The 288,358-nt window shown below is 40.8% G+C and overlaps 2 protein-coding genes and 1 pseudogene across 2 annotated transcripts; 2 read left to right on the top strand and 1 right to left on the bottom strand.

The window, feature by feature from the left end:
* The first annotated feature begins 41,814 nt into the window (after window positions 1–41,814).
* Scaf11 (SR-related CTD associated factor 11) lies at window positions 41,815–87,645 on the top strand. Its single transcript, XM_059246881.1, is given in 16 exon segments — window positions 41,815–42,034; window positions 55,707–55,788; window positions 57,957–58,114; window positions 67,105–67,182; window positions 69,231–69,331; window positions 70,257–70,321; window positions 76,939–76,997; window positions 77,127–77,233; window positions 78,160–78,261; window positions 79,988–80,094; window positions 81,277–83,934; window positions 85,007–85,237; window positions 85,240–85,346; window positions 86,422–86,640; window positions 86,973–87,092; window positions 87,306–87,645. Coding segments are annotated over 15 exon segments (4,320 nt in total). The 5' UTR covers window positions 41,815–42,034; window positions 55,707–55,727; the 3' UTR covers window positions 87,453–87,645.
* Window positions 87,646–98,203: 10,558 nt separating this feature from the next.
* Window positions 98,204–234,845, bottom strand: Arid2 (AT-rich interaction domain 2). The gene is made up of 21 exons (XM_059247458.1): window positions 234,610–234,845; window positions 234,387–234,480; window positions 233,162–233,259; window positions 172,609–172,742; window positions 165,892–166,110; window positions 163,390–163,457; window positions 153,985–154,051; window positions 153,640–153,890; window positions 153,213–153,309; window positions 152,923–153,132; window positions 151,843–152,010; window positions 147,052–147,133; window positions 145,211–145,345; window positions 144,448–144,644; window positions 141,229–144,077; window positions 132,415–132,563; window positions 113,538–113,676; window positions 113,368–113,453; window positions 111,852–111,975; window positions 111,670–111,761; window positions 98,204–99,887 (listed from the first exon to the last, which is right to left on the bottom strand). The coding sequence occupies exons 1-21, from the start codon at window positions 234,699–234,701 to the stop codon at window positions 99,746–99,748; spliced, it is 5,493 nt and encodes a 1,830-aa protein (XP_059103441.1). The 5' UTR covers window positions 234,702–234,845; the 3' UTR covers window positions 98,204–99,745.
* Window positions 234,846–286,042: 51,197 nt separating this feature from the next.
* Window positions 286,043–287,062, top strand: LOC131896905 (small ribosomal subunit protein uS5-like; annotated as a pseudogene).
* The last annotated feature ends 1,296 nt before the right edge of the window (window positions 287,063–288,358 follow it).

Here is a 288,358-nt window from a genome sequence, read left to right on the forward strand (position 1 = left end):
ATTTGGTATTTGAGATCAGATTGGCCGACCTAGTGAGTTCAAGGGTAGCTTGAAAATCCAAAAAGCAAAACCCTTAAAATGTTTTAGAATTCTGTAATTTACTCAAATGCTACAGAAATGCAGCAGGATGGAAAAATTCCAAACTTTACAAAATCTAAATAGACCCTCTAGACGGAAAATAAAATATTATATATAAACAGAGGTTGTGGTAAAACATGAACAATGAACCAACTGCATTCATATTGACCTCTCCACCAAAATGTAGGCAAAGAGACAGCAGATGAAGGATACAAGGCCAAGACAAAAGGAAAGGGGTCAAGAAACGTGAACAAGTTTCTGCAAGCTGGAACTTGGCTCCACACTTGACATCGTGCATCGTAGAAAGTGAAAATCCAAGCCTTTGATTGACAGTTAATGTTGAAGAGAGAAGCTGTGGGTATTGTGTGACTATGAAACGTCCCCAGAGGCTTGTGCGTTGAAGGTTGGCCTCTGGCTACTAGAGCTTTTGGGAGTGGTGGGAAGCGGGCCTGGTTGGGGGCGGGCCTGGGGGTAAAGCAAATCCCAGAAACACGTTTCTAACACGCGGTAGCCAAGGGGCGTCCCCTATCCTCCAGAGAGAAGAGACAGTGAAAGAAAACTCAGGTGGTACCAAAACCAGGAGAATCCAAGGACATTTTACACCTCGAACATTAAACATCTCTTCTCTGTAGCCCCCTTCCCTCAGCTTCCTTCCGAGCATGCTGGCAATCAATGTCAAGTATGTGAAAAAGAAAGAAAAATATTCCTGCCAAGTTTCCTGTAGCACAGGCAGGTTTTAAATACACTGTTCAGCTAAGGATAACCTTGAACTCCTAATCATCCAGCCTCCATCTCCCAAGAGCATGTATTACTCCCCACTCCATCCCCACCCTTGTTCAAAGAGAAACTCTCAACAGTAAAAATACAGACGACTTATGCAATCTGTCTGAATTCAGGAACTGCAGAAGTAAAAAAAAAAAAAAAAAAAAAAAGTCTTTGGAACTGTGGGAGGAGAGCTAGGTTCAGAGAGCCCTGAATCAGTGTTCAGGGGAAGTCAGAAAAGCTGGGCCACTGATTGCTAAGCGGCATCAGGGACCACACAAGACAAAGAATGCATCCCCACACTAAAAACACCCTTAAACAAGAGTCCTGTGACCTGTGATTAGCATCTTGAGCCTCTGGACTTGGAGCAATTGTCCCGTTGCTTGAGCAGTTCCAGCTGCCCGTAGTCAAAGCAGAGGTGGCCAGAGTCCACATTCCCAGGCAGCAGCTGGAGCTGTAATAAGCTCTGCTCCCTCGGTGGCCTCCAGACTCCATCTTGAAAAACTTTTTCAATGTTGCTATCGTCATCATCATTTCCTTCTTATTTCTATACTTACAAGGATAAAAGAATGCGCACTTACGCAATTGATCTATAGTAACCTTCACAGCGAGACAAAAAGTTATTCCCGTTTGCTGGGACCAAGGAGGTTCTAGGGACCCTGAGCTTTTTAGGAACACCTTCCCAAGCCAGGACGGGTTGGTTACCCTGACCCAAAGCCAGAAGACAAAGTGACTTAGATGTGTCAGTAGTAAAGGATGGTGTGTGTATTCCACTCTTCACTGGGAGGCTCAGCTAAAGGAGTCCTCTGTTCATAGATTTTGCTGAAGGATGCACTGGAGAAAACAGGGACTTGAACCCAAAAGGGTGTGGTGGAAAGCAAGGCACAATTATGAACAAATGTTAAGCATATAGCTAACGAAAACAGTCACTGACTGTGTACAGTAGTAATCCGAGAGAGATAAAAATGGTGAAAATGAGTAAAAACCGGAGCAGAGTAATGAGAATCTTTTTATCTCTCCAGGAGCTGAGTAAACACGCAATTATATCAGACACTAAGACAGTATGCTAAAATTTTAGAAGTGATAAACAAAGCACTAGACACAGAATGTAAAACTTCCTCATCCATGCGGGATGGTGGGGTGGGGGCAGGGCAAATACCAAAATTCATTTCAATAGTTTGAATAGATGAAATAGAGAAAAGCAAAATATCACACATGGGAGGTGAAATTGAGGTGGAGGAAATCAATCCATACTTTCCATAGTCGAAATAAACACAAATAGACTACAGTTTCAATAAAAATATGGATTATAGCACTCAGTTATAAAAATATGTAGCTATTTGTGGGTGAGAGGGTAGACTGGAAGCCGCTTGGAGTGTGTGACCAGTTAAAAAGAAGGACAGAGCCGAGGCAGAGGCTCTGTCCTCCAGGTTAGTGCTGGTTGGGCATGGCAGTCACATGAGAAGCAGAGACAAGGAATGCCAGGGTAGGCTGACAGCAGAGGAGCTGAAAGAGGGGCCTCTGGGTTCAGAGAGAAATCCTGCCTCAGTATGTCAGGAAGACAGAAATTGAGAAAAATACCCAACATCAACCTTGGGCCTACATGCACGTGTGCGCACACACACTCACATATGTGCACGCACGCTCGTGCACACACACCCATGTGCCCATGCACATGCATATGGAAAAGAGAGAATAATGCAAAACTCAGTTAAAATAGATTACAGACTTTAAAATCTGAAGTGTCGAAACTACTGAGGAAAGTCTAGGGAAAACACTTCAAGATTTAGACCCAAGCAACAAAGGACTAACCAGCTGGGAGATGCCCACAGAGTAACCATGAGATTGTATGACATTAAAACACGGGGCAGAAAGAACAACGTGCAGAGCGGGCAGGCAGCTACCGAGGGAGAGAAAACCTTTGCCTTCTGTACTTCAGACAGGGGTTCATAGCCAGAACATAGGGCCAGCAAGACTGCTCGGCAGGTAAAGGGGCTTGTTGGCAAGTCTGAGGACCCGGCCACCTGAGATCAACATCTTAGTAGGCGAGAACCAATTCCTGCAAGCTGTTCTCCAACCTCATCATTTTCTCTCTTCTCTCATTTATTTGAACTTGCCTTTGGGGGCCGGAGAGATGCCTCAGTGGTTAAGAGCACATACTGTTCTTGCAGAGGACCTGAGTTCAAGTCTCAGAGCCCACATGGCAGCTCACAACCACCTGTAACTCCGGCTCCAGGGGCTCCGATGCCTCTGGCCTCCGTAGGCAGCTGCACTCATGTGCATGAACCTCCACACTGTTTCATGTGTGATTAAGTAGCGTTAGCCAATGTTTAAAAGTAATGAGGTATTTTATATCTGTTGGTGCCAAGTCTTCAAAGTTTCATGTGTATCTTATGTCTGGAGCACTCAGTGACTAGCCAAATTTCAGAGGGTCAATAGTCACATGTAGCTGATGTCTCCCGCTCATGAAGAGGGGTCCTGGAGAAATTCTGACATCTGTATCATAGGAGAGACATGTACAAGGGATTTGCTGAAACATTTTTCTAATACAGAGAAAGTGTCTGATAAGCAAACAAGGCTTATGGGTATGGAATACTACTACCCAACCATCAAAACGAAAGAACCATAGCCACATGTACAGATACGGATAAGTATGTTCAGTGTGAGCTGCAAATTGTCGTGTGTGTGTGTGTGTGTGTGTGTGTGTGTGTGTGTGTGTGTGTGTGTATTTAAAACTTATGGCTGGGAGAAGTCGGCAGCGACAAGTGGGATTGCAATGCCAATAACTTCAAGAAGATCTTTACGCTAGGGAAGAGAATCAAAGGTCAGGGAAAGGTGTTGGAGGCAGGAGTACTTCACGGCTAGTGTGGGCCACTCAGCGAGACCTTATCAACAATCAATAAAGCATGAAAGGAAACTCCTTGTTGAGCTACAGAACAGCTGTGCTGTAGAACAATCCTGTGCTTCTAGCCCGGCTCTCAGTCATTAGCGGAGCCTCCCTATCCCCTGCACCTTTACACAGGCAACAGTATTCCCTTCAAGGCCATCTCCTGTGGCAGATGAGAGAAGAAAAGGCCAGAGGGACCTCCCAGGGTTCGGGAGCTTGCTTCCAGCCAGTGGGCCAGACAAGAACAATAGACAAACATTCTTCTGCACTGAAGAGGGGCCTAGACAGACAGACTGACAGAGGTCAGACGGAATGACAGATGTACAAAGTTGTGCTTTTCTTTTTCTTCTTTCCTGTTTAATATTTATGGATTTGCTTACCTGTGTGGGGTGACGCCGCGGCGCACATCCGGAAGTCAGCTTGCAGGAGTGAGTTCTCTCCTACTCTGTGGGTTCTGGGGATTTAAATCAGCCTCCCTGGCTCGGCAGCAAGTGCCTTGACCCACGGAGCCACTTTGCCCATGTAGAAATTGTACTTTTCATATTAGAAATTTGAAATTGAGTTTCAAGCTCAGAGCCAGTTATTTAGAAAAATTCAAATCCAGATACTGTTTAAAAAAAAAAAAACCTACAAACAATTCCACCCGAAGATAATTGCTGATTGGCCAATGCTAAGGAAATCCACCCTTCCTCAAAGACTCAAGCCACTGCTTATTAACTTGAGAAAAGGAGGGGACCAAGGGAGCTGACACACATGTGCCATTTTGTAGACACATGAGCTAGGACAACCATTCCGGCCCCAAATGCAAATCCCATGGAAAACAAAGTGGGCCATTTGTGCTGTGAGGCCCCTGACACTCCGCCTCACCAGCTCACCCTGCTGTTTGCCTTCAGGGCTCAGAAGAGTACCATCCCTGCCATCGCCCTGCTCACAAGAGTGAAAGTCAGTTTTCCAGTTGCTCAATTATTCATGAGCTCAGCTGCTGTTTGGATATTTTATGGAATATTTTCTAAATAAATATTTTACGAGCAGCCAGAGGCTATTGGTATTTGACGCCTTTCAGAAAATTACAGAATAAAATTTAAACCGCAATGCACAAAGACAAGAAGAGCGCGCGTCCTTGTTGATGGAACAGGCATTGTGCACCCTGGGTAATTTAGACATGTTTAAACAGGCTGCTCATCAAGCCATGGGTTTTGAATTTAGATAAATGCCCTTTAATAGAGAGATAAAATTTTCCACTGTGATATTCAGCCAGAATTAGATTGTGATGATCTTGTGCTGTCAGAGGCAGACGAAGGTCCTGAGTTTTTATCTCCATCTGTGTTTTTGTTGGTTTGCATTTTAAAGAGAGTTATTTATTCTTATTTAATGTGTATAGGTGTTTTGCCCACATGTATGTGAGTGCAGCACATGCGTACAGTGCCTGGGGAGGCCAGAAGAGGGTGCCAGAGCCCCCAGAACCGGAGTTATGTATGGTTGTGAGCGCTGTGGGTACCAGGAACTGAACTGTGGTCCTCTGCTACAACAGCCAGTGCTCTTAACCCCGGAGCCATCTCCCCAGCCCATTGCATTGTTTTGAAATCATCAGTGTAGTGGGGATTTTTTTTTTGCAACAATAAACTGGATATTCCTCTCCAAATTCCCACTACTTTAGCCCAAACTGAAAGTTTCCATTATTTTCCGGATATGATTGCAGTTTCCTCTCCAAAAAGATGGAGATTCCGTAGTTAAGCACCTTTGAAAACAATGACCAAAAAGAGGGAGAGTGTGTCAAAGCCTAGAGTCCCCTTGCTCCGTGCCCAGGACAGTACTGATGCCGTGGCACAGACAGAGGTGCCAGGGAAGAGTTAAAAGACAGCGAGGGCAGCTGGAACTCGTGCGAAGTCTACATTTCCGATTCCTGAGTCTCCTTCGTCACCCAGGATTCAAGGTCCCTGTGATGACCACTGAGTTTCTACGATGACCCAAGTTAGTCTTCCCTGCCTCGAAAGCCCAAGTTCACAGGACTGGGGCTGTGCTGTGTGTACATTACAATACCCCACTTCTGATCATTTATTACAATGACCTTTAGCCTAGTGCCTGGTGTATGATCAGACACCGGTCTCCATGCTCTGGCTTGTTTCCTTTCTGTGGACCACAGGAAGCCCGACTCCTAAAGTATACAGTAAATACACCATAAATGTGGAATAAAATCACTTCATTTCTGAGATGAGGCCTCACTTCACTGCCCAAGCTGATCTCAAATTACTGCGCTCAAGCAGTCCTCTCAACAATCTGACACTGTCATTAGCATTTCGGCCAAGGGCTCATATTTCCCAAACTGCCAGAATGATAGGAAATTAGATGGAGTGGTTCAAGACAAAGTCATGCACATAATCTCCAGGGAAGGAGATGGCCACATCTAGGTCATAAACCTCTTCTCTGAGGTTGAGTGGAGATCTGCATCACAAACCAAGCCTGGAGTATGCACCACACAGTTGCTGGGCACCTGAAAGGAAAGGGAGGCAGAAGAGCTGAACTGGTAACAGAACTCTCATTGAATTCTCTTAATTAACTCACTCCAGGGAAGCAAATGTAATCTGCTCTCCCCATTTCCAGAGCCTCCCCGTGTGTCAGAAGTCTATCTATTTTTATTTCATGAACTGCTTTACCAGTGGCCACAGTATGAAGCCTCTGTACTCAGTAAACTTGCATTAATGCATCAATTTATTTAGAAGCCAAGAAGAGGGAGACTCATCCTAGAGAGAGTGTAATGGGCACAGCTTGAACTTTTCCTCATCAACACCATTGAACACCTGTTAGCAATTGTAAGGAAGATCGAGACTCTCGAGTACATTGTACTGCATTCCATGCCCAGCTGCCATGATTTACTTTATGCTCAGCCCCCTGTGGCTGCATGTTCTCAACAAGTTAGTCTAGGAAAAGCAGACCTTCCCCCACAGGTCTCCTAAAGACCTTCAGGGTGGGCCAAAATTAAAAAGGATAGGTGCAATAAATTAGGGAATGTACTGAGAAAAAAAATTGGTTAGGCAGGAATAAAAATAGTATTTTGTGGCCCAGCAAGATGGCTCAGCAGGTAAACGTGCTTGATGCCAAGCCCAAAGATCTGAGTTCAATCCTCAAGCCCTACATAGTGAAAGGAGAGGGTCCACGCTCACAAGTTGTCCTCAGGCCTCCACGTTCATACTGTGGCACACAGGTGCCCAAATCACCCCCAGTCAATGAATAAATGTAATAAAAATATTGTGCTTGAGAAGAGACACATTGAGCAAACTGAAAATAAGTGGGGAGAAAAAAACACTTGCAGCATTTATCACATGAAAAAGTTGATACATAAAGAGCTTCTAACAATAGGAAATTAATGTTTTGTTAGCTATCTAGAGAAAAAAAAATGGTCTAAAGCCAGAAGAGAAGGCAAATAAAAACGTCATCAGTATACCACATCTCACCCTTAGAAAGGCGACTGTGCAAACATCTGGCAAAGGAAAGCAAAAGAGGAAGGAAGAAATGGCAGATTTTAGTAAAATTATAGGTGAATTTTTCCTTTACTCTGCACCAGCACTCCCAGAGATGAACCCTGCAGGAAATGCTGGAAAAACAGCAACATACACAAAGGACTCCTCATGCGGCCGTTTGAGGCAATGAACCCAGCCCGGTGTTCAGCTGTGAAGTGTGGAACAAGCCACAGCCCAGGGAGTGTGCAACATCATCCGTCACAATTGCCTGAATCCTTGTTAACACAGGTGGTGGCAGGTCTCCCTGCAGCCCAGGATGGCCTCCTGCCTGCCTCAGTCTCCTGACCGCCAGGCTTGCAGGTGCACACCCAGCTTGCCCCTTATTTTATAGATTTTAATTTGGAGGAACACAAACTATAATGAAAAAAAAAATCCCTCAAAATGGTATGAAGCCAATAAACTGAAATGGCAGAGCTACACAGAGCAAGGGCGCTCCAAATGATCTTCAAGCACGTTTGACTGTGGAGTCCCCACAGGGGAGATCTCACAAAAACAGATAGATAGATAGATAGATAGATAGATAGATAGATAGATAGATAGATAGATAGATAGATAGATAGATAGATAGATATAGATAGATAGATAAAGATAGATAGACAGACAGACAGACAGAGAAAAATCCCAGCACCCTCAAGCTCTTTCAATGACCCCGTTGTTGGCAGCTCTGTGGCTGAGGCTCTGAGAGAATCCTGTGATATGAAGCAGATGAGAAACTACTAGATAACGCTAATGATTTTCATCCCATCATTTTCGCGTCATTGGCAAATGAGACCCTTGGCACGGAGAAAAGAGGGAACAGAAAAAAAGAAGAGTTTATGAACAAATACTGTAATCTTGAATTTGAAATATTGGGATGAATTCATCACTTATTTTGTCTTTTTCAGTTTGTGTTCGGAACATGATCTGATGTAGCCCATGCTGGCCTCAAACTTGCCATGTAGCCAAGCATGGCCGTGCGCTTCTGATCCTTCTGCCTCTGCCTTCCAAGTGCCGGAATGATTTGTGTTGTGTGCACCACCTTGCCAAGCTTGTTGTAGCTTCTAAAAGAACAGCTTAAACTAAAACACTTCTTAACTCTGTCTCCTAGCAAAGCCCCCCAGATTCCCTAAATCCTATTTCCAGGAAAGCATCTGGAAAAAAAAAAAAACAAACCCAAACCTCTAAGATGTTTTATATTAAACAGCCGCTGAGGGCCAGGAAGATGGTTCAACAGGTGATCTCTCTGAGTTTGAGGCCAGCCTGATCTAAATAGTGAGTTCTAGGACAGCTGGGGGTACATTGTGAGGCATGTCTCAAAAGAAGTAGAAGGAGAAAGGAAGGAAGGGCGGAAGTAAGAGAGGAAGGAAAGAAGGAAGGAAGGAAAGACAAAAAAATGAGCTGAATGGAAACCCTCTATATAGAAGCTACACACACACACACACACATACACACAGTTTAAATGCAATCTCCCTATAACGAGGGGACAATGCCTCTCCTTGATGCAAATAGACTATCAAGTAAAACCCAAGGCCAGGTGTGGGGTGTCTCCTTTTGAGTTGTTGATCAGAGGGGTCCCACAGGGCCCCAAATTACAAGCTACTGTCACTTTGTACTTCGATGGTCTACTCCCCCCCACACTGCACTAGCTCAATGAGGTTCCTGAACGTGGAGAGCAGCTTGATCCGTCTCCATCTGGAGCTTCGCATGTGATCAGCGGCCCTCTCCAGGTCTCCCTCAGCCAGTTTTCACCCAATTGTTTTGTGGTTGCTGGTGCTTAAGTCCAATCTAAATGATTTAAAATTGCACGAGAAATCTGCAGATGATTTGACCATGTTCAGATCTAACTGCCACCCCATCAGGGGGGTGATTTCATAATTCTATCAAAAACGCAGCTGGCTTTGTCAGAAGTGATTTGTTTATAGACACATTGCTTATTTCAGATTACAATTCCCTCAGCCTTTCCGTATTTACATTCTCTGTCTCTCAGTGTTTCGGACACTGTGATGGCACTGAGGTTAGAGGATGGCACTGAGGTTAGATGAATGAGTTGTGGCTGTTATCACATCTTTGTTCGATGGCACCTGCTCCATGTGTGAGAACAGCTGAAAGACTGAAGGCGCCCTCAGTGTCCACCTGGATGGTACATTCAGAGGGCGTGAGCTAAAGGCGTTTTAACAGCCACTGGCATTTGGATGGACGGTTTTCTCTGGAAACTGCATGGAATTGACTTCAGGGTTAAGCCTTGTCTCCACCTGGAGAAGCTTAACACAGGCTATCGATTTGGCTCCCATGAATAACCCACCAGGCTTGTTGTTCACATTGCTGTGGTTCCTGTCACCTGACCTCACTGCTGGGACTGTGGGGTCACCTGACCTCACTGCTGGGACTGTGGGTGTCCCCTGTCACCTGACCCCACTGCTGTGACTGTGGGTGTCCCCTGTGACCTGACTTCACTGCTGGGACTGTGGGGTCACCTGACCTCACTGCTAAGACTATGGGTGTCACCTGACCTCACTGCTGGTACTGTGGGTGTCCCCTGTCACCTGACCTCAATGCTGTGACTGTGGTGTCCCATCCTCAATGCTGTGACTGTAGTGTCCCCTGTCCTCACTGCTGTGACTGTGGGTGTCCCCTGACCTCACTGCTGGGACTGTGGTGTCACCTGTCATGAAGACTTGCCGATGCTGTCGCTGTTCTATCTTCACAATGGTCACAACCAAACAGGGCACATGGTATCTAAATAGTCTCTGGGTTTTGTCCTGGTGTTGAGAGGCCCAATCCTGTGGGACAATAGGATTCCAATCTCTCTTTTACTTAGCTCCTCCCTTCCTCCCTTCTGTCCGCTTCACCAGCCTCCTGCCTTCAGGGACAGGGCTTGAGATGGGCTCACAGTGCCACAGGCTGTCTGTTATTGGATCAGACACTCCTAGTTGGCTCTTTCTCTGCAGGAGCAGCTGTGTGGTTTCTCAGAGACAGCCCCAAGCAGGCACACAGACCCCTGCCCTCAGCCCCATGCACCAGTGGAGGACATGAATAGGAGCCATCCTCTCTTCTAGACACTCTTGGAGAACACAGTCATTTTTTCAGATTTCAGGCCAGCTCCCTCGCCCCATCCCCACATAAAATGGTTCATTTTTGGTGAATAAGAAGCATACACATCGGGGCTGGAGAGATGACTCAGGGGTTAAGAGCACTGGCTGCTTTTCCAGAGGTTCTGGGTTAAATTCCCAGCACCCACATGGCAGCTTACAACTGTCTATACATGTAGTCTCAAGGGATCCAATACCCTCTTCTGATGTGCCGATATACACACAGACAAACCTCCATATACATGAAATGCATAAATAAATGAACCTTAAGAAGCACACACATTGACTCACCACCATGTAGTGCAGATGAATTTCTAAGAGGTCTTATTAAATAAAAAACATGGAGCCAACTGTAGGAGTGAAAGTCTTAGAGATCAGGGAAATAGGAATAGCCACCAGCTAACCTTACCTCGCCATGCCACAGCTACCAAAGTGAGCTACTTCCTGTCTACTTGCACCTTTATTGCTTCCTGTTCTGCCTTCTCATTGGCTCTTAGCCCCGCTACCTCACTTCCTTGACACTGCCTGTCTGTACAGACCTCCAGGTCTTTATGGTTGGTACTGGGATTAAAGGCATGTGTCCCCACGCTTGGCTCTGTTCCCTAGTATGACCTTGAACACAGAGACCCTGCCTGCCAAGTGATTGGATTAAAGGCATGTGCTACCACTGCCTGACTTTTGTGTTAGTGGCTTGCCATTTCCTCTGACCTCCAGGCAAACTTTATTAACATACAAATAAAATATCACCACATTTCAGAACAAATAAAATATCACCACAATGTAGCTTGTTCTCTAAGCTTCTCTCTCTTGGCTTGGCCAAGACTTGTCACATGGCACCCAGACTCCCCTGATTCTAGAGATGTCAATCAGACTGTACACAAAGCCTCTCTCTGCCTGGTGAGAAGTGAAGGGAAATCACCAGAGAGTGAGAAGAGGGCACAGCATCTCAGGGACTCTGCACCAAGCACCAGTCTCCTCCACCAACTCGGAGACTGGAAAGACTGTCTCAGTGTTTGTTAGAACATCCTGCTGGAGGTCGGACACCTCACTTCAGACTGGACTGCTGTCACAGAATGTCACAAGCTTATAAAGAACAGGAATTCGCCGGGCGGTGGTGGCACACGCCTTTAATCCCAGCACTCGGGAGGCAGAGGCAGGTGGATCACTGTGAGTTCGAGGCCAACCTGGACTACCAAGTGAGATCCAGGAAAGGTGCAAAGCTACACAGAGACACCCTGTCTCGTAAAAAAAAAAAAAAAAAAAAAAAAAGAACAGGAATTCAATTGGTTCATGGTTCTAGAGGCTGGGATATCCAAGATTCGTGAACCAGCATCTGGCTGGAGTCTTCTTCTAACTACACACACACACACACACACACACACACACACACACACACACACACACACACGAAGGGCAAAGAGAGGATGAAGGAAGAGAAACAAATGCATTCTGTGATAGGCCTCTACTCTCACACAGATAAACCACTCTCAGGATTACAATCTTAATTCACTCACGAGGGAGATGCCTCTCGGCCTGATCAGCCCTTCAGGGCCTACATTTTAATACTGTACCTGGGCAATTCAATGTCAACATGAGGTGGGGGGAGAGGCATTGAGACCACAGCAATTGGGCACTTGAGCACACCCTGCGTTGATCTCAGTATTTAGGCCTCAGTCAAACTGAGGAAGGCCTGCTCAGCATCCCATTGCATCTGCATGCCCACCCCTGCATCACTCCCTCAGGATTTCCGGGCACAGCTTCCCTAGCTCCGTATCGGTTGTTCTTGATGTAGCTGAGCGTGTTCAGCTAACCCTGAGCGCCTATATTTGATAAGGTCCATTTACCCCCTTTATCACAGCAGTGTCTCCTCACTTTTTCACGGTTTAGTATCTCTCCCTCTCTGTCCCCCCCCCCCAACACTCTCCCTTCCCCACCACTCCCCACCCCCCACTCCCCACCCCCGGTCTTCTCCCTTCCTCTCTCCCTCCTCCTTTCTTCCCTCTCACCTTGGATGAATTATTAGAAGTGGATTTTTAAAATCTTTTTTTCTCAACATAGTTTGAAAACCATGCACCTTATTTTACTTCATAATGCCTTCTATTATTATTTTAATATTTATATTTATTTATTTTTATTTTATTTATTATTTATTTTGGTTTTTCAAGACAGGGTTTCTCTGTGTAGCTCTGGCTGTCCTGGAACTCACTTTGTAGACCAAGCTGACCTCGAACTCACAGAGATCCTCCTGCCTCTGCCTCCCAAGTGCTGGGATTAAAGGCATGTGCCACCGCCACCCAGCTCTTTTTTTTTTTTTTTTTTTTTTTTTTTTTTTTTTTTTTTTAAGGATCTCATTATGTAGCCCTGGCTGCTCTAGAACTCACTCTGTAGACCAGGCTGGCCTCGGAATCACAGAGATCCACCTGCCTCTGCCTCCTGAGTGCTGGGATTAATGCATGCACTACCACACTACCACACCTGCTCAGTCATGGGTTTGTTGTTGTTTTGGTTTAGTTCAAGTCTAAAAATGTCTAGCATCAGCTATCCACCCAAAGAACTGCAACAAGATTTTACTCTCTCTGTACTCAAAATTCTCCCATCCCATGTGGTTATCTAAATTTTCATGGGTTTTCACTAAAGAATGTTACATGGCTTTTATAACCCATGTCAGCTTCCAGTCTATCTGATCAGTTTGTAATATTGTTCTCATAAGTAGATTCTGAGTATTCAGACGTCTTCTTTTGGACTCCACATGCTCTCCCTTTGCTTTGATGATTTTCTAGGCCCCATGGCTAAGCCTTAGCTGTCGTCCCCCCCGCACCCCCCCCCCACTCCCCATGCTCTCCACGCCCTGCTTAGAAGGACCATTTTTCACTGCCCTTCTTTCTAGGCTTGCTCTAGCTGAGCATGGTCTTGACCACTTCCTTGGAGGTCCGACACGTCTCCCTTAACTCTTATTGTAATTTTACTCCGCGGTGCTTCTCGTTATTTATTTAATGGTTTTGAGTGTGATTCATGGAAGTAGGAAGTTTATTTGTTCCCTCGTATCCATGAAGTAGTTTTCTCACTGAACTCACTCTCTTGATCCCCCAGTGGAGGAAGTCACGTGGTCCTTTATACTCCAAGGCTGCTTGTCCTACTCTATGGCCAATCAAATGAATTTCCATGCTGCCTATTACCCCTCTATGGTCCCTATTCCTTGGCAGGCTAAGGATTCTCCAGACCGCAGAAGATGGTATTTTGGGGTTTGCCAACCTCATGCTCTGGCACCCTCTAGTGGCCATTGCCAGGAGTGCACTGTCAGCATTGAGCTCTTCACCCCGACCTTGCTTCCGGCTGGTCTCCTTGAAAAGCAAGGTTAAGAGCACTGACTGCTCTTCCAGAGGTCCTGAGTTCAATTCCCAGCAACCATATGGTGGCTCACAACCATCTGTAATGAGATCTGGAGTCCTCTTCTGGCATGCAGGCATACATAGAGGCAGAAGACTGTATATATAATAAATAAATTAAAAAAAAAAAAAAAAAAAAAAAAAAAGAAAAGCATGGCTTTCTCCTGGTAACAACCACAGGAGCCAAAGTGGGAACCAAGAACTGAATGCACCCTGCTGGTGACCTCTCCCCCGACACAGTTCAGAGGCAACTATGTAGACATAAAGGAAGATCCTGGGACTCCCTGGGGGACTGAATGAGAGGAGGTAACATATGTTGCCAGTAGTGCCTTCCCTAGAGGATCTAGCCTGGCATTCAGACCCAAGCAGGGCTGCGGGGGTGGGGTGGGGTGGGGTGGGGGGGTGGGGTGGGGGTGGGGCTTCCTTCCGCACAGGTAATTGCAGACTCAGACTTATGCGGCAGGGGATGAGTTTGTGCCTCACCTGAAACGCTGACTGTTAAGAATGGGTAGCGGCCAGGTGGCGGTGGTGCACGCCTTTAGTCCCAGCACTTGGGAGGCAGAGGCAGGTGGATCTCTGTGAGTTTGAGGCCAGCCTGGTCTACAGAGCGAGATCCAGGACAGGCACCAAAACTACACGGAGAAACTCTGTCTCGAAAAACAAAACAACAACAACAAAAAAGAATGGGTAGCGGGGGAAGATATCACCTCCAACACCATCTGTCGCCCTCCCTTTAGCACATCTCTTGTAGACATTTTTACGTAGCTTGGAGACACTGCTAGTTTCCTTTGCTATGACAAAGTACCCCAGACATCAACCTACAAAGAACAAAGCTGATTAGCTGACCCATTGCTTTTGAGCCTGGGGGGACACAACACACCATGGTGAGCAAAGACTCTGGACCCAGTGAGTGGCTTACAGTGGTTCTCGACATTCTTGATGCTGTGACCCTTTAATACGGCTCCTCGTGTTATGATGACCCCGTCACACAATTGTTTTCGTTGCTACTTCAAAACTGTAATTTTGCTACTGTTATGAATCATAATGCAAATATCTATGTTTTCTGATGGTCTTAAGTGACCCCTGTGAGAGGGTCACTCAACTCCCCAAAGGGGTCATGACCTACAGGTTGAGAACCACTGGCTTAGAGAGACAGAGACAGAGAGAGAAACAGAGACAACGAGATAGAAACAGAGAGACAGAGAGATAGAGATGGAGACGGAAAGATAGACACAGAGATTGATTGAGATACCATGAGCCCCATGGAGAATGTCCATAAATGGCCTCAGACTTCACCCTAGGCCCCACAACTTCACCACTTCCCGGTAGTGCCACACTGGGGACCAAGCTATTAATGCATAGGCCTTTGGGGACCGTCTAGTTCCAATCTACATGAGCACACTCCCCCATGGTCACCTCTAACATTGTTTCCTCATCTGAAGCATGCTTCCTGAAGAATTAAGAGCTGCTCAGAGACACTCCAGTCTTTCTGGTTTAGATACATTCACTTCTGGAACTTAGGGGTAGAGCTTATGGATCTTGAAACCAAGGTTTTGCTTATGATGGGTAGTCCTTCCCTTTGACAGTGGACAGTTAGAATGCTTTCAGGGTTTTTGTTAGTTTTTTAGACATTGCTAGAAAACCTATTGGTCACCCGTAACCACACACAGGTCAGCCACCTTATCTAAAAGTCCAGAGGCAACTATGTAGACATAAGATTTAAGTCCCGGTAACTCCAGGGGTGGGGGGTGGGGAATGAGTAAGAGGCGGCGACATATGTTGATAGTATCAAGGACTCCCCCCACCTCAAGGATCTAGCCTAGTTGTGTTCAGGCACATGCAGTGTTGCTAGGGACGCTTCCTTCTGCCCAGATAATTGCAGACTTGGTTATATTGGACAGGGTAGGTCACCCTTTATCTGAAACTCTGATGAATGATGACAGCCGTTGGCAGAGGATGTCATGGTGGGGCTGAAGACAAATCTTGATGGTTGGCATTTAATTCCTTGGCTTTATTAGACTGAATCTATAACCAGCAGTCCCCAGCAGGAGATGATGGTGTTGTATGGCCTATAGGTCACATCTGGTTTGCCAACAATTCTTGCATAGCCCACAAACTTGGGGTAATTTTTAACAATTTTAAGGGGTTTTGCCGTGGAATAATCCTTCTGTCCACTGTGAGTATGTATTACTCTCATTGGTTAATAAAAAGCTGACAGGCCAGCAGCTAGGCAGGAAGTATAAGCAGGACAGTCAGAGACAGAGGACTCTGGGAGGAGGAAGGGTAGAGTCAGGAGAGATGCCAGCCAGCTGCTGAAGAAGCAGGACCTATAGAAAAATGAAGTAACAAGCCATGAGCCACATGGTAAAACATATATTAAAATATGGGCTAATTTAAGTTTAAGAGTTAGCTAGTAACAAGCCTGAGCTATCAACTGAGCATTTATAAGTAATATTAAGCCTCTGTGTCGGTTATTTGGGAGCAGGTGGTTGGGACAGGAAAACTCCACCTACAGGGTTTTTAAGTAAGTAAAAGGAATAAAACTTCATAACATGAAACTTGCCTAAAATCATTTTTTCCTCTAAGTTTGGTTAGAATGCAGTTTCACTCATTTCTTTGTTTATTATGTCTACAGCTACCTAGTGCCACAGGTACAGAGACCACAGGGCCGCAAAGCCAAAATATTTACTGCCTGGCCCTATTAAGGAAAGCTTCGTTGACCTCTCTTCTCCAAGACTCCTCCTGCCTTGTAATGATCACAGAGTGCACTGGTGCCTCACTGGAATGTGTTCACACTGAGGGGGTCTTACGTGAAGACTTTTGCATTTAATCCAGCAAGCAGTGGAGAAACTTCAAATTTGGTTTCCAACCAAGGCAGTCTATTCTGGAGCCTCAACAGAGAGAGCATCAGTGGAGAATTAAAGAGAGAACAGTGGAGGGAGGGGGAGCAGAGCCGAGAAGCAGCGACTGCAGTCACTGAACTTAGAGTGAAGAGCCTTAGGAAGAGGCAGACCTGGTACACAGTGGTCCATGGCAGAGACAGCAACAGATCGAACAAGCAGTGGCGTGAAGGCCGAGGGCACAAACATGCTAAGAATTCATACCTAAGGGACACCTGAGAACTTCAGAGAGTAAGGTGGTTTTGCCCCCTGATTTAATTCCTAACCAGGTGACCTGATGTTCTTGGCTTCCCAGTAACATCTTCATAACTACAGCTCAGCATCGACAGGTGTAGACTTCAGTGAAGGGTTGTCTCTGGGAGGCACATGCTTTAATGTGTGTTATTGTGTGAAATCGTAGGCAGAAATGGTTCAGGAAGTCCGTCCTGATCCCACCCAAGTAATTTCAATAATTCTCAGAGGTTTCCCTTAATTTCCTATTGGATTGACATTAACTGGTCTAAGCAGAGTAGAGGAAAAAACAGTAGAATTCCAAAGAAAGCAAGGCTATATGATTATTCTTATAAACATTATGTCGGAAGACAAGCAATTATATCAGTTTTACAAAGTTCTGTGAGCAAATGTGTTTACTGCCGGAGAGGAGGGTCTGTGAAGTGATTATTTTTAAGAGGGAATGCATTGCAAAGTGAAAACCTCTTCATCCTAGCACTTGAACCTGACATAAAGTACTAGTCCACTATTCAGAATTCATGCTCAGCTCACATGGAAGGCTGAGAAAGGAGGTTCATGAATTCCAGGCTAGACTAGGCTACATAATTGAGACTCTGTCTCACATAAAATAAATAATGTATTAGCAACTGTAAAGTCCAAATAAAGTTTTGAATTTGAGACTTCAGAATGTCAAAGAAAAGGTAGTTGATTTTTATCTTCATTTTTCCATTTTTAGGGTGAAGAAATTTCTCTAAAAGAATGGTTAACAGCAGCATAAATCTTTGTAATAGCATAGATGAGACTTTTAAAGTAAAATTCATTTTTCTAAGGCAGTTGCATAGCACCAATTTTGGGATAAATCTCTACTTTTTGAATATGTACAATTTTCTGTAATTACCCTCATATTTCTTATGCTACTTAATCCATCAACTTTCCACTGTAGAAGTGCCTTACTTATTATAGTGTTTTTATGTGACGTTTGTTACAGTTAGTAGTCTATAAGATAAAAAAAAATTCCTGAGATATTTTAGCCACAAACAGCCAGCAATGCCCATAGATTATCCAATACTATTCTAGGAGCAATGACTGGGTTTAGGTTCATAGTTTCAGAATCCAAAACACATCAGGTGCAAAGAATTTCAAATGACTTCTTGAACTGTCATTTTTAAAAACTTTTTTGTTTTGTTTTGTTTTTGTTTTTCGAGGCAGGGCAGCTGGATGTACAAAAGTACAAAACTTATAAATGCCTTCTATACCATCGAACCTCCATGCCTTCAAAACCAGAACCACCTGGGTGACTCGTACACATTACCAAGTCCGGCTGCCAACATGGGGTACAACCTTGGCCGCCTCTGGAACACAGCTTCTCTGTGCTCTCCGGAAACACTTCCCAGAAGATTTCACCTCAGTGATGCTGGTCTCTTCTTAATCATTGCTAATTTCTTAGCTCCAGCTGACAAGCATCCATTGTCCCAGCACGTTTTTCAAAGTTGTATTGCTGTTCTAACAGACAGTTCTGTTCTGGATGTAGCAATATGTCTTGGGATTTAGCTTTACTCTGGCCCCAGAGTTCACGAGGTTAAGAATATACTGCCACCTGAAGTCCCTGCCCATCTCTTGTCTATCTCTACCAGTTCAGCTGAGCCTTCTTGAAAAAGATCATCCCAGCTGGGCCTGTTGATTGTTGATGGTCCCCCATAGAAGGAAGGGCAAAGAAGGTCATGGGACCTTCACCTGCCTCTCCAGCCACTCCTCCCAACGAGTTGTGTACAACTGCATGCCCTAATTGCGCTTGGCATTTGGGGAGAGACTAGAGTGTACTGGCTGGGAAGTCTGAAGGGAGAGAGCTGTCTTAGGGTTTCTATTGCTGTGGTCAAACACCATGAAAAAAGCAAATTGGGGAGGAAAGGGTTTATTTGGCTTACACTTCCAGATCACAGTCCTTTGAGGAAGTCAGGACAGGACTCAAACAGGGCAGGAACCTGAAGGCAGGAGCTGATGCAGAGGTCACGGAGTGGTGCTGCTTACTGACTTGCTTCCCCTGGCTTGCTCAGCCTGCTTTCTTACAGAACCCAGGACCAGCAGCCCAGGGGTGGCACCACCTACTATGGTCTGGGCTCGCCTCCATTGATCACTAATTGAGAAAATGCCCTACAGCTAGATCTCAAAGAGTCATTTCCTCAACTGAGGCTCCTTCCTCTCCAATGACTCTAGTTTGTGTCAAGTTGACACTCAAAACCAGACAGTACAACTGACCCTTGGTGAGCTTGACACACAAATACACCACTACTAAGCCACAACCCTTCCTTTCTTATTCATCTCCAAGACATCACACTAAAAAACATAAATAAAAGTCCCACAGTCTTTACAAATTTAAACACATTAAAATTTCAGTCTCTTTAAAATATCCAATCTCTTTTAAAAGTTCAAGTCTTCCAAAATTAAGTCAAATACCTTCTTCAAGAGGGAAGAACCAGGGCACCATGACAATCTGAACCAAGCAAAACCAAATTCCAACAGTATAAATGACTTAATGCCCAATTATCTGGGATTTACTCACGATTTTCTGGACTGCTCCAAAGGGCTTGGGTCTCTTCTCCAGCTCTGCCCTCTGCAGCACACACAGCTTGTCTTCTAGGCTCCAGCTAGCTTCACTCTGTTGCTACTACTGTTCTTGGTGGTCATCCCATAGAACCCGCATCTCCAAAATGCTGGGGTCTTGTTGTGACTGGGCTGCACTTTCGCCAATAGCCTCTCCTAGGCTCTCTTCAGGGTGCCAAGCTCAACTTCTCTTCATGACTCCTTCAGTCCTGTGCTTCAACTGCCACTGAGGCTGCACCTTCACCAATGGCCTCTCCTGGCCTCTCACAGCGCCGAGCCTCAGCTGCTCTCCATGACCCCCTCCATGCCTTCAGAACCAGTACCACCTGGATGACTCGTACACATTACCAAGTCCGGCTGCCAACATGGGGTACAACCTTGGCCGCCTCTGGAACACAGCTTCTCTGTGCTCTCCGGAAACACTTCCCAGAAGATTTCACCTCAGTGATGCTGGTCTCTTCTTAATCACTCCTCATTTCTCAGCTCCAGCCGACCAGCATCCATTGTCCCAGTAACATAAAGGTTTCACTCTAGTAGTTCTGGTATCTTATTAATCACAGCTGATTCTTCAGCCCCAGCTAACCAGAACCACGGGATCTTATTTCAAAATAACAAATGGCCCTGATAGAGTCTTTAAACTTCCCTTTGAAACTTCACAAGCCAGGCTTCAGTCTTCTGTATTTCCCTCAACATTCTTATCTTCCAAGTTCCCATAGAACATCCTACTGAGCTCTAAATACTCAATGACTTTTCTAGCCCAAGTTCCAAAGTCCTTCCACAATCCTCCCCCAAACACAGTCATGTCTGTCACAGCAATACTCTACTATGCTGGTACCAATTTATGTCTTCATTAAAGATTCTACTCCTGTGAAGGACACCATGACCACTGCAACCCTTATAAAGGAAAACATGGAACTGAGGTGGTGGCTTACAGTTCAGAGGTTTAGTCCATTATCATCACAGTGAGGAGCGTGGTGGCATGCAGGCAGACATGGTGCTGGAAAAAGAGCTGCTACGTGTTGATCTGCAGGCAACAGGAAGTAGGCTGTCTCACCAGGTGTGGCTTGAGCATATATGAGACCTCAAAGCTGCCTCCACAGTGACACGCTTCCTCCAACAAGACCACACTTCCTCCAACAAGGCTACACCTCCTGATAGTGCCACTCCTTTTGGGGAGCATTTTATTGCAAACCACAGGAGGGCCTTTGTCTCTGCAGCTCTGAGGGAAGCCATTATCCATGCTGGTTGAAGACGTTCCAGTGAGGCTGTTTGGGGGTCACCCCACATTCCTGTTGGTAACCCCTCATCCACACTCTGTAAGTAAGCCCAAGAGACTCATTAATTCTCCAGGGGGAGCTTTGTTGGAATCGAATATTGGTTGTCACTGAGACCTTAAAAGAAGGTGGTAGTCATTGCCTAGTTCCCCCGAACCTGAGAGAAAATTCCCCAATATCAGCACACCCTCCACCTCAGATAAACCAGCAGGAATTTGAGGCTCTGAAATGCGTTTCCCCTGGACCAGCCGTCCTCTAAGGCCTGCTCATGCGTCCTTCCCTCCTCTGTCCTTCTCAGAGTATGTCTGGATTTTCACTGTCCTTTCTTCCTCAGGCTTACGTCTATAGGGTTAAAAAGTAGCCTGCGGCTGAAGTTTCCTCCAGTCCTGCCCAGCACCACGGACCCCGCAACCGCTTATAAAATAATCACTCAGAAGCTTATATTAGTTAAACTGCTCGGCCATTAGCTCAGGCCTGCCCCTGACTAGCTCTTACACTTAAACTCAGCCCATTTCTGTTAATCTATATGTCGCCACGTATTCCGTGGCTTTACCTGTTGCCTTTACATGCTGCTCCCTGGATGGCAGGCTGGCGTCTCCCGACTCAGCCTTCCTGTTCCCAGAATTCTCTTCTCTGCTTGTCCCGCCTATACTTCCTGCCTGGCTACTGGCCAATCAGCATTTTATTTATACAGAGCGATATCCACAGCAGTGGCCGTGGGGTGGGTGTTGGGCAGTGGGAGAAAGAGGCCCAGACCTTAAGAGAGCTAGGATGGTCTCCACGCCGTGCATCACCCCCTTTAGCTGCACAGCAGAGCCAAGGCGTCTCCGTGTGAGGAATTCCAACAGGGAAGGTTCTAGTGAAAGGTGACTGTAGACCAGGAAGGTGGAAAAACATGGACTACTTTAGGCTTCCTTCGAGGGCACTGTAGAAACCCAACTCAGTGGCAGAGGTGTGTGGTGGGAGTCGGTTGTTTCTGCCGTGGAAGTCCAAGCCTCTGCGCTCACTGGTTATCTGAGTGGGTCATTACACAGACAGCTTCAGGAAGTGTGAAGTGGGAGAGGGACAAAGAACGGTGAGGAGAGGCCATGAGGAAGGCAAGGAACGCAGCAAAGAGAACGGATGTGAAAGCCACAGAGGGAAAGTCCTGGCAGTGATGGAATGTGACACGTCCTGAGGGACGAACGTCCAGAGAGGAAGCTAAAGGGAGCGAGCAGTTCGTCAACGGGCCATGCAAATGCCTCCGGGCCTCGACGGCCACAGCTGTTTCCTGTTTGTGTCTGGTTAGTTATTAATAACTAAGTCTCTGAACCGAGAGCGCTGGGCACGTTCCTCTCACCCAGCGGCCAGCGGCTCACCTGAACTACCAGAGCCCAGGTCCACAGGGGCAGCTAAAGGATCTGTCGTCCCCTTTACCCACATCACCGTGAACCTGCCTAGGTGATAAGTAACTTTCATCTTTAGAAATAACCTTATTTAGCAGAGTTTTAGGACATTAGCGAATCAGTACAGCTCCACACCCTAACCCTAACCTAAACCCCATTTTTGGGTCTTGTGTGGATGTAGTTTGTTGACACATATTTAGAAGCGCGGTTGCTGGATCACATGGTTAGATTATGCTCAGCTTTCTAAAGAGAATGTTAAACTTGGGACTTACAGGTGAAGTGGACTATTAGAGGCTGCCACCATGAGAGTCAGTGAAGAGGAGAGAGGCAGAGAAAGTTAAAAAAGAATGTTCTACTCTAAAGAGAGAAGCCGAGGAAGAGCTTCGAAACTCACAGGGGAAATGAAAGGGCCCCTGAGAAGGGCAGGTGAAGGCCAGACACTCAGGGAAGGAAGAGAATGCATCTTCAACCCTGCCACTCACTGGCACGGGAGAGGCAGCAGCTACTTTCAAAAAGTAAGCCCTTGGGACAAGCCCCCAAGCCTCCAGCCAACGGTAGGGTTTGGTGAGGCGTGATTCTTCTCACGGGCAGGTCAGCAGTGAAGCTAAATCCTTATGACTCTGTGGGTCAGGCTTCATCCTGAGAGAGAATCTATTGTTACAATGTTAGCTGTCCTGGGGGCCTGAAATCATGTAACCACTACAAGTCAGCAAGTCTCGGTTTAGCTTACCACCCTCCAGTGTGAGGGAAGGCTGGTTTGGGAGGGCACCAGGGAGAGCCAAACACTGACAAGCCACAGATGGGAACAGCAGAAGGCTCCATCCAGCAAGAACACAGAGAGATACGGCCCTCTTTCAGCTGGGACATACCTGACCAACTGATAATTCCTCTTGGGGGGTTGATAGCCCTGAGCCAAGGCCAGTGGGTAAATCAACCTTAGTGTTGTTCACTGATGGAGCCTAAGCTAAGGCTCCAGGGGTGTGGCTGTGGGTTCATCACCCCTTTATGATAAAATCCCTAAGACACTTGAAAAAGAAGGACATACCTCATCACAATAAAGGCTATGTTCAAATTTTCTATAGGCAATGTTATTCTAAATAATGAACTCCTGAGAGAATTGTCTCCAAAATCTAGAACAAGGCAAGGGTGCCCAATCTCTCTACTCTTATTCAATATTTTACCCAAAGTCTTAGCTAGAACATTAAAACAAGAGAAAGAAATAAAAAGGATGGAGCTAGAAAGGTAAGTCACATTATCCCCATTTACAGGGTATGTGATCCTGTGCTTGAAAGACTAAAGGCTAAACCAGAGTACCTTTGGGCCTGATAAACATTTTTGGCATTATAGTAGGATATAACATCAAAATTCATAAATATTTAGTAGCATTTTTGTATATCAGTGATGAATTTGTCAGAAGAAACCAGGGTTGGGAAATCATATTCATAATACCATTAGTTAATTAATTAAAATACCTAGGATTCACTGTCACTAAGAAGGTGAAATAATTCAACAATGAAATATTCAAGGCACTAAAGAAAGAAATTGAAGAAAGCAGTAGAATTTGGAAAGATCTCCCATGCTCCTGGGTTGGAAGAATTAATATTGTGGTGATAGCTCCAGTACTGAAATCAATCTACAGATTCAACCCGACTCCCATCAAAATTCCAATGACATTTTTCCCCACAGAGATAGAGAAGAATAGATTTCTAAAATTCATGTTGCACAGAGATTCATAAGTGCAAACAGATCCCCGAGAATCAAGGCAATTCTTAGCAAAAACGGTAATGATAGAAGCCTTACAAGACCTGTTCTCAAACTGTATTGCAGAGCCATAGTGACAGCACAAAAATCACAAAATCACTGGAAAATAGAAAACCTAGAAATAACCCACACAGCTACAGCCCCAATTGTGTGTGTGTGTGTGTGTGTGTGTGTGTGTGTGTGTTGGTTGGTCGGTCTGTCTGTCTGTGTCCATGCTCAATGTTGACCCGGGTGTCTTTCTCAGTCCCTCTCCACCTTATTGGTTTTGACACAGAGTCTCTCACTGAACTTGGAACTCACGGATTCCGATAGGCTGACTGCCAGCAAGCCCCAGGGACCCTTCCCTCTCTGCCTCCCCTGTGCTGGACTTTTTATACAAATGTTGGGGTTCCAAATTAAGGTTGAGGATGGCCCAGATCTCATAGAGATCTGCCTGCCTCTTCCTTGAGCGCTGAGATTAAAGGTGCGCAGCACAAAACTGGCCTTACAGCCACCAGTTTTTGACAAAGGCATCAGAAACATTTATTAAAGTGAAGACAGCCTCTTCAACAAAATGGTAGGGAAACTGGACTCCCCTATGTACAAGAATAGAGCTAGATCTGTACCTGGCCTCCCAGACAAAATAATTACAATGCAAGGCCTCCATGTCTACATCATTTTCCTTAGCACAAGTGTCTTCAAGGTTCATTCAAGCCACATCAGGTGTCACTACTTCATTCCTCTGCCATCTGGGCAATATTGCTTCATCTAGACATGTCGCAATGTGTTCAGTCATTGTGATAGCTGTTCTTGGGTGTCAATTTGACTAAAGCTGGAATTAACTAAAACCCAAACAGCTGGGCACACCTGTGACTGATTTTTTTTCTTAACTGAATCATTGTAAGTAGGAAGACCCACTTGTATTCTGGATCTTTTTTTTTTCCCCCCAGACAGGGTTTCTCTGTGTAGCTTTGCACCTTTCCTGGAACTCACTCTGTAGCTCAGACTGGCCTCAAACTCACAGAGATCCGCCTGGCTCTGCCTCCTGGATCTTTAAGGTGGGAAGATCCACCTTTAATCTGGGCCATACCTCTACTGGCAGCCTGTTATAAAGGACATGGAAGAAGAAAGCTCATTCTCTTTGCCCGCTTACACTTGCTCTCACTATGAAGTCCATTCCCCAGGGTCTGCTTCTTCTGGATTCCAGAGTATACAAAGACTAGCTGAGACATCCAGCCTCATGGACTGAACAACTACTGGATTCTTAGACCTTCAGTTGGTTGGTAGACAGCCATTGTTGGATTAGCTGGACCACAGCTTGTAAGCCATTCTAATAAATCCCCTTTCTATATATAAAGAGAGATTCACTCTATAAGTTCTGATCCTCTAGAGCAGTGGTTCTCAATCTTCCTAATGCTGCTACCCTTTAATACAGTTCCTCATGTTGTGGTGACCCCCCTAACCATAAAATTATTTTTGTTGCTACTTCATAACTGTAATTTTTGCTATTGTTGTGAATTGTAATATAAGTATCTGATATGCAAGATATCTGATATGTGACCTCTATGGGGTTCTCAACCCCGCTGGTTGAGAACCACTGCTCTAGAGACTCAGAATGGATGTATTAGTTAACTAATACATCCTCCATTCACTAAGTGATGGAGTTTGAAGGCCTATTATTGTTGTACTGTTTTTTGAAAAGTCAGTTCCATTGAATTGACTCTGAATCTCTGTCAAAACTCAATTTGCCACATTTGTGTTGGGCTCTCTCATCTTCCTGTCCTCCCCCCATGCATCAATGTGTCTATTCTTTCACCTGTAGCACATTGGCTGGGTCCCTGAAGCTTCAGAATTGGTCTCAAGAAAGGAAAATCCTCCCGTTTTGTTTGCTGTCCCAGTTTTGGGCAGGGTTTTTTTGTTTTTTGATTTTTGTCTTGGTTCCATATCTTGAACATTATCTTTTCCAGACACACCAGAAGAGAGCAGCTGCCCAACACGGTCAATTCTAAACTAAGAAAAATTAATTAAATGTGTTTGACAAAGAGAACTAAGGATGCACTAGCTGATGACACATGAAACTCGACAGAAGGATTTGTTAAAGACTTAAGAAAGGGCAGAACATTTAAGAGGCTTTCTACTCTAAACAATGGTGGAAAACGTGGCATTGTTGGCACTGTCCCTGTGGACCATGGATCCTAGTTCCTATATATAATTGCCATTCCAAAAATTGAATCAGCTACATGATTGATTTATAAAACTATTACCCCAGCCTCTTATAATCCCCTCTCATGGCAGAGTTCTGCCCTAAAATTAATACACAAAGACTTCCAAATGCACACATGCTTTACAAATAGAATAACTGAAGATGTGGGATTTCAACCTAACGATAATGTCTGCGACGAGAATTATCACATGTCAGTCTGTTGCATTCCATATTAGTGTCACCAGTGACATGCAGAATGACATTTTACTTAGTTGTAAAGAAAAATGAAACCGTGCAATTTTCAGGAAAATTGATGGATCTGGAAAGTGAATAAACTTTAAAATACACTTATTTCTAAGGAGAAGGGGTGCTGAAGTGACTGGGGATATACTATTTTGTCCTGATCTCACCCTGACTCCATTTGTGTCTGCCTGGGTGCTTTTCAGTCCCCTAACCCCCCTGGACAGTCATATCCACCTTGGCAACACATTCAGGACTTTTCATGACCCTGACCAGATGCATAACCAAAATATCTGCTGAATGTACAGACAAAGCACATGTCACCAGGCTCGCCTTACCTACACCTGACATTGCAGTTTCGTGGTTCTTGACTTTATAAACACTATACCCCTGAACTTCGATGCCAAGCTTTTTGCTGAGGCCATAGCCTGCTCTTGGTCACTGGACACACACAACAAACAACCCAGAAAAAAGAAAAGTGTTGTGTGCTTAAAAACAGCTAAGAAATAAAAAGATGTCTATGTACTTAACAGATGTTCTAGCTCTCTGAGTAGAGACGTCCCCCAAAATGTCCCCCACTGAAGATCAGTAACCTCTCTGGAGCCCCTGATGAAATGTAATCTGCACCCTCCCATCATGGATATGTAAGATATGGGGGTAGGGGAAGGTTAAACCTGCAGAATTCTGACTTTAGTCCCAGCACTCAGGAGGCAGGGGAAATAAGATTTGCACACAGTCTTCTGCTCCCGTCTCCTGCAGCGTAAGAGCAGACCAGGAAAACCTCCTCCTCATCTATAGGGATGATGAGTCATTCCTCATGTCTCACATGTCAGGGGAAGGATTCCTCACCCTGTGGAGAATCTCAGTCTGCACCCACATCCTAAATGTCTAAACAACAGAGAAGCAAAAAGCAATTACTCTGCCCTCCATGTCCCCTAAACTGACACACACTGTAAACAGGGAACCTTGTACCTAAGCTGGCCACCCAACTGGTATGGGACCTGCAGACTAGTTCAGTTGGCCATGCCTTCTTTTTTTTAATTTTATAATTTAATTTAATTTTACATATCAGCCACAGATTCCCCTGTCTTCTCTCCTCCCTACTCCAGTGATCAGATGGCCAAACACCCCAACTGTCGTGGTAGAACTCTCATCCAATGACTGATGGAAGCGGATGCAGAGATCCACGGCCAGGCCCCAGGTGGAGCTCCGGGAGTCCAATCGGTAAGAAAGAGGAGGGACTGTATGAGTGAGAATTGTTGGCCATGCCTTCTATCCTGGCTTCCAATTCTCTTAGCAAAAGCTAATTCCAGGGCTGAGAGGCAAATACCTGATTCTGTGAGAAATTCTCGGGACAGCTGTAAATAACACAAGGTCGAGACTTTGCCACCAGGACAATTAGCATGGCAGGTTAAACTATGGGCACTCATTTAAAACGAAGTTCTGGTGTCATACTGTGCATCCGCCCTGCCTGTGTCAAGAAAACGCTGCCTGAGGAGGAGGAAACTTGGACTGTGAAAGCCACACCTTCCAGACACCAGCGCTCCAGCCCTGCTCCCCTTACAAACGTGGAAGCCAGTGGACCTGGCAGAAGGCTAAGGAACTCCACAAGGGACATTTGGAGATGGGGTCACGATGTCGCTTTCTCCCTTCACACTCACAGCAGTATCAGCCCCCACGGGTCCCCAGGACTGGACTCTGACACAAAATTTTACTAACTCTGCTGCATCTAAAAATAATAGATTTGCAGCCGGGCGGTGGTGGCGCACGCCTTTAATCCCAGCACTTGGGAGGCAGAGCCAGGCGGATCTCTGTGAGTTCGAGGCCAGCTTGGGCTACCAAGTGAGTTCTAGGAAAGGCGCAAAGCTACACAGAGAAACCCTGTCTCGAAAAACCAAAAAAAAAAAAAAAAAAAAAAAAAAAAAAGATTTGATTTAAAAAAATGTCTCATTACTTTAATGAGCTTTGCCTGACTATGCACCCAAATAACACTTGGTCCTTATAAATGACAAAGCCCCTTGGGGCCTCTCACGCATCTCCTCCTAGGTCTATGTATGATTCAGCCCTTAATGATTCTGCTTGGTTAATTAATGGTTAAACTTCGTCAAACAACCAGTAGTGTAGTGGGCTACTGAACTATCTGTGGGGCGTCTCATGAGAGTATTCCTAAGGGTGGCTTGAAGTTCTGAAACTACCTTGAGTAAAACTGGTCCCTAGACCAGCCCTGAATTCCTGTACAACATGACCCTGAGCTGAAGGTTAACTGTCTGACCATTTAACCGCTACTCTCTGCTTCAGTTGACGATGCCTGCTTGTTGTAGATGTCCAGTGCTGCTTTTCTGTATAAGACACAATTGAATTTTTTACCCTTGAACCAGCTGGAGGTCAAGGCTGCTTCCCGCTAATTGACTTATTTGGGCCTCTTGGAAATTTATGTCTTCAGGTACCTCTGTTAAACGACCCAGAACCTGCCACTTCATAAAATGCAAAGATTTGAAAATAACTACAGTAACTACAGTAACGGAGGTAATACCATCTTATCCCACTCTTACTCTGGGTCCATTTTGGGTCTACCCAGGTGATTTCAGCTCTTTACCCTGTAAACACTCACTTGTTTGGGATTAACACTCTAGTCTGCAAGACCTCCGGCTTCAGTGGCAGACAAGGCAGCTGTGGATTTAATGCTTCTGAATATAAATAAAATGAAGAACAGAAAAACTAGAAGTTGGGTCTTTTGGGGAAAAAAATTAGGTAGGCTTTCAAAAAGATTGCTGAAATAAATAAAAGTATTAGTGAAAGAGAAGACATTGAAGTTAGTTCCACAACAATAAAAAGAAGAGACAACATATTATAAACAATTGTATGCTACTACATTGGCTACCCTTTAAGAAGTAGGTAAACTTCTAAAAACATTTAGCCCACCTGGCCCAAATCATAAGGAAACAACAGAACATGTGAGCCAACATGTAACTAATGTGGACAGTAAATGAGTAATCACAAACCTCTCATGAAAGACAAAAGCAGGATTGAGTTAATTGCATGCTCAACAAAATATCAACAGTCTGAGGAAGATTGTAACAGAGTCCCACATCTTTACAATATCCAAGATACACTCTATAGTGATATAAGGGGCTGGAGAGATGGCTCAGCTCTTTCCTAAGACTCAGGTTTGGTTCCCAGCACCCATACTGGTCAGCTCACAATGGCCTGTAAGAGTTTCTTGTAGTGCTCTTAACCTATGTCAATATAATACTTAGGACCAGTATGGCTAAAATAACAGTAGGAAAGGAGAATGGACTGTACTACTGCAAAGCTTCTGTACTCTATGTAAAGGTATACAATATTAACTGAAATAGACTTAAGAATGTGAAGTTCCTGTTGTCATCCCCAAAGCAACCACTAAAGGAAATACCAACGATAACTTTAAAGAAAAATAATAAATTCAATTCTAAAAAAGTTCAAGTAATCAAAGAGAAGGTCAAGAGAAATAAAAATGGAACCAAATATACGGGATAAACAGTGAACAAGTAATAAAACAATACATCAAGGATTATATTAAATGTAAATGGAGTAAAAAAAATCTAGTTAAAATGCAAAGCTGAGCCTAAGAATACAGTTCTGTTCAATCCCCAGCACTGCTGGAGAAAAAATAAGCAAAGATAGTTAAGATAAAATGTTTAGAACCGATTTTTTAAGACCAAGATCTAACTACCAGTGACATCTAAAAGAGATACTTGAAATATGAACAGGGAGTTGAAAGTAAAAAAAAAAATCATGAAAATTATAACCATAAGTTGGATGGGCTGGCTATACGCTGTGTATTCAATTTCCTCTTTGATAAAACACTGCATCCTGGTGGGAAGCTGGTTAAAAACACAGTAGTCTAAGGAGGTGAAATACTCGTCTTGTAGAGGAGCTCATTAAACCCAGGAAATAAACACCTCCGTGGCTTTGTGATGCCAGTAAGGACCCAGCTCTTCCCTGCCTCCCTGCTGTGCTACACAAAGGCAGTGCTATTCCAAAGGATGGCGTAGTAGCTGTGGTTCTTCCAGGGTTTTGTCCTTGCCCTCATCATTCAAACAGAAAGAGAGTAAGCTTTTTAGAACAAGGAAAGGTCCCAGATCACTTCGTAGAATTATTTTGATTTGAAAACAAGGTTTATTCATTCAACGGTGATCTATTTTAACTCTAGCCCTCCAAAATCATTTGGATGATGCTCAAGGGGGAGAGTGGAAGGGATGCTTAGTTTGCTCCTGTAACTGAGTGGCGGTGAATGGGACGCCCAAACAACAGAAATTAATTTACTCACAGTGCTGACTGAATTAGTAGTAGAAATCCAAGTGTGGCCGGGCGGTGGTGGCGCACGCCTTTAATCCCAGCACTCGGGAGGCAGAGCCAGGCGGATCTCTGTGAGTTCGAGGCCAGCCTGGTCTTCAAAGCGAGTTCCAGGAAAGGCGCAAAGCTACACAAGAGAAACCCTGTCTCGAAAAACCAAAAAAAAAAAAAAAAAAAAAAAAAAAAAAAAAAAAGAAATCCAAGTGTGTGTGTGTGTGTGTGTGTGTGTGTGTGTGTGTGTGTGTGTGTATTAGGGTTATCTGGAGGAACATAACTGATAGAATATATATGTATATATATTATATAGCTGTCCTCCCAGTCACCACGAGCACCTTTCCTTCTGTAATTCTTTGCCCAAAGAACCTGCTGTCACCTGTGCCCTTCAGTCCGTCAGCATGTGGCCCTTCTGCTCTCCACAACTACCTTCTTGAGTTGTCTCTCCCCAGGGACAGGCCAGACTCCGGCTCCCTAACCTGTGGTTGTCCCCTGTTCTAAGGCTCCCAGACGAGCTCGGTTTTAAAGAATATGTTCTCTTGAAGATGGAACCTGCCTGACTCCTTCCTTCTCGCTTACACCAAGTGACAAAATGAGGTTCTTCCCCAACGCTGACCTGTTCACCAAAGAAATCACAATCCTGTCAAAACCTGCAACTCGACTTAAGGCTGTGGAGTTGTAGATTTTTCTAGGGGATAGGAATGGCCGGTCTCTCTTCTCCAGCTTCCTGATTTACCTTTTAGACGGAGCCTCTGCTGCCTCAGTCCTCAGTGCAAGCCATGTGTCTGGAGCTGTGCCCAGGTTGGCTTCTTCCTGGTGTCTCACCCTGCTCTTGGCTCTGCATTTTTAGGTAGCTTATCACTACCTTGTGAATTTCCAAAGCATTTCCATTCTAACTCTTGGGAGTATAGTTTTGTTTGGTTTTGATTTTGGTCTTAATCTTTCTCCTTCAGTGAATCTTATGCAGGCAACTTCTAGTCTGCCGTTTTACCTGGAAGTCCTTTAATATGTTTTTATGACAATGGCCACCATGATCAAAGTAAAAAGATGTTGTTGAAAATAAATAGGGCGTATACACAGGTATTACCAGAACTCAGCAACTCTAACATAAAAGGGATCACACAGGAAAATTAGAAAAGTATGACAATAACTCAGTGTAAGGATATGGGAAGGCTGAGGATGTTCCAAAGTTATATGAAAAGAACTCCACCCCAGGAATTGTCTCGAAGATGCTAATTAAAACAATGGTAAGGGGGCAGGAGAGATGGCTCAGTTTTTAAGAACATGTATCTTGTATGGGACCTGAATTTGGTTCCCAGCACTCACATCTCACTGTTCACAGCTATCTGTAACTCCACCTCCAGGGGAGGCAATGACCTCTTCCAGTCCCTGTGGACACCAGCACTCATGTGCATATACTCACAGAGAACTCAACCATATACATAATTTTAAGAAAACCTTTAAAATAGATCAGATGACATGAGATGCCAATCAAATCAACAAAAATGTAACATTTTTGTGTTAGTCTTGGCAACAGTGTAGGGAAATGGGCATCATTCCACATTTAGGTTGGAGTGTGCACTGCAGTAGTCATCCTAGAGGTAATCCAGTTGATACATTTAATCACAAAAACCAGAAGACCCAAACAAATAGCAAGAGTTAACTCCTGAGCCATCCAACTGAATGTCTAGGCACCACAGTATCATGCCTGCCTAAGTGGTGTCATTTCTTCCTCTTCTGAGTGGAAGTCATTCTCCATAACAGTGTCTCCTCCTGAGGACAGCTTGCATGGATGCAGCAGTGAGTTCAGCAGGAGAAGAGTAGAAACTCGAAGATAACATCATTTAATTAAGAGTGAGGCCAGATTTGAATTCTCATCGTGTCCCCTGTGTCTCCTGTCCACCATTTGTCCTTTACACAAATCTGTGCCTGCCTGAAGGATATCTTGTGACTCTGTCCCTAACAAAGGGCTTTTCTTTGTCTTTATGGAATAGTAAAGAAAGCGCTATGTGGGGAAGAAATGGGGTACTTTATAGAAAAATTTAATAGAGTTTTACAAGGTCTTACTTAAGTCACTGGCTCCAACTGATACAAATAACAAACATCATAGTTTATTGAGCAATATCCATAAATGTTGTGTTCAACAGTTATTATAGATATTCATTTTAGAAAATTGCTTTTAACCTCTGTATTTGCTGCCTTCAGCAAATGATATACAAGCATTGTTCTGGGACATGGGCATGGAACTTAAGATTATAGATATGCATTATCTTAGATTATAAAAGTTGATGACAAGGGAAATCCAGGACAAGGAAGGTTGATTATTACTTTGTTTTCTTATAGACAAATTAAACAAACAGGCTGAGTACACAGTAGGATAGCAGTCTTAAGTCTTAAGTGACCTCAATGTATATTACTAACTCTGGATGTGAGGTCTAGCAAAGGTTCTAGTCAATTAGAATATAAGAGATATTTTCATAATATTGCATAGCCTCACAGAGAAATCCCAAATAACTTAATGATGCACCTTAAGGTTTGGGAAAACAAGAACAACATGTGGTTGTTTGAGTAAGAATAGGCCCTATAGGCTCTTATATTTGAATTTAGTCATTAGGGAGTGGCACTACTTGAGAAGTATTAGGAGGTGTGGCCTTAATGGAGGAAGTGTGTCCCTGGGGTTGGGCTTTAAAAGCCTAAGCCGGGCCTAGTGTCTTTCTCTTCTTGATGTCTATGTTGCAATGAGAACAGAGACTCAGGTCAAAGGGAAGAGTAAGGATTAAAACAGCAAACAATGAAGGACAGGTATTTATAAGAGGGCTTGTTGTTGGGTCTGAGATAACCAAGTTAGACATATAATACGAGGGACAAGACTCTGGGCCAGTGACAGTGGGCTGGCTGTCCTCTCCCTAGCCCTTGATGAACATACGTAAGGCTCTATGGTCTTTTCATGTATTTTTGCTTCCAATGCAGCTAATTGCAACAGACTAAATTGTCAATAAGGATGACTCCTACTAAGAAGCCTCCATCTGTTTCAGGAAAGAGACCCTAGACCATCCCATAGACGAGGAGTTAACTTAGAGTAAGTACAGCTTCTTCTTTGTTGCTGTAAGAACAGAAATTAGTGTAATTAGCAGCAGCTGAGATAGCTCCAAGTTCAAGGCTAGCAACACCAGCCAATAGGTAACAGCAGTTAGAAGGTCAGCAGCTAACCAAGTCCAAGTCAGAGATCTAGGGGGCCTCAACCAACCCCAACTGGGTGAGCAACACATGAACAAGGCATGATCATCTCCTTGCTTGGGCCAGGAGAACACACAGAAGGTGTGGTCCCTCTATTGGCTTTCCCTGTGAGAGTCAAGAGAATTAACCAGTCTCAAAGCAATTACTCCAGCTTTGTCCAGCTTCTGCCACAGTCCTATAAAAACCCTAGATGATGAAGATCAATAGCTTCCTGTGATGGCTAATCTTGGTTGTCATTGTGACTATGTCTAGAATCAACTGAAACCCAACTAGCTGGGCACGTATGTGAGGGATTTTTCTTGATTGGCTCATTTAAGGTGGAAAGAGCCACCATAAATCTGATTGTATCTTCTGGTGGCTTACTTAAAAGTACATGGAAGAAGGAACCTTTTGCTGTTTGCCTGCTTACTTTCACTCTTACTGGCAAGTCCATCTACCTTGTTGCTGAGACACTACTTTGCTGTTGTTAGAACCTAATTCTTCAGGATTCCAGCAAAGACTGAAGAACACCTGAGACATCCAGCCTTGTGGATTGAACAACCGCTGCATTCTTGTTCTTTCTGTCAGAAAACAGTCATTGTTGGAATAGCCGGACCACAGCCTGTAAGCCATGGTAATAAATCCCCTTTTGGTGTATATCCAAAAGACTCCATCCTACCACAGAAATATTTGCACAACCATGTTCACTGATGCTCTGTTCACACTAGCTAGGAAATGGAATGAGCTTAGATGTCCATCAAGTGATGAGTGGACAAGGAGAATATGGTACATGCACATAATGAGATTTTCTTCAGCTGTAAAGAAAAAATTAGGAAATTTGCAGAAAAATGGAGGGAGCTATAAAAATATTTAATGAAGTAACCAAGGCCAAAAAGTCAAAGACTGCATGTTCTCTTGTGTATCACAACTTTGGGCCTTTGATTTAAGTTGGAATGTTTATAGAAACCTGGAAATAACAAAAAGGCAATGGAAGAGAGGTCTTAAAGAGGAGTGGAACAGTAGAACATGTACCATCAAAATAGAGGGAGGGAATACTGGGGTTGGCAAACTCTAAACAGAGATAGGGTAGGGAAGGGGAGGAGATGGGATACAAGGAGAGTGTTAACCCAAACTAAGAGTGTACAAATAAGTCATATGGAAACACATTACTTTATAAAACTAATGTAAAAACAATTTTAAAATTCCTTTGAACAAAGGTACTGTGCATGGGTGGATAATGTCAGTCTCAGAACCTATGGGTTATTAATTGAAAATCCTAGTGCTGGATGTGGTACACCTCTCACGTGTTGTTGGTTAGGAAATCCCAGAGACACCCCCCCCCCCAAATCTATGCAGGTTATAGTCATTGGCTTTATTTGTCTGCTGTAACTGGATGGTAAGACCCTGTAGCTGAAGACAGTGCACACCTTGGTGGCAGAATACAGAGAAACCATGCTGGAACAAAGCAAGAATGCTGACTAGCTTTCACCTTACTGGAGGCTGCTATTCAGGTAACCAGGGGAGAAAAGTCGGCTATGATCTTTCCCAGCTTTCGACCTTGCAGTCCACAAGCACCAGCTTGCTAGGCAAAAGGCAGTTACTGGTTAACAGTGGCAGGACTATTATGGGTGTAACCCAAGGGTTTTATTTATTTTTTATTTTTTATTTTTTTTGGTTTTTCGAGACAGGGTTTCTCTGTGTAGCTTTGCGCCTTTCCTGGATCTCGCTCTGTAGACCAGGCTGGCCTCGAACTCACAAAGATCTGCCTGCCTCTGCCTCTGCCTCCCAAGTGCTGGGATTAAAGGCGTGTGCCACCACCGCCCGGCTCAACCCAAGGGTTTTAGATGGGATCAGAGGCCCACTCAGTTGGGTGGAGTTTGAACCTCGTTCTGTGGACCTGATCAAAGGCCTATTAATTGACTGGGGAGGTCATAGGAACTAGGAATGAACTTATCACTTTTATTTTGCTACCTGGACACGTCATCAAACTGCCTCCTAAATATTTATGTTTATACCTACAGTCTAGTGCAGTTTTCAGAGTTGACCCAAGAATCTTCTCTTTGTAGCAAATTACAGTTAACACAGACTCTTGGGTGTCGGAACATGGTCCATAAATGAAACTGTGTGAGGAGAATTTTGAGTGCTTGTGAGAAAACTCCAAGAAAAAAAGACAAGAGTCTTGTGACCTCTGTTCCTTCTAAACACGGGTTTGTTCTTGGAATGTGACTTTGAGCCCCTCTCAGGGGTAGTAAACAGGAGTGGGTTTATTTCAGATTACCCATTACCTTACTATTGTTATCCAGATAATCCAGGCAAGGCCTGTCCTTGTGACTGTATACAGCTTGAAGTCATGGGAACTTTGCTCATGTGGCCTTGGTTAAACATATAAATTGTCTGATGCTCTCAATAAAGTTGGCTACTGTATGAGACTTTAGTCTGCCTCGTTTATAGGCTCCATTCTCCTAGGTCCTACCGCCTCTACAGCGGTGACACATGGGTGGTCATGGTCCTGAGAATAAGTGACTGTCCAGTGCTCAGCATTAAACAGGATACTCATATCACCCCCTCCATGGCTTAGTGAACATTGTGGATGCAGGGGCAGAAAGCATGTAAGAGCCAGCTGTGAAATGCTCACTTATGTGCACATTATGGCTGTGACATGCACAAATTCTCAGCAGCTATGGTTGCTTGCCTAGTTCCTGCATTAGATGGAGCCCCAGGCAGCTAATGGCAGTGGCGGGTTGCTGGAGAAGAGGAAGTCATTGTCTTTGGTGATGGAACCACTAGTGAGATACCCATGCTGCAGTGGATAGCATTAAACCCATGCCCATGCAATTGGCTCTGGTTAAACAGTGGGTCACAAAGTAAAAAAACAAAACAAAACAAAACAAAACAAAAAGCAGAACAAAAAGGCCTGAAAGTGGGATAGGGGCTTGGCAGCAGAAGGTGAAGAGATGGTGGGTGTGGGAGAGATGAGTGTGACCAGGATGTATTATATACATGTATGAAACTGTTGAATAAATTAAAAAATAACACACACACACACACACACACACACACACACACACACACACAGGCAAACGAACAGCCCTGTTGTTCCTGTGAGACTGTGGACCAGGAGTTGTGTCTGCAGGTCCAGATGTTATGACCAGGAGTGACATAAGTCACTTATATTTTCTTTTCTTTTCTTTTCTTTTTTTTTTTTTTTGGTTTTTTGAGACAGGGTTTTCTCCATGTAGTTTTGGTGCCTGTCCTGGATCTCGCTCTGTAGACCAGGCTGGCCTCGAACTCACAGTTAAGTCACTTATATTTTCATAAGCTATGGAAATAAGGACTTTGAGCCATGACTTGATGTTGTTTCTGTTGCGTTCTTTCCCAAGTAGATTTGCAGTAAAATGAACTCTGCATCACCGCTGAGCGGTGTCAATCAGCGCAGTCGTCTCTCCAGTAACACAGGTGGATTCTCTTCTAAAATGGGACCCTCTCAGACTCCTTTCCTTGGAGTTCAGTTTCTATTGTTAAAATTTCTTGGTCCTCAGATTACACTCACAAGCTGCCTTGTCTCCAAGCAATGGAAGCTGGCGATGAGTGTCTGCACTGGGGGCGTGGCGGACGGCATGTAGAAATTCTGATGGCAGAAGATTTTGTTCAGGACATTCTGCACTGGAAGAGGTTTGTCTGAAGGCTATGTTGAGAATGAAGTGACTAGAGCATATGAAGCCCTTGAGATCTTATCATTAACTGGACACAGGGACAGAGGAGACACTTTAATATGAAGGTAGACTTCTCCGTAGAGGGTCAGGTGACTTGTCTACAAGGCCCTGAGATGTAAGCACAGGGTGAGCTAATCTTTGGCATCTAGACCCACACTTGAAAGGCTGTGAAATTCCATGAGCAGAAGCTTACGTTAGGCAACCTTGGATGACACTGTGGCCTGCAGAGAACAGAGTTTTGGGAAGGACCCCGCACTTCCAGGGACACATGGGACGGCAGTGTTTAACATGAATTCCAGTGATCAACTGGTTATCTAGGTGAGTGACTATGCAAACCTTGCACGTGGACTGGGTGACCAAGGCAGTTTGGTTGAGGTGTTGTCAAGTCTCTCTGGCACAGCTGGCGAATATAGCTCCTGAAGTGTGGAAAATATGATTACAGTTTGTTCAGTTAAGAAAGAAATCAACTACCAGTGCTAGAAGACATTGCCTCTGAGGCCAGAAGTTCCTGACTGCAGCCAAGATTTCATTCTGATGGCAAATGCATTGTCTGTAGTTCAGTAGTTGGTCAATACCAGTGGGGCTTTGGCTGTTGCATTCTCAGGGCAATCGAGGCACTTGGCATAGCAAACTGGCCTTGCTTGCCTTTGAAGATGTCTTTGCCCCACTGACAATCATTACCTTCACATCATGGACTAATGCACACAGAACCCAGTCATTGTTGGCCTCTGTCCCAGTGTAGGACATCAAAGAACGTGCAGTTTTCTGGCAGGCGAAGCATTTTGGATGAAAGGAAACACAGGCAAAGTGACATGGGTTTGCTCTTTACTACTAGCATGCCTGGCCATAATAGTCACTCGGTTGTGTTCAAGGAGCTGACGCCAGGAGCGACCACCATGGATTTTGGGTGCTAGGGCTGCAGGATTGGAGTGTAACTTCTATGGCAATTTACCACATGATCTAAAGTTCACAGCTAGGGTATCACACAGTGTATACACCAGTGGCCAGGGTTGGAGCTAGGAGGGCTTGCTTTATTGACCCACAAGGCAGAGTGCTCACGGGAAACACCACCGACTCCATCTGTATTTAGCTATGTTGATCAGTGTAAGAGACTGTATTTGTGGTTCATCTTTCTTGAGTGGAAGATTGGTTTTAATAAAGTTGTATTATTTTGTGACAATTCCTATAAAATAACTTTTCCTTGTATCATCTATGTTTCATTCCTTATATGGACATTGCCTATTTGACCACATTTTGTTCATGAATCTTAACTGCATACCTTTTAAGTTTATAAATCTTACTGATATAAACATGCTATAGAGATTAAATTTAAAACTTCCTCCGTGATATAAAAACTGAAGAGGAAAAACATGAGGTAATTTGTTCAAAACTGTAAAGGAGTTAAGTGACAGGTATTAGAATTGTCTCTTTTCTCACTTATGCTATGATTTCATCTCTTAAAGTGAATTTTATTTTGTATTCTATTTTAATAATTTATTTTAAATTTGTTTTATGTGTATTGGTGTGAAGGTGTCAGATCCCCTGGGAGAGGAGTTACAGACAGTTATGAGCTGCCATGTAGGTGCTGGGAATTGAACTCGGGTCCTCTGGAAGAGCAGTCTGTTTATAAAAGACAAATTACAGCAATTATTTATGGTAAAACTGTCAAGATCTATCCATTACCACCCTTCATTTTCAGAGATGCCCGTATGGGTTTCTGTTATGCTGTGGAAAGTCAGTTGCCTGGAAAGTGCAATACAACAATTGTACATTTTGATGAAGGTATTTTTATGTGCACATTTGTAGTTTTTTAGCACATTTCTTTTTTAGGGGCTGCAGATATGGCTCAGGCCAATTATTAGCATTGCTCTTCCAGAGGACCTGGGTTTGAGTCCCAGCACCCACACAGTGGCTCATAACCATCAGCAGCTCCAGCCACAGGGTATCTGACACCCTCTCTTGGCCTCCATGGGCACTGCAAGAATGTGGTACATAGATATACACGCAGGCACAACACCCAGACACAACCTAATTGTGTTTGTGTGTGTATACCTACCTGTGTGAGAGTGGAGGTATGTGTCCCAGTGCACGTGTGGAGATCACAGGACAGCGTTGGGTGCCGATTCTTGCCTTCTACAGTCTAAGGCAGGGTCTGTTGTCATTGGGAACAGGCTGGTTGACATGCCAGTGTCTGAGGGCTCTCCTGTTGGCACTGGAATTGCCGACCCCTGCCATGGTGCCCGGCTTTCCATGGGTTCTGGGGATTCAAACTCAGGTTCTCATTCTTGTGTGGTAAGTGCTCTACTTAAGGAGCCATCTCCCCAGCCTTCATTTGTTTCTTACGGTTACAATTAAATCTAAAATATTAACAAGTATGCCAAACTATATCTACTTTATTCGTCCATTTTACAGTTGATCCGTTATTTAAAACTCTGACCCTCTTCATTATAAATTTAAAGAAACAAAGCAAACAATACATATTTATCATGTAAACACAGTAAAGAGAATACTATACATAGAAAGGGACATGGTCTCTCTTCTGGGGAGCAAGAGGCTGCCTCTTACAGTGCACCCTCTTTTAAGTGTATTTCGTGGATGGGGAGAAGGTGGGCAAAGGATACAGTTAGGAAGGAGGAATTGTTTTTTTTTTTTTGGTGCTGTTATACAACATGATGATGGTTATAGGATGAATTTTAAATGTTCTTAGGACATCCGCACAACAATGAAGTTGAAGCAGGAGAGCAGGGGTTTGAGGGTAGAATGGGTTGCATAGTGAGATTCTGCCGTAAAAAACTCATAAATATAAAATACACACAAGAGAATAGTGCATTGTACATCTTCACCAGGAGCTACTCTACCGCCTAGATTCTCTAGGGTGAATTCCGGGAACTGCCTGCCCACAGGAAAGGTAAACTGTTGGATGGTTAACACTGCCTTTGATTTGATTTCATCACAACCTTTTCAACAGACTTTCTTTCAGATTCTTCTCATCACCAGCCTTGTCTTCATTACAGGGGAAAAGTCCTCCAGAAAGGTTTTGTTTTTATCAGAATAAAGTATTCTACCACCCCTAGACCATTGCTCCCTCAAATACCGCCATACAGCAACAGCATCAAATCTCCTGTGAAGACAACGCATTGCAAAGCTGCAGACTTCGGGAGAGACCAGGTTGCCATCCATGCATTCCTGAAGCAGTTATTTACCCAGTCCCTTGTAGGTGCTCGGCTCTGTCAGGAGCCTGGTGAGACACCATTCCTATCTTCAGTGTGACGTGACGGGCACTGAGCAGCCATGCAGCACGGGATGACGGTGCCAGGGAAGCGACAAGATCAGAGAGAGCAGGGGACGTGGCAGCCAGCAATCTGGGAGAACGCGGGCTCCAAGAGGGGGAGGAAACCAAGAGCCCGGGCCCCCCGGGGTGGCCTGGAGAGAGAGCAGCGCGCGTGGACAGCAGGAGTACACCGGGGACAGGCAAGAGCGTGGGGCAGGGGGGTGAAAGAGCCAGCGACGGACGAAAAACCAGCCCGTAAAAAAACACCTGCGAGGTCAAACAAAAGATCCGAGGAAGCTCCAGGCAGGGCAGGACGTCGCCCAGGGACTGAAAGCCACCACCCTAGAGCGGAGGCGCTTAAAGCCAGCCATGCACGCCCAGCCTCGGTGACGCCAGGTAGGGACGTGGGAGGATGATGGCCCAGGCTGGCGGGCCGCCGCCGCCGCCGCGCACGTGCTCAGCAGGTGCGCCCAGCAGCGGGCCGGACGCCGCCTCCGCGCCAACAACGCGCGCGCGCGAACAACTCTTCCCGGGCTCTAACGACCGCAGCCAGGACCGCAGTGGCTCAAAAAACATCTTTATTGTCCCCACGACGGACCCAGCCAGGAATGCCCGCCAGAGAGAGAGAGAGAGAAAACACAGCCGAGAAGGCGGCTCCCGGGCGGCGCATGCGCCTAGCGCTCCGCGCGGCCGGAGGGGCGGGGCGAGAAGAACATTTCCCAGAAGCCTCGGCCACTCGCGGAGGCCCGGAGCTCCCGCTCTCAGGCCGCGCGGCGCGCCCCGCCCACCACGTCGGCCCGCCGCCTTCCCAGGGACCGGCGCCCCCTGGAGGTCCGGGCGGGCACTGCGGCGCCCGCGCGCAGCCAGCGTGCGGCAGGTCCGGCCGCCCGCGTCGTCACCACAGCGCGCCGACCTGTGGCGGCGCGGCTGAGCCCGGCGGAGGGCGGGAGGGACGGAGGGCGGGAGGGAGGGAGGGAGACTGGCGGGGCGGGGGGGAGGCCGCCCGACACGGCGGGGGAGGGGAGCGGCGGTGGCGCAAGCCGCGCGGAGCAGCGCTGCCCGGGTCCACTGCTTCGTGGCTGCGTGCTCCCGACCGACCGAGCGGGCCGGCCGAGCCCGCGGCCCCCGCGCGCTTCCCGAGCGGCCGGAGGAGGAGTCCATGGTGCGGAACTTGGCGGCGGACTGACGGGGGGGGAGACCTGGCCTCCTGCGCTGGCGCGGCCGCCGGAGCGACGCCTGGACCTCGGCCTGAGGTAAACACGGGCCGGCCCGGGGCAGAAGCTCGGCGGGGGCGCGGGGCGCGGGGCGCGGGCGCGGGCGGCGGGGCCGGGCAAAGTTTGGGGCTCGCGCGCGGCGCGGCTCGGCTCGGGCGGCGTCTTGCGCTGCGAGCAAAGTTGGAGCCGCGGGCCCGGGCAGCGCCGGCGGCCGCGCGGGGTTGGAGGTCCCGGGTCTGCAGCGGGGCCTAGGCGCGGGGCCGGCGCGGGCTGCGGGGCCGCGGGGCCGCGGCAGGAAGGGGCTCCGGGCCAGGGCCGCAGCCGCTCCCCCACCCCCAGTGGAAACGTGTCGGCCGGGCTTCCGGGCGCTCCCAGGCTGGCCGCTTTCCCCCGGAGTTCGCGTCGATCGCTGAGCCTCCCAGCCCGCTAGTGAAACCAAACTTCACTACGCCGTGACCTCTCCAGCGCCTGAATGAGGAAGAGCTGGGCGCCCAGGCTCGGCCTTGCCCTCAGCGGCCGCCTCCCCCACCCCCGCCTCATTTTATTTTTATTATTTTTATTTTTTTAAACCTGCTGCCTGGGGCTGCGGACCGCCTTCACCGGCCGAGAGATCGAAACTGATCACCCACCCCGCTTTAGACTTAGGGATTTTGTTGCCATTTCAGAGGTGGCTTTGGAGGTAACATGTTCGCCTTGCCGTCCGCACGTATCTTGAAAAATGGATTTAAAAGACACCTGGTTGTGGTTGATGAAAACATTGCCAGATTGAAATGGCAAATTAAAATGCCCAGTGTATCAACATGTGTAATACCGTGTTACATTAGTATATAGTTAGCCGTGTTCATGTGTGATATAGTAAACAACGCATAATGTAAGTTTTACACATTAGTTGTACTGTGTAAGAATGCCATCTTATAATGCCTGATCACAGCATTTTTTTCATTGATTTTGGATTACATTTTGACAACTGTCCTTATATTAACAGTGTACTAAGATGTAGGCAAAACGGATGACGTTTTTAGTGTGCCTTGACTAATAGAAGCTAATATTAAATTTCCCCCACTTTGGGCAGTTTTCTCTGGATTTTGGGAAAAGCATATTAATACATGTATTTTCTCATTTTCAAGGAAAAGATAACACATGCATGACTATATGCCACAGCAGCAGAACATTGAAGGCAGTAGATTCTTGGCCTTTGTATTTTACCAGTAATTTTAGTCAAGTTTTAATGTGTAATCCTGTCTCTCCAGACCATGCCTTTTCTTTCCTGCTTTGGCACTTGGCTTAACCATTTTACTGTTTTGCTGTTATTTAAAAACCTGAAGGAAAAAGTTGGTAGGCCTTTTGTTATTGTTTCACCTAACTAGGAGAAACAAAATTTTGAAAATATCTTTGGATTTGTTGTATACTAGATTGTTAAAGATAATTTGAACTAATTTGCCTTTTGTTTATGAAGTCAAGTTTTCAAAGATTAGCAGGGTTTTTTTTTGTCTGTTTTTTTTTTTTTGTTTGTTTGTTTTTTGTTTTTTTCTTTTTGGTTTTTTGAGACAGGGTTTCTCTGTGTAGTTTTGGTGCTTGTCCTGGATCTCGCTCTGTAGAACAGGCTGGCCTTGAACTCCCAGAGATCCACCTGGTTCTGCCTCCCGAGTGCTGGGATTAAAGGTGTGCACCACCGCCGCCAGGAGGATCTCGGGGAGTTCGAGGCCAGCTTGGGCTATCCAGTGAGTTCCAGGAAACCAAAACAAAAAAAAAGCAGTTCTTAAATGTCGCTCCACTTTAGCTATAGTTTTTGTGTTTGTCGGTGCTTGTAAATAAGTAAGCAATCATTCAGTTTCACTATAGTGGACTTTGTCTTTCAAATTGAAGTACATTTTAAGTTTTCAGTTGGGTAAAACTTGAGTGTTATCCTTCTGTAAATATGCTCATGCTGAAAAGACGTCCTTCAATATGACAAAGGAGAAAAATACAAAAGAAGAAAATGTAAAATTATTGTTACTTAAAAACGTGTTATAGAGAAAATTTTAAGAAGAATGTTCTTCCTGGAATTCCTTCCTGTGGTTATTGGGCCTCCTATAGGGGTACTCAGTTTCCCCCCTCATCCTTAGAGCAGTAATCAGTTCACAGGCAGTTTTCATGCACCTTGTTCTATTAACCAGGGAAATGAGGTAAAGTACACCTAACACGCTGCTGCTGATTCAGCATAATACCTTTAGTAATGAAGTACAATGGTGACCACCCATCAGCCTGGTGTACTGCACTTTTTAGGTGTTTAGAGCAAGAGAGCTGTGAAAGCACAATTCTAGAGGGTAATGTGTGTTAAAATTACAAAATCATGTATACTGTACACCCCAGCATCTGCTCCTGTCTGTCAGTAATGTAAGTTGCATCTTGCCTTACCTTGCCTACTGAAAATCAGATAAAGGTTTATATATAGCCCATGCTGGCCTTGAACTCCTGATCTTCCTGCCTCTGCCTCCCAGGTGCTGAAATTACAGGGTTTTTTTTTGTTTTTTTTTTTTCGAGACAGGGTTTCTCTGTGTAGCTTTATGCCTTTCCTGGGACTCACTTGGTAGCTCAGGCTGGCCTCGAACTCACAGAGATCCGCCTGGCTCTGCCTCCCAAGTGCTGGGACTAAAGGCGTGCGCCACCACCGCCTGGCTGAAATTACAGTTTTACTAGCTTTAAAACCTAGATCATTTTAAAAAAGCAATTACTTTATTATCTGTTTATGTATATCCATGGAAGCCAGAAGAAGTTGTGGGATCTCCTGGAGCTAAAGTCAGTTGTGAACCACTAGATGTGGGTATTGGGAACAGAATTCTGGTCCCCTGGAAGAACAGCAAGTAGTCTTAACTACTGAGCCATCTTTCTAGTCCCCAAACCCAAATTCTTAATATTCTCTTTCTCGGCTTGAACTTTATTTGGAATCTGAGCAGTGGTGAATGTAGTAAGCCCTAGAGCTGAGAGTTAAAATAGCCAGTATGGCCGGGCGGTGGTGGCGCACGCCTTTAGTCCCAGCACTCGGGAGGCAGAGCCAGGCGGATCTCTGTGAGTTCGAGGCCAGCCTGGGCTACCAAGTGAGTCCCAGGAAAGGCACAAAGCTACACAGAGAAACCCTGTCTCGAAAAACAAACAAAACAAAACAAAACAAACAAACAAAAAATAGCCAGTATGAAGTTGTTCTCTGGTGTCAGGATGTGTGTTGTGTTGTGCCCCTCCCCCAACACTATAGTAATAAATAAAAAATAAATCCAGTATCATTTGAATTTTATTTTATTCCTAAGCATTACCTTTGGATTGTGTCTTTTTTTTTTCTTTTTCTTTTTTTTTTTTAAGTTTTAAAATTTCAGTGTAAGAATTTAAAAGCACCATTCTCTTGGAAAATAATTTCCTAAAATGACAACAGCACCACTTACCTTTGTTAGCCCACAGTCTTTAGTACTCAGCAGCCAGAATGAGCCTTTTGTGTTAGATTGTGTTAGTTAGCTTCTCAAATGGCTTTCCTTCTTAGCTCTCACTGTGGCCTTTCCATAACTCTGAAGTTCCTCGAGTCTCTTGTCTGACTTCATGTGGTTACCTTTTCTCCAGCCACATCTCCAGTGCTGCTGAGGTGTTCTGACTCCTCCAAATGAAACAGCATACCCTTCTCCGTGTTTCCCATTCTATCTTATGTCATTCCCCCGGGGCATATTATCTCTTTCTCACATGCTGTTAATTTACTAACAAGACTTGTGTTTTTTCAGTCTAATGCAACTTCCACGAGAACAGAGTTTGTCTTAATCTTTTTCGTATTGCATATGTGTGCACACAAAATAAAGTTAAGTAAATTATTTAAAATGTAAACTCTCAGAAGAGTTGTAAGTCTAGTTTAAGCATTTTTCCCCCTCTGAACCACCTGAGAGTCAGTTGCAGATGCATTTTATTAATCATTCAAATGAATACAAGAACAAGGACTTTCTGTTATGTTGTTGTTGTTGTTGTTATTATTATTATTATTATTATTATTATTATTATTATTATTTGGAGACAGTCTTGCTATGTAGCTCTGGCTATACTGGAACTCACTGTATAAACCAGGCTGGCCTCCAACTTACAGAGATCCTTCTGCCTCTGCCTCCTGAGTGCTGGGATTAAAAGGCATCCAGTTGTTTATATAGTTATAATGTAAACATACAAGTCAAATAATTAATCTTGATATATTGCTGCCGTCCAACCTCAGACTGCATTCAATTTTGCCAGTTTCCTTATTTATTTTGTAACAAAAGAATTGTTCAGCATTCTGGTTTGCATTTCATTCTAATGTCTATTTAGAGTTTCTTTTTCCTTTGATTTTTCCAGACAGAGTTTCTGTGTGTAGTTCCTGCTATCCTGGAACTCACTCTCTCTGTAGCCCAGGCTGGCTTCCAACTCACAGAGATCCACCTGCCTGTACCTCCCAAGTGCTGGGATTAAAAGTGTGCACCACCACTGTCTGGCTCTCTTTAGACTCTTAACCTAGAAAGATCTTCAACTCTTTTTAGTAACTAATAGATATTTTGTAGGAAAGGATTCTGAGTCTAAAGGCTGTTTGTTATCAGACTTGGTACTTACTGCAGTTGTCCAGATTTGGTCAGTAAGTTTCTTCAGTGCAGTTCCTGTTGGCCTTTCTTTTCAGTTGCTGTATGTTTAAGGGGTTGGTGGGTGTGAGTGAGCTCAGAAGGGAAGTTGGGATCATGCATACCAGGAACTGGCTCCACAAGTGTTTTTTTTTTTTTCTTCCCACAGTGAGGTTGGACTTTATTGTCGTTTATTTAGAAGGTGCTTTGTTGTATATGTTCTGAACTTTCAGCTGTGAGCAAACAAAACGTAAGGACTGACAATATAGGAAAGGATGTTTGTCTATGCAGCTTTGTTCTTTTTTTGTATTCTGTTTCTCTTAACTCCATGTCAGGAAAGAGTACAGTAACTTAATCTACATTGTCCTTGTATTCCAGTGTATTGTAGGAGAAAATAATTAAAAGAAAAAAGTAATCAAGACAAAATGATGTTTTGAAAATTCCCAGAGCAATGACATTTACAAGTCATATATGGTATTTTATTGTAAATACAGTTGTGGCACTGTTACGTATGGCTGATAGTCTGTAAGAAGATGTTTCTGTGAAGCTTGTGTTCTAGTGGAGTATAAATGTAATAACTTCAAGAAAAATTTTAAGCTATCATTCACTTGAACCCTTATTGTGAAAGAACTTTTCATATAGGGCGACTTCAGTGCAATGCATGATATTTCTGTAGGAACAGTTACTTAGATATTAACATAAGTGATATGAATGGGATACATGAAACAGTAATTGTCTTTATTGCTTCAAAACTAATAACAGGCAGGAGCTTCAGATAGCTTGCTTTTTCAGAGGACCTGGGTTCACTCCCCAGCACCCACATGGTGGCTCACAACCAGCTCTAACTCCAGTTTCAGGGGTGCTGCCTTTTGGTCTTTGTGGGTACCAGGAATATGAGTGATACACAGACTTACATGGGACAGAATGCCCGTACACATTAAAAAAAAAATCTTAAAACTGCCACAGAAGTAATAAAATTAAAGTATTGGAAAGCCAATATAATTAAGCTTTAAAAGTAAGTTTTAAAATGCATTTCATATTAACATACTACTCCAGCTTTCTTAATTATTGTTTGTGTGGCATGTTTTTCCCTATTCTTTGGAAAAAGACGCTTATGCTTTCTATGTCTTTGCACATAAAGTGAGTTTCTTAGGGAGGTAGGTTTCAATTCTGTTTCTGTCTCTTGCTCCCCCCCCCCCCCCCCGTGTGTGTGTGTGTGTGTGTGTGTGTGTGTGTGTGTGTGTGTGTGTGTGTGAGAGAGAGAGAGAGAGAGAGAGAGAGAGAGAGAGAGAGAGAGAGAGAGTGTGTGATGGGCGTATATATGCTGCAGTTGCATATAGAGGTTAGAAGACAATCTCAGATTTGGTTCTCGCCTTTTTCCTTGTTTAGACAGATGGGAGAGTGGGGAGATGAGAAAGAAACACAGTGCTGACATCTTCAGGGGATGTGGCTAGGAAAGAAGACACAGGGAAACTGTTGAGCTAAAGGATATCTTGAGAGGGAGTAGTTCCTCTTTAGGATGATAGAATGTTTTTAAAGTTAATTAGTATATTCCCTTTTATTTTATATATGTATTATTGGGCTTGGAAATTTTTTTGTTTTTTAAGGTTGCATACAAAATGTGAAGTTTTATTGTGGCGTGTTGTCTTTCCACTCGTTCCTCTTCCTCACTGCCTCCCCATTTATCTTTCCTTCCGCTGGTTTCCTTTCTTCTCGTTCTCGTTTTCTCATTTCATCTATTCCAGTACCTTATTTTCTGCTTCCTTGAGATCTCTTCTTTCCATCTCTTGATTCCCTTTCTCATTTGATGACACCACATGCACACACACACACACTCAAATTTATGTTCCCTATATGGGAGAAAACATGCTATTTGTCTAAGACTAATTTACATACTAATTTTTTTTTTGGAAAAAAAAAGAAAATGTCATTCAGGAAACAAAGGACAACAAACACTAGCCAAGGTTTAGAAAAAGCAAAACTCTTATTTATTGATGCTATGAATGTAAACATGTACAGCCACTATGGACATATGGAGAATCATTAACCACCCACCCCAAAAAAAATTCTTGAAAAGATCAGAGCTACCACTACTCCATACCTCATTAATTCCACCCTCAAGTATACACCCAAAGAACTCCTAGTCAACATGCAAAGAGGCACTTCCTGATCCATGTATGGTTTGGTATGGTTTGGTATGGGGTTCCTGGGGCCTTGCCAAAATGCCGATATACCTCTCGGCCCTTCCGAGGACCAGACAGGAGCACAGTGCCACGGCCCTTGGGAGACTCCAGGGCCAGCTGGTCGAAGGTGAGGATCTTACCCCCAGCCTTGAGGATGTGAGTTCAGGCCCGGCTGCTCACCCGCAGTGCACACACCTTCAGTTTAGGCACTTCGAGAATCGGCACGTCATCTGTGACTGTCCCCACAACCACAGCTGTCTTGTTCTCTTGGCCAGGAAGCTTCATCTTTCGGATCATCCGAGACAGGGACAGAGGTGGCCAGTTAGTGCGACTCATAAATAGCCTTTTCAGCACAACCTGATTGAAGGTCGAGCTCGTTCGTCTGGCCAGAAACCTGTACAGCTTGACCAGCAGCCGCAGGTAGATGTCTTGGCTCTTGGGCTCCTTGCGCCGAACCTTTTGGTCCTTGCTGTGGCGAATGTCAACACCCATGATGGCGCCTCCTGCTCGGCCAGGTCCAGAAAGACAGAACTGCCGACATTTTCTTGATTGCCAAGGATGGCAAACACTTTTTCTCAAGCATTTGTTGGTCACTTGGGTTTTTTTTGTTGTTTTTTTTTTTTGTTTTTTGTTTTTGTTTTTTTTTTAGAACTGTCTATTTAAGTCAGTAGTCCCTTAGATAATTGGATGATTTGGTTGTTTTGGTGTTTAAACTTTGTAATTCTTCATGTATCCTGGGTATAACCCACCATGTATGGAATGGATCCCCTCCCCCCATTCTGGAGGTGTTCTTTTTATTTCAGGGATTGTTTCCTTTGCTGTGCAGACACTTCCTATTTTCGTGTGATCGTGTTTATCACATTTTGAGATTTTATCAGGTGCTTTGGAGGTCCTTTCAGAACAGTCCTTGTCTTGAACAAGCCTATGTCCTGAAGGGTTTTGCCTATGTTTTCTTCTAGCACAGTGATTCTCAACCTGTGGGTTGTGACCCCCTTGGCAATGTCAAATTATCACATATCAGATATCCTGCATATCAGATACTTACATTACAGTTCATAACAGTAGCAAAATTACATTTGTGAAGTAGCTACAAAAATAACGTTATAGTTAGGGGTCACCACAGCATGAGGAACTGTATTAAAGGGTTGCAGCATTAGGAAGGTTGAGAACCACTTCTCTAGCACTTTGAAATCTCACGTTAAGATCTGCTTTGATTCTTAGATCCATTCGAGATGATTTGTGCAGGATAAAAGATGGATCTAATTTCTTTTATATTTGGAAGTCTAGTTTTTTTCAGTTTCACTTGTTGAAAAGGGTATCTTTTCTACACAGCAGGGCCCCAATCTCAAATAAAAATAAAAAAAGAAAGAATGATACTTTGGTAGGGGGTGGATTTTTTGAGCTTTAAGGGGCTGTTGTTTAGGGCTTGCTTTGATACACCTTTAAGGAACTTGAATTAATATGTGGGTTATCACTTTGACATAGATTTGTAGAGTGTTGTCTGAATTATCCCATCATTTAGAATATTTTGTTTTAGGAATGAATTCATTCAGCTTTCACTTTTCTCTCCTGTTCCCTTTGCTATTAACATTTTATTGTTATACTTTATGTTAAATAAGCCATGTCAGTTTTTACTGAAGGCTATCAAAGTCATAACAGCAGAAAGACTGACCAGTTAGAGATTTCATTTGAGAACCCACTTCACAGTTTGTAAGATTGATAGTAAGATTATATTTGGTAGAGAATCTCAATTTTTTTTTTTTTTTTTTTTTGGTTTTTCGAGACAGGGTTTCTCTGTGTAGCTTTGCGCCTTTCCTGGAACTCACTTGGTAGCCCAGGCTGGCCTCGAACTCACGGAGATCCACCTGGCTCTGCCTCCTGAGTGCTGGGATTAAAGGCGTGCGCCACCACCGCCTGGCTGAATCTCAGTATTTCTTGATCTCTAAAAACTTTATGATCTATGTTGGTCTTTTCAAAAAATCAAATATTAGTTTTTTTGTTTGTTTGTTTTTCTAAGACAGGATTACCCAGGTTGGTTTTGAACTTGCTATGTAATTGAGGATGACCTGGAACTTAGATCTTCCTGCCTTCACCTCCCAAGTGCTAAGATTACAGGCATGTACTACTGTGCATGGTTTATGTGGTTCTGGGAATGGAACCCAGGGCTTCATGCATGCTAGGCAAGCACGATACTGACAGAGCTGTATCCCTAGTCCAGTATATGTTCTTTAACTATTTATTCATTCTGTTAATTTATAAATCACTGAGCCAGGACTAGGGGGAGAGACTTACTGCATGCCAGACCACATTATACCTGCAGCACGCCTCCCAAATCAGAACATAAGACAACCCCATTACCATCCTTCCCTTCTCCTCCAGTCTTCATTGGCCTTGAACTGGTGTCCTCCCAGTTCAGCCCCCAGTGCTGGGATTATAGACATGTTCACCATACTTGGCTTTTCTAAATTAAAACTTTTTTCTACATCAAAGATACTTCAAACTGTTTTCTTTCCCACTTTCCTCCCTCTTGCTTTCTCCCCATGCAAGTACTCTTACCCCCTAGCTATATATTAGCCCAGTAGCTGGTATCTTACCACTAGTGGTTTAGTTTTTCCTGTTGTGTTTTGAGGAATGAAAATAATTGTGGCTGGGTGGTGGTAGCACACACCTTTAATCCCAGCACTTGGGAGGCAGAGCCAGGCGGATCTCTGTGAGTTCAAGGCCAGCCTGGGCTACAAAGTTCCAGGAAAGGCGCAAAGCTACACAGAGAAACCCTGTCTCGAAAAAAAAGAAAAGAAAAGAAAAGAATTGTGGTATGCTGGAATTTGGTGGAACAGAAATGTTTTGATTCCGTTACTGTATTTTCAGATTATTTTTGTACTAAAAGGGTTTGAAAGTCAACAACAAAACTAAGGGAATGGGACAAGAGACAGCTATTATCATCGTTTTATTAATATAAGGTACTTATGCAAAATACTGGTTTAATACAGCTACTTAAATGCTATAGAAGCTGTTATTCTGAATTGTTAGATGTTGATTAGTTTGTTTTCTGCTACTATAATGAAAAACCTGAATTGGGTACTTAACTATCACAAGAAATGTATTTAGCCCACAGCTCTGGATGTTCAGAGATGTGGGACCAGCATGTGCTCTGTTCTGCTAGTTGCTTCTGTCATGTCGAATGGAGCTGCCTTCCTGACAGGGTACTAAGGGAGGTCAGTGAGATAGTTATCATTTGTTAGAAAGTAGGAGCTAAAAGTAATCGGAAAATTGTATATAGAAATCCAGACCACAAACATTTAAGTGTAACTTTCTTTTAGAAGAATATACTGAGTAGAAAAATTTAGTATCTGATACTAATGTATTAAGTGGATTTTTTTTTTAAGTTTATGTAGTATGTGATATGAATATCTGGGTTAGACTAATTGTATTTTATAGGAGTATAATTGTCAAATGCTTATTTAAGAAATGTGAAATACTGATTTAAGGATACATTTATTTAATGAACATAATAAAATACATTTATTTTTTGATAACTAGGAAGAGGAGTTTAAGGAATTTACATAGTAAGCACTACTAGAATAAAGAGGTGGAAGTGTTATTTACAATGTATAATAACTTTTTCTAGAGTTTATTCATTGTAGCAATGTATATCAGTATGTAACAGATTGCTACAAATAAGGTGATCACGTGTCAAGAAACCTTTCAAAAAAATTACAGTATTTCTTTAAAAAGAGAGACTAGTTCTGGAGTTAAAACTCACAAAGATTTAAAAGTTTCGTTTAAAAAGAAATAAAGTACTATCAATTCACATACAACATTTTTAACATTTTCTTTTTCCCCCTTATTGTAGATGAAGAGTCTATTCTCATTCCTTATAATAATCAGTCTATTTGATCATTTGTTTTGATTTATTTTAATCTTGAACTCTTGGACTTTTGTAATAGTTTGAATATGTGTGTCCCCTTCAATTTTCATGTTGAATCTTCAATTCCTAGAGTAGTAGTAGTGTTAACAGGTGGAACTTTGAGGGGTGGTTAGGCCATGTGTGCTCTGCCCTCTGGGACGGAATTAGTCACTTCCTCAAGGGCTGGAGAGGTGACCAGCCTGGCCATTTTGCCCATCTGTCTATTATGCCATATGAGGCCAGTACAGCAAGGCACCATCTTGGAAGCAGGAACTGGTCCTTTACTAAATACAAATCTGACAGTCCAGCACTGTGAGAAATCAGTGTCAGTTATTTATGGAGAACACAGTGGTAAGTATTGTGCAGCACAGACAGACTTATTTTCTGTGCCCTGTGCAGTTATCTGTTCTCCCCCCCCCCCTCTCTGTTTTGTAAGGTTGGTAAATTGGGAGGAATTACCATTTAGTTGACCATTGTTCTGTTTTAGTTAGAAGAGAAGGATTTAACAACAACAAAAATCGTCAAATCTTCGCTTTCTATCCTGCCACCCACAGTACCTTTCTCTCTTGGTTCTTTGGCTTGCGAGGTGTAAGGGTATACTGCTCTTGGTGAGTGCTCCTACAGTTTTGTGGTAATGTTTGGTTATAAAATAAGTCTGAAATATCTCAATGGTCTTTTGGTTTTTTTTCTCTAATAGACATACGTTTCATTACTAAATGTAAATTCTTTTCTATACATACAGTGTTTCTCTTCAGGCGACATAACACGCATTATGGAATTAGTGATTTAAAAACTTAAGGGCTTTAGGTTTGATTTTTGTCATTTAAGTTAGTAATTACAAGAAAAATGAAATTACAGCATTTTCAGAAAAAACGATGGAACTGGAAATTGTGTGAGAAAAGCCAGATTCAGGCAGGTATCACATGTTTTCACTCATGGGGATTTAGAAAAGGTGAGGGGAGATATAAAACCAGAAGGAACTATTAGGGAAGAGGGAAGGATTAGTGGGAAGAAAAGGGGCAGAATGGAGAGGGATGAATATGATCATGATCATGGTATGAAATAGGCATATATTGGCCGGGCAGTGGTGGCGCACGCCTTTAATCCCAGCACTCGGGAGGCAGAGCCAGGCGGATCTCTGTGAGTTCGAGGCCAGCCTGGGCTACCAAGTGAGTTCCAGGAAAGGCGCAAAGCTACACAGAGAAACCCTGTCTCGAAAAAAAAAAAAAAAAAAAAAAAAAAGAAATAGGCATATATAGGAAAATTCCACAATGGCACTTATTGTTTCATGCAATTAATATATGCTGAGAAAAATAAAGAGGGAACCTCAATGCATGTATTACTAAGAGAAACAGTTTCAAAAGGATATAAGCTATGATTCTAACCAGATACTGTTCTCACAAAGGCAGAACTGTGGACAGTTAGAAAGATAGTAGTAGTCAGGGATTTGGACCAGGAAGGAGTAACTAGGCAGAACACAGATGAATTGTAGGGCAGTGAGCCTCTTTAGACACCACAGCTGTGAATGGTTAGTAGATGTCTTACGTTTGTCAAAAACCTATAGGGCGTACAACACTAAGAGTGTAATACTCGAGTAGAAACTGTATTTTGGGTGATAATACTGTATCACATAAGGTTCATTGATTTTTAACAAATAACGTACTCTGGTGTGGGGTGTGGATAGGAGGGGAAGTTGTATGTGATTATAGATTTTCTGTGTAGATTTTCTGTGAACCTATTTTATCTCTCCATATTCTGTTGTTGCTTGAATAGCATAAGTTCCACATAAAACCTCAGTTTACCAGATAGTCCTATTTTAAGTTGATAACTTTTTCCTTAGGTTTGGGTTACACTTATGTCTGTGTAATGAGATTTATCATTTAACCCTTGCTAATTAATAGTTATATAAAACTTAGGTTAATTACTTGCTTTTCTAGTTTTTGTGACAAAGTACCTCACAAGAAACAATTGAAGAAAGGGTTTATTTTGTCTTAGAATTCAAGGAGCTAAAAACCAACTTGGTGGGGGAAAGTTAAATGGCAAGAGCAGGATGCTGGCTGGGCACATTGACCAGATTGTCCAGTCTGAGCAGGAAGCAGAGATCAGTGCATTCTGCTGGTTAGCCAGCTTTCTCCTTTTTATGTATCTGGGGCATGCTTCATTCACATTTATTTAGGGTGATCTTCCCATTTTAACCTAGTCATGTCTAGAGATTTGTTTCCAAGGTGATTCTAGGTCCTGTCAATTAAGCAACTCTTTGTTTCTTTTTTTCTTTTTCTTTTTTTTTGGGTTTTTCGAGACAGGGTTTCTCTGTGTAGCTTTGCGCCTTTCCTGGGACTCACTTGGTAGCCCAGGCTGGCCTCGAACTCACAGAAATCCGCCTGCCTCTGCCTCCCGAGTGCTGGGATAAAAGGCGTGCGCCACCACCGCCCGGCCAACTCTTTGTTTCTTGATCTAAGTGCTATGAAAAGATACTGGGTTTTTGAGTAGGTGATGGCTTAATTGAGTAAAGGCACTTGTAGCACAACCTATTAATCTGAATTCAATCCCGAGAACCCACTTAAAATGTAGAAGGAGAGGGAGCTGGAGAGATGGCTCAGAGGTTAAGAACACTGACTGCTCTTCCAGAGGTCCTGAGTTCAATTCCCAGCAACCACATGGTGGCTCACAACCATCTATAACGAGATCTGGTGCCCTCTTCTGGCCTGTAGGCATACAATAAATAAATCTTAAAAAAAAAAAAAAAAAGATGTGTGCCACCACCATCCGGCTATTAAAAAAAAAAAAAAAAAAGGTAGAAGGAGAAAACAACTCTGCACAGTTGTCCTCTGAACTGTGACATGACACACCCCATTCCTCCAATAATAATAGATAAATAATTTTAATTTTAATAAGAGCACTGGGTTGTCCACAGACTGATTTGGTTTGTTCTTTTTATGTGTAAAGTGATTTCTTTCAGTTCAGAAACTTTTAAGATTGATATGGTTGGGAAATGGCAACAAACATTCTCATGATTTATCCTGTAGGAAACTCCTTCACAAGGAGAGATGAAGAAGAAATCTGTGTATAATCAGAATGTGGGTGATCAGGAGTGTGAAGATATGGAAGGTAACTTTGTTTTTTATAAAGCCTGTGTTGAAAGTCAACAGTGTCACTAGACTTTAAAATTAAGATTTCTGAAGTTTTACTGTCTGTCATTTTTATAGTCTTAAGAATTGCACACTTTTCCTTCTCATGTTTTTATTGATTGAACATTTTTAGTTGAACTGCTGGTTGTTTTCTTCTTCTTCTTCCTCCTCCTCCTCCTCCTCCTCCTCCTCCTCCTCCTCCTCCTCCTCCTCTTCTCTCTACTGGTTTAGGAGTTTCTGGGTTAGGGTGTTTGTGTGTGAGTGTGTGTGTGTGTGTGTGTGTGTGTGTATGTGTGTGTGTGTGTTCCTGTGCATGTACATGTGTACATGTATGTGTGTGTGGAGGGCAGAGGACAATCTTGGGTGTTTGGAGTATTGTTCCTCAGGTACCATTTACTCTATTTTCTTTTGGAGACAGGGTCTCTCATTGGCCTGGGACTTTTCAAGTTGGTTGGCCAGCAACCCCCTCAATTGGCCTGACTCTGCCTCCTTAGCACTGGAATTATAAGCATGTGTTACTGGCCAGCTTTTAAAATGTGTTTTCTGGGAATTGGCAAGCATGTTACTCACTGAGCTATCTGACCAGTCTTTATTTTTAAAGTTTTAGTAGTTAGCATTAATATTTTCTTATCCTCTAAAGTTAATCTTTTTGTTTGTTTGTTTACTTTAAGTGTATGGGTATTTTGCCTGTGTTGTATGTCTGTTATTATGTGTGTGCCTAATATAGTTTTTATTTGATAAGCTTGATCTGAAATCCTAAATACCTAGTTCAGATATTCTTTATAGAATTTGTATTTCCTTTATCCTAGACTTGTACTGGAACCATGTGAGCTCCATTTGATTGTCTTGGCTTAATACTGATCTATCTTTCAGATTAGTTTGTTCCTCTGTCTGGGAAGGCTCCAGGTTATATTGAATTGTACAATTTCTGTTGCTTGCTTATGACCCAGTATACATGCTTTTGTGTAAGTTGATTACTGTTAGGAGTTTAAATTGGTACAGGTCTCACAGAGACAGATTTGGACATCTATTCCTGTATTATAAATGTACGTGTTGACCCAGTAATTCCATTTTTAAGAATTGATCTATAGATACACTTTTGAAATGTGAGATGATTGCGTTATGATATAAGCTCATTAGTAGAGTACTTGCCTAATGTGTGGAGCTCTGGGTTCCATAATCAGCATTGTTTGTCATAGCCAGTGGTTGAAAACAAATGAAATGTCCATTAATAAATTATTTTGAAAAAGCACATTAGTATGTATAGTATTCTGGTGTTTATGTAAAGAGAGAAAAGAAATATGGAAGACTGTATATTAGGGTTTACCCTGGCTTGTTGGCTCTCCCCTGTGATCCTAGTGCTTGGGAGCCTGAGAGAGGAATATCCTGAGTTTGGAGCCAGCCTACCTATTTAGAAACACTTTTTAAATTTTTTTTTTTTTGAGGCAGGGTTTCTCTTTGTAGTCCTGGCTGTCCTGGAATGTGCTCTGTAGAGCCAGGCTGGCTATGAACTCAGAAATCTGCATGCCTCTGTCTCTGGAGTACTGGGATTAAAGGCATGTACTACCACTGCCTGACTGAGAAACCATGCTTTTAACTGAGGGAGGGTGAGGATGGAATTGTTTTCTGTGCATTAAAAAAAAAAATTGGAGTAACAAAAGAAACTTAAGAGCTATTGTTGGATTTGGTGGAGGTGGTTGAGTGTATGGGTAGGTTTGTCACTATAGGCACTTTTACTTACAACATTTGAACCAGGTAAATAATACTTTAACATTAAATTATGGTTAATTTATGTCCCTATTCCCCCACTGAAATATGAAAGTGGATTGAGAATGTAGCTAAGTGGTAGGGCATGTGCTTAGCATATACAAGGTCTGGGTTAAATTTCTTAGAATCTTCCTATTCCTTCCATAAACACGCGCGCGCGCGCGCACACACACACACACACACACACACACATACACAGAGACTACACAAAAGTAAACGTTGGTGTTATTGAACTTAAAGAGTATGTTTGTCATTTATCTAAGATCTAATTGCAAAGTAGGAGGTGTGGCTCTTCGAGGATATAGATAGGGAGCCATTATTGCTTACGAGCCTAAGTCTTTGGTTTGTGGGTTTTTGAAAACATGACTGTTTTTTTTATAGGTGAAGAAAACAGAAATAATGCTGGTACCTCTGGCCTGTTGTACAATGAAGCAGACAGATGTCCAATATGTCTTAGTTGCCTCTTAGGAAAGGAAGTTGGTCTTCCAGAAAGTTGTAATCATGTCTTCTGTATGACCTGTATTCTTAAATGGGCAGAGGTAAGTCTGAGAATAAGCATAGGGAATAAATTACTGCATTTAATTTCCTATACAGTTTTAGTTCGCTTAAAGAGTTGCTACTGCCTTTCATAAATTATTTTGTATTAAGATATTTTCCCCACTACTTTAGGCAAATTTCCCTGTTTGTTCAAATTCTGTCTGCATATTTCCTTGTAATTGTTTTTTTACTCAGCCTTTTCATTCTTTTATAATTAAAGGATTTTAATTTATACTTTGAAGAAAATCTTACAGAAAGAGCAGGCCAAACATCTTTCTGACTCTTTTAGGGTATTAATCTGCTGGCTACTAATAACATCCCTGTCTGCTTTTTGTTTTTGCTTTTCAGAGAATTTTTAGAGGTTTGAGTTCTTTATGTTAACCAATGGAATAACTGGAATAGATGTTATGGTGTCTTTTAACTTTAAAGCTTATGGATCTTGCTTATTATGTTCTGTAATTTGGCCCAGATCTCACAGCTTGGAAGGATGTTGTCAATTCAGAAGTATATTTTATAGTTGTTATTTTTAATTTATTATAAATTAATTTCAGAGTCTTGAGTTACAGATTTTACTTTAGATTCTTTTTAAAAATAATTAAGAAACAAGATATTTTGGACTTTGAATATATTAAATCAGTTTGGGCCAAATAAATTGAAGTATATGTTAATCTTAAGCCTTGTTATAAACTGTAAAATAAAAAATTCAGTTTTTATATCATGCTTTCTGATTTATATTTTATGAGTGTATAAAAATTAGTAAATTAGTAAAAATTAGGTGTATCTCAAAATTGTTTTTTCTTGTACTTGGATGTTCCTTAATCTCATTGAAAAACTGACTTCATGTATGAGAATGCTGTCTTTCTGCTTACTTCTGTAAGAGGTTCGTTACACTAGTTGAATTAATGAATATATGAAAAAACTTAATTTAGATTAAAAACCTAACTAGTCTTTGACAAGAAGAGACTACGGATAGGTGAAAATATATTTTTGAGAAAAATAATATGAGTTTTGGGTGAATATTGTTGTTAAATGTCCATATGTAACTGCAGTACTGGTTACTGAAATAATGCCTTTTCTCTACCACTCAACTACAGATGTAAATTTTATTGGATTTAGTGCATCTGTGATGTATATGAATCTGACTGGGTGGGAGTTGAGAAACCCTGTTACTGCATAAGTTGAGCAGATGGTTTCAGTCTTTTTCCTGATTGTGTTCAGTGGCTACATAATTACGAACTTCAAAAATACTGTGTGTTTTTCTTTAAGACAATTAGAATGTGTACATGATTCTCCTTCCTTCCTTTCCCACCTCAAGTGCATCTTTCAACATAAGCTTTATCATGGTGTACATGTTACAGGTTTCTCTGGGGTACGTATTGAGAAGTTGTAATGGCTAGGTTGTAGACTGCACGTATTTAATGGCACTAAACAGTGGTAAACTTGACTATATTTTAATTCATATATTTTAAAATTGGAAGTACTTGGCAATATATGTAAAAGTCAATGCCTTTTTTTTTTTACATATAACATATTCCTTGCTTCTTGTTACTTTGTAAAAAATTTAGTGTGTGTGTATGTATGTGTGTGTATGTGTGTGTATGTGCCTACAAAGGCCAGAAGAGGATATCTGAGCCCTTGGAGTTAAGAGTTAAAGCTAATTGTGAACTTGCCAGCATGGGTGCTGGAAGAATCTTCTACAAGAAAGCAATACATGTTCCTAATTACTTAGCCATCTCTCCAGCCCTAATATTCTTTTGAAAATAAACAGTGAAATATTGAAGTGAAATTGCTTTTTCAAAAGCAAGTTATGTGTACTATTGTACTGCTGACTTAAGTTGTGATTACAGGGTAGTGTGGAGTTGTGGTACTGTTTAATAAAGTAAGTAACCTTGGAAGGAGAGAAGAGAGAACATTCTGAACTATTTCGTTGTCCCTAGTGGAGATAACAGCCATCAGTAAGCCATTAAATTGACCAGTAACAATAGGACAATCATTAAAATATTGTTCATTATAAATCACGAATAATGCATGTTTACAGACTTACTTAGGCTTCTAAATTTTCATTCAGTCTTTTATTGTGATGACAGTTGGATGGTTTTAAAGCATGTGAATGCTTTGGCAAACAATAAGGTTTTAATTTTGTCTTTTTTTTCATTGTCATCATTAAAGGCCTTTCCTCTCATTTTTTAACCTCCTGTTTAAAGAGCTATGTAGTTTGTCTCAGATTGGGCACTAGAAGTAAACGCTATGCTAGAGACCCTTTGCAGGTTACGTTTTACACTCTTTCCTTTAATTCACTGTTTTAAGTACAAAGTCGGGGCTCTAGACTGCAGCAGTGATTAGCAGACATCTCAAGAGTAGCCTAAAGTTAAAATAATTTTTAAGAATCTAAATTTTTACTGATGTCCATTTCTAAGAGAGGTATAGATATCAAAGTAAAATTGTGCTACTTGGAAATCTGTATGATGAGAAAAAGCATAGAATGCATTCTGGATCATTTTTCTAGATTTTTGTGTTTCTCAGAGATTCAGCTATGCTGCAGTTTGTTGTCGAGGTTCACTGAAGTATGATTAAGAAAGAGTATCAAGCACAGCATTGAAGAAATTCTTACCATACGAAACTGGTATTTAGAAAAGTTTGAATGTATGTTAGTCTAGTATTTTTTATTTTGTACACACTCCTGAAATTTATCATATCCTTAAAGTACCTATTCCTCAAATAAAAATTAGTTTGTATTTCTCTGTGTTCTAAAGTCTTGTTTCTGTAATTAAACAAAGAAACTAACAAAATTGAAGTGGTAAAGTAATTGACTGTCTGCGATCTCTGCATATATCATAGAATTTACTTTACTTAGGAAAAAAGCTCCAGCTTAATTCCGCTGTACCAGTGTTGAAGGCCCCAGAACCTAGTGGCCTGCTGTAGGTACACTAGAGCAGATCGAACCTCTTAGAACTATGTTCAGTTAAGAGACTTGTTAGAGGCAAGCCTCTTAGCTTCAAAGTGTAACCAGGATGCATAGAGTTCTGAAAAGCCAGTATGGTACTGTACACGTGTAATCCCAGTACTTGTGAAGCTGAGGCAGGAGGATTGTCACAAGTTAAGAGGGCAGGCAGCTTGGAATACATAGCAAGTACCAGGCCAGTTAGGGCTGTACAGCAAGACTCTGTCTTAAATAAGAGGAAGGGGGAGTAGAAGAAAGAGAAATGGAATATGTAACAAAAATGTAACTGGCAGAAATGCCCTGTTGACAGTTTTAGTAAACCATCATTATTGGAGCTAAGAATCTCGAAATTTAGAAAAGGCCTTTGTACTGATGTGTATGCTAGAGCCAGTGTGCTAAAGTTTACCCTTCACCTAAAAGATTTCTTTTTCTCACACACACTGCATTTCTCATCAGCGATTATGAGCATTGGCCATTGTTTCAGAGGACCTGGTTCAATTTCCAGCACCCACATGGTGGCTTACAATAGTCTCTAACTCCAGTTACAGGGGATTTTACCCCATTTTCTGACTTCTGTGGGTTTTTACATGCACATGGTACACACACTCTTCAGGTGCATGTGCATACACACACACACACACACACACACACACACACACACACACACACGATGTTGTATGATATTTTGTTTGTGTTCTGACAAATAAAGCTTGCCTGGAGATCAGAGAAGCAGAGCAGCAGCCACTAGACTTCTTACTTCTACGAAATCTCAGACCTAATCGGGCATCCTGTCTCTACAAATCCTCAGACTGAATGGGGAGGCTCCTGTTTACATTTCTCCAGGCAAGCTTTGTTTGTCAGAACACAAACAAAATATCATACAACATCACATGAATATCTTTTTAATAGAGCTTTGAGCACACAGAAGTTTAATTTCAATTATCTGAGCTTGCACATTTAAAATACAAAGGGGAGGGCTAGAAAAGTCTGAAGCATCATGGGAGTAGTGACAGCTGTCATAATTACCATCCTCTACAGACAAGATATGTCCTCGCTACATGTACTGAATAAGAAGGTTGGTTTTTACTTTGGGTGTGGGTATGTAGAGAGTTAAGGCTTGAGAACTTAGAGGCTGTCCATATTTACAAGTTTAATACTTCGTACTATATTTATTTTTGGTCCTGAGTACTGATCTGAGAACTCAATGTTGAGCATGCTAAGCACATGTTCTACACTGAACTAGATGTGCTGTATTACAAGGACATGTATCTATAATGTGTGTGACTAGTATAGTCATGATAACTGCTGAGGTTCTTCTCTTTTTATGTATTTTTTTAAGGATTTTAAAAAATGTAATTAGTTTCCCTACATAGGTAAATTGTTGAACTTACTTAACTCAGTCCTCTATTCCTGTGGAATGCTGACAGCTTTCGTCTAAGAATGAAAGGTTAATGAAGTCAAACTGGACAGTTAGCAAAGGCAGTCTTGAGAGAATAGAAATGAAGATACTCTCAAGGTGACACAGAGCTCTTAAAGGGCAGTGTTGAGTACAGACAGGTGCAAGTGTGTGTTCAGATGGATTACACAGCAAAGGTCAAGATCTGAGAGCAGTTGATACTTGTTACTTAAACAATATAAGAATATGTGTGAGAATCTTCATCTAGTAGTCTTTCATCAGTCAAGTAAATTAATATGTAGATATATATTTCTATATAGGCTAGTTGTAAATGTCAGAATATTTAAAATGATCTATACAGGCAATTTACTGAATTTTCTGTTTGTATACTAGGAAAAGAACCTTAATCATTAGATGTCAGACAACATTAGAGAAAGTATAATACTACCCTAGTGTTAACAGTGTATCTTGGTGAATGTACAAACATTCCTTTTCAGTGGGTATACTGAATGCATTCCTAGTGTTAATTTTATCACTGACAGCCATTAATTTTATGAATGTGTTTCTGAAAGCTGGTGTAAAAAACCAGATGTGTGCACGCCTTTAATCCCAGCACTCAGAAGGCAGAGAGGTAGGTGGATCTCTGAGTTCAAGGCCAGCCTGGTCTACAGAGCAAGTTCCAGGACAGCCAGGGCTCCACAGAGGAAACGCTGTCTCAAAAAACAAACAAACAAACAAACCCAAAACAAACAGCCAAATGCACATTGGCAGAAGCTGTTTTGAATGAATGTTTAGATACGATAGGGACCATGTAGCATGACTATAGGTGAGCACTTTGGCGAGCCATGGCTAGCTATGTTGGAACTATCACTAAGGAAGGGGTGATGGTCAACAGTTCTAAAATAAAGCACTAACCTCTAATGGTATGCATCCCTAAATCATCTTTGATTTTGAACTGTAATTTTGTACATAACATGCTTTATTTCTTAGTGGCAGACATAGGTGTTGTAGATACCCGTGAACAGGAAAACCTACCTGTAAGCATAGGTGTTGAGACTTAGTCTTTCAACACTTCCTTAACGCTTGCTTCTCTCTCTCTAGGAGGGCTATCTATAGGCAGCCTATGTGATTGAGGATAGAGCAGCATCAGGAAGCAAGAAATATTAGAAACCAACAACCCTGAATTCCCAAATAAGGAAGGCTTCCTGTTCTTACATTTAAATATGGGTTTGTCTGAGCTGGGAATTTACAACGCTTCAGAATACTAGGGTATGTTATACTGAAATCATTAGGAAAGATAATTTTTTTTCTATCAAAATTGCCTCCTTATATAACAGTACAGAGCATTTGCTGTAAGATATGTGCTCTGTTTTTAATATATATTACACTGTAAAACAGTGAGCAAGTTCTGTTAACTTTGTAGTTGTATCATAAAGTTGATTGGTGTTCTTAGATACTTTGACTATGGGACTAATTAGATACTTTAAAAATTACTTAAAGTCACACATTAAATAGGTAAATAATGGTATTTTTGTTGTATGATGAATCAAAATGAACATAAAAATTTTGCATATAAAAAGTTTAATAGTCTTTTAAGTTAAACATTTAAAATACTAATTTTTATCCATATTAGCTTTAAATAGGGGCTTTTAAAACTTTGAAGCTTAAAAATTCAGTTAGTATTTTTAGCCAAACAAACTACTTTGAAAACTATACTTTGATGACCAAAGTGTCTTGGGATTTTCTCACTATCTACTAAATGTAGGGATGAGAATCCCTTGGGAATGCCTTAAAGTAGCCAACCTAAGCCATTTAAAAACAAAACAAACCCTGATGTAAATTTTTTTTCTATTAAAGCTGTGCAGTTATCACATAATGTGTGATTTGATACTTGTACATATAATGAACTTTGTGTAAAGGGTACATTAAGAAAAATAGTCATTAATTTTTTAAACATTTTGATTTTTCCATTGACTTCTGTAATTATTTTATTCACGTATACTATGGAAATGGAGAATAAATACTAGATTTCTGTTTCCTTCCTCAAATGGTCTTCTACAATATATATTTTTTAAAATGACATGGGCATCATTGTTTCCCAGCAAAAGTATTTTTATCTACTTTTCTGGGCTTATTTCTTTACTTAAACTTTTCCTACCTGGAGAAGATAATGCAATTTTAAGATTCTAGTGTTAATTAAATCAGCTTTAGGAAAGTTAAGTGTGTCCAGATTGTAACACATAGTTGTTGTTTCTCATTACTGCTGCTTTCCTCTGTTTTCCTTTGGTGTGTGTTTTTTTTATAGCAGTGGAGATCCTTATTCAAATGAGTCCAGTCAGACTCAAAGCAGCTAGTCATAGTGGGAAAAAAGAATGGAGATCCTGCCCAGAACCTCCACATTTGGAACAGGTCAAAGCAGAGTGGGAAAGAATGGTGGCTAGCTGATGTGGAGAGGAAATTTAACAAGGAAAACAATGAGACGGTACAATTTCAGCCACTGACTGATTTGATACCTACATTTCTTTGGGTCATAAATTTATTGCAGGTAGACCAACAAAATAAATCATTTAAGGACTCATTTCTCATTTTTATATGTATCATATTGCAGATTTTCCTTTTGTTAGTTATCCTAGATTTTTGTTAATGTAGTTAAACTGGATCTTATGTAGGAACTAGTGTATAACACACATTTCCCTAAGAATTGCAAACAATTACCATAGAAAGCTTAAAGTTCCTTTATTCCCATTTTCACAAGTTAGGTAGTTGAAGCACAAACAATCTATGTAACAGGGCCCGAGTTTGAACAACAGAGAAAATAGGAAAGAAAGTAAATACAAAGCTTCTATGCAGTTTAATTTTCAACAAACACTGAAAAGAAGCATGTTTTATTTTAATGAAATAAATATTTTCATTTATTAACTGTTTAATCTTTCAAAATTATCTTTAAATTGTAAATAAAAATACTTGGAAACTTTGGAAAAATCAAAAGCACTGGATAGATTGTACTTTATATAGTTTCAATATAAATGTTAAGAATGTAACCTCTAAAAATTTCATAGGTAATGCTGACTGACAAGCAGTTCTGTTCTTAGGACATCAGTTCATTGAATTGAAACTGTATTTAAAATGCATTGTTAGTAAGATGCAGAGTACTTTGTTGCTACTTTTAAAATATGTTTTTGGTAGCAAATTAATAACATCCTAAATTCTGAGAATTCGAAGTGCCTTAAGGTCTCTTGTCAGAACTGTTTGTTGTAGTAAGGCCACATTTTCTCTTTCCGGGTGGCGAAACATGGTCGTGTCAGAGCCTGCTTACTAGCAATAGAAAAGTCACATTTTATGAGAGTAACTCAGTTTATATTTTAGCCACTTTTAATCACTCCATGAATTTTGTGGAAATGTGTTATTATATGATCAGGGGCCACACGTTCTTTGTTCTACTTGTACTCATGTACGTTTAGATAGAAACAAAAATCACATTTTTCTGTAAGGAATGTATAAAGTGAATTGCCTCAATTCCACAGCTCTCTTTGATCTTTTAGATGATTGAATTAAATTGCTAGGATTCTTTTTCACTTGTGGAACTATAGGTATTAGTAATGTCATCATTAGATTGTAGTTTTTCCTCCTGTCCTAGTACAAAACAGTCCATCTTTAATTACTTTCATAATATAAATACATTCTTCTATATACATTTAATAATAGAGAATTATAGTTGATACATACAAATTTTTGAAAGCACAGGAATATATATCAAAATTAGGTTGATTTCTAATTCTAAAATAATTGAAAGACAAATTTCCTTACAAAATAAAGAATACATAATTAAATTAGAAGACTTAGAAACCTAATTTGAAAATTAGGTAAAGAGTATGGATAGATTTTTTTTTTTAAAGAAACGTTTGAATATGCTCTTAAAAATAGTATGCTCAGCTTTATATGTCTTAAAAAAAAAAAAACCAAAAGTTTGTGACACACCATACTGTTAAGAAAAATTACTGTGTACCAATGTATGATCATTAATTTAGAAGAAAAAATTGCAATTTCTCATATGAATTGTAACATTAAAAAGATTTGTGAATATTGGGTAACTGTAAAAGTACATAAGAACTTACTTTTGGAGGGATTATTTAGGTCCAAGGAGACCGGGGGAAGCTTCATTCTTCCATATTTTAGTCATGTTCTGATTGCTAATATAACTATTTAGTCAAAATAATTTGGCAGAAATGTTAAATTATAGGCTATTACTATAAATGGCTTCCTTAAGGCACTCTTTATAGCTGACTTAGAATTACACACGCTTAGCGTTATAGCCAGCTCTACAAGGCAGAGCAGTAGATTTGAAGTACAGCCTTGATTTTACCAGTAGTTTTCGCTGGAACAGCACGTCCTAATGGTGTTTTAGTGGGTGTTTTACTTCTCATGTCCACTTTACTCCAGTTAGTATCGTTCAGTAAACATTTGAATGAGGGAAGCAAACTTTAGGTGCTTCTTGTGGTTTTGTGGTATGGTACAGTTGGAGTATTTCCTCTACATTTTGCAATTGGAAAAGTATATTTCTGTGATAGTGGAAAATTATAACTATTTAGTGTAATTTAATTGTGATTTCTTCTAAAGACCCATTTGTAAATATATAATATCTTATCACTTCTCAGGTACTGGCTTCTTGTCCAATCGACCGGAAACCTTTTCAGGCCGTGTTTGAACTCGGTGCATTTGAAGATTGTGCTAAGGTAAGCTTAGATTTCATTTTGAGTTTAGAAAATTAATGTCTTTCTAAAAGTTGTTTATCTTTAAGTTTAATGTGTATTTCTTTTTAGCATGGCAAGCTCACAGCTTTCAATGCTGGTTACTGAAATACTGGACCTTTTTTCCTTTGCCTTCTAGAGTGGGCATACCACAGTGGTCACCTTATGTTGTGCAGATGTGGTAGATTAGATGCTTTAAAAGATGTCTTGTATTTAATTATAGAATACTTATATTTCCAAAATATCATCAGCATGATTGTTACCTGTATTTTGAAACAGTTTTTAATTGGACAGCAGTTTGAATATGTTATTTCATTAAAAAATTTTAATTCGAGTATTGAATTCAAAGATAAGCTTCCATAAAACGTAAGCTCCAAATATCTAAAAACCATTCTTAGGAAAAACATAATTTGGAGACAAGCTAAATAAAATTAAACACAATTTAACATCTTTGTTCTTAAATGCCATTGATGTTATTAGTATGAGTCATTATGTTTAAATTTTATTTTATTTTTTTAGTTTTTTAAATTAAAATATAATTAGGTCTTTTTACCCTTTCCTCCCTTCAACTCCTCCCACGTACTCCTCCTCCTCCTCCTTGATAGCTCTCAAATTTTATGGCCTCTTTTTCTTTAATTGTTGTTACATATATATGTTTGTGTATGTCTATGTCTATAGATCCCTAAATATATAAAAACAATCTACTCAGTCTGTAAAGTGTTACTTGTATGTATATGATTTCAGGGCTGATCACTTGGTATTGGATAACCAACTAGGGCCTGTTTCCTGGGGAAGGCCATTTCTTCTGCTCTCAGCATCCCTTAGGTTGCTGTAGTTCTGTGTCTAGGGTTGAAGCCCTCTGAGATCTCCCACCTCCGTCTTAGTATACCTGTTGGTGCCATCCTTGTTGATGGGACTTAATGGGTATAGCCTCTCGGACATCTCTAGGACTCTCAGTCTCACAGCATCCTGTTCCTCTGGCTCTTCTTACAAATGAGTAATATTTTTATTGTTGATTTTTGGCTTGTAAAAAGAAGAAAATAAATAGAAACATTCCTGAGTTCATGAGGAAAAGAGGAAGATAGGACAGGACAGTGTTGAGTAAGTAAGATGCATGAGAAACATAATAAATACATGAAAATAAATGATAAATAGCTTAAGAAAAAACCACAGTGTATGTGATACCTCTAAGGGAAAAACTGCTCTCCATGACAGCTTGGTTACTGGAGGGGAGGGCATAGAAAAACCACTATTTTAGCATCAGTTTTCAGTGTGGGTATTTTTAACTTGTTTTGATATATTTTTATTCGTGAGTCTTGATATAAAGTACAAACAGTATTATAATGCAAGCAAAACAAGTTAAAGGAAGGATCTGTGCCTGGGGAGATAGCTCACCCAGTCAAGTGCTTCATTGGAAAATAATTGGAGTGGTAGTGTGTGCTGTGATTCTTGCCCTGGGTCTCGCTGGCCAGCCATATAGCTTACTTAGCAACTAGTTCCAGGCCTACTAGAGACCTGGCTTTGGAAACAGAAATGTGAGTGATGCCTGAGGAAAAATGCCTGAAGCTTTCCTTTAGCCTCCACAAGTTTACTCATACTTGGAAATACACACATACACAAAACAGAAGGCTCTACTTGTTACACTTGCTTATCTGTTTACCAAATATGCAAATTATCATATGTCTTAGAGAAAAGTGTTAATATAATAAATATATTAAATATATATTATTTAATAATTTTATATATATAATAAATAAAAGTCAAAATAGAGTCTCTGGAAGACAAACTATTTTCCACCATTTTTATGAAATTACGTTGCTAAAGAGATGTGTATGTTGCCCGGACTGGTCTTGAATTCATGCTTTGTCTTAAGTCTCCCAAGCGCTGGGATTAATGGTGTGCACCATTGTCTGTCTGTGACTATACTTTTCAGTGAGACAGTTTTGTTTCTTGAATTTTGTAATGATAAGGGAGAATTGAAAATCCATTTACAGTGTGGTATACTTCTCTTAATAGTTGTGCTTTTCTTATAGATTCAAGTAAAAAGACAATTGAGAGAAATAAAAGACAAGGAAAATGAAAGGTCTTTTAAGAAACAACTCTTTTATCATGAAAGTTCCAAAAGCGATAAAAGGTTAGTGATTAACTTTACAAGTCGTATTCAGTACGATCATAAGTAATTGAGTAAAAAATAACTTGGGCACTTCATATAGATGTATAGTAAATTGTGATGAGGTTCACCTTCATTTCTATTATTCATCCCCACACCTGCTAAGTAAAGCAATATTTTTGCCTATATAAAGCCCAGTTAAAGTTGTTAGAGGAGAGAATCTTAAATGAATGGTAAGTGGCACTCACGCATGCTTTCCTAAAAAATTTTATTTATTATTTATTTATTGCTAGATGTTTCTAATTGCTCCTTTAAAAAACTAATAACCTCTCATGCCTCTATTCTGCATGGCTCAGTAGCCAGTCATGATAAGTTGATAGGATTATTGGTTTTTTTTTTTGTTTGTTTGTTTTTTTTTTTCGAGACAGGGTTTCTCTGTGTAGCTTTGTGCCTTTCCTGGAACTCACTTGGTAGCCCAGGCTGGCCTCGAACTCACAGAGATCCGCCTGGCTCTGCCTCCTGAGTGCTGGGATTAAAGGCGTGCGCCACCACTGCCCAGCTATATTATTGTTTTAATAGTAACATAATACAACTCATTGTACATTAAAATTTAGTTTAGCCTATTGCTATTTGATCCGAGTTTATGAGAATATTTAACCATTTATTGGCTTCCAGGATCATTATAAAATTTATGAATAATAGATTTGGGGTAGTGAATTAAAAATAAATGAATAAGCTAGTTGGTGGTGGCACACACCTTTAATCCCAGCACTGGGTTGGCAGAGGCAGGCGGATCTCTGAGTTCGAGGCCAGCCTGGTCTAAGAATGAGTTCCAGGACAGCCAAGGCTACATAGAAAAGCACTGTCTTGAAAATCCATTTAAAAAAAAAAATAAGAACAAAATTTTAGTTTTTTAAAAATCTTTTTAAACTTTCATTCATATCTACAGAAAAAGAAACACCATTGGAGAAGATGTATTGTGTGAAAGATTTCTTGATTTGAAGGTGTTGAATAGTAAGTAACTCTGTTTAAGTGTTCTTTTTGTTTGTGTTGTAACTTAGTGTTTATGCCAGATTTCTTTCTCTCTTTTTTACCCCCTCAAGACAGGGTTTCTCTGTGTAACAGCTCTGGCTGTCAGGAACTCGTTCTGTGGACCAGGCTGGCCTCAAACTCGCAGAGATCCTCCTGCTTCTGCCTCCCTAGTGCTGGGATTAAAGGCGTGTGCTACCCCCGCCTGGTTTCCTGATTACTTAGTGTTTAGTAGCCTGTATTGCAGTCTTATTCCACATTTTCAGGGGTTGGTAAATGTTTATGGATCTTAGACATTTGGGGTTTTCGAGTATTTGCATAGATTGGCTTATCATTATCTTAGGGATATTCTACCTATATTTTGTCCCTTGAGGTGAACATTAAGTTTGATTTGTGTTCATCATTTATAGTAAATTCAGCTTACAGAAAAAGCCTCTCAGGCAGTTCCCTTTTCCTTTTTTTTGGGTGTATGTATATGGTGTGTCGTGTGCACATGTATGCGCATGTATGCCTGTGCCCGTACGTGTATGTGTCCTTGCATTTGGAAGCTAGAGGTTGATGCTGGGTATCCTCTTTAATCAGTCTCAATCTTAGTTTTTGAGACTAAGTCTCTGAATAGACCTGTAGCTGGATCATCAATTCAGTTAGACTGGGTGGCCATTAATCCCTTGGGATCCTCCTGTCTCTACTCCTCAGTGCTGGGAGTACGGGTATCTACTCCCATAGTCACTTGACTTGTTATGTGGCTTCCAGGGATCCAAACTCAGGTCTCCATGCTTGCACAGCAAACATTTTACTACCTGAACCGTCTCCCCAGCCCCATTCAGGCATTTCTTTAGGACATTCTTGTTAAGTTTGGAATCAATTAGTCAGTCTTTGAATGCCTGCTTAGCACTGAGCTTTAATCTCAGAGTCTTGTATTATTTTAGTTAATATTGTACAAACAGATGTTTTTCTAGACTCTTTACCTGAAGTGCTTGGGAAAATTCTATAGTCTGGGTAGAACTTTACCACTAAATCCCACAGAAGGATGTTTTCATAAAATGTCTTTAGGATTGGTGTTTACTGAAGTGTGTTTGGGAGGTACCAAATTCAAGATAAGCCAGGCTTCCAGTTTAGCATAACAGATTGAACACCTGTTTAAGCCACATGGAGAACGAGAGAGAGGAAGCACAGAAGAGATGACCTTGAAACCAGAAGTGTGAAAGTTTTTCTAAGGGATGTCAAAGTGTCTTAGCAGGAACTGTAACCTTTCACAGGGAGAGTGAAGTTAACGATTGAGACAGTTCACAGGCCGGGAGGCTTCTGTTACATCTAAAGACATAGATGGGGGCTACTAACAAGAAACAGTTGTTTAACATTTTTCTTCTTAAATGTTTTTTAAGATGGTCTCACTGGGTAGCGCTAGCTGTTCTGAGCTCACTTTTATAGAACTGTCTGGTCTGGGGCTCACAGAGACTTAGTTGCCTCTGCTTCCCAGGTGTTGGTGTCAGTGGTACGTGCCACCATGCCTTGGTTAAATAACAGTTTTTAAAGGTACAGTTCAACCTGTAGATTCTTACGGAACAGAGTGGAGGAAAAGGATTATCCATTCAGACTGGAGGATTTCTGTGGAGTGGAGGTTAAGTTCTGTGACATTCTAGCCAAAAGAGGACAGGAAACAGTGGTAAAGAGCAAAATTAAATCAAATGGTGAGGTATCGGGTCTTCTCCCTATGATCACTTTCAGAAGTGTTGACACACTTGTTATATTACCTAAAATAGGAGATAGGAAGCTTCCACTGACATAATTTGACCCTTATGACTTAGAGTTGATGATATTTGGGAGTCTACTAATGAAATCTCTTCTTCATTGTATGGAACACACTTGCCCCTAGGCCCCTGTGCCCTAACCACTATTTTTCATCTTATTTTAATGTCTCAAAAACAGTTGAGGATTACAAGATATTTAAGGGAAATAACTATACAAAGAACAGACATAGTCAGACAGACTCAATGTTGGGAGATGGTACAACTTTAGAGATTAATATTCTGAGAGATGAAGCCATCAGTGTTATAAGAAAAAAGAATTTTGTTTTTGCTTTTCTGATTTCCAGAGGTAGAGACCAAAGCCAGGGTCTTGTACCTGCAAGGTAAGCAAACTACCATTGACTTAAATCCCCAACCTTAAGAAAAAAGTTTTTAAAAAATCTTTTGTATTTTAGAAATTAAAAATGTTATAGAAATTTAAAATTTCAGTTGAAGACACTACTTAAAAAAAATAGAACCAACTGTCAAAGAGGTGACATTTATGTAGGTGGTTAAACACTAGGAAAAGCTCTAGAGAGAAACTCTGGAGAAGTGAAAGGCAGATGATTACGGTTTAAAAAGATTTTATTTATTTATTTTATGTATATGAATGCTTTACCTGCCTGTATACCTTTATTCCAGGAGAGGGAATCAAATCTCCTTGTAGATGGTTGTCAGACACCATGTGGATGCTGGGAATTGAACTCAGGAGCTCTGGAAGAACAGCCAGTGCTCTTAACCACTAAGCCATCTCTCTAGCTTCCCAGAAAGTTACTTTTAAAAGTTATTCAAAAGGAAATTTTCTACAAACAAACACACACACACACACACACACACACACACACACACACCCACCCACCCACCCACCCACCCACCCACCCACCCACCCACCCTTGTAGCTGGAGTTTTCCTGCCTGGCCCACAGTCAGGGCAAATCTCTTTCACCTGCCAGTCCCACAGCCTCTCAGACCCGACCAAGTAAACACAGAGACTTATGTTGCTTTCAAACTGTATGGCCGTGGCAGGCTTCTTGCTAACTGTTCTTATAGCTTAAATTAATCCATTTCCTTTAATCTATACCTTGCCACATGGCTCGTGGCTTACCGGTATCTTCCCATGCTGTTTGTCATCGTGGCGGCTGGCAGTGTCTCTCTGACTCAGCCTTCCACTTCCCAGCTTTATTCTCCTCCTTGCCCCGCCTATACTTCCTGCCTAGCCAACGGCCAATCAGTGTTTTATTGATTAATTAGCAACACATTTGCCATACATCCCACAGCAACCCCTACCTACCTACATTTAGAATTTGGAAAGAACTTGTGTACACCAAGTGTTTTATAATATCTGAGATGTCTGAGTAAGGAGAAAAAGACAAAGCAGGTCACATATAAAAGGTTAAGGGTCAGGGTATCAGTAATAAGTGATGGAATTATATCTTGAAAATTCTGAGGAAAATATTTAGTAATCTAGCAAATCTTCCTATGTTCTGTTAAACTGTCAGTGCTGTCTTGGGCAGGAATAAAAATAAAGACATAGCAAATATGTAAAGGGCTTAGATATTAATTTCGACACACTGTTTTCTTAGTTCTCTTGAAGGATGTGTGTACTTCATTAGGAGAAAGAAGATTGTCATCCTTAAGCGAAGACCTTGTGTACCGAATTGTAGTCAGCTCCTGGCTTGGCTGTAACTTTTATACTTGTACTACAGTGTCAAATGTTGATATATTAGGTAAGATAGAGTGAAGGCAGCATAGGAGATGGATGGGCAAGGGCCTGAGGAATAAAGATATATATGTGTGTGTGTGTGTGTATGTGTGTGTCTTACATGGTTAAAAAAAAATCAGAAACAAAAGAGATCAAGATAGAGATGTTATTTAGAACTAGAAAGGCAAAGCTAGATGAGGTGGTTCCCATCTGTAATCCCAGGATTTGGGAGACGAAAACACAGGAGTATTGCTGCAAATTGTAGGCTATCATGAACTACACTTTATATTCAGGGTCAGCCTGGGATATAGTGTGAGATCTTGTCTCAACATACAATAAAATAATAAACATTTCAAGAAACACCACAGGGTTTGATGAATGCTTTGGTAAGCAGAAATCAAGAATAGATGGTGCTGTTTGTCTTCTTAAAGTATGTCCATTCTAGAAAGATGAGGGGATGTGTGTAGCTGGAAGTTTTCCTGTGTCCCGCCAGTCCTGCAGCTGCTCAGACCCAGGCTTATATCAATTACAAATTGCGTGGCCATGGCCTATGGCTCAATTTTCTTGCTAGCTAGCTCTTATAACTAAACTCAGCCCATTTCTATTAATCTATATGTCACCATGTGTTCTGTGGCTTTACCTGTGTGCATTACATGCTCCTCCCTGGACGGCGGGATGGTGTCTCCTCCATCTCTGCCTTTCTTCTTCCTGTCTCTCTCTTGGATTTCCCATCTGCCTTTAAGCTGCCTTGCCACTGGCCAAACAGCTGTATTTATCAACCAATCAGAGCAACATATTCACAGCATACAGAAAGATATCCCACAGCAGATGTGTGAAATTATTTCTAGAAAATCACAATTTAGAGATTTTTTTTTTTTTTAGATTTATTTTTATTTTATGTGTATTATGTGTTTTGGCTGGTGCTCTCAAAGTTCAGTCAGAAGAGGGCCTTGGATCCCCGGACCTTAAGTTTTAGATGGTTGTGAACTGCCATGTGGGTGCTGAGAACCAAACCTGATTCATCTGCAAGAACAACTATAGTGTTTTTAACCACTGATCCATCTCTCTAGCCCCCGTTTAGAGAAATGAATCAGTGCTGAATCCTTCAGTGAGAGTGCTTGTCCCTGGAGCTCTCAGTACTGAGCAGTGGTAGAAAACCAACAGTTCTTTCCACAGAGCGGTTGGTCTGATGCTGGCTTCCCAAGGGGGCTTCCAAGAGAACAGCATTCTGTATATATTCATTAGGTAGTAAATGACTCAAAACAACTTAGCACCTTTAGGCCATAAAAGATACAGTGTAACTACGGTACAGCAATTCTGTATCTGGTTGAACAAAAATGGTTATTTGTAAGCTGCAGCTGGATAACCGCTAAGTATTTTTACTGTTGGCTTTTAAAGGACTTCAAAATCTTTGTCTCAGCCTAGTGGTGGTGGCACACACCTTCAATCCCAGCATTCAGAAGGTAGAAGCAGGCGGATCTCTTAGTTCAAGGCTGGTCTACAGAACCAGTTCCAGGACTGCCAGGGCTACACAGAGAAAAACCCTGTTTAAAAAAAAAAAGCAGTAAATTCCTGAACCTGAACCCCTTGGCCCCCATATCCATATTACATTTGTAATACCAGCAGTATGTATGGCATGTTGGTGAAGGATGAATGGTAATGAAAAAGGAAATTATTGTACTATTAAGTAGAAAATATGCTTTAACCAGCAGTATTAACCGAAGGAAACTGAGGAAGTATGGTTTAGAGTAGCAGGAAAGAGGTCTCCTATTTTCTCCATGTGCCTTTGTTGGCTTTGGTGTTTTGGTGATGGGATGATCAGTAGACCTTTTGTGAAGCAGGCAAAGCTGAGACTATAGTGGCCATTTGCTGCAGTGTAGCTATTTTCTAGAACTCTTAGGAAATACCTCTGATTGTATCAGCAACAGTTGATGGTGAACCATAAATACACTGATAGGCCTTATGCACTGGAGAGATAGCTCAGTGGGCCAGAGTACTTACTGTGCAAATGTGGGAACCTGAGTGAATCCCCAGCATTCATGTGAGAGCCTGGCAGGGCAGCATGCTTGTATCCTGGCTTTGCCAGGTGGAGATAGGCAGGTCCTAGGAAGTTACCAGCCACTCAGCACAGCTGAGGGGGAGCTTCAGGTTCAGTGAGAAATCAAGTCTCAAGGGAATGTCTCTGCGCGCGCGTGTGCGTGCACGCATACACGCACACGCACACATGCACTTGCACACATGAGGCTTAATGGTGAAGGAAAACTAGGAATAGTAAGCATGTTAATGGAATTTATTGTTCTAGGGGAGTTTATCCATTGTAAGGGGCTGAAGAGGTGGCTTAGCAGTTAAGATCATGTACTCTTCTTGTGGAGGACCCAGTTCACAACTGCCTGTAATTCATCTCTGGACTTGGCACCAGCACTTACATGTGCATACTGATACACAGACACACCACTCATATGTGTTTAAAAATAATAAATCTCTAAACAAAAAGAATATATGCTTTAAACTGCCTATTTGAAATGACACAGAAATAATTTCCAGGTGAGACAAAACAAAACAGAGAACGTGGTAAGCAGCATGGCGGCAGCCTGCTGCGGCAGAAGCAGTGCCACTCAGCACTCCATGTTTGCTGAGCTGTGAGCAAGAATGGGGCCTGGGTCCGAAGGGTCAGTGGCTCAGGGACTTTCGGCCAACCAGGCCAGTGGTCTCACTTTCCCTTGGGCAGCTTCTACTTGACATGTGCTTGTAACTATCCAGTAATAGCTGGATAAGAAACTCTAAATGTGTTAATTGTACCTAAAGCTTAAAGACAGAATGTAACATTTTTTTTCAAGTTAAACATTTGCATAAGGGGATAGAAAATGTCGATTAGAATCATATCTGTAAGGCTCTGAGCATGACAGCCCTGTTTGTTGTTACCTTATGTGTTGTCCCTTTATCTGTGGTTTAGTAAGATAAGATGCAGTTAACATTTGGGAAGTTTTTTTAATGCAAACAATATTAGAAATGCAACACTGACATTCTTTATCAATGTCAAAGGTGTACAGACTTCAGAAATCAAATTTGAGGCAAGTAACCAGGTTCTCTTTTGTTTGTTTGCTTATTTTATAGGAAACTTTTCAAACAATAAAATGGGTGAGAAGAAAAATGCTACAGTAAAGACAAATAAGGTTTGTTGAAATAAAGAAATACCTTTTTCTTAGATAATAACATTTATAGTTATTTAGTGCTTAAAGTGCATACCAATACTTGAAAGCAGTTTTGTTTCTGCTTTCACTAACAACTTTTTATATTTTTAGGTTCAAAGTTCAAATCAGTGTACAGATCCTTGTATCGGACATTTCGTGTCCAGTTTGTTTTCATGTGGCAGCCATAATATGGGACCTCAAACCTATAGAGCTTACTGGTTAGTATTTTCGGCCTTACACTTGTGTTTTAATCATAATTAAACTTTTGGTAGAAATTTCTACTGGTGAGATTCTAGTGATGAGAACTAATTTTTGTTGTTGTTTCTATTGGAAAACAAACTAGTTTCAGCAAAGAGAAAACTTGTTATTTGGTGAGTTAGTCTATGGTCTGCAATGCCTGCCTATGGCTTTGTATTACTAGTAAATTGCTAAGTATAATTTTAATATATGCTGGAGAAACAAGGTATTTGTGAAATTGTAAGAGTAGTACCTATTAAAACAGACCTATTTTAGAGCTGATTCTTTCCTCTTTGGACACATAGTGATTTACAGATAGATGTTGACTGTATATTTGTGTGATTTACTTATTGAGGTTTTAAAATCACACAGACTTAACTGAACCAGCAAAGTAGAACAGAATGGTGATATTTTAGGGCTTGGCAGAGTACTCAAGAAAAGCTAAGCTAAATCTATTTTTGGTTAAGATAACCACACCCCTTCTTATTTTCTTATTTTGTACTAAAGTAGGGCATGATTGTCCCGAGTAAGAATTTCTCTCACCAGTTGGAGTTACTGTCTGAATAGAAAGTTATCTGAATACCTCTTTGATCAACCATCCACGATGGAGCACTGGTGTAGTCTGGCAGTGCAGCAGGTCAGCTTGGGCTCTGTAGGAAGTTTGAGACCATTTTACAAGGCAGACAACATCTTGCCACTTAATATAGAATTCTAATCATTCTTTGTAATATGCATTTAAATACAGTTTTGTTTTGTAATGTAAAAAGTCTGCTTATTGTAGGGAGGTGCTTATTTTGAAAGTGTTCATAAAGCTGGGTGTAGAAACTACTGCTATTTCAAAACTCAGTTTTTACTCTACACTTGTTAATTGTTGGAATTCTAATGAAAGTTTAATTTCTTTTTTTAGTACAGAATCTGTAGAAGTCAGTGAAATCAGTGCATTGATTAGGCAAAAACGACAGGAATTGGAGTTGTCATGGTTTCCTAATACATTACCTGGAATTGGAAGGTAAAAATTGTTCACTAAAATTTATATGCTAACATAAGTACAAAAGTATCATTAAATTCTTAAGTATTACGTTCCATATTTGATAGGTATCTTCTTAAGGTTTTTCTTATACAAGTATAAATTAGTATAAATTAAAAGTATATAAAATAAAAAGTATGAATTAAACCTTGGTGTTAGAAATGCCTAATGAAGATTATGTATGTGCTAGCTGCTGAAACATTGTTTCTGTGTTTTCATTTTTAAACATACTCTTCAAAATAATGGTTTTGTCAAGTGCCTCTTCTGCCCTGGCCTTCTGACTTTCTATAATCCAGTCCTTTTTAATAGTCCTAAAGCTGGTGCAGTGCCAAATACACACTGCTGACTCAAGCTGCTACCTACACTCATGTAATAAGATTTTATTTGTCACTATGATAGAGTTCTCTATCTAATGCCTTCATTGTCTAGAAATTATGGAAAATAAATAAAAGTAAAATTATGAAGTCCAGATACTTACAATTTGAACAATTTCCTTACAGTTAAACAAGTTGTATATTCTTTTTTTTTTAAAATATTTATTTATTTGTTTATTCATTATGTATACAGCATATGTGACTGCAGGCCAGAAGAGGGCACCAGATCTCATTACAGATGGTTGTGAGCCACCATGTGGTTGCTGGGGATTGAACTCAGGACCTCTGGAAGAGCAGGCAGTGCTTTTAACCACTGAGCCATCTCTCCAGCCCAAGTTGTATATTCTTTTCCAAATGTATTTCTCTAGAATCTCACCTGATACTGACTGAAGTGGTCTTTTGTTAGGAGACTTAAATTTATTTAGAAAATGCTTGAAAAGTGGATTGGGCTTGAATGCAGAAAATCTTGGGGACTCTTAACTGATCCATACCATTCCTGAGAACTTTGAAAAGATATTACTCTCAGTTTTAGAATTTTAAAATGTAAATGTAGCATAAAAATTTCTTCAGTAGGTGACCTGAGGGAGGGAGAAAGGTTCAGAAGAGTGGGAGGAGCTTTTTGAGAAGATAGAAATGTTCTTTTTATGTATGAATATACATATTGGCTAAAAGCCATCAGATTATATACTTAAAGGAACTTATATTTTATGTGAGTTCACCTCAGATTTGGTATTTTTTATAGTAGTAGAAGAGAATAAAAGTTAAAATATTTTTTAAAGACCAAATTCTTTTGCTTTTTCAAGATGTATTATTATGTCTGTGTGTGTGTGTGTCTGTTTGTCCATGTGTCCATGTGTGAGTGAGTACTTTTGTGGGTGCCTTTGGAGGTCAGGGGAGGGATTGAATCTCCTAGAACTGGAGTCACAGGTATTTTGTGAGCCACGAAGCATGCATGCTGGGGACTGAACTAGAGTACTGAATGAGCAGCAAGTACTCTTAGCCATTAAGCCATTGCTCCACACCCCCAAGCAGCATCTTCATAAAATGTCCGATTATTTAAAAGAGGAAACAGCTGTATTCTAAATTACTTTCGTCTTGTTTGTTTTTATTTTAACACAAAAATATGTCCTTAAAAATTGGTTTTTTTGTTTTGTTTCCTTTGCAAATGGTGATCATATTTGGGTAGTGAATAACCTTTATATGTTTAGTTATTTGGGCAAAACCATAAGCACTGCATTTTAATATTACTAATCTAATTTGGAGAATGTAGTAGTTTTTAATTCCTAGCTGTTTTTAGACCACATAACTAAAGAAGTCTTTGCTTAAATTTTCAGAGTTGGTTTTGTACCTTGGAGTGCTGAGACAGAAGTCCTTCCCTTGATTGCCTCTGTGTTGCCAAGGACTATTTTCTCAGCAAGTACCATGTCATTAGAAAATTTTGGTAAAGTTTGTGAATTTATTTTTTGTTTTAAAAATAATTATTAGCTTCTTTTGCCTTCACAAACATGTGAGTGTCCATGATTTAGAATAATTAAGTTGATTAGAGTAATTCTTGGCTATTTTCATAAGTATTTGGGCAGTGTCTGGTTTTAAAATCATTACGAGAGTGCAAGTGCACAACGGATTGCAGCCATTCAGAAGGAAGGAATCCCTCCAGTGCAGCCAGCGGATAAACCTGCTGGAGGGCATTATGCTGAGTGATAGAATCCAGGCACAAAACGACAATAAACGTAATTATACCCCTGTGCAGTTGAGATTACCATGAAGTGGAGTGCCTTGAGGTTGAGAGTGGGATTGGGAGTGGTCAAAGAATATCATATTTGAATAAGGAGTAAGGGCAATGGGTCTAGTGTGTAAACAGTGACTATAGTATCAGCTTGGAAAATGCTGAGTGAATGTGAAATGGCCACACTACACACACAAAGATAACTGTGGGAATGGTGTGTTACGTTAATTAGCTGGATTTTATCATTTCACAGTACGTACTTTATCATGTTGTACTGACAAATACATACAGCTACATGAATCAATTTAATTTTTGAACTAGAAAATCTGTTCTACATTTTTAAGACGTGGAGAAACTGACTTTGTTTAGGGTTCTAGTGTCTAAATCATGGCTCTTTAGAAATAACATCTGTGAATTCATTATAAACAAGTAGTCTTCCCATTCATTCATGGGTAGCATTTCCTTGCCTAGAAAGTCAGTTCATAAATGGTTTATACCCAGAACACACCTTCCTTTCCCCTATAAAGTTTTCTACCTCAAATCTGGCTGTAACCCTTATTTTAGTAGCATTAAGAAAATACTGATGACCAGCTGGATGTGATGTGGTACATGCCAGCACTTGGGAGTTGGAGGTTGGAGGATCCAGGAGTTCAGGGTAATCCTTGACTACATAGTGAGTAGTTTAAGGCTAACCTGGGATACAAGAGACTGTCTCAGTCTCATATCCCCCAAATACTGATGAAACCAACTATTACTCATTTGTAGTAGAGATACACTGAACAGTTTGATGCACAAACATACTATTTTATTATTATCAGGCACTTATTATTATCTGAAACGATTGTCAAATTCTGTTTTGAAACACATTAAACTCCTTTTATTTTTCAACCTTGTCAGGTACTTCTTCTCATAAGGGATGCGCATTAGCACACACCCAAGGAGGAGGAGAAAAGAAGCAAACTTCGGGCACATCCAGTACCAGAGGATCAAGACGAAAACCTGCAACATCTGTTCCTACAAGGAGGTCCACACGAAACACAAGAGTGGAGACAGTCAGCCAACCCCAGAAGTCCCCAGTGTCAAATAATTCTGAGTGGGATGTCCCAGGGAACAGTAATTCCTCTGTAAGTATTTCCCCTCCAGCTGAATCAGAAAAGCAAACAAGACAGGCTCCAAAACGGAAGGCTATAAGGAGAGGAAGAAAGCCACCTGCATTGAAAAAGAAACTTCGGAAATCTGTACCTCCCCCTGAAAAAACAACTTCTAGTGATTCTGTAGAGGAAGAAACAGCGGACTCTGACACCCCCCCCATGGTGGAGAAAGAGCAACAATCAGGAGTAGAAAGTAGTAGCATTTCTTCTGTTCAGACAGGTGGAGAAAATCATTTGGTTAATTGCTTGAAAAGTTGCAATGAACAAACAGAAGAAAATGAACAGACCGCGAATCATGAGCTAGAGGAGGAAGTAGAATTTGTGTGTTCTGAATCTTGCAGTCAGGATCCTCCTGTGCTTGTTGGAGAGGATACAGGTGTAGAGGCTGAGGAGTTAGGTGTAGACCATGAGATTGCTACAGATCCTTCTGTAAAAGGAAGTGATCCGATAGAACATCAAGAGCAGGCGCCTGCAAGTTCAGAGTCAGAGGTACAGGCACCTGTGTGTACAGAGAGTCCTCCTGATGGTTGTCTTACGTGTCCAGCTTCTGACATTGAAGGACCTCAGCCAGTGTCCAGTCCTCTGGGTGAAGTATCTGAAAATACAGAGTCAGTGGTTAATGATGAAAAAATAGAGGAGAGTCTTATAGTAGAAAGCACTGATTTGAAAGATTCTTCAGTAAACATAGAAGCATCTGTAGGGAGCCCCAAATTGGAATCTTCTGAGGGTGAAATTGCACACACACTGGACAGACACTGTGTTGCCAGCTCAGACACTGAATTGCCTGAGCATGTTCAAACTGAAAATACAGAAACAATTCCAATACATGACAGTTCAGAAAATGAAAGTTCCGGTGCTATTCAAGATTGTGAAGATAATTTATTGAAGCATAATCTTGATGACACCCAATTGGACAAATCTTTAGACGAAAAGGCAGAGTCTCTGATTGAACATCCCCTACCTATAGAGTTACCTAACACAGAAATTGAACAGAGTGAGAAACATTTTAGTGAAGATAATAATGAAACAGTACCTATGGAGTGTGATTCATTTTGTAGTGACCAGAATGAATCTGAAATGGAATCAACTGTAAATACTGATTCTAAACAATTGAATGAAAATTCTTCGACCCCCAGTTCTGAAAATAAGCTGTCTTCTGATCCTACAATTGAGAAGGTTGAAACCGTAGCTCAACCACCTGAAAGCCTAGTGGATACAGCCCCAAAGCCTCGTACTCGGAGATCTAGATTTCATTCTCCATCTACAACTTGGTCTCCTAACAAAGACACTGCACAAGAAAAGAGGCGGGCTCAGTCTCCATCTCCAAAAAGAGAGACTGCAGTAGAAAGCAAGACTTCTCAGTCACCATCACCCAAGAGAGAGTCTGCCAGGGGACGGAGAAAATCTCGTTCTCTCTCACCAAAAAAGGATGTGGCAAGAGAACGGGGGCAGTCTCGGTCTCCAAAGAGAGAGAATGCTCGGGAAGCCAAAAGATCGGAGTCAGTATCCCCAAGAAGAGATGCTTCTAGAGAGAACCAGAGATCTCAATCCAGAGCAAAAGATTCTTCCTCAAGAGAAAAATCTAGGTCCCGGAGCAGAGAAAGAGAAAGTGATAGAGATGGGCAGAGGAGAGATCGAGATAGAGAGAGGAGAGCCAGAAGATGGTCAAGGTCCAGATCTCGCTCTCGATCACCATCAAGATTGAGAACAAAAAGTAAAAGTTCATCATTTGGAAGAAATGAAAGAGATAGTTACTCTCCTCGGTGGAAGGAAAGATGGACAAATGATGGTTGGAGGTGTCCTCGAGGAAATGACCGCTACCGAAGGAATGACTCAGAGAAACAGAATGAAAATACAAGAAAAGAAAAAAATGACATCATTGCAGATGCTAATGATCCAAATTCCACAGATAAGCATAGAAATGACTGTCCCAGCTGGGTAACAGAAAAAATAAACTCTGGGCCAGATCCAAGGACCAGAAATCCTGAAAAGTTAAAAGATTCCCACTGGGAAGAAAATAGGAACGAAAATTCAGGGAATTCTTGGAGTAAAAACTTCGGCCCAGGCTGGATGTCCAGCCGTGGTCGAGGTGGCCGAGGGAAAGGTACCTACAGAGGTAACTTTGCCTACAGTGAGCAGAACGAGAACAGGTGGCAAAGCCGTACACCCCTCTCAGGGAGTGACTCCTTCAAGTCTGTGGAGCAGCAGCCGTCTAAGCGGAAAAGTGAGCAAGATGTCTCTTTCGGTACGCCTGCAGACAGGTCGGGGTGGACGTCTGCGTCCAGTTGGGCAGTAAGAAAGACTCTGCCAGCAGATGTACAGAACTATTACTCTCGGCGTGGGAGGAATTCTGCAGGTCCACAGTCTGGGTGGATGAGACAAGAAGAGGAAACACCTGAACCGGGTAACCTTCTCTGCTTGGTCTTAATGTTTAACTTGAAGAAAGAGGCTATGAGAATAATAGCTCGAGTTGAAATGATCCGTAACGCAATAGATACTAAAATTATACTGTTAAGCCAAAGTTATTATAAGTTACTTTTAATTATGTAAATACATAGCAAATCAACATTTTTTATTTTATTATTATTTTTAAAGACAGGCTTTCACTGTGTAGCCTTGGCTGACCTGGAACTGACTGTAAGAGACTAGGCTGGTCCTAAATTCACAGAGATCTGCCTGCTTCTGCCTCCTGTGCTGGAATTAAAGCCATGTGCCACCATGCCTGGCTAAATCAGTATTTCTTTAGCACCAAATTTCACCAAAGGTTGAAATATTTCATTTATTTTTTTGAAATGTTTTATGTGTTGTTGGCTACATTAGAGGAGTTTGGAATGTTACTATACAAAATTTAACTGGTATTTATTTCCAAAAAATAAAAATAAGATATTCAGTTGTTGTAACTTCTATAATTTATGTGATTTTTTTTTTTTAACTAGTTGTTTGAATTAGTAATTCTTTTTTTTTTTTTTTTTTTTTTTTTTTTGGTTTTACGAGACAGGGTTTCTCTGTGTAGCTTTTTTGCGCCTTTCCTGGATCTCGCTCTGTAGACCAAGCTGGCCTCGAACTCACAAAGATCCACCTGCCTCTGCCTCCCGAGTGCTGGGATTAAAGGCGTGCGCCACTACCGCCCGGCAGTAATTCTTTTTTTTAAAGATAGTGTCTTATTATGTATCCATGGCTGAAATTTGCTAAGTCTAACAGGGTGACCTCAAAACTCAGAGAGCGTGAATGCTGACATTGAAAAGTGTGAGCTACCACTCCTGGCTTTCTTTACTAATTTTGATACATGTTATGTGAACTTGCACTAGTAAGTGTTGAGCATTTTCTTTGTTAGCAAGTGATTGTATATTGTTTAGAAATGACGACAGGATTAAATCCGTACCTTTTGGTTTTGTTGTACCGAGCCTATTGCTATTTGCTTCTGTGTTTACAAGTGTAACATTTTTTTTTTTACAAAGCCTTTTTTCTTTTGACAGATGCTAACTTAAAAGACCAAACAAACCAAGTTGATGGTTCTCAGCTACCTGTAAATATGATGCAGCCACACATGAACGTAATTCCACCCCCAATGAATGCACAGCATCAGCCTATGAATATCTTCCCGTACCCAGTGGGTGTTCATGCCCCTTTGATGAATATACAGCGTAACCCATTCACCATGCACCCTCAGCTGCCCCTGCATCTCCACACAGGAGTGCCTCTCATGCAGGAGCTGCCCCTGCCAGTGTACCTCAGGGACCGCCACCACCACCCCCTCCTCCACCATCCCAGCAGGTCAGCTATGTGGCTTCACAACCAGATGGGAGACAAGTGCAGGTATGTTCTTAGTAGCTTGAGTTAAATCAACATTCAAACACTCAGCAAATAGGCTAAGAAAAGGCTTCCTGGCAGTTAGGAACAGTGCTATATTTGGTTATATCTTTATTTTTTAATTATTCATCGTAATTTCTTTTCAATATCCTTTGTTAATTCCCATTCCTATCCCCAGATGGGAAACTTGGCCAGGAACAGACATTATAAAGTGCAAGCTATATGCATGCCATTATTTACATCCAAACATCTTTTTGTTGTTTGGCTTGGTCAAATTAGTGAATTCAGATTAGGATCAGGTTTGAATTCACTTAAAAAAAAAAAAAATTCCCTAAAATTTTAAAGACTTTTGGGAGCAAGGTAGTTGGGAACTAGTGAATACTTGTGATAAGGCTTGTGCTTGCCGTCTTGCTGGGGTAAACCTTGGACAAAGACATTATCTATTACTATGTGCTTTCTTTTCATTTTGAGTTTACCGTGCTAAGAGACAAAGGTGCAGATACATGCACACGTTGTGGTGCTTGTAGTCCCCAGTTCTTACTTTATTTTTTATTGTGGTATGTGTGTGAGTGTGGATAGGATGCCTGCCACTGTAGGCATGTGGATGTCAGAATCTGGTTCCAGGGTTCCAGGGCTTGAACTCGGGTCATCACACTTGGGTGGCAAGCACTTTGACTTATCGAGTCACCTTGCCATCCCCACATACATCATTTCAAAGACATTTGACATGCTTAAATAAAAGCTCTGTCTAAGAATATCTTTCTTCAACTGGCCCTTTATGTATACATTTCCTAAAATAAGTACTTCTCTTAAGAATAAGGTTGAATCACTTTGTCAGGTTTTGTTTTTGTTTCTTCGAGACAAGGTTTCTTTGTATAGCTCTGGCTGTCCTGGAACTCACTCTGTAGACCAGGCTGGCCTTGAACTCACAGAGATCCCTCTGCCTCCCGAGTGCTGGGATTGGAGGGGCGGGGGGTGCCACTACGCCCAGCTACTTTGATTTTTAATGTTCCTGATACGTGGCATAAATATTTCTTTTGAGTACAGTACTCCATTGACAGATGCTAACTCTTTAAAACAGGGCCTTCCCAGTGCTTCTCATGTAAGTAATAACATGGCTACACAAGTCTTGCCTGCTCCATCAGCAGCCCCAGGAAACACAGGATCAGTTCAGGGACCAAGTTCTGGTAATACTTCGTCATCAAGTCACGTCCAAGCCTCTAATGCTGCTGTAAAATTGGCAGAAAGCAAAGTAAGTGTTCCAGTGGAAGCCAGCGCAGATAGCTCGAAGACAGACAAGGCAAGTTCAAGGTTGAGAGCAACCTGTACGTGATTCTGTGTATAATAAAGATGATTTCATGAGAGAGGGAGGGGATTTATTATTGGGAGTTACAAATTCTAATATCTGAAGGATTCTGTCTAGATGATGTTGATGCTTGGTGAGTTACTGGTAATAACTGCATAATCATTTTTAGAGATGTTTCATATGTTAGTAAATATGTATTTTATGTCATACTTACATTTGAAAAGTTACAAGGTTAAAGTGTATGTACTGTTTTCAATTTCATAAATTTCTAGACAGTTTTTCAGAGTAAGTTGGCAGGTAATAATTACACATTTTCTTCTCATCAGAAATTGCAAATTCAGGAGAAAGCAGCACAGGAGGTGAAATTGGCTATTAAGCCGTTTTACCAAAATAAAGACATCACCAAGGAAGAGTACAAGGAGATTGTGCGGAAAGCCGTGGACAAAGTAAGTGCGACTGCAGCATGGACTGTTTTAACCTCCTGCTGTAGTAACGAACGCTCAAGTCTAGTTAGTAAATGCTAGAGCCTGAGAGTTCTCCTCGGCTCCTTTTCCTTTGAGTGGTCACACTCGGTGTGCACATGGAAACGGTGCTCTCGTGTGTGCTCTCACAGTGCTGTCCGTTTGGATTGATGTGAAAAACATCTCCCTTTCTTTTAGGTTTGTCATAGTAAGAGTGGAGAAGTCAATTCTACTAAAGTGGCAAATCTGGTTAAAGCCTATGTAGACAAGTACAAGTACTCACGGAAGGGGAGCCAGAAGAAAGCTCTGGAAGAACCCGTGTCTACCGAAAAAAACATAGGCTGACGTGGGAGCTGTAAAGGACACTGTCGAGATGTCTGCAAAGTGCAATTCAATGTGTACGCAACTGTGATCGAAATCTGGTTTTGATAAAATTATTTTTTTTATTGTAGGATATAATGTTTTGTTCTAAATATAGCTGTGCACTGCAACTTCTATATCTAACCCCCAACCCCAATAAAACAAATTCAAGGGAAAATCAAGGGTGTAATGGAATGTGCATTTTTATCAGGAATGTGTTCTAATGTGGATACTGAAAGATGTACAGCTTTTTAAGTGGAGTACATGAATCAGAAACTTATAGAGGCGCTGGTTTGGGAAGACATATCTGTATATCTATGTATAATACATTTATTCTGTCAAGCTGAAAAGTGAAGTCTGATCTTTATGACCTTCCCCCATCTAACTGTAGAGATTTAAACAATGTATTGCCACTAATATTTCTGATATTAATAGATTAACATACCAATTACAGGTCCCTAATGTATTTTTGAAGCACATGTCTGAGTCCATTGCTTAGATAGAAAGCAGACCATCACAAGTGAGACTTGGCCTCCAGCCTGAAGGTGCCCCTTGCCTGCTGGCACCTGCTGGCACCAGATCCGCCACACTGTGAGTGTGGCTTTTGCGCTCTTCTCTCCCCACCTAGAATAACAATAGCAGTTGGATTTGCTAGATTGCAGCTTTGCCAGATCAAAGCTTTGTTGAGTTTAGAAGACCAATTTGGGAGAAAGCTAGCTTTTAAAAAACTATGTTCCTTCATATACCTTCTGTCTATCTGTGATGGTCAAGTTGATGTCAACTGGAGAATTGCTGCTAGGTAGTGACCTTTCTTTTCTGGGATTAAGAATACATGACCTACTTCTCTGGCTTCAAGTTGTCAACTGTCCAGTCATAATGAAGTTCTTCTCACACTTCAGAAGTTCCCTAATGCTTACAGTGAAGGAAGTGTTAATTTGGTGATCGGTAGCCATGCTGCAGAATTCCAGGTGTTATAACTTGTGTCTGTCTGAGGAGAGAAAGCTTAAGTAAGGATGTTTTTGCTTAGGTTATCAGGGACTAGAGTTGTTTTTTGTTGTTTGTTTTTGCTTTTGTTTTTGTTTGTTTTTTAAAACATTGAGATGTTAGTGTTTATGAAAGGTAAGTTCAAAGTGCTTCTGGCACCGCTATTTTCATTGGCATTTAGAAAGAAAAATTAATTCCATGATAAACTTTGATTCCGGTTACAATTTTCAGGACATGAAATAGCTGAAAAGATGTCCAGTAGCGTGGTGATGGATCAAGGTGAGTCCTCCCACTCACTCACACTAACGGGAGTGGCGCTCTGAGTGCAGGCTCCCCGGCTCTCAGTTCTGCAGTGTTGATGGGTAGAAGAGTACTGAGAGCTTGATCCCTAGTGATTGCACTAGGGAGGTAATAAGCTTGGTTAGGTTAGGATTACAGTCCTAAAATATTTCCAGACAGTTTTGATCTTCAGTTCTACATTTCTGGGCATTTCTGATGCAATATTTTATAGATATTTTTAATTAAAGCTTGTGTTAGATTGTGATGGCAGAGGAAGATTGGAGATAGTTTCAGACACCAGTAGCACACCAGGTTCATTTCAGTTGAGGATCCACGAACAGTGGTGTGAAGTTCTGGTCCTCTGACATTTTGTGGCAGATTGCTGTTTCTGTGCTGATGAGTTAATGCATCCTGTCCTTTCCCTGCATTGTTTTCACTGACACCTGGAAAGTAAATGACATTTAAAATTGGTTTTATACAGTTTAGCTCCCGCAAACAAGTTTTAAAATTTAGAAGAAAAAGTAGGTGTCTTACGTCTTTGGGAGAACTCCACTGTTCTTGAAATGAGCAGATGTGTGTGTTTCATGTCTGGTAGGGCACTGATAGAGTGCTTCAGAATGGTTAATGAGTGTTAACTATTCTAATATATTCTGATACTAGAATATATTCTAACTGGATTAAAATATGAACTTTCAAAGAATGAGGTAGAAAATGCATGCTTTGCATTAAGAAATAGCATTGTTTTTACATTCTTGTTTTTTCTTTTCTTTTTTTTCTTAAATTCACATTAGTTTTGCATGTATATGAATTTAACACAGTTTATGGAGTTGCAGGTTCCTCTTGATCATGACTCAGTATTGACTTGACCTTTGGAGCCTCGGGCCCTTCAACTTGCTGTTCACATTGATCTATGTTTTGGCCCTAGAAAGGCCCAGTAGTAGTTACTCATTATTTTAACATTCCAAAAGTTTTGTATTTGTTTGTTGCTCTTCTGGTAACGATCACCACATCTCCATGATCTGCCTTTACGTGGCCATGGTGTGCACTGCTGACTGTTCACCCAGAGACACGGGCCTCAGCACAGCGGCTGCCCTGAGTCTGGAGACGGGGCAGTGTGAGCTGCAGTTCTGTCTGCTGAGACAACACTCTAAACCAACTAGGTTGTGGTCTGCAATAGATCCTAATAAATTCTTTTGCTAAACAAAGTAGTGTCTTTAAAATTTTATTAAGTTTTCTGGGAAATGATGACTTTTATATCATTTAAACCATTTCCAAATGTGTTGAATTATTTCTTGGATTTTTACCAAAGTAATGAGTATCATGATTACATTAATATCCAGGCAATAAAGTCAGAGTTAGCTATAAGCATATATTTTAATAGTAGTTTTCCTAATTATATAATCACTTTAGGAAATTTAAAACATTTAATAATTTCTAAAGATAGAAGAGACTGGGAAACAAAGGAAAAATCATCTGTAATTCTGCCAAAGTTAACTTCTTTCAAGGCTGGCTACAATGCACATTGCTATGTTATAACCCATTCTTTTCAATTCATGTATTGAGAATATTCCATTTTAATAAAAATTAATTTGACGGCATGACTTTTGGTGACTGTATAGTATTCTATTACACAGATGTACTCTTAAAACAGTCCCTTACTATTGTATATTTGTTTGTTTGATGTTCTGTTTTGCTTTTTGAGACAGAGTCTCAGCATGTAGTCCTGGCTAACCTTGAACTCACTTCTGTAGACCAGGCTGACCTCACACTGACAGGTCCTGCCTCTGCCTCCTGAGTTCTAGGATTAAAGGTGTGTGCTACTATGCCCAGCTTAAGTTGTTTTTACAAATATAGGTAAGGAAATTAGTGGAGTGCAAAGTTTAACTAACTGAAAGATGTTTTCATCCAGGTGTAGGGCATGTAGCTTTGATTCTAGAATTTGGGAGGCAGAGGAAGGATGATCAGGAACTCAACATCAGCAGCTGAGTTTGAGGCTAGCCTGGGTGACAAGACACTCTCAGAAGCACACAAGACACAAAAACCCCAAAGATGTTAATAGAAAAATGTTTTTATAAATAAATCTTCACACCTAAATCTTGGCATTGTTATATATGAATAATTTCTTGAAGATTAGTATTCAGTCATTTTTGCTAAAGATTTAAAAATTATAAATTTGTATAATTTTTGAAAATTTAATTATTACCACTACATGTCAGACTTGTTCACTTAAAAGTGATTGTTCTGTCTGTAGAGAGCCACCAGAAAAAAAAATATTTCTTCCCATTGTCAAACTAGTTTTGTAAGGCAAAGTGCATTTCATGTCTCTTCTCCTTGTGAGCACTGCTCTGAATTGCTCCGTGTCTGCCTCCTCACAGGGCAGAGATGTATCCCTCAGTCAGTATGTGTATCCAGTGTATTCTCCGTTAAAGCAGGGTGAGGTCGTTTACGGGGTTGGTTTCTATCTAACTGTCTGCCTCCTCACAGGGCAGAGATGTATCCCTCAGTCAGTATGTGTATCCAGTGTATTCTCCGTTAAAGCAGGGTGAGGTCATTTATGGGGTTGGTTTCTATCTGTCTAGGGAGGAACTTTGTGACTGATCACTATACCTTTTCTTTTTATGTACTCAGGTGCATTGAATTTCAGGATATTCATATCAAATTTGGATAATACATTCTCTGAGAGGAGTTTAAGTTATTTAACCTACTGTGTCCGTATTTATGTTCTGTTCTTTTTGTTCACCATGTGTATGCCTGATGCTCATGGAGACCAGAAGAAGTCATCACATCCCCCCCGGAACTGGAGTTACAGATGGCGGGTGCTGGGAACCCAGCCCAGGTCCTCTGAAGGGAGCCAGTGCTCCTAACTCCTGAGCTGTCTCTCCAGTCCTGATTAGGACCGCACAGTCACCTCCCATGTGTCAGGATTCTCTTGCTGCTTCACATGTTGTCAGATTTGATCTTGGCACGTTCTGAAAGAGTAACAGCATATTTATTGACTTTTACTATGTCAGCCTGCAACATTTGTGTACCTCATTTAACTTATAAAGCCAATTCTGGTCTTTTTATGAGAATTGAGGTGTATAGATGAGCCATTATCTAATTTCATGGTTACTTAGTGCTAGAGCTCAGATTTGTAGACATCGAAGTCTGCCTGACTGAGAATGTATCAGATTAGGGACAAGAGGACTAGCTGAGGTGAAGCCAGGAATGTGGTAGAGGAGGACACAGCTCTGCACAGGTGAGTGTCATGTCTAACTGCCCCTTCCCTTTAGTCCAGAGCTTTGAACATATGTGCTAGGTAGTTCTTTACCAACAAGCCACATCCAGGCCTTTTTTCTTTTCTTTCTTTTTTTTTTTTAACTTTTTAAATAATTCTTTTGGAAACGTGGAACATTCAATCTTGCAGCCATTGGTTGGTTGTTGTTTTAAAAAGCTGTATCATTTCCTTAAACAGTTTATATGAGGTACTGGAGGGATGGCTCCAGCAGTTACCATAGGTGGGTGCTCTTAACTGTTCTTCCACACGACCTGAGTTCAGATCCCAGCACGCACATCATGCAGTTCACAGCTTGTAACTGACGCTCCAGGGGATCCAACACCTCTGGTTTCAGGGTACCTGCACTCATGTGCACATACCCACCTCAGAAACACATAATTAAAAATGAAGTGTATTTTTTAAAGGACTTTATATGACTCTGAGTCAAAACTAACAAGCTGCTTCCCTGCAATCAGCAGAATGGAATTTGACTCCAAGTGGACTCCATTACTGTGGGCTGCCTTGTAATCCTCTAAGCCTCTGTTACTGACCGGTTCAAAGGAAAGAGAGAGGCAGGGACAGAACTACAGAAACTTCTTTCTTTGTGGCTGAGGTGTCCTTTGTGCCTCTTCCTCCAGATTCCTAAAGCCACTTTCCCCTTATGCTTGGCCCAAGGCAAGATTGCTTTGTTGGCATCCGCTTAACCAGTTTCCATGGCTGCTGTGGGAAATGCTTCTACGTAAGGGCCAGTTTCTTGGTCACAGGCAGTACAGGCCTTGACTGTGTAGTGGCCTCTTGGTTTAAGTGATTGACGTGTTTGAGTTCTCTCAAAGTAGCTGTCTGTTCTTCTCTATCAACCCTGCTCCTTTAATGTCCAGAATCATTACATACATGGTATTTATATGTGTTGCCTTTGGATGGTACAGTTCATCTTAGGCACTGGAATAGTCATCTGGTAGTACAGTTGTTTGGTGTGTGTTTATTAAACCGTGGAGGAGACTGAGCAAGAAGCTAGGTGGGGTGTCGGGAAGTACGTACATAGTCTATACCTGGTTTGTGTGTGTGTTGATAGGAGGCGCACCAAGGACCTGGTGGGTTAATAGATCTAAGAGTGGGCAAGCCAGGGCAAGTCCCTGCACATGACGGCACTTTAGCTAACCAGTAGACAGTGAAGCCGTGAGAGTGAAAGAGCTGGAGTAGCAGATGCAGTGTTTCTAGCCAACATTAGCATAAAAATCTCCAGCCTAGGATGGCTGCAGTGGAGATTCATAGAGATTTTAAAGCTAAGCAGATTTTCCTTTTGATGGTAGGCCTGAGGTTTAGCTCATTGGTAGGGTGTGCACTGCATTCATGATGGCATCCTGGGTTTGGTTCCCAGCACTGAGGGTCGGGTAAAAGCACCACAAATAATTGTCTCTCAGTAGCTCAGTGGAAGTGGTTAAGTCAAAGTGTTCAACTTTCCAAGGCAATACTTAAATTTTATCCAGCTTGGTTTAATTCTGGCAACAGCACCATAACCATGGTGGCATCTAAGGCTGTACAGTGTCCTGAAGCGCAATCAGAAAATACAAGCCTTACAGAGGTGGTAGATTTTTTCCGTGATTAAAACATCCTCATCCACGTTATCCCTTTCTAGTTAGTGGGAAATTGGGGGTTAGGACTAAGATTATGATTATTTGTATTAATCTGTTTTGGGACTGTTTTGAATGTGTGCAGAAAAGGCAGAAATTGGTGCTTTTGTAACATTAACTGGAGAAAGGGTACAAATAATACACAATACTCTTGTTTGAGACAGGACTGTAGTCTCTCAGGCTGGCTTCAACAGTCTTCCTGCCTTAGTCACACATCTTGGATTACAGTTGTAAACTACATAAAAAGACTCCCCATTACAAACCATAAATAGAACTTGCTTCTGGGGTACCATCTGATTGTACCCTGTATGCTTTTTCTTTTTTTTTTTTTTTTAACCATAGTGGGAATAAAAAGTATGATCAAAATATAATCCTCCCTCCCAAAGTACAAGCTATATTGTACTTTGGCAGGTGAGAAGGGACTGAGGCACTCAGGAGAGCTCCCCCGCCACACACACCCCAACTTGGCCTTCAGCTCCTTCCCTTAAGTGCCTGTCACTTGCTGGTGGACCTGGCAGCTGATGGTTGTGACTCAATAGGTTTGTGGCTGAGAAACCTGTTAGTGGTCAAGTAGTGGTCCCAAGTCCTCAGCAGTTGAGTTTATTCTCGGTCCTATGAGTATTAGAGAAGCCAGTCTGTAAGTGAAGGCACATAGGGAGTCTTGGCTTTAGAACTCGGAAGCTAAGGTCCAGTGAGTGCAGTGTGTTGTCTCTGAGCCGCTTACCTGATGTACAGAGCTGCTGTCAGGATCGAATGCTCTGTCTTGACATTTCCTTGGAAAACTCCAGCCTGTGTAATCACTGCTAGTTTTCACCTCTGCACAAACATGGAAGTGTAACTTGTCCAGTGGTTTGCAATCTAGGTACATATTTAGGGTCATTTAGAGATTGTTTTAAAGAGTGCAGTTCTTAAGCCCACCCCAGACCAGTCTGCCTGTGGGGTGGGATGTTACAGCCTCCCCAGACCAAACCCAGGGTGCAGCCAAGGAGCAAAAAGGGCTTCGGGTCCCATCGTTGCCTGAGCACCACTAACCCATGAGAAAGAATTGCCCTGAGGCAATCACTTGGCAACTGAAGTATTCGTCTCTAAATACTATGGTTTTCTTGATTAATTTTTGAGTTTAAAGGCAGTAGTATGACTCACCACTACTGCTGAAGTAATGTTTATACAGATGAATAGCTCACTTACACTAGTAAGAATTTGCCTATTATAAATGATCCTGTGAACACTATCTCCTGGTGCCTTGGGGCATGTTTCTGCTGTGTAGTTACTTAGGACTGGATTTGTGGTTATTGTCTAGTCAATTACTGCCAGGATCAGTTTATGATAATTTACAAATCAAGAATCCAAATTGGCTTCTAGGGTTACAATAGCTAATGGCAGAACAATCCTTCCTCTCCTGAGCAGACCCATTTCATAGTTAAAATTCTAATGTTCCATTGGGAAGCTTGTAATGGCACTGGAGTCAGTCAGGTGTGGTGGTGCACGCCTTTGATCCCAGCACTCAGGAGGCAGAGGCAGGCTGATCTCTTGAGTTCGAGGCTAACCTGGTCTACAGAGTGAGTTCCAGGACAGCCACGACTACATACAGATCCCGTCTCAAAAAGGAAAAGGAGGGTAGGCCCGCACTGGTGTCTCAGGACTCAACAGTAATAGAACTAAATGACAGAACTTTAGCAGACTAGTAGGGCAGTAGCCTGAGGACTCTGACTAGTGAAGTGATGGGCATTCCACTTGCTCTGGGGAGGACAAAAACAGGAAGTCAAGGGAACCTTGGGAATACCCTGCTTCACAACCCAAGGCAATCTCACTGGCTAAACCAGTGACAGCTGTGTGCTTTGAGGCTGTGGGGTCTGGCTGCATGTGACTGGGAAGGAACCTGCAGGTTTTCACTCCTATGATGTTAGGAAGTAGAACCTCCTCAGGGAGGTTAGGGAGATGGAGATTACAAGGACACTTATCAGCACAGAGGCAGTGAGCACTCCATGACACACGTTGCTGCTGTGACCAGTAGAACTACGTGAGAGTTAAGGAGGTGTGGCTATTACAGATGTCAGTACACTGGAGTGTGGGGGCAAAGGCCTGGAGTCCCGCACTCAGGAGGTGGAAGCAGAGCACTCAGAAATTCAAGGCCATCCTCAGCTGCATATCAAGCTCCAGGTCCACCTGGGACACATGCGTTGATGTGTAAGGAAGAAAAAGTGTTTGGGTATAGTTTTAAAAGCAACATTGCAATGACTGTAGAAGGTAAAACTCCTTTATACAAACAAAAATTTCAGTTAGTATACAAACCCTAACTGGGTTTCTACAGCAGTTCATTTGCACCAATTGTGCAAATCCCTGCAAAAAGTTTACCATCATCCTTTCACCAGCATTTTCAAGTGCTTAGTGGGGTGGGGGTGGGGTGTCTACGCCCAGATAATTCTCCAGATGAGAACTTGAAGGTTAAATGTATGTCCCAGCTAGCAGGTGTGTTGCTACTTCTGTAGACGGCAGGCAGGCTGCTGTTCAGTGCCTCTGCAGAGGACCCAATCCAGTTCCGTGCCCTTTTGCTTGGATTAAGGTGTGCTGTAAAATAGTGGCACTGCATTTTACAGTGTTTGTGTCCTAGTTCAATTAAAGTATTGATTTTAGCTGTAAACCCATACTTTTGTTTAAGTGTGTGTGTGTGTGTGTGTGTGTGTGTGTGTGTGTGTGTGTGTATGTGTAAAATCTTGGGTGTTTGTTAGTCCTGGGCATCTAATTCAGATCTTTGTGCTTGTGTTACATTTTCAGACTGAGCTATCTCACCACTTAACACAATTCTGTCCCTCAGCATTTTTTTTTTTCCCCAAAGCAATGCAGGGAATGGGTTAAGGGATCTTTGCTAGAGAAAGTTTACTGGCTGTAATGGTACCAGCCAGTGATGATGTCCCCTCTGTTCGTGGCCTTGGAAGCAGTTGTTCAGACAAGAGTTGTACAGTATGAGAGTGATAAACTAACATCAGCTGGAGGTAAATGCCACCTTCTCTTTTCTTTTGCTGTATTTGTAAGATTGAACCAAGAACGAAGTGTGAGATGCCCTGTGTGGCTGATCTTGAACCTGCACTCTTGCTTCAGCTACTCCTTTGGGGAGAGCATCCTGTTTTCTTTGGTCATCAGTACTTTAATCATGGTGTAAGATCAGGACAGAAGTCACTTATCCAAATCACTCATTTCAAAAATCATTTTATTGTCATTTTATGGTTTAAAAAACATAACATGGCATGGCTATAAAGTAATGAGACAAGTTTTCATGTGTGGCTTGGTTTATTGAGTCTCATTAATATATAGTCATATCCTGTCTCAAGTCGGAAGAAAAATATGCCTTCACTATATGATCATCAGTTTTGTTACTTAAAATTTATTAAGTGCCAACAGAGCACTAGGCACATATATAACACAGAATTGTACAGTCTCTATGTTGTTGACTATTATTTACATAGATTTCTCAAAGATAACATTAAAGCTTGTATTTACAGAACTTTAGACAAAAATAACAATACTGGAAGTCAGCAAGTTTCTGTCTAGCAAGGAGCACCTTTTCATGACTGCGAGGGTTATGCAGAACCTGGAGTGCGCGAGCACTTCAATTCCTTCCCCACCAAGTCCGTGTTATTCCATTAGAGTCCGATAAAGCTGTAAGAGGGACATCCTAAGAGGGAAGCTATAAATTGGTTTCATTAGGTCAAATACATTTAGAAAATTCTGCTGAGACCATTGCTTAAAAGCACTAAAGACACATTTATACATTTTAACACAAAATCTGCAACTACAGGATGTGATCCAGTGAGGTGACAGGATGGGGACTATGGAAGTCATTTCTTGAACCTGCCCTCTCTGTACTAAACTTGAACCACCATGGGAATTTTCTGCTTTGAAAAGAAAAAGGTACCTTAAAGACAAGCAAACAGTGATGTTACAAAAAATTGTAGAAAAACTCAAATGTTTAAACATAGTGAATAGAAAATTCCCCCACTGTCCTCTCTCAGGAACTTGTAAGTCTGGTGATATGTGAGGGACACTCTAAGATACCTGGACTCAAGAGTGTGTCTGCTGGGCAGCCCCAATCTATGGAGAAGTCAAACACCACCATCCTGAGAAATAAGTTTTGGGTGTCATCACACATTTCTTACAGATAGAGCTGAGTGCACAGAAGGGATTCCCCATAGGGGAGATTATTTTTTGGTACTAATAAGTGAATCAAGATATTTAAAATTTATGTCCAACTGAAGCTCATCTCAAAGAATCTGACCCCGATTGAAGTTAAACGGAACCACCAGACACAGAATGCTAAACAATGAAAGCTTTCTCAGATGTACGACACTCAATGAGTAAGGCAGACCGAGCTTTAACTGCACTAGCTGTCTATCAGCTGATCGTTATATCGTAAACAAGAATTTGGACTCCATCCTACATTGGTATGCTCGTGTGATGTACATTTCTGTTCTCTGCACTATCACAAAGTATTACAAAGTAGGTGACCGTTGGACCTTGCCTTCAGCTAGACTTAGGATACTTTACATTTTAGAATGTCTTAAGCATACTCAGAAATAAAGGACTCAAGAAAATGTTCAGTCTTTTATTTAAAAACTATAAACAGTCACCAAAGTAAATAAAGCCATTCTATAACATAAACTGTCAGGTCTATATTTTATACTGCACATCCTAAGGACACAGCAGAAATGGTGGTTGGGAGGCCTTCCACATTTTTGGATGCTAATAGAACAGGCAATAGGCAGTTATAAGTGGATACATTTCACGCTTGGGGGGAAAAAGACAATTTAAGGAGTGAGCAGTTTCTGAGCAGGAATGTGGTACAGTATTAAGAATGGAAGAATAATACAATAAAATTCCACACTATATTAAGATAGAAAAAGTAGTGAAGAAAATATCATACCTGCACATAATGCATATATAACACAGGAGAAAAACCTGTATAAAATTCCATGTATTTAAACCAATTTACAAATACAAAAAATTCTGTACAAGCTCTGAGCTTGCACATGACAAACGCTTACAGTGGATACATGTTAGCGGAAACAAAAAAATAAACCAAAAAAAAAAAAACCAAAAAAAACCCAAAAAACCAAAAACAAAAAACAAACCCTTCAAATAGTTTTTCTTCTACAAAAATGACATGAGATATATTATTCCATACTCTTTCAGCCAGCAAAATGAGTTCTACAAGGTGTATAATACAAAAAACCCAAAGGGGGAAAAATCCAAGAAAACCAAAAAAAAGAAAAGGGGGGAAAAAAAAATCACAGTTCCACAAAACTGTTTTGACTTTACAGCATCAGTACCTTTGCAGAAGTATTTACACAAATGTAAAGAACATTCATCCACTGCGTAGAATATATCACAATTACTTACAGTTGACAGGAAAGTCTAGAAAACTTTAGAGCCTACCAATAATGCTTCTAGGACACCACAGAATGTATCTCCAGTGGCTGCAGTGGTATGAAGGGTGTTCATTCTATTCACAAATATTTACAAGATCTATTCAGACTGGTAAATTTTTATGATAATAAATAAGTGAAAATATATTGGCTCAAGTAAGAAAACCAAGCTACTGATTCTAAACAAAACACACAATCCACAGCTAGATATTGGTGGCCCCTCTGAAGCTGGGGGATAGGTGTGCTCAAACTTTGTCTTTATTCAAACCAGCTTAAATGGTTTTGTAAATATAAAAATGTGCTCCTTTTTGGATATAGATAAAAATATTTAATGCTTCTATTTCATCTGCTCACGTAGGTTTTACACTATTCCATGTATATTCCAATGTGGATGGTACTGAATTCTGATCACACCAGTCTCCATCAGGATTGGCCAGATCCGAGACATCCTGCAGACAAGCTGGTTGACAATCCCACAGTAGTTAGTTTGTGTTTTTTTTTTTTTCCTTTTCAGATTTTTTTTTTAAACAGAAAAGAAAGGGATTTGTTCAGAGATCAGAATACGAAGCTTCCTCTCAGCATCATGGGAGGACACAAAATAATCCAGTCTATGGTCTCTGCTCCATTAAGACTTGGTGCTTTCTTCAGTAACAGTGTGTGAAATGTAGCTGACTTTGAGTCCCCGCTGTGTAAGTGGGATAGGATTCACTACAGCATTTCTGAGTCTTTTTCTTGTTCTTTACTCTGAACTGTAAAATTAAGTTCATAAAGGCATTTGGCAAGGGTGGAGGAAGCTTCCATGTTACTAATGGCTAGCACTGATAAGTTGTTTTCATGTCTCTTTAACAATCTAGGGAGAAAAAAAATGCAGATTGTCAGTCTCCAGGATCATAGTTAAGATTCCTTATCACAGATTATACAACTAAAATAGAAACATCATACAATTCCATACTCAGCCAGTATTAATACAGCTTTGTAGAAAGAGGAGGAGCAAGCTAGCCATCAGCTGGTACAATTTACTGGTGAGTAAACTAAGGCTCCCTGAACTCAACTGATTTTCTAGCCAGGCAGGATTTGTATCCACAAACAAGGTTACAAGGCTATTTCTCTATCTTCATTTAGGGTTTTAGAAATCTCACCAATCAGAAAATTGCTGGCAAGGAACAAGAACATTCATAAACTTGAAATTTCCCATCACAAAGGTCACAGTATTGATGTGGCTGTGAATACAGAGACGGTGGGAGCATCACATGGGGAGACAGCCTCGGAAGGACTGGGTCTGACAGGAATGAAGAGTAAACAGACGGACAGGAGGCTGAGGCACGCACACTGACTCACTATGTGCAATGGTCTGTAATGTTCACTGCACAGTGATTTCAAGTTGGGCTTAAGTGTGAAAACTTCATTTTAAACATCTGGAAAACAAGTCACACAGCACTGAGGTTACCCAAGAACTTCACTAGTTCATTAAAGTAATCCTGGGTAAGAGAAAGCAGAGAAGGGGCTGGAGAGATGACTCAGAGGCCACAGACCCAGGGTGGGTTTCTGGCATCCACAGCAGGTGGCTCAGTTTTCGGTAACTGCAGTACTATGGGGTCTGACACCTTCTGACCTCTGTGGGCAGTACACACCTCTGCTGCATATACATGAATATAGGTGAAATGCAGGAAATAAAATAAGTACATCTTAGGAAAAGAACAAAACCAGAAACAAAACAAAGGTGAAGACATTCCTAAAATTGTAATAAAAACACTGCAGAGAAGTAAATTATGGGAAAAGTAAACAAAACAAAACAAAACACCTAACTCAATACTTAATGCGGAAGGCTGGAGAAAGCTTGGCGGTGGAATACCCGCACAGAGTGTCTAAGACTCTAGGTTCAAGGCCCAGGTTCACTGCCCATGACTGGGAAAAGGAACAAAACGGTACACAGAACTCTGTACCCGAAATGAACAACTAATGCTACGTGCAACCACAGAAACAGTCTCCTGGTTCCTGTTGAAAAGACCCCACTGAATGATTTGACTTCTGTGAAATCAGTCAGGCTCCATACCCTGTAGTAGTCCTGACTAGACCAATGGAGGGGGAGGAGGAGGCTGACTGAAGAGGGGACAGGGTTGCTTCTGTGGGTGACCACTTTCCAGTAACTCAACATTATGCTTTGTGGACTCTATAAATGACTTATTTCAAAATTTTATTGACCAAATTTTAAAAACAATTGAAAATTGCATGATTTTTCTACAAAAGACACTCAGCTCAGCTAAGAGGCATGTGCCTTTAATCCCAGCACTCGGGAGGCAGAGGCAGATGGAACTCTGTAAGTTCAAGGCCAACCTGGTCTACACAGAGTTCTAGTCAGGGTTGTATAGAGAGATCTGTGTCAAATCAAAGAAAGCAAACTCAATTATTTTTTGGGGGGCAGAGAGGGGGTTAAGTGCTGGAGATTGTACTCCAGGCCCTCCACATGCTTTACCACTGGACCCAGGTACGTCCTGAGCCTTCTCTTCTATTATTTATATTTATTTATAGTTTAAGGTTAAAAATTAATAATAAACCTAACTTCTTTTTCCCCCCTGAATTTTCAATTTCATATGCTGGCCTAAAATGTATTAATAGAAACATTTTAAGATATAAATTGTCTCCTAGGAAAACCAAACAGTTGGAACAAAGGTTATACTCTACCCCCCAAAAAGCACCAAGAGATAAAGAAATCTTGAGAAATAAAACAGAAAGGCTTAGGTTTTAGACATGGTAATTGTAGGAGATGGGAAGAGAATTAACCAGAGTGGAAAACAGGATTAAGAGACAACTGAGGACCCCTTCCAATCTCATTTCCAAATGCAAGCCTTCCTGTTAACTGTCCTTAAAACTGGCATTTTCTATGGAGAGAAAAACAAAACCAACAAAACACTGGGCACTGCTAGTAAAAAGGGAGCTCCCGGAGATCACCCACAGACAGCAACTGTCAGTGAAAAGCCGGGAGCCACAACTTCCCAATCTTACAATCTTTCTTTACTCTATTTTGAGCTGGTCTTGCAAAGAGGCCCCCACTGACCTCCATCACATCCTTCTGTTATAGGTGTCCACCATCATGCCTGGTTTACATATTCTATTCTTAAAATATAAAGGAATCCCTAAAGTACTGACACATTTGAGGAAAGAATAACTATACAAAAGAGCAGGAAAAAAACAAAACCAACAACTGAAAACTACCAGCATTAACCTCCTCACACCGATGAGAAGACCTGAACTCAACAACTGTCGGGGTATCATCAAACAGCGACTGGAACAAAGGACGCCCTCTAGAAGTACAAACCCAACAGGTTTAAGGATTAAGTAAAAAAGATTTCCTGAAGAGATTAGAAAACAATTGAAAACCAAAAGAAAGAAAACATGAAAACTTGTCATTATCGAAGTATATGAATCCACACTCAATATATCCACGCAAGTGAAGTGCTCACTGAAGTAACACAGAGCTGGGAACCCAGGACAGCATGGCACTGGCACAGACACACAGACACAGCAGAACACCTGACAGAAAGTGTGCACCTACAGCCAGCTGAAAAAGATGCACAGACATGGGGGAAAACAAGTGAGGGTCCACAGGGAATCTGTCAACAAGTGAGAGACCACAGGAATCTATGAACAAGTGAGGGTCCACAGGGAATCTATGAACAAGTGAGAGACCACAGGAATCTATCAACAATACTCAAAATGGACGAGCCTCAGCTGTGGGATACAAAACTGTTCCCCGAAAATACAAGGGAATAACCCTCGGCCATGGGAAGAGGCCACGCTTTTTAGGATAAAAATCCCAAAGGCACAAGAAACTAACGCAAAAACAGACCAAGCTTTCTGTACAGCAAAGGAGATAACTGTCAGGATGGCGGGAGAATGGGAGGAGCTATCTGGAGAGCATGCAGCTGACAGAGAGCAGCTGACAGACAGGTAACAGGGCACCTAAGGGACAGCAACATTCCAACATCAAACAACCCGATGAAAGAATGGGCAACTCGCTTAAACACACTTTCTTTTCTTTCTTTTTCTTTCTTTCTTTCTTTCTTTCTTTCTTTCTTTCTTTCTTTCTTTCTTTCTTTCTTTCTTTCTTTCCTTCCTTCCTTCTCTCCTTCTCTCTCTCTCTCTCTCTCTCTCTCTCTCTCTCTCTCTCTCTCTCTCTCCCTCCCTCCCTCCCTCTCCCTCTCCCTCTCCCTCTCCCTCTCCCTCTTTCTTTCTTTCTTTCTGTTTATTTTGAGACAGGGTTTCTCTGTGTAGCTTTGCACCTTTCCTGGAACTCATTCTGTAGCCCAGGCTGGCCTCGAACTCACAGAGATCCGCCTGCCTCTGCCTCCCAAGTGCTGGGATTAAAGGTGTGCGCCACCACCAACCACCCTGCCAACCACACCCTTCTTTAAAGATGACATAAAAATGGGTGAGAGCTGTAAGGTCCAGCATCACCAGTCACCAGAGAAATACAAAGGAAAACCATGATACTGCCTCCAACAACAATGGGTGTTTTATTATCAAAAGACAAGCCATGCACACTGCTGGTGGGAATGTAAATCAGCACATGCCAAGGAAATAGTAGACACCTCAAAAAAGTAAATGCAGAAGCCCCACAGGTCCCAGTAACACTCCTCAGTATGCAGAGCAGGCAACTGTTGTGGTCTAGATGTCAAGTGGTGTCCAAAAGGCTGTTCTGTGGAAGGCCTGAGCTTTGGGACAGCAGTTTGTGACGTCATCTATTGACTATCCATAATGCACTAGTACTCTGACTATGTCATTGGGGCTGTGTGTGCACAAGGGTTGGTTGGTGGGCCCTGAGCCTGAGGAAGTAAGGTCATGGGGTGAGTAGCCTCTGTCACATGCTCCCACTCAGAAGACGCTCACTGGAACTGGAGTTACACACAGTTGTGAGCTACCATGTGAGTGCTGGAAACTGAAGCCATGTTCTTTGGAAGAGCAGCCAGTGCTCTTTAACTGCTGAGCCATCTCTCCAGCCCCACTCACAGTTCCCAAGGCAATCTTTTTCTGTTTCTTTGTTCCCTTCCTTCCATCCCTTCTCCCTCCAGGCTCTCGTTATGTAGCCCTGGCACTGGCTTGCAACTTGTTCTGTACATCTGCACTAATGAAAAGCTAACAAAATTAAATCACTCTGCCATGTTTACTGCAGCACTATTCATAAGAGCAAGAACTGGAAACATCTGAAGTGTCCATCAACTAATGAACGAACAAGGCCACATGGTACACACATAAATGAAATGCTAAGCAGCCATTAAAACAAACAGTTCCTGCCGAGGGTGTCTAGAGTTCACCACCATTCACTATGCTGCATGAGAGCAGCAAGGCACAGAAAGACAAGGACTACATGATCTCATGCACAGAAAGGCCGCAGGCTGATTTTAATCAAACTGGGTAGATGGTACTTAGCAGGGTCTAAAGAGGGTGGAGGAGGAAAACTGGAGAAAGGTTCATCAGTGAGCACTAAGGCACTGTTTGCAGCCAGAGGCTATGGTGTACTACTGCACGGAGTGGAAGGTGACTGCTGTAGACTTCAAAGACGTAGAAGAAAGGGATCCGAACACTTTTACCACAAACAAACAAAGATACAAGGATGAAGACAGGCTTTACACATTATACAATGTGTAAAGTGGTGTTGTGAGCATGGTCGAGAACCACTGCCTTTACTGGTCTGTCTGTACTTGCTCTGGTAGAAAGTACAGAACTGGGGCACTGGTCCTCTTGTGCCTGGCTTACTCACTCAGAGGCCCTCCTCCAGGCTCACAGCTGTGGCCTGCATTATCACTTTCTCCTTTCTAAAGGCTCAGCAGCACCCCGGTTTAAGTCTACACTACAATTTTTCTCTCCTTGGCGAGCTAGTGGATGCGGGTTTCCACAGCAGCTAGGACTTCTGTATATAGTTTCAGTAAGGATCCCTTACTAACTATGTGATTTTTCAATTATTTTCTCTTCCTCTATGATTTGCCATTGACTGTGGACAATGTCATTTGATGTGCAAGTTTTAGTTCTGCTGCAGTCTAGTTCATCTAGATTTTGTCTGCTCCATTTCTGGTAGTACACCAAGAAATCACTTCTCTATCCAATGAGAGGAAGCCTTTGCTTTGTGTTTGCTTCTAATCTGTTAGCAGTTTGAGCTCATTTATGCAACTCGATCTGTTTTGAGCTAAGAGATATACGGCAATAGCAGCTGTTCAATTTCGTCTGCAGATCTAAGTCTAGTTTTCCCAACATCATTTGCTGGAGACAGCATGAGACGGAGAAACTGGTGGCCTTTTTGAAGACCTTTCAGCTGTGTATGGGAAGGTCCACTCTGGGGTCTCTCTTCTGTTCTCTCGGGCTACCTGTCTTCATACCAGGCACACAGGCATTGTAGCTGTGTAGCAAGTTCTAAAGCCAGGGAGTTACTATTAGCATTCTGACTTTGTTCTTTGTCAAGATTATTTTGATAGAGGAATCTTAAAAAAAAAAATTAAAACAAATGTATACTAAATGTTTTGTCTGCAAGAATGTCTATGTGCCATATGTGTGCCAGAAGAGGGCACTGGATCTCTTGGAACTGGAGTTACAGACAGTTGTGAGCTCCATGTGGGTGCTGGGAATTGAACCTGGGTCCTCTGGAAGCGCAGCCAGTGCTCTTAACCACCGAGCCATCTCTCCAGGCCCTGTACTGGCACCTGACCTTTGGCCCAGTGAACATGAGCTGTCCTCTCATTTATTCATGTATCCTTTAAATTCTCAGCAATCTTTTATTATTTTCAACATATGAATCTTCTGATTTAGCTAGTTCATAAGTATTTTGATATTGTTAATGGGATGCTCTCTTAATTTCCCTTTGCTCATGATTAATGTATTCAAAAGGACTATCGGGGTCTACAGAGATGGCTCAGCAGGTTACAGCTTTCTTGCTCTTGAAAAGGATCCAAATTTGGTTCCCAGCACACATGGTGCTCACAACAATCTCTCACTGCAGTTCCAGGGGATCTGACGCTTTTTTCCGACCTCCACTGATACCGGGCATGCATGTGGTGAGCATATATACATATATGAAAGCAAACACCCATACATATAAAAATAAAACAATTGTAAACATGCTTAAAAAGCACTAGTTGGTTTTCAAACAAGATCCAAGTATTATATAGTTATCAAAAGGAAACAAATCTTGAGACTTCTCCAGAGCTGAAAGTCAATTAGAGTTTAATAATAATTTTGTAAGAGTTTGAATAAAAATAACAACAACAATAATAATAATATGTATTATTCCAACTATCAGATCCTGACATTAAAACAAAAACACCCTACAAAAACCCTAGCATTTTCCACGTGCAGGGTACTGTACATAGAAGTAAAGGTATACTAATTATATCTACCTTTTAAGCTAAATGTTCTTATTAAAAATAGAACTATGTTTTAGTACTATTCCATTAGCAAAGGGATTCTTTACTTTCTTCTTCAGGTACTAGGATTCATGATTATCAGTATTTTCAAACACAGTAAGTTCCCAGCACGGGGATGTTTACCAGAGGGACACACTGGGTGGGGGGATGTTCACCAGAGGGACACACTGGGTGGGGGGATGTTCACCAGAGGGACACACTGGGTGGGGGGACGGTCACCAGAGGGACACACTGGGTGGGGGGACGGTCACCAGAGGGACACACTGGGTGGGGGGATGGTCACCAGAAGGACACACTGGGGGGTGTGTGGTCACCAGAGGGACACACTGGGGGGGATGGTCACCAGAGGGACACACTGGGGGGGGTGGTCACCAGAGGCACACACTGGGGATGGGTAGCATGTGAAGAACTTGGCGGACTGCTTTAAGACAAGGTCTCATCATGAATCCTTGCTGGCTTCATACTTGCGACCCTTTGATGTCTTCATGTCAAGACCCCTTCAGAATCTTCCCTGATGGTGGTTGGCATTTTTAGGATCCCACTATTCCAAGACCCTAAGAACTGACATACCAGCACACATCTGAAGACAAGAGTCTCCACACTAAGCAAGAAGACAAGGAAGCAGACAGGGCAAAGTCCTGACCTCTGGCTCTGTGACGTAGAGCCAGAGAAACGGGTTTTGCCATCCAAGCCCAAACCTGTAACCAGAACGTGAAGGAAAGCCCTAAGGAAGTTACCTCGGGAATTCTAACTCACTGCACCAACTCCAATCAGATCTCTGGCAGGAGAGGAACTTGCCACTCCCTTCCTTCTGTCCATTACATACTTACTGAATGTCGTCACCACAAAGCAACAATCGAAACAAACACCTAATCTCTACCTTCAGTGAGCTCCACATGCAGTGGCAGGGACACAGGGAAATGTGGAGCAGGTGCAGGTCTGAGGAAGGCATCAGGAATGGACGTGGTAGCCCTGGATGCACATTTCCTAGGCTGTGTTTGGGCAGTAGTCTAAAGTGTGTGCTGGAAAGAGTACAGTCTGACCATGGCTTAGCAGAGAAAAAGAGACATGAAAACTGTTCACGGAACAGAGATGAGATGTCAAGAGGTAGCCAGCCTAGAGAAACAGAGAACACCAAAGCCCGTGGGAAATGAAAACGCAGCAGAAGAGGCAACAGGGCTGGGGCTCCGGCTGGCTCCGTGAAGAGCACCAGCTGCTCTTCCCGAGGACCTGGGTTCATTCCTAGCACCCACATGGCAGCTCACAACCATTATAACTCCAGTTCCAGAAGATCCGACACCCTATTCTGGCCTCTGTGGGTACTGCATACAGTGCACAGATACCTGCAGGCAGAACGTCCATACACATAAAAGAAAAAGAAAAAAAGGCTATAGAAAGCAGTGCTCATCTGAGAACCCCAGAGAGAGCAGAAACACTGGAAGGGCATACTGACAGGACGGACAGCAGGACACTGGAACCAAAGCCGAGAGGTGAAGACAGAGACGCTGATGTGAGTGGGAACTTGCGTTCGTTTTTTTTTTTTTGTGGCTGCAAAGCAGGCTACAGGGGAAAACAAGGGGAGCAAGGACAGAGAGGACGGCGGGAGAACAGTGTGAGCACGCTGCGGACACTGGTACTCCGAGAGGGCCTGTTCAACCGTAACTTTACAAAAATCACTACTTAAATATTGTGCGTGAGTGGTCAACCTCTAGCACCCAAACCAAACACACCCCCGCCACAAAACCAACTTGATATTTTTCATGTTGCACATTAACAAAAAAAATTATTCCTGCAAAATTTGTCTTACTAGGTCTCTGTTAATTCATTCAATATATTTTCTTGTTCCATTCATTTATCTGCTAATTTCATTTTCCATTACAGCTTAATCGTATTCCATAGCGAAAACTGCATTTGGTGTCCACGTGTTAGCTGGAGGACACTCAGGCTGTTTCCATTTGCTAACTACTGGGAATGGAGCAGCAGTGCACAGGGCAGACCGCGTGTCTGGAGGAGAGTGTCAGGTCCTTGGGCACACACACCAGTGGTACAGCTGAGGGATATGGTATTGTTTTGGCATCTTGGATTTTCCACACTGACTTCTACAGTGGCTGCGCCGGTTTGCAACCCCCCCAACAGTGAATGAGGGCTCCTTTCACCACATCATCTCCAGCATTTGTTGTCTGTTGTTTTGTTTGCTCTTTGTCTTTCTGAGTTGGGTAAGATGAAATCTCAAAATTATTCTGATTTGCCTTTCTCTAAAAGCTGGGGCAATGGGCATTTTTTTTTTTTTTGGTTTTTCGAGACAGGGTTTCTCTGTGCAGCTTTGTGCCTTTCCTGGAACTCACTTGGTAGTCCAGGCTGGCCTCGAACTTACAGAGATCCGCCTGGCTCTGCCTATTGAGTGCTGGGATTAAAGGCATGCGCCACCACCGCCCGGCTGCAATGGGCATTTTTAAAAAAAGATTTTATTTAGTCATTTTTATATTTTCTCTTGAGAATCTGCTCAGATTTATAGCTTACTTTCTGAATGAGTCACTTGTTTTATTGACTTAAAACTTTTTTTTTTTCCAGTTCTTTCTATATTCAGGATGTATAGCTGGGAAACTTCCTCTCCTACTTCTGTAGGCTTCTTCTATACTCGATTGGTTCTGTCCTTAGCTGTGAAGGAGATTTTGGTTTTATGAGGTCACACTTGTCAATTGTTGGCCTTAGTTGCTGAGCATATGGAGTCCTAGTCACAGCGGCCCTTTCTACACCTGTATACTAGAGATTACTGTCTACTCTTTATTACAGCCCTTCCAGTGTTTCAAGTATAGGTCTTTGGTCCATGCAGGGATAGTTTTTGTGCAAGGTGATGGATAGAGGTCTAATTTCATTCTTTTGCATGTGCATGTCTAGGGATAGTTTTTTCTGTTTCTAAGAAGAATGACATGGGGATTTTGGTTGGATTTGAGGATCTGAACTGGATCTGACCTTAAAGTCTCCTCCTGGGGGACCAACTTCCACAGCACTGGAATGTACAATGTAAGGGCCCAAGGGAGAGAAAGCAACCGTTAGTCCTACATGGCTGTGATGCCTCTGAACCACACTAATGACAGCATGGCAGGTATTCCTAAGGGAACAATAGTGCCATGTATCTTGGCAGTAATCAATATCTCTCTAATTGGACTGAAGGCTACTCAAGAGGAAGGAACCATCCCTGGTGCTGGAACCATCAACTGCTTGGAATATTCCCATTGTACACTGTAAAGAGCTGTCACTTGAAATGTTTAATTAAACGCTGATTGGCCAGCAGTCAGGCAAAAAGTATTAGGCAGGACAGCCAAACTGAGAATGCTGGGAGGAAGAAGGGTGGAGTTAGAGGAGATGCCAGCCAGCTGCTGAGGAAGCAGGACATGTAGAAATGAGGTAATAAGCATTTGTAATTAACATTAAGCCTCTAAGTGATTATTTGAGAGTCGCTGCAGGACAGGAACACTCCACCTATAACCAACTATCTGGGCCTACTGGGGTCATAAATCTTAGAACCTAATACTACAACTCCACTAAATCAGGGTAATTTCTAATTGCATTCTAAATACTTATACCCAGAGATGAATACAGTTCTAGCTCAGGAATCACTGAAGAGAGGCAGAATGATTTTTAGAGACAAAGGAACAGGAAGTGTGCTGTGAGACTGTGTCTCCAAGAAATGACAGGGAAGCTATAGCCATGAAGTCCAACAACATGGCTGCCTAAACTGGACCTGAACAAGTACAATACCAACAGACATTCAAGTGTGCTCTATCCACAGACAAAGAACTATAGGCAACTACAGACTGCTTGTTGAGAGAGGGAAAAATAGTCTTCCCCAAGGATGAACCCCTTCATTGGTTATCTAGTACCAAGTCATCAGCCCTGAAATCATGTATATACAAGTAACATAACTCTGTGTGTGTGTGTGAGAGAGAGAGAGAGAGAGAGAGAGAGAGAGAGAGAGAGAGACAGAGAGAGAGAGAGAGAGAGAGAGAGAGAGAGAGAGAGAGAGAGAGAGAGAGAGAATACTCTGTGTGTGTGTAGCAATAGCAATTACAGAAAATGAGGCTAAGAATGTGGGAGGGAAGAGAGCAGGGAAAGACATGGAGGAGATGGAGGGAGGAAATGGGAGGAGAGAAATGATGTAGTTATATTTTAATTTCAAAAAGTTATCACTTACAAAAACTTTAAAAGCTGATACAGTACAATTATCTTCTTTTCTAATTCCACAATTTTTTATGCTTTGAAAATCTACTTTAAATATTATAATACCTAAAATAATTGGATTGAATGTAGATAGAAGGCATTTGTAGGAGATAGGCCTAATATGTTAGAGGCACACTGACAGCTTCTAGGCTGCTCAGTTGAGGCTATGGGAGTGGAAGGAAGATGTGCTGAAGGGAGACACACAGAGCAGTATTATGACTCATAACAGCAGCAAAATTAGTTATAGAATAGCAACGAAATAATGTTATGGTTGGGGTCACCACCACATGAGGAACTGTATGCAAGGGTCACAGCATTAGGAAGGCTGAGAACCACTGCTTTAAGAGGATAGAGCAGGACATATTCTCACAAGGGTAGAGTCATTCATACTTTAAAAATATATCTACTGCTGAGCGGTGGTGGCACACGCCTTTAATCTCAGCAATTGGGAGGCAGAGGCTAGCAGGAAGGCAGCCTGATCTACAAAGTAAGTTCCATGACAGGTTCTAAAGCTACACAGAGAAACCCTGTCTCGAAAACACCAAAAAGAAAAAAATTATTATACAGATTACGCTCTTGCTTAAGTCCACTAGAAAGTAATTATAAACATCAAAAGTATTAGTGACTCCTAATATTCATTGATAAGCTTATTAAAAACACCAACTGTCAAATGGAACTGAATTGATTCCATGTGATACAAATGGCCAATTCCCTCTTTTCCCCAATAACCACTCAGGTTTCTTCCCCAGAAGAACTTTTTTTTCTTCTTTAAATGCTATGGCCAGAAAGAAAATGGAAAATAAAACAAGTTACTGCTTGTTTTCTGTTGTTTCAACTTTATTTTTGACTTTGGAGAGACCATGATGGCCTGGCCTTACCATTAGCTTTTGGACACACTCACAAATCAATCAGAAAAACAGCAACTAAGCGATAGGTAATGTCATTAACTCACACATAAAAATACAATAAATTTACTTTGGTTATGGAAACATTACTCACCTGCGCCCACACTCTGAGTATTTACCAATATTTTTTAATATTAAGGCAGCTGTTAGTCGGATGTGTTTAGTTATTGGTCCCTCTTTTTCATCCTTAAAAAGAATGGAGAATATAAAAAAGAATAAAGATCTAAGTCACACAGGGCCACACCTCGATGGACAGGCGGTTGAAGGTGTACTTACTGTAAAGTCCCGGAAGACAAGGTTCCTCGAGCCTCTCCTAAGAGCCATGAGTGCAGCACTGGGATGACTCGCGATGGCCTTCTGTGCTCTAGGAGCTGAGCCTGTGCCCCCTAAAGCTGGCTGCCTAAATTGATCAGACAGACAAACAATGTTAACTGCTAGACAGACAACTGTGACCCCATCCTCTGCCAGCCTACACAAACAGCTCTCTGTTTTAGGGCTTGAATTTCCCAGCCTATCCCTTTCTTTTTGATAGGGTCTTCCAAAGTAGCTCAACCTCACCTGGACCATTCCATCCCTCTGCCTGCAGGCATCATAGAAAGCAGCACTACACACTACTCAACAACACTGTACGGCATGGTCCATCTCTACCGTTACTATGCTGGGTAAGGAGGCAATAACAGTGACTTAACACAGTACAAAGTTGTAGAGTTCTCATCTTTAAGTACTGTGAAGCTGTTTGCCAGGAAGAAAACAGCCTGCAATTTTAGATCAGGAAGAAAGCTGCCCCGTGTATTAGAACCTGTGCTAAGGGCAATGTTCACAGTGCTTTCTTAACACTCTTAATTTCAACCAGTCCTTGCAACACAAAGGAGTTGTGAACAAAATTCCACTAGTCTTACAGACACAGGACCGAAGGACTGGAGAGACACTGCAGGGTAAACTCCCACTTAAAGCACTGCTAGTTTCTGGGGACCAACAGAGCAGCTGTACCAACTGCTGAGCTGGAGGTAGCAGTGGAATTGGCACTGGGGGAGGCTTTTTAACCGTGTTTCTTCTGAAACTTGTAAACTAGGGAGAGTTCTGACTTTTTCAACATAAATTCTGAATATTAAAAATATAATGTAGAGGGAGCTGGAGAGATGGCTCAGTGCTTAAGAGCACTGGCTGCTCTTCCAGAGGTCCGAGTTCAATTCTCAGCAATATACCCCCCAATATATGTATGTGTGTGTGTGTGTGTATACACACATAATTATATATATATATATATATATACACACACCTATGTGTATATATGTATATAAAATCTTCATATGTAAGCCAGAATATATGTTTATAGGTGTGCATGTATGTGTATACAGAAAGACATCTCTTTGCCATTGTCAAATACATGTTCACTCCCTAAAAAAAAAAAAAAAAAAAAAGAAAAAGAAAAAGAAAAAAGAAAGGAGAAAAAGACCTCCCTCCTATATTACCTGTCTGCCTAATCACTTGTTTCCAAAGTTAGGGCTACTTTATAGACCACACAGTGCAACTGCTATGAAAACAGATACCTACGTAGAGATATACATGGAGAGAATTTATGTACTTTGAGCAGAATCTCATAGCTTGGTAGTGAGAGCTGGGTTAGAACACAGGTTTTGGATTTCCCATATGTTAAGTTTCTTTTTGTTGGTCTTGTATTCTGCCTAGTTTTCTACTTTTTCTCAGTGCCAGGAATGGGAGACAGGCCCCTGACCACTGGAGGGACTACTTGTGCTTTACGCTCCATAGGAAGGAAACTAATTTTCTTTACTTGGTAGAAGATTTTTGATTTGCCACTTGTCCTGGTTCATCTTGTTTTAATCCTGCCAGCAGAGCATCCTTTGAACAGTGCTTATCCTTAAGGAGAAAAGAAAAGATATACGTTATAATCTCTACCGCGACCAGATGGGCTCCTAAGTGAATGGGCTCTAGAAAGTGCACCTGTAAGTGGGTGATGAAGGAGAACCTCTGGCGCTGGAAAGGTTCACAACCCTCCCAGAGACACTGCCCCGGATACACGTCCTTCCCTCCATGTTCAGTAGCTGCATGGTAGAACACCTGGGAGGGCGTCTGGAACCACCTAGACAAAGAAAAGGCAAAAATATCTGGCACTCAGATAATTCTTTAAATCATGTTTATATAACAGATTTAAAAAATTGCTAAGAAATCTTGGCCACAATTTTTTTTCTTAAAGATTTTATTTTGCTCATGTGTAGAGCGAATGTGTGTGTGTGTGTGTGTGTGTGTGTGTGCGTGCGCGCGCGCAAACATATATGCAGGTACCTGCAGTGTCCAGCAGAGGGCATTGGATTCGATTTTTGGCTATTATGTAACTGTGTGTATGTTTGAATAAATTAGAAAGTATTTTTAAAGACTGACTTATTTTTCTGTGTATGAGTATTTTGCCTGTACACATATACATGTATCATCCATGTGCTTGGTGCCCCCAGGTCAGAAGAGGGTATTGGATCCTCTGGAACTGGAGTTACATATGGTTGTGAGCTGCCATGTGGGTGCTGGGAAGAGAACAAAGTCGTCTACAAAATCAGCAAATGTTTTTAAATGCTGAGCCATCTTTCTAGCCCTGAATCGATTTTTAATGTGTATTATATATCCAGTATCTAAAATTAACATCATTTCAGGAAATGTCTGATATTTAAAAACAGATTTAATGAAGAATATAATTACTGAATTATAAAAGACAATCTTAAAAAGTCACAGATTACAAATTTAATTCCTATTCATATTCAGATATATAAATACCAATGAAACTTATTATGAAACTTGAAATCAAGATATCCATTTAAATTTTAAGTACTCCAAATAATATTTCACTCACATGAAACAAAAACAACTGGAATGATATATAGACTGTCAAAAGGAACATTTCTTATTATGTTCAAAATTTGAGATTCTATTATGTTTCTATTATTACTAATTGAAAAGATTTTATGTGCTATACAATAATGTATATAATGTGCTAGTCAATGACAGATGGCATGCATGGCTGCATACATGACTTACAAAGGTCTGATGAGACTAAAAACTTCCTATCATCCGAAGTGAGTATGTAGATGACTGGGTGCAGTAGCTGGTGTAAACAAATACAGCCAGCCACATAAAGGTCAGTAGTTCATATATAAATGAAAACACTTGATACTGATACCATATGTGACTGCTTCATCTATTATAATTTTTCTTCTACTTAGAGCTTTCTTGTATATAAGCTTCAGTAAATACAGGCTCCATGATGCCTATACAATGAAGAATCACCTAAGTCCCCATGTCTCAGAATGTATCTTGGTTAAGGGATGTTGTTTATACATACCCTGAATGTAAATGTACTGCTAGTGAATTATCAGAAAGGACTATGGTCTTAAGCATTTTGCAGGACATTAGACAACTCTGTGATACATGAAGTTGTTAAGCTGTTAATGACAGGGGAAAAAAAAGATGGCTAATTTTGAAAAATCAGTTTTGTGAGTCAGAATGTAGTCCACGCTGGTCCAAATGGTGCTTCTCAGGCCTCTACCTTTTGAGTGTAGGAGTACAGGCACACACCACATCCAGCCAGATAGTGTTTCCTTGTATCAATTTTAACTGCTAAAATATACACAATTGTGTGCAAATGACTTTAAGATAACACAGGTTTGTGTTTGTCAGTCTACCCATCAAACACCATACCTGGCACTTCTCTCCAGTCCATTCACTTTTACCTCCTTCCAGGTGTCTCGCCTTTCTTTTGACTCTACCTACTCTACCTGTATGAGTCATGCATTGGCTGTGGTAGTTCAGGATGAAGTTCTAAGGTTCCTCATTCTAATGCAGCTCGTTTCAATAACGATATGGGTGTGAGAACCAGTGAAGGGTTCCAAACTAATATGATAAAAGATCTGAATTTTAATGTTCAAAAATAGCTGGGCATGGTGGCACATACCTGTAACCCCAACATTTGGAAGGCTGAGGTCCAAGGACAACCAAGGCTACATAGCAAGGTGCTGTCTCTATACGCCCTCCACCCTCCCAAATGGAGAGCTGAACTAAAGAATGCAAGCAAACATATGTGGACATTACAGATCATGAATTTTTTGGGTTGAAGAAGAATCAGTGACAAGGCAGAGTGCCATTGCTGCTTGCTACCATATCTAGAATAATTCTCCTCACTACTTCCTTTCAAGTAATCATGTAGCTCACTCCCAAATCATAAAAGCACACTCATTTAATGAACCCGAAAATTAAAGAACAGTCAAAGAAAATCAATAATTTCCTGTGATCCAGTTCCCAGTAGCTGTATTAACACTGTGCTGTATTTCCTCTCAGCTCCCTTTCTCTGTACTCTGTCTTTTGAGAACAAGGGAACTGCTGTTGATTGGATGTTGTATATAACTTGTCATTCCCATAATAATGCAGCATCTTTATTCAAACTGTAAAATCGTTTTTCTTAGCATACCTCACTGTCTTCTGCTGAAAACTGTTATGATCCACACACATGTGAATGTGCTCCTTTTCACAGGCTTACAAGGTAACTACACTGGGCAAAAAACATTCTCTGAAAGATTTCACTTACTGGAAATCTAGTTTTGATGTTATTTGTAAAACTACCTGATGCTAGATAGCCATAAATAGAAGGGAGAGATAATCACCACTGCCCGACTGAGCATTTATAATTAATATAAGTCTACGAGTCAATTATTTGGGAAGCGGCTGCTGGGTATTTGGGAGTTGCTGGCAGATAGGAGCAGGAATTTCCACCTAAGACCTGAGAAAGCTTAAAAAGGTTCTAAACAGAAACAAACAGCCACATTGGGCTTCCTAGTCTCTCATAGTCTCATGCCAGCAGCAGCGCAGAGACACGTCTTCCAACACCTGTCTACAAGAGAGCTAGCTGGCTGCTGGCGGCCGCGAGCTAAGCAGCAGGGCGGTTTCGGCAGTCTTTCCCCGGGGCCTCAGGAGAGAGAGGTCGTTCCCAGCTACAGCCTTCAGATTTGAGCTGTGAACGCTAGCCTGATGAATGACAGATTTGGGGCTTTGCTCATGCAGACAGAAAAGGTTACAGATACACAGTAAAGACAAATTCAGACAAAACAAGTCTCTAAGCTGGTTATAGTGTGTTTAAAAATACACGTAGGCTTGGGAGAGAAAAAAGAAAAAGGGTAGACAAAGTTCTTAAAAAAGAAATAGAGTAATAAAAAATATAATAAGCCATGTAAAGATGGAAAATACAGAGTTTAAAATTTAAGTCAAAAGATATGTTACTTTGGGAAAAAGGATCTGCTTTATTTCCATAGGAAATGAGAGGCTCTGGATTCATCCTCGTTGAGGAAAATCAGTTTGATTGAGAAAGACTCCCTGAAATCCTAGCTACAGACATGGAAAAATAAACCTAAAATAACTACAAGACACATAACATGTATTTTACCTGCTCAAACATAAAACAAAAGATTATTTTTGACTGGCTTACGTACAATGCAGTTTATATTTGTATTAATATAGAGATGATGTTACCTTTAAAAGTTATATATTTTCAGAACAAGACCACCAGATACCAATAAAAATGGCCCAGATGATCCAGCATCCCAAACACCTTCAAGCTACTGACTTGAAATGATCAAACCTCACAGAATACTACAGGCAAGACTTAACAACTATCCTAAATTTGTTTAGGGTCCCCCAAAGGTTACCAGTACCCCCAATCGACTGGAAGTAGTCTAGAGAACTATGCCAACATTCCCAAGAATAAATTACGAATGTTTGTCATTGTTTGGGGGGGTTGGTTACAAGTTGTTATGGAGAATGAACGGTCAGGAAAAAAGCTAAATAAGAGATTTTAGATTCAGGGATCTTGTTCTGAAAAGAAAAAGAGTGGATACAGAATCACAGGATGAGCTGGGTGGTGGCGGCGCATGCTTTTAATCCCAGCACTCAGGAGGCAGAGACAGGCAGATCTCTGAGTTCGAGGCCAGCCTGGTCTACAGAGAGTTTCCAGGACAGGTTCCACAGCTATAGAGAAACCCTGTCTTGAAAAACCAAAGAAATAAAAAATAAAATAAAAAGAAATAAAAAGTGATAAAAGGGTAGATTATTGAATCTAATCCCCCCCCAAAAACAAAACAAAACAAAAAAAAAACAACTATTAGTCTTACATATTATACATTGGTATGGATTTTGGTTTATTGGTACAAATTTAAAGTTAATTTTGTTATACTGTATGTATATTCCTACTCTTGTTTAGGGTATTATGTTTATGCAGCTAACTTAAAAATGTAATATATAATTAAGAAGTATATAGGTAATAATCATCTATAATAGCAAACTTATAGTCATGTCAGTTAGGTTTTCAAGGTCATACAGAGATATATTTCAGATAGAAAGATAATCTTCAAACACTTCATAGACCTACAGAGTATGGCATTTAAAATGTTTTAAGAACTTAGACTTTTCTCGACACTGATACCCATCTGCTCCTAGCAGCACCAATTACTTCAAAGATGATGATGAGCATTGAAGAAACTCCATATAGAGTTTGTTTTCTTTATGGCAAAAGCTAGCCATGTGGGAAGAGAAACTGCCCTTGCCTCAAATGCTGACAGTTACTGTCCAAATTGGACCATCAGGACACAAGAAAGGCAACTGGCAAACTTTGCCAAGACAAGGTAGGACAGTCCTTCAAAATTCCCTGCTTCACAGCAAGGTCTGTCAGATACGCTAGGCCTACAGGCCAGAGTTGGATGCCCCAATGATACAGAGAACTTTGAGTGACTGTCCAGGCAGAGAGATGTCTTTGTCGTTAGGTAACATTTTACCCTTCTGGGGTCTTTGATGGAGTTGAAGACTAGATAGTTATAATTATAGGTTTTTTTAGTTATGATAAAAAGCTAAATGTGAAACTTTAGACTCAACAAGATAAGATAGATAATAAATTTTTTCTCTAATTTTGTCAAATACAAATGGACTAGATAATGTAATTGTAATTATTACTTAATAACTGTTTTTGTTGTATATAATTTTACTATGTTAAAGTTAAAACCTTTCTTTTTAATTAGACAAAAAGGAGGAAATGCTGTGGAATAATCCTCTTGTGCCCTGTAAAGAGCTGTCACTTGAATTGGTTTACTAAAATGTTGATTGGCCAGTAGCCAGGCAGGAAGAATAGGCAGGGTGATCAAACTAAGAATGCTGGGAAGGGTGGAGTCAGGAGTCGCCAAGCAGACACAGAGGGAGCAAGATGAGAGTGTTGTGTTGAGAAAAGGTGCCAAGACACGTGGCTAAACATAGGTAAGAATTATGGGTTAATTTAATTGTAAGAGCTAGTTAGTAATAAGCCTGAGCTACAGGCCGACCATTTATAATTAATATTAAGCCTCTGAGTGATTATTCAGGAACTGGCAGGTGGGAGAAAACCTTCCATTTATAGGTTGACTTTACAAAATGTCAATCCTTATCTTCTCCTTGAGTAGTATAAATTTGTGAACATGAGTACAATGTCTCAGTTTTATCTATCTTTCTAAATAAGACACATTACTGAAAGAACTTCAATCTTAGTGCTTCCTTTCCAATTCCATACTTGGACTCTCTGGTCATCACCTGTCCTTTTCTCTTGGATCTCAGCTATTGTCCTCATGCTGTCTCTATGATTTACTCACTGAGTTTTATGTTACTACATTCTTTGTACCTTCTACCTTTCCCTTTCAACTTAGTACAATGTTTAAGAATATAGATTCTAGGGCCAGCAAGTAAAGCCCTTGGCATCATGCCTGATGACCCAAGTTTCATTCCTAGTACCCACATGGTGGAAGGAGAGTACCAAACTCCCACAAGTTGTCCTCCTGTGGTGTGGTACATTCAATAGCTCCCCAAACCTCAGAAGTACACTTTTCCCTTGGTGCTGCTACTCTCAGTAGATAGGAATTAGAATTTACCAATATTTAGCAAAGCAATACAAAATTGAACATTTCATAATTTTTTACTGCATTAGCTGTATCTGCTGTTTTCCTCTCAGTCATTGTCAACTGTCAAAGGTACACACCATCTTCAATTACAACAATACAGCTAAAAAAAACCTCACACTCTGCTAATTATTTAAGCAGCTGAAAACAGCTCAGGGCAGGCTTCTACAGGAGCGCAGTTTCCCTTAAGTTATTTTGTTTTATCACACACTAGGCTTTTTGGTTCTAGTGAACAGAATTAACATAAGGATAAATTTCCTAATCCCAGCTGCTCTAAGTAGCCATTTAGGAGTAAAATACTTAAATTAAAAGAAACCAAACAAACACACACACTCCCCAACCACAGAAAAGAACAAACAAAAAGAAAGTATTTAAAAACTACCTAAACCAAAACAGCCCATGAGCATCACTGGTGCTGGTTCAGGCCTGCCTGTTCCTATCAGCAGGTGCCTAAGGACACAAACGCATTCCATTTCCTCAAGTTCATCCTTTAAAAGCCTTCAGTCTATTCAGGAGGTCACACACACACACACACACACACACACACACACACGCACGCACGCACGCACGCACGCACGCACACACACACCAAAAATACATAATATAGTTTTATATTTTAACAAACCTACCACATTCAAAAGAACAATTTAAAAAGAAACACTACAATTATAAGGCAGGCATATATCAAAAGGATGAAAACAACAGTTGAGTTTAGATTCATTTAGTATTCTCTTGGTCAAGTCTTGGTAGTCTCTTTTCTCTTAATGGTCTAAAAGTATTCCATGTCTTAATAGCCCTCCTGCTGCAAAACAACAACAACAACAACAACAACAACCACAAAATAACAAAATCTTCCACATTATTTGCACAAAATATGCATGTGATATCTTTTGTAGGAAAATTCTAGTATAAAACACATTATGTATAAATGTAAAAAAATTTATGAGCATATATAAAAACCTACACCAAATTACTGCTGTAAAACAAACTTTTACCTCAACCTTTGATATCAATTTGTTTTACATATTATTTTAGAACAAAAGAAATATCAAAGATAATGCATTATTTTATAATCAAATGAAACTGCATAATTGGCTGCTAAGAACCAGGGGATATCAAACACCTTGGTAGAGGATTAGTCAGATTGTATTATATCCAGATGTAACAGTTTAACATGAGAGGGAGATGAACAAGTCTAATTTCACTATTAAAACTCCTCATTCTGAAGCTGGAGAGATGGCTCATTGTTAAAGGGGACACACTGCTATTACCGACAAGAGTTCAGTTCTCGGCGTACATAGCAGACGGCTTACAGTTGCCTAGATCTAGCCCTAGGAGAATAAGATGTTTCTGGCCTTGGCAGACACTTGCACTAACATGCACAGACCCACATACAGCCATGTATACTAATATATTACTAATTTTTTAAATTATAAAATTCAAGGCAGATCTCTGCAAGTGGTATATATAGTAAGTTCTAGGCCAATAAGGGGTATGTAGTGAGACCCTGTCTCAACAAACAAGCAAACAGGCAAACAAATATACAGTTAGAGACATTAAGATATGCTTTAAAAATGTATATCTCCCATAAAACATCAACAGTAGGTTGAAAACAGTCTACATCAGAGAAAGTACCACAGGAAGAAGGTATATACAATGTAGGTGCTAAGTGATTCTTATCATACAGAAGTTCACAGAATTTAAGGTGTAAGTCTGTGTATATGTAGTTTAAAAATAGAAAAACAAAAAACTATGTTTTTATTTTCAAGATTTATATAATGACATCATTTCACTTTTCACTTTTCCTCCTCCAAACCCTCCCTCATCCCTCTCCTTGCTCTCCTTCAAATTCATGGCCCTTTTTTCGTTCATAGTTGTTACATGTATGCATATATACTGTCTACATTAGGGTTTTCATTGCTGCAAAAAAAACACCATGACGAAGGCAACTTGGAGGAAACGATTCATTTCCACTTACACTTCCAGGCAACACTCCTTCAGTGAGGGAAGTCAAGGCAGAAACTCAAGCAGGGCAGGAACCTGGAGGCAGGAGCTGATGCAGAGGCCATGGAGGGGTGCTGCTTACTGGCTTGCTCCCAATAGCTTGCTTTCTTATAAAACGCAGGACCACCAGCCCAAGGATGGCACCATGCACAATCACTAATTAAGAAACTGCTCTACAGGCCTGCTTACAACCCCATTTTATAGAGACATTTTCCTAATTGAGGGTCCCTCTTCTCAGACGACTTCAGCTTGTGTCCAGGTAACATAAAATTAGGCAGCACAACTGACCCCTTGTCAACTTGACACACAAACACGTCACTATTAAGCCACCCTTCCTTTTGCATTCATCCCTAAGATCTCACATTAAAAACATAAACAACTTTAAAAGCCCCATAGTCCTCATAAATTTAATCACATTAAAAATTCAGTCCCGTTAACATATCCAGTGTCTTTAAAAGTCCAAAATCTCTTTTAAAAGTTCAAAATCTCTCAACCTTGGGTTTCTGTTAAAAAAAAAAAAATCAAGTTAAATACTTCTGCATTTCAAGAGGGAAGAACCTGGGCACAGTAACAATCTGGTCAAAGCAAAACCAAACTCCCAATACTGTAAATAATGGAGTGTCCAATGGCTGGGATCCACTCTTGGTCTTCTGGACTCCTCCAAAGTGCTTGGGTCATTTCTCCAACTCTGCCTTCTCTGCAGCACACAGCTTGTCTTCTAGGCTCTGGCAAAGTCCACTCCCCACTGCTGCTGTCCTTGGAGGTCATCCCACGGTACTGGAATCTCCAAAATGCTGGGCTCTTCTGCTATAACTGGGCTGCACTTTCACCAGTAACCTCTCATAGGCTCTCTTCATGGTGCCAAGCCTCAACTTCTTTGCATGATCCCTTCAGTTCTGCCCTTCAACTGCCACTGAGGCTGCACATTCACCAATGGCCTCTCCTGGCCTCTCCTGGCCTCTCACAGCGCCAAGCCTCAGTTGCTCTCCATGACCCCTTCGTGCCTTCAAAACCAGTACCACCTGGGTGACTATTATACCACCAAGTTCAGCTGCCAGCACAAGGTACAACCTGGTGCTGCCTCTAGAACACAGCTTTTGTGTGCTGACCCTGAGGAAACACCTCCCAGAAGACTTCACCTCAGTGATGCTGCTTTCTTCTTAGTCACTGCTAATTTCTCAGCATCAACTGTCCCACTAAAACAAAGGTTTTCCTTCAGCAGTTCTGGTCTCTTGTTAATCACAGCAAATTCTTCAGCTCTGCTTGACCAGACACCACAGATTCTTCACACAAAGGGCCTGGTAGAGTCTTTACTTTGTTCTCCAGGCCTCTATTGTCCACGCTGCTCTCAACATTCTTATCTTCCAGGCTCCCACAGAATAGCTCACTGAGCTCAACACTCAATGGCTTTTCTAGCCCAAAGTTCCAAAGTTCTTTCACAATCCTCCCCAATACAACATGGTCAGGTCTGTCACAGCTGTGCCCCACTATACTGGTACCAACTTGTCTTTGTTAGGGTTTCTATTGAGTGGTAAAACACTATGACCAAGGCAACTTGGTGAGGCAAGGATTTATTTCAACTTACACTTCCAGGTGACAGTCCATCACTGAGGAAGTCAAATCAAGAAACTATCCAGCCCAGATATACATATATATTCCTAAATATAACCAGCTCAGTCCACACACTCTTGCTTGTATGCATGCTTTGAGGGTTGACCCTTTTGTATTGGAAAACCAACTGGGCTACTGTTCCCTGAGGAACACTGTCTCTCCCACTCCAGCATTCTTAGTTGTCTGTAGCTCTTTGTGTAGGTGGGGCCTCATGGACTTTCTCCCTGTCCACTCTGGCATGTCTGTTGGTGTCGTCATCCATGTTCAGTTCACATTTAGGCAGTCAAGTTGAGATTGTGCAAGACGTATCTCCTGACATTACAAAGAGACAACCTCCCAGCAGACTCCTGGTCCTCTGGCTCTTACCGGTTTTTCCACCCGTCCTTTGCAATGTTCTCTGAGCCTGAGGTGCAGGGAGCTGTGTGCATCTTCTTAACGGGATGAATGAAGCAGCTAAAGGAATCTGAACAAAATTCTAGCATGGATCCTCACTTGGTTTCCCAGAAAGATCTGGCACTGTGCACATCACACTGTTCCTGGGAAGTTCCTTACAGCATGGAGTGCCTTCTAACTAATTCTTGCTCAGTACACACAGGCACCCAGCACATTCACATCCCCACTTTATGCTAAAAAATGGGCTTTCAAATATCATTTTTCAGAATCACATAGCTAAATATCAGAGCTGGATTTTTTTTTTTTAAAGATTTATTTATTATGAATAGAGCATGTATGACTGCAGGCCAGAAGAGGGCACCAGATCTCATTACAGATGGTTGTGAGCCACCATGTGGTTGCTGGGAATTGAACTCAGGACCTCTGGAAGAGCAGCCAGTGCTCTTAACCTCTGAGCCATCTCTCCAGCCCCCAGAGCTGGAATTTTAAACTAGGTATTTATGTCGAACACTAAAGGCTGATTTTCTCCCCTAATATACCTTAATATGCAGAAATATATAACTAGGTATAAACTAAGGTATACTTTTATATTCAGTATCTCTGATACTGTAAATTTTTTCATGCTGTAAAAAATTCTGAAAATGAACTAGGTTTAAGAGGTTAGTAATATTTGATAATTCTCTGTATTCTATGAATAATTTTCCATGAAATAAATATTAGTAGACTACAGGGTAGATTCCCAACCTAGGAAATGATATTTGTAACACTTTAAATATTTGACACTAAAACTATCTTAACCTCAATTAATTTTATGTTATGTGAACCTTTTGATATTTGGTAACATCTTTAAGTAATTGGGCTCTTTGGAACTCAATGTTAAAAGAATGGAGCCTTACTCAAAACCAACCAACAAGCCAACCAACCAGCCAATGCACACATTACCACTTGTAGTAGTAATTAGGGATTTTCCAAGGAACTTTTCTTACAGCAGAGGTGGTGAAGCCTTGTGGAGCATATACTTCTCAAAGTAATGTTACCCATAGCAACATCACATGTAATCAGTCTTGCCCTTAGGATGACTCATTAGTTCTCTATATCAGTAAAACATCAGCAAAACTTCCACTCTCACACAGATTCTTGTGTAGGCTTAGAAGCAGCAAGATTTCATGACTATCACGATAATGAGTGACGCCAGTGCAGCCAACAACTGCTGAGTTCAAATCAAGCTAGTGAGGCTTCATGCAACTCAGTCAGGAAGTGTGACTGAAAAGCTGTGTGTGCGGCCGTCATTGCGCTGGTTCCAGAACGTCAGGCAGCAAAGCAGCACACTGGGACCACAGACAGACAAAAGATGCCTTAAAACTAATTTTGGTTTTATTCTCCCACTGCCCTGCAACTTAAGCTGTTGACCAATTTAATCATTAGTTAAGTCAATCCTAGCTGGCAACATCTAGAATCAAACAATCCTTGCTGCAGGCACTGTATTGTGAATTAAAATGTCTACTCTGAATATTTTACTATATAAAGTATTTCCAAATTATTAACTTGGCAATTTTTTAAGTGCATGTTTCTATATAAGCTTCCACCACTGTTAAGCAAATATTTAAATTTCTTCTGTACTTTTAAGCTCATTACATTATTTCAGAAATGCACATAACTAGAGAAAATTATTTTCTAGGAATTCTGCGTATTAAAATCCTAATGAGAACAGAAATGCTAGTTACCTCTAAGTTTTGATCTTTTGCAAACTAGTAATGAAGTTGGTACCTGCTGGAATGTCAATGACATAGTTCAGCATCACCTCAGCGATTTCTAGGTACTCAGAAAATAGTCATTTTTCTATCATAAACTCAAAGTTCCTGCTTCATAAGCAAAACAGCTTTAAATTGAAATGTTTAATGAGAATAAATCTGGGAACCTTGGCATTCTTGGTGTGAGCATTAATGATGGAGTTCTCAACATGACCACATTATAGATTATATTTCTCTTAGATGGAAATACTTTCGAGCTTTGCCAGTAAGTGGCTAGAGAACTAGATGACCACCATATTCTACAGAACTGACCTTCAGATGTCTTCTATGGATGGCTTCAGAAGCCTTGTCCAAACAAAGTATTAATTAAAACTACTATTCATAAAACAAGATAGAACTCTTATGGCTAAATTTTCTTTAAAAACACATTTTTTATATATTTCAGTTATGAGCTAATAGTTAACATTGTGCTTAATAGTAATACACAAACAAGGGCAATGGACGAGGCAATGTGAAGGGACCAAATGGTATCATTTCCAACCCCACAAGAATCAAGCAGAATGAGGGGATGGGAAGTGGTTTTATGGAAGAGCACTTGCCTAGTGAGGAAAAGGCCCTGGGCTCAAGGGAGACAGAGAGACAGAGAGAGAGAGAGAGAGAGAGAGAGAGAGAGAGAGAGAGAGAGAGAGAGAGAGAGAGAGAGAGGAGAGAGAGAGAGAGAGAGAGACAGAGAGACAGAGAGAGACAGAGAGAGACAGAGAGAGAGGGAGGGAGGGAGGGAGGGAGGGAGGGAGGGAGGGAGGGAGGGAGGGAGGCAGACAGACAGACAGAGACAGAGAGAGACAGACGGAGAGAGAGGGAGAGGGGGAAGAGAGGGAGAGAGATGGAGAGAGAGAGGGAGGGGAAAGAGAGGGAGAGAGAAAGAGAAAGAACGAAAGACAGACTCACATATACACTCACAGGGGCAGGGGGGCAGAGCAGCCAAATACTGAGCTCATCAGAAAACTGAAGACACAGGGCAAGTGGTCATCCTAAAAGCCAGGGAGACATGTGACCAGAAGGGACCAGAAATACTGCTAGAGCCAGTGACCTATGGTTATACTAAACAGTGACTGACATGCCCTTGCACACACACACTAAATAAATGTTTAAAAAGAGAACTGCTAAGAAAACAAAGAAATTGAAGCCTGGATACCCACACACGTATTAGACACCACTCAATTCCTAGTCATCTAAAGTAAGACGCATGCTAAAAGTCTCTTCCTTCGGTTCTTATGAGCTATCTCTGACTTTTAACAAAAACTTCAAACCTGTCAAATGACACAAACAAACACACAAGTGGCGCGCGCACACACACACACACACAGCATTCTCCATAAAGTATATATACCTAACACAAAGTATCAAAATTCCTCAAGCAAAGAAGGATGGGCACTACAGAGAAAGCAGACATACCCAGTCCCCTAGCTGGGCACGTGGACGTCCCTACTAGTGAGTGACATACCAAACAGGCAGAAGATCAGTAAAGAAAAAAACGAACCAGCAGCAGCACCAATCATTTGGACCTGATTAACATGTAGAGAATACTTCATCGAATGATATTCTTATCAATCTCTCATGAGACATTCACATGTTATAACACATTTAGTACCATAATATACTCTCCAGCAAATGAAAAAAAAAATAGGAACACAGAGCATGTACCGTCAGATTACATGGAGTTAACCTGTATGTGTATGTCAACATCACAGAATCTGAAGTCACCTGAGAGATGGACTCCCAAGCATGTCTGTGAGGGATTACCTTGACTGCCATTACTTGAGGTGGGATGACCTGCTCACTGTGGTCAGTACAATGCCCTGGGTTTCAGTCCTGGACTATATAAAACTAGCTGAGCACAGACACATGCTGACCACTCTCTGCTTCTTCTACAGCTGAAGGTATAATGGGACAGTGTGAGCAGCTGCTCACCGCTCAGCTGCTCACCACTCAGCTGCTCTGACTGCCCCCCCATGACGGACTGTGCCTTGAACCCTGAGAAAGGGAACCCTCTCGCTTAAGTTGCTTCTCTCAGTTTATTTTCTTTTTCTTCCTTCCTTTCTTTCTTTTTCTTTTTCCCTGAGACAGGGTTTCTCTGTGTAGCCTTGGCTGTCCTGGAACTCACTCTGTAGACCAGGCTGGCCTCAAACTCACAGAGATCCACCTGGCTCTGCCTCCCGAGTGCTGGGATTAAAGGGGTGCGCCACCCCCGCGTGGCCTGTCATCATATTTTACCCCAGCAACAGGAAAAGAAATTAAGACAACCTGTAAACAACAAAATAATAGCTGCTAAAAACAAAATATTTGGAGATTAAATGACGCTCTTCAATATTCTGAACTAAATGAAAATACAACTTCAAAATTTGAGAAATACAGTAAAACTTAGAAAGACAAAATGAACATTTTTATCAATAAGATCTAAAATCAGTAAAATTAAGCATCTATTCCAAGAAACTAGAAAAAGCAAACAGAAGAAAATAATTAAAAAATATCATAGCAGAAATAAATGAAATTGAATAAAGGATGTCAATAGGAAGAGAATGACAAATAAAAAGGTTTTTTGTGCACCTGTAGTTTGTATTTATTGAAAAGTTCAATAAAGTTAGTAAAACTCTAGCCAGGACCAAGGAAAAAAGAGAGAAATAAGTCACTAATATTAGAAATGAAGTATAACCAAGAGGGGCAAATGAGATGGCTCAGGGGTCAGAGGGTGAAGGCTCTTGTTGCCAAGCCTGATGACCCGAATCCAATGTCGCAAACCCACAGGATGGAGAGAACTGACCGTTGTTAAGGTGCCTTCTCACCTTCATACTCGTTCCATGTAACGTGTGTATGTGTGCACACACACAAATGTAATAAGTTAAAGAGTGCAACATAAGGTATTATATTTCTATGCTCACAAACGACAAATAGTTATCTTTGAAACAATTCTACCAAACTCACAGGAAGAAAAACAGGTGATCTGAACAGGCCTATAATTACTAGAGAAATTGAATCAATAACCTGTAAAGCAAAAAAAATCAGGACAAGATGGTTTCATTAGTGGATTCCACCTAACATTTAAGAAAGAAATACTCCCATGGGCTACAATAATGAACGGCATGGCAAGATATGCCCGCTGATGAAGGACTGACATGGATGTCATAGTGATAACCGACCATTTTCTTCTTCAACTGAGAAATCCTGCTCCACAAGATGAAACCTATACTGGTCCACTGTTGGCTAAGAACCTGTGGCTAGACAAGTTATAGGCTGCAGAGGTGAAACTACTACTACTGGACACAGTAATAACTGATTTCTAAATGTCTTCTCACTCTACCCACAGATTAGAGCACCTCAACCTTCACCAGAGACGCTTGCTTCTATTTGCAGTAGATGGAGATTAACACAGAGACTCACAACTGGCCGAAGTGCAGAGAGGAAGAGGCTGTGGAATGATAGTTCTAAATGGGACGTCTGCATCCCATCCCTTCCTTCAAGGCTCACGGATCACTTCAGAAGAAGGGCAGAAAGACTCTTAAGAGCCAGAGGTGATGGGTGACTCCAAGGACACAGTGTCCTCCAGACACACAGGGGAGCTGTACATATGCGCCGACACTGACTGTGACAGCATACACAAGCCCCATGCAGTCTTAAGCAAGACCAAATGTCAGCATGGAAAGGGGAGGTAACTGAGGAGCTGCTGCTGGAACTGGATAGCTGCTGGAGAGAAGAGCCAGTTCTCTTTAAGAATGTTGCTTCCAGGAAGCAGGAGAGACGGTTCAGTGGCTAAGAGCATTTCCCGCTCTTTCAGAGGACTGGGGTTTGATTCCTACCACCCACACGGTGGCTCACAGTTGTCTTTAACTCCAGCTCCAGAGCATCTGATGCCCTCTTCTGGCCACTTTGGGCACTACGCATGCATGTGGTAGACATGTCATACATGCAAGGTAAAACACTCATACATGTTCAAAAAACTAAAAAAAAGAATGTTCTACTTGGTAAGCTGACCACACTCTGTTGGAATGCCACATGTTCAAGAATATTTGGGCAGCATAAATTGGACTTGATGGGTAGGGAAAAAAAAGAAGAGACAAAAGTTGTATGAAGGCAAGGAAGGGTGATTTGATAAAAACACAATGTACGGGATTTTCAAAGAACTAAAAGAAAACCAAAGCAAACAACAATAACCCAGGAAGGAATGGTAGCACTACTCTATCTATACAGAGACTGTAAAAGAAAGGACGGCAGTTCTATCAAGCAATGAGAGAGAAAACGAGCACATGTCTACTCCTGCATCTTGTTGTTGACACATGGTGCTATACTGGGTGACTTAGCAGACTGCTGGTCTAAAGAGACAACCCAGGTCAGTACTGCCACCCAGATCAAAGGCACACTCAAGCCACTCAACTCTATAAAGGAGGAGAGCACGCAGGTATTTCGACGGGAAATACTAGGCATTTTACAATAATAAATCCATGAACTAAATAAGTTTATTTCTAAATCCAGTGGGAAAAGTACTCATATTTTTTATATTATTAAAAAATTCTGAACTAACCACTTAGTGGACTACGGCTGTGACATATAATTTTTCATTTGGAACAGAACCTGAATGTGAAAAACTAAAGTGCTTCTCTTATTCTGTGTTCTTGGTATCCTAAGCTCTTCACAGTCTACTGGGCATGCTGGGCACTCGGGTGATTTCTGAGACTACATTTGACATTCTGACTATGGCAAATTCCATCTCGTTCTTCAAGACTCAACTCAAACACAATGCTAAAATGAAACTTTCCCAACACTCTGTAACTGTTGCTATGCTGCTGACAGCACTACGACATGCTCTTTTCACAGCACTTACTTGAACTGTAATTGATTTGTTTTGGGGTATGTATCCCAAGAATTAGAAGTATTTTTGTACTTGTAGTCTTCTTACCACATGAACCCTACACTAAGAAAACACTTGATAAGTATTTGTAGACTCAGGTTGAACTTGTTAATGAGAACTGAAAAAATGATGGCCTGAAAAAAAGGATGAGCTTTAAGAAGCATCGTTGAATCTGTCTCATTCATAACAAACAGCAGCACGTCATTAAGTTACATAGCATGGACCACATTCATTAGATGGGAATCGATGTTGCATGTTTAGATAGGCTCATTAACTCCTCCAGAATTTGTTGTTGCTGTGGTCAACACATTCTAAGAACTTCATCTAAAGCAGTTACTTTTAAACTTCTTTTATTCCCTCTAAGGACTGAGAACAAGGCCTAAAATGTTTTACCACTGAGCTAAATCCCCGACCCCACTGCAGATTCTCGAGTCAACAGCTTTAACAGACTACCTATTGGTCAGCTATTCTTTACCACCAGAGCACAGAAAAAGAGCAAAACCTTACAACAGACAGATAGCAAGTACACACAAGCGAACAAGGTGTCAGCTAACTTACAACACAAACTAAAACAATAACAACCAAAGAGGTGCTGGAAGTCTAGCCAAGTGGCAGAGCCCTGTTTAGCATGTGCAAAGCCCCAAATCCCATCTCTGTCACAGCAAAAAGAGACAGATGAAGAAAGATGGTCAGTTTCAGTGACTAAAAGAAATAGCCAGAGAATCTAAAGAGTTTCTCTGGGATTTTACATTATGATCGAGTACACACACACACACAGAAGGAGAAACAATACTTACCCTTAATAACACGATGAATCTGTATTTTTTTTTTTTCATTGAAAAGAAGAAAACAAAAAACAAAAAACCCACTGGTCAAGTCGCACTAAACTGATATCATGTACCACTGCTGTTTTGAGATTTAAGTTTAATAAGCACTGGCTTTCCATGCTATTAATAATCCCCAGGCTATGAGGATAGATAGCTCATGATTATATAAAAACCCTATATATGAAATTAACAAGACACAATTATCTCTAATAAATCAAAAGAGCTAATATAAATTCTTTAAGCTATGAAAATGGAATCTCTTCTCTAAGAAATGAAAACTACTTTGCCTATTAAAGGAAGTGCCCCAGGCTTAGAGTTCTCAAGTTACTCAAGGCAAAGGGTCTTGGCTCAGCTCTGCTGGTGGAAAGAAACATTTCAATTTAGCCAGCATCTTCAAGTTTTCCTTAAGTCTGAGAATGCTTTAACTTTAAAGAAGCTTAGTTCCAGCTCTTGCTCAGCACATGCAAAGCCTAGCTTCACCCCAGTATGAACAAAGTGAGTTCATTCCTGGGGCTAGAAGATGGCTCAATGTGCCAAGTGCTTGCTGCACAGAGTCAAGGAGATCTGTAACATCAGCACTCAGTAAGAGTCCACACATGTGGACCGGAGGGGCTCTCTGACCAGCCAGCTTAACCGGTGTGGTGAGTTTCTGGTTCACGTACATGCACCACACACACACACACACAAATAAGTTCAGTGCTATTATTGTTCATATTAGTTACTAAATTGTGAAATGATATGACTTCTAAGCTTTTCCAGAAATTTTACATCTGTTACTATGTTACCTTAAAAAGCACACAACTAAATTTGGTTTTTCTTTTTGTTGAAATAGATCTTACAATGAAGCACAGGCTGGTCTCAAAAACATGGCAATCCTATTGCCTCAGCCCTGAGTCATGGGGATTAAAAGCACTAATGACTAAACACTTCAGTCTATAATGGCTTTTTTTTTTTTTTTTTTTTTTTTTTTTTTAAAAGATACAGGATTTCATTATGCAGCCTTGGTTGGCCTGGAACTTGCTATGTAGACCAGGTTGGCATCAAACTCAAGAGATCCACCTGTCTCTGCTTTCTGAGTGCTGAGATTAAAAGTTGTACCACTATGACTGGCTTAAAATCAGGCTATTAACTGATTAAAAATCAATACTCAGCCACATTCCTTACTAGCATTAAACAGTGGAGTTCTTTCGACCACTGATACAGACCTTTCAGCTGAAGCATACCACTTATCCATGTAAGTGTAACTCACAACATAAAGGACTTTTCATTAAAAGTTACTGGTTCCAGAAAAAGAAATTTTATACACAAAATATGACAAATTTAAATATGAAAGCACTCTAAACCAAAGAACACTTCTGTATAACAAATCAAACAGCCATTTACTTTTTACAAGACTGCCATAGACACATGAAGTTCTGCCCAGGTTTCCTCACTGGATCTGCATGCTGACTGGATGCACTGAGTGGAGAAGGCTGAGAACTGTTAGGCTGGCCCTGCGTTTGTACAGCTGGTGAAGGCGGCATGGGAGTGTTCTGTAGAAAAGCACAAACACAGTTTGTAACATGACACCGGGAAACAACATTTTATAGTCTATAAGTTCATTAATAGCAGCTACACATTTGTAACATAAAATTTACATTTTGTAACTTTAATGATTATATTTAAAAAAGATTTTTATAAAAAAAAGGTTAAGAAGTATGCTTCTTTGAAAATATGGAACGAAACACAGAGGCAAGATTACACATTGTGTTATTTTTTGATATCTGTTCGGGTTTGGCTGCAGAATCCTCATGGATATCAAGATCTAAGAACATATATATAAATGGCAATATATATATATATATATATCTTGTATATAAATGTGCATGTCTTCTTTATATATATATATAGCTTAAGTCATTCCTAGATTATATATAATAATTTAAACAATGTAATACATAAATACAAATAGCTGCTGCACTGTATTGTACAGGGTATAATAACAAGAAAAAGCACATGTTCAGTAAAGAACAATTTTTTTCTGATATTTTTGATTCAAATTAATTAAATTCATGGATGTGGAACTGACAGACATGGACGACAGACTACATCACTCAAATTAAGAATTTTGGAAAGAAACACGTAAATTACAGTTTTAAATGAAAACGAAGCCATTTGATTTACCAGTTGTAAATTATTGCTTTCAATAATTCTTTTCTTTTAGATTTCATCAGTGATATAACATGAATCAAAGCAAACTTCAGATCTGAGTTAGTGAACATAACCATGTAAGGAGAACATCAGAAATATGATGTAGTTTTCAGGGAAGTAGATAATCGGTTGCAGTCTGAAGTGGTGCATTTAGTCTTGGGGATCCAATCCAGGACTTTCACCATGCTAGGCAAGTGTACTACCACGACCCTATAACCATAACTCTTAGTTATGTTGCTCAAGCTGGCTGGCCTTGAACTTGCCATGTAGACCAGGATGGCTTGGGACACAATCTTTCTGGCACCACTTCTCAGATGCTGAATCAGATATGTGCCACCATGCCTGGCACAGTTACAGCTTTGATGGTAACACTGGCATAAAGTGGACATACAGTCTTCTAAATGTTTATTTTATATCTATATTCTATATCTTGTCTTTAAGAAAGAAACACTTACAAATTTTTAGGACATACAACTTGAAATACCTTAAAAGAAAACATGTTAAATTTCTTATAGAAACACTAGCATATCATTTTCAAGACTTGTTTCAAAGTTTGGTAAACGGAATAGATTTGTTCATTTATTGCGAACATCAGCACAGGATGGCAAATACCAAAAGTGCTGAGTCACTAAGATGAAAAACCACAATTCGACAGGTGCTTTAATCCCAGCACTCGGGAAGCAGAGGCAGGAGGATCTCTGTGAGTTCCAGGCCAGCCTGGCCTACAGAGTGAGATCCAGAAAAACAACAACAACAAACAACCCCACAATTTTTTTTTTTTCCCCCCGAGACAGGGTTTCTCTGTGTCGTTTTTGGTGTCTGTCCTGGATCTTGCTCTGTAGACCAGTCTGGCCTCACACTCACAGAAATCTGCCTGGCTCTGCCTCCCGAGTGCTGGGATTAAAGGCGTGCGCCACCGCCGCCCAGCACAATTCTTTTTCTAAGCCCAAACAAAAACATATGGAGCTATAATGGTATAAAATACAAAGAAAAAAAGAAAATGAAATGTTGAAAACGTCTTAGGAGTTCTGGGGCTGGCTGAGGCTGTAGCTCAAATGGCAGAGTGCAGTGCTGGGGGGCTAACCCAGGGTCTTCCCCATGCCAGCCAAGTATTCTACCATTGGGATTACATGCCTGTCATCTTAGCATTTGGAAGTAGAGGCATGTGATCAGAAGGTTGAAGGTCATTCACAGCTATGAGTTCCAGAATAGCATGGGATATACAAGAATGTGTCCTTAAAGACAAGGGAAAAAGCAAGAAAACAAACAGAAATGTTGTGTTCTAAGCTCAGAGAGGAAGAAGTCTACTCTGGGAATGCAGCTCTAGTCGCCTCTGTGGTGGGTTAGCATCTCTGAAATGGAGAGTGAGAAAATCAAAGTATGAGCAACATGAATGCCTCGGACGCCATGGAGAGGGACTTTGCAGCTCCGTAAATCAGGACTCAATTGTTCAATTTGCTGTTTAAGGAATTTCACCTATTCTGTGTGTGCGTGAGTGTGGTGTGGTGTGGTGTGGTGTGGTGTGTGTGTGTGTGTGTGTGTGTGTGTGTGTAAGGCAGAGGACAACTTTGGGGAGTCAGTTCTCTTTTATCCCCACGAGTTTTGGAGATGGCTTTCTGTGCTGACCCATAAACCCATCTTAACAGCCCTCAATCCCAGAGTGCCCTTTTTCAACAGCTTGTGTGACCTGGGCAACCTAGATACCGTCATTGATCTTGATTTTTCAAGTACAGCTAATACAATCAGACTGATGAGATGAAACCATACATGGAGTGCCTAGATTCTCATTCCATGACAAATGTTACTATTGCCATGATAATAGAGAAATCCAAAGGGAAACAGGTTTTGAGTTCAGAGGGTGAGATGAACCTACTCCAGTGTCTCTCAATGGGTTAATACTCCACATGCGGACCAGCCACCCACCATCTGATAGGGAAAAGAACACAAATGGTGTGTGTGAAGTGCCATACACACAGTCAAACTGTTTCCTTAAAACAAGAGCACTGAATAGAAAATTATGAATTCAATAATTGAAAAATAAAAGGACCAGTTCTAGCCAAATATAAATCTCAAGAGTGAGAAAACACAACACACTAGAATTTTACTTAAAGAAAGTACCTGTCAAGGTTAGTGAACTTTCCTGATTTGGTCACTACTGCCATTTAAATTGTGAGCCTTACTGACTATCCTGCCCAATGTGTGTATAAAGGCTTATTGACTTTCACAAATGCCAAAAGACTTTTATCTTTTTGATGATTGTGAAAGTCTTACTGGGTCACGTAAAATAGAATCAAGGCATCATGTGACATTTTAATCCCAAATATTAACAAGGGATATGGCAAGGATGACTGACGTTAGTCTAAGCTGTGAATTAAGAAAGAATAAAAAAACATTATTAGCCAAATGCAATGTGTAGACCATTTTAGGATCCTAATTCAAACAAACTTAAACCACCACCACCACCACCACCACCACCACCACCACCTCCACCACCACCTCCACCATCACCACCACCACCTCCACCATCACCTCCACCACCACCACCACCACACACACACATACACATACCTTTAAAAGACAACTAGGGGAACCTGGAATATAAACTGGTAGAGGGAATGTAAAGGAACCACTACTTCCGTTAAGTATAATTTGGTATTATAGTTCCATGTATCCATTTAAGAGAAATAAAAATTGAAACATAGTGAAATGAAATGATGTTTGTATTTGTTTTGGAGAGGGTGATAGGGTAGAAGGGAACAGAGGAATCTAAAATAGCAAATGTAACTAACATCTGGAGGGAGCTGGCTCTGTCCTTAGAGAACATATATAGTTTTAAATACTAAGTAAGTTAATGTTGTAAGAATGAGGTCTTGGGGGCTGGGGTTCAATTTCTAGCACCCATATGGAGCCCCACAACCATTTCTAACTCCAGTTCCAGGACATCCAATGCCCTCTTATGGCTTCCACCAGCATCAGGCATGCTCATGGTACAGACACACATGCAGGCAAAGCACTCACACTCATAAAATAAATAATAATGAAAGGCCTTGTGCACAAGCACGCAAAGCCGGCTTCCTCTCCCTCAGCACACTCTCTAATGACTGCAGAAGGCTAGGCACAGCCAGCACTCAGACACAGATACAAAAAGCTTTAGTAAGGATTTTAAGCGGTCAGCTCCCGAGGAATACTGTGTTATCAGTCTTTACTGAGAACCAGGGGGCTTTTCAATTATGCTTTTTAAAAATCAATGTAGAAAAGGCTAACTTGCACGAGCAAGTAGCGAAATTAACATAATGCAATGGATGTAACAAATTGTAATTTGTTTGGTAATATAAAATTAACAAAAATGTTCATGAATATGGCATTTAACTTCTGGAAACAATACTATTCATTTTGTTAAACTATAACCTTGCTTCCCTTTATCATCTGTTCAAGAGTAAATTATAGCTAAAAATTCTAGATACCACTGATAATACTTTGATATGACATTCTTCGATCCCTTCCTAGTATCAGTAGTGAACCCTGTGAGTAACAAGGCCTAAACTGAAGCGTTTCCCCTGAATGGAGAATGAGTAGGTAGCAGGAACAGGATGGGACAGCTGCTGAAGCACTGCTCTTCAAAGGCTTCAGAGATTAGAGCTGCACACGGACTGTGAGTGTGGGCCTGCACCTGGTCTGGGGGTGCAGCTCTTTCCAGAGCAGAACGGAGAGAAATAGCACTAACTGGGAAAGCGTGTGAGGATGAGAACTCTACCGCAGCTAACTTCCTTTCAGTGGGACTAGTCCCCATGTTCCTTAACTACAGGTTAAACATACCAAATGCGACATTCCAAAATATAAGTTCTAAAATTTGAAACTTTCTGAGCACCAACACAAGTAGAGAATACTCTTCTATGAACCTTTTGTACTACATTCAGAGTCACAAAACATACTGCACAAACATGTATATATAAGATATATGCTTATATGTAAGATACATAAAAAGGAAACATATTTTGTGCTTAGATTTGGTTCCCATCCTTGGGATATCCCATTATGGTCTTAAAATATTTCAAAATTAAAGAAGAGAAAATATGAACATCTGTAAAAGTCTGATCAAAAGTACTTTGGACAGGGGCTTCAGTTTCTACTGAACTTTTTACTCTTATTAAGTAAAAATATATGTAACACATATACATACACACCCTTGTAAGAACATATAGAAATACAATAAAAAGAGAGTTAGGTTTCCTGGTAAAGCCTTTCTCAGTTATTGCAATGTGCAAATACAATACAAATCTCAACAACAGAGTAAAAAAAATTGAAATGGCATCCTTGTGGCTTTTGTAAAATGATCTCCTATGATAACACTAAATGTACACTCCTAAAGGCTAAAGATTCCCCTTTTAATGGGCTGAGGCAATTCCTCAGCTCCTTTTCAAAGGGAGGAACAAATCGAGCATGGTGGATCAGATCTGTAACTGATAGTAAACTCAGGAACTTGGGGCAAGAAAGTGGAGAGTTAGCCGCCAGACTGGGCTACACAGTAAGATATTGTCTCAGAAACCAAACCAAACTAAACCAAATCAAAACAGGAATGGACCAAAAAGGAAACAAGCAAAGAACACTGCACTATAACACATTAAAAATGTGTCCTTGAGAAGAAGGAACTAAGACTTAATACACATAAAATCTGTGATAGGCATAACCTAATAAACTATTTTATACACAAGAATTTAACAAGTTACCAAAAGCTAGGCATGGGGGCACACACTTTTAATCCCAGCAGGAGGGAGAAGCAGGCAATTAATCTGTGAGTTCAAAGTCAGTCTGGTCTACATAGTTGAGTTCAAGGACAGTCAGAGTTACATAGTGAGACCCTGTCTCAAAAAAATACAAACAACAAACAAACAAACAAATAAACAAACAAACTAGAAGTTATCAGATCCTGGTTTTATTAACAGATACAGAATGTTCAACACATGTTTTCCATGATGCTGAAAAAGACAAACTTTCCCTTCTTTGTCTTTTAGTCCTTTTTAATTTGTAAATATATTAATGCGGGTTTTGTTTGTTTTGCTTCTAATTGATATCAATTCATGGAAAATGCCGAAGGTAGGCCATCTGGAAATGGTACTCCATGAGCTGCATTTGGAACTTGCAAATATAACAGATTTTAAATGAGCAGCTATAAATAAAGAAATCTGCCTTGAAGCAGGTAGAATTTTAAAAATTCTCTACGTATTTCCAGTTAAATGTCATTTACATGTAAAATTTATAGTTTCACATCATTTACTTTCAAATACTCCTCCTTTGTCACCATGGTTTTCTATAATGAAATTAATACAGCGGACTAACAGGAGAAACAAAATCAGTAAGAAAAATGTGTTATGATAAAGGCAGCAGGTAGGATTATCTATTGCACTGCTCCAGTCTTTTGGCCCTGAGCATTCTGAAAGTCTAGTTATCCCTTTCTAGGGACTGTGTTCCTTCTTGACATCTCAAGATCCTTTGAAATAGCAGGAATGATGTCTCCACTGAAAAAACAGCACATTTCAAAACGCTCTCCCTTATGTGCTGATGTATCAGAGGCATGAATGTCATGGGGTAATCAAACACTTTCTGATTACATTTGAGGCTTGCTCCACAGGAGATAATTCAGGTCTTGTACTGTAAATATGGTCAAAAGACCATAGCTATGCTAAATATTAGCTTTGCTAAATATACACTGGAATGTTGAATATATGTAGACATTCGGTAAGTTAAATTTAACTTTTTATTGTATGTAAGAATCTTGTTTCATCTTGATTATATGTCTGATTGGACATGTTCTTAAGCTGCCCTCTATTTATACTTATAACCATAGATTAGTGCTCCTCTCAACCCTGGTCAGAGAAGTATCTTTCTGTAACTGGTAGAGGTTAATGCAGTCTCCTAACTGATCAAAATGCCGACAATAAGTGACTATTGGGTGCTCAGACCTAGAAAGGACATCTGTGTGCATCCACTGCCCCCTACTCCAGGTCTCCAGGCTCAGGGACACTGGAGAAGTGGCGGCAGAACAAATCTAAGAGCTGGAGGTTGGGGAGGGGCTGTGAAGTGCGGCCCTAAGGACCTGACGTGGCCACTGCACTCATTAACTCAGAGCCACAGGTATGGAATACAAACCAAGCCAGTCAACATTCCACCAGGGCTTGGGGAATGGCTCTTGAGGCCCTGTCCCTGGTTGAGGAGCTACTGGCAGTTGATGGCTGCTTGGAGAGTCCTTTCTCCTCAGGGACATGGCAGCTGGAATTGGTTGTTCCTACTCTAGATGGTTCTCTGTCCATATGCATGTGAGTAGTATTAATTGGACTCAGTGGCTTATAAAAAGAGACGGAGTATGAAGGTGAGAGGAGTCCAAGCAGAGTGGCTGAGGGATGAGAGGGGCAGAGATGATCAAAATACACTGTACACATGTATAAAATCATCAAAGAACAAATACAAGTGTTATTAAAAAGGGTCTATCTTGCACCCTTGTAAGCTACCAATTCAAATAGTGAACAAAATGGCATTAAGCCAAGGCCTAAAAAAGAACCCTGGAGAAGGAAGAGGAGATTAAAGAACCTGGGCAACAGTGGGAGTGGTTCCTCAGGAGTAAGCAGACTCTTCAGATGGCCCAACAGCTAGCTACCTTCAACCCTGAACTTGGGTTGTAAAGTCTGTCCCATATGCCTAGCCCATACACACGGAGCGGAAGCAGACCTGAACCACTATGGGGGCTGACCAGTGGCAGGTACCATGTTAAACATCACCCAAAGGAATCCTGTTTTGTTTGTTTGTTTGTTTGTTTAATTTTCATGGACCTTGTGCATATTTCACCTCTTTCCTTGCAACTAAGTATCAACTTTGGAGATAAGGGATATAGCTTTGGGGCTGTGCACACTAAGAATTGAAACCAGGTACTTAGATAGGCAAGACAAGTCACTCTACCACTCAGTTATACTCTCAGCACAGAATATAGTTGTTGTTGTTTTAAATAGACTATGTTCTCATAGGAAATCAGTACAGTTTAGTACATAATTTTTCAGATCAGCAACAAAATGTATGACTTTAATGGCCCAAGCCATCTGCATATGACTAATATGCTTAGAGTTTTAGTATTTGTACCCTAACCTGATCCTTTAATAACACTAACATTTTATACACAATAGTTCAAATAATTAAAATATAAGATAAAAGACAATTTTCTAGAATTGTAGAGAGAAATGATTTAGAACAGGAGAGCAAAGCTCATGAATTAAGAGTTGGCTTTCGACTGAACCAGGCTTAAGTCCTGCTACCACCTCTTGGGCGATGATCCTGGACAAGTTAATTAACATCTGAGTCTTCACCACCACCATAGTATGAACAGTTTCTGTTAATAGGATTCCTGAAGATTCAATGAAAATATGCTTTGGTGCAATATCCTTAGTGAGGTCCTAACACCGGCTAATGTTACTATTCAACTTGGTTATTTATTACTTTTTGAATACCGTAATGAACATTATAGTGGAAGATTAAGGACACACAAAATGAGGGTAAATTCCGTAATACTAGAGTTCTTCTGTAATTTAGTTTGGTTCACTATCATTTTATTTAGAGTTCTTAAAGACTCCAAGAGGAAAAATCAACCAGGCACATACATATAAGATGAATTGAGAAGTTCACATATAGTAAAAATTTTAAAAATTCAACATTACACCATTTAAGTGAAAATGCCAACATGTGGAGTTATATGAATAAAAAGGCCTTAGAATTTTCTAACAATCACTGGGCCTTCCTGCCAGGTACATAGCATCCATCATGGAAGGTGAAACTGCATACACAAAACTGAAAAATGCCTTACCTTGAATGCTAGAGTGAAGAAATGAAAACTGTCTCATAAACAAAGAGCAGGGAAGTTTGAGTAGACACGACCTGACACCATAACTACTTAAGCTGACACACAACAATCCATTTACCCTTCATGTTTCCAGACCCCACTGTAGTCAAACAAGCAAGACTCACCTGCGGGACCACACTCTGCATGTAGGACGGTGGATGCTGCTGCTGCTTTTGCTGCACAGCACTCTCTATTGCTACTTTAGCTACCGTGCTGGGATCTGCTCCTGCTGGTACAGCAACCATCGTTGCGCTGCAGCCAGCATTGTTGGGGTCACTGATTGTAACAATCCTCACTCCTACTTTATTTGGAATTCCTGGGACTGCTTCCCGATCGTTCTCCTCGGCCGGCCTCTTCACAGTTTTGCATTCAGCTGTGCCATTTGTAGACCGGACGTCAGACGACAGGGCAGAATGGGACACTCTAGATCCTGAGTGGGGAACTGCTAGGATTTGATGCCCCTGTATAACAGGGGTTGTAGAATGCGGTGAGACAACTACACTTGGGCGTTGCTGAGGCACATCTGAATTCAAACTTGAAGCTAGAGGTCCATTAGGCAAATCAGTACCACTGAATTGCTGTGTTGCCACACTTGAAGCTTCCTGCATACTGCTTGTGGACGGTGACCCACCCAAAGTTAACACAGGTCCATTAGAAACTCTTTCTAATTGATCACCTTTGGCAGTATCTTGCTGAGTAGCATCTGAAGTCCCTTGTGGTTCTACTGGAGATATCTCACCATTTCCAACATGATTAGAAGAAGTTTTGTGATTTGGAATGTTTTTGCTTAAATGAGAACCATCTCCTTTATCAAAATCACAGATCCCATTAACGAGGGTTTTTTTCAAATCACTTTTGATATCCTGCATGTCCACTTGTTCTGAGTTCTGTTTTCCAGATGCTCCATTCTCACCTAATTCCAAGGATGGCCCATTGCTGATTAGTGAGCACTGATTAGTCTCACTTTGAATTTTCCCTGAGTTTGAAGGAGGTAGACTTGAGTCACTGTACTTTCTCCCATTTAACAGACTTCCCACCTGTATTTCACTCTCACTTGTATCCCCATTGCTGGTGTTTGCGGTTCCTCGTCGGCAGGATGGATTCTCCATGACCTCAATTTTCCGTTCATGAACATGTAAACCTGTTGCTTCCTTTGCTTCCTCCTCCTTTTGGCAAATGATCTTATCGCCTTTGAATGGGGGGGTAGCAGTGGTACATGGTGATTGTCCGGCTGGAAGCGTTTGCACCTGAAGGCCGGCTCCTGCCTGCGCTCCACTCATGCTAATTCCTGCTGGAGCAATGAGCTGAGCTGCATTTCCCTGACTCACAGTCGCAGTTGCAAAACTGGTATTTGGCACAACTGTTATGGTTACCTGGTTGCCAGAAGTCCCTTGGAAAATGGTTGCTGGGCTATTTGAGATCAGTGGACCCGGCAGTATTTGTAAGTTCGAAATGGGCACTGTTTGTACTCCCCCTGTTGGTGGCATTGTACTTTGGACCAACTGAACATTTTGCTGTCCAACCAACAGCTGCTGAGCTGGAGTCTGCCCCTGCACTCCAAAACCAGCTGCTTGGTTATTGGCCACCTGATAGACCACCTGAGGGCTAGGAGCTCTTGCATTGTTAGGGGGAGGAATCTGTGGTGCTGGGAGGATCAGCTTACCCCCTGGGGTTGAAGGACCCCGCTTTGGAAGCAGCAGCTGTTTTATCAGACTAGACTCATTGGAAGCAGGTTGGGCGACTCCTGCATTTGTTTGCTGGGGCTGAACTTGCATCTGTACTTGTTGTGGCTGTTGAACTTGTACCTGTACCTGCTGTGCGGGAGGTGCTGGTGAATGCTGCTGCTGTTGCTGCCTCTTCACAGATAGCATCTGACTGACAGTAGGAGGTGGTCCCTGTGACTGAAGGGTGGAAGAAGATGACATGGCAGTAGGGACTTGGTTATTAGTAGCTGGGACAGGTGATGGTGAAGAAGATGGAGTTATGTTTGGTTGTCCAGTTAGCTGAACTGTCTGACCAGCTGGGAGAGCTGCCGGATTAGCAAGAACAATTTGGTGAATGGCTGGTGCATAAGTTTGACCTTGTTGAGCTGGCTGGCTTACAATCACTACACTTTGCTGGGTTGGTTGCTGTGGTTGTTGAATAGGCTGCTGTACCACTGTTGATGAAACTTGCTGAGAAGGAAGCGGTTTGGGTGCAATGTTCTGGAATCCTACCCTGGAGGGCTGTGGACTTGGAACACCAGCTATGGTAACCACCTGTCCTGTAGCTACCTGGAAATTCTGTACTGAAGTTGCCGAAACGATGTTGGATGCAGAAGTTGTTACGTACTGTGGGGGTGCGATGATAACAGTGTCCTGAGGCTGGCCACCAGCCGCGGTCTGCTGAGATGAAGTGTGCATAGGTTGTGGTGATGTGCTGATTAACTGCTGACCCTGTGAAACTGTCGACGTACATGCTGGCATGTTCTGTACTCTTCCAAATAGATGACTCTGTGGTACAGTTTGCTGAATTACTGTGACAGGAGTGCCTGAAGGGATCTGTCCCGGGACCACTGTGTGTAATGGAGATGGCTGTGGCATCACGGATGGATGGTGAAGCAAAGTCTGAGAGTTCACAACTGTCACAGGCTGGGGCCCTGCACTGGGATTCTGAACCACAGAACCCTGTGCAGGTCCTCCTCCAAGAGCAACACTCACAGGAACTGCTGCCTGGGACAGGGAATTCTGGATGACTGTTGCCTTAACGACCTCACAAGGAACTGGAGCTTTATTCTGAATGACAGTCACTGGAGCACTTGGTTGCTGGTGGGTATGAACTGAAGGATTTGGTGGAATTCTAGAAACAGTCTGTGCCACAGTATGAACACCTTGTACTGGAAAAGACATTTGTGTTGCAGTCAAATTTGAAGATTGATTGGTAACAGGAGTCCTCTGAAAATGATTTCCTACAGCCTGAGATCCATGAGGGATTCCTATACACGGGGAAAATGAAAGTTCCTAGTGAAATGAGAGCTGGACATCAAATGTCTTATTATCTTACTTAATACAAGAGGAAGGGTGGAAAGAAATGAATGCCTAAAGAAGAGGAAACATTCGAGTACGATGACACCCATGAGAAACACCGTAAAAAGCACAGGGCAAGGTCATCACTTAATATACACAATATACATTTAAATTCTGGTTCTACACTAGCAATACTTAAAACACTTAAAAACTTGGGGTATGCTGCTATTGCCTGTAATCCCAGCTTTCAAGAGGAGCCCAAGCTTGAGGCCAGCATGGTTTGTATAACAAGACCTGCCTATGAATAAAATAAAAAATATTAAAATTTAAAATGAATACCTGCAGGTGAAGGAGTTGGAGATACATCAGCAACAGAATCAACACGGACAACAGGAGTGGAAACTGGCTGCTGCTGATAGTACATCTGGATGGGGAGTGGAATAGCCCTCCGTTTCACTCCTATTACATGGATATGTGCCTGCCCACTGTTATTGGAATCCTCCACTCTCTTTACTGTATGATTTGGAAAAACTGTTCTGTAAAATAACACATACTCAATTATGAAAACCAGCATAAGAACACAACACTGTCTCTAGTAATGCTTAGCGCACTGCCATTGTTACTAATGTATGGACCAATATGTTTCACAATTCAGCAAAAGTGGAATGCAAAGAAAACTATGTAGAAGATTAATTCTCCAATTAAAAAGCCATTATTTATTAACAATGTTGAGTTGTAGGCAATTTCATATATAATAGTTTAAATACATGTATTTTTACAAATTTAACAAAGTATCAAAAAGTCTCATCTTAGGTCAGATGCATGTTAACTACATATTAGGATTCAAGACTTAAAAAGAATAATGTCCTCAACATGTCAAAGAAAGCAGAAAGAGGAGAATTTGATTTCTTCCTTTTCTTTGTTTGATAAACCTCACCCTGTCAACACAGTGACTTTACAAGTCTCCACTGCACTAAAGCCAGCCAGCGTGTGGGAAGTTCAAGCAGTAGATACGCAAAGTCAGCAGCTTTGTGGTGTTTTCTACAGTATGCAAGAGCAGCCAACATAGATGACGTTTACTGTGCAAAGCTATGCACTTTACCTCAGACATCTGTAAAACCCAGTCGATGTGAGAATGCCACCACGAGCTAATTTACTACAAGTTGAGAGATACTCAGAATACATTTCTGCTCGAGAGACTGAGCAATCTGGATTTACTTCAAAGTGAGCATTTAGCCTAAAAAAGAGCAAGAAATTAAGACATTATATACCACAGGAAAACCCATGTTGAAAGATAATGTGTTATACTAATAATTACTTCAACTAACCAAATTTCACTAACTCGCGCGTCAGTAAAATACACACTAAGTTTTAGAGAGATTTAATGAACTACACCAATTGCTTATCATACTTACTACAGTATCATAAACAAAAGCTACAGTTACAGCTCAGCCACAGGAAGGATGGTCTGTTAGCAACAGTTCTCTAAGAAGCAGTGTTACCCAGTGGTTAACTGCTGGTGTACCTGTCTTGCAATAACTCCTAATCAAAGGCATCATACTGTATGTACACTGAGGTCAAGGAAATAGTGGAAAGCTGAACTAAATTTTCCTTTGTTCCTGGAGTAAATTCCTTCAGCCAAGAATCACCAAAGCTTTCAACTATGACATCAAACAATGACATACTACACACTGCCACTCTCATCTCCAAGCACTTCCGTTTGCTACTTCATAACAAACGAACACATACTGCTTTTTAAAGTAACTTCCATTTACAAGTCAGGATTAGAAACCTAGTTACCTTTGTAAAATCTCTTTACAGAACTCACTATGCAAAACGGGCTAACTTGTTTCTCATACACTTACTCACATAGTAACAATGATAAAATAATTTTCTTCTCTTCTTGTTAAAAAGTGTCAGGAATATAACTGAGATGTGAAAAAGTCTGTGTGTGCAATGCACACACCACACACAATGCACACAATGCACACACGCAATGCACACACCACACACACACACACACCACACACACACACACACACACACACACACACACACACACACACACGCTTTAATGTGGTGGTGGTTTGTGCTCTTTCCAACTTTCACAGTCCTCTATAGTCTCAGAGTTCAAAAGTAGAGAGAAAACACCATTTACTTTGCACTGCAGAAGAAGGCTAACAGATCCAGCTGGCATTAGAAGAGTCCTCAAGAAGCAAGGGTTAGCGTGTAACAATTAGAGGGAAGGGGACGAAAAGCCAGTGGAGCACTGGAAACCAGAAGCTGGTCAGAGCAGAGCACAGCAGTCTGGGAAGGTCTCACAGAAACAAGTTGTTTATCACAGGTGTAGACACACTAGCTATTCTATCACGTGACTCATTCTCCCTTACTAACCATGGACAGGAATGCTGGACTACCTTTAAGTAATAAGGCTGGCTTTAAGCCAGGTGTGCTGGCATCTGCCTGTAACCTCTGTACTTGAGAGATGCTATGTTCAAGGACAGCCTGGGCTACGTAGCAAGGACCTGCCTCAAACACAAAAACAAAACCAAACAAGGAAGATATTTAACAACAAAACCTGGTTCTACTTTCTCAACACTAGTCCAACTTAGTTTCAACAAAATAATTTGACAAGAACAGACTTTGTAAGTTGACAAATATTATATCCTACAAAGTGAAAAAAGATAACGTTTTAACACAAATGTTATTCCAGGGGCGTTAAATGTCATAATTTAAAGACATTCCAGTTAGGCTGTTTTAATTTAGAAAATTTTGATGAATTCTTTTCTTTCAAATCATGCCAAAGTATACGTGAAATGACTTATTTATACGACTCAGATCTACTCTTACTAAGAACTGTTGGGTGACTAATGAATCTGCTTCTTTTCTGTTGCTTTGCTCTTCCCAAGGATTTTAAAGCCATAATAGAAACCAGGTACTTACCACTGACAGGCAAACTTTTCACTATCTATTTCCACTATTCCTGGAGGTGGAGCAGCATGCTGGGTTAGAACTGTTCTGGAAGCTGAAGAAAAAGACACGTTAGAGCTGTATCACTAACAAAATGTAGTCACTATATGCTACATTCATAGGCACTGAACCAGTTCTTATTTATAAAGAATGTCTTCTACAAAGACATAGAAACACATGAAAATAAACAAATTAAAGAAAGCAAAGCGACCACGTATTATATCAGGTACTGTTTTAGAGCCTTCCTATCTTGCTTAGCCTTATAATAATTCAACAACAATGAAATGGGTAATTTAGGTATTAGCAATATAAATTATTTTCCCCATCTTCAGAAACCGATTGAACACTTCACATATTTATTATTTTTCTCAGTCCTTTGGTGTATAGGTACAGGTAAGAAAATCAAGCCACAAAGATTAAAACAGAACCGTGCCTGAGTAAAGCAGTGGACTCAGTGGGAGTGAGCAGAGCTTGGTAGTAGGATGCTTGCCTAACCTAGGTACAAAGCCTTACATTCAATCTCAGCACTACAGTCAATTAATAAAAAAGTGAACAATTAGAAAGGCTAAGGTCATCAGCTTGATAAGCATTTGTCAGCTCAGCTGCACAATGCATTGGAAGTGATAAATTCATTTTTAAATTTAAAAGATGAATATTAATTCAACAGAAGCTCTAGGCTAAGACAGAACAAACAGCTGGAGCATTACCACTTGGAGGCCAGCCTTGGCCTCATGCACAGACCTATCTCAAAGACAAGCAGAGAAGTGTTGTTTATACGAGTAGTAAGAACTAGCTTTGCAGGGTGGGCACTGAGTGGGTATTGGCACCCTCAGGGCCCATGCTTGAGCCCAGCACCAAGAGCAGCACCTTCTATCCAAGCCTTATTAGTCTGGTTTTGTAGCAGACATTCTCACCTATTAAATGAGGGAAATCTGTACCATCCAGATTTTTACAAGAATGCAATCAAAGAATATGATACAAGGCACTTTCTAAGTATCAGAAGCAGCCCTCAAAATACAGTAATGCTCAATATTGAACTACTTCAATTTTCTTAGCCCAGAGGCCAATAGCATCAGCATCTCACAGGACCTTGTTGGAAATGAAAGTTCTCAGGTCCCACATGACTAGAAAATTCCGAAGTCTGTGCTGTACGAATGCCTTCAGACTATTCTACTGTATTCTCAAGTCTGTGAACCACTATGCTAAGTAGCAAGCATGATTTATAACAATGTCTTGTAAATCCCTTTTTAGAAATAAAACCTATCAAGACAAAGAGACAAGTCAAGCGTTTCATAATTCTTTGGTTTAGAAAGAAAGAAAGAGAGAAAGGAAGGAAACAAACAAACACACACACACAAAAAGCAGAGAGCTCTGGGTGCCAAATGAAGAATAAAAATAAGCTTAATACTTTTTGGATGATTGTTAAAAAAATCTGAAGAGTTACAAGTTCTTTCCTTGTCCACTTACTGTCATGACCTAGACTGTCAACTAGTGTCTGCAGTGCCAACTCAGTGGTCCCACAGGTGGCCCTGACTAATCTACATGGGTCACACAACAAAAGCAATCTTGAATGGGAAAGGAACTGCTCTCATGATGAGGGAGACAGGGTTGAAGGAACAGGAGGAGAAAAACAAAACAAAACAGGGAATAATCAGAATAAGTTGACAGTGCAGGAAACTGTCATCAATTTTCAAAAGAGAGAGAAAATAAGATTAATTCTGGTTCCAGTTCCATTCTAGCAATAAATAGTACACATTCCCACATATATTACATTAATGGATTCTGGACACTGAAAATACTTCTGAGCACTTAACTTTGTACTTAATGATTATTTAGGAAAAAAAAAAAGCCTGTATTTAATTTTGTCTGATGTACTACTAACTACTAAAACTTGCAAAACAAACTTTCCTTTAATCCCAGCACTCGGGAGGCAGAGCCAGGTGGATCTCTGTGAGTTCGAGGCCAGCCTGGGCTACCAAGTGAGTTCCAGGAAAAGGCGCAAAGCTACACAGAGAAACCCTGTCTAGAGGGGAAAAAAAAAAAGTTTCATAAAGAAACAAACATCTACCAAGTGTATTTGAAGGCTGGGAACACAGCTAGGTGGTTGATAAAGAGACTCCAAGTATAAGTGCCGTACAGTTGGGTAAGGTTTATAAGGCTGCTGGGGTGAGTACAAAGTAAAGGAGGGCTTGGTACCATTTCTGACATCGTGAAAACGTTTCTTTCTGGCAAGGGTGTTAGGACTGAACTCGGTTTGTGCTGCCATGGATGTACTTTGACACTGACCCATACTCTTAGTCCACACACATTTGAAAAAATGGATTATGGCAACGAAATTCTAATAACTATACAGAATATGGTATTATTTTTAAAAGTCAGCTTAATACCCATCAAGAAAATATACTCTTTGCAACTATATAAATTATGATGGAATTAAGATGCTGGCCTAAAAACAGATCAAAACTTTCATGATGATGAAGAAAGGGCAAAGTTTCAAGATGATCCTTCCGTAAGAGAGCAGTATTCAATAAAACTGTAAGAGGAAAAAGTATCCAACTACAAAGAATAGCCAACTGAATGCTCTCCAGCTCAAAGTTAACTCTTTTGGGTCTCTAGAGGCCATTTCCACCTTTGTTAATGAATTACTACCTAAGTGAATAACCCACAGATTCTTAATGCTTAATTGAATTCATTAGACAAATGAGAACCAAAGCCTAGATCAGGGGCTGGGTTCATCTGCTGAGGTCAAAAGAAATGCTAAGATTAAAGATCATTCACAAGGCAAAACAGTACCCGTCACTAAAGTGACCTTGAATATAATGTTACTCATTGTGATTTACTAAGTATGATACTCTTTGTAGACACACCTCTCCATGTCCTCATCTACTTTAACCTCTAGCCTGTCCCTTGAGGATAAAAAGACATTTTCTTCACCTTGACTAAAGCTTTCTCAATTATACATAATGGATTATTTATTTAGAGACAAGAAAGGTCTTACTAAGTAGCCTATGCTGGCCCTGAGTTCAAGAGCTTCCTGCCTCTGTCTCCCTAGTGCTGAAATGACAGGGGAGACAATACACCTGGATATCTGCTTGCTGCTTAATATTTACTCCCATGGATACACCCACACTTCCCTTTTTTGCCGTTAATGTCCATTTGTTTAGTTCTGGCAGATGGGTTCAATGCACATACACTACAACACTGTCAGATACTTAAGGAGAACACAATGAAAACAATAAAATACGTAATACGTGTTATATACTTCACATAAACAGATACACAATTTTAATACTCTGAATTAGAATAGAGAGATAGAAACCACAACTGAATGTGAGGAGAACCAAGTCATCAGCACTAGGAACCAAAGAGACCATGATATTTAGGAAGACGATTTACAAGTGGTAACATTAAAGATAATGATGTGGTTTTCTGTTTATTTAGAGGGCAATGTCTCACTCTGTAGTTCTGGCTGATTCTGAAACTCACTCAGTAGACCAGACTGTCCCTGAACTTGGAGATCTGCTTGCCACCATGCCCAGCCCTGTAACAGAGCTTTGGTTTGGGAGCCACGAGGGAGGGTGACAAGGACCTGGATTTATTCGTCTAGGAAAGGAGGCAACAAGAACCAGAGAATGACAGCAACAGGACAAGGATGGAGAAGGCTCCTGTCTGGAGCAGACGCACAAGGCAACAGCTCCTTCTGACAAAGAACTAGAGAAGTCATTCTGCAGAGCCAGCATATTAGCTAGCCATAAAGATGACCATCTTCATTCAAACGATGGAAGAAAGGAGAAATTACCTTGGAGACACCAGATGGCAGAGAAAGTGAAAGATGGATTTCTTTGTCAAATGAACGTAGAGAATTGACCAAACAAACAAACAAACAAAAAAAACCTCAAAACCGTTGAATGTGCTAAAATAAAAAAAATGATGACTCAGAACAAGCTAAGAGAAAGAAGTATAAAAACCAAAGAGAAGGCAAGTTAATAGGTCTGCCCCATAATTAAATATTTCCAAATTAAACAGAACTGAGCCATGGAACACTATGAAGAATGTCCACATATAGGCACATACGCTTCTGTGTATGTGCATGTGCACATACATTCCATACATGGCAATTCCTAAGCTCTGTCTGAGTCTAAGGTCTTAGTACTGACATTTAAGAATAACTCGGGGGGAGGGATGGATTGGAGAGAGAGCTCAGCATGAGTTGTCTTCTGGAGGACTCAGGTTCAATCCCCAGCACTCACATGGTGGGTTTACTCATCTGTAACTCCAGTCCAAGGGGATCTGGCACCCTCTTTTAGGTTCTACAGGTACTGCACTCACATAGTACACAGACACACATGCATGTAAAACACTCATACACACAGAAAAACACACCTCCCCCCAAATATTAGGAGGACCAAATATATATACCCTGATCACTCAAGAGAGCTAGAAGGTAATGCACAATTAACCTGCTCAGGTATATACAGATCCCATGAACAAAATCACAAAGCACTAACTGTTGATACGGCCCTCATATTTAACTGTTCTGAATTTGATTCCCCTATTTTATCTAGTCCTCCATCTGGGCTCACCTTGATCTTGCTGTATCTACAATATAGGCTAGCTATGAAATCAGAAGTAATGTAAATCTTCTTCAGCCAATTGTCTGTAAAACATAACTTTTTTGTACTGCACATTTGAATTTACCCTTAGCATTAATTAAATCTTACACACCCACAAGCATATTGAAAAAGAACATATGAAAACACGAACCTGGGCCAGATGCTACATGGGTCTGGGTTTGGACTTGCTCTATAGCTTGTGGCCTAATTTCAGATAAAACTTGATGACTGGAGCTTGGATGTTCGACAAGTTTCACTGCAGCTAGGGCATCAGGGCCAAACATCTGAATGTCCATAGAAACCAGGCACACTAGCATATCTAAGATTAAAGAAGAGGTGTTAGTTAATAATATTATAAAGCAATGCCAGTTCATGAATCATGGTACATCAGAATTACGTGTGAACTATTAAGAAAAGAGAAGCAGCCCAGTCTCTAAAGATAACGTAGTATCTCTGAGGTAAAGACTAGACATCTTTATTTTTAAGATGTTTCCAAAGTGATTCTGATACATATCCAGATTTGGGGATCACTAATACAGAAAGTGACCTTTTAATTTCTCAATGACAACATCTTCAAGCTAACTCTTTATTATCTTTGATCTACTAATGGCACAATGTGAACACGGCATGCTTCGGTGAGTCTCTCTAAACTATCAGGGCTGCAGGGGTGAGCTCGCTGTTCTTTAAGGCAGTGCCACGGTGAGAATGTGCAGAACCAGAAGAAAGCTTGTCTGTCTCATTTGGCTTCAGTCACTAAAAATTGTCACTGACGACTGTTTGCAAAGGAAAGTTCTGAAGGAGTAAGGCACAGTGGTGCTGTTAGCTTAGATCTGATTTATAACAAGAACTACTAAGAGGAACACGGACCACTGTCAGCTACAAAATCATGTCTGTTACACAGTAGATGTTCCTTATCATCTAAAAGGGTAATGTAAAGTTGTATGTGTGTGGGGGTAATAACTCTTCAACACTACACAGTACATTCTCAACACCAAAGTTTCCACAGAGTATTGTATTGGTTTTCATCAATAAAGAAAATACTCGTACCGAAGATGTAGCTCAGCTGGCACAAAGCTCTAGGTCTGACCCCCAGCACTGCAAGAAACAGGTGGTGGTTCACACCTGTAATGCCAGCACTCAAGAGATGGCTCTGAGGCCAGCCTGGGCTACATAAGACCCTGCATCAAAAAAATGAAAGAAATTAAACTGAAAAGCATTGATTCTGTCTTACCTATGCTCTTTTCTACTTTTGCAATTTTTGTGCAGGCGATGTCTCCCATTTCAGTGAGCATGTACAGCACCTCTAGTGTTGAGGTTACAAGCAGCACGTCGGGCAGAGTGAGGTGACAAATTATCTCTCTGTATGAGTCCTGATCCACATACTCACAAATCAAAACACCATTGTCCTCTGCTTTGCAAAGATTTCCCAAAATTTCCATGCCTGCAAAAACACATACATTTTGGTTTTTGAAATAAATGATAGTTTGTTCACATGAAATAATGAAAAAATTGAGTTCTTACCCCTCATCTTTAAAAATCTATCCCTTGACATGAGGCATTTTGTAACAGTATGAAACATCAGATGAGTGGTTTTGAAATCAACAGGGTCCAATAAAAGCTGGAAGAAAGAAAGAACACCATCACTGAGCTATCCTTCTTCCCAAACTATGAGTTTTAAATTTAATAAAAATGAACAAGACAATGTTGTAATGCTTTTAAAAATGCAAGTGCTATGAGAACAGTTATCAGTAAACTTGTAGTATTGTTTCAAATGTTTCTTTTTTTTCCCCATAAAAATATGATACTTCTATACTACCTTTCAGCTACAAATACACATAAGCATTGAAAATCTGGTAAATGTAGGCAGATACAGAATGTAACACTTTCAAATTTGAAAGTAAATGTGGATAAAAACAAAAGCCATGGTAAGGAAATGCCACATGCTTACCTCAGCGGCAATATTTCCTAACGTGTCAAGGCCTAATTGCCTTAATGAAATAAAATGACTATGTGCAGAGAGCAACAGGAAACGAAGACAGGTGCGATTAGCTGCCAAGAGCTTAACGTTGCCCTCCTCAAAGGAAAGGTTTCGCAAAATCACTGCAATCTGAAGTACCCGCTGTCCTTCAATGTCATTAATGCCCAGCTTTCGAGGTGGATGAAATAAAGATTCCCAAATCCATTCTCCTGATATATCTTCTGCAACAGAAAATACAAATTTCCCTGAAGCTGCTACTTCACTTATTGCTATTCCAGAAGTATGTAACAAACTGGCTTGTGCTGACTGACTTACCATGAGCCTTGTTTCTGTCAGAAATGAGGTCACGCACTTCATTGTCATCAACAATGTCTTTCCAAAACTGTAACGAGAAATGCTGATGATTTGAAACAAATATTATATGACATTGCTAAATCGTACAAAATACAAAACTATATTTCTATTCTGTTTTTCTCAGTTCCTATGGATATTATTATAAGCTATGGATTTAAATCTTTCACATAATCACTTGCTTTTCACATAGCTTAACATAAAATCTGTATAGGCCAAGAGTTCTTAATCTGGGTCCATAAAACCTTGTAAGGTATTTGAGAATTTGGATGGGGGAGAAAAATCACATCTTACTATTCACTAAATTAAGTGGAATCCAGAATTTCTTTACTGGTTTCTTCATCTGTAGGCATCATATAACACCTGTGGGTATCACAGTACGATTCTGTAAGCAGCTGTGATTTGTCACCCCCAGGAATCACACACATTTCAGATTGTCTTATAACTATGCAGACTGTGGTTTAGGCAGATCAAGACATGTAAACTGAGGAGGTGTGGACTTCATCTATCAGTTGTATAGTATCACAGCATCCACCTTTACAGGCACTTCTGATACATAGTGGACACTGGTAGAGCAGACAGATGTCTAAGTTGTGTTCCGGTGTTTCCAAACTGTCTTTGAACCTTAAGTAGAAGGATAGGAGTCAAAACCTACAAACTGTTAAGACAGTCTTTCAGGCTAAGAACTAATGCCTTTACACTGCTCTGTCTTACAAAACTCAAGTTTGTCAACGCCTGTGACCAGAACTTAAGTCTTAACAGTGGGAGTGGTTCATGCTCCAGTTTAACAGACTGAGATGGGTCGGGTGGTGGTGGTGCATGCCTTTTTTTTTTTTTTTTAATGAATTTTTTTTTTAATGAAATTTTTTTTTCTTACTCTCTTTTATTTATTACGTATACAGTATTCTGCCTGCATGTGTCCCTGCAGGCCCAAAGAGGGCACCAGATCTCATTACAGATGGTTGTGAGCCACCATGTGGTTGCTGGGAATTGAACTCAGGACCTTTGGAAGAACAGCCAGTGCTCTTAACCTCTGAGCCATCTCTCCAGCCCGGTGGTGCATGCCTTTAATCCTAGCACTCGGGAGGCAGTGCCAGGCGGATCTCTGTGAGTTCGAGGCCAGCCTGGGCTACAGAGTGAGTTCCAGGTAAGATGCAAAGCTACACAGAGAAACCCTGTCTCAAAAAACAAAAAAAAACAAACAAACAAAAAAAAAAATCAGACTGAGATGCACACATACATCGAGATAACCAGGTTTTAGAAACAAAGCTCTTTTGATTTTGAGGCTAGTAGTTGAACAAGGGATTCCAGGCTGCACCAGGCCAGTAAGGGTCTACTGCACACACAGAAGTCTTATGGTATTTGGTAACAACAGAAAAGAACTAAGTTATTAAAGAAACATAATGTTCAATAGCCAATGAAAAAAAGAGCCACAGCAAGTACAGTAAATAATGAGGATACCAGATGTAGAAGTCAAAATGATCATGGATAGTAGGTCCAAAGAAATAAAACACTAAATATTTTGGCGAAGAAATGGAAACTAAAAGAAACAAACAGAAATTTTTAGAACTCAAAACAATAACTGAGTTTAAAAATTCAAGGGATGGGTTTAACAACTAACAATAGTCAAAAGTGAAAATATAAAGTTTGAATTATAAAGAAACAAAAAGATGACCAGAAAAAAGGTCCATGAGCAACAGTATCTCAGTGGGAGAAAAGTAAGAACAAAGTAGCCTGGGGTGATAAGTGAAGGGGGTTTTCTAAATAAACTGAAGTCCTAAGCTGCAGAATGAAGAAGTATTATCTCAAAGAAACTGAAAGGGCAGGAATGTCAAACTTCTTAAAAAGAAAAGAGAGAAACAATCAATGCAAATAGACAAAAAGGGCAAAGAACCTTAAAATGACAGCAGTTTGTGGAAGCCAGAAGATTTAGGGAATAGAAAAGTAATGGAACAATAGATTTTAGAGGAAATGGTCTGATGGGACTTAGGGCCAGATAAGTAACAGAGCAACTGGTACTGGTGTAACCAACCTCCTATAAATCAACATGCATGGGAAGTATTTTCCCGACTGGACAACAGGTGGTACAAGACTATGACTACTGAAATAAGGAATTCAAAGTGGTGGTCCACTGGCCACCCACAGTTCTATTTGTACTTTAGTTCTGGGCTAAGACATACAAAATAGAAACTCAAGAGATAGTGATTGCTAAGATGAGCAGATTGTTTAGGGCTTATCTCAAACCAAGGCAGACAGCATTTGAAAGCCAATCAATCTCTAGCAATGAAGAAGCAATGTAGAAAAGGTGCTCCACAAATCTAGAGAGGGGTACCTGCCTGAGTCTACCACTGAGTACAAAGTTGTACATCTGTATGGTCAAATTCCACACAACAGGCAAAAATGTGGAGATAACACTAAAGAGATACAATACAAAGTTCAGAGAACAGAGGAAATAGGTAAGCCTAGCTAATTCAACAGAATCCCTACGGAGACTGACCTTGGGTAAGATTAATCCACACATACAATAGTATGAGTCTTCAGCGCCCACAAAACTCGATGTATTCAAGACGTGGTCCCTACAGAGGGTGGTATGATAGGTTGCAGAGCTTTTTGGGATGGGGTCTAGTAAAAGGTTCTTAAATCACTGTGGGCATGCTCCCAAAGGGAATTGTGGTATCCTGGCTCTTCTGTGTTCATCCTTAGTTCCTGGCCATGAGGGAGTGAATTTGCTATCAGCATATAGTCTTATGCAGATGTGTTAAATTACCACGGTACCAAGGTGTGGGAGCCCATTTTCAGGTTCCTCGTGGCTTTACCAAGCAAGTCTGCATAGTGTGGATGATTAGACCATGGGCCTGAGTGCAGGTGTCTGAGATGGTCTGCACTTGGCTGTGCTGAGGGGGAGGTCTTTTGCTTCACCTCCTTGGCGTCTCTATAAATACCCTGGGGCAGAGACAGACAGGGCCCGTTGGAATAGGTTCCAGGCCCTCTTGAGGCTATCCTGTATTTTCTGTTTATCTCCACACTCTAAATCCTTCTATCTAATATTTCCTGCTGCTCTCACTCAAGAAAACTCGGGGGAACTGTGGGGTTGGTGGGTAAGCACCCCACACCAAGGCTACTTGGTCATTGGGATGTCTAAAACTGTAAACTAAAATAACCCTGTTCCTTCCAAGGCCATTATCTCCAGGCTAGGAATTCTATTCTACCACAGTTGTACCTGAGGTAGAGATGCTGTTGTAGGGACACAAAGGTAACAACAAAACAAACAAAACCTTTCTGCAACAAAACTAAAACTAATGTAATTATAGAGATAAACCATCTAAGAGCTAACAGCCTGCGAGAAGAAAGTTAAAATTTTCTAAAAGACACCAAAATGCAGACTTTGTGATATAATAGGCACAAATATCTGCAGCTAAAAAAATTTACTAGACACAAGAAACTAGGAAACCTGACTCATTATCAAGACCAAAACCAAACCAAACCAAACCAAAACCAAAATCCACCACCAGAACAAAAAACAATTTCAGTAAGACTAGTTCTCAAGTAATAAAGATTAAAGAATAGACAAGGACTTAAAAAAAATCTATTTTAACAAATACACTCAAGGCTTTAAAAAAAAAAAGAACGTGATAAGGAAAAAAATGGATAATAAAAATAGAACCAAATGAAAACTTTAAAACTGAGCTGGAGAGATGGCTCAGTGGTTAAGAGCACTGGCTGCTCTTCCAGAGGACCAGGTTTGATTCAAGCACCCATTTAGTGCCTTACAACCGTAATATATCTGGTCCCTGGGAACTGGCGGCCTCTTTATAGGCCCTACACACACACACACACACAAACACACACACACACACACACACACACACACGGTGCACAGAGATAACATTCAAGCAAACACTCATATCCATAAAAATAATCCCAAATAAAAAAATTAAAATTTAAAAATGAAAACAAATTACAAGATTGTCTCATCTTGAGAAGATAAAAACTTGACAAAAATACGATCCATGATTAAGTACACAGGGGATAAAAGATTTAAAAACCATAATAGGACATTAGATGTATGAAACAACATATGCATAAATGTTGCCCAATAAAATTTGAGGAGAATGAAAATACCTTGAGAGTTGTCAAAAACGTGCCAAATTTAACATAAATTATCAAACCATAGACTCACAAAGCCAACCGAGCAATAGGGAAGGTATATAATGAAAAATACAAGGCACAACCAACTAGATTTAAAAAATCAGTAACAAAGAAAACTTCTCAAAGGCAGTTAAAGAGAAATTACACCTAGAAGAGAAAAAAAAAAACAAAGTTGACCAACTTCTGAAGAATAATGTAAGCAATCAAGTATCATCTTCAAAGGACTAAGACAAGACTCCAAAGTCTACACTTTCCACACACACACACACACACACACACACACACACAAATCTCTTAAATGTGGAAACACAACCCAAAATTTCAATAAAATAAAAGTTGGGAGGTCAAATTCCATTACATCATTAACATGATGAAATGTGCAGATTGAAACATGGTGACTTAAAGACAGAAACTGCATTCTGTGGAGAGGAAGAAATCCAGATCCAACCACAAGCTATCAAAAAGAAACCCTGAATTTGAAGAAGGCAAACTGTGGCACAACATCAGCTGTAAGAAAGCTGTTGTGACCACACTAGCACCAGACAATGTCGAACTCAAGACAAGAGATATCAGCAGACGTGCTAGGAAGTATTTCATAACGGCACAAAGAATCCATCAGGAAAACCTAACGATTGTAAATATAGGTATGATTAATAACAGAAGTTTGAATACATGAAGCAAAACTGACAGAACTGAAAACAGATATAAACATTTATATCATAGTTTGCAACTTCATTACTTCATTTCTCAGTGAATCACAGAATAACAGCTATTAATAGACATCATGTCCAATATAGCAGGGTAAAAAAACCTTTAAGGCTCACAGGCACCACAAATGAACAAAGACCATATACTAGATCATAAAACAAATCTTTAGAAACGTAAAAGGCCTGAATAATAAAGAACATGTCCTTTAAAAATAACAGAATTTGACTGGAAATCAGTATGACTGATGATGACAAAAACCATTAGGAAAAATCTATTTTGTAGAAATTAAAAGCATTCTTCTATGATACTTAGGAATCAAAAGTCACCAGGAAAACCAGAAATGATCTTGACCTAAATAATAGTGAGAAGTGAATATAAAAGGGAGGGAGGCGGGACTAAAGCAGACTGCAGAGTGAAGTGCACAGCATATGAAGATATTAGATAATAAAGACTTACACAGATAATCTAAAAAGGAAAAAGTTAACTTATACATAGTGTTAATAACAATTGTACATAGAAAGGGAATAGTTCTGGGGTCCCTGCATTATTCAAAACGTGGTAAAAACAATTTACTAAATGAATTCATATGCAAATTGCTCTAGAATAAATAATGAGATAACAGAAAAAGTGCATACAACTTCAAATTATTAGTGAATAAAAATTTAGACAATTAACAGTACTTAGAGCTGGATGTGGTACCTGTCTGTTATCCTATCACAAACAAGGTGATTGCAACAATGTACTGGGGAGGCTGAAACTAGATTCTGAGTTTGAAGCTAGTCTGAACCTGCTATAAAACACACACACACACACACACACACACACATTCCATCATTGATATTCATTCCTGGGGTAAGACCCAACAAAACCAAAACAAACTATAAATTCAAGAAGCTACTAGGAATCAGGTAAACTGAAAAATAAATAACAAAGTTATTTGGTTTCTGGGAACCAAGAAAATCCCCTTCTAAATAAGTCAGAATAGCAAAAGGGAAATGAGGAAATATTTTTAAACTGAATTGTAATAAAACAAGACATCACAAACACGTATTGCAAAGTTAAAACTGCACTTAAAGGGCGCTTCATTGCCTTGAATGTATTACAATGTATACATTAGGAAACCAACCATTAAACCTGACCTTGTCAGAAAGGTACAACACACTAAAGTCAAGGAAAACAGCATAAACAAAGATGTATGAACAGTGGGAAATAAATGAAAGGAATAGCAACAGTAGGCCTCATCAGATCTCCAAACACTTATGTCTGTTTGCATGATTAGTAATTACACTACTCCTACTGGGACTGTGTGTATAAATAAATACTCTGTGTAACTTAAAACTTCAGCATCGACTTTCCTGAACTAAGGAAATTATCTAATTCTATAGACAATGGGTATGGTTTTTTGGGGGGTGAGTAAGAATATGAGATGGGATCTTTGTTTAGTTGTGGACAAGGAGTTAGAAATGTAGCTCCATCATTTCTGGTAAGAAATTTACAGGCCTAATACTCTCAGTATCTCTGAGGTTTGGGTTTATAAAGCATGACCTGAGTAAGCTATTCACCACTGGCTTGCTCTTCAGCTTCCACAGCCTTGGTTTCTACTATCTGAGTCAGTGGGCACTACCACAGTGATTTCAGAACAGTATTTGCCTTTAAATGTCTTATAAATGTAATATGGTAGCTTAAGTAAATGAAATAAAGAAATAAATGAAACAAGGGACTAACTATGTGAGTCAGTAACACTTGGCTCACAAGTTTTACTAGGGTTATCAAGTGTGGTGGTTTGAATAAGAATGGCCCTCATAGGCTCATATATTTTAACATTTAGTTATCAGGGAGTGGCACTATTTGAAAGGACTAGAAGGATTAGGAGGTGTGGTCTTATTGGAGGAAGTGTGTCACTGGGGGGTGGGCTTTAAGGTTTTAAAAGCTCATGCTAAGCCCAGAGTGTCTCTCTCTGCCTACAGATCAGGACGTAGTTCTCAACTATTGCTCCAGAGCCATGCATGCTGCCATAATCCCTGTCATTATACAGGACTAGACCTCTGAAACCGTAAGCAAACCCCCAATTAAATGCTCTCTTATTATAGTTGCCTTGGTCATGATGTTTCTTTACTGCAATAGAACAGTGACTAAGATACCAGGTATATGTGTATTACATAAACTATATCTAAACTAAATAAATTTATTTAAAGATATTTTTAAATATATACATGTTTAAATTATTAAAAGTAAAAAAGAATATAAAATGATATTAGGTATATGAAAGTTCCAAAGAATTTTACAAAATCAAAATTACAAAAAAGAGACCTTAGAAATTAAAAAATGGTCTCTAAAATAAAAATGTAACCAATGGGTCAAATGACAGACACAACTAGTAAAGGATTAAGTAAGCTGAAAAACAAGTAACAAGTAACTAGTAAAGGGTTAAGTAAGCTGAAAAACAAGTAACAAGCAACTAGTAAAGGGTTAAGTAAGCTGAACAACAAGTAACAAGCAACTAGTAAAGGGTTAAGTAAGCTGAACAAGAAGTAACAAGCCAAAAACAACGAAACCAGTTAGAGCTAGGATTCCCTTAAATCCAGAACCTAGGAGGCAGAGGCAGGGGGATTTCTATGAGCTTTGAGCCTGGTTTATGGAGGGAATTCTAGCCAGCAAGGGCTGCATAATAGATCCTGTCTCAAAAGATAAAACAAACAAACAAAGAGATGATTCAAATTAATAAAAAAGTCAGAAAAGAAAGGTAGAAAGCAAAAGAGCAACAATAAAATAAAAATACAATTCTATGACTAGAATTATTGGTAAAACAAAGATAAAAATGCAGAATTATTTGAATACACCGTCTGCACTGACAGGCCTAATCATTCAGCGTGGTTTTTTTTTTTTTAATAATATGCAAAAAGCACAGATTCAGAAGGGAAAGGAGACATGCACACAATACTAAGGACCAACAAAGCACATGAAAAGCCTGCTTCCCAAGGCTTCAAACTATACTGAAGCATGAAATTAGAGACAGCATAACTTTATGTCGGCCCTGAATAATAAAAGACAAGTGAGTATTTTAGAAATACATTGGAATATCTATTTTTAAAAATTTATTCATAATTTTTTTCGATATATGAATGTTTCGTCTGCTTGTGTGCATGTGCATCATGTGTGTGCCTAGTGGTCGAGGAAGTCAAAAGAGGGCCCCAGATCCCCTGGAACTGGAGTTATGGCTGGTTGTGAGACATCATGTGGTTGCTGGGAATCAAACCCAGATCCTCTACAACAGCAACAAGTGCTTTTAACTGCAGAATCATCTCTCCAGCTGAGAAATTCAGTGACACACCAAAGCTCTAAATAGACCAATAGACAGGACAGGGTCCAGAAACACACCCATACATATACAATCACCAAATTCATGAAAAAGGTGAAATTGCAATGTAATGAGGAAAACCATAGCAAGTACAAGGAAATGAACCAATTGGTAACTTACACAAATGCTATACGAACTGTCTATGTAAATATGAAAGGTCATATAGAAAAAATTAGGATGTCTTTGTGACATAAAAGCAGGCATAATTTTGTAAAAAGGACACACACACGAAAGTTAAAGCAAGAATTGGATGAGCTGGACTACACTAGTATTAAGTCACAATGTAGAGCGGATAGTGGAGGCTCACATACAACATCTCAGTGCAGGGAGCCTGGGAGAGGATACAAGTGTGAGGTCAGCCTGCTTTCTACACTAAGTTCTAGGAAGTTGGGCTAGAGTAGACTGATCAACTAGCCAACCAGTCAGATAAATAAACCTTCCACCAAAGAACACCTTTAAAAAAAGAAAAGCAACAAACAAGGTATTTTCAAAACATATATTTTAAAAGGAACTTTACCAGGGAACATACAGACCTCTAAAAATCAGTAACGTTAATAATCTCAATTTAAAAATGGACAAAATAAGGGCACTACCCCAAATAAACTATCAAAACAGCCTAAGGTATTTTAATTTTTACCAGTCATCAGGGGGAAAGTGGAAATTAAAACCCAGACAGAGTGACACCATATATTCACCAGAATGGATAAAATCAGAGACCAACAATACAAAACTCTGACAACAATGAACAACTGAAACCCTGACTTATTGATGTTGAAAATCATACAATTATTCTGATATCCTATCTCTCAGGATCTAATGGAATATATGGCCCTTGTAACCTAGCAATTCTACTTGCAGGTGTATCACCCAATACATGTACAAAATAAAATTTCCTGAAACTCCAAATCCTTGGAGTTTGAAACTTTAAATATTTTCTGCTATTATTACATATTTGTCACTTCAGAAATGAACTAAAGAACAAAGGAATTTCATTTCTGTTCATTAGAGACCTTAAAAGAGTTTTCATTCAATCACAACCTCTAAACATGCATGTAAACAATTCTGCCAAAGATAAAGTAGTAGTATGCAACACGCACACAAAGCCAGCGACCACTGACTCCAAGTTGGCGTCAGCATTTCAGTTTGTGAATTACCTTAACAAAGTCTCTATCAGTCTTCTCTCTCCATTCTTCTCCAAAGACAGTAGAGAATGATCCTAAAGCTAAAAGAACAAATAGTACAAATGTAATCAATTAATCCTTAATTCTTAATATTATGTAGCTTTGAAAAACAATGATAGTACATTTCAATACATCATATTTGCTAAAAAGCATTTCATAATAAACTACAGTTCCAGACACTTGTGGACTGTAGTAAACGACAATCTTTTACATACAGCTTCAAACATTTTCTGTCTCTTTACTAAAAATACACAACTCTAGCCTGGAGATGCCTTACTGGTAGAGCACAGATGAGGCCCTGAATTTGATCCCTAGCAACACAAAACAAACTGCATTTTTTTAGTGGCTAAAAAGATGGCTTGGATGTCAAGACTATGTTATTGCTTTTCCAGAGGGCCCAAATTTGGTTCCGGGCACCCTTGTAGGCTGGTTCACAACCACCTATAAGTCCAGGCCAGGGGAATCTGACTTCCTCTTCTGGCCTCTGTGGACACTGCTTTGTGTGCATATACACCACACACACACCCCTAGATATAATTAAATGTAACTCTTAAAAAAAACATGCCCAAATTAAAAAAAAGAAGTTATACACACAGTAAAGAAAAAGTGTCCCAATACAAGCTTCCTTTTGTAGGGAAGAAAACACAGTAAAGAGCTAAATAGATGCCACTGTTATGGAGTGCCAGGCTGTCCACACTGAAAATCCCCATACTGATTTCAGAAATGATTATATGATTCATACTTTAAAAAACATAGAGCAGCCGGGTGGCGATGGTGCACACCTTTAATCCCAGCACTCAGGAGGCAGAACCAGGCAGATCTCTGTGAGTTCGAGGCCAGCCTGGTCTACAGAGTGAGATCCAGGACAGGCACCAAAGCTACACAGAGAAGCCCTGTCTCAAAAAAACCAAAACAAACCAAACCAACCAACCAACCAAACAAACAAACACAGAGCAAAACATTTGTTGTAAACAATGCCAGTTTAAAAAAAAAAATGCCTATGAGGAAAATTTTCTAAGATAATTTTGTTAAATTGATACATAAGCAAATATGACTGCACTGTGTGTGTGTAAGTGTGTGTGTGTTCCACACTGTGTCATCCTCACCTTCCACTTTGTTTGAACAGGGCCTCAGTCCTGTATGGCAGTGAGCAGCAGCTTCTTTTGCCCCCCGCCACCCACCTTGCCACAAGGTGGCAGGACTGGCTGCAGATGTGTACTGCCACGCACCCACTTGATGTGGGTTCTGGGAATCCCAACTTTGGTCACTGAGCCATCATCCAAGCCCTACAGCCACTCAGGTTGTCAGCGCTTGTATTTATCTTAACAGCTTTTGGAGACAGGGCCTCCTCACTCTGCAGCCATGCCTGGACTTAAGCTGAGAGAGCCAACTGCCTCGGCCTCCACCTCAGGAGTGCCACCACGCCCAGAGAAAAGTGCTGTCTTGGCTGTGGATGACAGTGTCTGTTAAAATGAACATTCTAGAACACAGAACTACAAGTACAATATGCTTACAGAATGTGAGAAGATACACTGGACATGAGAATGCCATGTCTTCATATATCAAAACTGATCAAGCTGGGCGGTGGTGGCGCACGCCTTTAATCCCAGCACTTGGGAGGCAGAGCCAGGCGGATCTCTGTGAGTTCGAGGCCAGCCTGGACTACCAAGTGAGTTCTAGGAAAGGCGCAAAGCTACACAGAGAAACCCTGTCTCGAAAAACCAAAAAAAAAAACCAAAAAAAAAAAAAAAAAAAAAAAAAAACCAAACCAAAAAAAACCAAACCTGATCAAGTTACTTCTATGCTATGCATTATAATTCATTATTTACACATATTCCATTCAATGGCTAGATAGTAAGACTTATACTAATATTATTCTGATGTGAAAACAAATATTCTTTACAAAGCTTTTGTTTTAAGGTTTCAAAAAAGGGATAAACAACTTCAAATTCCATTCTATATTAAGTGCCGAGTCAAATTTGAAAGAACAAAATAAAATATCACAACAAAAAAAACCCATGAAAATGAGATGGAAATCTACCAAATTCAGATATTTAAAGTTACAACAAAAATAACAACCTTTGTTCCTTCCTCATATAACTGAAAATACTTCAAACAAAGGAAGAAGCTAATTTTTATGTATGCTTACACTATTGTTAATTTTCCTCACATAAAATAAGTCTATGGTAAATTCCCAACACTATTAACTAAATAATCCCAAATACAATAGTTTGTAAAGCTTGTAACTTGATACAAATCAAAATACACTAAAAGGAATTTATTTGCAAATAACTGGCTACTTAAAGGTAAAAATAAAAACCACAAATCTCTAAAACACTACAATAAGTTCTCTCACAAACTGTGTGCTATATATACACACACAACAAATGTGTTTCCCTGATAGTTTTCATTTGGAAACCATGAGAAGGCTTTAACCCTTTTCCAGCACCACATCTGAAGTTTGTTAAAACTTACTGTCATCGAACACCCCAGCATTAGCAAGTAGTAAGGTGATGATTTTGGGGTCCTTCTCAAGCTGCATGGCGTGCTTGCTTTCATTGGATAGGAGCGTGCACACATTAATAGCGAAGTCCACCTCATTCGGGAGTCCGGATAACAGTGAAAGCACCAGTTTATTATAATCATTTGGCGAGTTAAAATCCATAGATAACCCATAACTTTGACGTAGGTAATCTAGGAAAAGGAAAAACACAACAAAGCAGGAATAAAAACTGTAAGTTAGCCATGGGTGAGCTACCTGTGGCTGTTCTCTTCTGAGCACGGCAGACCCACCCCTGCCCTTCCCTTTCTTCCGCCTTAGACTACAAGTCTATTAAAAGTGTCCAGGTTCCTTGACTTTTCAGGCTTGTTGTTTAAAATTACATTTTTAAGGTTTTTTTTTTTTTTTTTTTTTTTTTTTGGTCCCCCCACCTCCTGAGACAGGGTTTCTCTGTGTAACAGTCCTGGCTCTCCTGGAACTCGCTTTGTAGAACAGGCTGGCCTCGAACTCACAGAGATACACTTGCCTCTACCTCCCAAGTACTGGGATTAAAGGCGTGTGCCACCACTACCCGGCATATTTTTAAATATTAAAATGTAAAAACACACTTACCTTCTTGAACATCACTGACAAAACCATAGCAAATAATTATTTCATTGGATTTACTGAGATTAACAGTAAAAGCAATAATTTTAAGCATTAGAATCCTACAAATCTTTCTAACTGCAACCATAGACACAACAATTCTGCTCTTTTGCTGCAATCCCACACCATCACTATTATGCCAATGATCTTGTATTTTGTTCCTTGGTTCTGCTTTATTTTGAAATATCAGATATGTGGAATTACATAACACATAGGCCTTAGTGTTTATTTTCTTTAATTTAACAAAGTACTTTTGAGATCCATATTGACATGTGAATCAGTAATCCATTCCTTTCTAGACATAGTACGTCATGCCCAAATGAGGAGAATTTTTACTGTTTCTAGTTTGGGATATCCACCCACAAATATGGCTGTTGTAAAGACTCCTGTGAAGGACTTCTGGGAGAACCCACCCATTTTTGCTGGCTAAACATCTAGAGGTAGAAGTGCTGGGTCACATGCAAATTGAATGCTTAACTTTCTGAAAAACTGCAAAGCCATTTTTCACAGCGGCTGCAGCACTTTGCGCTCTCATTGCAGTACACTAGAATTCCTCATGCTCATATCATCACCAGCACTTATCGTAAGTATTGAATATCTTGAAGAAGAATCACTTATTCAATGTTTTTTCCCCCAAAATTCCCAGCTAGTGAGCGGCTTGTGTTCTTTTTGTGTTTTTCTGGCTATCCTGGAACTAGCTCTGTAGACCACCAGGCTGGCCTTGAACTCACAGAGATCCACATGTCTCTGCCTCCTGAATGCTGGGATTAAGGGCATGTACCATCACTGCCCAGCTGGCTTATGTTCTTATTGTTTCAAAGAGAAGTTTTAATTCTGATAAAATTTAATTTGTACATTTTTATTTTTATGTTTCATGTTTTTGTAACTAGAGAAAAATAACATGATTTTCTGTGAGAGACTTGATTCTAAAACATCCACTTAACAAAACTTGGAGGATTAGAAGATAGGGACACAGGGCAAACAGAGTATACATAGTATGTCTAGGCCTTGGCAGCCATGACCCAAGACAAATATCCTAAGACAATTTTTCAAATAAAGCTGTCACTAGTTTAAGAAAATAAGAATTGAAAAATGTTCAGATCAAACATTTCAGAATACTTCAGAACTACATGGATTCTTAAAAGTTTAAAATAATAGTAACAACAAACTCTAAATCCTCTCTATAAAACACAAGTAAAAATCTTCTGTTACATATTTAACAGAAAAAACAATTTCTGAGGGGTACGTTTGAGATGTGGTCTTAATGTGCTGCCCTGACTGGTTCTGACCTGACATTTCTCTTGCTTGAGGCTCCCAAATGCTAAGATTACATGTTTGCTACCATATGTGGCTCAACATCAGCATCTGAACAGATACCTCTTCAATTCTAAAGTATTGTAGGAACATCACTAATAATGGTGAGGTGCGTAACCGAGTTACAAATGACTAAGACACTTAATTTTTATCATTGAATAATACACAGCAGAGTGAGCCCACAGGGGATGGCTCAGCTGGTCAGTGCTCGTGGCACAAGCAGGAGGACCTCATTTCAAGTTCCCAGCATCAGAACAAACAGCTATGGTATCATATGACTGCAATCCTGCACTGTGAAGGCAGAGACTAGAAGATCCATGGAGCTTGCTGGCCAGCAAGTCTTGTTCACTATGAGCTCAGGTTCAGTCAGAAATCCTGTCTCAAAATACAAGGTGGAAAGTGACTAAGGAAAACACCCAGTGACAACTTCTGGCCTAGACTCACATACAAGCTTATTTTCTTATGATTTTGATGAATGGAATTTCTCAAATACCTTAAAGAGTAGACAAATATCTAGGGATACAGGAGCAGATTTTACTGATGATGATAAGTCAAGTCACACATTCTCTGAAAGGAAATAAACCTGGAACTCACACTCAAACATCTGTCACACTGTCTTAAGTTAATATAATCTTGGAATTATTTGTTACTGAAGAATAAGAATCTACACATTTTTACCAATTAACTTTGCTGATTATACAACAGACTAATACAAAGTATCTTTTAATCCTATTAGGTTTAGTAAAGATTCCTAAAGAGAATGTATGACAAAATACAGGCCATTAGATCCAGATGGGGGCTAGCAAGACGGCTCAGCAGGTAGAGGTTCTTATTACCAAGTCTGATGACTTGCGTTTGGATTACTGGATCGCACATGATGGAGAGAACTGACTGTCTCAGATATCATCTAACCTCATATCTGCCATGGCAAACCCCTTTCAAAGACAGACAGATAGACAGAAGAGAAAGTGAGTGGTGCACATCCATAACCCCAAGTCCCTGGAATCCTGGGACAGAAGGCCTATTTCAGTCCGTGTGTTTCAAACCAACCTAGGCAACTACTAAAATGTAATGTCATTAACAAAATAATACTCCACAGGTCTTAAAGTCTTCCTTCCCCTTGCCCTACGAGCTATGTTGTTTCAGAATGAGATTGGCAATTTATTTTTAAGAAACCTGATTTAAAATTTACTGAAGTGCATCACTGTTAACAAATTAAATTTGAGGCATCCAATTCTTTGTTTTCAATTTGGAGAAAAGAGAGGACTCCTCCTAGCAGGCTGTTTATGTCTCTTGCAGGGATTCTGTGGGATATTCTTCCTATTAACGTTGGCAGTGACTATAATTGCAGTCCAAATGTCTGTTAGATTATGGAACATTTAATCAACAATCAATGTAACAATGATTAGCTCTAAAACAGTAGTCCTATTAATTTTAATGAGCTGTCGTCTGTACGTTTTCACACACATTACAGTTAGAAAAGAGCTGGGTGTGCAGTCATTGAACACTTGTCTAACACTCAGAAAGCCCTTCCTGGGTTTGTTCCTTAGCAACCTTCACCCACACAAACCTTAAAAATCTATGCATAATTCAAACAAAAATATTGACATCAGTGTTAAATAATCCATATACTCAAAACAGAAACTTCTCAACATTTTCTACAATGTAAAGAGACTGGGAGCAGAGTCAATAACCTCTGGGAACCCGGACACCCGTTCCCTTAATGTACGATAGTCGTCATGTACGGGTGTGCACGTGGCAAGTGGGGGCCTGAGGCCGAGGTTAAGAATCTTCTCCATCCTTCTTCTACCTTAGTCAACCAGGAAGAGCCTGTCAATCAAACCCAGAGCTTGTCCACATGGCTAGAGAGCCCATCTCTGTCTTCCAATGCTGGGATTGTAGGCGGGCTGTCATGCACTTATGTGGGTTTCTGGGGATCCAAACTCTGGCTTTCATGGTCGTATGGCAGGCACTTTCACCACTGAGTCATCGTCCTACCCCAATTATATTTTAAGAGAAGGCCTTGTTACACAGCACAGACAGGCTTCCAACTCAGTGTCATCCTAACTTGGCCTGCTGGAGTTCTGATATGTGCTAGCACATCTGGGATTGATTATGAATACTGGAAAAGGGATCCAGGCCTTCTTCTATATTGAGCAAATACTCTGTCCTTGAGTACTTTATTTAGGCCTTAGCCCTAAATAAAATTTTTGAAACAGTCATAATTAATCATTAGATAATTCCATTTTGGAATATATTTCTCTCTCCTCTCTCTCTCTCTCTCTCTCTCTCTCTCTCTCTCTCTCTCTCTCTCTCTCTCTCACACACACACACACACACACACACACACACACACACACCGAAACAAAAACATAATGGAGTTTACTCAACTTTCCTACTGACAACTTAAAAAGAAGCATCAGTGAAGGGCTTTCATATTGATGATAATCATGATCATTTGTATAATAACATCATGAAGTTGCAATATCTATTTCAATAAAAATAAAAAGCACTTTAAAATTCATAAACGTTGCTCTGAAACACCATCTCTTTTCAGTGTGAAGTAGGTATTTTGCAATCTGAAGAGAAAGCTGTTAGTTCCTTCCTTCCTAAGAATCCCTTTGTCAACTAAGATACTTCTAAGACACAACTATCCAGATTCCCATTACAACAAAGTAGATACTGTTGTGGAATATCCCTTTACATTGTATGAAGATGTGTCACTGTGATTGGTTTAATAAAAAGCTAAATGACTAATAGCCAGGCAAGAGGTATAGGTGGAACTTCTGGACAGAGAGAGCGCTGGGAAGAAGAAAGAGAGAGTCGCTAGCCAGACATGGAATAACTAGGATGGGCATAATGAACATGAGGTAATGAGTGTGTGGAAGAACATAGATTAAAAATTTGGGTTAATTTAAGATATGAAAGCTAGTTAGAAACAAGCCTAAGCTAAGGCTGAGCTTTCATAATTAATAAGAAGTCTCCGTTTGGCTATTTGGGAACTGACAGGCAGGACAGAGAAAGACTGGTTACAAGATACATTATATCAAAACACTAGACATTCTAACAGGTTGGTGAGACTTCCATTTCTACAGTATGTGGCTTAGCTACTGCTGCAGGTTTCTGAGCATATCTAGCTCCACTAGAGTTTCAGCACGGGCTTCCAAAGATGCCAAAGAACACTTCACTCCTTCCTTAAAGCTAAAATGTTGTAGTAAAAGAAAGCTAATCCGTGTTAATTAGACAGGGCTAGGGAATATAATTTAACCAAGTAGATAGCAGGGTGTGGTGACACACTGCTGTAATCTAACACTCAGGAGACTGAGGGAGGAGGATCATAACTTCAAGTCAAGCACGGCTGCAGAGCAAAACCCTGTCTCAAAAACAAAGCAACAAGAAAGAGACTGTCTCAGTTTGCTTCCTATTACTATGTTCAAACGCCATCACCCAAAGCAATCTGGAGAGGAAAGCTGGGTTTATCTCAGCTTACAGTTTGTAATTCCTCATCAGTGACATCAGGGCAGGCAGCTGAAGGCAGGACTCACAGTACATTTAAAGTTTGCTTTGCCTTCAAAGCTCCTCCCTCATCTCCATTGTTTATAAAGGCACATAACGAAGCCTCTTCCAACAGAAATCATAGATATTAAGAAGAAACTCTATTTCTTCAGTTATTACTCATTGGGGAAGAAATAGAGACAAAAACCAACATGAAAGAAACTTTGGAAATAGATGTGAAAATAAAATGTAAGAACTGTAACAGTGCACAATGAACCAGATTAAATCAAAGGGCTACCCATTAGAGATTGACACTGGTACCAATGCCTAACTGTAGTAAATGAATAAAACTGCATTTTTTGTAAAGAACACAATACAATTTTGGTAAGTATCCCTTGCTTTGTGTAGACCAAATGTCAAATACACTGATCCACATGTCTCCAGCTCATCTTCCCAAAACTGAAAACTAGAGCCTCCATCAGCTCTATTCCAATCTCTTTATCAGACTTTCAAGATAATTATTTCCTAATCCAGTGCATCTCTTTGTAGCTACAGTGTTTTTTTATAATGACACCACTTGAATGAAAAAAATCCTTTAATATTGTATTAGGAAGTTATAGAATAATTCGGAACATTCCTGACATTTTAGTATATACTATAGCAATTGTAGGAAATGTAGCAGACTTCATAGAAAGGTTCTTGCCTTCCCTAACACCTGCTACTTCCTTCCATTCCTCTGAGCCCAGGTTTATCTTAACTGAGTTTAGCTTCTCTAATCTTTGTTGTTGTTGTTGTTGTTGTTTTGTTTTGTTTGTTTTCTGAGACAGGGTTTCTTTGTGTAGCCCTGGCTGTCCTTGAAGTCAGAGGTCCACCTACCTCTGCTTCAGGAGAGTGCTGGATTAAAGGCATGTGCCACAACTACCTGGCGAGTTTCTCTAATTTTAAATGGACCTTTCTCTTCTCATTTTAGTGGCTAAAATCAGGATAAACTCATGATGAGCTAATAATGAAAACTGTTTACAATCAATAAGAAATTTTACTTGAAAATACTCTGAAACTTCCTTCTATAATCTGTGAAGCCAAGGGCTCTAATACCAAGTAAAGCCAAGTTGCAAAAGTTCCATTTCTCCAATGCCTTAAGCCTGCACGTGTGCAAAGTATGGACTAACTCAATTGATGATCTCTTTCCCAATGCAAACCTCTGGGCCTATGCCCAGCTAATTTCATGTGATATTTACCTGACACACTGTGTTGCTGGTAATTGTAGGAAGATGGGATTGCACCAATAGGAAGCTGTGGCTTTGGATTGCCTGGTGGTACCTCATCATCATCTTCCCCAAAATGATGAACTTTCTCGTACTTTTCTAGATAACTGAAAGAGAAAAACAGCAGAGCAAAAAATGTTTAAATATGTATATGTACTATTTTAAAACTCCTACCACATATTTCTTTTTTAGATATCTAAGAATCTAAGTACCACTCACAACCATAACAGTGACCTCAGCTCATCAGGAATACTATGATAAACTCAATGCAAGTTAAAATAGTTTTTCTCTTTACAGAAAGGATGCTACAAGTCCATAAATAAGTTATTTTTGCAAAATACAACTACCTGTCAGTAAATAGCAGTACCCTTTATGTATTGCTTTTATTAAGTTATAGTCACTCCAACAGCTGCTCTCAGATCTTAAGGTGGTGACATTAGGAACATGGCCACCATGACTAAGGACAGTGGAACAGGCTGGGTGGAGGACAAATGTGCTGACTAGTTATATGTTGACTTGACACAAGCTAACGTTATCTGAGATGAGGGAACCTCAATTAAGAAAATGCCTCCATAAGATCAGGCTGTAGTAGTGACTGATGGGCAAGGACTCAGCCTATTGTGGGTGGTGCCATCCCTGGGCTGGTGGTCCTGGATTCTGTAAGAAAGCAGACTGAGCAAGCCATGAGGAGCAAGCCAGTAAGCAGCACCCCTCCATGGCCTTTGCATCAGTTCCTGCCCCCAAGTTCCTTCCCTGTTTGAGTTCCTGTCCTGACTTACTTCACTGATGAATAGTGCTATGAGGAAGTGTAAGACAAATAAACACTTTTTCCCCCAGTACCTCCCAAGAAAGGAAAAATAATGTTGGAGTAACTGAAAGACATACTCTAGGAGTTAGCAGACACAGACATGCTAAGCCCTAGCTCCACTACTTCTGACAAAAAAGAGAATTCAGCTGACTAAGTTTCAGTGACCAGGTCTGAAGCCTTAGTCAATACTGGATGGAACTTAACTGATGAAGCTATGCTGAGCATTAAATGGTATAATGTACTGACCATGTTGTAAAAGGCTGGTGGGTCACCACTGAGAAGCAATGATAAAGGTAGATTCATATGGTAACAGTGAAGTTTTTATTGTAGTAGCAATAGCTATACTTATACCAAGAAGACCAAATGAAAGAAATTCAACACTGTTGTCTTGTATGAAGATAACTCTATTGAGTTCTATATGCTTCAATGATATAATGAGTTCCCTTTAATAACTACAGAAGATTGATTTTGATTATTTTACAAATTAATTTTTGTATCTGAGGTTGAGTCATCAGAGTTTTCAACTCACTGTTCCTTTACCACTGTTCCTTGACATGGGGGAAATGATGTAATTGGAAAGGCATTTTAGAAACTTTGACCTGGCCTATATTCTTGATTCAAAGTGAAGTTTTTAATTATTTTTTTAAAGCTATATAGTCACTGTAAACACAAACGAAAAGATTCCCTGGCCTTGAAGTCTAACACAGGGCACTTCATATTTCAATACATTTCTGTGATGTTTTTATTTATCAACATATAATTGCAATGCACCAATTTCCCCAATTGATAGTAATTCATTTCTCAAGTGACACATATAGGCTATTTTGTTTTACAGTTGATTTCACAAATCATGCTATACCTATCTATGCATATATGTATATAATGTATGTATGTATGTATGTATCTATCTATCTATCTATCTACCTACCTACTTATCTACTTTTATTTCCTTTATTTGAAGTGGTTCACAACCATCTGTAGGCACATACATGGTGGATAAACAAGTATGCAGGCAACACACACATATGTAACATAAAATAAATCAATCTTAAAAAAAACTTTTAAGCCTGGCGGTGGTGGCACACACCTTTAATCCCAGCACTCGGGAGGCAGAGCCAGGTGGATCTGTGTGAATTTGAGGCCAATCTGGTCTACAGCCTGGTCTACAGAGCAAGATCTAGGACAGGCACCAAAACAACACAGAAAACCTTGTCTCGGGAATAAATAAATAAATAAATAAATAAATAAATAAATAACTTTTAAAAACTAACTACCTGGAAAATGATCACTAGTTCATTTTCCCCTTCTAGGTCTCTCTGAAAGTTAGGGGATGGTGCTTTCAGAGTCAACCTGTGTGTGCTAGGAAGACGCTCTACCACTGAAACACATCCCTGTCATAATCAAATGACTGACATCTTACAACAGTCAAATGTTTTGAAGAGCTACAAGCTATCAGTTAACACTTGAAAAAGCAAACTTTCTTCCTGTATAATCTAGCCACACTTCTGAAATTGTACAAACAGATAGAAGCAATACATAATAAAGTGTGAGCCCTTAACAAAACACTGGCATTTTATTTCAAGGAACTTTTTCCTTGACATAATCTGCATTTCAATGAAAAAAATTTTAAATGACTACAAAAACAATACTAATTTACTGCTTGGAGACATAAAGGAATTGAATTATCTCCTTCCACTCTTCCCAAGTTCTCCATTTAAGCTCAAATGGATCAGGAAACTTTCTAGCTTAGAGTCTGATAACTAATGAGCGCAACATATCTTTACTGCTGCAGAAACAGCGTCAAAACTAAGACACAAGCACAGGTACAATGTTTTCAATTTGATCCTGGGAATGTCCCAAGGAAACAGTTTACAGTCTAAAAGTATCAAAGAATGACTGAGAATGGATAGTCCCTTGCAGTATAAATCCACATAAATCAAGCCTATTCTTGATGTCAATGAAGTTTCCATAGAAAGAAGAATATGCATAAATTTAGACATAAAACTACGTATTAGGGTAACAAAAGAAATGCCTGGGCTGCTAAGGAAGATGAGGATGGCAGAATGATTTCTGACTAGGTTTAGATAATAATCTGGCTGCAAGGCAAAGGTGAATTGAGGTAAAGCACCTGTATAAGGATCTGCGGGGTAGATGGATGGGCTGCTCAGTGTCAGAACACTCATCTGTCCCTCTACTCAGCTCCTCATTTCACTTGGACTATAACTTTCAGGGAGATTATTATGACAGAACATAACCCACCATACCTTCTTCCACTTGTGTGTTGTGGTGCCCTCTAAATGTTATCATGTATCAGGAAATACATCATGAATGAGTAAAAGTGACTTTCGTTCTAAGAGTGGACAACAGGAATCTTCTATGTCTAGAAAGTTTAAAGGTCATTACCTTCAGGCTATTAAGAAGAACAGCCCCAGATAAAACAAAAACAACAAAAATAGGTTCTCCTGGAACAGGGCAAACATGCAGACCTGTCATCAGCATTATTAGCATTTCTCCCTGTTCCTTCTCTTCTTGTCTTGTCTGTGTGAGTTGATTCATAATTACCCTGTGTTTATTTCTATTTTCACTTCCTTTGATACCTATTAGTAGTTTTGTTATATTACCCCGTGTGGTGGTTTGAATAAGAATAGCCCCCCACTGGCTCATATATTTGAATGGTATTTCACCAGGGAGTGGTATTATTTGAAAAGATTAGAAGGATTAGGAGGTATGGCCTAGTTGGAAGAAGTATTTCACTGGAAGTGGGCTTTAAGGTTTCAGATGCCCAAGCCAGGCCCAGTCAGTCATTCATTCAGTCAGTCTGTCTGTCTCTGCCTACAAATTAGGATGTAGCACTTATCTACTGCTCCCGCACCTGCCTACATGCCACCATGCTCCCTGGATGATGATCATGGACTAACTTTGAAACTATAAGCAAGTTGCCAATTAAATGTTTTCTCTTCTAAGAGTTACCTTGATCACAGTACCTCTTCATAGCAACAGAACAGTGACTAAGATATGCTGTGGGATGTTCTGTATGGCAAATGTGTTGCTAATTAGTCAATAAATAAAACACTGATTGGCCATTGGCTAGGCAGGAAGTGTAGGCGGGACAAGGAGGAGAATAAAGCTGGGAAGTGGAAGGCTGAGTCAGAGAGACACTGCCGGCCTCCACGATGAGGAACAGCTTGTGAAGATGCCGGTAAGCCACGAGCCATGTGGCAAGGTATAGATTAATGGAAATGGATTAATTTAAGCTGTAAGAACAGTTAGCAAGAAGCCTGCCACGGCCATACAGTTTGTAACCAATATAAGTCTCTGTGTTTACTTGGTCGGGTCTGAGAGGCTGTGGGACTGGCAGGTGAGAGAGACTTGTCCTGACTGTGGGCCAGGCAGGAAAACTCAAGCTACAAAGATACTCTGTGGTTGTAGAATAATCTTTTTGTACACTGTGAAGATGTGTCACTGACTGGTTTAATAAAAAGCTGAACAGCCAATAGTCAGGCAGGATTTCCAGGCACAGAGAACACTGGGAGGAAAAAAGGAGACACCAGGGATGCTGAGCAAGCAAGACGGGCACCATGAAAATAAGTTAATAAAGCCATGAGGCAGAAAGTAAATTAATAGAAATGGGTTAATTTAAGTTATAGAACGAATTAAAAATAAGCCTAAGCTATCGGCTAAGCTTTCATAATTAATAAGAAGTCTGTGTGTCAAGTCTCTGTGTCATTACCGGGGAGCTGACAGTCCTGACGAAAAATCTGCTTATACCCTGTAATTTTTGCTTTATTTTGATACCTCTTTATTACTTATCAATGAAAAGATAAATAATTTTTAACAACTATATCCAAAGTATTTGCCTGTTATGGAAGGGGTTCAACTGTCTCCATTCATACATGATTTCAATAGTTGTTTCCCTAACAAATAAATCTTCTAGGAAATACTATAAGAGTCTTAATATATTTTTTTAAAAGTTTATAATATGGATTACTTTTGTCAACAGCCTTATTGGGGATTTTATCTCTCAAAGTAAAAAAGTCCTTATTAAACCATGAATGTGGAGGCAAAACCAAAATATCAATAACAAAAATACCAAGAAGGCTTGGAATTATGCTTTATAAGCTCTGAAAGACAGTAATTACAACCCAGACTATTATACCCAACAAAACTACGTCTCACAAGTGAAAGAAAGAAAAGTTTCCACAAGAAAAACAAGGTAAAAAAAGAATGTGGGGCCTCTAAGCCAGCTAGCTCTACAGAAGATAACGGAAGGAACCCTTTATCCTGGAAAGAAAGATAAATACATCTATGAGGCTACAGGAAAGAATAAACTATGCTAAAGCAAACATGGTATAGGAAAACAGAAACACTATAAAATTCACAATTTGACAGGAATGAACACATCTCTTTCAGTAACAACTCTGTGAAGCTAATGTAATAGCCACCACACTACAGAAACCCATTCAATGCAACTCTGAATGTTAATGGTCTTGATTTCACAATTAAGTAATAAAGACCAGGGAATCAAACTTACAAACCATTGTTTACATTTAAATGAACAGAGAGGTCAAATAATGATGTACCTAAAGGCCTTGGAAAAACAACAAGCCAAACTCAAAACCAATAGATAGAAAAAATTAATTGTTGGTACATTGAAAAGATAACTAAGATTAACAAATAAACCATTTGCTAAATTACCAAAAACAAAGACTGACATTAACGTTAGAGATGTAGATAAAGATCTTATGTATCTGGCATTACATAACTTAAAGATTCATATTCCAAAAACCTAGAAAATTTAAAAGAAATAGATCAATTTCTACACACATGTCCTATCAAACAAAGTTAAACCAAGAAACAATAAACATTTTAAAACAGAACTATAAAAAGCAATAATTTTGAAGCAGTTAAGACATAAAAATTAAAAAGCCATGTCCAGATATATTCACTGCTGAATTCTATCAGACCTTTAAAAGAGAACACCAATTGCTTCTAAAACCAGTCTATAAAACATTAAAAAACAAAAACAGATGCTACCAATCTTTTTTGAAGTTTGTTTTCCCCCAAATACCAAAACAAAATAAAAGCACATATAGACCAAACTCTGTGATGAACATACAAACTCTGATGAACATAGATACAAAATTTCTCAATAAAAGCTTGCAAATCTAATTCAAGAACACACAAAAAGGTAGTGTGCCATGGTCACGTTGGTTTCATTACAAAAATACAAAAATGTTTCAACTTACATAAATCAATAAATGTAATACAATCATATAATGACTCTAAGACAGGAATGACAAGATCATCTCAGTAGATTCAGGAAAGGCTTTTGACAAAATTCAACATGCCCTCTTGACAAAAGCCAGGAAGAGACTAGGGATAGAAGGAGCATATTTCAATATATTAATGGCAATAAACTAGAATCCTAAAGTCAATATCACACTAGGCATTTCTACTAAAATCAGAAACAAGGCAGAGGGTGTCACTTTTCCTACTTGTGTTTATTTAATACAGTATTTATGTTTTACTTAGATCAAAAAGACATAAGCAGAAAATAAAAGGGAAACAAATAGGAAAAGATTTCAAAATATTAGAAGCTGATTGATACAAAATTAATAAAAAGAATTCAGTAGCCTTCCTATATACCAAATAGTTATATCTGCTTAGAAAAATCAGAATTAATCTTTCAACTGCATAGATAAGTAAAAATAAATAAAACTAAAATAAGGTTTGGAGCAAACCTTAGCAAGGAAGTAAAAGATCTGTACAATAAAACTTCAAAACCCTGAAGAGAGGGCCGGGCGGTGGTGGTGCACACCTTTAATCCCAGCACTCGGGAGGCAGAGGCAGGTGGATCTCTGTGAGTTTGAGGCCGGCCTGGTCTACAGAGCGAGATCCAGGAAAGGCACAAAGCTACACAGAGAAACCCTGTCTCGAAAAATAAAACAAACAAACAAACAAAAACACCCTGAAGAGAAACTATGAGACTCTAGGCTGGAGTGAAAGCTCTAGTTGGTAAAGGGCCTGCTATAAACAGGACCTGAGAGTTGATTCCTAGCACCATGGAAAAGCAGGCTTGGCTCTGAGTGTCCAGAAGCCCAATACTGGGTGTGTGGAGACACAAGAATCCCTAGAGCTTGTGTGCAAGTGGATCTAGACAAATGGATGAGTTTCAAGTTCAGTAAGTAACCTGTCTCAACAAAATCTGGTGGAAGGTCGGGTATGTAGCTCAGTGGTAGAGTGCTTCCTTAGCGTCTACCACTCAATGCTCAATACCCAAACCACAAAATAGGGTTTTTTAATGAGAGAGCAATTGAGCACACTACCAAATGTACATGCATGGACACACACACACACACACACACACACACACACACACACACACACACAGAGAAAGAGAGAGAGAGAGAGAGAGAGAGAGAGAAGCAAGACACATACAGAGACACCTGCACATCTATTTATTGTAACAGATGTTACAAAGCCAACCTAGTGCCCAACAACAGAGGATGGATAAAGAAAATATACATACAATAATGAAGTCATGTCACTTTAAGTTTGGTTTTATTTCTTTTTATGTGTGGAGGTTTGAAAGAAAATATGATCACAGGGAGTGTCACTATTAGGAGGTATGCCCTTGCTGGAATACGTGTGTCACTGGGGGCAGGCTTTGGGGTCTCAGAAGCTCAAATCAGGCTTAGTGGCACTTAGACTATTCTTGCTGCCTGTGGATCTAGATGTAGAACTCTCAGCTCCTTCTCCAGCACCATGTCTGCCTGTGTGTGTCACCATGTCCCATCATGATGATAATGGACTAAACCTCTGAAACTTTAAGCCACCCAATTAAATGTTTTATTTATACAAGTTGCCGTGATCATGGTGTCTCTCACAGTAATAGAAACCCTAACCAAGATAAGTAAATGCACTATGACTTTACTTCTAAGAAATAAAGGACACTTAACAGATGAGAGAACACAGTATAAACATAAACACAGTTCCTTTTCTCTCTTCCTTCTTTCCTTTCTGTTGTTGTTGTTTGTTGCTTTTTGATTGTGTTTTATTTTTCAAGACAGAGTTTCTCTGTGTAATCCTGGCTGTCCTGGGACTTGCTCTGTAGACCAGGCTGGCCTTGAACTCAAAAGAGATTCCTCTGCCTTTGCTTCCAAGTGCTGGGATTAAAGATATGCACCACCACATGCAGCAACACAGTTCTATTTCAACATCCAAGTCCTATTTTCACTTTATATGTGAATTCTATGTGTATATGTATTTCTTGAGTGTCCACATGACGCATATGCTTCTGTTTGAGTTAGTGGAAGGCACAGGTCAGTCTCACATGTTTTCCTCTGTTGCACTCTACCTTATTTTTGGAGACGGGGTGTCTTACTGAACATGGAGCTCACTAAAAGAAGACTACCTAGCCAGTGAGCAACAGAGTTCGTCTGGTCTCTGCCTACTCGGAGCTAGGATTATAGGTGTAGGTCCCTATACTGAGATTTTTGATATGGATGCTGGCCATTCCAACTCAAGTCCACCTACTTGTATAACAAGCACTTTACTGCCCCTAGTCTGCTAACTTCTCCGCATTTTCCAATGTGACAATGAATCTATATCAATATGTCCACTCATTAAACTACAAGTGCTAGATGGAACATTTTCTTCTTATTCTCACTGACATTATTTAAACAGTTAACATTGATCAAACAAGTATATTTTGAGCTACTTAGTATAGTAGATATTCAACTCAAAACTTACAGCATCCAGATGGCAACAACTGATCAGGCAAACAAAGAGAACCAAGTTCAGATCATTGACATCTTTCTATTCTTTGATTTGGCGCTAGTTTACTACAGGATAGTACTTTACACCATACACTTTCATGGCCTGAAGGAAAGTGTGAGGTATAATAACAAGCATGGTGGTTTGAATATGACCATGTGGTTTTTTGAGCAATGTGCAAAACGTTGGGACTTTGGTTTGAATGCTGTCAACGGAGCTTAGTGGAACATCTTAGTAAGAGCTCGGAAGGCAGTAGTGCCGAGAGCAGTGTGGACTACGGAGGCCTGACTCAAGATGTCAGAGGGGAACAGTATTAACATCTAGGCTAGAGACCATTCTCGTGATATTCTGTCAAAGAATATGGCTGCTTTACTGTCCTTGTCCTAAGAATTTGCCTGAGATTAAGTTGAAAAAAATAATAGACTGATTTCTTTGGCAGAGATTTCAAGACAAGCATATATCGACAATGTGGTATGGCTATTAGTAATCACTCTTAAGCAGATATACAGTAAAAAAGAGCAAGTGTGTGTCTTAGCTATTTTTCTATTGGTGCAAAAAGACGCAATGACCAAGACAACTTTTAAAATAAAGAGTTTATTGGCACTTACAGTTTCAAAGGGTGAGTCCATGACTATCATGGTGGGGAGCACGGCAGCAGACAGGCATGGGCTAGAGCAGTTACTGAATGCTTATATCCTTATCACAAGCGGGGAAGATAGACAGAGAGCTAACTAGGAATGGTATGGGTTTTTGAAATCTCAAGGTCCAGCCCCCAGTGACACACACACCTCTTCCAATAAGGTCACACCTTTCTAATCCTTTCTAAATAGTTCCACCAACTGGGGACTAAATATTCAAATATATTAGCCTATACGGCAAAACAAAACAAAACAAAACAAAAAACAGTTTGAAGAGAGAACAAGCACCATGAAATTTAATGGTGGTGCCACTGCTTCTGCTGAAAGAGATAAGGAAATTAAGGAGAAGCCTGATCTCAATTGGAATAAAGAGAAGGTGCAACTTGAGAAAAGAAAAAGACCTCTAGAATTTCTTGCTCCTAAAAAGCAACAATAAAGGAAAACTACTGCAAACGTGATTCAAGGAGGGGGAAGCCAGGCTTCATACTACGTGGGGAGCCAAACTTGGCAGTATTGGCAATGCATTTCAGACTTTAGAGTCATGAAAGATACATGAGTAAAAGGTTGTGGAATCTTCCTCCACAGTGGAGGAGAGCCGCTGAGGTTAGGCATATGGCAGGGGAGTTTCTGCATCGAGGTTCTGAGAGGCCATTACATGAAACTCTGAAAACGAAGACCTCAAGATGTTAAAGAAGCCAGAGCTGTAGAATATTTGCCAAGGAGAGCTGCAGACAGGGAGCAGGATGAGCCTAATTGAGAGAAGCAGGCTGTAAGCAGCAAAGCTGGAAGGGACATTAGACATAGAGATGTAGTATTTAGTTTTCCCTGCTGGGTTTCGGGCTTGCTTTAGTTCATTATTTCCTTATTAAGCCCATATTCCTCCCTTTTGGAATGGATAATGTATATTCCGTGCCAATGTACATTGCGAGTACGTGATTTGCTTTTTGATTTTACATGGGTTTAGAACTGAGAGATTGCCTTGAGACTCAGTAGAGGCTTTGAACTTTGGAGTTTTAAACAGTGCTGAGACTGAAAAACTATAGTGACTTTTGATGTTGGTGCATTTTGTATTGATATAGCCATGAGCCTAGGGGAGCTAGAAATGTGGTGGCCTGAATGAGAATGTCCCTTATAGGCTCATGTTTGAATATTTAGTCCTCAGTTGGTGGAACTATTTGTGAAGGACTAGCAATTGTGGCCTTATGGAGGCAGTGTGAAACTGAGGGCAGGCTTTGAGATTTCAAAAAGCCCACTCTAACAATGGCAACAAGGTATCAAATAGGACAGAATTCAATGGTTCTGTTCAATTTAAAAGTTTAATTGTGAGTGCTGAGGCTTTAGGTCAGTGGTAGAGGGCTTGCCTAGCACAGGCCAGAATCAGAGTTCCATCCTCAGCATGCTAAGAAGCACATATGTATGATCAATATAATGGAGACAACTGCTCATTGAAAACAGCATCAACTAACATTATAAGGAATGGAAGAAAATGTAACACGAATGGTAGATGGTCTTATAATAAAAAAACTTGGAGCCAGATATTGGGGTAAATGCTGAAAGATCAGAGAGACAAAGGAACAAGCCACAGCCACTTCTCACCTCACCAACTCCATAAATCCTCTGACTGAATACCTCTATCCTCACCCGAAAGGCTTCAGCCTGAAAAAGCCTAGCCAAAAGGCCTCTAATCAAAAGGGTTTCCTCAGTTGAAAAGCCTTTAGTTCCTGTCTCCTCATGTCTTATATACCTTTCTCCACCCAGCCATCACTTCCTGGGATTAAAGGCATGTGTGCTTTCCAATACTGGGATTAAAGGTGTGTGTCACCACTGCCTGGCCTCTATATTTAATCTAGTGGCTTGTTCTGTTCTCTAATCTTCAGGTAAATTTTATTAGGGTGCACAATATATTACCACAGGAAAATATGCTAGTCTTCTGGTCATATCTAACAGGTTAATTAGAAAAGCTGGCCTGGGTTTCAGAAGATTTGTCTATCAATACTAGTATGGCTGATTTTCTCTTCAATCACCAGGGAAATAACAATAAATAAGCCTAATCAAGTACCAAGTCACATAGAAAATGAAATTAAATTAACATTATACATCATATAATGTATATTTTGTAACCACGATGCAATTTGGATATTCTCTTTCTTAAGTCAAACCCTGGGAAAACTAAAACAACTTTTTATTATGTTAAGTTCCAATTCCATGCACAGAAGCATAGGGAGTAATACAATTCACAGTTAATCTTTCAATCAGTCCTGGCATCTTTAAGCCAACATGTGTGATGGAAGTACTTTCACATGAAGCCTTCTGAAACATGGCAGGAAAAGATGGCAGGACTCACAGCTATCTCTCCTCCTGAGCCCAACTTAAATGAACCTCTAAGAACAAAAGTACAGCAATTTCCAGAATCAACTCAAAATTAGAAGCCTCTATAAATTTAGGTACTATTTATAGCAACTTAAAAGGATCCACAAATTTATCTGACAAAATAGTGGGCGTGCAAGAAATATTAAATAAACCACATAAAATGGTAATTTGCATCTCCTCCAGCTATGAAAGATGCTGACATGTTGCATAATAGGACCCAGCCATCTACAACAAAAACATTTTATCTCCGAAGAAAGAGATAAAAACACTAGAAATGGAAAGATATCTCATGTTCATGGATTGGTAGAATATTGTCACATGACCATTCAACCAAAAGCCACTTAAAGATTTAATGCAAGCCAATCAAAATCCCCATCTCATTTTTCACAGAAATAGGGAGAAGGAAAAAAAAAAAACTATTCTAAAATTCATGTGGAACCACAAAAGACAATGGATAGTCAAAGCAAACCTGGGCAAAAGAAACAATGCTAAGGGGAATTGTCATTTCATACTTGAAAATAAATCACAGAGCCACAGTAATAAAATAAATATGATACTGACATAAAAATGGACATGTAGATCAATGAAATAAAACAGAAGACCCAAACATGAGTGCATGCAACTATAACCATCTGGTATTTGACAAGGATGTCAAAAACATGCACTGGAGAAAAGAAAGCATCTTCAGCAAATGGTCCAGGAAAACTGGATGTCTACACATGGAAGAATGACATTAGATTCGTATCTAATGTCTTGCACAAAAACTAAGTCCAGATGGATCAAAGACCTAAATGTGAAACACTGAAATTCCTAGAAAAAACACACAGGCAATATTCTATAAAATATAGGTCAAAGAAAGGACTTTCTGAATGGGACTTCATTTGCCCAGAATTGAGGCCAATAACTGACATGCAGAACTTTATAAAACAAAAAAGTTCTGCAGAACTAAAGAAACAAGCAATTACGTGATGAAGAAGCTCACACAATGGAAGAGACTCTTTATTATACATCTGACAGAGGATTAATTTCTACAATATGTAAGAACTCAAAAAATAAAGAGTTAAAACACAAAAGACCTATTTTTTAAAAAAAGGGCCTGGGATCTGAATAGAGTTCGCAAAAGAAAAAAAAATGGCTAAGAAATATCTTAAAAAGTGTGCAATGGCAATGTACACTACAGAGTGAGCAATAAAGCCTCAACAAACTGGGATTTGAGTTTGTCTACATGACTCTGAGCATCCCAACAGACATGGGTTTTAAGAAAGACAGTTCATGAGGGAAACACGAATACTCAGACTTGTGGTGGGTACTGTGTTCCCCAAAATACTGTGCACCCTAATAAACTTATCTAGGGTCAGAGACAGAATAGCCACTAGATACAAAGGCTAGAAAATGGTGGCACTCATGCCTTTAATCCTAGCACTCCAGAGGTAGAAATCCCTCTGGCTCTCTGGGAGTTCAAGGCCACATTGGAAACAGCCAGGCATGGTGACACACGCCTTTAATCCCAGGAAGTGAGCCTTTAATCCCAGGGAGTGATGGCAAAAACAGAAAGATATATAAGGTGTGAAGACCAGGAACTAGAAGCATTTGGCTGGTTAAGCTTTTAGGCTTCTAGCAGCAATTCAGCTGAGAGCCATTGGGATGAGGACACAGAAGCTTCCAGTCTGAGGAAACAGGATCAGCTGAGGAACTGTCAAGGTGAGGAAGCTGTGGCTTGTTCTGCTTCTCTGATCTTCCAGCATTCACCCCAATAACTGGCCTCAGGTTTGATTTTATTAATAAGACCTTCTAAGATTCCTGCTTAATGGACAACTGCTGGTTCACGGCCCACGAGGGGTGGGTGTGGGGGTGGGTAGGAGTGCGGGGGGTGGCGAATAATGCTGTTCAAGATTATTGTTTTAGTTCCCACAGCTTGTCAGGAGACTGAATCTTTCTGAGATTGTTGGTCCTCTGTAAAAAGAGGGGGCAGGGTGGAGGTGGGTCCAGCAGCAGTTTCTTCTCATAAGAAACTTCCTTAAAGAGTCGGTTGTTGAGAACCTGTTTATCTAAAAGTATTTATAATAGTACTCTATATAATACACAATGATATAAACACTTTAAATTATAAGGGATACTTTCATTACCCAGTCATGGTTTTTGTTTTTTAAGTTTTGTTAAGCCCCTGCTCCTTTTAGGGCAGAGTAAAACTTAGGGCTACAGAACCCTTTTGCTGGAAAGTGCAGACTGTAAAGGAGAAGAGGAACTGTACTAAATCCTGTCTATGCCTCCCTCCCACTGTGTCTCCCTCGAGGCCCAGGGTGCCTCAGTAGACTAATGTGCAGCTCTGCAGAGCAGTCTGAAATGCTACTGACTTAAGAATTAGACACTGGGGGGTGTGAGATGGCTCACTGGATAAAGCACACATTGCTCTTACAGAGATCCTGACCTGGGTTCCAAGAATCCATGCCAGATGGCTCACAAGCCTCTGTGGACACCTGCACTAAAATGCACATATATACATCATTTAAAAAACAAACAAAAAAAAACCCAAAAAGGTCTTTAAAATTTTTTTAAAAGAATGAGCATTTAAATCTGATTCTTGACAAACAAGGACAGACAACAGAATAAATTAGAGTTGAAGGTGCCAGCATGGGGAACTAAAGAAAGAGCTACCCTCATTCACTGATGTCCAGTAGGGTAATGCCACACCAGACAGTCTGAAGTGCAGGTCCATTTATTTCTCACAAGCACTAATTCACTATTCATAAGGCGATCCCAGGGAGGCAAAACATGCTACAATGCATGACCAACAACTGTAGCATCTCAAGTGTCAATATTTTGTCAACTGAAAATATTAAATGAATTCAGTAAAATAAAAAGCAAAAATAAACTAGATATTTCCAGTAAGTTGAGAAATACTCAATGAGTATTTGATTTAAAAATATTCTTTCTAAACAAAGGAAATGGAAACTCAAGAGTAGAAAGGCCCTGTCACCAATGGAAATAAATGTTTGAGCAAAATCAAATCGTACCATCTAGAAACCGATTATATATTCTCTTGTGCAGGGACTAAGAAGAGGCAGCCACCTGCAGATGTCTCTTGCCCAATCCACTTACCAAACAAAGCAACAAAACCAAAGAGAAAACAGAAAACCAAACAACAAGTAAACAAAAACAAAGAACAGAAAGGAAAAGATATATTAGCTAGGAGAAATTGAAAAGACTTTAAGCATTAGGAAGAATAATTGTGGTTCTAGAATTTACCCCAAGATAAAAATGGACACTGGAGATCAACCTAGAGATTGGAATGGCATTTCTATGAGAAACTTCACATTCATTTTCAAGCAAGCTATAAGTAATGTCACCAAATAAAACTGGCTTATAAATTAACTGCTGGCCACCAAATCCGAGAGAAATGGCTCTGATTTTATAATGATAATAGATTTTTATGTGCAATTCTTGAGAAGAACAAACATTTACCACATGCTACTCTTAATGAGGTTATCTTATTCAATTGAAAGTGTACTTAAATATTTAAACAGACATTTTGAGTGTATTAAAAATATCATTAACTACAGATTACATGGCTACAAAGCAGTAAAAAATTAAACGCACAGCTAGAGAGAGGACTGAACGATTAAGAGCCCTTGCTACTCTTTCAGAGGACTGGAGTTTGGTTCCTAACAATCATAGATGGCAGTTCACAACCACACAGAACTCCAGTTCCAAGTGATCTAATACTCTGTTCTAGCCTCTGCAGGCATTCACACACACTTGTGGTAGTCACTTGCACACAAATAACACACATACACACATGAACACACACGACAAATAAAAACAGTCAAAATAAATCTTGGGGCTAGAGACATGGCTCGGTGATCAAGGGTTCAGTTCTTAGCACCCATGTGGCAATTCCAGTGGAATCGGCACCTTCTTCTGACCTCCACATGCACCAAGCACGTATACAATGCACTGAGTATATGCAGTCAAAACTCATGTACATAAAAAAAATTAAAGCTTTAAAAATTAAATTCAAGGGCTGAATGGTGGTGGTACACACCTTTATTCCCGCACTTGGGAGGCAGAAGCAAGTGGATCTCTGTGAGTTCAAGGCCAGCCTGGTCTACAAATCAAGTTCCAGGACAGCCAGTATTGCTAAATAGAGAAACCCTATCTCAAAAAAGCAAAATAAAAATATTAAATAGAAATAAATTAAATTCAAATGGTTTCCTTATAAGAAGCTATGAACTATAAACAATATTATATAATACCTATAAAATCATCAGAAAAGACTATACTTTGCCAGAAAACAATAAATTCCAATACCATTTTCCATACCATCATATTGGTGAATCAATACACAACTGTCTTAGAACTGAAAATCTGATAAAAAACAGACCAGCAAATATGCACATGTACTTTTCCACTACTGTTCTACACTTCAGGCTTTTCCAGAAAGGTAATAAAAGGCCACATTGCATGGAAAGTAGAGACTAGAATCTAGTAAGAGAGTCTGGTGGTTACTTGAAATATGGACGGAAAAGTCATGGAAGATTTTTTTTTTAAGAAAAATCATAAGGTCTAAAATGGCTATTTTTATCAAGAAATGGCAGAACAGGTCATTTAGTTCCATCTTCTTATTGGGCAAAGCTAAAAACACATAACTATGCATTTAACAAGATTTTCCCGAGCCAGTGAAATGATTCAGTGGGAAAAGTGTTTGCCACCAAGATGACAACCTAAAATCTATACCTGGAAACCACATGGTGGAAAGGACTAACTCCTTCAAGTGGTCCTCTTGTGATGGACGTATGCATGCCTACACACACACATACTCTAAATAAACGCAAAAAAACAAAAACAAAGAAAACACCCTAAGACATGGAGAACAGTGACATTTACTGCACCATAAATGAGACGACACAAACGTGGCCTTCAGGGCTATATTTCACAGGAAGCATTGTGAAGAAGGTTGGCCTTGAACTATCTTTCCTGTTAAAAACAACTCTGAACTCCTGATCCTTCTGCCTCTACTCTCCCAGTGTTGAGATTATGCTCAAGGCTTATAAAGATGGCTGTCAAAAGTACTAGCTCGGCCAGTGTGTGCCTTTCAAGAACAATGTTCTAGGATTTATGTACAGGCAATAAAAACAAGACACTTGCGACATACATGGTATATAAATCAGAGGCAGTGACATGTGGAATATTCCTTTACACTGTGTGAATATATGTCACTGTGACTGGTTTAATAAAAAAGCTCAATGGCCGGTAGCTAGGCAAGATTTTTCAGGACAGAGAGAATGCTGGGAAGAAGGGCGGAGTCTGGGGGGTCGCCAGCCAGACTTGGAAGAAGCAGCATGGAAAGTATATAGGTAAGGTAAACGAGCCTCAGGACAGCACATAGATTAATAGAAATGGGTTAATTTAAGTTATAAGAGCTAGCTAAAAACAAGCCTAAGTTACTGGCCGAGCTTTCATAATTAATAAGGAGTTTCCATGTGGTTACTTGGGAGCAGCAGTCCTAAAGAAAAATTCTGCTTACAGTGAAATAATAAAGAAGGACCAAGTATTTGACTTTAATAAGGATGAATGTCATTATAATAAATATACAAACACATTCAAACATGGTAGAGATAAATTTGCATTTAATTTAAATGAGGCAATGAGAAAAAAAGTAGAAAAGTTGAGCTTAAAATTTCAAAATAAAATATTAGATTTAACCCCAAATATATTACTAGCTGTTTTAAATATAAATAGACTAAACTCTAGTTAAAAGACACAAAGATTTTCCAACTTCATATTACATATGAACTACATATTAACTATCTAATTATACACTACTTATCCAGGGGATTAAATTGAATAACCAAATGTAACCTGACACAGCTATGTTTATAGGAAACAAAACAGATATTAGCATAAAGCATAATGTCAGATATAAGCAAACTTAACAAAGGTATTGTTCAATTTACCAACCAAAACGACCAATTGTCCTAGAAGACAAAGCTAAAGAGCTTCAAAACATAAAACAAAACCTGACAGAACTAAATGAAATGATAAAAACATATTAAAATATTTTACCGATGTCTATATAGCTAACAAAGCTGAACTACATACATGCTGTAAACGTGTGCTCAGAGCTTATTTCGGAATATGCTTAAGCATATATATGATGTATTATTTTTTCAAAGACAATGGCTATATACTTCAAACCTTTTAAATCATATGCACTATATTCTCCAACTACAATACAAGTTAGTTAGACAGCAGTAATAAAGAGTAGGAAATCTTTACATGTTTAGGAAGTAAGGAATATACTTTTATATAAGCCTAACAACAAACAAGAAATAGTATAAAGTAAATAAAATGCTTTCAACTTAATAAGAGAAAAGAAGATTCAAAATCTGTGAGCACCAACTAGAAGCAGTACTTAACAAATACGTAGTCTGAAAAATCTCCCGCTGAAAATCAAGGATGTGCTGAGGAGATGGCTAAGTCTGTAACATGTCTGGCATGCAAACATGAGGACACTACTCCGAGCCAAGCATCCATGTACAAGCTGGGCACGTGGACAAATATCTGTAACCACAGTGGTGGTGGTCGGGGGGGAGGTGGCAGAGGGTGAACAGAGACAAACAGATCTCATTAGGAGGCGGCCTAGATGAATCGATGAGCTCCACATTCAGTAACAGTGATCAAAGAAAGTAGCTGATGGCTTCCTCTGGCTTCCACATGCCCACACAGGTGTGCCCATACAATACATCCACAAAGTAGATTCATACATACATTACACAAACATGTACACATATACAAAAAGACTAAATACACTCAAGGAAAGTAAGGCAAATATAAAAGTAGAAATAAACGAAATACAAAACTACATATAGACAAGAGATGAACACAGTCCAAAGTGAGTAAATGTTTAACAAAACTGACTACCTTCTGGTGAGACCAATGGACGGACAGATAGAACACTAATAACCAATTATTAATATTGAAAAAGGTACATCAATCATCGATCCTATAGCCACTATTATCTGACTAGCATCCCAACTATTAAAACAATCTGTAATTATAAGCCTTCCTATGAAGAGGACTGTGTATATTACATGACTTCTTTGCTGGTAACCCCATAGATACTTTCCTAAAGAAGAGCATAAGAGCTCACTATAACCCTCACTTAGTAAACTAAGGAAAGACATTTTAGATGGGAAAAGGCCAAATTATCTGTAACATAAAAGTAAATAAACCACAGACAAAAATGTGAGGGCATTTTATACACTATACTAAAACAGCACAGAATTCTGTGTCTAGGTATAAAGCTGAGAAGCTACCTTCACAAAGAAAACCATAAACAACACCTAGAGATTAACAAGTTCAGATTTTCAGTTTTCCTCAAGCTTAAGTCAAATTAAGAAGTCCAACAGGTTTTAAGCTGTTGCAAGAACACAGGAAGCTGACTGCATCCCTTATAAAATAGTCAAATCTAGCAATCAGTCGCAGAACCACAAGGCAGGAAAAGCACAGAAGCTATGACTTGATTCCATCTCTACAGCAATACCTGTCCTACGCAAGTATGATGCTGGCACACAGCGTGGGTATTATTTACTTAATTGAGTCTTTTCCAGTCAGTAATTTCTCCAGTCTATATTTCTGCCACCAAGGTTTGCATTCCATTGCCACTCTCAAGCAAAGAAAGGAAAGAATATTTTGAGAACTTCCTAGATACCAAGTATTTGCTAAGGACACAAATCAAGTACTAAATGAATGACATTCATTTTCTGGATTTAAAAATCTCTCATTTGATGAAGATGTGGCTCAACTGATTGAGAACCTGCCAAGCATGCACAAAGCCAAGGGTTCAATCCTCAGCATCACAAATACTGGGTGTAGTGGTGCACACCTATAATCCCAGCACTTGAGACATGGAGGTAGAAAGATCAGAGTTTAGTTAAAGGCCAACCTCAGCTATATAGCGAGTTCAAAGCCAGCCTAAGATGCAATCTTTGACTTGTTTAGTCTCTCCTGATAAGTCATATTATCTGAATTTTGATTCCCAAGGAATGAATTTCAAATTTATAACATTTTAAAATGCTGCCAATTAGACAATGTAGGGAGATCTAAATTTAACATGTCCATGAACAACAAAGGACACATTCACTTGAACTTTTGGTATTTTATTCTTCATTGAAAAGTAATACTATATAGAATTATTCCTATGGACAAAATATTTTCAGAAAAATCCATTGCCTATAATTAGAAAAAATGTAATGACAGTGGTTTTAAAAATTATTATCAAAGTTCACATTTTTAAATGTATTTTGAGCTTTGATTGCCCATTGATAGCTTTATGCTTTCAAATCAACAAAGGTCAAGCTAAACAATGTTTATGAGTATATTTAGTTGCTTTATTATAGAGGAATTTCCTATTAAATAATGAAATTGAACATCTGGATTGAGGGATAGCTTAATGACAGCGCACTTGCCTAGCATGTACAAGTCCTAGGTTCAATCTCCAGTACCACTTTAAAAAAAAAAAAAAACAGAAATGGTACGTTTGCCTGCAGCCACAGAAAGAAAGTCAGATCAGACAACAAGCGGGGTGACTATCCTCCCTAAGGAATGTCAGAGTTGGGGAGGAAGCACTGAATATTACTAAGAATGCTAACTTCCTAGGTCTTTATTAGAGGTGCCCTTTAACATTTTCCTTCTCTGAATCCCCAGAGCTGTTCAGACAGGCCTGGCCTATCTATGTGCCCCAGGAATGAGGGCTGACAGACCTTTCCCTTATGCCGGGCTGCCATGAGCAGGCGATTCCTCATAGCCAAGCAGCCCTCCACCATTACCAGGAAACTCCCCTCGAGCTGAAGAAGACACAGCAACAGCTGCTACCTCAGGAGGCTTCACTCCAGCAGGACAACTCCAGGCAACTTGGAAGAGCTTTGGATGACTGTGCTCCAGGCAACACAAGCCTCAGTAAACTCTGGGTGACCCTGTTCCCCTTGAGACTATTCTTAGTTTGGACAAATGTGTGAGGGGGGCATCTCCCCAGTGTATCAGCTAACAGCTCACAATTGGTGCAATGTGAGACTCATGACTGGTTTATAGGCAAAGCTCGTGAATGGTGCATGGGGAAGGTTTTAAGTAGGGAGCTAGAGGAACTGTAAGCCATGCACATGGCAAGGCTGCCTGGTAAAATTATAACATTGGCACTATATTTCCGTCTCTTTCTAGCCATAAAATAAGCTGGTTATCTCTCTGTATTACTGGGTTTTTCTGAGACGCTCCTTCTCCCACTATGTTGCAGTGTTAGGCTTACTAAAGTTCTGAATGGTCTTAAGTTGCCTACTTGTCTTTTTCACAGAAAGAGTGGGTTGAAGTGGTAACATGAAGAGATGAAACCCTGGGCTTATGGGCCCAGGCAGAAGAAGCACCATCTAGAAGGCAGTTGGAAAGTGACTACCAAGACTAAATGCCTGCAGGACACCTAAGATCCCTCAGCTGGTTCAGGAATGAAGAGTTCCATAGAACTACTAGGACCAGAGTCTGTATAAGGACCTAGCGAGTGAAAGGCGGCAGAACATTCAAGCTAAGGAAGGTGATTGGTTGGCTATGACGAGCCCCAGCCAATAGAAAATCCCAGACAGCTAAGTAGAAAGAGGCAAGCAAGGGTCACAACATCTGAAGCTCACAGCTTCCAAACCTAGCTGCCATATGGAAAGGTGTGAGCTTGGAAGACTCAAAGCTTGGTCTGACCCGCAAGCTAGAGCTCTCTACCTAAAGGTGGGAGCCGTCTCGATTCTTATAAAGCCCAGCCTCCTGGACTCAGGAAAGCGGAGTGCCGGCACTGAGAGCAATTTCTTGCCTATTTGCAACTTCCAGCTGAACAGAGCAAAGAATTCTCAGCCAGACACAAAAACAGCCCATAAGCTTTTGCACATGCAGCCATTTCCCAAAATGGAAGGCAGAGTAACACTTAGGGGTGGGAGAAGGCCAAGGAAGAAAGCTAACATTGAGTCATACTGTGAAAAACTGTTTTACTTTCAATTCTTATTTTAACAAAAAAAAAAAAAAAGAAAAAAAAAAAAGAAAAAAAAGAAAAAAAAGAAAAAAAAAAAAACAAACCTAGTTTTACGAACGTTTTTTTGGCACCAGTATGTAACTCTAACCTTCCTTTGAAAACCAAACAAACCACATGGTTAATGGGCCCATTATTTCCTTCTCACGACACTGCTTTTTAAAGGCTCTCCCCTTTTCTGCTGAGCATTATTATTAGTGGATTATTTACATCTTGAATGAGATATAAGAATTAAGAGATCTACCACAAAGAAGAACACAAAAGAAAGCCAGAATATAGATGACTTGTAAAGCAGTAGGTGAATTTTCCTAGTAATATACCCCTCCACTTGTTACTGGGTGCATGCCACCAGAATAAAAACTAAATTTAAGTCTTACTAAATTCTGTACATACAATGTTCAGGGGCAGCTGTCAGGAACCCTGCTCATGAGATAGCTCATACCTTCTTGGGCCTTTTGCATTTTTCTCCCTGATACCCAGAGCTAAGCTGATGCTCACACTAAATCAGCCATCTGGGTTTGTTTGGCAGCCTTGGCAATGGAGATTATCCATAGCACAGGCATGAGATAAAGGAGCAAGGACCCTGAGCATATATAAATTCTTAAATTCATGCACGTGTGTGTGTGTGTGTGTGTGTTGCACGCACATGATTATATTTTTCTTTCTTTTTTTTATTTAAAAAAACAGGAACCCCTGTTCCCCCTCCCTCTCCTTCTCCCCTGAGCACCATATTCTTGAAATACGGTTCAGGGTCGGCCGAGTTCACATAGGACCCTCACTATAAAACATGTAATGTGAAAAAAAGTCACAATGATATGTGAATGATTGAAACTTGCCAATAGTGAACTGGAGCATTCAAACACCCAGGCTGGGACATCATCAGTTCCTCAAGTAAACCACAGGTTGCTGGCAGTTTGAGATGAAAAAAGTTTTGTGTATATGTGTGTGTATATATACATACACACACACACACATGCATAAATCTATTTTAGAATGTAAAATTCCTATTTTCACAGAAATTTTATTATGTTATGGATTTAAAGGTTGTATGTTATAGTACAAAGACATGTAAATTATATTCATATTTTAAAAATTCCCTTCTGCTTAATTAAATATGTACCTTTTCATTACTCTCACTATGTTTCATCATATTCCTGATTCACTAAATTGCTTTCTAAAAAATTATCCAACAAAGTAGAAAACCATCCCTGAGAAGAGTACCAAAAGTGGCCACTCAGATTAAATCAGCTAACACTGATAGTAAAATAATTAGAGAAACAGAGAGCATGAATACTATTGAGATAAACAAATCTATGTGATGGTGTGTGTGTGTGTGTGTGTGTGTGTGTGTGTGTGTGTGTGTGTAAATAAAAATGCAAAGCAGAAATAAAGTATGATCATTTTCATGCATGAGATCATCAAAACTAACATCCAACCTAAGTACCACTGTATGGCACTGTAGTAAATACTAACACTTAAACAGCCTGTGAGGTACTGCAGTATGTACAATCACTTAAACAAATACTGATACAAGGATACTTGAGTCTTAGGCTTTTCCAAAGTAGGAAGTCTTTGAAAAGTCACATCAATTTTAACAGCATCCTACCCCTTAATCCTTTATATATGGAAATTAGCACATTTTATTCCAAAGCTGAGAAGAAACAAAGATAAAAGATTTCAAGTTAAACCTCTCACAAAGTACAATTTATTCAATTGCCAAAATACTTACGATCTATTAATAAGTCTTTAACAAATACAATGGTTAGAATGAAAGTTGAAGCTGCTATTGGCAACAATCGACCTATCAAATGACACAATGTCAGAGAGTGTCAGTTAGTGACAACTGAACTGGAAGTACAACTACTGTAAATACTTCACTTAGAAGTGAACAGAACTATTGATGAACAGAGCATAATTCCATTCAGCAAACACTGACAACTACATATGAAAGAGAGTGAGTCTACCAATTTCCATCCTACTTATTGCTAAAACTCCCAGCTACTGAATTAGCTGACATGAGTTTGATCGTACACCAAGAATGCCACATCCAAATCCAAGTCCACAATCTTCTTTCTTAGGGTCATATGGAAAAAAAAAAAACAAAAACAAAACCCAATGAATCTCCTTTCTTTTCATCAACTTCAAATTCACATATAAGAGTTATCCATCTTCAAGGGCACAACTCAACGGCATTTGGAAAACCATTTTTACTCACCACTCTCTCTATCTTTTTACTATTTCTTCATGCCAAAAGGGAAATTTCATCTTCACTAAGCAATGACTCAACCACTGATCTAAGATTTTTCCTATTGTTGATATTGGATATAAATTGGATCCAAGCCTCTTTATTTTTGGTGGTGGTAGTGGTGTGTTTAGGGGGGTGGAGTATTTAGCTTCTTTTACTTAGCATAGGTTTTTATATTTTGTTTTAAGACAGAATAATATCCTATTGTATGTATATAGCACATTGTACTTATTCATTCTCAAACTGATGAGCCTTTGAGTTACTGCTACCTTTGGCTACTGTTAACAGACTGCTTAGTATCAATTTTCAATTCTTTTGAGTACCATCTAAAAATAGAATTAGTGGGTCACATGACAATTCTTTTTTGGAAAGTAGCTAAAGAGTATTTTGGTTAAAACAGAAAATCTGACCAAATAATATTAGTAAAAACACATTTGTATTATTTTAATAAGACTTATAGAAATTAAAAGTGCTATCTCCTTTTGAAAAGACTTGTGGCATTCTGCATCCTTGTCATTTTATACATCAGAATATACATTTCAAAACTTGGTTAAAGACTATGTATGCTCAAGAATTGAGCCATATTCCTCTTTCCACGCACCTTCCTCAAGGACTTCTAAGAACAGGAAAGATTTGTCCCTTTACCAAAACCACCAAATGTATTTATTATCTTATGTTTTCAGTACTGACGAACTAGGAATAGAAAAGCTATATCTAGAAAAAATAAGGACATGTATAGGTATGAATTATGATAATATATACTTATAAAAATTATAACTTTAAGGATTTTATAATACTCCTTCACAGACGTATATAGTATTTGGCACAAAAATAAGTGGGTTAAAAAAAAAAAAGCTTTTCTTTTTTACATTCTTGTATTATATATAGTAAATCTATCATTTTATTAGATCTTTGAATTAGGGTATTTAAAAATAATAAAATACAAGGCCTAGGTACCAGTAAAATATGTTAGTCTTCCCACTCACTCTCCCAAGGGCCATGTATTTAGGCCATGTAAATCATAGTCAATGCTCTTACAAGTCACACAAATTAGCGGATAAACAGAATTTCCCCTCATACCAAGGAAAGAGAAAGAGATTCCTTTGCTAAGTGATCCTTCTCAGTCCTAGTCTGTCTGTCTCTTCTGCCTAACCTTATTCTGTTCAGCTATTGACCAGTCAGCTTCTTTATTAAAACAATAATAGAAACATATTCACACAGTGTAAAGGAATATTTCATAGCAGTGGGCAGGAAGAGATTGGGTAGGAGAAACAGAATAGAGGACACTGGGAAGAAGAAGGGCAGAGTCTCAGGGGTTCCCAGACAGAGGAAGAGGAACATGTACAAAATGAGGTAACAAGCTATGAGCCATGTGGCAGCAAGTAAAGGAATAGAGATGGGTTAATTTAAAATATAAGCTAGTTAGTAACAAGCCTAAGCTATTGGTCGAACATTTATCATTAATAAGTCATCTCTGTGTGGTTATTTGGGAAATGGCTGGCAGGACAGAAAAGTCTACCTACATAAAGGCTTACCTTTATTCAGAAAAGTATTGACATCTGATGTACTTTTCTTATAAATTTACAAATATATTCTTACATAATACCAAGTCCTTCTATAGAAGCATCATGAGTTAAGCTTTAATTCATTAGAGATACATAGAAAATACATTGAAATTTTGGGAAATTTATAATTAAAGTAATAATATAAAAATGTGGCAATGGGCCGGGTGGTGGTGGCGGCGGCGCACGCCTTTAATCCCAGCACTTGGGAGGCAGAGGCAGGCGGATCTCTGTGAGTTCGAGGCCAGCCTGGTCTCCAAAGCGAGTTCCAGGAAAGGCGCAAAGCTACACAGAGAAACCCTGTCTCGAAAAAAAAAAAAAAAAAAAAAAAAATGTGGGAATGGGACAAAGGTATCTTTACTACTGTGATTCTGCCTATCAGACCTTTCTGTTATCCTACACTCTCAACTTCCTCTATAATTAGCACACTGTAGTTGAGTCCAGGGTTACCTCAATTAACAGGTACTTGAAATTGCCTATGTATGTGCACACATGTTCATACATGTGTGTGAATATGCAATCATCTATATCTATCTATGGCATATGAACTATATAATTCATAAACATTCCCCAAAGGTCCATGTGCTAAAGACTTGGTATGCAGTCTGTGGCATTATGAGGAGGTAGCTGAAACTTTAAAATGTCAGCCTTAGTGGGAAGTCTTATACTGTATATATCTTTCTTGTGATAATACAATGCCTATGGAGAGAGAGAGAGAGAGAGAGAGAGAGAGGTGAACAGCATGAAACAACATTGTGATATAACATTAGGCTACTGAGTAAGGGTTACTTGAATACAGGCACAGCAATATCAGAACAGTTAATCTGGTAACCAAGATGGCTACTAAGTGACTACTAGACATGTACTCTACACACTATGAAAGAAGCCAGACAAAGAAATAATTCCTGTCTCAATTGGGACATGTACAGAATAGCACAAGATTCATCATGCTACTGAGAATGATCTACAATTTAAAACATAAATGGCATATTTTCTGGATTTTTCATTTTATCATTTGAGATCATGATTGGCAGGAGGTAACTTAAACTTCAGAATGGGAAACCATGAACAAGGAGGAAGTCCAGAGCTTTTAAAAGGTAGAGGCGCTGATGGTTCCAACATTGGAAACCATCATTTAAGAAACAGACTTTACTTGCATTCCAATTGTCTTCTATCTGATAATGACATGGGTTATCTATATGTAACTCCTTAGTTTTGCTACTGTCTTTTAGTTTTATCAAATCATCAAAAAAAAAAAATTTTTTTTTTCTGGTTTTTTTGAGACAGGGTTTCTCTGTGTAGTTTTGGAGCCTGTCCTGGATCTCGCTCTGTAGACCAGGCTGGCCTCAAACTCACAGAGATCCACCTGGCTCCACCTCCCCAGTGCTGGGATTAACGGTGTGCGCCACCACCGCCTGGCAATCATCAAAATTTAACATACTGCTTCAACTATGGAATTAACATCAAAATAATGAGCTAAAATAAGGGAAAATGTATACTGAGAGTACACTTTTCTACTATAGGAAAGTAGAAGCTTCATATTTTATTAAGTTTTAGAAGTAGCCATTCCAGCATCAAATTAAGAGTGCTGCTTTGAGATTACACTCTTTAGGCTCTGAGAGTATGCTTTTGTTGTTGTTGTTGTTCCCAGTTTTTTCATAGACAAACTTCTAATTTAGCTGTCAGTTTCCTCATCTATTAAAGGATTTTACTAAGAGTTGTAAAATGGGGTCTGGAGAGATGGCTCAGCAGTTAAGAGCACCTGCTGTTCTTCCAGAGGTCCTGAGTTCAATTTCCAGCATGTCATACATGCAGATAGAGCACTCATATACATAAAATAAATAAATAAATCTTTTTTTTAAAAAAAAAAAACAAGGCCGGGCGGTGGTGGCGCACGCCTTTAATCCCAGCACTCGGGAGGCAGAGCCAGGCGGATCTCTGTGAGTTCGAGGCCAGCCTGGGCTACCAAGTGAGTTCCAGGACAGGCGCAAAGCTACACAGAGAAACCCTGTCTCGAAAAAACAAAAAACAAAAAACAGAAAAAAAAAAAAAAAACCAGAGTTGTAAAATGGCTGGTGGGATGACTCAGTGGGTAAAGGCACTTGGTAACAAGCCTTAAGATCTGAGTTCAATCCTCAGGAACTGAGGGAGGTAGAGATCCAACTCTCACAGGTTATATACTTTGACCTCCACGTGACTCCTCCTCTCCGCAATTAAATAAGTAAACATAATTTATAATTTTTAATTAAAAAAAAGAATTTAAAAACAAACACTTCCAAAGTGACCGTTTTCTTTTTTCTTTCCCTCTCCTCTCCCTTCTTGCTGCCCCCACCTAGAAGTGCTAGCATTATAGGCATGTGCTACCAGGCCTGGGTTATGAGGTGCATGACAGGCAGGTACTCTACCAGATGAGCCACATCCCTAGTCTCAAACTGATAATCTCACTAAGTTACAATCTAATTTAAATTGTTAGGCCCAAAGATAATATTTTAAAGTACAATCTATAAGCAGTAATATATTACAAACAAAATTTTTAGCATTGCCAATATTTGATAGTATAAAGTACAAGGTGCTTTTTTCTTCACTAAAATGAAGATGTTTTTAAAATTTCTTGTGTTAAAATATTGATACAGAGAACTAACGAGGATAACACTTAATAGGCGCCTTACAGACTGCCAGAAGTTAAACTGGTTCAGTGTTTTAGATGGTATTTGGTGATACACATTAACAATCATGAAGAGAATTATGTTCTCTGAATCAATAATATCCCCAACTAGGAATCAAGAAGGAAAAAAAAATCATAAAACAAAAACTTAAAGATTTACATCAAAATTTATGATATTAAAGCACCTGGTGATTTAAATGGGTGATGGCAAAAAATGGCATAAATTATTAAATTAGTTTAAAAGCTAGTTAGAGATATAGAATAGTTCTTGAGTGTTTAAAACAAACAAATAATTCCTATTTTAAAACATATTTTTGAGGGGCTGGAGAGATGGCTCAGAGGTTAAGAGCACTGGCTGCTCTTCCAGAGGTCCTGAGTTCAATTCCCAGCAACCACATGGTGGCTCACAACCACCTGTAATGAGATCTAGTGCCCTCTTCTAGTCTGAAGTCATACATGCTGTATACATAATAAATAAATAAATCTTAAAAAAAAATAAATTAAAAAAAAACAAAAAAAACCCATATTTTTGAAAGTGTCTAGGGGTTGGAGACCATACCACATTAAATATGATTATTTCTGAATTAGAGTCATGCGTGATTTGTAGTTTCTTCAGATTTTCCCAGGTTTTCTATAACTAACAAATATCAGCTCTATTATGAAAAAAAAAACAAAAAAACAAAAAACAAAAAAACAAGCATTACTCCCAAAGGGTTAACTCTATGTGATCAAACAAATTATTATTTGAGATTCAGTGAAGTATGAATTATATAGTCATTTATCAAAACTTTGAAATAATTCAAATAAAAATGTATTACATAGAATCCTAAAAAGACTAATTTTTCTCACTTAGATAAATAACTATACTGAGCAATAAACTACATACACTATATATAACTTCAGAGTAATTACTGATCAATCAGGTCCTATAGGGCATTATTATTACCACTCTGTGCCCACCTCCACTCAACCCACAAACACATGCACAAACATATACTACTAAATAGCTCTAGTAGACATCCAATTTATGCATATCCTTTTTTAAATCGCTTTTACACAGAATGGGTTCTCTACTCAGAATTATGGGAGTAAAATGAGAACAGAGAATTAACAACACAGTTAACACTCACTTGGCCACCTATCAATCCTCATTCTGTAAATCATCCTCTGAAGTCTTAATCACTGCTATTAACAAAATTACTAAATAAACTAGATTTTCAAAACCTTACTTGTTAAGTATAATATAAAACCTCACTACAACAAATTAATATGCAAGCTAACATTTCATATGTAATTAGTCCATCAAAATGAATAATACATGTAAACACCAGTATTAAAAGAACATTTGGGATCAGACTCAAGAGCTTAGTAGAATATAACTTGAATACAAAAACACTGTAAATCACAGACAGAAGAACTTTAATAATAATATGCTACTTGTATATTAAGAAGCAAGATTTAGAATATATAGATAATGGCATTGTAATATTAACATTTTGACAGGAATTAAACCATTATGGGTACATTAGTCAGAGTATTAATATTCTTCATACTATATCACAAACAACCCCTCAAATAGACTAGTAACACTACTAAAGGCTTCCAAATTGGGAATTCCTTTTCATCACTATTTAATCAGTTATCTCTAGTAATCTCCACCATGAACTTTTAAGAGTACCATTTGATACATTTTCTTCTTATTATAGGTTTTTAGCATACTCTGTGTGTGTGTGTGTGTGTGTGTGTGTGTGTGTGTGTGTGTGTGTGTGTATGTGCGCGCTCTCATGCATGCTATTAATCTCACAAATCAAATCCCTTTCTGGAGAACAGCTTCAAACACTGGTAAGCATCTGAATCCCCTACTGACCAGTCTGCTCAGCCCTAACCCCAGGACCGCATCTAGTATGTATACCTGAAATCTGCATTTCTAACAAATTCCAAGAAAATGCTAAAATGTTCATTCTACTGGCAGAGGGACGTCAATTAAAAAAAGGCTGCTATAGATTCAAGAACCACAGAGGAGTTACACTGGGGTGTGTGTGGGGGCTGTTAAATTAAGTTACAACTGAAATACATATTTAAATATCAGATATTTATAAACAAATCCTTTCTGTCTACCAAAAGAATTAATTAATAGTTGAAATAAAATTCAGAGAAAGACAATAGCACTAGATTTTTACTAATTTATTGTCTAACAATATTGGCTAGCAGCATCCTTTTAAAGGTTAAACTTGCCTGCTGGAAGCCATTAAAGTGATCACCAAAATCAGAAAACGATCCTGAGTAAGCTACATCTCAGCCTCCTATTATTCTCCACTTCTTATTCTGTTACTTCTGGCTTGGATCTTCAGGAAGAGACTGGAGAGTGGCTACAGCCTTCAAAGTCACACCCCTGCAACATCCTCATTTCCGACAGCCCCACCAACTAAAGTTTTACCAAGCATCTAACACCACAGTCAATGGTGGGCATTTCATACTCAAATCAAAAGGGAAAAACTCTGATACAGGAAAACTAGGCATCAATCTCAGACAAACTGTGTAACTAAGTAGCTAAAGAAACCAGACTAAAAAGGACTATGATTCCATTTACATGTTACTTTGACGGCAAACAGGGGGAGTATAGAAAAGACTGCTAACAACAGATGCTGAAAATTCTGCCTGCCTACAAAGGGCACTGGAAATCAGAAGTCATGGAACTCACTCTGTCTTCATTCTTCTGTATTTATACAACCGCATGTATCAAAACTCATAGAGCGAAGCTGAAAGGGATAAAGTCTACTCGTCTAAATTGCACATAAGAAAAGTAGATTATGTTGCTTAAATACAGGAAGGGGGAAACAAAAACAAACAAACAAACAAACACCCTCACTTAGCTACAGGGCCAGAAAGACAAGGGCAATGACCTCATTTTGAATCCCAGGAACCACTGTGGAAGGGCCAACTCTTTCAAGTTGTCCTCTGACCTCTCCACACATACACGCACACACATAATGTAATTAATTTCTTTAGTCTCAGTTTTTAACAAAACTGAGAACTATACACACCATCAACTGCTTTAGAAAGCTGGGCTGATTTTCCGGTTGTATTTAATGTTCGTGAGTAGAAAGCATACAAGCACACAATGAAAAAGTTTGGGGGATCATTCCTATTTGCAATTTTGTGTAGATATAATCTAAAATGAAATGATTCTATACAATCATCCCTTTAAAAGCTATGAACTATATAAAAGGCCCAAGTTCCTTAAGTATTAATTCTCTCAATAGCAGCACACTCTAGGCCTCCTCTTTCAATAGTTTCTTTTTTCTATAGGCAATGATTTTAGTGATATTTAGCATTATTAAGTATTTTGGACAGATTTTTCACCTGAAAGAGCCAACAGTAACCCACAACTCTTATAAACCAATTAAGTAAAACTGTCTTAATGGAAAATCATATTGGTCTCACCTCAGCATGGTACTGAGGACATTGCAGACACAGAAAATGGTAGCTCTTACTGATCCCAATACTTTAAGTCAATTACAATCCTATCATAAAAGGTTTTCAAAATATACTGTAACCTGAAGAGTAAGGTTCTACACAGACAAAAGAGAATGAACTGTTAAGGACAAACTGGTTTCTTCTTGTTAATGAAGCCCAAGCTGGCCTCAGGCTTCTATACAGCTACACACTCTGCTGCTGGGCCTCCAGGCACACACCACATGCCTAGCTTGAAAGAAATCTAATCATCATTACAGGGACTAACTGTAGAAGTAAGGATTTTGGATCCTGAAAAGGTAAAAGACCAGCACCATCTGCTGGTTACTGGAGCCTCCTGTAACATGGAATATAAAGATGTCGTTTCTATCACCGTTGGCTCTCAGAATCCAGCTCAGCGACACTGCAGAGCAGGGAACAGGAGGTTGTGCATAGGGAGCCACACAGCACACAAATGCTGTTCACCTCCAGGGAGAACAAATTTAGGGATTCTAGTTGCCCTTTTAGAAGGCTGGATTCTAAATGCAGATTACTGATTAGAGAGCAGCAGCAACAGCCTGATTCCAGCACTAAAAATCAAAGTGAGGAGCTATCTTCCTGTCTTAAGAAACAGCCACAGGTGGGCAGACTGCCGCTAGAGGAAGGCTCAAATACAAGTAAGCTCTGTGCATGGCTATTTCTTACTCTATAAATGTATTAGCACCCAAGATAAAAAGATGAGGAAGGCAAACACACACCAACACCAATATGCACACAGGAATACACAAGAAATAACCAAATGGAGAAGCAGTTTAAGGAAATAACTGTTGTTAATCCTAACAGCTTTATACAAGCACAAGACAAATTGGAAACATGAAGCTAGAGTAAGCAGTTAAGACTGGAAGAAAGAGAAACAAAGAAAAATGGAAGAAAGTGTCTGCAAATGCATATACGCCACACATACATATGAGTATATTTATAAAGTCATAAAAATAACTTAGGATTTGAATCGCAGAATGGACAGAGACGAAGAACAGTCTGGTAGGATTCAAGACTGAATCCACAAATGTTTCCAAGACCATTAGTGAAGGATTAAAATATAAAAATAAGTGAATTCAAGGCCACCCTGGAATACAAGAGAACCTTGTCTAAAACCAACCAGCCAACAAATAAAGGACTGAGGAGATGGCTCCGTAGGTAAAGTGTTTACTGCCTAGCTATAATGACCTGAGTTCAGACCTCCTGAAACTACATAAAAGCCTCGAGAGGCCATGTGTACCTATAACCCCAGCTGTTAAGGGTGGAGACAGGATGATCCTGGTCCAATCCCAAGGACTCTGGCAAAATTATCCAGATTCAGTGAGAAGCCCCGTCTTAAAGAATAATGTAGAAAAGCAATTGAGGAATATATCCTGATATCAATCTCTGTTCTTCACATATGCCAATGCATTGGCAGGCAAGCATTCATGCATACACAAGTGTAGTCATAAATATAACACACTAAGAGACAGAGACAGGAAGAGAGAGAAAGAAAGAAAGTTAAGGTAATATGGAAAGTTACATATGCTAATATCTACTCAATAACAATTCTATAAACAAAGGGATGAATTACAAAATAAAGTTAAAAATATATAATAATAAAATTTCAAAGAAGTAAAATATGAAATCAGAAGTTGAAATAGCTTAAAGTACCAAGAAAATAAATTGTCCATACTTAAACATATTAGAATAGAATTTAAACCTTCTAATGATAATCAAATTTAAAAGCTCCAAGCAAGAGAAGAAGATCACCCACAAAAACCAGATCAAATTACTGTCAGATATATCAAGAGCAATATCAGAGCAGCAAGGGGACTATGAGACCTTATCCTAGAAGTATTAGGACGGAAAAATATGCTTATCACTTTACATCACAGTAAGCACATTAAATGTGAGTTGTTAAGTATTAGGACTATGGTATCTCAAAAGTTCACCGCATAAAGTTCCTCTTCCAAAGGTTTGAAGAATGTGTATGATATTGAAAAATAAAGATTGCTCTTTTTGTGTTTAACCAGAACTTCTATAAAAACTGGCCACATAATAGGCCACAACAGATAGCTTAAAGTCAGATGTGGTGGCATATACTAGTAATCCCAGAACCTGGGATAATTAGAAATCCTCACCTTTTGAAAAGGACCATGTTTTTCCAGGAATTTAGGGCAACAATTGACAAGTGGGACCTCATAAAACCAAAAAGCTTCTTCACAGCTAAGGAAACAATCAGGAGAAGAAGTAGAATGGGAAAATATATATATGACAGAGGATTAATAGTCAGACTATATAGAGAACTCAAAAAACAAAAAAAAACAAAACAAAACAAACAACCCATTCAAAAACTGGACTTGGTATCTGAACAGAATTCTCAAAAGAAGAAATTTTAAAATGGCTAAGAAATATCTTTAAAAAAAAAAATTCACTGTCCCTAGTAATCAGGGAAATGCAAATCAAAACAACTTTGAAATCTGACCTTACCCAGTCACATGGCCAAGATCAACAAAACACGACAAATGCTGGAGGGATGTGGTAAAAGGCCCTCATTCACTGTTGGTGGGATTGCAAACTTGTGCAGCCACTCTGGCAATCAGTGTGGAGACCTTCAAAAGCTAAAAAATACATCTACCATGATCTGGCTGTACCTACCTCTCCTCGGCATATGTCCAAAGGATTCATTCCACAGATACTTACTTAGCCATGCTCACTACAACTCTATTCACAATGGTTAGGAAATGGAAACAACTTAAATGTCCTTCAATTGATGAATGGATGGATAATGAAAATGTGGTACATATATACTATGGAATACTGTTCAGCTGTAAAGAAAAATGAAATCATGAAATGTGCAGGTAAACAGCTGGAACAAAAAAGATCACACTGAGTGAGGTAACCCAAGTCCCAGAAAGACAAATGTCCTATGTTCTCTATTAGCTGCTATTCCTAGCTATAAATCTTCAGATAATCACAGCAACTAGGAAAGTTAAAAAGGGACTATAGGAGGACGCAACAGAGGAGGCAAATGGGAAAAACTTGCATGAGGTGGATTAATTAGAAGGGGGAGGAACATAGAAGAAAGAGGAGGGTAAACTAACAGGAGACTGAAAAGTCATAAGGAATCATATTATTACCTCTTTGCCAATCCACACGTATGCACACGTGCACGCGCTTTAGGTGATAATTTTCTACCTGAGCTGATACTTTCCCCACAGATTATATATAAAAACACCAACAGACATTAGAAGTCCCTGCTTCTGTTGTCGGTCAGGGTTGTCTAAGAAACTCCCAGAACGTTACAGGCTATTGCTGTCGCCCTTTGCTGTCTCTGGGAGGTTGAGGGTAAGTCCCTACTGCTGAAGACATTAATGTGCTTTGGACACAGGATCCAGTAGGAACGAACCTCGATCTGAACTGAAAGCCTCCTTTCTGCGGTCTAGCTTTCCTGGTACCAGAAGACACCATGCAAACTTCCAAGGGAGGGAAGCAGCCAACACTCCTACCCAGCTATGATGTCTATGAACTACAAAAACGGCCAGCATAGCACAATATCCCCAAGTGTGCAAACAATGGTCTGTATATCTTAGGGGTTATCAGCTTCCTGAATAGACTTCAGGCCCACTGAACAAGAGGGAACTCACACTTGGTCCTGGAAACCTAGCCAACTGGCCAGGGTTAGTGAGGTCATAGATCTTGGAGGAGAACAATGGCTAAACTAAGAAAAAATGTAACTCAAGACAGAGACGGGGGATCCAGGAACAGTCTGGATGGTGTGAGGGCCTTTTTAATTGGTCCCCTTGGCTAACCACCCTACTCTCAGCACTAGCCGGACCTCTTCTAATCCTTATCCTCTTACTGACCTTGGGAGCCCGCCTGATTGACAGGCTGATGACGGCCTTTGTGTGGGAAGAGTCAGCACAGTCTAACTCATAGTCCTCCAGTCTCAATATCATCCCTTAGAACCCCTGGACACTGAGGACCCATGATTGTGTCCTCTCTAGTTACTTGTAGAGGGTGGAATAAAGAAACCTAACTTAACATTAGTGTAGCCATGACAGACTGCAGACTAACAATACTGGGACTAGGGCTCACCATTACAATAACCAGAAAAAGCCACAAACTGTACCCTCGGGGAACCAATCAGAATTGAGACAAACAAGTACTAAATGCTCTAGAACATTAAAGATAGCTTACATAATCTGTATATAGATGTTTAAATTGTTTTATAAATTTAATTGCCTTAAGTACAATTTAATAAAAAATTATGACATTATACATTTACAAGACAACTCCTGTACCCAAGGCTCAGGAATTATTGTGGAAGGGGTGGAAATATTGTAAAAGCTAAAGGAACAGAGAGTTTGCTGTTGATACCATGTCTCCTAGAAATGTCAGAAGATACACTCATAAAGTCTCACCAACATGACTGCCCAAATGTGAGCTGGCCTATGGACACAAAGATAACAATAAACACGCTAACATGGAGTGGGGAGCTCAGGAGGTCTCAACCCTACACAAAGAACTACAGACAACTAAGGACTGCTGAGTGAGAGAAATGGTCCTCCCCAGGGAAGCGCACACCAGTGGGTTATTCAATAACAAACAGTTAGCCCTGAAAACATACACACAACTAACATTATGTAGATTGAGCAGGTTGTATTTAGACACATACACACACATAACAACAATTCATGAAAAAAAGAGGTCATGAATTTGAAAATGAGCAAGGAGGGGGAAGATGGCAGGGTTCTGAGGCAGAAAAGGGAAGGAGGAAATGATGTAACCACATTATAATCTGAAAAAGAGAAATAACTTAAAAATTATGACACTAAATTTTATGCTTACCTATATAAATATGGGATCTATAAAATTAATGCATATATTCTAAGAGATAGATAACTATTACTTTAAAGCTACAGATAAGCTCTAAAACCCCCTACACTATACACCTTTTTTACCTTTCATGGAATCAAAAGCGTCCATCTAAAAACAAAATTACTCATTTTTTTAAAAACGCACTTTACTTTGTTCTCTTCGGTATTCGTACAACTAAATCTGCCTACCAACTGTTTCACTATTTATTCTCTCTCTCTCTCTCTCTCTCTCTCTCTCTCTCTCTCTCTCTCTCTCTCTCTCACACACACACACACACACACACACACACACACACACACACACGCACACAAGCAATTAGGATATACACTCAAACATCTTAGGGAAAATTAGTATTTCACACACTAAATCACTAAATCCTTAGGTTCCTTACAGAGAATTAAAAAATAATATACATATGCACACACAATCTTAACTTGGGTTTTTCTTTTTATAAATAATGTACACATTGTCAACTTTTTATTAAAATAAAATTTTAAAAAGGAATATACTACACTTAGACAGAATTTCTACCATACACAATTAATTCATTTTATGATAACTCAGAATGTACTTTAGTACTTGGAAAGGGATACCTGAATGATGGATGACAAAAACTGTTAACTACTTGCCCATAAATTCATGCCCTAAATATAACATTTACAATCCATATATGTGTGTATGTCCTCTAACATGACAGTGGACATATCTACACGTGACTGTTAGGGAATCCTTTGTGGCTTATTACATGATCACCTTTTCTGACTATTCCATGAAATCCCAGGCTCCAATTTCCCATCTCCTGTGTGTAATGTGAGACAAGATTTGTTTGGTGGCACGGGAATGGTCAATGCACATACAACTGTCAGGTTTGTCCTTAAAGCAGAAAGAGGGTCTCTTCCTTTAGTCTCTCCTGTTGGCTGAAAGGAGGGTGAGGCTGCAGACAGTGGATCCAATCAGGAGATAGAAGAGTAAGGTCCAAAGGCTCCTCAGAGCTATGCAGGTCTGGGACAACTTTCAAAAACATAAACTGTTAAATGATAGAGAAACAAACTTTGCTGTCTTTAAGCCACGATGTTTTAAGGTTTGTAACAGCAATGAACCAAGTGTCCTACTTCAGTTTAGAATAGTTCCCTTACAGAGCATCAGAAGGAAGAAGTTAGGATTTAATGACATAGCCTCAATGGTCTGTCTTCCATACTAAAACCTTCTAGTACAGACCCAATTATTTATGTTTTTCTCAAAAAAGGAGCATGTGCTATATCACGAGACAGTGAGAAACAACTTTATACATCTTGTTAAAGACAGTTCTTCCTGAGGAATTGCTCGGTGGCAACTTGGCTTTTGTAATCTTTACATAGTCATATTGGGAAAACTTAAGAGGGCAGGCATAGTAGGATAATACCACGGGGTAGGAAGGACTAGTGGAGTAATGGACAACAGAAGCCATCACCCACTTCGTGGGTTTAGGCATAATTAGGTAGAACTGATTCATGTTTGCCATTTACATTCATGCAACAAGAGCAGGAGGAATTCGCATTGAAGTGTTGAAACCTAACCGTACCCATGAAGATCAAGCCACCCTGTTCTGACTAGTACGGTAACAAGATGGGACCAGCTTTGCACTCCTGCTTTCCTCAATCAACCAGTAGCAATCTGGCTTTTCTTGCCAGTCAAACTCTCTGATCAATCATGCTTTCCATGCACTCCAGAACTGGAAAGCTCTGGGCTTTTCCATGCATCTCAGGAAGCTAAGCATGTTTTCAAGACTATCCCAGTTGCATTCATTTTACCTACCAAGTCTGTCTGCTGACAAAGCATTTCCTGCGAGAGGATTAACTCTGAGGGCTAGTGAGGTCAGGAATGAGAAGAGATCAGATAATGTCTACTCATATGTGGATGGTCTCAAGACACATTATAAGCACACTCTTTTCAAGGGAAGGTACACAAAAGAATCATGTTCAACTCATAACAACATTTTCAAATTCCAACAGAACACAAAACACTATTTTCTACAGTCCACCCATTTCACGGTTTGAAGATTCTGACCCAGGATCTCTGTGAAGACAACCAACCTAGTCAGTCATCTCAAACGGTGCAGTGAAGGAAGAAATGCTATTTCAGGAGAAGTTGAAACATCTTTTCCTTGTAATGAGCCAACGTAAACATTGGATTGATTTTTTCTCCATTCAAACTGCAGCTTGGTGAGCAGCAGAGAATACAATTACTCCCCTAGTATCCATACAGGCTTGCTACCATGACAGCCCACAGTCCTGGAAATTCATAGGCACTCAAATCCTTCATATAAAATTGTACATTATTTTCATACAACCTAAGCACACCCTTCCACACAGTTTAACTCACCTTTAGACTACTTAATTTAACAAATAAATCCTATGTCAACTCTTTATCATTATACTGTATTGTGGTGTGTCCAAGAATACCCAAGGCTAAAAAAATATATTAAAAAACAACTTTGCAGCTACCAAATATGTGCATCTACCTTCAGTCCATTTTCTCTTGAGTATATACACTTATTCCCAACGAGTAGCTCGTCTAGGTTTAGAACACAGATGGAAGGACTGTTACGTCATCTACAGTGAAGTGCTGAAGTCTACAGCCTGTTGTTGTTGGTTTAAGTGAACTCAGTGAAGCTGGAAAAAGTTCCTTCCAGTACAGAGACAGAAGATTGTTTCCCTTTAATCCAAAGCTTATGTGACTGTGAACTTACGATGACAAACCTACACACAAATAAATAAAAGGCACAAAAAAAAGGTGGTTTATCAAATTTCCTACGAGGCAGAAGACTTCACTAACTGGCTCTTTTATAAACTGATATTTCAATGTCAACGTGATTGTGACAACCAGAAGGACACTACTGAACTTCCTGAATGTGACTTTCCACCTACTCATTTTTATGTGAGTGGTAGTTTACATTTATCTTAATATTCAGTGAAATTATATCCCATTCTTACTAAACCAAGCAGATTTATATGCCATTACCATTTTCTCCTACTTTAAATCTACCCCACAAAAGGATGTAAGATTAATGTTTCAAAACCATAATTTTCCTTCAGATATTGTTTTGCTAAAGAACATAAAGAAGCAGCAGGGCAATGTCAAGTCTCACACCTACAAACACAGTACTATTCACATGTGCGCACATGTGCATTATATACATGCATAGATGTGTGTACATAGCTAGATACTTGGACTTGGTTTTCAAAAGAATGAAAATCTTTCACCATCTGGTCCCAATCTTTAGACCTGGTCTTGTTCAAGCCCTACAGCCAGGTTCATTTTATAATTGAAACATGGTGTCCACACTCTCTCTTTCCTTGTATCTAAAACAAATCTCTCAGCCACCCTGTTTCCTTTTTCTATCTGGATCCAAATAGGCTTTCAACACCAAGCTAAGCTCAAGGCCTCATCCATATGCTGCCGTTTACTCTGAAACTAAAGTGATTTCCTTTTTTTTTTTTTTTTTTAATTCGAATGACTTTTCAAGCATTCATGTTGTCTCTATTAGACACACGTCAAGTAACTCCTGTAGTATAATACTTTGGGGCTACAAGAATACATAAACCATAGGTCCTAATGTCTCTGGGCTCACCAGGTAAGAAAAGGGTTGCTAATTAACAGCACTGTCTCTGTAGTGGAGGTATAAAGAGGGCAAAGTGGCCCTGTGTGGAGAAAAGGATCGCCTCAAGCTGCCGGGAGACATGAAGCTTTATACAAAAGACAACATGAAGTTTTAAAGATGGGTAGGAACACCTTAGGCACAGAAGGCAGAGAAAACAGCACACGCAAAGGCAGTGGGATGAGACCCACGTGGCGTGTCCAGAGAACTATTAACAGATCATCATGGCTAGAGCACAGATCACCAAGCCTTAAGACAGACTCAGAGACATGAGTCTATCCTCAAAGAACTAGCAAGGGCAAATGTACAAAGCACTATCAATTTTTCACCTTTGTGATTTCATATCCATCAGGTTTCCTTGCGTCTAATCTTGATACCACACTACACTTTCATTTATGCTTCACAAGGCACCCAAAAAGATTCAACTAATGAAAATTCACTGGTCAAAATTCCCCAACAGCTTCAATAAAAGCCACAGAACTTTACAAATTGTACAAGGACCGACTCGTACCTCAAGGCTTGCTTAGCCTGCTTTCTTATACAACTCAGGATTCTCTGCCTAGGGATGGTACTGCCCACAGTGGGCTCTGTCCTCCCACATTAATCATTAATCAAGAATAAGCCCTTCAGACATGCCTGCAGACCAGTCTGATGGAGTCCATGCTTCTATGAAGGTTCAATCTTCCCAGGTGAGCCAAGTTTGTGTCAAGTTGACAAAAACTAACCAACACAGCCTCCATAATTTTTCTTAGAATACAACAGGCTCTTGCTGTCTATTCACTCCTAACCCAGACATATATCTGGATTATTCCTTTCTGCGTTCTGTCTGCATTCAAATGTCACCACTTCCTTGGTAAGGCTTTATCTATTTAAAGATGTAACTCTTGCATCCAAAGACCACTTCCCTTCCTCTGTTTTATTTTCCTTTTTATTCTATTATTCCATATGCTACTTTATTTTGTTTTGTTTATACTTTGGTTGTTACACTAATTCCAAAGAGTAGTTAGTCTCCATTTTCATTACAGATTCATGTTCAGTGGGCAGAACAGTGCCCTGCCTGTAACAGAAACCATAAACTGGCCTCTGTCTCCTCAACTAAAATCTTAGTTTCTGTATAGTAAGACTTGTGCTTTTTCTTTTTCTATTAGTCATTCATTCTGTGACTAAATAAAGAACAATATTCTGCACGGCAGTTATAAGCTTGGTCCCTGGAAGCAGACCAGCCCACTGCTTTGTATCTTTGTGCTATTGTGAAAACTACTGGACCTCTTCTAAACCTTAGTTTCCTATTATAAGATGATAATAGGCATTGATCTTGTAGGAAAGTGTTAAGAATTAAAATAATGTAGACAAGCGCATTACTACCATCCAGGCAAACAGCAAGTGTTAGATATTACTCACAAAATGCTTGCACCAAGTTATCACATCATTTCTAGTATTCATTTCTTCTCAAAGTGGCTATTTTCAGAAAAATCCTGGATCTGCATATGCCAGCTCACTACAGTCAGTATCGCTGTGACAACCTCCTATCTCCATAAACTGTGTTTTCATGCTGGTAACTTATAAACCGAGACAGGGAGTGTATATAGTTTTACTTGAATAGTTTCTGAAGGCTAGAATGCAACTGAGTTGGTAGAGTGGTTGCCCTGCATGTACCACGTTCTGGGTTCAAGCCCCATTCCAAACTCAACTAGGCAGTACTTGTACTCTCAGAGGTGCTCCTGGAGGAAGCAGAGAAAGATCAGGAGCACACAGTCATTCTTGGATACAAAGAGTTCGAGGCCAGCCTGACTACATAAGATCATGCCCCACCTTCTAAAGGAGAGAGAAGAAAATTAAGTGATAAGTTATACAAAAGCCATATTTATCACAGATGTTAATTTATAGTCTTTGCTAAAACTGAGTTTTGGTGACTGTTTCACAAAACCTCATAAAAAAGGGTTTAATCTTAGAACCAGATCACTAAATAAAATGTTTTACTTCTAATTCTGTATTATACAGTTTTGAATTCTTTCCGACTATACCAAACTAGACCTCCCATTTGTTGAGAGAGCCACTATGAGGACTTATATGAGTCCCCAAGAAACTGGCCAGTGACACAATAGTCTTACCAAGTTAAGTTACTATGTATCAGGAAGTAACTGGGGGCTTTAAATACATAAATACTTTTGTTTATGAAATGTCCTCCACCTAAGTCTTATGTTGAAAACTAAAACAGGACTAGTATCAAGCTAATGTCAACCCTATGACAATGGTACTTGAAGGCACTGTGGCATTCATCCGTAACCCCAGTGCTTGGGAGGCAGGAGGGCCTGGAGTTTCGGTCAATTTTTTTTTTTTCCGGTCAATTTTTAAAGAGCTTTCTTTAGTGATCTGAACAAAATAGGATAGAAAATAGGATAGGTCCTATCTTGTAGAGTAACTGTGGAACTCCATTAAGATAAACAGAAGCCAACTGTTCTGCAGCATACCAATTTTACTGAAAAAAGATGCAGTAAAATATTTGAAAACTACTAAAGTCATAGTCCCACAACTACCCAACCATCTTCATGTTCTGCTTACTCCTTTCAAACCAATTTTTATAAAGTTATAAATGCATGTGCTTGGTAACAAACGCCATGTGCGCGCATGCGTGCCTGTGCATGTGCATATGGTTTGAGTCTGATGAGTGAGTAAATGCAGGTGAACACATGCTATGGCGTATGTAAAAGTCAGAAGACACCCTGCTTATGTTTCCCATCTCCCTGTAGGGGCACCAGGATTGCAGACACTCATGCAACACATCTGGCTTTTCTGTGGGTGCTGGGCATCTCAACTCAGGACTGCATGCTTGTAGAGCAGATACTCTTACACACTGAGCAGCCATCTCCCACTCTCTAGAACACCATCATAAAAGCCAGACGGCACCAGGTTAAATACTAGCCCAACTTCTGTGTGACCTCGAACAGTGTTTTTAAACTCCTTTGTCCTGTTTCTGAACTTACAACAGCATAAGAAGTTTATGTCAACGAGGGATATGAAGAATGCATTCATGTAAACCACTCTGCTTTACACAAGGCAAACTGAATGTGTTAGATAAAATACGGAGCTTAACAATCCTTTCGGCAGAAAAAAGCAAAAAGACTTTACTAAAGTGACCTATCACCCCTAATGGCCACCAAACTAATACCTATGCCTCACAGATGCCTCAATCCATGAGATCATCTTAACATCAACATAAAGGCCATGTTTCTATAACAAAGAAATCTCCAACAATCTCCTTCCCATATTCCTTTAAAAAAGAATGGAGTGACCAGTGAAAAACAGGCAGTTCTGAACTATGTCTTCTTCTTCCTCCCATCTTAACTTCATGCAGGAATACCAGGAAAAACAGCTTACTTTTATCACACAGCCCAGGCTTCTTAAAGTTCATTCCACAACTAAGGCTGATGGTACTAAGAACTAGCAGAATTGGTGGTAGACACACTCAGCTGCAGCTACCTCCAAACTTCTTGCTTCCATCTTTAGGATCCTGAACTTTCAGGCTCTGTCAGCTATGCTACTAAGGCTGCTATAAAACATTAAATGTGTACACAGCATCTGATATCCATCCCAACACAGTCCTTTAAACTTTTGAAGACTTGGCAAATTCTTACAACTTGGGTTATAATGAATTGATCAAGAGATTACCAAGTGACTCACTCTAGGAGATAAGGAGAGCCACATCCTGCACACACATACACATGCTACACATGCTACAGGGTTTCTAGAGGATAAAGGAGCATCTGAGCAGCTCCCAGGATAGCACCCCTTCTGAATGACCAAATCAGGCCTAATGGTGAGGGTCAAATAAAATATACAAAGTAAACAACAACATTTAATTCAGTGATGCTGGACCAAACCGATACACTCAACTACATAAGTGATGGGATAAATCTGCTGTTCTGCTCTATGAGGTAGATACCTACAGTAAACCCCTTAAAATCAAAATGATCCCTGAACTCCAGAATACAAATGTCCTATAATGATTTAAACTGCCTTATTCTGTACGTCAAGTATGGCAATGGGCAACAAAGACAAGAGCAACGGAGTGTGTTTTGTTTGCTTTTCCCATACTGGAGATTAAAAACCTTGTGCATGCCCAGCAAGCATCTACCACCTGAGTTATATTCCCAGCCCTGAAGACTTTTTGTTTAAATTTTTTATTTTTATTTTATGTGGATTTTTTGTTTGCTTGTTTTTGCCTGCCAGAAGAGGGCCTCAGATTACCTGAAACTGGAGGTACAAGTGGTTGGAGGTTCCTGTATGGGTTCTGGGAACTGAACCTAGACCTGGAAGAGCAGGACAATTTTCTCCAAAGTTACTGTTTAATATAGCTGATTTTTATTTATACATTAAATTCCCAGTATATGAACAATTCAAATATAGGCAGTAAACTGGGATTTAATACGTAAGTATGCACCAGCTCCTCACTTTAAAGATAATGATGGCTGGGCAGTAGTGGTGCATACCTTTAATCCCAGTACTTGGGAGGCAGATCTCTGAGTTCAAAGCCAGCCTGGTCTATGGAGCAAGTTACAGGACAGCCATGGCTACACAGAGAAACCCTGTCCCAAAACAAACAAACAGATAATAATGAAGTACTACAGATTTGTGATTCTGCACCTAAGAATGTGTGTGTGTGTGTGTGTGTGTGTGTGTGTGTGTGTGTGTGTGTGTGTGTCCCCGCGTGCACGTGTGTGTTTAGGCTAGAGATTGGTGTCAGGTATCTACCTCTGTTACTCTTATTTTTTGAGACAAGATCTCTCACTAAATCTGGAGTATAGCACTTTTTGCTAGACAGACTAGTCAACAACCCCTAAGATCTGCCTGTCTCCACGACTTCTCGACCCCCACAGTGATAGACTTACAGGCCATACTACCACACCTGGCCTTCACATGGGGACTGGGGATCCAAACCCAGGTCCTCATTCGTACACAGCAAGTACTGTATCCACTCAGCCACCTCCCCAGGCCCAACTAAAAAGTAAAACCAAATTCTAGTAGATAAAAACATATACAACATATCATGAAATCTGACTTCTTAACCTAGTACTATTGCTCATTTAATAAACATATTTTTGAATATATTCCTAAGTCACAAGATTATTACTTTAAGATTGTATCAAGAATACACAGCAGGCGGTATCTCAGTGATAAAATGCTCAGCATAGCAAGGCAAAGTCAGAATTAGGGCAAGGAAAAATCGGCTATCTCCCTTCTACTTAAGCTATAATGGCCAAATCAATTAGAGAAAAGGAAGTAATTAAAGACATGAAAAGTTGAAAAGTAAAATATGTATTTCCAAAAACATTCTAGTAGAAAATCCTAGGAAAAATACTATCAATGATAAAGCTAAGCCACTAAAACTTGTTGCAGAATATTTGCTCATACTGACAATCCAGGACTGCAAATAAAGTTTACTTTGAATCAGAGGGTAGAGTTAGAGACTAGCTGACCAGAATTAGCCATGGAGGTTTTGGAGGACCCAGGATACAGAGAGACACAGGAAGTAGTAGGGAGGGGCTTCGAAAGATTTGTGGACCCTCTTGGATCAAAAAACGGAGAGAGAGGAGGTCGCTGGCTGCTTCTCTGCCACTTCTGTGATCAGGTTTTTACCCCATGTCTGACTCCCAAGTTTTATTTAATAATAGATAATAAAAATAGATAATTTAATATAATTGAACGCCTCAAAAACTGACACACACAGGACAACAAAAGTGCCACCTAGAAGAGCAATGATTATTTATAAAATCATACAGAAACCGTATCACCAAGAGCAGCACAAATGATGATCCCTAAAGAATGGACTTCTCAAGACCTAGAATGAATCGTCCTAAAATTAACATGGAAGATCAAACACAAAGATCATGGAAGAAAACCTTTAACATAAAGTCCCAGAGCAACAGGAACAGCACCATCAAATACTAACACAGACTCTGAGGCTGCAACAACTGAAGTACAGTGCGATGCCATTTCTGATCTTTCAGACTGGTGAAACATAAAGAGTTTAACACCACATGGCAGGGATGTGGGAAGAAGACACTTTCATGAATTGCTAGTAAGATCTTCGAAAAGTTCTCTACTCCTAACAGAATTTGGCAATATTTAACAAAACTATACACCAATTTATTCTTCCCTCTCTTGCCTTACTTCTATCATTTATTCCCAAGACAGCTCCACAAGAGCTGGGTAGTAGGTTTGGCAAGAGATTACATGTGCAGAAGACTACTCTTCTGCATCACTGTTAGGGTAATGTATACAATAACCTGAGACTCACTATGTCAGACACTTGTTTAACAAGCTATCACACAGACACAATGGAACACAATGCAGGTGTTAAAAAAGAAAAAAGGCTCTCTGAATGTATGAGTAATTTGCAAGAGAAGTGAAAAAAAAAGGCGAAATACAAAAAAAGGGGTTTTTACAAGAAAATTAAAAATACACGAATGTCCGTATCTTTTCAAAGAGAACAAAGATGATGTGAAACTAAGGAAACTGGTTACAAATAAAGCACGAGAATGAGGTGAAGATATATGAGGCCCTCAAAGTATGTATGTCTCTTAAACCGTGATTTCAGAATTTTACTAAAATAGAACAGCAAAGATGAGAGACAAGCACAAAAGTAAACAGGGAAACCGAGTTGTGTTATAGTTCAAGCAAGCAGTAAACATCTAATTCCAATCACTGCACTTTTTTTTTAATGAAATAAGGTTCTCATTTTGTTGCCAGGCTAGTCCACATTAAAAGAGTCACATGATCCAAAATGACTACAGGCATGTGCCACTATACCCAGTTTCCCTGGAAATATTTTAATCTAGTACTTCAAAAACAGAGCTTCAATAAAAACAGAATGCGTCTTTATATTGAAAAAAGTCTGTAGTTCTACCTGATAGGTTTGTTTATGCGGTATAATGGGTATAGTAGGAGATAATTATGTATCTGTATGTATGTTTCCCCTGAAAGGGCCTGGAAGAAAAAAAATCTAATAGTAATCAACACACATCATACAGTTTCTATACACTACTACACACCAGGATCTCTAAGGAAAAAATGGATGATTCTAGAGCTGAGAAACAAAACTAACTTGAACCTAGGTGATGATGTTTTGTCAGAAAGTAAGGAAAAGTTAAAAAATAATGAGGACACATGAAAAAAGCCAAGGAGCCATCCTGAAAGGACTCCCACTGGCTAAATCCAAGCAGCAAAATGCACAAAAACAGATTGTAGGCCCTTGTATGAAATAAAAATCTCAAAAATAAATAAAATCAAACTACTTCCCCCTCACCCAGTGACTTATTCAGCCACCAGCTTATAAGTGCAGATGGGATGACTGATTCAGAAAGTGAGAATACACATGTATCATAACAATAATTCAAGGTAGAACCACCAATACATGGTCAGCAAGATGCTTCCATGGTCTCAAAATATGTCTCATAGGTTCTTTCATTATAAAAGACAAAATACAGTGCAGAAACCAGGACGCCATAACCAAAATTAACTTCAATAAAGACTCAAAGTGACATCTAATGCCTCCTGCTCAAAATGCCTAACCTAAATCTGATCCTGAAAAACTCAGACAAACTAACTTTAGAGCACATTCAGCCTACACTCTGGTTGCTGTTGGTATTTGGGGTTATTCATTTATTTGAAACAGGACCCCACAACACTTCTAAGCTGACCTGAAATGTACTATGTCTATGTAGCCCAGGCTGGTCTTGAAATTGTACGGCAATGTTAGCTTACAAGCATGCTCGGCTCTGACAGTACTATTTAAATGGTAATATTCTAAAAAATGTAGACTAGCTACAACAACTGGGGAAAGGTACGTAAATACAACAGGTGATATTGGATAGCAGGGGAGAATTGTAAAATTTGAGTTAAGATCTATATATTACATACTACAATTTTCTATTAAATCTATGTAAAGAGTTTTGTTTTCATATGTGTACATGAGCACATGTGACACGTGGGTGAACATGCATGTTAAGGAACAGACTGAGGTATCCTAAGGAATACTATCCACTTCCTGTGAGACACTGGCCTGCTGCTCACCGCTCAGGCTGGCAGCCAGCGAGTCCTCCCAGCTCGGCCTCCCCAGCACTGGTATTCCAAGCACGCAGATACCACACCTTGCATTCTACATGGGTTCTGGGGACTGAACTCCTTGTGCTTGAAAGGAAAATGCTTTACTGGCTGAAGCGTCTGTTCTTTGAGACAAGCTCTCACTCAGTAGATTAAGCTGTTTAAGAACTCACTGTGTAGCTCATACTGGTCTCAAACTCTGGCAATCCTCTTGCTTCCCGAATGCTGAGATGACAGGAATGAACTACCAGCCCCAGGAAAGAAGACTTTTATTCCTAGATAGCATAAGACTAAACACAGGAACTACTCCTGTAAAGACATCTGATGATTCAACAGCACCTAGTATAATGTACTATGTCTACATGCACCATCAGATATAAAAAGGAAACTAGAAAACAAATATAACTAATAATCAATCTAGATAAAGTATGAATAAGAATTTATGAGGGTGAGTCAGGCGGTGGTGTTGTGGTGCACAACTTTAATCCCAGCACTCGGGGGCAGAGGCAGGCAGATCTTTGTGAGTTTGAGGCCAATGTGGTCTACAGAGTGAGTTCCAGGACAGCCAGAGCTACAGAGAGACCCTGTCTCAAAATACTAACTAACTACTAACAAAACAACAACAACAACAAAGAATGTACATATTTGGAGCAAAGCTTTTAACTTTTGAAAAACAGGACAAAAAAGGAAAACTGCTGTGTTCACTATTGAAGTTTTAACCAGGTTACCCTAAAATCAGACTTTGTTTGGTTTAACCAATGTGTAGCAATATGGAGTTACATGGAAAGGGAGTCAGAATCTATGTGGTCCTCTAATGATAGAAACTCAAAAGAATACACCAAACTCTGTAAGCACTCCTGACCAGTCACCCATTATTAAAGAACACACTTGGAAACACAGGCTACCAAGATACTAACTTCAACTAAGAAGAACCTCAGTGGCTGAAGAAACGGCTCAGTGGTTAAGAGCACTTGCTGTTCTTCTAGAAGACCTGAGTTGAACTCCCAGCACCCATTTTGGGCAGCTCACAACCACCTATAATTCCAGCTCTAGGGAATCAGACACCTTTGACCTCTGGGGGCCCTCTACTCATGTGCATGTACAACGTATACACAATTAAAAATAATAAATCTTTTTTAAAAAGTTTTAAATTTAAAAAAAAAAAAGCACAACCTAAAGCACATGGGAAATCAACTTAACCCAAGAACAATCACGGAAAGCATCCTCAACTCTGGGGTGACTATAGACAAACTAAATTCAGCTCTTCAGTAGAGTACCAGAGTCAGGACCCTAGATTTATGTTCTCTGATATTTACTTATTTGCTTATCTATTTATGTGTTGCTAGAGAAAGAACCCAGAGCCTTGTGTGTGCATTTTAACAGAATGCTCCTATTGACCTCCTGTTTGATTTTATTAACATTGTATTTATTAATCTGTGGACCACGAGACAAAATAAAACTTGACCCAAAAGACTTCACCATAAAAGGCAAGTTATAATTATAGGATAAGCAGTATCTTTGTAAAGCAACTGATCATTAGACCCACAAAGCAAACATTATGTATAATGGTAAGAACGCAAAGACCAGAATTACAAACATTTGCCATCCTTTACAATAAGATGAACATCCAAACAACAGTGTATGACACAATGTCATTCAAATTCTGTTTCTTAAGAAAACTTTCCAGTTTAATCCCCACTACATGGTAATGAAATTTACTGATAAACAAAATTTAAACACATGGGATGTACATGAAATATTTAGCAACTATACAGAGTGGAGAGTTATGGATAATGTTCTGTAAAATTAAAAGCAGGTCTATTACCTGCTATGGAATAATCCTCTTGTACACTGTAAAGATTTGTCACTTGAACTGGTTTAATAAAATGCTGATTGGCCAGTATCCAGGCAGGAAGCATAGGCTGGCCACCAAACTAAGAATGATGGGAAGGAGAAGGGCAGAGTCAGAAGTCACCAGCCAGATGTAGAGGGAGGAGGAGATGAACATGCCATGCTAATAAGGGTACTGACACATGGAAAAGCATAAATGGAAATATGAGTTAACTTAAAATATAAGAGTTGGTAATAAGCCTGAGCTATTGGCTGATCACTTACAATTAATATAAGTCTCAGAGTGGTTCTTTAGGAACAGGCAGTCAGGACAAGAAACTTCTGTTTACATATGGTGCCCTATGGTGGGCGCCAGATGATGCGTAAATCTAATTAATCTTATCAATAAAAACCAGGAGTTAAATATCGGGGTAAAAGAAGCAAGGGAGCAGCCACAGTCACTGCCTACCTCTCAGGATCCTCCGACCAAAAGTGCTGATCTCGGGATCCTGTCTCTGCTCTGCCTTATCACTTCCTGTCTCCTGTCTGTAGAGACCTCCAGACCTCTATGGTTAACTAGTGGCTAGCTCCGCCCTCTGACTCCAAACGAGCTTTATCAAAACACAAACAAAATATCACACAACAATTACCATGGAAGGAAATAGGAAGGCAAAGGGTATAAAGAGTACTCTCAACACAAGAAACATGGTTCCTAACTGGCAATTATGACTGGCATGCAATATTGGGAGTTGAGGCTGGAGACTATCACTCAGGGGTAGAGTGCTTGCCTAGTAGGTGCAAAATCCTAGGTTCAATCCCCAATATGAACAAAAAAGGAGGAAGGAAGGGGGGCAAGTGGGGAGGGAGAAGAAGGAAATAGAACCAGAACTATGCCCTTCATAAAGAACCCGTAAGCTTCTAGAAGAAAAGTCTCAGGAATATAAAGAATTTTTTGATTTTTTTCCCTAGGATTAAATAACAACAATTATTTCTAAAATTTGAAATAAAATTAAAGTTACATGTGAGCAAAGCTTTGAAAAATTAAAATACTGGGGCTGGGGAGATGGTCCAATCGGTAAGGTGATCGATGTGGAAATATGGGGACATCAATTTAGATACACAGCACTCCTACATAAAGCAGAGTAAGGACTGGAGAGATGGCCTGTGGTTAAGAGCACTGGCTGCTGCTCTACCAGAGGACCAGGATTCAATTCCTAGCTCCTAGACGGTGCTCACAACCATGTATAACTCTAGTTCTAGAGGATCCAATACCCTCTCCTGGTCTTTGTGGGCATCAGGCATGCATGTAAGTGGTGTACAGACAAGCAAAACACTCATACACATTAAAAAATAAAACAAACAAAGAAAGCAGGATGTGGTGTGCAACTGTAACCCCAGTGCTGAGGAAGTAGAGACTGGTGGATCCATAAAGCTCATCTGCCAGTCAGCCGACCTGAATATATGAGCTCCAAGTTCATGATAGTCTCACATCAAAAAAGAATGCCGATAGCCATATAGGATGGCATCCAAAATCAACCTGTTTCCAACACTCGTGCACATTCACCACATGCATGCAAACATACACAAACAAGTACATGTGTCCACTACACACACACACACACACACACACACACACACACACACACACACACACACACGGAAATACTGCACTAAACAAGGTATCACATTAGTACAGCTTCTATTTAATTTTAGGGCTTTGAGATGAGGTCTTTCCTGACCCCTCTGCACCCCCCATAGTTAGTACTATTATTCTCACAGTAATTTACACATGAACTTCCCTAAGAGGAATTGGGATAGAAAAGGAACCTCGCCAAGATAATAAGCACTGAACAAATTCAGTAAAACCAATGGTTTCTCATTTGGAAAGCAAAGTCCAAACAGGAAAACAACAATAAATACGTTAAGAAAATTCTCTAGTTAGGAAAAACAAACAAACAAAAAGCTGAAGGAAACCTTGTTTTTAACATTTTAAATTTTAAAACCCAAGTTAAATAACTACAGTTAGGATGAGTTAGGACTCAGTAGCTCACTCATGTCTTCTCCCTAAGTCAAACAGAGCTCTAGGTACCTTCTCTGAAACTCAAAGACAAAGTGCAGGGTGTGTCCAGGCTCTGCTTGGTGACAGGTGCAGCTTTAGCAGGTGCCAGAGCAGATGCCACTCAGAGGCTTTGTTCTGGATGTGACCCTGGCCAGCATGCTGGTGCCAAGTGCAGCCAGTTATCTCAGCAACTAAATTGATTTCATTGGTACTTAGATCAACTGTTCTCAAACTTGAGCCTACTAACTACCTGGGTCATGCTTTTTAAAACTACAGTTTCAGTCTACTAACTACTAAGCCCACAGGTCAGTCTTACCATAAAGAACAACTAGGTACCATATGATACCTCGGAGAGCAAAGCACCGCTTATGAAGCAATCCCTACATATTAAAGCTGTGTGTTATCAACCTTTAGCTCCAGCTCTTTTCAGAACAGGATGGAAGAACCAGTTAACTGACTTCAGGAGGAAGTCATCAACCAAGTCCAGAAGGCAGGACCTCCTAAAGGACAAAGTACCTCATTACTCTAGTAAAGAATGGTATCTGGAAAAAGAAAGCGAACTGACTGTTAAGAAGTAAGACCCAGCCAGGCGGGGGTAGCTCACGCCTTTAATCCCAGGACTTGGGAGGCAGGCAGATCTCAGTGAGTTCAAGCCTAGCCTGGTCTACAAAGCAAGCTCCAGGACAGTCAGGACTGTTATACAGAGAAAGCCTGCCTCAAAAAAACAAAAAGAAGTAAGACCCAGCAGCCAACACATCCAAAACATCACCTTTTTCAGGTCCTATCACAACACATTATGGGGTTAAGTGGTAGAGTCCTACACATACTGATCCTGTGTTCACATAACTACAGTTCTGTCATTGGGCAATGCCACTGACTACAGTAATTGTTCCTAGACATCACCAAGAGTTTTCAGTCCCGACAATAGTGAATCACAATATACTCAGTCAAAAGAGTATGCATTTTGTAAAAATGAATTACCTCAATTAACAACATATTTGCAAAAACTATATAAACCCAATGATACATCTATTTTTTTAACAGAAAAAAAATACACAGTTGACCTTGTTTCTTGAAAAGCATACTGATCACATTATGCTTTTTATAATCTAAAGGCTAATAAATCCAAACACACATTGACATGAAGCATATCTGAGGATATTTAGTAACTGTGAATGGAGAATTATATATGATAATTATTTGTAAAACATAAAGGGGTTATGATGTGTTTAGAAAAACAAAATTTATTTCCAAATTGGCAATTATAGCACACACTTAAAACTAAGAGTGAAAACCCTTTATTACAGGATACCAAAGTTTTATTTCCTATATAAATGCATTAATAGATGATCTTCAAGGGGTACCCAGAACTCATCATCCTCATCTATTTTTGTATGATTCTGACCAAATGAAATTGCCAATATTTTTGGCTATACTATGGATAAGTACACCAACAATGTTACCTATATTTATTTTAATTTCAAAAGCCAATATTTTTTATTTTTACCAAACCTGCACACACTGTGCTGGGGAGGTGGCTGAAGAGGCGAAAGAGCTTGCCAGGCAATGCCGATGGCCTGAGTTTGATCCTGAGGGCCCACACTGTGGGGAGAGAGAACTCTCCAAAGTTGTCCTCACCTCGACACATTTGCTGTGACACACAGATTCACAATGACCAAATCAACGAATCCAATTTAAATTTTAATATACTTACCATTTTAAGTCATAAACTAACTAGAGAGAGCTTTTAGTCCAAACATCTCCCTTCTAAGTTCAGTAAAGTCTAGCCTTAAAACTGTACCTACTGCCAACAGCTTTTCCCTAATATCAAAACTCAGGGTATGACCTCTCCACGTTTCAAAGTCACAGAACTGAAGAAAATCACAAATTTTTAGCAGAACTAGCATCAAATTCAACACAATCACTATTCTATAAACAATAACTACCACAATTCTCCAGAGAAACTTCTTACAAATTTTTTTAAACTCAAATTTTCAATACAAGTATCATGATTTTCTTAAAAGGCAGTCTCTAGTTAGAATAAACAGGAACTGACTTGTAGGGAGAGCTAACTGAAATAACCCAAATATAAAGCCCCAACAAAATTAAAGTTATTATAAACTCTTTCCTTAGAAGGATGACCATGCAAATAAATGTGTCTGAGACTCGATTTTTTCACATTGTTTATTTATTTACTAAGTGTGTTTGGGGGTGTGGACATGCCACAGCACACATGTGGAGCTAAGAGGACAACTTGTGGAAACTGGCTCTCCTTCCACCATGCAGGTCCTAGGGATAGAAGCCAGGGGTGGGAGCAAATACCTCTACCCACTGAGACTGCTCACTGGGCCTCAACCTTAATCTTTTGCCATGGGACTACCACACAGCTCAGGCAGAACACTTGCCTTGAAGGAGGCCCTAAGTTCTATTCCCAACACTACCAAAACTCTTCTGCTCCTGTCAATGAACAATTGGTACTTTTTTTTTTTTTTTTTTAATTTTTCGAGACAGGGTTTCTCTGTGAAGTTTTGGTGCCTGTCCTGGATCTCACTCTGTAGACCAGGCTGGCCTAGCTCGGCCTCCCGAGTGCTGGGATTAAAAGCGTATGCCACCATCGCCTGGCTACATATGGTACTCTTAATATCCCCCTGGCAAGAACTACTAGTTAACTAGAATTACTACTATAATTTTGCGCAATATTTAGGAAGATATGGACATCTGTAACTCTAGGCCAGGAGAAGTGGCACACACCTGTGGCAGGGCGACCGTGAGCTCCAAGCCAGCCTGAGCCACAGAGTGAAGCTGTGCCCCAGGTGTTTTAAGTTAAATAGAGAGAAACTACATGAGTGTCTAATATAGAAATAGTCCAGTTTCCCTAGTCAATTGTTTTTTCCTAATCTCATTTCTTCTAGTTTACAATTCCCAAGCTGTGCTTCAAGAAAGTTAGTAAGTGCTCCTCAAATATGACATTTCATACCATATACCACTACGGTGGTACTTGGAGTAAGGACAGAGGTAACAGTGTGATCCCTAACACTCTGGAGCATCACACTCCGAAACACAACCTCCAAGTCCTATGATAAAGTAGCCAACTTTATATTTATGACTCAAAATCATTTGGCCTTTTCTAAGAGGCACATACTAAGTTTCAAGAACACTGGTGTTTTATAGTGCACAATACAAGTTTCTGCTTTGACCATGAATATTAAAGAACACTGAGATGGAAGTGGAGGCGGAGAGAGGGAATCCACCAGGCCTCCCCCTATCGGGCCACACATCCCCTCTCAACTCTTGACAAACCCATTTTTTCATTAATCTCTATTAGGCTTGGGAAAGGCACAATAAATAGCCTTTACAAAAGAAAAAAAAAAAACTCTTCCAAAATACTTTACCTACATTTACATTAGCTGTCTGCATGTTGACGAACTTGTCCCTGGTCCAATTTTGCTTAGTTTGAGAATACTAAAGAGCTTACGGAGTGCCAGGCTTCCTAAGACAGAGGGGACCTCCCACCAAAGTTCACCATGAAAACACCTATTCCTCAAGAGGTGCTCTTATAAAACGGTACATCTAATCAGAAGTAAGATATTTTTAGTTCACAGCTGAGGCCTAAGTTTCAAATGAAAAGGCACATGTGCATTTTAGGTGGGCTAAGGATGTAGCACAATGGTAGAGTTCTTGACCTGCCGCATGCTGAAGGCTGGGGTGGGGAGGGGTATTATGAAATCCTCTAGTGTGTAACCTGGGTCAACTGTCTGTCTAGGAAAGTAAACTGACTTCTAGCTTGAGCAAAAGTATGCTGCTTAAAAACATGGATTTTGACAGCTGACACTAACCTGAGTTTGATCTTCCTTCATCCACTGTCCACTTCTACTTCCAGCAAGTCTACACATCTTTCAGAAAAGTAACACACTGTCATAAAATATCAAACTCAGGTTTGTGCAAAACAAAAGGATACAACTTATAAAATTAAAGTTAAGATCCTCACACGAGTACCTTACTAAAATAAAGTTCTCCCTGTCCCCATTATTATTTCATTGACTTTCTTGACTAGTAGTAATCTGTCTACTCAGCTTTGTTTAGCTTAGCAATTTACAAACTCAATGTGTTACTTTATTCACTTACTAAAGAATACTGAAGAATACTTTCACTTCACCTCCAGTGATTCATAAAAGGCTTCCTCACTGACCTACATGAGAGACACTTGCTGACAATTCCTAATGCATTCATGTCATTTAACTGATAAAAGTTCACCGTTGGTAACACAACTACTCAAGTAACTAAAGGTCTCTTTTACCCACCAAGAAAAAATAACAGACTTCACAATGTGACTCCAAAGTCACTACTGTGAACATAATTCTACCCAAACTCCCAACTATCTCCAAAGTACACGCATACAAAAAGAAGCAGGACTGCAAGGCTCAAATACAAGAACAGAAACATAGAGTTTTCTATAATAAAATTTCAAGGTCTAAGGCCATTCACTTCCTTTCTAAAATTCCCAAGTTTTATAAAGAACACATCAAGGTTACCTCCCGAGTGCTGGGATTTTTAGCCGGCTAAAACTTCAAATTCTTAATCCAAGTAAGAATAGTAAATTGTGCCGGGCAATGGTGGCGCACGCCTTTAATCCCAGCACTCGGGAGGCAGAGCCAGGCGGATCTCTGTGAGTTCGAGGCCAGCCCGGGCTACCAAGTGAGTTCCAGGAAAAGGCGCAAAGCTACACAGAGAAACCCTGTCTCGAAAAACAAAACAAAAACAGAAACAACAACAAAAAAAGAATAGCAAATTGTTCCTAAATCTTAGTACCAAAATAGAGCAAAAAATAAAATGAAATTCATCAATTAAGTAAGTATCACACTGTTCATAGATATACTTGGGTATAGAATTAGCCATATACAATCTCCAACTATAATTTATTAAACTCATTTATGAATAACACACTGAAACCATAATAGCATAAATTTTACCAAGCACATACAACAAATACAATTTTTTGATATTTGAGTTTCTCCATCTACAAAACATGGGAAATTACATCTTATCCTTTCTTACTTCTATAAACAGTCTAACAACAAGTATTTGTGGAACACTGAGATGAATATGCCAAGAAAGGTGCTAAATGAAAAAAAGGTTACAAGATTTAGGAGCTGATTAAATATAATTTTAGGGCTAGCGAGATGGCTCAGAGGTTAAGAGCACTGACTTCTCTTCCAAAGGTCCTGAGTTCAATTCCCAGCAACCACATGGTGGCTCACAGCCCTCTGTAATGAGATCTGGTGCCCTCTTCTGGCCTGCAGTCATACATGCTGTATACATAATAAATAAATAAATAAATCTTAAATATATATATATATATATATATAATTTTAAATATAAATATAATACTTCCACACACTATCAGCAGGCATTTACACTTTTAAAAATTAAGTACTAGTGTTAAATAATCAACTGTATATTCGATTTTAGACTGAGAACTTTTTTTTTGGTTGTTTTGTTTTTGTTTTTTGTGACAGGGTTTCCCTGTGTAGCTTTGCGCCTTTCCTGGAACTCGCTTTGGAGACCAGGCTGGCCTCGAACTCACAGAGATCCACCTGGCTCTGCCTCCCTAGTGCTGGGGGATTAAAGACGTGCGCCACCACCGCCCAGCCGAGAATTTTTTTTGTGGATAATCTACAGTTGAATGAATGTGTATTTGATAGATTTAACCTAACTTTTGGCAAACTACAATGTCTCTATATTTAATGACTATATCTGAACCAAACCCCCCCCCCAGAGCTGTTAGAACATGTGCATGACTAACAAGTCTGTTCTTATTTGTCTACAATATTATGTAGCTATATCAAATGATACTAGTCTAATAGCTGTCCATTCAATTAACTGTATAACTACAGGGGAATGTAAGCAAGTATGAAACTTGAAAAGAGAGCTAACAATATGTCCAATGAAAAAGCAGCTTGAATTAAATATTATGTAGACTATCACTCTAAATATTACATTCTTATTTCTCACTCTATTGCTAAATCAACAGCTTGAGAAGCTTTTTTTTTAATTTATTTACCCTTTTATGTAAAAGGTACTCTGACACACATGCTAACACACACACACACACATACACATACACACACACACACACACACACACACACACACACACCCATGCCTGGTATTTTCTAGAGTTCCTATAGAACGCAGTAACTGCCAAGTTCAGTGAACTCTTCACTGTCAAATCTGAAGTCAATCTCTCCAACTTGTGACTAGGAGAGAATACTGCAAAGCCAAAACCAAAAGAAACCCACCAAAATACAAGGCATCTCCTTCCTTACCAGAGAAGTTGGCATTAAATCTGATATAGCACAGAGTTAACTTCTCAAGTCGCTTCATTACCACAGCTGACCGAGAAGGCACTCTTAGGGTTAACTAATAGAATTACTGTCAGAGTTTGGCATCTGCTCTGCCAATTAGATTTTTTTAAGAGGAAAAGTGTATAACCCCACATAATGCACATCCTTTAACTGTACAATATACCACTAGGTAAAATTCTCTCAAGGTTGCTAGTAACCAATTTCTGATCATCCTATTTCTTTGCAAGCCATGCAAATCTTCACATGGTTTTATTTTCCAAAACAAATGCTTTAACTTTTCCTACCGGGCCAAGCTCCAGCCCTACAAAAGCAAACCTGGAGAGTGACATATGGAGGAGTGCAAGTTTAGCTAAGGACATGGTTCAAAGCAGCTTCTAATAAGAACATAAAGCCCAAGTTGACCTAAGAACAACGTAAATACTTAAAACAACTTTGAAAGTATCCGGTTAAAAAGACTAGCGACAAGTACAGTTACTGTATGGCATAATCCCAAGATAGAAAAGACAACAAAAGACAAAATACTTCTAATTAAACTTTGTAAAAGAAAAGAAGTCCAGGTATTTCATTAATTATGCTAAGATTGTTAATAACAATGCAAATTTTACAGAATAATACACATCTCACCAGCCATATACACCATTCAGAATTGAACACAGAAATTTAATCGATAAACTCAAAAAATACTAGGCATAACTTTAAAATACACAATTTAAATATACAAAATGCTACAAACATTTTCAATTGATTAGCACAAAGCCCTAGCATGTATTAGCATGATTCTCTCAGATCCTCTTACTATCAAAAACAGATAATCAAGTGACTATCACTCTAAGTATTAAATTCTTATTTCTCATTCTATTGCTAAATCAACAGCTCAGGAAGCCTTTTTTATTGACCCTTTATTTAAAAGGTACTCTGACACACATGCTATCAACACACACATGCACACCCACGCCTGGTATTTTCTAGAGTTCCTATAGAACGCAGTACCTGCCAAGTCCAGTGAACTCTGCAGCCTCAAGTCTGCAGTCAATCTAAGGCAGCCAATAGGAAGTACACCTGTGCAATTACCGTTTCCTATTTCAGAATCCTGAGCGCTATACAGAGTAACTAGTGCATTTGAAGCAATGCAAAACTCAAATTATACAGAAGCTACATTACAAAAATAAAATAAAGGAGATCTTGTAAAATCACATTACCAATGTTTATTAGAAAAAACTACTAAGATCATTATTTTAATTTTAAATAACTAAGAACACTGGGTAATCAAACAAAAATAAAGGTTGACTTCAAAACAAACTACAATATGAAAGGATCTATAGAAAAAAATCTAGGAGGAAAAAAATCCTAAAAGTCACAAAATACATAATCTAGACTAAATCATATATCAACTAAGTAAGAAATTTATTTTTTTGAGTAAGCAGTCAAAATATAAGGAAAATGAAAGAAAATCTCAACCATAGTACCTAGTTTCATACCATCCCCATTTTTCTAAAGATATTGAATATTTTCAAGTTTCTCAGAAATTCAATAACAAGAGTCCAAAAAGTAATCCTGGTCAACCAAGGTATCTATATTATATTACTTATGTAAAAATATTCCATTGAAAACTAACAGTTCCAATAAATTTCCTTTAAAAGGAAAAAAAAAAATCCAGAAAGACAGAATTGTAGAGGGTTAAGGAGTTTCCAAAGAAGAAGAAAAAAGAATCTTGCCACAGGTTACAAAGTTTCATTAAGTATCTTTAGTCTTTTACTAAGCCTTTTCTGGCCCTCAGTGGCTATCAAGCAATCAATAACAATGTCACAAAAGAATGTTTACAAGATAGGACATGGAGTGTCACCTGTAATGACTTTGTATGAAAAATGCAAATGACCGTATTTGAATGTGAGGAAAACGTCGGCCTCCTATCATCTCCCTTTATTGACAGTAAGTGCTTCTCAGACTGAAATTAACAAGGGGTTGGAAATTGTTTAGAGCGTAAATTTTGTTCTTGTTTAATGGCCCCTAAGTCCCTCGTTTCCAAATACTGTGGAAAAGTCACCACTACTCACCGCAAGTAATACTGTTTTAAAGCAAAGGCCGCGTTAGAACAACTTCTGGGAAAGTTGAACTCTTCAACAATTTCTCCCCACTGATTCTTCTCAGAAACCTGTTAAAAACACAGGCACACTTGTCTGAAAGTGCCCAATCCAAGAAAAACCTACCCTAACTTGGGAGCTAAATGCCCATTCTGCAGAGATCTGTGGATACCTAAGGCACCAGTGGGTGTCTGGGGTCTACCCACAAGAGGTACTAAGCCAGGGCCGCCTGAATCACTGTGTTTTCACCAGAGAGCCCTGTATTTAGCAGCACTCGTTTTGTTTTTGGGGGGGTTGGTGGGTTTGTTTTGTTTTTGAAGCCCGGACAATAACCAATCGCAAGTCCCTCTGTCGCCCCCTTTTAAATCTCAACGCGGTCCGTTTGCACTAAAGAAGAAAAAAAAAAGTTCAAAAGGATCAATACTGCTCCGGACAGCGACGTCCGCGAGCTCTGGGGGGGTCGGGGCCGGGGCCGACTCCGATCCCTCTCCCAGATCTATCCATCTCCATAGGCCCTTCTTTGAGGCCTACAGCTTCTGCCTAGCCTTGAAGCCTAAGATGGCTATTTGCAGACAGGTCCTGCTTTCTTTTGTTAGCGGTAGAAACCCAGGGCGAGCGGGCCGAGGCTGTGCCCCCGGCCGCCGGGATCATTTCGCAGCCGATTATCGATGTTAAACCTGCCCGCGCTAATTTTGAGTTGCACGAAAACTGCTCAGAGTCTGTGTGTCTCTGTGTCTCCGCCTGTGCTAGAGCGGCAGCGGCGGCGGCGCTGACTCGCGGGCGGGCGGGCGGGCGGGCGGGCGAGCGGGGCGGGCGCGGGGCTCGGCGGGCGGGCACCCCGCTCGCCCCGCCGCGCTCCCCGCCGCGCCGCTCAGACCCCGCGGGGGCCGCCTGGACACCGGGCAGGACGCTCCCCGCCCGCCCGCCCGCCGGGCCGCCGGGCCGCCCGCCCGCCCAGCCCCGCGCCCGCCGCGCGCACGCGAGCCACCAGGCCGAAAACAGCCCCTGCCGCCGCCGCCGCCGCCGCCGCCGGCCGCCTCCGTGCCACCGGCTCGCGAGCGCCGAGAACGCCGTGTGGTCCCGCCGGCCGCCCCCCCCCCGCCCCGCTCCCGGCCCCCCGGACGCCCGCTCCCGGGCCGGAGCAGACTTTTCCGAGCAGGCCGGAGAGAGGGAAATACAAATTAAAACTTCCACTCACCTTCGCGAATCCGCCTAAAGTAGTGACTCTGGTGTAGAGCCCGTGAAGATCCAGCTCCTTCCCACCCACCGCAGGGATCTTCTTAAACGGCGACCTGCGGGCGACAGAAAGCCCCGCACTTGTCACCGGGACCCCCCGTTCGCCCCGCCGCGGGGGCCCCCCGTTCGCCCCGGCTCGCCCCGGCGCTGCCCCCCCCCCCCAACCCCCCGGGTCCTGCTCTCACCCTCTGCTGTGGTGGAACTGCCGCAGCTCGTCCAGGAAAGCCAGTCCCTTCCTCCGCTCGTCCGGAGGCGCCTTCCCCGTCGAGTTTGCCATTATTTTGCCCAAGGAGGTCTTCCGAAAACCCAGATCGCGCTTCAGACGCGGCCCCCGCTCCCCGCGCTCCCTACCAGCGCCCGGAGCCCATTCCTCGGCCGGCGGTGGCGGGGCTCAGTCATGGGCCGGCGGTGGCGGCGGCGGCGGCGGCGGCGGCGGCGGCGGCGGCGGCGGCAGCAGCGGCGGCGGCGGCGGCGGCGGCGCAGGGAGGGAGGAGGGAGGGGGAGGAGGCGAGGAGGAGGGGAAGGAGGGAGCGGGAGGCCAGGGGGAGAGCGCAGGGCCGGAGGGAGGGGAATTTCTAAAAAAGTTTAAAGAAACGGGAGCGAAACTAAGAGGGGCAGGCGACGGGCGGCCCGGGCGCGGAGCCGCGGGGACGAACGCGGCCGCCCCCACCCTGCCTCGCCGCCTCCCCGCGGCCCGGCTCTGGCCGCCTTCTCAGCGCCGCCGCCGGCCCTTAGCGGCTCGGCCCGGGGACGCGATTCAACATGGTGCTGCGGCCGGGGGGCGCACGAGCCGGCCGGCCGGGGGCCGGGCGAGCGGAGGCGAGGGGCCCGGGCGGCCGCAGGCCTGGGAGTTTCGGCGGTGGCGGCGGCGGCGGCGGCAGCGGCGGCGCGGCGGGGCCGGGGCAGGCGGGGCCGCGTGGGGAGGGGGAGGTCTGTGTGGTGGCTTGTGGAGAGCGGGGTGACAGCGTGGATCCGGGCCGCGGCTCCGCGGGGCCCTCGCACACATTCACGCGCGGCGGCGGCAGCAGCGGCAGCGGCGGCGGCTGCAGCGGCGGGCCCGGGCGTCCCCGGGCACAGGCTCCGGCGGCAGCCGAGCCGCTGCGCGCCGCCCGCCGGCCTGCCTGCCCGCCAGCCTCCGTCTCAGCCGCCGCCACGGCCGGGCCCCCGCCAGCGCCCGCACAGCGCCCCCCGAGGGCCGGCCGCGGCACTGCGCCTGGCTCCACACGGTCGCGGCGGCGGCGGCGGCGGCGGCGGCGGCGGCTCCTCGCGGGGAACAATAGACTCGGCTCGCCCGGCTTAGGGTTCATCTGCAATGTGCAGCACATTTCACACGCACACAAAAGCCGGCGGGGAGGGGAGGGGGCGCGGCGGCGGCGGCGGCGGCGCGGGGAAACGGCCGCTACCGGTTGTTCCAGGGTGAGGGGTGGAGGCGATGTTCGTTCGAGGCCCCGGCGGGGGCTGTGGGCAGAACGGCCTCCCGAGTCGCCCCCCCCCCCCGCCCGCCGCCGCCGCCCCCACGGCCGGGCCTTCCCGCCCCGCGGCGGCTCGCCCGGCGCAGCCCTCGGCGGCCCCGGGGAAGTCCTCTCGCACCCTCTGCAAACGTTAGGGCCGGAGGAATCGGCCTCTCGGCTTCAGGCTTCGATCCCGGGGCCCGAGGAGCACATTTTCCACGGCGTGGCCATAAAGTCACTTGGACAAACTGTAGAGCAACACACACACACTGTGAACTGCCTGCCCTACTTTTTGTGGGGAATGGACCAGGGCTCGGCATTGGGCTGGCCTCGGGTCGGTTTCGTGCACCCCAAACCGGAGTTATGCAAACAGTCACGGCGCCGGTTAAGAAACCACCTCTCGAACTTTGAGGATAACGTTTATATTTTATTGCACGGGCACCTTGAAATGAGAGGGCAACGTGTTTCCCCCTTTCCATTTCCCGTAGTGATCCCTAAAGGTGCCAACAGGGGATTCAGAATTTCATCTCAACAAACAACCACCCCGCTTTGCATTTTTTTTTTTTTTTTTTTTACGAGGATGCTGCAGCCCTCCCTGGGCTGCACACGCTGAGCATCCTGTTTCCCCCTGTGCGTTCGTAGTCCCATTTCAGAGACGGCCACTACTGACTGGCAAAGTCACTAGCCCAAGGTCACACGCTGATCAAGAGTCCGGATGGGTTTATTCCGGGGAGTCTTTCCAATGGCACATGCATGGATCGGGTGGCGGCAAATAAATAAATAAATAAAATATTATGTAATGGGAGCGGAGCGTGCTTCCGGTACTCACTCTAGGAAACGGATTTTATTTTCCCAAGTAAAGTTGATGTCTGAAATGGGGTCGGAATAAGGTGTGGCTAGGAAATTCCTGACACCCGAGGACCAGTGAGTGTCTCGCAAAGCCTGTGAGGGGCGGAGACCCTGCCTGCCCGTGGAGGAGGAGGAGGAGGAGGAGGAGGACGGAGAAGCCGGCCGGGCCGGAGGCGAGGCACGGGTGGGCCGGGCCGGGCGAGCCAGCGGCTCCCTTTTCTCCCCCCCCCCTCCGGGGCAGTGGCGGGCCGCGGCGCGGGCGGGCGGACGGGCGGACGGGCTGTGCCGGGCTGTGCGGGTTCCCTGCGCGCCGCACTTGCGCACGGCCCCTTGCGTAACCGTCAGCGCCGGGGATTCCCTGGAGGGGGTCACTGGCTGCAACCATTACACACCGCCGGGCTCCGCCGCCGCCGCGCCGCCTCACAAAATGGCGGCGCCCATGGAGCCGGCGGCGGCCGCTCCCCGGGCCCCATTTTGTGGCGGAGGCGAGCGATCTGTCAACATGGAATACCTCCGCCGCCGGGTGGGGTGTGTGTGTGGGGGGGGGAGATGCATCTGACTGGAGAAGCCCGCGTCAGGGAGCGGAGCCTGTCGGGTGGACCACGTTACACGAGGTCGGCGGCGGCGACGCAGCTCCCCCCTCCGCCCCTCCATCTCCCCCCGCCCAGCCCTCTCCCGGCGCTCGGTCCCTCTTCGTCTTCTCCGAGTGCAAAAGCCTCCGAAGGCCGCGGGGGTCACTGTGGCGGAAGAAGGCACGGGCCGGACGGACGGACGGACGGCTGCTCCGGGGGACTCGCGGCGGGGTGACAAGCGGGATCCGGAGGGGCGAGGACCGGGGCGGGGTGGGGGTCGGGGGGCCGCTCCGCTGCTTGTCGTCAAGCGCGAGCCGGCCTGTCCCCCCCGTCGTGCGTGCCCGCACGGGGGTCGCGGAAGGCCCCGGGATCGCGGAGTCGCGACGCCGGCGGCGGCGGGCGGCCCGGTGGGGACGAAGCCTGCCTGACCTTTGAAGCCGTCGGAGCGGCGACCTGGGACTGACTGTACGTTGTGGATGGCTCCAGGTGGACATCGGGACCTCCTCCCGTCCCACTCTCTGCCGTGGACAGGGCCCCCCGCTTGGCTGTCGTTCTCCAAGTCCAGGGGCAGAATGGAGGGGATGACATGTTTGCATTTGACCAGGGAAGTTGCCACTTCGAAGCCACCGAATGCTGTCAGGGTGTGTGTGTGTGTGTCAGTCCACACACCTACCTAGTAGCAATTTGGCTTTTCAGAGCAGGTATCAAAAGGCGAAGGGGCTTGGGGGGACTCTAACCTTTTAAAGCTTTTTCCAGGAATTTTAGGATCATTCTCTGTAGAAGAGGTATAATCTTCAAAATGGAGCCCTAAGTGTACGGATGGATAGAATTGAAATCCTTAACACTTTGGCTATACTCTGATTAAAGTTAAAACAAACATAAAAAGTTGATATTATCAGGTCACCCAATGGTTCAATTTTCTTGTGATTAGGAGAAAAAAAAAAAGAAACAACAATTAACCAACGCTTATTTGCTTGAAAAGGACAGACTTGAGTTGACATGTCGTCTTCCAATTGTGTCATGGTGCTTGCATGTTTCTGTTGTGTGTTGAGATGTGTATGATGGTACCTTCATATTTCCTTCTGAGTACAGAACAGCCGCCTTCTGCAGACTGCTCCTGACTGAAGTTCCACACTCTGCCCTCTGCCCCGCCCTGTGACTGCTGCTGTCCCGTGGAACACCAAGATAGCTCCTGTGCTGTCTGTCCTTCCAGATGTCCGTTATTTAACAAGTTTAGTTACTACTAATCAGTCTGTCTGGCAAGGATGCCATATCTTAGCACCCACCCAAGCAACCAGAGAATATTCTTACGATTTTGTACTAAAGTGTCCCCGGTGAGGAGTATCACATTTCTTATTAGCATTATACATTTCCAACAGTGGGCAGCATAGAGCAGGTGGAGCCTACACAAGACGTGTTAGGCGTACTGACAGTTTTACAATAGCTATTCTCTAACTAATTTGATGTAAAGTACAATATAGCTCAGAGTTTTCAAGCATTAATGAAAAGCATTCCCTTAAAAATTACAGCAAGAGTGAACATTGTCCAAACCTTTGTATGGTTTACTGTTCTGGTGAGAACTGTGACAAAGACTTTATTCTAGAAAAAAAAAAATGCAAAGTGTTCTTAATAGTGACTGCAGGTCCTAGGCAGAGATTCCTGTCATGTGAATCTTTGTCTCATACCATCCGTTTGATTCATCAAGAATTATGATAGAAATTCCCTTTCAATGCTACTTCAAGAAACCATACCCAATTTCAAATCAAGCATGACAGGTATGTGATTTCAAGGGGTGAAATAACTTAAGTGGGGAGATGGCATGTCAACTCAGTGTTGGATTTCAGGTTTCTCTAAGGTCTACAAAAGTAACGGTTTGGTTGGTGGAACAAGGCTTTTGCAGTTCACTTGTTATTTGGAGATGATGTGAAGAAAGTACTGTCAGTGAGATGTGAGGATGCTTTGGAGGCTTGCTGCTTTTGTGGGAATCTGCTGCAGTTTTACATGTGTGCTGACTTGTCTCATTTGAAAATTTGATCTCACAACTTCAGATAATATCTGTGTCCTCTCCCTTGTGATGGTGAGTCTGGTGGAGTTAGTGACAGCCTGAGGAAAGGAGGGCTTCTTCTACAGACTACGACAGCGTTGGTGTGGACAGATGCTCGGCAGCCTTCAGTTGACAGGCTTCCGGATGATGTGGCACAAGAGAGTCCAGCAAGCCGTGGGAGATTCTTATTCCTTTCACTAGACATTAGAAGTTAGTCTTTATACAAAAACAGTGTGATTTTATTTCAAAGTAAATGATCATTTTCAATTTGAAAACTTGAAAAGATTTAATTAGAATATTAAATTGTAGGCAGTTATAATACTACACTCTGGAGGTAGCGTTGCCATGGGCTTTGACAGAGAGCGTTGGCCTCCGATGTTTAGGTTACATCTCCATTCCTGAATTTTTCCAAATAGTTATGAGTTTAATGTGATACATGTATGCGTTCTTAATTATTTCTGTTTTGGATCATTGAAATCACTTACACAGCTTAGCAATTTAGTACTTGATTCTATGGAATAGCATCTGCGTTTGGGGAGGTACAGACACTAGGCCATGCAGCTCTTGATTTTGTGAGTGTAGATGACAGGCTCGCTGTGTAAATAGCTATTGAATGCCTGACTTGGTCAAGAGCTGGAGAGAGAAGGACCTGACCCTCCAGGAGGTCGTGTTCTAAACTGCTAGATTTAGAGGGCTGTGATGAAATATTTAGCCCACAGGGTTCTTAATTTTGAATACTTCAGTAGAGTCTTTAACATTCAAAATTGGTTTTCAGGCAGGCCTGTAGCTCTCAGCTGTAATCTCAGCCTAGAATACTGGGACAGGGTTGTGGGTTCCGTGACAGCCAGTGCTAAATTGTGAGACACTGTCACAGACAAGACAAACCAGAATTATTCTTAGGGACAATTAAATGTGATTCTGTATGAAATAGCATCATAGCATCATATCAGCATTGGGATCACAGTTGAGGTTAGTATTTATTCAAAATGCTGTGATGTTTGTAATAAGTACTTAAATCATATTTGAAAACACAGATCCATGGCAATCTAATGATTAACTGTATTTAAGGGACCAGCAGGGGAATGTTCAGTGAGTGTTTTACTTGTGCACGCACGCCCTCCCTACTCAGCATTGTTTCAATGAATTTTTATTTTCTGTTTCAATTTTTTGGTACATTGACTCCTCTCTACATTGCACTTTGCTATTAATTTAAAAAATTAAATCCAAAGACATATTAATTTTGTACTTAATGCAGACCTAATTCTTGACTAGCTGTAAAGCTTAAAGTGTAGGCAGTCATGTTGGCAAAACAATAAAACAGGAATTAAGCTGAAATGCAAAATAGTAATAGGTTCCATAAGGCTCTATCGGTTTTTTCAGTTACTCCATGAGTCAGGATGGTGTTGACTTGATAATGATTGAATCTATTTAACTCTGTTTCTCTGAGACCTTGATGACCTGCTTATCTGCAGCATCAAAATGGAAACTTGGTGAAGTCTACTGTAAACAAAATGTAGATTTCAGAGTATTGTAAGATATTTTTAAGTCAAGCTCCCTTTTATTATCAGTACTGATAACAGTAACTGTTCCCATCAGTGATTATTGATGTGTTGGTCCTGTTTCTAACATCTCTACTCTTGAGCCCCATTTAAAGACATTTCTTCTTAGGGTGCTGGGGTTATTAAGAGGTTGAATGATGGCCTCCTTTCTTTGGAGTATTTGGGACTTGACTCTTCCCACCGAACTGACTCTGCCCTTAACACTGCCATTCATTAATCTTGGTTGTTTTTCTGCTCCTTTAAGTTGGGGCCACCAAAACTAGTAGTAACACCATGACTACACCTCCGGGTTAGTACCTGTTGCACATAGGCTCCTTCCTTCCCTATCTGCTTTCTGTGTGGATTTCTAAAGACTTGAGATAGCAATGTCTTCCCAGCTAGCTAAGAGATTCAACTTGTGATCTGTGTGTAAGTTGGAGGTATCCGTGAGCCTTGTGAAACAAGACATAGTACTTTGCATTTTCCTAGGGAGAAGGGCTCCATGGGTGTGAGCATTTTAGGGGGTGCTACAGTATGCACAGAGTTCAAGCTGCTTAAGACAAGGACACAGGAAGCTTAGATCACTTCAGATGCTCTGTTCTGTTTTAAGTGGTGTTGGCCTCCTGCAGAAAAAACATTTTGAAGCTTCAGCTAAGGATAACCACTTAGTTTACAAGATTGGAATAATTCCAACTAGCAGAGGTGTGTCTGTAGAGAACTACATGTACTAGATTATTGAAGGTTCATTTTAAAGGCAACTAGCCATTATTTTGGTTTTCCCTTGGAAAATATATAGGATGGCACTAATTAAAAGTTCATTTCACACATTGTTCTTTGACTAACTGGAAATACCTAAAGAAACAATGAATGTTGTAACGTGAGTAGTGTATATTGTGTTCGTGGATAGTGTCCGGGTGACATTCAACAAAATGCTTCCAGTGCTATGGCCAGGTCACATTGCTTTTTATTGTTTGTGCTGCTGCTGTTTGCTGTGGTGTCTGAGGATTATGCTCGGCTATTAGCCCAGATCTGCTTTTGTAGAGTTTATTCACAGAGGGGTTTTTTGTTTTGTTTTGTTTTTTTGAGACAGGCTTTGGTGCCTGTCCTGGGTCTCACTCTGTAGACCAGGCTGGCCTCGAACTCACAGAGATCCACCTGGCTCTGCCTCCTGAGTGCTGGGTCAAAGGCGTGCGCCACCATTGCTCACAGAGTATTTTTATCCCTCATCAAATTTTTGTACTTTGTCTGTGGCCCAATGTATAGTTTAAGTCTTTTTTTGGCAAGGTCTCTTGCTTTATAGCTCAGGCTGGCCTTGAACTCTCTCTCTCTCTCTCCCAGCCTCTCAGTTGCTGGATTACAGAGGTGCACCAGCAGAGCTGACCATCATTGGCACTGTAGCTGTAGTGATAGTAATTTGAAAAGGTTTTTTTTCCCACACTGTCTGTCTGTCTGTCGGTCGGTCTGTGTGTGTGTGTGTGTGTGTGTGTGTGTGTGTGTGTGTGTGTGTGTGTGTGTATTGTACAAATTTACAAGGCTTTCTGATGTATGTACTTCAGTATTTTGTCTTCTGTGGTGCTGGAGTGTGAACTCAGCTTCCTATCTGGTACAAAGCACTCTGCCAGTAGTCTGTACCCTAGCAGTGTTCTTGTTGTTGGTTTGGGGGTTTTTTTTTGTTTGGTTTTTGAGACTACCTTTCTCTGTAGCCCCAGCTGATATGAACCTTTTGTTCTTCCTGCCTCGTCTACCCAGGTTCTAGGCTTACAGGTGTGCACTGCCATGCCTTTTAAAAAATGTTCAAGTTCAAATGTGAGTAAATTTGATGTGCCCTTTGGGAGTATTTAGATCCTTCTATGAATAATTCTTGGTGCTTAAAATCAACAACCCCATGCATTTATGGTAGAGGAGTAGTTAGCATCTACAGTAGCTTATATAGAACATTAAGATTCTCTCCTTTGATGCCAGGCAGTGGTGGTGCACACCTTTAATCCCAGCACTCAGGAGGCAGAGGTAGGCAGATCTCTGTGAGTTTGAGGACAGCCTGGTCTACAGAGTGAGTTCCAAGACACCCAGGGCTACACAGAGAAACCCTGTCTCAAAAAACCAGGACAAAAAAAAAAAAGCCTTCCTCTTTAGTGCACTCTGCTAAGAAGGAAAGGGCATATTGGAAAGTAAATGTGCACTTTCTTCCAATTCTGATACTTAGGCTTACACATTTGACTTAACTTACACTTTGAGCTCATTCATAGAATGTAAACATTCTACTGTATGCCTCATGGTTTCCAAACCAATGATTTTTCTACTAAATGTTCCTTCTGTCTCGATAATAAGACCAGTTCCTAGAATCAGATTAGCTGCTAAGTAAATATGCACAAATGATATATTTATCTAAAGCATTTATAATTTAAAGAAAAGGACATTAAGGTTTAAGCAGAATCATTGATCCATGAAAGTGACAGAAAATAAAATAAAAATGGAATTATGGGAGAGTAGACTAAAAGATCTTTAAGGAATTATTGAATAATTTAAAAATTATTAGCTATAGAGTGCGGGACTTCTTCAATAATACTTTATCTTAGAGTCTGCCTAGACATATGTTAAGGCTTTCTTTTCTAGTGTGCCAGGAAACACCACTGAGTGCAGACTACAACCTGCATAACATTTTCATACTGTTACTGCCTCGTCTGAATAGGTTAGCGTTTTTAGCCTCACTATAGTACTGTGTACAGTTGTAACTGCTGAAAGGCCTGAAGGTCTTAGCTTTAGTCCAGTGCAAGTCACCAAAAAAAAAAAAGTGTTTTTTTTTTTTTTTTTTTTTTTTTTTTTTTTTTTTTTTGCTTGCTTTGTGGTAATTAGGGGCCTCAGCCCTTGCCAGTGTGAGCTTGTCTCTTTCCTTGGCTGGCTGCATTGAAGTCTGTGGGATCATAGTGCAGTGACCATCCGTCCACTCAGGATTCGGCAGATCCAGAGAAAAAACCTTGTTAATCTTTTGTTGCCTTGCTTATGTTTTTCCTAACCTTGCCGCTATAGTGTATACCCTCACATGATGAGAAGGTTATTTTCCCCAATCCATGGTACGTCCCAGCGACCCTCCCCACAAGAGGACACAGAGGCCAAGTGGGTATGGGCTCAGCAAATGAGGTGATAGCTTTGTAAGTTATACTGCTGTTTTCTTAAAAGACAGGAGCTGGCGTTCTCACAGGAGATCAAAGTGCCAGCCTAGCATAAGCTCACATAAGCACGGGACAAGAATTCAGAAATGTCAGATGCTAAGTGTAAGGCGGGTCCTTTTGTGTTTTCCTGTAAACATTACCTTGAGAAGCCAGCGCCATATTCTGAGTATAGAAAGGTTTTGCTTGCAGCTGTCCAAGCATGACACGTACTATTCAGGAAAGGCACTGGTATGGTAAGGGAGTGTTTATTGTTTTGTGGTAATAGATAGCAGGTCCAGCAACTACAGAATTATTATTTTAACTTGAGACTCTGCAGCTAGTAATATAAGCAACATTTAGGTATAGGCCCTTTATTTTTAATAAAGTCAATTTTACTTAGACTTATTGATACTTAATACAGCACAGAATGTTCAGGAAGGCAAGGGTAGTGCTGTGGTCTGAATGTCTGTGTGTCCGTCCATCCCCCCAAATTCATAGGCAGATAACCTAGAGGTGATGGTATTAGGAGGCATGTGGGGATGTCTTTGGAAAATTGGGTTACATGAGCAGAGCTCTTGCGAATGAGTGCCCTTCTACATGATCCCTGTTATGATTCACCCTTTCCTCATGAGTTACACAGCAAAAAGACTGCCGCAGCCTGGGAAATTGGTTCTCTCTGGACACCAGTCTACCCCTGTTCTGATCTTGAACTGCCAAGCCCTGAGAACTGGGAAAACAGTTCCTGTTGTTTATACAGTTCCTATTGTTTATAAGCCACATAGTCTGTGGTAGTTTGTCATAGCAGCTCCAGTAGTCTAAGATAGGTGGCAGAAAGTAGCCCTCAGTGTTTGCTCAGTGCCCTGTACGTGTTCTAGTGCCGATCATTTGCCGGTCTCCACCGAAGAAAGGGATCTGCAATCTTGCTTTCTCTTGTGCAGTGGCAGATCTCAAGAATGGATTAATTTCCAAGAAGAAAGTAACTAAGTTCCTTGTAGAAACGTTTTCAGAGTCAGAGATCTGCCCCCAAAGTTCTGTAGCCTTTGGACTCCATTCAGAAGTCCAGTCAGCCTCAAAGTGTGCAAGTGAAGGCTGAACTACACTTAGGAAGAACTGTCAAGTATGGAGGAGGCGAGACTTGCCTGTAGTCAGGCAGGTGGAAATTTTAGCTGATTCTTGGTGGACTTGCCTGAAATAGGTCTGGAAACTTACTTGGTCATGTATAAAACATGGAGTGGGCTCTTCCATACCAGAAGGTCCAGAAGTAGGTCTGTCAGCCCTCTGGTTAGTCTTCAGCACTGCCAAAACTGCATGCAAATGGGACCACATCTGGTGAATCTGGTGCTGAATGTCAATGTGTGTTCTATTGCCGACAAATTTCTTCCTTTTTTTTTTCTTCGATGCAGGGTTTCTCTGTGAGCTTTGGAGCCTGTCCTGGAACTCACTCTGTAGACCAGGATGGTCTCGAACTCACAGAGATCCGCCTGGCTCTGCCTCCCGAGTGCTGGGATTAAAGGCATGCGCCACCACCTCCCGGCACTGACAAATTTCTTAAAGATAAGATGACATCTTAAAGCACAGATCCAAAGCAGAAAGCCTTCGTGCCTGAGGAGTAGTCTTGAAAACTTGGAAAGCCTCCCTTATGTGGGACTCAAGATATATTTTCCAGTAATGAACCTTAAAGAAAAAAAAAAAAAAAGTCCATTCTAGTTGCTGAAGTTCTTGTTAGTGTGTGCACATGTATGCAATGAACTACTGTTTATTTAAAAATACCCTCCTTCCACCAACTATGAGAAAAAGAACACAAGAATACATGTTATTTAATAATGATTAATTTTAGTTTCAGTAGAATCCCAACTGGATGTTATAATTTATGGTTTTTTAGACAGACACATGACAAAGACTTGGAGTAATCTCTTACAAACTATATTCCCTGGTTATTCTGAATAACTAAATGTTGTTCCAACCTGTAATGAACACTGTCCCAATACCCTTGAGTCTGTTCATGAATGTTATGGAAGTACACATGGCTACCAAAATCTCTGTGAACTGTCCTGGATATTTACTGAGTGCAGCCGAGAGAGGTGACTGGGTGTGCTCGCTGTTCTCCTTTGTTTAGCTTGCAGCCTAATGTGGAAGATGCATAATGTCTGAATGAGTTAGCAGAGGAAGCCAGTTGGTCACTAAAGATAAGAGCAACGACCCTTAGTGGAACAAAAAATTGCCACAGCCTTAGTAAGAATAACAGGATTATGTAATACCCATAACAGAGGAGATGTAAAGGACTATTAGACATTTTAGCTCCTCCAAAAGTGAGCATTTTTACTTATTTGTGATCAGGAACTAACCAACAGCCTGAGGAGACTCATGTAGTTAGTGATTTTGAGGAGGAGACAAGGATAATCATAAGTGAACACAGCAATTTCTACTACCAAGAAAGAATCTAGAGAAAGCAAGAAGGTTCCCTCTAAGGCTGTGGTTCCTAGCCTTCCTAATGCTGCCACCCTTTAATACAGTTCCTCATGTCATGGTGACCCCAACCATAAAATTATTTTGCTGCTACTTCTTAACTAATTTTGCTACTGTAATGAATCGTAATGTAAATATCTGATAGGGCATCTGATGTGTGACCCCTGTGAAAGGGATGTTCCACCCCCACCCCCAAAGGGGTCGCAACCCATGTATTGAGAAACACTGCTCTAATGTGTTGCACATATTTGTTTGTTTTATCATAGCAGTTATCTTAAATAAGATCTAGTGTATAAGTAATATGGAATAGTATTCAACTCTAAAGAACCAATCACAATATTTGCAGGGAAATGGATCGACTTAGAATGTGTGTTAAGTAAGGACACTGAGTCACAGAAAGAAAAACCAGATGTTCTGCCTCCTACGTGGATCCTAATGTATACATGTAGACAGATGGACAGGTGAGTATATGTAGTAAGGAAAACAGGGACGGGTAGTATTATTTGATAAGGACAGAGTACAGGTAAATGACACATGAGTCATGAAAAAATAGAGAGTTGGTTGTTTTTTTCACTAGTTTTACCCTGTCATAAATTAGGGGTGGGGTTGTTTTTTTTCTTTGTGTTGGATAAGTACATAGAAATGTAATTGATAGCGTAAAATCCAAAGCGAAGCTCCAGGGCTCCAGAATGACTGTTCTAACTGTATAAAAGTTCATTGAGATGCATAGACTTTGGGTCTGGACAAGTGCTTATTTGAGTGGCTGTGTTAATCTAGCTGAATGATGTCTTTCATTTGCAAGTTCTTTACAATAAAGTGATTTTTTTTTAAAGTGAAATAATCTAAAAGTCTTTAAGAAAACAAAACCAAAAGTGTGTATGAATAACCGTGTATTTGTAAGAAGAAGGATCTATGGTGATTTTTTTTCTCCCATATTAAATAAGTTTGCCAAAGACATTTTCAGAATAAGTTTATTATATTAAATACCAACAAGACCACAAAGTTACTAAGTCAGACAACTAACCAGCATTACAGGCCTTTAAATCATGATATTTTCATAGGATATAAGAACACCCAAATTCAGGTATTTGATAAGACTTCTTGATTTGAAATACCATAGAAAGGGCCATCTAAAAGACCATGAGCCTATCTGCTTTTTTGCAGCTATAGAAAAAAGGAATATTCTACCCTTTTGATCTTGCTTTTTTATCCCCCATTATCAGTTTGAGTGTGTAAAGATGGAGTTCCATTAGCTTGCATCCAGAGAAAAGATGAGGTGTCATCCTGATTTCAGAGAGGGCAGAAAGGCGGTGTTAACAGAGGGGTGGAAGGGCTGGCAGTGACTGCCTTCGTGTGTAAACTCAGTAAGCAAACCATCTCAGACTGAGATGTCCAGCTCTAGTCAGAGAAGGCAGAGTTTAATGAAATAATTACGTTTTGAGTCATCTGTGTTTGAGTTTTAGGACAATTTTTGATCTTCATAAAGCCTAATTTACAGTCACATGTAGTTGTGACTTTGGAATGCTCTCCAGCCCTTAACCCCACCCTTCAAGTTCTTAAGACTTTACAAGTTCAGTCTTTCATTTGTTTTCTAAAGATGTGAAAGTGCTAGAAGTTGTGTGGACATATATGAGAGTATGCTTCCTATCAAATTAGTGGTTTTCATCTGTTTATAAGTGTTAAAGGAAGATCGGGTAGTTACATAACATGGAAAAGACCAAGTTAAGTAAAGATCCACTTATTTTCTACAAAATATCTCAGGGCTTTTAACGGTCTCTTACTGTGCCTTTTAAATATGCCTGTCCTTATAGGACTGGCTTTCCTGGGGAAAGTTGGCCTGACTTTTACTAAAAATTAAACACGTCAAAAATAAAAAATAAAAACCCCAGAGGCCTTTACTGGAATGGCCTCTGCTCATCCCTTATAATCACTGCATATAGCCAATATAATGCTAAACATATTCATACCTTCTTAAATAGGTTAATGTAAACCTAATAACCCTTGAAGTCCAATTCTCAGATCTAATAAGCTTCTGTTTGCTGAAATTAATTATGAAATAGCATGTGTTTTATAGTTAAGGAGTAGGATTTTTATTTTTAATTACATGTGTGTAGGTGTTTTTGCCTGCATGTGTCTCTGCACCTTTCTGTGCCTGGTGCCCAAGGAAGCCAGAAGAGGGTGTCACTTGCCCTGGAACTGGAGTTAGAGATGGTTGTGAGCCACTGTGTGGTACTGAGAATTTGAGCCCAAGTCCTCCAGAAGAGCAGCTGGTGCACTTAGCCACCCTCTTTCCAGCCTCCCAGGAGCAGGCTGGTTTTCAATGAACAGCAGTTTCATAGTTAGGATGATGGTCATCTGTTCTTACCTGTGGAGCTGTAAACTGACACAGAATAGATCTGTTCGTCAACCACTGTCACATTTCAGAGTCACAGATGCAGAAATAAGAAATGCCTTCACCCTTAACATTTACTCCTGTTGGAATTTTTTCATATATATATTCTTTTTCTTTCTTAAACTGTCTCTCATGACCTGGGTCCTGCGTAGTCTCCCAGAATTCAGGGACTACCCTTCTACACGTATCCCCACCTCTTCAGACTGTGGAGCCTCCCTGTACTTCCTACAGAGAATCCTGCTTGTCACAGTAAAGAGCACCAAGTCCACCTCCTGTGTAGGGACTCTGAAGAGACCACGTGCCATGTATACAGAGGGCCGAGAAAACTCTGCCGTCTTTCTTCCTAAGCAAAAAGGGAAACACTGGTATTTAAGGAGACTTAGGGGCTCTTAAGATGATCACAGTTTTATGTATTTCAGTTGGGCAATCTGCTCAATACTGAAGACCTTAAACTATAAAAAAATGCTAGAAGAAAACAGGGAAAGGGAAATAGATGAGTGAATTCTTGAATTATAGAAAAAAAACTATGAGCAGGAATGAATACTATCACTAAATCATTCCAAAGACAGACGTATGAATTAGCTGAATTATTCTACTTTTTGAATGATGCTTAATGGAAAGTATGAAATTGTTATTAAGATCACCTTTTTTTTTTTTGTAAAATTTTATGAGAATTCCCATTGTAAAAGAGAAGTTTAGACAAAGTCTAACTGGTAGATTTAAAGTGTTTGTAATAGTAATAATCCTAATAGTAATTACAAAATGTCCCTTTTTGAAGGCATTTTAAGACAGTAGATATTCACGGTTAGTTTAAGTGAATAAGTGAATCAGCCTTGTAAAGAACCAGATCTTTTCTTACTCAATGAAAGTGCTTACACATTGGTAGGGTACCCACTATGCATGAACCCATTTTGGTAAGGATAAAAAGAAAACTAGAAGCCAGACAACTCTGTGGATCCCGGTCTGTTAGTCTCAGCATTTCCCTGTTGCTGTCCAAAGGATAACCACACGAGTGCAGTCCCCAGACCCAGGCCCTCTTTCTGTGGTCTGCTCTGCCACATTTGACACACAGGAGTGCATGAAAAGGAACAGCATTGTTACAGATCATTTCAGACACATAGTTTTGACTCTTTAAGCATGTGTTTGCCTTTTAAAATTCTTACTTATGCACAACTGGTGAAAATAGGTGTCTTGACATAGGCTGAGAGTAGGAGGGGACTCGTCATACAAAATATCCAGAAGCCACTAGCATAACGGGAAACTGGAAGTGGGGTTTCATTTCTGGAGTGGAGAGAAAGGATAGGTGTTAAAAGATACTGAGAAACACAGTTCGGGAGACTTGACTGAACACCAAGATTTATACCATAGGTCAATTCTAATACTTCCAGACACCCTCCCCCACTCCTGTCTCACAATTTTTTTTTTAATCCTTTAAGTTTTGTTTTAATCCATCTTAGTTGAAACTAAGATGGAGAGAAGTTAATATAGTTGTCTTGACAACGGCAGGTTAGACCTGGAAAGTGAGTTGGCTCTGTGCCAGCGTCTTATGTTCCCTTGTCTCACGTTACAGCAGAAACATATTAGTTTATGGTGCATAAATTGTATGGATACACTTCTGAAAGTTCAATATAAATATTTCAAGGACTCCTCTGGCCCCTCCCATCAGAGCCTTCCCCTGGCGGTACCCACTGGTTATTTGATGTATGTTCCCTCTTAGCCACTTTTTCTGCATTTCCTTGTGTAATTTGTGTGTGTGTACACATGCCCTCATCATGTGAGCACATGTATGTGTATGCTATGCAAATAATTTTTGACTAGTGTTTTTTAATATACCTGGTTTTGTATAACAGAAGTTGATTTTTTTTTTTTAAGAGTGTGTATGTACCTTACACGCTGTAAATGGAACAGGACTGCTACTTAGGGTCCTCTCTATAACTTCATTTACTCATTCAGTGCTCACTGCAGTCTACCTTCACAAAGTTTCTATATTGTAAAAATGAAAAGTATACAAAAATAACTAATATCAAGCAAGTTATTAAAAATATATAGGGAGTCATTCTGTTATATGGCATTAGCTGAAGAGCTGGATAACATGGGAAAGCAATTTTTTTAAATATATTTTTATTATTTTTTTAATCTGTGTATATACGTGTAAGTGTGTCCAGGTGCTTGTGTAAGCCAACAGTGTCAGATCCCCCGGGAGCTGAGTTCCAAGCAGTTGCAAGCTGCCTGATGTGGGCACTGGGAATGGAACTCAGGTCCTCGGGAAGAGCAGCAGTAAGCGCTCTTAACCCCTGAGCCATCCCTCCAGCCCGGGAAAGCAATTTTAAATAGATTATATAAACCTCTTCAGTGTCATTTGTTATAAATTGCCTGTTTGTGTTAGAGGTATTTGGGTTCTACTCCTGTTGACCCTAACTGGACTTGAAGACACTGATGGAGATCTCAAGTACCTTGAAATGAAGGCTAGCGTGACAATTTAGATGTTCATTTGTTGTCTGTTTTCCCCGGGAATTTGAAGCCAGGTAGTTCAGACTCGTGGGCATTGCAGAGATAAACCATGTGTCGGTCACCCGTGATTTTCTAAATATAAGAAAAAACGTATTTGTTTTAGAATTAGCTCAGGTACAAGCAGTAGAGAGAAAAATGTCAAGAATTCAAGGTATTTATTGATCTGTTAGTTGGCTCTAAGCACCTCTAGATTCAGTAACAGAATCTAGGTGTCTAAGGAGCAATCTCAGATCATGGTAACCTTTCCATTACAAAAAAAAGATTCTGACTGCCATGTGCACAGAGTAATAACCACCTCAAGCCAGGCAGTTATGTATAGTAGTTATTTTCAGTCTCTCAGATTATTCAACTAGTTCAAAAAGTGAAAATTATTTTTACATGAAATGAAATTAATGTTCCCTGAAGACCCTGCACTATAAAATAATTCCTTTTCCAGAATAGTTATTTGTTACAGTTAAAGGAAAATGCCCTAAAATATTTAGATATTCCTCATTTCTTCTGGCATACAATGAGCAAATATATATATATATATATATATATATATATATATATATATAATTTATCAAACCCTAGAGCTTAAGTGCTTTCTTTTATAATTATTGCAATTGATAATTTTTGCAATTGTTAATGTCTAAATTGTCTAAAAATAAAATAAGAATTCTGGATCCTGTTAACTCTAATACTGGTTTACTTTGAAATGTTGAATGGGCAGTTTTATATTTATAGCCTTATTTCTCCAAAGCTGGGGCAAGATTTTTTTCATCCGTATGATAAACTGTTTGAAAACCCTAGTTATTGGGTACTGTATTATTTGAGTGGTACCTATTCAGAGTCCACCCTAGAAGGAAATAGTTTAGATTGGAAGATACAAGATTTTAAAAAATATCTCTTTGCTATAAATGATGGGACTGAAATAGCACCTTTTCAGAGCTAAATCTAGGTCTTCATGGTTCTCGGGGAGAAAATACAACTTCATGTAGATGTTTGTTGTTCCTGTGTTTTGAGTCCACGGTGGCGAACAGTGACCTCATTATTTGGATCTGAGCCTGCCACCACATTAAATGTTGGGGCTGAGGAGACAGCTCCGTGGTAAAGCACTTGAATGTGGGGCAGGGTGTGACAGTGTACCTGGGATCCCAGTCTTCCGGAGGTGGAGATGGGGGTCCCTAGAGCAGGCTGGCACCTAGACTAGCTAAGTGAGTCCTCTATGTTCACTGAGAGACCCCGCCTCAGTAAGTAAAGTGGAAAGTGATCAAGGAAGCCTCCTGCCATCAACCGCTGGTCTCCATATGCATGCACCCAGTCCACACATGCACCCGCTCCACACATGCACATGCATAAGCACCACACATGCACCCATTCCACACATGCACCCACTGCACACAAACATGCATAAGCACCACACATGAACCCATTCCACACATGCACCCACTCCACACATGCACATGCATAAGCACCACACATGAACCCATTCCACACATGCACCCACTGCACACACACATGCATAAGCACTACACATGCACCCACTCCACACATACACATGCATAAGCACCACACATGTACCCACTGCACACAAACATGCAAAAGCACCACACATGCACCCACTGCACATACACATGCATAAGCACCACACATGCACTCACTCCACACATGCACCCACTGCACACACACATGCATAAGCACCACACGTGCACCCACCCACTCCACACATACACATGTTTGAACCTATGGAAGTTTGAAAGAGAATGGCCCCTGTAAGCTCATATGTTGACTACTTGGTCCCAGTTGGTGGAATTACTTGGGAAAGATTAGAAAGTATGGCCTTATTGGAGGAAGTGTCTCCCTGGAGGCAGGCTTTGAGGTTCCAAAAGACTTGTGCCCTCTTTACCTCCTGCTTTACGATTGAGATGTGAGCTCTCGGCTGCTGCTTCCCACCATGCTGCCTGCCTGCTGCCGTGTTCCCTGCCTGCCATGATGGTCATGGACTCCTACCCCCCAGGAACCAAGTCCCAAATACACCCTCCTCTGTCTTGGTTAGGTGTTTTATCACATAATAATAGAGAAGTAACTAATACAGACCTTTACTAGAAATGAAGGCAGCCCCTCAAAATAGTGTAGCTCTCCAGGTCTTGCACTCAAACTAAAGAGAAAAATAATTGTGGAATAACTTGAATATAAAGTATGTACAGTCTGCTTGTAATCATGTCTACATACTTTGCTGATTTATGACAAACCCCAGCTATAACTGTATAGTTTGAAGCATGTAATAGTAGACATTTCTAAGTGAAACAAGTTTTTCGTGGAGTAAGAAGAAAGTCAGGATGTTGTTTTAAATGAAATGAAAACAGTAAACATGGAGACTTTTATAAATTATTGAAGAAATTGAAACTGGGAAGAGTGAAGTTTGTCAGAAGGAGATAAAGAGAAAGGGAAGGAAGGAAGGAAAGAATCCACATGTTCGCGGCTCTGTGGCTCTGTGGTAAAGAGCTGGCCTGGCATGTGTGAGGTTATAGGCATCTCCAGCACTGGCTTGGTGGGGGCAGTGCGGGGGGGGGGGGGGATGTGGGGTGTGGAGAGGTCAAGATAGGAAAAAAATTAGATAGGTCATAGCCAGTTGTCATGTTCTTTCGGTGGCTAATTGAAGATTTTTTTTAATTTTTACTGTTCCAGTCACTGTAAATGCCAGTGAAGAAGTAGGAGCAGTTGGAAGCAATTTATATGGAGAATGTAGTTTGTAGGGTATTCGGAAAGGAACAGATTTTTGATGTTTGCTTGGGACAAGGTGGCACTGTAATCCAGAATGACCTGGAGCTCCCTGTGGAGCCCAGATTGACCTCAGTCTCTTGACACTCACTTTTTGGTTCAGCTTCCCAGTTGCTGGGTGACAAGTGTGAGCCAGTCTCCCCAGCTGGAAATAAACCTTTAAAGTATTAAGTAGTCAGAGTCAAAAGTTGCTCTAGGGACTGGATGTGACTACACCCTCTTCTGGCCTCTGCAGGTACCAGGCACGAATGTGGAGAATATACATTCATGCAGGCTCATGTATGCACATAAAATAAAAATAAGTTTTTAATTGCATAAGCCCCCCCCCCCTCAGGATGTGACCCCTGTAAATGTCCTTTCAGTTTTACCATGTCCTTGCCACAGCCTCTCGGGACATCTATCTAAAATGCTCTTTCTTTGTTTGGTTGGTTGGCTGTCTTTGGTTTTTCAAGACATGTTTCTCTGTGTAGCTCTGTAGATCTGCCTGCCTCTGCCTCCCAAGTGCTGGGATTAAAGGCATGCGCCACCACCCTAAAATGTGTACTATTTATGTCATCCATCCCCCATTGGAATGGAAGTTCCTTGATGTTTGTTGTTTTTCTTTTTTCTTTTTAAGTGCCTCTTTTATAGCTAGGTCATCAGTGCTGAAACTGTTTGATAAAGGAATTCTGGTATAACCATCTGTGTTGAAATGTGGCCTGTTTTGCTAGGTTTGGTAGTTCATGCCTCTAATTCCAGCACTTAGAGGCTGAGCCAGGAGGATTGGAACAAGTTCATGGATCACATAGTGAGTTTGAGGCTAACCTGGGCTAGCTCAAAAACACAAAATATGTGTGGCCCTTTAATGTAGTGCTTAGGATCACTTGATAAGGATCAAATAAATATGATAGGACCTCAGAGGTCATGCTGCCCATTGCATGTCTGTGAGTATTTTGAGAAGGTTTTACTACTTTAGTCCTACCTTGGCCTTGAGGATGACAATTTATGTTTTTGTTAATTAAACGATTTTTCAGTGTAACAATACAGATCTGGTCCAGTCTCCCACTGAATGCAATAGTTCTTTCTAGGGTGTATTTCTGTAGCTCATATAAGAATGAAGGCTCATCTAGGACTGGAGAGCACACTCCTGGTATATGCCTCTGTGTGTGTTATCCAGTAAGTATTTCCTAAATGGCTACTGTGTTCGAGGCTAAGAATTCTAATGATTAAATGGGGCATTTCCTGCTTCACAGGATTTACAGTCTGGTGAAATTTTACTTGTAGCAAATGAAGTCTCAACTCTCCCATGTCCTGTTTTCTCAAAGGTCTTTGGAAAGAAAGGCAGAGTAATTAGAAGAAATAAAGAACAAAGAGAGTTAAGCCTCCACTTTAAAAAAAAAAAAATCAAGACTTTAGTTTGTAAGTTTTAAAATTCAATCTTGATTCCATTCAGCAAGCACTTGCTGAGTGTCTGTAGCCCCTGGCTGGATTCCGAGGATGAAAGCTGAATAAGAAACAGAGGAAACATGAAAGTGTGTCAATATGGTTATGTGTGGTAAGTGCTGTGTGGTTGCATGACTCCCCATGGACACCAAAAGGAGGATACACAGAAGCATACACAGTCCTCTCACAGGTTACATGCCTCTCACTAAATGCTATGCAAACAGTTGTACCACGTTGCAAAGGGTGTAGACTAGAAACCAAAACCATTTCAGTATGGATGCATTCTTTCAAGTAGCTTTTATTCACAAGTTGTTATTTTGGATGAGGAACTGGAAGATTCAGAGGGCCAACTGTTAATGGTGGTGATGATTTAAATTAAATCCCACTGTTGTTTAATTGGTCAAGCTTTTAAATAAGCCAGACACCTGTCCTTGGACCTCTGGAACCTGTGTCGTCTCTTTCATTCTTCACAGCTTGTGGGAAGGCCGTCTTCAGGCACGTCAGGCACATCCTCCTCACTGGCTTCCAGCCACTCCACAGTCTCTTGCAATCTAGGTTCCGGTGCTTTTACTACCTCAACAGCTCTTACTCCTTGGTTTCCTACTTACTTCATCCAAAGAACAATTTTCTTTTATTCTCTTCAAACATATGTGATGGTTACCTTGCTCTCCTCTCTTCCTTCTGTTCTTGATTGCTAATATAATGTCACACCCACTTTCAACTGACCTTATGGGTTATCTAATTATCCTGTAATGCTGGTCTTCTTCCACAGTTGGCATGGTGGTTCAAACTGGCATCTGTCAATGAATCCGAATCTGAAGTGCTATACCAATTTTAAATTCCTGATTCTTTTTCAGTATGTGTGCAAGTGGACTTACCGGCAATATGCCTGGGTTTAGAGAAGGAGTGAGCCAACTCCATCTCCAAAGCCAGCTTGGTATATTTGGGAATTTGGGCGTAGCTTCTCTTACTACTTCCTGCTGGAAGGGGGTGCTGTATCTTATAGGGACACAAAGAAAATTTTAGGATTATGGAGTAGTCCGTGAGGATGTATCATCTGAGCCAGTTGCCTTGAAATCATTATGAATGTTGGATCATCTGGGCCACGGTGTCACCAGAGACCTGTCAGGAGGTCTTGGCTGGTCAAATCTGATGTATCTTAATCTGGAACAAATCCATAGCCTCTGTCTTTCTGTAGAAACAAAAGCAGAGCCTCCTTTCCAAAGCAACATATCTTTACATCCAATTTTGAAGTCAAGGTACCTTTAAAATATACATATTGACTTAACTCAACAGCTTTTTACAATCAAATGTCTTTCTGCAGTTAAGAAAGAATATCAAAGAGAACATAATCCAGATTCTCTGTGTGATATCCATTTTTATGTGGCTTATTTTTTATATTAATTTTACTGTCTCTTTAAAGACTTTATTTTTAAAAACTATTTGTTTATATGACTGTATATATTTCTTTTTCTCTCTCTTTCAAGCCTACGTACATTTTTACACATATTGTAAAGCATTTAAAGTCTTATATCATCTAAATCTGTCTTATTGTGCATCTATTGATTTAAACTGTAGCATTTGTAAGACTGAAACGGGTTGCTGTGGCTGTTGGCTCCACCCACCTCAGCTTCCCAACATGGCGGTGGTGCGTTCACTGCCAGCTCTGGGAAACATCAACTCTCAGAAACAGTGGGTCTATGCTTCTATCAAAGCAGCGTGTAGCCCAGAAACCGCTTTTTATGTTGCGCGGCTTACAGAACCATCTGTGTAACTCAGCGGGAATAGGTCAAGCCCACATGTCATAGAGTAGCTCAAGCCCGCATGTTGAAGCGTCTAGCTGCCCATATGAGACATGAAGCAGGAACCTGGTTTTGGCTCCGTTTAGAATTGATTATTAAATATTCTCAGGTATAAGGTGGAAACTTGAGCCGTTGGGCGCCATTTGTAGCTAAAGAGTTTTCTCTCTGGTCCTGCCAAGCCCCGGCAGTCCAACAGCCCACTTGTAAAATAAACACACAGACGCTTATATTATTTAAACTGTTTGGCCTAATGGCTCAGGCTTCTTGTTAACTGTTCTTATATCTTAAATTAACCCATTTCTATTAATGTATACTTTGCCACGTGGCTCGTAGCTTACCGGTACCTTACATCTTCCTTGTCCTGGCGGCGGTTGGCAGTGTTTCCCTCTGCCTTCCTGTTCTCTCAATTCTCCTCTCTGTTAGTCGCGCCTATACTTCCTGCCTGGCTACTGGCCAATCAGTGTTTTATTTATCAATCAATCAATCAATCATCCACAGCACTGCCGCCTCTCTCCATGGACATTAGTCCCTTTCATTCATTTACTCAAGGCAGTCACTTGAGAATTATCTTAGATCCTTCCTTTCCTCCCACAGCTCCACCTGAATGGACAGTAAGTCCCAATTCTTCCTTCAATCAGCTTCCTACTTTGCTCCCTCGCTGCCTTAATTTAGGGCACTTCTCAGTAGGATCGCCTCTGAGGGGGATGTGGAGAGTGGTGGTAGAATTGATGTCTCCCCGCCCCTGTTTATTCTCGTTTGAAAGTTTATACTTTTATCGGGGTAGCCCTTGATTTGAATGGGCTCTTTTGAAGAGCCCCCTCTATTGAAAGACCAAGACAAGGCATTGGTTCTAGAAGCCAAGGTTGGAGGGAAATTGGTATCAGCAGCAGTTACTGCTCAGAAGAATGAAGCATTTAAAAAGCCAAGAGTTCTGGGGCTGGAGAGATGGCTCAGTGGTTAAGAGCACCGATTGCTCTTCCAGAGGTCCTGAGTTCAATTCCCAGCAACCACATGGTGGCTCTAAACCACTTCTAATGAGATCTGGTGCCCTCTTCTGTCCTGCAGGGACACATACAGGCAGAATACTGTAGACATAATAAATAAATAAATGTTAAAATAAATAAATAAAAAATAAAAAGCCAAGAGTTCAAAAATGGCTCGAATCTCATCGGAAAGTTTCCTAAGAAAGGTCAGTACAGTAACAAACACCAAAAACACTTAGCTGAAGAGTGTAGGCCTGCCTTTAATGTCTTAGTAAGTGTCCACTGGGTACAAATGGCATAGACTTCAGCAGAACAGCCATTGTTCCTGACTGTTGGCTGGGAATGAAATTTAGCAGTAGATTTTGTTCTGCAAAGCTATTGATACTAATTTCTTACCCTTCCCCATTGCCAAATTTCTGGGAAGGGGACACTTATGGTAACACCCTAGCCTCTTATGGCTATTGGAATTTGTCACCTTTTACTTTCCTTTACCTAGTCTACCATTTAGCAGAATCAGCCAAAATGATAACCAATCACACTGATCTCAAAAGAGCTGTTTTTTTTTTTTTTTTAATTGCTGTTTTGGTGTGCAATTCTTGGCTCACCTTGAGAGGTCCACTGCTGAAATCATCTTCATAAAAGCATGTGACTGTGGTTACTAGATGCAGAGTGAGTGCATCTTTGGAGTGGGGAGGACATTTCCAGTTTGTAACTTTTCCCAACACAATATCAGTGGGTCACTCTCACTCAAAAAAAGGTCAGCTTTCTTTTACGCCCAGTAGGTTATCTTCATCACGCAGCCTCTTTATGAGCTGTTGTATGTGAAACTTTTCCTCCTGTTCATGAGACCTCTTTTTTGAGTAGCTGGGTTGTTTTCATCACCTACACATGGTGACTCATTACTACTCAGGTTTCCATTTCTAAGCCGTGGCTAGACAGCTTAGTTCCAAATTTGCTGCCTGCCTTAAAGCAGGTCCATGAAGCCCAACATCTAAACTCTCGTCTCACTCTTTCTCTGTTCTTTGTCCCTTTCTTCCCTGATCATTTCTAGTTGATTTCTTGATTTTCATGCCTCGTCGCCTGGCATCTTAAATTCTCTTTGAAATACAGAGTGAATAAGGAAGCCTATGACAAACTTCCAGAATCTAGCTGATAACCCTGGGTGACTCCGGAGGAGCGCTTGTTCAGGTTGACTGGTCCATGTTCCCTGTCTGGTTTGTTTCTTAGATCTGGGATAACTTTTGGATGAGTTATAGGCCAAATGAGATGAATTATTGACAGTGTGAAGGTTGACCCTGCCTCTGACCAGTCAGCCAACTTTAAATACAGCTAACATCACTTTTCAGAGCTAGGGAGGGAAGTGATCTATCTGGCTCAGTGAAAAAGACTAAGAATTTGTAGCCAGACATACCTGTCTCTGCCTCTGTATCGCCGGAGGAAGATGATTCACTTTATCGGTAACTGCCCTGTAGCTTTGGGCCGCTGATATTACAGCTAGTGAGATAATATGTGTCATGTGCTTGGCCTTCCATTCCATGTCGGGGACCTTTTCTCTCGTGATTAGTAACTTGACAACAAACAAATTGTGACCACTAAGGATCTTGCCTCTGGTAAAGACTGTAGATTTTCCTTTTTGAAATGAAATGACAAGGGGCTTCTGCCCTGCAGCGTAACCAGCTGGGCAGTTTGACTCTCCCGCAGCAGAGCTCCTAAAATCGGAATAAGCTGCAGTAAGCCAACATGCTTTTCAGTGTATAGTGGAGCTCTCAAGACAACTCTCCCACACACACCTTCACCACCTTTCCCCAAAAGAGAAAGCAAAGAAACTGGAAGTAAAGTCGGTGAAACATGATTGTTTTGAGATAATCTGCTGAGATCAGGAACGTCAAGTTCCAGACACTACAGATTTCAGAGGTTCAGGAAATCACCAGCCAAGGCCTATGAGCATGGGCAGGGCTAATTCTGAGACACCTCAAGAGGCTCCAGCCTCGGCAAGTGAATCAACCTGCCACAGAGTATGTACGTAAAGAAACCCAGTTATCCTCGTTATAGCTAAAGAGGAAAAGCAAAGACTGTGATGTGTTCCAGGGTTTAAATATATTCCCCGTGGCAAGGACATGAAATTAAATGATGCCTAGCAGAGTAATCAAAGATCTTTTCTGTAGAAAAGCACTCTTTAAGCCCCTTAGGAAATTTTCAAATTCAGCCAAATATGAATGCACAAGAACAAATTAGATGTTAGGCCGGCGAAATGGCCCAGTGGGTAAGGGCGCTTGCTGCCATACCTGTTGACCTCAGTTCAATCCCTGATGTCCACATGGTGGAAGGAGAGAACCAGCTCCTACAAGTTTTCCTTTGACCTCCAGCTCACAGGAGCACAAACATGTACATGCACACATATAAATAAATGTACAATAAAACATGCACAAGTACTAAGAAAAAGCAGAGTTATACCTGTAAGGACTTCAGGCTTCAAACATTAATATACTATGGTATACGGAATATAAAATAACTAAGTTTGAAATGTTTAAACAGGTAAAAGATGGAATTGAAAAGATGAACTAAAACTAAAACATACCACATTATAAAGTATAAAAAGAACCAGGCCTAGTATCTAAAAAGACAAATATCACAATTTAAGAAGTAAAATAATAGGTGAACAGCAAACGAGGCATAATTGAAGAGAATTCATGAATTGAAAATGAAACACAAGCTTTAAACAAAAAAAATTTTTTTTGAAGCGAGAACAGAGAAAATGTCTTTAAAAATTATTTACTAAGACAGGTTGGTACATACCTGTAATCTAATACTTGGGAAGCAGAGGCAAGAGGATCACAAGGTCAAGGCTAGCCTCTCTGTGTGTACGATTTTTCCATCTTATAAATCTCTTAGAATTGAGGAAAACTCAGATTTAAGAGACTCGGTGAATCAGGGTCCAAGAACAACAAATTCACATTTAGACACATTGTAATAAAAATGAGCTATCTCAAAAACAAAGAGAACACATTGGTAGGAAACACCCCCCCCCCCAAAAAAAAGATGGTCACTAAATTAAAAAAAAAAAAAAAAAAAAAGATAGGCTCACTGTATAGTCCTGGCTGTCCTGGGACTCATTATGTAAACTAAGCTGACCTCCAACTCAGAAATTCCTCTGCCTCTGCCGCTGAGTGCTGGGATGTCAATTAGACCAGCAGACTTTACAATGGCAAAAGAATCCAGAGGCAGTCAAGTAATACTTGAGAAATGCTAAGAGAAAATAACTTTAAACTGAGAATCTACATTTCAAAAATGGCAGTGATGTAAAAATGCTTTCAGATAAGAACCCTATAGTCATTGTGCTCTGTGCAGAGTGTACCAAGCAAAATAATAATAATAGGTATTTTCCGTAGGTTTCCTTAATGTCTGGTCCAGAGAATTTAAAATCATAGTAATTACCCTGTCTTTTTTAGTAGATGAAGGGCTACCACTAAGGGTCCTTGTTTAAAAGGTGCAATGAAGTTTCATAGTACCACAGAAAATTTGAAATGAAGAGAAAACCTTGTTCTTTAGGATGTATGTTTTTTATCACATTTTTTTCTAGAATATGCTTTGAGGGGACTGTAATCCCCCCTTTTAGACATTTCTGTATGAGTGTTAGACAGCTACATTTTTGCCACACTAAGAAAAAATATATCTGAGCAATAATGGCAATGAGAAATGACATATTGCCATATCTCAAATAAACTATTTCAAATTTGTTCTGATAGAATTATAAAGTAGTTACACACAACATTTCATGGTAAATGTGGCAGATGTTTCATTTGAGATAAATTATTTTAGTATTTTTAAAAACATTTATCTCGTCTTTTTATAGCTAGATAATTCTTTGTAATAGCTGAAACTATGTGGTCTACTCAGAAATTAAATTAGGCACTCTCAGATATCCTGCTGGATACCCTTGCTCAAATGATTGGAACATGTGAAAAGAAGAAAAACTCTGTGGCCCCCAGCTCCCATTATTGGAATTCTATTCCTGTCTCAATAGGACAGGAAAAAACACGGGGATGATTCTGTGTCATTTACATAGAACAGCTTTTTCAACTGGAGTGTGATGCATGGAGATGTTTTGTAATGACAAGGGACATACACAGTGCCTCTGACATGTCAACACTGTCAATAAAGACTAGGTTTTGCTTTGCAAATGTCCTTGTATTGTGGACAAGAAACTAGGGAAAGTAACAATGAAGAGCTTGACAGTAGGGAGAAAAGCCACGGATATCGTAGCCATGTTCAGCATGTACAGTGTTCTTTCAAATTCTAGATCCCAACTTGGGCTATCAGTTGGGATCCTCAACAGATGTCAACAAAGTACATCTAATTTAGGCCTTTTGAACTTAAGGTCTGTGATACTATACTGTTTTTGCATGAAGAGTATCGACCCAAAGTAAACAACAAAGTACATCTGATTAAGCCTTCTGCATTTAAGTTCCGTGGTCCTCTATTGTTCTTGTGTGAAGGATACTGGCACTCAGTAAACAGAATTTAACATGGTCTTGCTTCATGAAACAGTCTTCCTGTGAAAAACAGCCTGGTTTCTGACTAAGCAGAAAGTATCCACATAGCCCTGAAACAACGCTCACACAGAGGCACGAAGATGTGGCAGGAGTCCTCAGTCTTGTGCTTTATCTGTTTCTTCTTAAAATGACAGCTTCACCATTTGCTAATTAGCCAGAGTTTCTGTGACAGGGTTTGAGAGGACTATTGTCAGAGCCTGCTCCCCCGCAGACCAGAACTACCTGTGTGAGAAAAGACCTCAACTAGTCAGATTTAGATTGCGCCTTAACAGAACACTCCTAAGAATCAGTTAAGGATTTGAAATAAAACAAAAAAGGGCACCTGGTTACAGTGCAGTCACATGACCTAGAAATGACAAAGCTTGGTGACAAGAGGAGGAAAACTGAGGTGCTGTCACCCAATCCGGAGCTGGTGGTGTATCTGCTATTTGGACTGGGGGCTAGAGGAATGTTTAGCAACAGCAGTTTCTTCCAGCAAGCCAATGAAAGCCAGGTGCGGCTGTCTCCAGGTCCCTACCCATGTAAAAACTTATTTTAGGAACCTCCTCTGGAAATTTTTACAAGCCATCACTGTCTTTGAAATCTTTCTTTTTAATCTCTCTCTCAACCACTTTTTTAAGGAGAAAATATTAATTACCAAACTGATAGTAATTGCAACCAACATTATGTCAATCCCAGCTAGGTCATTTATCCCCCTCATTTACATTTTCCATCCAACTGTCTATAATATCACTATACAGGGGCCTAGCACTCTGCATGGTGATGTTCCCCATTCTTAACATGGGAAACATCTTAACACCCCTCCTAAAGGATTTCCCGGGTATCTCACCAAATCTGCTGACTTCTCAGTTTGTCCACAGTGTCAGAAGCAAAGCCAAGCCCCTCCTGCACTTTCCAAACTCTTGCCTGCTTTTTGGAGCGCCAGCAAGCGGCAGTCACCTGCTATAAATGCTTGTGCAGAGAGTCCCAGACACACCTGCAGCAGAGAAGGCCGTTGTGACCCCCCCCCCCCCATCTGTGAGATTGTGCCACGTGCTGGAGCACCAAAACGCTGTCTTGCCTTCCTCATAGTGGCTGGGCTTTAAACTACTAGCTGCTGGTTCCTAAGGCCATAGCCTGGGAGGAATTCTGTTCCCCTGGACAATGCTCTGTCGCTGCTGCTAAAGGCAGCTTTAACTAAATCTCTGTGGTCATAATAAAACTCCAGATTCAAAGGCTAGGGTGAAAACCTGCAAGCTCAGAGAGTTAAGTTTCTCTCAGCTGGCATCCCCAGAAGCCATCCTCCTTCCACATCACCCTAACTAAAAAAATCCAGGCTATGCTCCTCTCCGCTACTTCCTGTCAACTAGTTGCTAACCCCACCTCTCTGTACATGGAGGCTGTTTTCTGTCCTGCTCTGCACTCAGAGGCTTGATAGTAATTTCAAACCATTTGGCCTATTGCTCAGGCTTATTACTAACTAGCTCTTACAACTTAAATTAACCCAGTTCCATTAATCTACATATCACCACGTGGCCCGTGGCTTACCGGTAATGCTCTGGCATCTTACTCCTCCGGTAGCTGGGTGACTCCGCCCTTCTGCCCTGCCATAGGCCAAAGCAGCTTTTGTTTTGTTTTGGTTTGGTTTGGTTTTGGTTTTTTTGAGACAGGGTTTCTCTGTGTAGTTTTGGTGCCTGTCCTGAATCTTGCTCTGTAGACCAGGCCAGCCTCGAACTCACAGAGATCCACCTGCCTCTGCCTCCCTAGTGCTAGGAATAAAGGCATGCACCACTGCCACCTGACTGGCCAAAGCAGATTTACTCATGAACCAGTAAAAGCAACATGTATTTGTAGCATACAAAAGGACATTCCACATTACCTCTCTGAGCACAGGTTAATTTTATTTAATTAATGCAAATGCAACACATCTTTGCATATTTAAACAAATGCATCATAAACTAATGTAACACATTTTTGCCTAGCTCAACAAATATTCCAAGAGAGAGAGAGAGAGAGAGAGAGAGAGAGAGAGAGAGGTAAATCTTAGTCAAGAGATTGTGTGTGTGTGTGTGTGTGTGTGTGTGTGTGTTCATTTGAGTGCATGTGCATGCACGTGCATATATGTTCATCTGAACATGTTCATCTGAAGGCTAGAAGACAACTGTGAGTGTCATTCCAATGGTACCATCCACCAAGTTTCAGTGAGATGGTCACTCACAGCCTGAACCCTGCTGAGTAGACTGACTGGCCTGCAAACCCCAAGGGTCCATTTGCCCCTCAACCCCCAAGTACTGGAATTACAAGTACATCACATCACACCTGGATGCTGTGGGATGTCTGAGTGCCGGCAGGACCGGATGGGACACAGGAAAACTTCCAGCTACATTTGGCACTCACCGTTGGGCATTAATCCATATAGACCTAAGAAAGCTTAAAGATTCTGAATGCACAGGAATGAAGCCACACTAAGCTTCCTAGTCTCACAGTCTCATGCCAGTAGCAATGTAGAGCTTGTCTTTCAACAGCTGCTTGTGAGATGGAACTGGCCACCAGCCACCATAAGCTAAGCAGCATGGCAGGTTCCGTACACAGTGATCTCTCCAAGCCGAGCAGCACACTAGCACACTATGTGGTAGATTTAGCTTTTGCTAGTACAGACAAAAAATAAAAAATAAAATAAAAAGAGGTTTCTGGGTTACATGCTGCTGGATGGAGACATGGATCCACTGCCTCCCAGAGTCAGTGGAGAGCATGGCTTCCAGAGCTGGAGGTAAATTACCTCCACCAGGTTGAAAAGCCGAAATAGGCAGAGTCAGCAGCCAAGGCTGCCACTTCAGTCCTAAACACGCAGTTTAGCAGTTTAAAATCTCTCCTGGTCAGAGAAGGATTATAGATTCACAATAAGGCAGATTCAGAGGGAACAAACCTCTAAATGGTTTATGTTACGTGTAAAAATGCATGTAGGCTTGGAAAAGAGAGGAAAAGTATGATAGACCATTCTATAAAGAAATAGCTTTAAAAAATAAAGTCTTTAAAGAGACAATAAAAGTAATATAAAAAATAAGCCACATAAAGATGGAAATTACACAGAGAGTCTGGATTATATTGTCTTTGGGATTTTTAACTACAGAAAGACATTTGGTTGTAAAGGCTGCTGAGTTAAACCCATATATTTATTTTAAAGTTATCTTGACTTCAAAATTCGGATCTAAGAATATGTTGCTTTGGAAAGGAGGCTCTGCTTTTGTTTCCACAGGAAGCAAGAGGCTATGGATTTGTTCCAGGTTAAGATGGATCATATTTGAAAAAGCCAGACCTCCTGAAAGGTCTCTGATGACACCATGGCCCAGATGATCCAACATCCAAAAACAGCTTCAAGGCAACAGGCTCAGACAGTGCAGCCTCACAGACTACTCCAGTCAGGACTTGACCATAATTCTTAATATTCTCAGGATCTCCATAAGATTTCCAGAGCCCTCAACCAGCAGGAAGTAGTATGAAAAGCTACACCCAAATTTCCAAAATATTGTTTATAAATGTTTATTTTTATTTAAAGCAGGTTGATTATAAATGCAATCTCTAAAGAAAAAAGGGAAAATGATATAGATATGATAGGATGAAAGGACAGATTATTGAATCTATTTTTAAAGAGCAACAACTTGTTTGAAATGTTTTACAATACTATGGGTTTTAGTTTATTGATACAAATTTAAAGTTAACTTTGTTATACTGTATGTATATTTCTACTCTTGTTTAAGGTATTGTGTTTGTGCAGCTCATTTAAAATTGTAATGTATAATTAAGAAATACAGATTAATTATTAGTTATCCATGATAATCAAACTTATAGTCATATTAGTTAAGTTTTCTAGGTATACATTGATATATTTCTGATAGATAGGTAATCTTCAAACATTTCAAAGACCTACAGAATATGGCATTTAAAATGTTTTAAAAACTTAGACTTTCTGGACAGTGAGACACATCTGCTCCTGGCAGCACCAATTTACTTCAAAGAGGAAGATGGGCATTAAAGACACTCCATATGGAGTTTATCTTCTTGGCAGAAATAGCCATATGGGCAAGGAACTGCTCTTGCCTGGTCTGCTGATAATATGTTATACAATCTAGACATACAGGACCCATAGGAAGATGACCACTGAAAAATGGTTCTTCAGGTTCCTGCTTTGCAGAGGAGACTGTCACATATTCTACAGGACACAGGGAGAAGTGACTAAAAACTCTAAGCCTGTTGGCTGAAGATGGATGCCTCAACATTACAGAGGAACTCTAGGTGACTGTCCTGGCAGCCAGCTGTTTCTGTCATTCTAGATTTTTGGAAGTTGCTTATAATGCTCTTCCTGTTTACTTAGGTAATATATCCTTCTGAAGCCTTTGATGTGGTTGAAGAGTAGTTATAATTTTCCTTAGTTATAATAAAAGATAAATTAGATATGAAACTTTAGACTCATAAATATAGAATTTTTTTAATTTTCCAAATATAAATAGACTAGATATTGTAAATGTAATAAAAAATTCTTGTAAAAAAATGTAAAAAAAAATTCTTGCTTGATAACTGTTATATATAATTTTACTATGTTAAAGTTAAAACCTTCCTTTTTGATTAGAAAGAAAAGGGGAAGTATTGTGGGATGTCTTTCTGTATGCTTTGAATATGTGTTGCTCTGATTGGTTGATAAATTAAGCTGTTTGGCCTATGACAGGCAGCTTATAGGCAGGCAGAAAATCCAGGAGAGAGACAGGAAGAAGAAAGGCAGAAGCGGAGGAGATGCCATCCTACCTTCCAGGGAACAGCATGTAATGACACACAGGTAAAGCTCCACAGAACACGTGGTGACATATAGATTAATAGAAATGGGCTGAGTTTAGTTATAAGAACTAGCTAGCAAAAAAATAGAGCCATAGGCCATGGCCACGCAATTTGTAATTAAAATAAGCCTCTGTATGTTTATTTGGGTCTGAGTGGCTGCAGGACCAGGCAGGACACAGGAAAACTTCCAGCAACACCTGGACTTAAAAATAAATAAAATGTGGGTTCTGGAGCTTGAACTTGGGTCCTCATTCTTACAAGGCAAGAACTTTAGCAACTGAGCTTTTGCCCTAGGCCTTACTGAGGAGGTGGAGATTTTTTATTTGTTTATTTGTTTGTTTTGTTTTTTAAGATTTACCTATTTTAAGATCTCTTTTAAAAATATTTTTAATTATGTATGTGTCTATGTTTGGTTATGTGCATGTGAGTACAAATGCCTGGGGAAACCAAAGGAGCCCCTTGGGTCCTCTGCAGCTGGAGTTACAGGTGTTTATGTGTCACCTGATGTGGGTGTTGGGAAGCAAACTTGGATCCTCTGTAAGAGCAAAATATGATCTTAGTTGTTGAGCCATATCTATAGCCTTCCTTAGCAAAGAATTTTTTTTAAAAAATGTCATATAAGTTAAACTTACTTTTGTAAGCAGAAACAGTCTTTTTTAAAAATCATATGGAAGCACAAAAGACTCTGGGTAGCCAAAGAAATTTTGAGAAAAAAATAATAAAAAAAATAATGAGAAGTCATCAGTGTACTTGATTTCAAAGTATAGTACAGAGTCGTAGTAATAACGTGGTGCTGGCACAAACTGGATACATAAGTCAAAGGACCAGAATAGAGGGCCCAGACATAAAGCCAAGCAGCTACAACTACCGGAGTTATTTTAAAGATGCTAAAAATATACACTGGAGAAAATACAGTCCCTTCAGCAAATGGTGCTGGAAAAACTGTGTTACCTATATGTGAGAGAATGAAACTAGAGCCTGCCTTCTTATCCTGTATAAAAATCAACTCCAGGGAATCAAAGAGCCCAATGTGAATCCCAAGCTTTGAAACTGTCACAAGAAAAAGTATGGAAAACACTTCAAGATACAGGCACAGGCAAGGAATTTCTGAAGAGAAATCCAGTCTCTCAGGAAACAGTGCCAACAACCAACAAAAGGGATCTCATGCAATTACAAAGCTTCCCTACGTCAAAAGAAACTGTTAGTAAATGAAGAGACAGCTTACAGAGTTGGGGGATCTATGTTAACTACATGTGTGACAGAGGATGCATATCTAGACTATACAAAGAACCCAAAAACTAAACAAGAAGAAAGCAAATAACCCAATCAGTAAGTGAAACAGAATGCTTTCAAAACAGCCAATAAACATGTGGGAAGAAAATTTCAGCCATCAGAGAAATGCAAATTAAAGCTGGGATGATTCCACCTCATCCCAGTCAGAACGACAGTATGGCAGTCATTTGGAAACCAACTAACAAATTCTGGTGAGGATGTGGACAAAATGTATACTGGTGGTAGAACTGGTATAACCCACTCTAGAAATCAGTATGGAAGTTCCTCAGAACACTAAAACTATATGACCCAGCTGTACCACTCCAAGTCAACAGATCACGGAGGTGCTTCACATCAGTGTTTACTGCAGCTCTAGTCACAAAAGATAAGTCATGGAACCAGCCTAGGTGTCCAAGAACAGGGATGGATAAAGAAAATGCCATGCACACACACTAGAATTTTTTCAGCCATGACATATTTACAGGAAAATTGATACAACTGGAGATAATCATACAAGTGAATTTGTGAAAGACAAATATATTTTTTCTCATAAGTGGTTACTAGTTTTTATACACAAACATATAATTATGGGCATGTATAGAAAACAGGAAAGGAGAAGCAAACCTGTCTAAAGGAGTGACAGAAGGGCAGGGGACATGTGAGGAATAAGCCTCAGTGTGTGATGTACACCTGTGTAAATATCTTACGGGGGTGTAGAGAGACGCTCAGTGGTTACGAGCATTTGCTGTTCTTTCAAAAGGTCTGAGTTTGGTTCCCAGCACCCACTTGGGGTGGCTCACAGTGGTTGGTCATTCCAACTACAGGGGATCCTTCTGGCATCCTGGGCACCTACACACAAATGGCATACACCCACATGAACACATACACCTATGTATAAATAAAAATTTTAAAATCTTTTAAAATGGTTTTTAAGGGTCCATGTACAATGAATATATGTAATAAAAATGTTTTAAGTAAAAATAAATAAAAAGCTGTGAATCATGTAAAACTCCATTTTCAAGGCAATGAAATTAATTGTATGTAAACACATTGGTGCACACTGTATGTACAATCTTTTGGAGGGAGGTTCCATAGCTTTTATTAATTCACAAATGAGTTCCTCCTGTGCCTGTACCCATTCCTCCACCCACTGCTCATGTGTTATTCATGTAGAATTTAGAATACCCTTCCGGTCATACAACCCTTGCTCTGAACTCTCAATAACCTGCTTGTTATCAGCACACTTTGAGGATCGGGTGACCTTTTGAGGATTATTTCTTCTCTCAGGACTATGCATTTGAAGAGTGAGAAGATGCCTTGTCTCCTTATTTAACTGGCTGCACACAGTAAACTTTTTATGCTAGTTTAATTTTTACAGGGTTTTAAAAAATGAATTAATTTGTGTATGTATGTATGTGTGTGTACGTGTGTGTGTGTGTGTGTTGTGTGCGTGTGTGTGTGTGTGTGTGTGTGTGTGTGTGTGTATGTCTGAATGTGTACATGTGCCATAGGACCAGTGTGGAGGTCAGAAGACAAAAGAACTCATTATACCCTGTTGAGGCAAGGTCTTTCTTGCTTTTGCTGTTGTGCTGTGTACTTCAGACTAGCTGGTCCTCAAACTTCCACTCAGTTTTCCTATCTGTGGCTCCCATATCCATGTAAGAGTACAGAGATTACAGATGTGCACTGCCGCATGTGGCTTTTTATGTGGCTTTTGGGTCTCAAATGTGGGTTATCAGGCTTGCCACCCCAAGTGCTTTCACCTGCTTAGCCATGTCCCCAGCCCAGTTTCTGCTAGCTTAATTTTTTTAAAACATATTTTAGGATCAAATAGCATTCTGATATATTAATGCAATGACCTATGTATGATACTAATCAATATAGCATACCAAGAATGTGAGATACCCCAAATACAGATTGAATCCTCTGCATACCAAAATTATTTCTCTGTGTACTCAATATATAAGTGCTAAGTTACATACTTATACTGCATTTTCATATTATATGTTCCTATTCAGTATATGCATGAAAAAGGAAATTGCGATTTTGCCCCAATTTTTCCTAGCACCAGAGTGCTTCTTGGCATAAATAAGTTAATAATTACTTGTTGAATGTGCTGTGTAAACTTTTCCTGGGCAGACATTGACAAATGCCTTTTCACCCTAGATAAAACACCAATGACCAAAGTAACAATCCCACCCAGAACTAGCTTGGTCAAACAATGAATTCATCCAGCTTACTTACAAGAGCCCAGGTGGCCCCCACTGGACAGCTGTATGAAGAGTTTCATGCCAGCATGGATGACCATCTCCCCATAGATGTATGGCTGGATCCCCATTTCAGTTAACCTTCCAGACTCCATATACTAAGACTCCCAAACACCTGTACCTGGAGAAGAATTACACACAGCTGGGAGGTGAACAAGAAGGAGTGGCTGAAATGTCAAATGATGAACTAATGATGCTTCCCACCACCCCCTTTCGTGAAGGACCATCAGCAGGCCAGACCTTGCTGAGTGTCCCTTCAGAGCAACCACAGCTGTTCTGGTAGACGGCAATGTCTGTTATGCTCTTAGGACAGGGTTTACCACAGTCATAACTGTAGTAATAATATTACTATGTAATAATAATATTATAGCATCTGACAAGCTGCTTCCTTCTATGTAGTATAGTAAGGATGGGATGGAGAATACATAACACTAATTTTGCTGTTAACTGGTTGTGCTTTGTTCTTCCTTTTTCCTGCTCACAGGACTGCCTAAATTCCTGTCGAAGGGATTTTGCAGGACATAAAATAAGAACAATGACAAATAACAAGAATCTGAGTTCCTGTTGATGTTATAAGGATGTTGATATTTCTATACCAAAACTCCTTTTTTTTTTCTAAATCAAAGTGATGTGCTGTGGGATGTTCTGTATGGCAAATGTGTTGCTAATTAGTCAATAAATAAAACACTGATTGGCCATTGGCTAGGCAGGAAGTGTAGGCGGGACAAGGAGGAGAATAAAGCTGGGAAGTGGAAGGCTGAGTCAGAGAGACACTGCCAGCCGCCATGATGACAAACAGCATGTGAAGATGCCGGTAAGCCACGAGCCATGTGGCAAAGTATAGATTAATGGAAATGGATTAATTTAAGCTGTAAGAACAGTTAGCAAGAAGCCTGCCACGGCCATACAGTTTGTAACCAATATAAGTGTCTGTGTTTACTTGGTCGGGTTTGAGCGGCTGTGGGACTGGCAGGTGAAAGAAATTTGTCCTGACTGTGGGCCAGGCAGAAAAACTCAAGTTACAGTGATGTTCATTTTTCACCAAAGCTGACGTCTGTGCAAAGCAAGGCAACCATGGTTAATTTTCATTGTGCAGCCACCATAGGCAGCACTTTGGCAGACTCTGTACTTCCCGAGAGTCTTAGGGTGATATAAAAGGGGAAAGGAGAAGAGAACAGGAAGTGTTAAATGGGATAGAAGTGTAGTGAAGAGGACAGACTAGGCAGTGGGATAGCTAGCATGAAGAACCCTTCAAAAGTCATAGGGAAATGCCTACTGTAGAAGCTTCCTAAAAATCCACATATACATACGTAAGAATTTAAATGGAGTTACTTTATAATAAGGGGGACAATATGCTATGGAATAATCCTTCTTGTACACTGAATATGTATCACTCTCATTGGTTACTGAACTGGCCTATAGCAAGGCAGAATAAAGTTAAGTGGGACAATCAAACAGGATACTAGGATGAAGAAGGGCAGAGTCAGGAGAGACACCAGCCAGCCACCGAGGAAGCAGGACATGTAGAAAATGAGGTAACAAGCTATGAGCCATGTGGCGAAGCATAGTAAGAAATATGGGTTAATTTAAATGCAAGAGTTAGCTAGTAACAAGCCTGAGCTATCGGCTGATCATTTATAAGTAATATTAAGCCTCTCAGTGTTTATTTGGGAACTAGCAGGCAGGAAAGAAATGTCTGACTACAACAATACCCAAACTTGATATTACATGCTAGCAAGTAAAAAAACTCTAGTACCAGAAAAAGGTTACCTTTTTTTGAGTTGTTGGCCAATGGGATCCCATAGATTCTCAAACATCACAGGCTCTTACTAATGTTCTTGTTTACTCTTCCAAACTTGACAGTAAGATCCTATTGCTGAAGACACCACATACACAAGTCATAAAACATGGAGAAACCAAGTGAATGCTGATCTGGAAGCTTCATCCCTCCAGGATAGCTTTCATAGTGCCTGAAGGTCCTGTGTGGGAGGAGAAAATCAGTCATCAATCTTATTCAGCTGCAGACAATGTGAGCTCCAATAATGACTGTCCTGGCAAGATAAGCCTGTGGAAGCAGGCCTTAAATTCAATCAGCACTCCATGAGATGGAACCCATACCTGGCAACTGGGGCCAAGAACCTGTGGTTAGAGAGGTTACAGGTCCTAGGAGAGAATTATCTACTATTACTCTACTAAATGGATGTAGTATTAAAATATCTCCTAATATATTATTACTATACCCACAGATTGGTGCATCCCTCAACCCTGCTCAGTCAGAAAAGTCTCTTTTCACAATAAATGACAATCTACATGTAGAGTTTGTGAGATTTTGGAGTGTTGGACCCTAAGTAGGACATCTGAATCGCATGTTCCCCCGCCCCCTCAGATAAGGGATTGTTGAGGAAGGGGGAATGGAAAGGGTTTTTTTTTTTTGTTTTTTTTTTTTAAGATTTTATTTGTTTATTATGTATACAGTGTTCCACCTGCATGTATGCTTTTCAGAGCCAGGGGTGATAGATGTTTTCTGGACACTATAGGGCAGTTGCATACATGAACTCTCAGTGACTGTGACAGTGTGCACAAGACGCGCACAAGTTCAAGCCGAACAAAATCCTAGCATGGAGTGGGTGGGGGAAGGTCGGCATGAAGTCCCACCCCTAGCTCAGGAGCTACTGACATTTAACAGTTGCTGGGAGAGAGTCAATGTAAGCGTATGACGCCTGACAGCGTGACCACAGTGTGGGGCAGGCCTCACATGCAAGAGTATTGAGAAAACACAAAACGGATTGGATGAATATTTAAAAAACAAACACGGAGTTGGGTGTGTAGGAAGCTATGTGCAGATCTAGAAGGAGTTAGGGGAAGGTGAGGGTGAATATGACCAAAATTCACTATGAACTTCTCGGAGAATTAAGATAAGTATTATTTTAAAAATAACTCTATGAGAGGCACAGTATAATTTTCCCTGTCTTATACATGGAATGTAGGACTTAGATAGGGTTTAATATGCTACACAATATAATATCCTTAATAGTAATGAAAGTAGGATTTGTGTTCTGGCAATCTGGGTGCAGAGCCAACACTAAATGGCCGCTTCCAGTTTCTTCATGGAAAGTTGAAGCCGAGGAGCTATTGTTCTAAGCAGTGTCAGCATTTTCAATGGGCTGGAAAAAATTTCAGGGGACAAGCAGTTTTATAACTTGCTTTCCTTCAACTCTGTGTGTGTGTGTGTGTGTGTGTGTGTGTGTGTGTGTGTGTGTGTAAGTGCCTCCCATGGAGCTGGAATTACATAGGCAATAGTGACCTCCCAGAGTGTGTGGTAGGGGCTGAACTTGAATCTTGTGGAATAGAAGCAATTCTGTTAACCTCTGAGCCTCTCTCAGCCCCATAAAATGTTAATGTTATCATTGCCCATCACTTTGGAACTTCATCTCTGGAGTTTGTATTATTTGCTTTGCCGACTGGATTGGATTAAAAGTAGCATTTTGTTTAAAGCACAAGGAAAACAAAGATGTTCAGAAAGAACTCAGTTCTGATTTCCTCTTAATAAAACATAAAAGTGTTTACTAAAGAGGGCTCAAAATGTTGTTTCAAAAGACAAAACAAAAACAACAAAAAGCCTTGGAATGTGTTCTAATTCATTGCCTTTATCGTGCCTCCTCGAGCACATCCGGTTCTTACTCTTGGGTAGGAAACCTGAAAGCTTGTTTTCAAATAACTATGATTGGATTTTGCAAAAAGCATTTGTATACTCCTACACAGCCTCAAACCCATCTAAGTTTGCAAAGTTAGTCTTTTCTCACAGATCTAGGAAAGATTCGGGGGAAGAGGTCACTGAAAATGGCCATTAGTGGTCCAAGGCCATGAACTACTACTGTTGGGTCTATCTGTTCCCTCTCAGATGTCCCCTTTACTGTGTTAAATCTGAAACATGTTAGACCCCTGAAATTTGAAAAGGAACTGAACAATGAATGACACAGCCATTACCTGATAGAAGTGTTCAATTACATTTTATTTAGTATGCAGCCAAGTACCAATGGCTTACATGTTTCATAATAGCATCTAAAATGTAACTCATAGTTGAATTTTAGGAGAAAGTGCATTTTTTCTTTTAATTTTTAAAAAAATATTGTATGTATATGGTTGTTTTGCTTGCATGTATGTCTATGTACCATGTATATGCCTGCTGCCTGTAGATGTCTGAAGAAGTATCAGGTCTCCTGGAACTGGAGTTATAGATGGTCGTTACGACCCTGGGGGTGCTGGGAATCAACCCTGAATCCTCTGGTTGAGTGGCCATTGCTCTTAACTGCTGGGCCATCTCTCTAGACTTATGCTTTTTTTTCTTCAACCTTTGGACATTGAAAAATGCACAAAAATACAGTATTTGGTTTGACGTGGGCATTAAAATGTATTCGGACAGAACGTGTCCATTAGCAATTGATTTCTCTTAAAACTCTGACATGGACATCTGGTTCCCGGAAGATCTGAAAAGTAGGTTCTACTGATACTTTTTCTAACAAAGCGGCACCAGGCCTCAGTAATTTTAAGTCAGAGAACAGACAGGGTTGTTTCTGTGTGTTCTCCGCAGACCCCAGCCTGACATTGCACCTGCGTGGAGGGGTATTCACCATGTAATAAATACCCCAGCCTGATGCTGCACGTGGAGGGGGCATTTGCCATGTAATAAATACCCCAGCCTGACTCCATGTGGAGGAATAGGTATTCGCCGTGTAATAAACACTTAAACTTGCAGAGCTATGAGGAATGCCGCAGTCATTTGCTATGGGACTTCCACTACTTGGCAAATTAACATTTTCAAAGCATCGAATTTCAAACACCAAAGTCCTCATGAGTTTATACAATACACGGATCTCAAATATATTTGTGTGTTTCCCAGAGGCCTGCGCAGGTTAAGTCAGGCCACTGGTCCCTCACCTTCCTCCTGACAAACAAAACAGTTTTGGTAAACTTAGTATTCAGGTGGGGCGGAACTGTTGAAATGCTTTCAGTTTTCTTGCAGTGTTTCAACTTCTCTACGTGAACTCAGGAATTTGGAGGCGCCAAGCACTCTGAGAGCAGGTGTGCCTCACAGGTTTTCTTCTTCCAGTGGCTTCTGTATTCCTTACTTTCCTTGTGCTGTGAAAAAATTATTTCACAAAAGAACTTGTTTTTTTGGGTTTTTCTTTTTTTTGGGAGATAAGGAAGAGTTGGTTTGGGCTCATGGGGCAGTGCGTCCTGTCAGGAAGTCGGCTGCAGGAGCGTGAGGCAGCTTGTCAGTTGGATCTGCCATCAGGAAACGAGAGCGTGCTGAATGCTGGTGCTCAGCTCACTTTCTCGTTTTCCCTCAGTCCAGGATGCCCAACCCCACCAGATGGTAGAGTCTGCCTTCAGGGTGTGACTTCCCACCTCCAGGAAACCTTTCTGAAATGTTCTCATCGACACACTCAGAGGTGTGTTTCTATGGTGGTTCTAAATCCAGTCAGTTTGTTAACGAAGGTTAACCATCAGAGGGCTTTTTTTCCTTTTTTTTTTTTTTTTTTTTTTTTTTTACAGCTAATGAGGGATGTATCCACTCAGCTATTCCATCAAGCAGCTGGAGCTTCTTCATTTCACAGGGAAACTGGGCAGTTGTTAGAAACAGATGACTCGGAGAATGCCAAGAAGGCCTGAAGACACTGCAGTGTTTATATACCAACTCTTGAGATCAGCCGTTAGGTGGGGGCTGTTGGCCAGTTGGAAGCACGGGCCTCTTTTTAAGGTTCAAAGATGGGACAGGATGGGGAGTGGAGGGAACAACCTCTCATATTGTTGTTGGTTGGTCTTTGGTCTTTTTTTGGGGGCCCACCACCCAGCTCCCAAATAAATCAAACACAGAGGCTCATTCCTACTTATGAATGCCCAGCCTTAGCTTGGCTTAGTTTCTAGCCAGCTTTCCTTATCTTAAATAATCCCATCTACCTTTTGCCTCTGGGCTTTTCCCATTCTCTAACTTCTGTAAATCTTACTCTTACTCCGTAGCTTGTTGTGTAGCTGGGTGGCTGGCCCCTGGAGTCCTCCCCCTTCTCTGGCTCCTAGATCTTAGTTTTCCAATACCTCTTCCCAGATTTCTCCTTCTATACATACTCTCTGTCTGCCAGCCCTGCGTATCCTTTCTCCTGCCTTGCCATTGGCCATTCACTTCTTTATGAGACCATCAGGTGTTTTACTCAGGCACAGTAACACAGCTTCACAGAGTTAAACAAATGCAACATAAACAAAAGTAACACACCTTAAACTAATGTTCTACTACACTGTAGGGCAGTTAGACACTGACCGTGGCAGGAGCCAGGGCACAATGAAAGGCTAGACACTTTAATGTCTGCTACGACCCTCCAGAATTGGGTAGGTACAACATCACTCGGTGTATTTTAACTTCCTACCATTGGTAAAATTTCTCCTTTGTATTGCTTTGTACTCTTTATGGAAGATGACAGTCTTCAGGGTCCAACTACAGTTTCTTCAAATGTTGTATCACACAATATTCTAGATGGACTCAGTAATGTTAAGAGCACACATCCTAAGATGTGATGTTTACTCTATTTGAAGGCTTCAGTTACTCTTTTTTTAACCCACTCTGTAAAATCTTCCACCGAGTTTCTTTGCCCTCAGCGGTTTAACTGTGAAACATCATGTATCTAATGTAAATCCAAAGTGAGTAGAAGAGGAGAAACATCCCATGCTTCCCTGCAGTTCTCTGCTGCTGCCACTCCTCCGACGCAGCGGTACTTCTTCTTCCGGCTGCACATGTGATGTTTGTGACCCTGGACAGGGACCTCGATCCTGTGTGGGGGGACAGTTTTCATAACCAGGTTTTCAGAATTTACAGACATAATTCAGGTATCTTAAGGACAGAGACTACTACATACTGTTTTGTAGATGTCCCCTGTTATTATTATACTTCCTTTTACATACGTAAACAAGCAGCCACCTTACATTTTGTTACAAATTAGACCACACAATACCTTCAGCTTTTCCATTTATATTTACATGATGTCTACAAACAATTACCTGACATTTTAGACATCTATTAGCAAACGATTGTATAGTCTTACAATATTTATTATTAATTATGAGGCAATTAACATGATGCTTAAGTGAACTGAAAATGGGACTTTTTATCTCCCTGCCCCCCCTCCCGGAGCTGAGGACTGAACCCAGGGCCTTGTGCTTGCTAGGCAAGCGCTCTACCACAGAGCTAAATCCCCAACCCAAAAATAGGACTTTTATGTTACTTTTTTTCCTCCTGCTAGATTTTTAAAAAAATGTTCAGAATTTAACATATATTTGGAATCTTCTCATTTTTACTACAATTGTGCATAAACCACTGACTCTCAAGGCTATGAATCCTTGAGTTCTAAGGTTACTATTAAAATGTTTTCCCTGGGGGAGATGTAAACGTTTATCCCTTCTCCAAAGGTCCCTCCAACAAACTGTGGCACTATTCCCTCCAAGGTCACTCTGGGGAACCAGGGAGTTTATCGGGCTTCCTTACAAAGCATGCGTGAGGTTGTTTACGGAATGTGGGTGTTCCTCGTAGTGTGCAGTTAGGACAGAATTGCATACGGCTGATTGGGAGGAGCAGGTGGATACTCAGGTGATAGTCCCGTGAATCTCCCTGCCCCCTCCTTCTATGAGGGAACAGGCTCAGCTGTGGTGACCTTTTGGGAGAAGGCCCAGGGAGCTCCTGGGGACGGTAGCGGTTTGGCTCAGAGGATGGTCCTGAACAACACAGGTACGTATAGATACAACCTCTACTGTTTGCAAGGGACAGATCTAAAAGAACACTGAGTGGCTGGACAAGATGGGGTATTTCCCTTCCATGCAAAAATCTGTGTGTTCTCTGTATCCCCTTTAAAAGCTGTACAGGGTACAATTTGTGAGGCTCAGGGATAGAATTCCAGCCAGCAGAAGGGAAGGAAGAAAGAGCATATACCACTGGGTGGTGGTGGCACTTGGGAGGCAGAGGCAGGTGGATCTCTGTGAATTCAAGGCCAGCCTGGTCTGCAAAGCGAGTTCCAGGACAGCCGGGGCTACATAAAGAAACCCTGTCTTGAAAAATAAAAATAAAAACAACAAACAACAAAAAAAGGCTTATATACCAACTACCTCTCATGTGTAAGCATGACAGATTCACACAACAAACTTCACAGTTTAACCATATTTCTTTTTCTTTTTGGTTTTTCGAGACAGGGTTTCTCTGTGTAGTTTTTTGCCTTTCCTGGATCTTGCTCTGTAGACCAGGCTGGCCTAGAACTCACAGAGATCTGCCTGCCTCTGCCTCCCGAGTGCTGGGATTAAAGGCATGCGCCACCGCCCGGTTACAGTTTAATCATTTTAAGTAAATGGCTTAGTTCTTTGGCATTAGACATACTCGCCTTGCTGTGCAACCGTTACCAGCATCATATCTAGAATTCTTTTTATCTTTTCAGGCAGAAACTTCATTAAATAATTCTTCTCTCTTCAGCCCCTGGCAGCCACTCTACTCTCTGTCACTGTGATCCGGCGTCTCTAAATCCGTGAGTGGAGTCCTGCCAGCATTTGTCTATGACTGGTCTAGTCCAGCAAACAGCATGGCATCGGTGTCCACTTGTTAGGTAGCATGTGCCAGACAGAATTCCCTTTGCAAGGCCGAGGGCTATTCCATTGCATACAGAAGTCACATGTACTTATCCATATATTTGCTGGTAGGTGGTCGGGTTGCTTCTTTGTTTTTTGGTTACTGTGAATAATGCTATTATCCTACTTGGATACCAGAGGATTTTATTTATATATTTTTTTTTACTTCTGTAATTGTAAGGATGTATATGTGTGTGGGTGTGTCCATGTGAGGGAAGGTATCTAAGGAGTTCAGAAGAGGACGTCAGATCCCCTAGTGCTGGAGTTACAAAGGGTTGTGAGCCACCCAGTGTGGGTGCTAGAAATTGAACTCAGATTCTCTGGAAGTACAGTACATTCTCTTAACTGCTCAGCCAAAACACCAGCCCCACTAGAGGATTTTTAAAGGTTAGAAATGTGACATTTGACAGTCTGAGCATCATTTTCTAACATTTCACAGTGTGCCCTTTTCTAAACAAGCAGTACAGACTGTCGTGGCACGTGGCCTTCTTCGGAGAAATTGATCACATTTAACCCTGTGCCTAGTTGGTTGTGTGGGGCTTTGTGTGTTTGCTTGCTTGTTTGCATTTTTTTTTTTTTTTTTTTGAGAGTGTCTCATGATGTAGCCCTGGTGTTTCCTGGTCCTGGAAGCGGCTCTGTAGACCATGCTGAACTTGAACTCATAGAGACCCTAGGTCTGTGTCTCCCCAGTGCTGGGATAAAAGACTTACACCACCATGCTCACCCTTTCTATCCTGTTTTCGTTGATGTGGGAGGGAGTTCCTAAGTACCCACATAGTGGCAGTATTTGGGCTGTTAAAAGTGATTTTATATTAAATGAATGTTAAGTCACAAAGTAGTTATCAAAATCACTATTCAGTTCATGTAAGCAGGGTTTTCATACCATAGGACGGGTAAACAGGCATTTCTGTTGAGCAAGTCGGGCGACAAAAGCATGAAAAACATTTATAGCTTGTCTCCCCCTATCGGGGACTATGGGAGGGTCCAGCCCCTCGATAGTCCCCTCCTAGGGTCCGGGAAGAATCTACAACCAGCTGATAATTAATCTTTGATGAAAAGAAATGCATCTATGTATGTGAAATTCCTTAGTCCACACATTTTATTATTCTGTCAGTTCTCTCTCTACAAGCTTATACTCTGCTCTCATTTTTAGCTCCTTTCTTGCCCATTTTCTCCTTACATTTATCTGTTGTCCCCTCTAAGTTCTATCTTAATTCCTTCTTTTAGTTCTGCCCCTTTTAGGTTCTCATCCATTTAGTTCTTTCCCCTATCAGCTCCTCTCCCATCTCCTTCTCTCTCGTCTTGTTCTTCTTCATCTTGTTCTTCCCCATCTGGCTCTTCCTCATCTTTCATCTCGTTCCTCTAGTACTCTCCTCTAGCCCTTCAATCTAGTTCTTCCCCATTTCAGTTTGTTCCTCTCAATTTCTTACCCATCTAGTTCTTCCATTCTCTTTCCTCTTCTCCCTCCTCCAGTGCCCTGGGAGTCCTGGTAGGTATACACTTACAAGCAGTATTCCCTTAGCAGTGTAAAGCCAGGCTTCCAGGGTCAAATGGAGGGGTGATAAGAATCACATAGAGGGGCAATAACCATTAATTATCATTTGCAACCTCAAAGGGAAGTGACCAATGGGGAAATGAATTAACTAAAGGCTAAATTTGGGTAATGGTAATATCTAAGAAGAAGGATCTTATGTGTTCAACTATAGTCTTAAACGTGATTAGTAGAAAATGTTAAGAATCTATAAGTTGCTAGGTCAATGGGAGAAAATAAAACTGCCTTCTTTTTTCCTGTGGCTCCTATCTGTCCGAGCTATCTGCCGTTTTTCTGCAGGGTGTGGGAAAGTGTGCTCAGTCGCTAGGCAACCTGTGTACAGGTAGATGCCTCTGGTGATAGTTAAAGGGAGATCTGGAACTGGAGGTAAGATTTGGGAAAGGAGGAAGTTAAGCTTAATTGACACATCCGCCAGGCCTTCTCAAACAGGTAGCCTGGATACTTAAGTCTGTTCTTAGAGAGTACAGAGGTATCTCTGATAAGATACTTTCCTCCATCTGGGGATGGACCTGGCCGGATGCTGCCAATGATGATAATTACAGGGAGGCTTGAACTGGGGTTCTGGCTGAGCAGAGCTGTCAGCACAGAAAGTTATCTAAATATTCCTAGAAGTGGTTAGGTAAGGAGTTAGAGGTCTATAAAGTTAATAAGGCTGTAAGAAAGGAGGGTCTAAGCTAAATTGTGCAAAGCTATTATTACTTAACGTCCACCTGATCTAGGTAGTGTCTCCTTGTGGAATTTGCCTTAAATCAGGAGACTTGTTATCACTGTTAGTCCTTGAGAGTGGCTAAGGGAGATATCTGATTCCAGAGAAAGCCTTTCCTGAGGCTGTTCTCCAAATACCTGGAATGTGTAAGTCCAGAGAGTGATCAGTCCACACTGTTAGCCCTTCTTAGGGAAAAGTCAATTGGGAAAACTGTGAAGGTATACATGATTTTCATAACAGAAGACAGCTTATATATAACAAGCCAAATAACACAAAAGCTCCTTGGAATTTGGCTTCCTCTGGAGGAATTCTTTGATCCCTCCAGGTAGTGACTTTGCCATAACCAGCTGAGTTCTTATGGTATATTCCTGTGGCCTTTATGATATATTCCTGTGGCCTGTAGCATTCACCCTCTGAAGTTGTGTGATTCTTGATAATTGCATAATGCTGAAATGATCTTTAGTTAGATTCTAGAATGAGATTTTTAAGATTTTTTTTTTAAATTATATTTACATACGTACAAGGGTGTATGTGTGCTCATGAATACAGTGCCTGAGGAGGCCACTGGAATCTGATCCCGGGAGCTGGAGTTAGAAGCTGTTGTGAGTCACCACTGTCCACATGGGTGCCAGGAACCAAAGCTCAGGTCCTCTGCAAGAGCAGCAAGCAGTGGGAGCTGCTGAGCCATCTCTGCTGCCCTAGAATGGGATGTTATTGTGCTATTCAAATTTGTACAAAATGTTGCCACTGAGAAACGAACAGATGAATTATATAATCACCAATATCAGATTTTTTTCCCCCCCCAAGGAAATCAGTTTACTTTAAAATGCAAGGCAGGACATGGAGAAGGGTGAGCAGAAGATAAATGAAACAGACCTGGTCGTGGGTCGGCAATCACTCAAGCAGTGGGTCCAAGAGGGCCTCTCCTATTTCTCTTTATTTCTGTGTATGTTCGACTATGGTTTAAAAAAAAAAAAAGTTTGTAGTAAACAAACAAGACCTGCTCTGTTCATGTAAGCTTCTAGCCAAGGGGCTGTTCTGTCAGAAAGTGGAAAAACGGTTGTGAGAGCAATGTAGCACACGCACTTTTGTCAAAGAAATGTCTGAAAGGAGACTGGAGCCCCAGGACGTGTGGCATCCTGGGATGGGACCATGAGCAAGAACTGGTAACCTGTGGTGAACCATCCAAGGGTGAAGGCCTGGGAGGACTTACTGTTGTCAGAGGGTAAACTGCCACAGGAGCTGTGTTCAGTCCCCAGAATTCACCCTCAGAGCTTTCCCCAGACTGGGAATTCAGCCTTTCCTCTCGTGTTCACAGTTAACTCCCACACCTGGCTCGCTGATCTCTTGTCTTCCACTCCTCTGGACTATCACTGCATCAGTCTCTGTCTCTCTCTCTCTGTTTCTGTCTCTCTGTCTCTCTCTCTCTCTCTCTCTCTGTCTCTCTCTCTCTCTCTCTCTCTCTCTCTCTCTCTCTCTCTCTCTCTCTCTCTCTCGTATATTCAGCCTTTCTGACCACCAGCCCCTGTCCTCACAGCTTGCCCGTGCAGATCTTCCAAAACTTCCCATCTCCCTCTAAGACGATTCCAGTCCCCTCTCTCGCTCCCTTCTAAAGCAGTATTTTTCTCCCGTTCTCCAGCTTTCTCACCAGCCTTTTAGCCACTAGACTGCTGCAGCCACCATATTCTTCAAACTACAGGGGTGAAAACACAAGTTGCCTAATTAACAAATTTGATGTCTGCCTTAATCTGACTGCCTTTCACATGCATTTATTTTGTGTGTGTTTATGTGTGTGACATAGTGTACACGTGGAGGTCAGAGAACAACTTTCCAGAGTTGGTTCTGGAGATCAAACTCAGCATGTCAGGCTTAGGTGGCAAGTACCTTTACCCACTGAGCCACCTCATTGGCCCTGCTTGCTTTTAAAAATAATTATAAAGCAGACACAGTTTTACATGCTTTGTAAATGTCTGCTCATTCAACCCTAATAACACCCTTTACTGTAGGTACTATTATTGTCTCCATTTGTAGGTGAATAAGCAGGTGGAGAAGGAGAGAAGGGGTTGAACTAGATCACCACCATCTGCTTCTTTATTTGATACTTTGGTCCATTTTGTTGACTGGCTTCTAAAAAGATGGCCATGGCAAACAGATCGGTGTCCTCTCGCATCTTCTACTAAGTGGATCCATTAGAATGTGTTACTATATTGGGTTCCACAGCAAAGGGGAATTAACCAATCAGCTGATAAGGAGAATCTCCTGGGTTATCCAGCTGAATCCAGTGTAACCACAAGTATCCTTAAAGCCAGGAGCCCGTGAGTTAGTTCAACCCACAGTACTTGTGGCTTGGGATGTGGACTATATCAGTAGTCTCTCCGTTTCTCCCTCCTTCTCAGTTTTTTTGAGACAGGGTTTCTCTGTGTAGCCCTGGCTGTCCTGGTCCTCACTCTGTAGCCCAGGCTGGCCTCAAACTCAGAGATCTGCCTGCCTCTGCCTCCAGAGTGCTGGGTGGGATTAAAGGCGTGTGCCACCACTGCCAGGCTAGTCTCCTAAGACATTCTATCTCAAGGCTAACAAACTACTCAAACTCATATGCTCTTCTTTAGAAAAGAATAACTCCCTGTATTTTTGTGTGGGGGGGGTGTACACATCTGGAGAAACTCTGAAGTCAATTCTTTCCTTTTGTCCTCTAAAACCCGACAGGAGATAAGTTCAATTGATTTTCACCTCTGTAATTTGTCCACATTAGTGGTTTTCAACCTGTGGGTCAAGACCCCCACAGGGATCACATTTCAGTTACCCTGCATATCAGATATTTACATTATGATTCATAACAGTAACAAATTTACAGTTATGAAGTAGCAACGAAACAGTTTTATGGTTGGGGGTCACCATGGCATGGACTGTATTAAAGGGTCACGGTGTTTGGAAGGTTGAGAACCACTGGTCCAGACCATTTCCTGCTCTCAATCCCAACCCTCCACTCCTTCACCTCATCACTGGCCCACTTCTCTTTACTTCCTGGTCCTTACCAGTAGCTGGGGGACTTCCGACTCTTTACCACACCTGTCTTATCGGTCCCTCTCAAGTAATTGCCCAGGTGACCACCAGAGACACTTCTCAAACCATGCTCCTTCATTGGCTGAAATCCCTTGGTGTCTTCTCGCTCCCTCCAGTGCATCACAAGGCCGAAAAAGATCAGCGTCCTGCCCAGCTCTGTAGGCTGGCTTCCTTAAAAGCTTGCTGTTTCATGTGATGTCAGAATACTACTCTTGGAATGTGGTCCTCGGCTTTCTACCTATTATCATCTCAATCATTGCCTCACCTCGGGAGTCTTCCTTGCTCCTCCCCCATGGAATGAAACACATTTTCTTTTGTTCCTCTGGACATTTCCATCGAAGGACTTTGCACTGTTGTTTGTCTGCTTTCCCCATTAAACGTTGAGCTCTCTGAGTAAGAAGTAGACTCTATTCACCTTTCTATCCCTAGCTCTCAGGAGGCAGAGGCAGGAGGATCTCTATGAGTTTGAGGCCAACCTGGTCAGTATAATGAGTTCTCAGACAGCCAGGGGTACATAGAGAGACCCTATCTCAAAACAAACAAGACTTCTTGAGACTATAGTTATTGGGAAAAAGAAGAGAAACGAGGTGCTCTTAGATAACTCTAGTTACTGGAGGACATAATAAAGTATTGGCAGATGATACTGTGAAGTTGAGTATTAGAATCCTTGGATTGTGGTCCAGTCATTGACTTGGAAAAATAAGCCAACACTCCTCTGACCAGGCTAGTGTCTGATACACAACACATGGTTAAGAAATGTACTAAACAGTTACTGCTGCTGCTCCAGGAAAAGCCATTGCAGAGGAAGGGCCCAGAGGATCCCACCAGAATTAGGAGGCTGCAGCAGCTTCCATGGAGGATCCAGCTTTGGTCTTAATGGTCATGGTCGATGCTGTGGCCCTGGTGGAGGCTACAGGGTTCATGGAGGTAAAGCCAAAAACAAGGAGTGGATCCCCATCACCAACCTGAGCTGCCTGGTCCAGGAATGAAGGTCAAGTCCCTGGAAGGGATCTACCTGTTCTCTTTGCCATTAAGGAATCCAAGATTATTGACCCTTTTCCTGGACACATCCCTAAAGGATGAGGTTCTAAAGGATCATGCCAGTGCAGAAGGACCAGGTTCAAAGCTTTTGCCCCTATTGGGGACTACAATGGTCATGTTGGTCTTGGTGTTAAGTGCTCCAAGGAGGTAGCCACTGCCATCAGAGAGGTCATCATTTTGGCCAAGCTTTCTATTGTCCCTACGCTGAGAAGCTAGTGGGGGAACAAGATTGGACAGCCTCGACAGGTAGTGGTGGCACATGCCTTTAATCCCAGCACTTGTAAGGAATTGGCAGGTGAATCTCTGTGAGTTCAAGGCCAGCCTGGTCTACAGAGCAAGTTCCAGGACAGCCAGGGCTACACAGAGAAACCCTGCCTCGAAATAAACAAAACAAAATAAAACAAAAACTGATAAACAAAAACTGGCAAGCCCCACACTGCTGCATGCAAGGTGACAGGCCACTGTGGTTCTGTGTTGGTGCGTCTCATCCCTGCCCCCAGAGGCACTGCCAACATCTCTACTTCTGTACCCAAGAAGCTACTGATGATGGCCCGTATAATGACTGCTACACATCAGCCAGGGGCTGCACTGCCATCCTGGGCAACTTTATCAAGGCCACCTTTGATGTCATCTCTGAGACCTACAGCTTCCTGACCCCCGACCTCTGGAAAGAGACTGTGTTCACCAAGTCTCCTTATCAGGAATTCACTGACCATCTTGTGGAAACCCAAGAGTCTCTGCTCAGAGGACCCAGGCTCCAGCTGTGGCCACCACATAAAATATAGTGAATTAATAGCCGGGCGGTGGTGGCGCACGCCTTTAATCCCAGCACTCGGGAGGCAGAGCCAGGCGGATCTCTGTGAGTTCGAGGCCGGCCTGGGCTACCAAGTGAGTTCCAGGAAAGGTGCAAAGCTACACGGAGAAACCCTGTCTCGAAAAACCAAAAAAAAAAAAAAACCAAAAAAAAAAAAAATATATAGTGAATTAAATCTGTGAAAAAAAATGTGTTCAACAAATGATTTATTTCATTTACAATGGGATGAAGGAGAGACCGTGATGGAGGTAGAGTTCATTAGGATGTTGTGACTAGGAGCGACATCAAGGGCACAGACATGGAGGTAGGGATGTGACCAGCTAGAGAAACAAAAGAACAGTGGATGGATAAATGGTCACAATAGGGAAACTGAGGCAATAGAGAAAGGGAAATGGAGCCAGGGAGACTCATAGAATCCCTCTGTGCTTCATGTCTGAGCTGATGAAGGTCTGGGTCAAGAGGGATGGACTCAAATAGGAAAGAGCTCTACAGAAGATAAGGAATGATCTAGAAAAATTAGTGAATGATTTTGTAAAGACTAGAAGAAAAGGAAGATTGTAAACCTCAAAGAAATGACTAGATTAAACAAGTCCAGAAAGGGATCTGACTTTGCAATAAAATAAAGCATCATGACCGTGTTAGAAACCAAATTAAGATAAACACACTCTTCTTCAAACTCTGTAATCATCGTTGGGTGCAACCTAGAAAGAGCATCATAGTTTTCTCCAATAACCTTTGTCCTAATTACAAAATAGTGGTTAATGCAGAACCAAAAAGAAACCCTCATAAAGTTAAAGAAAAAAATCCATAATTCAACCATCGAAGTATAATGACCAAGTTAAAATTTGGATGCACATCTTTGGGCTGCATTTCAATGATGCCGTTATAGTATAATATTAGATACTATTATTAAATTAGAGGCCATTTCTTCACTGTCATTAATCTTAGACTTTTAAAATGTTTAAATATGGAGTGCATAGTATTTGTTCCAAAAGCATTAAAAACAGCTCAGAAATACGTGAATTTACCTAGAATCTTCCAATTCTAACCCTCCTTCAGTTCTACCAATCTCTGTCTTCTACAGGAACCATTCTTAACAGTTTTCATCATTTGGTGCATAATTCTGCTCAGACATATTTTGTATTTACAGATATACTGTCTATCCGTCTATCTGTCTGTCTGTCTGTCTATGCATCTAACCTGTCTACCTGTCTATGCATTCATGTACCATATTATAATGCTACATGGTGTTCATATTAT

This window comes from Peromyscus eremicus, chromosome 20 (assembly GCF_949786415.1).
Source record: "Peromyscus eremicus chromosome 20, PerEre_H2_v1, whole genome shotgun sequence".
Classification (NCBI taxonomy): Eukaryota; Metazoa; Chordata; class Mammalia; order Rodentia; family Cricetidae; genus Peromyscus; species Peromyscus eremicus.

Coding starts and splice junctions, on each gene's coding strand:
- Arid2 (XM_059247458.1), bottom strand. CDS start 234,701: ATGGCAAACTCGACGGGGAAGGCGCCTCCGGACGAGCGGAGGAAGGGA. Junction 153,133..153,212: donor TAGATTTTTAAAGATGAGGG/GTAAGAACTCAA, acceptor GTGTTTTTGCAG/GCATGGAAATTTTGGGAAAT. Junction 111,976..113,367: donor AATCAAAAATCTTCTACCAA/GTAAAGAAAATT, acceptor TGATCAATTTAG/GCAGCCAGCTTTAGGGGGCA.